This window comes from Artemia sp. Qi Xiang Cuo, chromosome 1 (assembly GCF_049724085.1).
Source record: "Artemia sp. Qi Xiang Cuo chromosome 1, ASM4972408v1, whole genome shotgun sequence".
NCBI lineage: Eukaryota > Metazoa > Arthropoda > Branchiopoda > Anostraca > Artemiidae > Artemia > Artemia sp. Qi Xiang Cuo.
Window position 1 is genome coordinate 68,833,009 of NC_142794.1, and position 288,358 is coordinate 69,121,366.

A 288,358-nucleotide genomic window follows, 5' to 3' on the forward strand; every position below is an offset into this window, starting at 1 on the left:
ATGTTCAGAAAACGACAAGATAGAGGAATTGTTAAATGATTTTAACCCCTTGACCAACCAGTTGACTGAGTGGGTAAGGAGATTGACGTATTTTGTTGAACTTTAAAACCATGTAGGTCAAAATAGAAATTTTGTTGCTACAGCCGTTTGGACCTTGTCGCACCTAAAGATCCTTAATAGCTACCGAATATCAACGACTCACATCTTTTTCGCATAACTTATGAAAATGCCGAAGTGAAAATGAATCTCTATGATTATTTTTTTACTTTTCGAATAAGATAGGTAGTGGCATTGATAATCGATATAAAATTTCGCTCTGTTGACATTCTAATGACGATTTTTTATGCCATATATTCAAATTTAACTAGTATAATTGGTAGCGTTAATGACAAAGATGGAAATACTTGCAGAACTCATGTAGGTAACACACCGCGGGGTAGCGGAACAAAGAAGGACGAATTTCACAGATTTTTGGCACTTTTTTCACAGGCTTTCAAAATTCATAGTGGCTAGTTTTCTAGAGGGACACTAAAAGTGTCCATTTTTGGCTGATTTGGACACTTTTGTCCTTAAAAGTTTTGGTAACCCTATTTAGACGACCTAAATTTGATCACTTCGAAAATCGAAAATATTAAAATTATGGAACAAATTGTCAAAAGAGACTCAGAAAAGGGAAAAAAGAATTTCACAGAACTCAGAGAAATACATTAACTAAAAGAATATGTAATAGATTAGTGTAAACTATTACATTTAGAATTGAGTGAAGGAAATGGAATTCTCAAAATACTAGAATCATTAATGACGGATAATACAAAACGAAACAAACGAAGTCTATTACCACTCTTTGGGCAAACGATAGGATGGGTAACCGGATTAGCAACTGAAGAAGAAGTAGAAAAAATTCTTCATGAAGTCGATTATTTGACGGCAAAGAATGAAAAGTTAATACATATTTCGGACTGATCTATATCACTAGTCAGTGACCTTGACAGGGAATTAAAAATAGAAAGAAAAAAAAGTTTAGAAAATTTGGGAAAGACTTCCAAACGTATTATCGAGTCTAATGTATTATCATATTATGGAGTCTAATCCAGAGAGAATAATGAGATAAATTTTCTAAAATTGCAGATAAACCAGGAAGTGACGAAAAGCTCAATTTAAATAAAAAAAATTAGTAAAGAAAATAGAAACAGTAATCCTTATTGTTCTTCAAGCAGAAAATAAAAGTTTCCCATTTATTGTTACGAATCCTGCAGACATGCTTAAAACAATTTCCAAAATTGAGAGTTCACTACCAATAGGCTATAGAATATCAGTTAATTATAGACGTTACGACTTACTAGAACTTTATAAATCGACTAGCTGCAATGTGGGAACCCAACAGTTGAAATTGTTAGTTATTTGTGATTTCTTTATATCAAATAAACAAGACGAGTTCAGAATGTGCGAAATGTTCAGCATTCCATTCCCAGTGTCAAAAACTTCGAATTTCTTTCAAATTGAAAACGAATTTAAATTTTATGGGTTGAGTAAATATTAAACTAGATATTTCTTAGAAGATTACAATATAGTAAAGGAATGTAACCTAAAGGGTGTACCATTATTATGCAACCACCAATTTCTTATTAGAGACAAACAAATGAATTCCTGCAGTTTAGCAAACTACATGGAAAATAGTGTAAGGTTGCCCCTACTATCAGGTCTAAAAATTTGGTAGCTTGTTATAAACTGAGGCTTTGGGGTAAGAATTGGTACTCAGAATTCAGTGACAACTGATATTTATTACAAAAGAAGATAAAAGGGAAAATATTATAATTGTAATTATATTGAGTATTTCTAAACTTCTTTTTGGTCTGATATCTATGGTATACTTGTTCGATCCAAAAATGTTTACTGCAAAGTAAAAGATTAAGTTAATGCTAGGCTATCGAATGTTTCTACTTAAGAGTTACATTTGACTAGCTAGTCAAGGCTTGAGTTCTGGGGTATTAAAATCCTTCAGTTCAAACTATTGCTCAGCTAAGCTAGGAATAACCGTAATTGATTTTATTCTAATTTACATTAACCCAAACCAATAGATCCTCTTATTATTTCTTGAAAAGGGCTTTGTGTTCCTTGAACCTTTAATATGCTTGAACTTTAGCAGGGAAAACTCTTAATTGAATATATCTGAACATAAAGGTCTGGAAATTCTTTGATGGACGATATTATTCCTTTTTTCCCTAACCTATCTGTATAAACATTGAGGCCACCCTTGTATAAACAGTCAGTACGGGTTTAACGAAATGAAAGAATGATTAAAAAGGGAACAGTGTTCTCCTTCGTATAAACGTCTGAAGACTGCACAAGGGGAGAAGTAATGTTGTTGTCCGATAATTCCAATTTTCTGGGTATAAGGTCTTTATAAAAGTCAAGCTAAGTTCCAAGGAACTCTAGGCTGAAAAAGGGAAGCACAAAAGGCTCTCCTAATGTTGAATTCTTGGTTAAGGTTCCTTCTCCTCTTTGAACCCTCGGTTATTCGAAGCTTCTTCTACAAGTTTTAAATTTCTGGGAAGAAATTTATTTTAGCTTATTCTAACCTTAAAATGCTGTTTTTGTCCAAATGGCTCAAGCCTTGGCTAAGTGAAAATACTACCGAATTATAAACCCAAATCTCAACTTATAGTAAAATGTTAGACTTCAGCACTAGTTGTTATTCTTGTCTCCTACATACGCATTAAAGTTATCTCCAAGTGACAGAAATCTTTTAGAGGTTTTCTTCTTATTTTAATTTTATCTTCAAAGAGAAATTCAGACAGACAGTGGTAGCCTACCTTAATTACATTGTAAAACACTTACTCGTTGTTAGTTCCAAAAAAGACTACCTTGTATCCGAGGCAAAACTACCCCGATTTGTCTCTCATCCGTAAGTTATATTCCTTTTGCTACTTGTTCTGTTTAGCGACCTTCCCTCTCTCTTAGCCAATCAACCACTTTTTATTAAAAAGTAGTTTCTTTTCCAGTCTTTCAAGGCCTTGCATTTCTTTTTGTTTTATAACCAAACTGGTCTAATTTGGTCTTAAAATATTTATCACGGGTTCAAAGATAATTCGATTCTTGGACAAAGAAGCTCACTACAAGATTTATGACTAGTTACGCAAAGTCAAGCTATTTTCAAATTCAAGCTAATTTGAAATTTTCGCTTTATTTCTGATCTATTGAAGCGAAAGGGAATTCCAAGCTTTACTAAAATTGAGTTACCAAATTACACAAATTTAAGGCCTCTTTACAATAGCGCATTATTTAACAAAGTGTGTGCAACCAAAATTATAAAGGACAATAAAATCTTAATTCAAAGAATTGGAAGGGCACAATATATCATCACATCTCCTTTCAAAGAAAAGATAAGAATACATTTCGAATGCAAAACAGAGAAAAACAATAAATTCACGTATATAAAGGAAAGCTCAATAGTGGAATTGCCAGAAGAATGTTCTCTAACAGCAGAAATGTTAAAGATAAATGGGACGTATAGAGGACACATTGCAAAGGAAATGACGCCTTCAAATATATCTATAATAAGCCTAAAAGGGAACCTCTCCCGAGCCGGGATACACAATGACTGGGACAATGAATTCGAAGATTTAATCTCTATATATTTCCAGAACAACTCTAAGACGAGAATGGCCCAAATGAACTGAGGAAAATACATATTTCCTTACGAGAAGACAGAGGAAAGAAAATAGCTAATTATTGGACATTTACTTTCAATACTTTTAATCTACTTATTTCTATAGTAGGACTAGAATATTAAAAAAATTAAGAAAACTAAGGGTAGACTATAGGAAACAAAAGTCTCAAGGCTTTCACGTAAAATTAGAACAAGAAGAAATTGAATTAAATTGATTCTTAGCACATTTATGGTTTCCTGTAAGAAAACAATAACTGTACTAAGAATTTAAGTGTGGGAGGTTGTGAGAAAGCCTTATTATAACCTAACTAAATTGTAAAAATAGAAAAGCCTTATTATAACCTAACTAAATTGTAAAAATAGCAAAGCCTTATTATGGTCTTTGAGTAAAGATAAGAAATCTGAAATTGTGAAATCTGAGTTGAGCAAGAGTACCCTTGACTCAACAAGGTACAAAATTGTCCATAAAATGCAAATAAACCAGTCTGTTTCGAAATCAAATTCAACGACTAAAATCTCATGTGATGATATCACATGATAAAAATTACATCAAAACAGTGTTTTTTGAAGATAATGAAAGTGGTAACCGTCATTTTTGAACATAGGACTATTATTGTCCTAAAGATAAAAAGAGGGATTGCATAAAAACTGGTCTCTAGCCAATAGGAGACAAGAATGACAAAATAAGACAAAACATAAAATAATGATTTTTTTGGGAAGAGAAGGGTAGTCTTTTTTGGAACTAAGAATGAATAAGTGTTTTCTTTATAATTAAGATAAAAAGCTACCACTATGTCTGCCTAAATTCCCCTTTGAGAATAATACCGAGACAAGAAATAAACGTCTGAAAGATCTTTATTACCTGGGCTCGACCACATATATTAAATTAATTTAATACTTATATTTGAGACATAAACTGGTACTGGAGTCAAAGCAGAAATTCCCATTGGAGTTTTGTCAACAGAAAAGGGTTTATTAATTAAAGGATATGGAATCTAACTAAAATAGATTAGCAGCAGAGAAATACGCGCGCAAATAGCTTAGGACTCTAGACATTTTTTTATATTTTGGTGATCCGGGTGTAACGGGATCAAAATTCAAAACCTCAAAATTTTCTAATTAAAGTTACTCAAATCACCCAAAATATGAACCTAAAAATTCAAGTAACCCACAGATCGAGTAAGGCTTAAGCGTCCAATTTAAAAAGTAGCAAAACAAATGTATCTTAATTGGACAAACTTTGTAAAAATCTTTCCCATAGAAAGTTCAATAGCAATAAATAAATCCGCCTCTGTGTCTCCTAAATATGCCATAAATATCAGTGTGACCAAATGTTACACGACAGGCGACCAACAATGTAGTTTAAATTTTATGATATTGAATTCCAAAACTGTCAAGAGAAGGTAGAATTTATCATACAAAAAAATAGTCACCAGAGATACAAAGTATTTTCCTGTAATCTAGTTGCATTGTTCTGAAACTAAGTTTAGGATTATGTATTCCAATGCAACTAAGTTGTATTGTCCCTTAACAAGTTTCACAGTGATAAATTATAAGCCATCTGGAAACTAAGTGACAGGTCGTTAGCAATAAAATTACAAAAGTAAAACTTCGTTTTGTCGAGAAAAATTCCAAAGTGAAGTCTTAGAGCTATAAATCGTATCAAAATTGAAGTAGCCAATTGGTGTTTCCCTGTCCAATAGAGATATCGGACATACTGTCTGAACCAATAGGACCAATGTAATATACTTTTTAGCAACGCCTGAAGATAACCTCTGGCGAAATCGGAGAGGATAGATAGTTAGAACTTAGCAATTTTGCACCAGTCTATAATCAGTCGAGAATCAGTCTAGAATGAGCTTAGAAGCAGTCTTCGAGTAGAATTTGAGAGTAGTCAATGTAAGTGATCTAACTATTGATAGTTTTTGACAATTTTTATCAGAACATCTATAAATCAATGTTGCATTGTATATGCCTCAGTATATAACATTGTTCAAGTGCCTATGATAGTGAAGTGTTATACAGATAATTTTGATATTCCTGAAACAGCTTTGTACCGCTAAGGTGAGTAAAAATAAATACATTACTTTCTTAATTTTGTCTATCCATGTTAGTATTTCTAAAGATAATTTGTCCTTGTGGCTCCAACCACTCCCTAAGGGAACTGAATCCTTTTAATCTGATTTCGACTCAATATGGCCATTAATATATGCTCCCCATTTAAACCGCTGATTTAATCCCCCGCTACACGAAGCTCCCCCTCAAACTATGGTATAAAATATACCAAAAGAAATAATAAAGAATCCCCCCATTAGAATACACTAAACGAAATAATAAAGAACCCCCCCCCCATTAGAATTGGCGCGGTCGGTTTAAAGGATCAAAACACAAGGACAAAATTTTCAACAAAAAAAAGATTATTGAGAAATACTACGCATAGAGAAAGTGCAATATTTTTTTAGGCCTAAGTCCCCTTAAGATAGTAACAAAAAAAAAGTAAACTCCATAAGAAAAAATATATATATAGAATCCCCTCATAAGATAAAAGAAATTTGAAAGTATCAAATTTGAGTTATATAAAAAAAACCAGTGCCGCATTGTAATTATTTTTGAAAAAAAAACTAGCCAATATTTCGTTAGATCCAAACGAACAATTGCTAAAACAAAAACTTATTGCCAAAACAGTGGATATTTCAAAATCCCTTCCCTCATATAATGGAGACTCAGACGTTGATGAATTTAGTATCCAATTAAACCAATTTGTATGAGTAACTCAAACGAACTTAAAATCATTAGTAGGTATGAGACTAAAAGGGCAAGCGTTAACATTTTTAAAACAAATAGAGAACACCATAGGGGAAGATAACAACCTTCAAATAAACTCCATAGAAAAATTGCTAAAAAGCGTTCCGAGAAAGATTTGTTGAAACCAGTTCAACATACAAATTAAAGCACGGAACTGTATGTTTCGACAAAACTCAAAATGTTAGGGAATACCTACACAAAGTAATGGTATCCATAGAGGCTAAATATGGGAAAGAAGCTGGTACCTTATATGATAAAATTGTACTAAACGATTTCTTGCAAGGATTAAGCCCCAAACTGTGCCGAATGTTAATATAAAAAAATATTCAAACATTAGAGCTGGCAGTTCAGGAAGTAGAGAGAATGGTTGAAATTGACACGATTGTGGTAAATCACAATAAGTCAAGAATAAATAACGTAGGAGAATCAACTCCAGAACGATCACGAGGAATTTCAATTGCATTTTTCTCAACAGATATTTCCCCTAAACCAAATCGAAATAAACCTTCAATACCTACTAGGCAAAGAACTATACGTTTCTTACCCACAAACATGACAAACTACGTAAATAACCCCCCAATTATATGCTACGCATGTAATAAACAAGGAAATATTGCCAGGGATGCCATACTAGAAACAATTACACACCAGTAACCCTCAGTTTTAATAACCGTTTGTTTGGGAGAACAAACTTAAATGCCAATGGGTCAGGAAGTTATAGGAGTAACCCCCCACACCTACCGTTGTTCCGCAACCCCTACCAATAGGGATTAGAATACGCAAATCCTCCTCCCAACCGACAAAATAATTATCGGTTCCCCAACCCAAATACGCGACAAAACATGTACCAATTCAATTCACGGACAGTGTATCCCACTAGATTTAGCAGGCATACAAATGATGACAGAAGATATTTTTTTCCGACGGGTAGAAATTTTTCGTCAATGCAAAATGAACAAATGCCACGAGCCGTCGGCACAAGAAACTCCAACCCATGTAATAATACGTGGCAACCAAGACAATCAAATATCAATCAACTTGCTAGGGAAGTTCCCACCGAGCCCAAATGTCAAACACCAACCTATCAAATAAATGCCTAGGGAAACGAATCAGGCCCCCAAGAAAATTAACCGGGACCCTGGAGGCCAGTATTTTTTATAGGTCCCTTCCAGTAGTTTTACCTTCTTTAATTGACAATAATGATATATTATCAATATTAAATGATTTTGGTGTTGCAAATATTTACTTCAAAGCGCTAATAGATTCCGGTGCATCGGTCAATATAATAAACTCGAATGTATTTAAAAAAATACCAGTGTATATCAAGCGACGGAAAAATTTTAACATTCCCAGTTTAACTAGCGTCATAGGGCATAAGCTAGAAGCAATAGGCTCAATACGCCTAGACGTGACAAAAGATAATAGAGTCTTTCCTACCAACTTCACAATATGCCAAAATTTCCCATATGAGGCTATAATCGGTGCTAATTGTTTAAAATCTAATAAAGTGTTATTAGATATAGCGAATCACAGACTCGTGTATCCATCCGATCCTATTCTCCGACGTGTAGAGAAAGGGGAAGCAATAGTGAATAGAATAAAGTCCCAATTTTTGGAAAAATTTAAATTAGATCCTATCCAAGATACGAAATTAAGAGAAAAATTATGTGAATTGCTCTGGAATTTTAGAGATATATTTTTCACGTGTGAAGAGGACATTGGACTGTTATCGTTCTATGAACATTCTATTCAAACTACAGGGTTGCCTGTAGCTAAACAACCCTATCGTATCCCTTATCCCTACAGAAATTGGCTGAAATGTAAAATCCGCGAATTAGAGAGAAATAATATTATACGCCCAAGTATAAGCCTGAATTCAGCCCCTGTTATACTAGTGCCAAAAAAGAACAAGGACCTTAGACTCGTAGTAGACTATAGAGCCCTAAATTAGCAAGTAGTTAGCGAGAAGTTTCCCCTGCCCCGAATCGACGAAATTCTAGACTCCATCTCAATAAAAAACAAAATTTTTACATCTCTCGACCTCACACAAGGTTATCATCAAGTTAAGATAGCAGACAATGCCGTTTATAAAACAGTATTTTCTACGACTGAGTGTGGCTCTTGTGAATATTTAAGAGTACCCTTCGGATTTAAAACTAGTTCAAGTGCACTATGTAGACCTTTATTACATTTATTACGAGGTGTAAAGAATATTATTCATTTTTTGGACGATGTAATCTGTGTAGGAGAAAACCCAGAGGATCATTTAGCCACTAGCTAAAGTTTTGAAAAGTTCAGAGAGGGTAATCTAAAATGTAGACCTGAAAAAGTAAATTTACTTCAATCCAAAATAAAATTTTTTAGGAATGATAGTGACTCAAGGTCAGATATCACCAGATCCTGAAAAGATAAAATGCGTAGAAAACCTCAAACCCCTAAAAACTATAAAACGATTGCGAGCAATTCTTGGTCTAACCACTTATTTTAGAAAATTTATACGTAACTATGCACAAATTGCAAAACCCCTTACGGACCTAACTAAAGGGACCCCCCTAAAATATTACCTGATCGCAGGAAGCTCATACTTCATCAGACACCCTCAAGAAAGCACTTACTTCTAAAACAGTATTGTCGCTACCAGAATTTGAAAAAGGACAATTTGTAGTTACCACTGGCGCCTCAGCTCTAGGTTTCGGTGGAATCCTTTCCCAGTTAATCCCCATAGAAGACTACTCCGACCTCCTAGAGAAACCCCCTCAGTATATGGAGAAAGTCATATGCTATTCAAGTAGAACTCTATCAAAAGACGAAAGCAGTTATTCTGCAACACAATTGGAGCTACTATCTATGATTTACCATTTAGACGAATTTTCACATTATTTAGTGGGCCGATAATTTAAGCTACGTTCGGACCACAAGAGCTTACAGTACCTAAGTACATTCAAAAATCTAACGGGAATCTTAGCTAGGTGGATAATGAAAATCCAAGATCTGGATTACGAATTTGAACATTTGACGGGCAAACAAAATGCCCCCTGTGATTACTTGATTAGATACCCTAAGAATAACTCCTCAGATAACGAAAACAAAGAAATAAATGCCATCAATTCCAGTAAACGAAAACACAAAAAGAAAAAACCTAAAATTCAAATTGAAGAAAACGAGATTAATCATTGCCCCTTATCGCTGACAAACATTAAGAGAAGCCAAATTAAGGATGAAATGTGTTTGACTCTCATTAATTATTTCGTGAATTTTGATACCCTTCCTGATAAGTTCAAAGCCCTGAGGAGCGAAATAGACAATTTTTATCATGATTTAGACAAAGAAATCCTTTGCACGATAGTAACAGGTGATACAAATAGAAATCAAACCTTAATAATCCCAGTACTACCTCAAAACTTAATAATACCTGCATTTGAATATTTCCATTCGGATATAGGTAAATCCAAAACCTTCCACAAGTTAAAACAATATGTTTACGTACCGTCGGCATTGACAAAACTTAAAGATTTTGTAAGTACATGCGAAGCATGTAACTTAAGGAAAAACCCCAAACTTATCCTAACCCCCCGATGGGAAGAGTCCCGATAGCGAGGTTCCCCTTCGATATTGTTTCATTTGATTTATATGGAACTAGTGGAGGCTTACCTGTTTCCAACAGAAGCCATTCCTGCATTCTTTCAGCTATTGACCACTTTTCCGGATTCACGTTTGCAAAAGCATTGAAAAATCAAGGCGCATACGCTACGAGTAAAGCGTTAGCAAAAACATTTTTAAAATTGGGCGTCCCTAATAAAGTTATTAGTCATAATGGAAGTTATTTTGTTTCTAAAGTAACAAAAAATTTAATGAGTTTCCTTAATATAGAGAAATTGGTGACCCCCCTACCATCCGCAAGCTAATGGGAAAATTGAAAATAGGCATAAAATATTTTCCAATGTCTTGAGCATTTATACAAAAGACAACACAAACGATTGGAATCAATATCTACCTTACTTAACCAATGTAATTAATACTGCCTATTCAGAAACAACTACAGAAAGTCCATTTTTCTTTTATTCGGACGCGATTTTAAAATACCCTATCAGGAAGTTATAGAATCCAGACAATATTATAATAATACAGAGGACTACGAGCAAGATTTTATAAACAGGATGAGGAAAACCTATAAGATAGTTAGACAAGAATTAGAAAAATGTAAAATAAACCAAGAGTTGAGAAACGAATCCAAAGTCAAAGGGAACATAAATTTTAAAGTAGGAGATTGTGTCTACCTAAAGAATAAGGCAAATGTGGAAGGAAAAAAACTTTCCAATAAATATTCGGGACCTTACATAATAATAAAAAAATACGACAATGATTTTACTTTTAAAATGATAAACCCTGACAACGGAAGAACATATAAGGCACATGTTAGCCGTATAAAAAGGCCAAGTACCCGGACAGATGGGCACCGAAACCCTCATCTACCGATTCGTCAAACGCGGAAAATCAATTCCCCAAGTCAAGGCTAGCTGAGTTAAAACCTTTCAATTTCAAACAAGACTATTTCGAAAATGATAGCGACGAGGAAAATTTTGAAGAATTCTTAGCCATGAAAAATCTAGTTGTCCCCAAAGAGAAATCTTTAATACCAATAGCAACAAAACCCCCAAAAGGTTCAAAGGGTTCATCGTCAGAAAGCTCAGAAGAGTTAGAATATACGCTGTCCCCTAAAACCCAATTCTTCCCCGATAGAATTTCAACCCCTTGTCCCCCAAAAAGATTTCCAGATGATATGGTATCACCAGCAACCCCGATAGAGAGGCCCCTAGCGTTACATGATGAATGAAATAGAGCTATGGAAACCCCGGGTGTAAAAATAAAGAAAACTCCACCCAAGGAAACAAACAAGAAAAATTTGAGAGAAACTATGGACATTATCAATTATCCTATAAAAACAAGGCAAAGTACCTTGCCTTGGACCCAACAAACCCCTGAAGAGGCAAACATAGGACATTACCACGACATAACAGTGTCTAAAGTCATACATAAAAAATGGAACTCCTGGCAAGAAACCATGTTACAGAAAATACCCCACCCCCCTGAAGATATGGCATTCAAACAATGGAGACACCCTGCACAAACATTTGACTCCTCCCAAAGTTCTCAAAAATCTTTCAACTCTCCTAAAACAAGAATTCAGTATGAGGAAATGGAAAATAAACCTTCGACTTCCAGAGGAGACGAAATATATGAAGTAAGGGCAGGTGATACTCCAAAATCGCAAAGAAACACCCCGGAAAGCCCTAATGATGAATCCTCAGAGACCTGTTCTACTGAATCAGGCGAGGAATCAGCTCTAGATGAACCCCAAGATGCACAAAAACGAAAACCGACTTCGGCTACAGCTCAAGCGAAAGACACTAAATTAAAAGTTCAAAATTCTTATTGAAGCAGTACAAGAAATTTGACCTAATCTCCATGGGAAAGTCTAAAAGAAATAAAACGCCAAAAAGTGAACAGGAAGTTACCGCAAAATCTGACAGAGTAATTAAAAAACCAGATAAGTGAAAGTACGTCTAGACATCAAGCACCCCAGAAAACTCATTAAATAACATTAAGGCGAATTTAAGTAGATTAAACAAGCAAAAAAAAGAAAACTTTAAAACAAATGTGTTTGGACACGTCAGTTCAATAAAAGATATCTGTAAAAGGTTGATGGAAGGTAATAGCTAACTTTTGCAGATAAGCTGGATTCCGGTTTGATAGAAAGCCCTGAAGGCAGAAGCAGAACAAAAAATTTTTGTTAAACCCCCCAAAATCCGGCGCCATCTCGTTACAGACGGAACGACTATGGACCAACTATTTCAGATGCGATCAAAAGTCCTGAATGCTGCAGCACAATTGATAACAGTGAGATTCAAAATCGAAAATATGATAGAAATCACACTCCAATCCCTTAGTAAAGTTAAGGCTTCCAAGGAAAAAATAAACAAGGAAATAAATGAAATCCTTGGCAAAACAAATAAATAACCTAATCGAGACTGAGTTTATGGAATGCAAGGAAAAAGCTTCACAAATAAAGAATGAAATGGAATCAATAATTGACGCCAAACTTGTTAACGGATACGATTATTTTGATAAACTTCAAAAGTTACAGAGCCTATACAATAAAATGCAGGAAATCAGTAAAAAAGTGGAAGACTACAGAACCAACACCGTCATAACCGCCACAGCAGTAGTGCAAAAAGCACTGGTACCAGAACAAGTCAAGCTCCTGAATCTACAACATGAATATGACCGTTTAAAAGCACAAAAAAAATAATCAAACTCAGACAGGAAAGTCTATAAAAACAGTTGGAAGAAAACAAAGCCGAAATCAACAAAGAGTTGCAAAAACAAAGGCAATTTTGTTCAAAATTAGATAAAATGGTGGAAATCTTGTTTACAATTGAAGTTGGCTTGCCCCTCGACCCACAGTTGGAAAAAATTCTTGCTAACAATTACAATGAAGGGCCACCAGAACCCTCGTATTTCACAATACCAACTCAAGCTCAGTATCCCCCATGAACCCTCAAATGGAATTTATTCAACAAAACCCTCCAACTTATGACAGCGTGACTACTAGGACCCCATCCCCCGCCATCCAAATAAAAGATACGACTGCCAAGGGCTCCTCAAAGATCTCTTCACCACAAGGAACGCCCAAAACGCATCCGTTACCAGACGATACAGAAAACTAAGAAAATATCGATCATGATTGTTAGTTAAATTCAAATAGGAGGTAAAAGTTTTTTTTTCTCACTTAAATGCAAAAAAAAAGAAATATTTTTTTTTACAAGTTTAGTATAGTAAACTGTGTAAGCAAGGGTATAGCGATAATCTAATACCACGTGCGCGAACACATTAAACTAGAGGACTCGTATTTCTGCTGAGCAGAATATAGTATTTCCTGAATTTTGGGCGAAATACTATATTTTGGATTCAGCCGTAGAAGATAAAGTATAGTTGGAACAGCCGTCCTAGTTTTACCTGTCCCAGGTAGCCCCTGGAGTAGATAAACATGAGGATCACTAGGGGTTTCCATGTACTAAATTCAATTATATGTCAATGCACAACCCCAAATCACAATAATTCAGAGCATACTTTTTATCTTAATCGAGTATTCAAATGCGGATCTGAGGAGACTTTCGGTGTGTCAAGCCTCGAATTTTTTTGTATTTCGAGGTTTGATATACTGAAGGTTTCCTTAGGGTCGATCCTACCTCTTCTGAAATTAATTTTATCTGATAACTTATCCAAATTCAAAAACCGCACGCGAAAAAGATAATCAAACATCAAATCTTAGAGTATCCTAACCTTGTTCTTCTCACCTTCAGCATAAGGTGTGTTCAGTATTTTTATAATAACGAAACTGGAATTCTGGACAAACCGCTAAGACAATTGGTGAAACGTAAAACCTTATTTTAGCAATATCTTGTTATTATCATTAGTATTATCATAATCGACACTCATAAGACATGTGACGTTCAATTGCCTAAATAATAAATAACCGCTTCTCCCAGTAAAACTAAAAAAAAAACTTTAACCCAAATATCAACAAAAATAATATTCTTTCAAGAAAAAAAAATATAATAAGTAGTCCGAATTTAATCACAAGAAAAGATGACCGGAAGTAGCCACGCTAACTTGCTGTAAAATTTATAAAATACTAGACAACCTAAAATACATATTCGGCAGAAATATGTACGAGTCGTTGTCGCAATAATTATAACCATGTTTTCTCAGTTATTAGAACACACATTTGGTAATTAGCGGTAACACAATAGTCAAGCACATATATATAAGGGTAGTAATGATGTGAGGCATGACTTGTTAGCATGCAGAAACACTATAGTTAACCAAGTCATAAATATAGAGTTTCTGTCAATATAAATAACAGAAGCAGACTTGACTAACCTTTCAAATCTGTTCATATACTAAAGAAAAAACAATTTGTCACAAATTACCCGAATCAATATATGAACTCAAGAATTTGGTAGAAATTCCCTCATTGAAAATAATTATAAGTAAAATTATATATCTTTTCTTTGATGACATAAATGGATCTTTAATCCGTACGTAAGACATGTGATGATGAGAAGCTTAAATTATCAAAACCATCCTTTATCAGTGAAATAAAAAGAAAATTAAAGGTGGCGAATGGGAACTGAGAGCATTCTTCTGAGATTTAAAATAAATTCAGTTATTTAAAGAACCCCTGCAAATCATTAAACGAGACCAAGCAGATTCTCTTTTCGCAATTTTTTTTAAACTAATACCACTTCTCTTAACGTTACAAATCATTTATGCAGTTCAAGTGGCCCTATGTAAAATGCTAATTCTTGGGAACCACTTCACACCAGTAACTTAACCATGCGTTCCAAAAACTCGCAAAAATATGATGGGAAATTGATCGACTTATTTATGTGTTTCTCCGTCAAAATCGAAATACTTTCTCTCTTTTAAAAGTCAATACTAGCAATGCAGTTTAAATTAACCCCGTGCAGTGTATTATATCCTAGAAATACTTTTTTAATAAACAACTCCTGCTTCTAATATTATCAAAAGACAATGGAGTGGTCAAAAAATAGATAGATTTAAACTAGCATTATTAGGAACTTCGAACAGGCGGTAGATAGTGAAAACGCGTACCTAAGGGGCAAAATATCCATCAAACCTATGTATAACCCGTGAACAAAACCGAGCCCACCATTTCCCAAACACATTAGAGTCATGGTAGAATATAAAAGCAGCCTTAAAAGCCTCACCTTCCAGTCATCATAAATCCTAACCAAATGAACGCGACACAAAAAAATCCACGAACTCCAATACAGTTCAATAAATACGAAAGCTAAATGACACAATCTGATTAAACCCCCTCCCCGATTTCTGCGCATTTTCATTTGTTTTCCTAAGAAAATGCAAGCTCCAATAAATTAATTCAAAGATACCCTTAATGCCGGTAGCAATCAGTAGTTGAACTGTGTACTATTTTATATTCTGAACTATTTTGATACCCTTAATGAGCAGTCTATTCACCTAAAAACAAAGATCATACGAATAAATAACTTACTGTGCTAAAATGTTTTTTAAATACCAAAAAATAAAAAGGCCAACTTCAGCAGTGAGATAAAATTACCCCGAAGCAAATGAGAGGATTAAAAAATATCTTTTGGTCTCAAACTATTGATATCTTCGATATATTTTTATTCATATATATATATATATATTTGATTATATTTTGATTATATTTTGGCGTGGTATAATCCAAAATACATGAAATAGTGTGCTAGTCAGTTTCGAAACTTAAATAAGCAAAAGGAATAATTGCAAAAGAATCGAAAAAAAATCATAAATACCCTGAAAAAAAGGGTTTAAATCAAAGCAATTAAAATACTGATTTTGGCCCGTAAATTTCAACCTAGAGAAATGCGATATAATCCTTACTCTGAGACACGTCCGTAGATACAAACAAAACCTCAAGGGCAGTATAATTCTTAAGGTAAAAAAAATTGAACCCCAGAAAAGCGTAAAACATAGGAAGACCTGAAAGGAAAAGTTTTATCGCCTTAATCTATTGATCCCTTCGGCTTGATATGCTTTTTGTGTGACATAATCCAATAATAATTCACACATCTTTTAAATAAAACATTATTCATGTAGAACAGACAGCTTAAGGAAAAAGGCTATCCTTAAGCTCAAAATGTCGATATTTATGACACCCTATATCGTGCCATTAAATAGCGTAACGACCCTTGGTTTAACTACCATAACTTCAGCATGAAAAAAAAAACAATGATAACTGCAATAAGATTAATGTCTCATGAGCTCCACAATAAAAATATTGTTCTACTTCAGAACCTAGATAAAGAAAGAAAGATACCTTGTACAAGAAAGGAAATCGCTAAAGAATTAATCGAAACCCACCGCTGGGAATAAATCGAGAATTACCGCAGGTAAAACATAGGAATGGCCCGTAAACTCATCAAAAAAGAATATATATATATATATATATATATATATATATATATATATATATATATATATATATATATATATATATATATATATATATATATATATATATATATATATATATATATATATATATATATATATATATATATATATATATATATATATATATATATATTTATCTTGAAAAAAAAAATAATAACCCGTAGAAAAAGCAGAAGCCTAGAGGAGGTCAACCATAATGCACGAGTTATTAAACTGAATATCCAAGAAACAAAAGAAGTGTATACATATAACCTTAGTTTTCCAGAGAAAGATTAGAAGCCAATAATATGCACGCCGACACAAACATGTCACAACCCCCTTGTCAACAAGTGGTCAATCGCAAAAATCATAACCCTAATATCCTAAGAGATAGGACAAAGCCCCCCTCCCCCTTTCGTTAACAGGAACTTTTGAAACTAAATCCGCGCTATAGTTGTCACGAGTAGTAATGCATCTATATATTCTGCCAGTGATTGCGTAATATGCCTTACCACGGGTCAGTCACCTATTACAATGAACAGTACTTGCCCTACCAGACGGGTTTTCTAATGTGACACTCATTTTTTTTTTAGGTCAAACAGAGAGAGAGCGGCGGTCACACTAACTTGATTAGTAGTTGGATTCGGATATACTACGAACGGACTTTCAGTCCTAAATTCACGGGTTTCTGCAAAGTGTTATGGGCTTCATTGAAAAAATACCAGTTAAAAAAATAATAATAAATAAACATGTATTCATGATCTTTCTTCTGGCAAAAAAATACAAATTCCAATCAAAACTTGTCAAACGTGTTAATAAGCTGTAAGTTATAGCTATCTGATAACTCGTTCAGTATCGCATGTATTTTTAGTGGTATCAATGGTATTTCATTTGCGTAAAGCTATCTCGATTTGCCAAAACTTTTATCGTTCACATAAAACTAACTCAATTCGCAAAAATGGTATTCCATTTACGTAACTCTGCTCTGAATGTCCTTAATGAGGATATAAATAATATAGAATGACATTGTGTCTTGACATAGCTTTACCTCTCCGATGTGGTCTGTATAATACACAAGTAACGTTTGAAAAGTATTGTCAATTTAAAATAGGATCTTACGTTCCCTTCGTCCCTTCCATTTCTGAGGGGCAAGGGATGGTAGGAGAGGGGACCGGGGGAGTCAATTTTGGAGATTTCTGATAACAAGTACCATTCATTGCGATCGTAGGTCTATTATGGCTCGTTTTAAATACTTCAGCTTATCTATTCATTTGTGTTAAATAAAAATCTTGAATCTGGAAAATGAAAAATAAGTATTTAAACAAAATTTAGTTACAATGGAACCCACACAAAAACAAGGGGGCAGACACAAAAGCCAAATGAGTGACATTGCGACTTGACCTAGCTTTACCTCTTCGATGTGATCTGTATAATACACATCTGGGGAGGGGAGAATGGAGGTAAGTATTTAGTTTAAAAAATGCTAGGAGGACATGAGTTTTGTGGGTAGGGTGAAAAATGGTACTTATTCAATATCCTGGTAAACATTATACCTCATTCTTTTATTCTAACTTAACTTCTAGGAATACGACTTCATTCCATCGGCTAAATTAGTTTATTCATCTATAACGGTGAACAAAAAGACTATTAATTCTCCATATTCTTCTGGTCATGCGCCCATTCCTCCTTCTCTCTTCTTCTTCTGATCATGCGCCCACTCCTCCTTCTGACTCGGGGTCAGTTGACGTCTCAGTATCCGGTAAAAATTGCAAATTCCACTCGTTCTCCAGACCTCATAATACCCATCATGAGTAATATAGTGTGAGTCGTCGATCTTAGGTTCCAAATCTAGACATGAAAATTAAAAGGCTTAAAATATGTGGAATTTGTATCACGATCGATCTTATATACATAAAGATAATATATTAAAAAGACCGTCAAAAAAAATTTTTTTCAGTGTAAGCCCGTGCAACTTCTATGGTAAGCACCATTTATCAGATAGCTAAGGAGGGCTCAGTTACATGACTACGGTACAACTGAGTAGTTTTAACTAGTTTTTAACTAGTTAAAGAGATAAAAACTGGTAAAACTTAAAAAAATAAATAATATATACATTAACAAATGTTTAAAAACAACATAAAAAGGGGATATGGAAAAAAAGAAGAAAAAAAAAGAAAAACGAGCTGTTTCCTTTTTCACATAAGAGATAAGATAAAATTTATGTACAAATTAAAAAATGTTCCCCAAAATTTTTAAGATAGTAAATTTTTATAAATATAAAAAAGTATTTTCTGTAAAGTTATGCATAGCGATATTTTTTTTTTCTTCTAAAAGACTTACAAAATCAAAATTAAATTGCACTAGAAAATGCGTGTTTATTTTTTTTTTATTGTGTTCGTGGTAACGAAGTGTAAGTAAGGAGCGACACGGCTCAATAGTAACCGAAACTCTAAAAACCAATTAATAGCTTGCTCGCATGCTGTTACAAAACTCCTGGTTAATACAAAAATCGCGAAGACTAAAAGCTGTAGTGGATTAAATAAAAAAAAAACTAGTTTTTTTTCAACTGAAAGTAAGGAACAACACTAATATTTTTTCAAACAGTTCGTGTTAACGATCTGTAATTAAGGATCGACTAGTTTTTTTTCCAACAGAAAGTCAGGAACAACACTAATATTTTTTCAAAGAGTTAGTGGTAACGAACTTTACGTAATGAGCAACACGGTTCAATAGTAATCGAACCTCTAAAAGCCGGAATTAGTGTGTATAAAGCGTGTTTATTTTTTTTTATTGTGTTCGCGGTAAGGACCTTTCAATAAGAAGCGACACGGCTCAATAGTAACCGAAACTCTAAAGACCGATTAATAGCTTGCTCGCATGCTGTAACAAAGCTCCCGGTTAATACCAAAATTGTAAAGAGTAAAAGCTGTAGTGGATTAAATAAAAAAAACTATTTTTTTTTCCAACTGAAAGTAAGGAACAACACTAATATTTTTTCAAACAGTTCGTGGTAACGAACTGTAAGTAAGGAGCGACTAGTTTTTTTTCCAAGTGAAAGTAAGGAACAACACTAATATTTTTTCAAACAGGTCGTGGTAACGAACTGTAAAGGCGAAACTAGTTTTTTTTTCCAACTGAAAGTAAGGAACAACACTAATATTTTTTCAAACAGTTCGTGGTAACGAACTGTAAGTAAGGAGCGACTAGTTTTTTTTCCAACTGAAAGTAAGGAACAACACTAATGTTTTTTCAAACAGTTCGTGGTAACGAACTGTAAGTAAGGAGCGACACGGTTCAATAGTAACCGAAACTCTAAAAACCGGAATTTTGATACCCATGGATACATCAATAGAATCATATTTTTATGGTGATTTCAAATATATAAGTGATTTCAAATCATTAAATTTAGTTTTACCAATCAAAAGTTATGCGCCTGAGAAGATTTGCATTATTTTTGAATAAAGGAGGAAACTCCCCCTAAAAGTCATAGAACTTTAATCAAAATCATACCGTCCGATTCAGCGTATGAGAAAACCCTACTTCAAAAGTTTCAAGCTCCTATCTGCAAAAGTGTGGAATTAATTTCTTGAAGTAATTGATACTTAATGAAGAAAAAGGTGAAAATTAGAGGTTTTATTGACGTTACGAGCCTATTAATTGGAATTTAACACCTAAACGCACTTGCAAAAATCACTGCACTGGTATTCTGGATTTGCCAAGATTTAAATGTTAAGACTGATAACATTTTAAATAAAATGAATCGCCTAATAATTAAATTATCTGAAGACTCATTGCAAATTGATTTTAATAGTATAACTTTTCATTTATTATTGCAGGTTCTCTAATCAAAGGTAAATCTAGACCAGAATTTGGTAACAAAAAATGTGCAGTTTCTATAAAAATGACTGAATTACAAAATCAAAATTAAATTGCATTTACTACTTTTCATTTAAACTAATGCAGTTTCTATAAAAAATTGGAAATTATTTCATTTAAACTATTGCAGTTTCTATAAAAATGACTGAACTACAAAATCAAAATTAAATTGCATTTACTACTTTTCGTTTAAACTAATGCGGTTTCTATAAAAAATTTTAAATTATCTCGTTTAAACTATTGAAGTTTCTATAAAGTTAAGTTGAAAATCTGCTCACCAAGTTTAGCGAAATAAAAGCGTCTATTTGCAGCATTCCCTTTCATCTTCCAAATTGTAAGAAGGAACTGAATGTATATCATCCCATTTTGAAGGTATTTTATACGTTATATCATGGAAATTAAGTCTCTCTCTTCTTATCAGATTCAAAACGCTTAATATCTCAAGCATATGTGGGTCAAATTTCACCTTAAAGCGCTAACATATCTGATCAAGTAATTTAAGTCTTAGGATCAATTTCGTAGGAACACTCGATACCCTTAAAATGTCTGATTCAAATTATTAAACCTATGGAAATTCTTGATTATGTAATTCAGTCACTTTTACAGAAACTGTAGATTTTTGTTACCAAATTCTGGTCTAGATTTACCTTTGATTAGAGAAGCTGTAATAATAAATGAAAAGTTATACTATTAAAATCAATTTGCAATGAGTCTTCAGATAATTTAATTATTAGGCGATTCATTTGATTTAAAATGTTATCAGTCTTAACATTTAAATCTTGGCAAATCCAAAACACCAGTGCAGTGATTTTTTGCAAATTTATCTCTAAACGCTTCATGATAAAAAGATAGTTTGGGATAAGAAAAAAAAACTAAAATAATGTATATTTTTATCAGTTTGTAGTTTATGCACTAATATCGATATCAGTAACGATTCTAGTTGAACTTTCTCCAATTGATCAAATTTATCTCTAAACGCTTCATGATAAAAAATAGTTTGGGACAAGAAAAAAAACCTATCGACCTAGTGGTACTAAAATATCGTAAGAGGGCTCATTTGACTGGAAATTAAAAGTTCTAGTGCCAATTCTTAAGAAGAAACTACGCCGCATCTAACGCCACTTCTTTCCGAAATCGTGCAATCAAAAAGAGGGCTCATTTGACTGGAAATTAAAAGTTCTAGTGCCATTTTTAAGTGACCAAAAAGATTGGATGGTAACTACGCCACATCTAACGCCTCTTTTTTCCGAAATCGTACAGTCAAAATTTGACACGACACACAATGTCTTCAAAGTCAAGGCTATAAGAAAAAAAAAGTTCTGGATATTTATGTCAGTTTGTAGTTTATGCACTAATATCGATATCAGTAACGATTCTATTTGAACTTTCTCCAAGTTGATCAAATTTATCTCTAAACGCTTCATGATAAAAAAATAGTTTGGGACAAGAAAAAAAAAACTAAAATAATGTATATTTTTATCAGTTTGTAGTTTATGCACTAATATCGATATCAGTAACGATTCTAGTTGAACTTTCTCCAATTCATCAAATTTATCTCTAAACGCTTCATGATAAAAAATAGTTTGGGACAAGAAAAAAAAAAACTATCGACCTAGTGGTAGTAAAATATCGTAAGAGGGCTCATTTGACTGGAAATTAAAAGTTCTAGTGCCAATTCTTAAGTGAAAATACATCGTGCAGTCAAAATTTGACACGACACACAATGTCTTCAAAGTCAATGCTATAAGAAAAAAAAAGTTCTGGATATTTTTGTCAGTTTGTAGTTTATGCACTAATATCGATATCAGTAACGATTCTAATTGAACTTTCTCCAAGTTGATCAAATTTATCTCTAAACGCTTCATGATAAAAAAATAGTTTGGGGCAAGAAAAAAAAATTAAATTATGTATATTTTTATCAGTTTGTAGTTTATGCACTAATATCGATATCAGTAACGATTCTAGTTGAACTTTCTCCAATTGATCAAATTTATCTCTAAACGCTTCATGATAAAAAATAGTTTGGGACAAGAAAAAAAAACCTATCGACCTAGTGGTACTAAAATATCGTAAGAGGGCTCATTTGACTGGAAATTAAAAGTTCTAGTGCCAATTCTTAAGTGAAACTACGCCGCATCTAACGCCTCTTTTTTCCGAAATCGTGCAGTCAAAAAGAGGGCTCATTTGACTGGAAATTAAAAGTTCTAGTGCCATTTTTAAGTGACCAAAAAGATTGGATGGTAACTACGCCGCATCTAACGCCTCTTTTTTCCGAAATCATGCAGTCAAAATTTGACACGACACACAAACAGAGTCACAGTGAGAGAGATATCCAAAAAGTGGGGTTGATCTAGGTTCACTTAGAGTGGCGCGCCACTCTAATATTAAGACTGATAACATTTTAAATCAAATGAATCGCCTAATAATTAAATTATCTGAAGACTCATTGCAAATTGATTTTAATAGTATAACTTTTCATTTATTATTACAGCTTCCTTAATCAAAGGTAAATCTAGACCAGAATTCGGTAACAAAAATGTACAGTTTCTGTAAAAATGACTGAATTACATAATCAAGAATTTCCATAGGTTTAATAATTTGAATCAGACATTCTAAGGGTATCGAGTGTTCCTACGAAATTGATCCTAAGACTTAAATTACTTCATCGTACATGTGTATACATGTGTGTACATGTGTGTACATTTTGGCACTAGAACTTTTAATTTCCAGTCAAATGAGCCCTCTTTTTGACTGCACGATTTCGGAAAAAAGAGGCGTTAGATGCGGCGTAGTTTCACTTAAGAATTGGCCCTAGAACTTTTAATTACCAGTCAAATGAGCCCTCTTACGATATTTTAGTACCACTAGGTCGATATGTTTTTTTTTCTTGTCCCAAACTATTTTTTATCATGAAGCGTTTAGAGATAAATTTGATCAATTGGAGAAAGTTCAACTAGAACCGTCACTGATATCGATATTAGTGCATAAACTACAAACTGATAAAAATATACATTATTTTAGTTTTTTTCTTGTCCCAAACTATTTTTTTATCATGAAGCGTTTAGAGATAAATTTGATCAACTTGGAGAAAGTTCAAATAGAATCGTTACTGATATCGATATCAGTGCATAAACTACAAACTGACAAAAATATCCAGAACTTTTTTTTTCTTATAGCCTTGACTTTGAAGACATTGTGTGTCGTGTCAAATTTTGACTGCACAATTTCGGAAAAAAGAGGCGTTAGATGCGGCGTAGTTACCATCCAATCTTTTTGGTCACTTAAAAATGGCACTAGAACTTTTAATTTCCAGTCAAATGAGCCCTCTTTTTGATTGCACGATTTCGGAAAAAAGTGGCGTTAGATGCGGCGTAGTTTCACTTAAGAATTGGCACTAGAACTTTTAATTTCCAGTCAAATGAGCCCTTTTACGATATTTTAGTACCATTAGGTCGATAGGTTTTTTTTCTTGTCCCAAACTATTTTTTATCATGAAGCGTTTAGAGATAAATTTGATCAATTGGAGAAAGTTCAACTAGAATCGTTACTGATATCAATATTAGTGCATAAACTACAAACTGATAAAAATATACATTATTTTAGTTTTTTTTCTTGCCCCAAACTATTTTTTTATCATGAAGCGTTTAGAGATAAATTTGATCAACTTGGAGAAAGTTCAAATAGAATCGTTACTGATATCGATATTAGTGCATAAACTACAAACTGACAAAAATATCCAGAACTTTTTTTTTCTTATAGCCTTGACTTTGAAGACATTGTGTGTCGTGTCAAATTTTGACTGCACGATGTATTTTCACTTAAGAATTGGCACTAGAACTTTTAATTTCCAGTCAAATGAGCCCTCTTACGATATTTTACTACCACTAGGTCGATAGGTTTTTTTTTCTTGTCCCAAACTATTTTTTATCATGAAGCGTTTAGAGATAAATTTGATCAATTGGAGAAAGTTCAACTAGAATCGTTACTGATATCGATATTAGTGCATAAACTACAAACTGATAAAAATATACATTATTTTAGTTTTTTTTTCTTGTCCCAAACTATTTTTTTATCATGAACCGTTTAGAGATAAATTTGATCAACTTGGAGAAAGTTCAAATAGAATCGTTACTGATATCGATATTAGTGCATAAAGTACAAACTGACATAAATATCCAGAACTGTTTTTTTTCTTATAGCCTTGACTTTGAAGACATTGTGTGTCGTGTCAAATTTTGACTGCACGATTTCGGAAAAAAGAGGCGTTAGATGCGGCGTAGTTACCATCCAATCATTTTGGTCACTTAAAAATGGCACTAGAACTTTTAATTTCCAGTCAAATGAGCCCTCTTTTTGATTGCACGATTTCGGAAAAAAGAGGCGTTAGATGCGGCGTAGTTTCACTTAAGAATTGGCACTAGAACTTTTAATTTCCAGTCAAATGAGCCCTCTTACGATATTTTAGTACCACTAGGTCAATAGGTTTTTTTTTCTTGTCCCAAACTATTTTTTATCATGAAGCGTTTAGAGATAAATTTGATCAATTGGAGAAAGTTCAACTAGAATCGTTACTGATATCGATATTAGTGCATAAACTACAAACTGATAAAAATATACATTATTTTAGTTTTTTTCTTATCCCAAACTATCTTTTTATCATGAAGCGTTTAGAGATAAATTTGCAAAAAATCACTGCACTGGTGTTTTGGATTTGCCAAGATTTAAATGTTAAGACTGATAACATTTTAAATCAAATGAATCGCCTAATAATTAAATTATCTGAAGACTCATTGCAAATTGATTTTAATAGTATAACTTTTCATTTATTATTACAGCTTCTCGAATCAAAGGTAAATCTAGACCAGAATTTGGTAACAAAAATGTACAGTTTCTGTAAAAATGACTGAATTACATAATCAAGAATTTCCATAGGTTTAATAATTTGAATCAGACTTTTTAAGGGTATCGAGTGTTCCTACGAAATTGATCCTAAGACTTAAATTACTTCATCGTACATGTGTATACATGTGTGTACATGTGTGTACATTATGGCACTAGAACTTTTAATTTCCAGTCAAATGAGCCCTCTTACGATATTTTAGTACCACTAGGTCGATATGTTTTTTTTTCTTGTCCCAAACTATTTTTTATCATGAAGCGTTTAGAGATAAATTTGATCAATTGGAGAAAGTTCAACTAGAACCGTCACTGATATCGATATTAGTGCATAAACTACAAACTGATAAAAATATACATTATTTTAGTTGTTTTTTTTCTTGCCCCAAACTATTTTTTTTATCATGAAGCGTTTAGAGATAAATTTGATCAACTTGGAGAAAGTTCAAATAGAATCGTTACTGATCTCGATATCAGTGCATAAACTACAAACTGACAAAAATATCCAGAACTTTTTTTTTCTTAAAGCCTTGACTTTGAAGACATTGTGTGTCGTGTCAAATTTTGACTGCGCAATTTCGGAAAAAAGAGGCGTTAGATGTGGCGTAGTTACCATCCAATCTTTTTGGTCACTTAAAAATGGCACTAGAACTTTTAATTTCCAGTCAAATGAGCCCTCTTTTTGATTGAACGATTTCGGAAAGAAGTGGCGTTAGATGCGGCGTAGTTTCACTTAAGAATTGGCACTAGAACTTTTAATTTCCAGTCAAATGAGCCCTCTTACGATATTTTAGTACCACTAGGTCGATAGGTTTTTTTTTCTTGTCCCAAACTATTTTTTATCATGAAGCGTTTAGAGATAAATTTGATCAATTGGAGAAAGTTCAACTAGAATCCTTACTGATATCGATATTAGTGCATAAACTACAAACTGATAAAAATATACATTATTTTAGTTTTTTTTTCTTATCCCAAACTATTTTTTTATCATGAAGCGTTTAGAGATAAATTTGCAAAAAATCACTGCACTGGTGTTTTGGATTTGCAAAGATTTAAATGTTAAGACTGATAACATTTTAAATCAAATGAATCGCCTAATAATTAAATTATCTGAAGACTCATTGCAAATTGATTTTAATAGTATAACTTTTCATTTATTATTACAGCTTCTCTAATCAAAGGTAAATCTAGACCGGAATTTGGTAACAAAAATCTACAGTTTCTGTAAAAATGACTGAATTACTTAATCAAGAATTTCCATAGGTTTAATAATTTGAATCAGACATTCTAAGGGTATCGAGTGTTCCTACGAAATTGATCCTAAGACTTAAATTACTTCATCAGATACGTTAGCGCTTTAAGGTGAAATTTGCTCGCATATGCTTGGGATATTAAGCGTTTGAATCTGATAAGAAGAGCGAGACTTAATTTCCATGATATAACGTATAAAATACCTTCAAAATGGGATGATATACATTCAGTTCCTTCTTACAATTTGGAAGATGAAAGGGAATGCTGCAAATAGACGCTTTTATTTCGCTAAACTTGGTGAGCAGTTTTTTAACTTAACTTTATAGAAACTTCAATAGTTTAAAGGTGATAATTTCAAATTTTTTATAGAAACCGCATTAGTTTAAACGAAAAGTAGTAAATGCAATTTAATTTTGATTTTGTAGTTCAGTCATTTTTATAGAAACTGCAATAGTTTAAACGAAATAATTTCAAATTTTTTATAGAAACTGCATTAGTTTAAATGAAAAGTAGTAAATGCAATTTAATTTTGATTTTGTAATTCAGTCATTTTTATATAAACTGCACATTTTTTGTTACCAAATTCTGGTCTAGATTTACCTTTGATTAGAGAACCTGCAATAATAAATGAAAAGTTATACTATTAAAATCAATTTGCAATGAGTCTTCAGATAATTTAATTATTAGGCGATTCATTTGATTTAAAATGTTATCAGTCTTAACATATAAATCGTGACAAATCCAAAACACCAGTGCTGTAATTTTTGCAAGTGCGTTTAGGTGTTAAATTCCAATTAATAGGCTCGTAACGTCAATAAAACCTCTAATTTTCACCTTTTTCTTCATTAAGTATCAATTACTTCAAGAAATTAATTCCACATTTTTGCAGATAGGAGTTTAAAACTTCCGAAGTAGTGTATTCTCTTACGCTGAATTGATCGGTATGATTTTGATTAGAGTTCTATGACTTTTAGGGGGAGTTTCCTCCTTTATTCAAAAATAATGCAAACCTTCTCAGGCGCATAACTTTTGATTGGTAAAACTAAATTTAATGATTTGAAATCACTTATATATTTGAAATCACCATAAAAATATGATTCTATTGATGTATCCATGGGTATCAAAATTCCGGTTTTTAGAGTTTCAGTTACTATTGAACCGTGTCGCTCCTTACTTACAGTTCGTTACCACGAACTGTTTGAAAAAACATTAGTGTTGTTCCTTACTTTCAGTTGGAAAAAAAACTAGTCGCTCCTTACTTACAGTTCGTTACCACGAACTGTTTGAAAAAATATTAGTGTTGTTCCTTACTTTCAGTTGTAAAAAAACTAGTTTCGCCTTTACAGTTCGTTACCACGAACTGTTTTAAAAAATATTAGTGTTGTTCCTTACTTTCTCTTGGAAAAAAAAAACTTGTCGCTCCTTACTTACAGTTCATTACCACTAACTGTTTGAAAAAATATTAGTGTTGTTCCTTACTTTCAGTTGGAAAAAAAACTAGTTTTTTTTATTTAATCCACTACAGCTTTTAGTCTTCGCGATTTTTGTATTAACCAGGAGTTTTGTAACAGCATGCGAGCAAGCTATTAATTGGTTTTTAGAGTTTCGGTTACTATTGAGCCGTGTCGCTCCTTACTTACAGTTCGTTACCAGGAACACAATAAAAAAAATAAACCCGCATTATACACACTAATTCCGGCTTTTAGAGTTTCGGTTACTATTGAAACTTGTTGCTCCTTACTTACAGTTCGTTACCACGAACTGTTTGAAAAAATATTAGTGTTGTTCCTTACTTTCAGTTGGAAAAAAAACTAGTCGCTCCTTACTTACAGTTTGTTACCACGAACTTTTTGAAAAAATATTAGTGTTGTTCATTACTTTCAGTTGGAAAAAAACTAGTTTTTTTTTTATTTAATCCACTACAGCTTTTAGTCTTCGCGATTTTTGTGTTAACCAGGAGTTTTGTAACAACATGCGAGCAAGCTATTAATTGGTTTTTAGAGTTTCGGTTACTATTGAGCCGTGTCGCTCCTTACTTACACTTCGTTACCACGAACACAATAAAAAAAAAATAAACACGCATTTTCTAGTGCAATTTAATTTTGATTTTGTAAGTCTTTTAGAAGAAAAAAAACAAATATCGCTATGCATAACTTTACAGAAAATACTTTTTTATATTTATAAAAATGTACTATCTTAAAAATTTTGGGGAACATTTTTTAATTTGTACATAAATTTTATCTTATCTCTTATGTGATAAAGGAAACAGCTCGTTTTTCTTTTTTTTTCTTCTTTTTTTTCCATATCCCCTTTTTATGTTGTTTTTAAACATTTGTTAATGTATATATTATTTATTTTTTTAAGTTTTACCAGTTTTTATCTTTTTAACTAGTTGCCATTTTGCAGATTTTAATATAACTGACAAAGGAATCATATAGCATTCCGATATTTATTTATTTATTTTTTTGCAATAACTGAATTTTGTTTCTAAACTATTACATTTTTATCCTATTTTGTTTATTTCATTAGCATTAACCAAACTTTACTTCGTGTATGGTTTACAGCTAATAGAACAGTACCGTAGTCATGTAACTGAGCCCTCCTTAGCTATCTGATAAATGGTGCTTACCATAGAAGTTGCACGGGCTTACACTGAAAAAAAAAAATTTTTGACGGTCTTTTTAATATATTATCTTTATGTATATAAGATCGATCGTGATACAAATTCCACATATTTTAAGCCTTTTAATTTTCATGTTTAGATCGGGAACCTAAGATCGACGACTCACACTATATTACTCATGATGGGTATTATGAGGTGTGGAGAACGAGTGGAATTTGCAATTTTTACCGGATACTGAGACGTCAACTGACCCAGAGTCAGAAGGAGGAGTGGGCGCATGATCAGAAGAAGAAGAGAGAAGGAGGAATGGGCGCATGACCAGAAGAATATGGAGAATTAATAGTCTTTTTGTTCACTGTTATAGATGAATAAACTAATTTAGCCGATGGAATGAAATCCTATTCCTAGAAGTTAAGTTAGAATGAAAGAATGAGGTATAATGTTTACAAGGATATTGAATAAGTACCTTTTTTCACCCTACCCACAAAACTCAAGTCCTCCTAGCATTTTTTAAACTAAATACTTACCTCCATTCTCCCCTCCCCAGATTTGTATTATACAGATCACATTGGAGAGGTAAAGCTAGGTCAAATCGCAATGTCACTCATTTGGCTTTTGTGTGTGCCCCATTGTTTTTGTGTGGGTTCCATTGTAACTATATTTTGTTTAAATACTTATTTTTCATTTTCCAGATTCAAGATTTTCCTTTAACACAAATGAATAGATAAGCTGATTTATTTAAAACGAGCCATCATAGACCTACGATCGCAATGAATGGTACTTGTTATCAGAAATCTCCAAGATTGACTCCCCCTTCCCCCTCTCCTACCATCCCCTGCCCCTCAGAAATGGGAGGGACGAAGGGAACGTAAGATCCTCTTTTAAATTGACAATAGTTTTCAAACGTTACTTGTGTATTATACAGACCACATCGGAAAGGTAAAGCTATGTCAAGTCACAATGTCATTCTATATTATTTATATCCTCATTAAGGACATTCAGAGCAGAGTTACGTAAATGGAATACCATTTTTGCAAATTGAGTTAGTTTTATGCGACCGATAAAAGTTTTGGCAAATCGAGATAGCTTTACGCAAATGAAATACCATTGATACCGCTCAAAATACATGCGATTCTGAACGAGTTATCAGATAGCTATAACTTACAGCTTATTAACACGTTTGACCAGTTTTGATTGGAATTTGTATTTTTTTGCCAGAAGAATCATGAATACATATTAATTTTTTTTTTTTTTTAAACTGGTATTTTTTCAATGAAGCCCATAACACTTTGCAGACACCCGTGAATTTAGGACTGAAAGTCCGTTAGTAGTATATCTGAATCCAATTACCAATCAAGTTAGTGTGACCGCCGCTCTCTCTCTGTTTGACCTCCAAAAAAAAAATGAGTGTCACATTAGAAAACCCGTCTGGTAGGACAAGTACCGTTCATAGTAATAGGTGACTGACCCGTGGTAAGGCATATTACGCAATCACTGGCAGAATAAATAGATGCATTACTACTATCACGACTGTAAGAATAATGTTGCGGTTTTAGCCTAATTCTCGAGGAATTGCGTAAAAATAATGCGTAATCCAATTGCTATAGGTTCTCGCAGAAGACGCAAGTTCCACAACATGTCGTCCAGACGAGTAGGTCAATATTGGACGAATATAGGCCTGCCAATGTGCAGACTAGCAGCCAAGATTAATTACAAACTAACGAGTTAAAGTACAAATAAGCAAATTCTCCCAAAAATTATCGTAATTCGTGAACGCTCATATAATAAGAACCACGGTATTCAATAATTTTTACTAACCTTATGAACTGGCCACGGCCTTCGATCCTTACCAAACTTTATTCCCTCAAAGAAGAAGTGTAACATAGTAAACGGCATGTTATTCATAAAAATCCAGCTTTACAAAATGCATGCTATTTAAGAGTTCAAAAATATGTATTCATTAAGGCACGTATGAGTTTGAACTAACGTTAATAAAGGAAAAACGAACATTTATACGGATTATGAACGATTCAAAAATAGTTTCTAATGTAATCGGACAAAGGTAGAAGCCGTAAATCGCCGAGATTTGATGAATGGATGAAAAGAATCAGACCACCTTTAATGTTCTATAACCAAGGCCTGAAGTTAAAATTTATTTCTTGTTCAGAAACACGTTTGAACAACCCTGAATTGGAAGCCATAACAATAAAGCTTAATATCCCGAGAACTTTCTCTTCAAGTCAAATCCCTGTAAAATGCTAACCAAGTAAAAAAATATATATATACATATACAATATTTAAAGTAAATAATAGTTTGTGCCTCAGGATCCGTATCAATTTAAAAATTAGAACAAATCTGTCCCAAGACCATTTCAACGCTCTGATAACGTCAAACTTGTAAAATATCGCGACCAAATTCAAAAAACAACAAAGAATATAGGTGAAATTGTATTCGGATGTATGAACCCCCCCCCCCCTATTGTAGCGTGGCACCTTTCTGCCACGAGAGCAGAACAGGCAAAGCGGAAAAATCCCTTTCAAGGTCGCGACAAGTCAAGACACAAAAACTTATTAACTTCAATTGTTTGCGTAGAAGAGAAAGAAGATATTGGAATTGGAACCTATAAAACCCTTAGTTTCGTGTAAGAATTGGCCAATACTAAACAAGATAAAACCCTAGCCACTCAGGCAAATTAGATCGTTAAAATAACATAAGGTGATGTAGTTTTATGCTTGGCGCAATGTTACCAAATATTGCAGAAATTCCAATAAGAGGAAGGGTAATATTGTATTTAAATACATATGCTCACGACGTGGCATCTTTTTCTACCGCAAAAGAACAGTAGGCTACTCCAACAAATTTCCTTAGGCAACGAAAGAGTCAAGGACCCGAATTAAATAAGTTTAATTATTTGCGAAATCGAGAGAATGGAAAACAAGTAAAACAATTGTGTCTGTTTTACACTTTGCATAGGCACGAATGGCCACGCTAAAAATTAATATAGGGTAATTAAATTTTTATGCCTTACGCCATGTTTAGCAAAATTTTTAGGTAATATCGCGCATGAATATAAGTACCTCTGTCACGTGGCAATATCTCTGCCACGGAAGCAGAATAAGCCGACACATTAAATTTGATATGGTTTTTAATTCATTTGGACTGGAAAATTTAATCTCGACTAACAAGCCTTCGTATTCCACCAAATTTGTGGGCAATTCCGAAATAGCCTAAAATAAAGAGTTTAATCCTACATATCCAAACAACATTTTTCTGAATAGACATCAATCATTAATTGAATCCAGCTTTTTCAAAAGTGTGCCATTTTTCTTTCTGTTGATTTTACATTTGCATTTATTTAATACTAGTGCGGACGGGATCAACGGAAAATAATACTCTATACTAGTTTCGACTATAACTATTTCCGTCACAACACTTTAGACAGAGAACTTAGCCGTCACTAAAAAAAATGAACAAAATACTAATTATGCCCCCCAACCCCCCCGTAAAAAGTAAAACATATCTCTCTTTAACAATTCACACTCGAGAATCCACTCGAAACTAAGTAAAAAGACACTTTTAGCTGAAAATCAGTAGGGATACCCTTCACACTTCGGGAGGTAATGAGAGTTGTTTTTTTACTCTCGATAAGCAATGAAAACTCAAGATACACGACAAATCTCCTTTATAAGAACAAAATAAACAAATAATGGGCGAAAAACCCCATGAAATACTTGGAAAATGATGTAGGAGGAATTATTCAAAATAGCGACTGAGATTAAAGTGACATTTGCGAAAACGCATGGACCCCCAATTAAGGAAGGCTGAGGCCAAGGGTTGGCGTGGCGCATACTATCCCGCTACGCAAACACTTGATCCTCATCTTCCTTTAAGTAACGAGATATGCATGACAAGAAATCGTTTAGCAAGGGATTATAACTGTGATTCGACAAAATTTTTTAACAAGAAAATCATCCATCGTGGGAATCCTTGGCAAACCGGAGTGTTAATGGTGGCATTTTCCTGTTTCCATTGCCGTTTAGCCTTAGCTCTCTATGATAAACAACTATACAGATACGAGTTGTGATTAAATAACAAGGAAATCCCCTAGCAAACAGATGGATCCTCAGTCGTGGGAAGTTGTGGTCATGGCGACGGCGGTGGTGTCTACTATCCCTCTGCCGCCACCTTGGTATGTGACTCTCTATGACAAACAACTATACAGTTAGGAGAAGTGATTGTTAAATAGTAAAGAGTTATAAATTACAGTTAAATGAAACGATCCTACAATGTGGGGACCCGCTGGTCAACTGTTGTGACCTGTGGTGCGTTTTATCCCATTGGTCATTATAGTCTGGCCAGGGGACTCTCATGAAAAGATCACTCATCTCTCTGAAAAGTGATCCACAAGAATTACCCTACCTCACCCCTACCATTGGGAGAAGCATTTTAACAAAAATGACCATACGGGAATCTGGAATAAAGATGGACAAGAAGTCCGATACGTGCGGAATACCTATGCAGGGCGTGGGTACACGGTTGATTATTTTGCGGACAAACGCCCTGCCAAGGTATTTCCTTACGAAGAACAACTTGTACAGGAAAAGGAACCCATAAATACTAGTAAAAAATTAAATAACAGATAAAATAAAAAGGCCAAGTTAATGACTATAACCCATGATAATCAGGATTAAATTAAAAGGATATAGCTATTACGTTCATTACTGTACCTTAAACTACTGTAACTTAACATAATTACTTTTCAAATTGAAAATATATTACTATTAAGTAATCATTTACTATCCTTTGACTAAGGTATCCTAACGTAAACATTATTAAATAGGGGTATAAAACTATTACGTAAATACTTTTATTCCGCAAAATACTGTAATTCATAATAATTGTTATTAAACTAAGAGTCTATAGCTATAAGCAATCATCCTGATCATACCAAATGAAACGATCTGATGAAACGAACTACGGTCTGAAACGTAATTCAAACGATAACAATATCACTGCGATTTGGCCCGTTAAATTTCTCTCCATTCTAATAGACCGAGGACATATTACTATCCTTTGACTAAGGTATCCTAACGTAAACATTATTAAATAAGGGTATAAAACTATTACGTAAATACTTTTATTCCGCGAAATACTTTAATTCATAATAATTGTTATTAAACTAAGAGTCTATAGCTATAAGCAATCATCCTGATCATACCAAATGAAACGATCTGATGAAACGAACTACGGTCTGAAACGTAATTCAAACGATAACAATATCACTGCGATTTGGCCCGTTAAATTTCTCTCCATTCTAATAGACCGAGGACATATTCTAAAAAGAGAAAGCTTCCTTAAGGCCTTATACGTCAATTGTGTAAATAACACATACATAAACCCAATAAATCCTTCAACGGGATCCGCTACTTTTCAAATCACTTCAAGGGATTATAAAGACATAAAGAAAATAAACCTGGACTTCTTCCAACAAGACGAAAATCTTGGAATCAAAATATTCCCCGGCTTAGACGTAATTGTGCGAGAGCAACTATGCTGTTGCCAATCACACGTTAACTTACGTTTTTCCGAAGTAAAAATAATAAACGACCCATTGTCATTATCTAAGTTGTGCCGGAAAGTAATTCGGCAAAATATGTGAAGGAATGATATAACTGTCACATTGGAGGGTCTGCACCTCCCAAACCAATTATTAGTGCATTAAATGTACTTGAATACACCCGAAAGCCATAAAAATAACGTAGCGTTTGAACTCAACTTTCTCAGTTCAAATGTATCATCATGGGAAAATTATCGACTTACCAATATGCTAACATCTTCAAGTTCATAGGCGGCACTGCCGGATGATGCACCCATATTAAAATTAAAAGCCGATATCCGTGGAAGAAACTGTGTATATAAATGATTCCAGCAAACTAAATAATAGACCGGCTCGCCAATATTAAACGAAGTATTGTATCTAGATTAATGAGTTACTATTTAGAAAGTGCATTATATGAATAAACTAGTAGTGTGCTAATATGTTATATCCAAGAATTTATATATATTTAGTTCTTTAAATTGACAAAAAAAGGTAGTTAAATTGACAAAAAGGTTCTTGAAAACCTCTATTATTCTAAGCCTGTATGGAACTTTAGAGAATCGAATTACGCTTGAATACACAAATAGCCAGGTGCAAGGTGGCACTGGTGAACAAGTAGTTCAGCCTCGACCTAAAGTTGCCCTACATTCCATTCAAAAGTAAATATTCATTATTGGCTAATATCGAGCTTTAGAAGCATCGGATTACGTCGAACGAATAAGTACCAGAGTATGAGGAAATACTGGCGAAAAGGTAGTTTGACCTCGACCTAGAGTAAACCATGATTGTAACTAAACTTGAATAAAAATTAACTAGACGAAAGCCAATAGAAACTACCTTTCATTTCAGAACAATGCCCAAGGCAATTATTGACACAGAGTTCATGACTATCATGAATGCAAAAGAAAAAATGATATACTCTGCAGCAATCCTTATTGTGAATAAATCGGGGGAAGAAATTTTCCCGAAAAAGTGGGACGTCAAGTATGATTTAAGGGAATACAACATAGGATCGTATCGTTTTGGACTACAATTGGCAAATACACCCAAATATCGACCCGCGAGAGGAAAATTGGGAATAAAATATAACGACAGAAAAGGCAAGTACCTTCTATATATACAACATAAGATAAGAAAATTACAAAAATAATATAAATTTCGGTACTGGTTTGTTAAAGGTCCGTGTCAGACAGATTTATTGCTTCTAGACAAATGCAGAAAACAAAAATTAGTCTACAAGATTGAGGGAAATCCAAACTGCGTAAAATATCAAGGTCAACACGACCCACTCCAAGAAATAAAGTACTACAAACAATATCTCTACAATCCAAAAAGCGTAATATACAGTGCGAAAAGAAAAGAAATTATATTTAAAAGAATAAAAACCAATGAATCAAAATTAAAAGCAACCAAAAAATTAATAAAACTTTCTCTATTGAAATAATTTGGTACGCTATAAATCAAAGTCAACCCACACACCCTTTAGGTTAAAAGAAAAATTCTTGAATGAAACCATCCAAAATAACTATCCCCCCCCCAAACCTAACAATCAGCCGTATGTGTGCTATAAGCAATCAATTAATTCTATCACCATGAATCTTAATTTTACCTTGTTAATTTTTCCGATAAAAAAAAGAATTTTTTTTTCATATAATAAGAATTTAAATTCTCATTCGATTAACAGTCATAAGGATTTGACCCATGTTATACTTAATGACAAATTAATTCCAGACACGACGAAAAAAAGATGTGGCTAGCAAATTTCATGACAATCTTCGTTGCCCAAACCATAGCCCAAGATATCGTAAAGCATTGAATAATCTTCAAAAACGAGAATTCATTGCTTGCAAGTCACAATGCTTGGAAAATATTTATGAAACTGGATCCCAAACCGTTCGAAACCTTGTTTCATCAGGTAATGAGACTAGAGAAAAATACTAATGAACTAAAGGACTCTATATTTCAATTCTTAAAATTGGACAAGAGCCTGCAATCAACGAAAGACATGCACCACAAGGAAAATAAAGGAGATCTACCCCCCATTATTCCTAAACTAAATTCGACATTCATAATAGATGACTTTGACAAGAAAATGGCAGAAATTGATAAGGCTCTAGGAACTAACAACAGAGAAATCCGACGAAGAAGAGCATTAAGTAATTTGGACGGTTCCATGAGCGATCATGCTACGATAAAATCTACCACAAGTTCCTCCTTCACTATCTCCAGGAAAAATAAACCCTATGATGGAAATTACGCCATGTTGAATAAATTACCAAGTATATGGACATACCTCAAGCAACTATGGCAAGATCATACTGTGAGCAACGTTACTAAGAAAATATCACCAAAAGAAAAAAAGGAAAATATTGACAATCCACAAAGAAAGAAATATACCACAATAACCACATCCAAACTTGAGACAAGAACCGAGGAAATAAAGCCCTCACTAACGGACACCACAACCAATGCAAGTCCAGAGTTAATCAAACTCAATAAAGTATCGCAAGAAAAATTAGTTACTCTGACGCATTTGAAACCAACGACGTTTACAAAATGGACATGGTCCACAGGACCAACATTTACATATACCCACTCCTTCGGCAAGATTTATATAAACTTAAGAGCTAGACTCCCAGTGTTGCATACCAAGACACAAACTATATTAGTTCAAGGATACAATTCGGATAGGAAAAGGAAAATTTCCGAAATTAAAAAGAAAGAAAAATACGTACCTGAGAAATGTTGGACAATTATACATGTGCCAGATTGGCCATGGCCGACGAACCAACCAAAGATTACGTCGAATCATTACCTGGGCTAAATGAGAAAAACGCCCTAAGCGTATCAATTCACCAATCCTTCTTAATATTGTATAGGCAGAGACTGCAGGCACTATTTGAATTATTCAATACAGAAATATAAAAATTAAAGCAAAGTACCACAAGAATCTTCGAAGTTTTCTTTCGAAAAAGGAAATGCCGCAGATCAGCTAGTCTAATACCAATCATAGAAAAATTAGCCCCACACCTGTTTGGGCTATCAAATGAAGAAGACCTGGATATCCAAAGGGAAAACGTGAGAAAACTGAATAACGCCATGAACGTGACCTTACATGTCCAAAAAAGGCAAGCCAGCATAGCCAATTATCAGAGAGACAAAATTGAGGCAATCTCAAAGAAAATCTCAAAGACAGTAAATATAATGAATTATTTAAAGAACGAAGTGGACCGCGTAATATCAGATTCGAGCCTCACCATGGTATCACTCGACATAGTAACAATGTCATTACTTAACCTTGCAACTGATAATAGCAAAAATGAATTGGCATTGTTTGCCCTTACTGGAGAAACCTTATCATACGACCTAGTGGACCCTTCGAACCTAAAAAGTATCTTAGATGAATAAAAACACATCTAACATTCGGTCTACATCTGCCAACAGAACCAGAAGTAGCAAACCTATTCCACTATTACACCAAACTAAAGGTTCACATCACGGAGATAAACGAACAACTATTGGCAGTAGTAACAATTCCATTAATAAATGAGCAATCCATATATGACTTGTATAAAATTTCTACGTTTCCAGCCAATATAGGCAAAACCAATTCATTTATGACTATCACACCCGAAGCCGAATGCTTGCTAGTCGATCAAGATGGAAGGAAAAATGCATTAGCTAGTCCATAAGACCTCAAGGAATGCGTAGCATTCAAAAATCTAGTATGTCAGCTAACCCTGCCTATTTATAACGTAAAATCTGGATCCTGCATGTTAGACATATTCTTGAAAGAAACTCAACAGGAAGAAATCCCCAATTCATGCGAAGCGCTAGTAGGAAATACAAAACGAGCAATATTTATTCATCTTAGAAATGATCTGTGGGTATTTTCTGTCCCAAAAGAAACAGTTGGGACCATCTCTTGTTATAATAACACAGAAAGAATCGATCCAAGTTACAGAACTGAATTACTACTACAAGACGTGGGGACAGTAACCATAAAACAAGGATGTCAATTAGTAACCAAAGAAGCCACAGTAAAAACACCATTAATAACAACGAGCACGAATATAATAAGTCCTAAGGTAATTAATTTCAAACCAGTCAATTTATCGTACACTATTCCAGACATTAATAAAGAGGAAGTAAAGGTCACTATATGGTCAAAAATAGAGAATGTTAAGGGAACATTACCGCTTACAAAAATAAGAGAAGCTCTAGACTTCCAAATTCCCCTATTTACTAATGAAGACCAAAGATTGACGTATGTCGAAAGTAGATACGGACTATTCTCAACAAATTCTTGGTGGAATATGCTCCTGACGGTAGGCTTCGTATTCATGATTTCTCTGACTATAAAAATGCTATTGACCCTGTATTACGGAAAAAATTATGAGAAAACGTAGAAAAAGAGCAAAGACAGATCACATCGAATCGAGTGAGATGCAAGACCTAAACCCGGAATTCCCTGATAACCCTTAAGCCAAAAAATACAGAAGCACATAATCAAGCGAATGGGAATAGAGGTCCTCATTCGTGCTATGTCCAGTCCCACCTCTCTAATTATTGTTTGCGTGAGCCATGCGGCTGTGGAGATAAATATGCATTTCCTAAGCAGCATGAACGCACGTAAACAGTAAAGGCTTGAAAATTTATAGTAAATAAAGGCCTCTCATAAAACCATGTATCCTACCTCATGTGTAGTTAGATAATTGAAAAGTAAATGCTAAAGCAGTTGTGAGTTGAGTAACATTTAAAATATATTAAATGCTGAACATGTGCCAAATATATATATATATATATATATATATTATATATATTATATATATATATATATATATATATATATATATATATATATATATATATATATATATATATATATATATATATATATATATATATATATATATATATATATATATATATATATATATATATATATATATAAGCATTAATCTTGTAATTTTCATATTGTAATATTCTTCTTATACCCAATCGTTTTCTTATGATTACTGAGCTTATCTCACAGTAATCCAGTGCCGCTGCAATATGCATGTAAAAAGCATGAAAATTGCTCTTATTCGTTTTATATTTAAGTTTAACTTTACCCATATTAATTTGATATTGTTAGTGTGACTAATCACGACTATTACTTCAAACAATAGTCCCTGTACAATATTCTATAGATTATGTATTATTGCCGTATGTGTTTTAACTTACGTGATTGTAAAGAACATGTGATTCTGCCTAGATAATTATATTCTAGGAAGCTGAGTAATCAGTGCAAATTCGTTCATGGTATACCAACACGCAACACAGATACAACCTAGTAGCATCTACTCTCATCATTCGTCAACCACCGATTAGTACTCACCAAGGAAATCCCTGAAGACAATACCCTGATAACAATCCCAGTTACCAAAACCTTATACCAGGTAACACTATCTCAAACAATATCGTCAAGCAGAAAAACCCCATAAATATATATATGTATATTTCTGAATTAATGATTATCTAGAGAACCACCCCGACCATGCATGTCGTAAAACTGCATAAAAAATCCGTCAAACAACTATCCTTAGACGGCAAGGTCCCAAACATTTAACCCTAAGGACGAAGAATAACCCTGGAAGTTAATCCCTCAATGATTATGTATCTTAAACCCCTAGTCGAAGACAATATGTGGAAACAATATTCCAAGTTTAAGTTTTGACCGTATCCAATCATTATTAGATGTCACAAAAACAAACCACCCTCTATGAGAAGAAGAGCCAAACATGAACAATTTTGTGGGAAATATAAACTGTACGTGCTAGATTTTCCCAAAATAAAGTGTCAGAGAAGAGACCCAACCAATTTATTATTGATATAATCCCCATGATTAATCCCTCAATGATTGTGTATCATTGAACCAGGAGTCAAAGACAATGCGTCGAACATAGAACCTAAGATCAAGTTTGGATCCAACCATAATTACCCTTACATGTCGTAACACAGCCCTTTATTCAAATAAAAGAAGGACTGAACGTGAAAAATTTACGGGAAACATAGACTGTACGAGTATTAGATTTTCCCGAGGATAAAAGTGCACAAGAAGAGATACCCAGCCCAGCGATCAGGATACCCATCCCTGTAATTTCCCCAAGGGATATGTACCTAGTAAACATTTCAACGACTCTATAACAACAACCCCTCGTATATGATGTGACAAACCACGCACGGACAATTTTGTGCACGAAGTCATACTTATGAACATTTTAAATCCTTATCCCAAGCAATAAGTGCCAAAAAATAAAAAACCACGAAGACAAACCATAAAAAATTAACCAGCGCAGTTATAGATTCAATGGAAGTGTAAAATAAAGTGACGACGTATGTGATCATTTTAGCCACGTAGAATGATGAATTAAGTGCCAAGTTTTATGGATTCATCATCTAACTTTAGGGAACATAGAAAAAATTTTCATAAAAAAGATGAAGATGAAAAAAAGTGCAAGCAACATTATTCCAGTGTTTCAATCAGATATTTAGTTATAAGATATTAGTATATCAAATTTTTTGTCTTGCAAATTATTTTTCATACATATAAGTGTGTTAAAATTCAGATGTAATAAGATGCTCTTAGAAGTCAGTTACTTATCGTATCAGTATAGCGTCAGGTGGAAGTATAATCTAGTATTAGAAGTAGTGAATTTGAATTTTCAGTAATCATTATCATGTCAGGTAGTAGAATAATTGCAAAGGCAGAAATTAGAGAATTAAAACCATGCAGATTTATTTGCATATCAGGTGAAGGTAAATTTAGTATTAGGTGGAGGAAAGTAATAATTGCATACTTAATCATATAACCAAATGTGTTAGTCAATACAAACCCTTTGGCCCTTTCGCCAAAAAGTGCGAAAAGGTGATGGACTTTTAAGTAATGTCTTCATATATGTAATCACATAAAGCAATCGGGAATATGAAAAAAAAAATATACATCTTGCCAAATCTGTATTAATTCAAATTATAAGTGCCAAGTTTAAAAAAAAAATTAACAATGATAAAACGAGGTCAAAATTCAAAGAATAGAAAGAGAAGTAGTAAACGCAATGATGAAGACATCGTTAACAATGGGAAGGATGATATGTAACGGGATCAAAATTCAAAACCTCAAAATTTTCTAATTAAAGTTACTCAAATCACCCAAAATATGAACCTAAAAATTCAAGTAATCCCCGAATCAAGTTAGGCTTAAGTGTTCAGTTTAAAAATTAGCGAAGCAAATTTATTTTAGTTGGAAAACATATGTAAAAATCAGTCCCATATACAAATCAAAAGTAATAAATAAACCCGCCTGTTTAGCTTAAATGCAACATAAATATCAGCGTGACCAAGTGTTATACGACAGGTGACCCACAATGTAGCGTTAATTTTATCAGCTAAAATTCCCAAACTGCCAAGAGAAGGTAGAATTTATCTTAAAAAAAATAGTCACTAGAGATGCAAAGTATTTTCGTGTATTCTAGTTGCATTGTTCTGAAACTAAGTTTAGGATTATGTATTCCAATGCAACTAAGTTGTATTGTCCCTTAACAAGTTTCACAGTGATAAATTATAAGCCATCTAGAAACTAAGTGACAGGTCGTTAGCAATAAAATTACAAAAGTAAAACTTTGTTTTGTCGAGAAAAATTCCAAAGGGAAGTCTTAGAGCTATAAATCGTATCAAAATTGAAGTAGCCAATTGGTGTTTCCCTGTCCAATAGAGATATAGGACATACTGTCTGAACCAATAGGACCAATTTAATATACTTTTTAGCAACGCCTGAAGATAACCTCTGGCGAAATCGGAGAGGATAGATAGTTAGAACTTAGCAATTTTGCGCCAGTCTATAATCAGTCAAGAATCAGTCTAGAATGAGTTTAGAAGCAGTCTTAGAGTAGAATTTCAGAGTAGTCAATGTAAGTGATCTAACTATTGATAGTTTTTGACAATTATTATCAGAACATCTATAAATCCAGTTTACATTGTATATGCCTCAGTATATAACATTGTTCAAGTGTCTATGACTGTGAAGTGTTATACAGATAATTTTGATATTCCTGAAACAGCTTTGTACCGCTAAGGTGAGTAAAAATAAATACATTACTTTCTTAATTTTGTCTATCCATGTTAGTATTTCTAAAGATAATTTGTCCTTGTGGCTCCAACCACTCCCTTAGGAATCTGAATCCTTTTATTCTGATTTGAACTCAGTATGGCCATGTATATATGCTCCCCAATTGAACCACTGCTTTAATCCCCCGCTACACGAAGCTCCCCCTCAAACTATTATATACGATATAATAAAAGAAATAATAAAGAAAACCCCCCCATTAGAATACACTAAAGGAAATAATAAAGAAAACCCCCCATTAGATGGGTTTATAATTCGGTTAGAGTATATAAGTTAACCAAGGCTCTAGACAAAGTACAGCATTCTTAAGGATTAAAATAGAAAAAAATTAGTTTCGTCCCAGAAACTGAAACTTGTGAATAACCTAAGGTTTAAGTACAAGAAAAACCCCTTAACCTTAAAGAATAAATTAAAGAGCTTTGTGCCTCCTCCTTCCAGCTTAGTGACCCTTGGAACTTGCCTGGCGTTTATTAAAACTTATATATAAGAAGATTGAAACTTCTGAAAGATTTGTATTACCTGGGATCGACCACATATATTAAATTAATTTAATACTTATATTGGAGACATAAACTAGCACTGGAGTCAAAGCAGAAATTCCCATTGGATGTTTGTCAACAGAAAAGGGTTTATTAATTAAAGGATATATAATCTAACTAAAACAGATTAGCAGAAGAGAAATACGTGCGCAAATAGCTTAGGACTCTAGACATTTTATTATATTTTGGTGATCTGGGTTTATAATTCGGTTAGAATACTCTAACCGAATTAACCAAGGCTTGGGCACTCTAGACAAAGTACAGCATTCTTAAGGATTAAAATAGAAAAAAAAATTAGTTTCGTCCCAGAAACTGAAACTTGTGAATAACCTAAGGTTTAAGTACAAGAAAAACCCCTTAAGCTTAAAGAATAAATTAAAGAGATTTGTGCCTCCTCCTTCCAGCTTAGTGACCCTTGGAACTTGCCTGGCGTTTATTAAAACTTATATATAAGAAGATTGAACTATAGGACATTAACAATATTCCTCCCTTGGGTATTCTCTGAAGTTTATACGAAAGGGGGACTCCATTCCTCATTTTAGCCACTATTACATTTTGTTAACCCGCGCCAACTATTTATGTAAAAGGCGACCTTGATGTTTTACAGATAGGTCAGGGAAAAAGGGGAATTATTTTGTCAGATCAATAACCTCAATCTCATCCTGTCCAGATAGATTCAATTTTCTATGGTAAAGTTTGAGTTTATCAAAGTTCCAAAGAGCATTAACCTCTTTATCAAGATATAAACATAAAAGCTTAGTTTAGTTTAAACAAATAATTTGAGATCTAATAAGGGTTATTCCTAGTTTCCGAGAAACAATAATTTGAAGCCAAGAATTTTAATTACCTTGGTACCCAAGTCTTGTCTAATTATTCAAGAGTTACACTTTCGATTAGAAGTATTGATAGCCTAGAACTAAAATTAATCCTATTTTTTCGGTAAACATTCGTGGATTGACCAGCAGACCCACACAATATTAAACAACAGTCGACCTGGAAGAGGTATTAGATGAATTCAAAATAATTAGAAATAGAAAATTTTTCCTTTTATTCTATTTTATAATAATATCAGTTGTCACTGGATTCTGAGTACCGATCTTACCAGTGCCTCGGATATAAAACGCTACCAAATTTTAGCCCTGATAAGTAGGGGCAATCTTACACAGCTTGAGTGGACTTCCAGGATGGTGAGGTTAGGCCAGTTGTGTCCACTCTTGAAGCCTTCCCAGATGGTGTGGCTCCTGAATACTGCTCGTGCAAGTGCTTTACAAGAAATTGTTCATATGTGTAGAGTCCTAGATTATACTTTGTTTGGAGCACGTTCCCTGGCTCCTTTCCAGAATACTTTTGAGGCTAATGAGCTCTATCAGAGTTAGTAGCCTCTTGCCTGTTAACACCATGTCCTTTTAATGGGCGTAAGGTTTTTTGGAAAAGTTTTTAAAATTAGTTAATTGTTTTTAGACGGAATGTCCTTTCGATGGACTTAAGGTTTCTTGGAAAAGTTTTTTTAATTAGTTAATTGTTTTTAGTAATAGTAGTTTTAGTTTTTAGTATTAGTGTTAGTTAGATGGAAGGGTTTATAATAATTGGAATTACACCGTTTTCCCCTCTTTTATTGAATTCAACATTAAAATCAAGTTGTCACCGAATTTTGAGTACGAACGAACTAGATCGTCTCAGTTTATCACGCTTCCAAATTGATTGATTATTCCTTTAAGAATTATGGATAAAAAAGTTTATAAATATAATTTAATGTGTTCAGAAGGAGCGTTTAAAGGAGAGGTTTACCCCGAGTCTGCTTAAAGCAACAATCAGACTTAGTTTCTAGTCCTAAAAATAGGGCAATCTTACAAATGAACCGGAAGTTCATTATTTTGTTGTGTATAATTATGCTAGTTCTAATTTTAATACTTTAGTATTTCAGCTGATGACGATCGCTGTATATGCATCAGAAATGTCTAGACTTTTGTACCTGTTTTCACACATACTAAATAAATGGACTGATCCCCATCTGAACGTCTATTTGTTCGTCGTAGGAAGACAGTGGTGTCTGAGAAAAGGATACCTAGCTTAAAGTATTAGGCCTACCTCGAAAATTTATTCCTGATAGTCCTATATTAGAGAGATTTTGCACTATGTATGTAAACTACTTTACGTACGTAAACTACTATTCAGGTATATTTTATTTGAATGTTTATTACATAGAGAGGGCCCCGCAAAAAAAAAAATCCAATTGGCCCTCCAAACCATTCAATCCGGGCCTGCCCGTGCTTTCTAAGGACCTGAAAATACTTCGCATTTTATGAAAATAATTCCTATTTCCAGCTATGTTTCTATTTCTCATGACACCAAAAAGTAAATAAATAAAAAAAAAAATCCTTATCGAAATAACAAAGAATATTGGACAAAAATGTGTATTGGCAGTTTAATATATATAATCATATTCATTCCTGAAAATCATAATAATACCGGATTTATTAAAGTTAAAAACGAGAAAATATTCAGTGTATTTTCTTTCAGTGAACAGCAAATTATGTTCTCGTCTTTAGAAGGTACGGGGGGGGGGGGTGTCAGCCCTACTCCCTTTAGTTTTGGCTCGTTTTGAGTTTGACTCGGCTATTTATTTTAATTTTTGTTCGTTTTAGGTTTCATTTATTTATTGATCGTGATTTATTTTGACAACCTGGATGTACTTAAGCTATTTTGATTTAATTCATTAGTAGTAGTAGCAGAAGTAATAGCAAAAGTGGTAATAATATTGGTAACCCTGGGAGTTTCAGTTTAAATCTCTAAGGCAGTGGTGGGATGTTGCTAACACCGCATGTGGGGTGTTTTGATTCAGTTCAAGAGGGCCCTCACCATTTCCTGAAAGTTTCACTGATACCCTTAGCATTAGTAATAGTAGTAGTTATAGTAGGAGTATTAATACTAGGAGCATCAGAAGCAGTATTAGTAATAGTATTCACATCATTCCTTTTTGGTCTAATTCCACACCCCCTTAGCCGTTTCTGAGATATTACTGATACACCCTTTTGATACCCTCCATGCACATATTGTGCACCATCTCAAAACCCCCTGAAAAATTAACATTAATATCATCAGCCTTAGTAATAGTAGTACTGGTAGCACTAGTAGTACTTCCAGGCTACTACTAATAGCAGTACCAACCCTCAACATGCCCTGAAATTTTCAAACTAATACTCTATGCCATATTCAAGATACTGTTGATAGCCTACTTCCTTTTAAAGCCTTTACACACAAACGGTGTTTCAATTTAATACAGCAAACCCTTTAACTTTTTCTGAAAATTTCTTCTTGATGCCTTTAGTCTTAGTAGTAGTATTAGCAGTGGGAGTGGGTAGTAGTATTTGTATACCTTTAGTACCTTTTGGTTGGTTTAACATTCCTCCCAACATGCACTGAAAGTTTCAACTTAATATTCTAAGCTGTTTCTGCGATATAACTGCTCCGCCCTTTTAACAAGCTGCATCGACATTGCGTTTTTCGATTTAGTTCAACATGCACTTCAACATTCCCTGCAAGTTCGCTTCAGAAACACTAATAGTACTTGTTGTTGCAGTAGCAGTAACAGCTGTAATAGTTTGAGTAGTTGTCGTAGTAGCACCAGTTGTTAGCAGTAGCAGCAGTATTAACACGCACACAGTGCCTCTTGGTAAGTTCAATCCCCCTCTTAACATGCCCGGGAAGTTTCAACTTAATGCCTTAGACCATTCTTGGAATATTGCTAATGCACCGTTTTACCAAACTGCATGCACAGAATGTCTTTTGATTTGGTTCAACACCCCCCTAAACGTTTCCTGAGTGTTTCACCTTACTAACTTTAGCCTCAGAAGTTTCAGTTGTAGTAATAGTAGTGGTAGAAGAAGTAGTAACAGTATAGTATGCACAGAGTTCCTTTTGTATAGTTTAATATCCGTCTCAGCAGGTCCCGAAAGTTTCAACCTAATAATCTAAGCTGTTCCTGAACAATTACTCGTATATCCTTTTGGTCCCTTGAATTCACACAGTGTGTTTTTATTTAGCTCAACCCCTGCCCCAAAAAGATTCCCTGAAAGTTTCACAAAAATATCCCTAGCCCTAACAATATAAGCCATACTTAGCAATACTTGCCTTTTTTGGTTATTTGATCATCATTGCCTGAAAGTTCCAACTTAATAACATAAGTCATTCCAGAGATACGCCATTTGGACCACCCGCAGGCATATAGTGTTTTGATTTAGTTGAACACTCCCCTCAACTGTCAATTGAAGCTGTCTGAAATCCCTTGGCCCTTTTGGACACAAAGGACAAACATACCCACAGCTTGTTCCAATAGAAAATACAAGTGGGGTGAAATCTGTGACTGGGGTAAGATTGACCAGCCTACTTTTCAAAGCGCAAGTGATGCTATCCTTGAAAAAAAGTACTGTTCCAGCTACTGTCTCTGAGTTATCTGGAATTAGATTTTCCGGAAGTCCGGTTTTATTCAACTCGTATTATACTGAAATTGTGTATGCCCTACGCATTGCTGAAAAGGCACGTGTATCGGTCCGTAGAGTGCGGGTTGGAGCAGAAAAGCCTCGCTGGACCAGCAATCTCGCCAAGTCGTGTGCCAAGTCAAAATTCTGGTTCCATATTTGGTCAGAGTGTGGTATGCGCCGTACCGGTGTACTGAACGGAGTCTGCGTTTTTACAATGAGTCTCGAATGCAGTCTTGAAAAGTGTTTATGAGAAGGAGCTTGTTAAATGCTTGCTCGAGTCTAGCAATGACCTCAGTTTTATCGTCACTCGCTTTTTGGTGATTTAATATATTTCTAAGCTTTGTAAAAAAAACTCGTGGTATTGATGGCATTTGTATAAGCATCTTCAAGCTGGCTTTCCTTCTTCAGTTTGGCACTTGACACAGCTTTATCCATGGCTTTTGCTCTGAATTGGTGAGTAGAGATGGGGGTCCGACTCGTGACATTACCACGTGGTTTATGGTCCTAATATGGGCATAGAGTCCCTAGGGGAGTTGGATTTCTGAGAAATTGATTGCGTAATCGGTCAATGACCTCTTTTTCCAAGGTCGATTTATTTGATGTTTCTATGTGTAATAGCTCCGGGACGAAGGTTGCACATGCACATTGAATTCTAACGGGAGCAATTTTATTGATCTGGGACTAGAAGGGGAAGTGAATTTCCGAGACCTTGATTGCGTAATTGAGGGGGAAAAGGATTTCAGTGAACTTGATTGCATAATCGAGGGGAAGTGGATTTCCGAGAAATTGATTGCGTAATCGAAGGGGAAGAGGAATTCCGTGAACATAATTGCATATTCGAAGGGGAAGTGGATTTCCGAGAAATTGATTGTATAATCGAGGGGGAAGTGGATTTCCGAGAACTTGATTGTGTAATCGAGGGGACGTGGTTAGAGCTAACGAATCAGGGTCAGTCTAGAGTCAGCAGTTGGAGTAAAAGGACTGAAAAATGAATAAATTTGAGAAAGAGAGAATCATGTAGTGTTTATTGAAAAAAATTTTTTTTTTGTTTTTTTTTTTCTAGTTTTTTATTTTCAACGCCTTTTTTTCTATTGTCGGGGTCAAATTTAAAATATAATTAGGTTTGATTCCCCCCCCCCCATTGGACTATTGTATGAAGCTTTTAAAATATGATTCAAATGCATATAGTAAATTTATTGATATATTAATTGGAACATAGCAGAATCATATTGTGGGTATACATTTGAAAACATTGCCAATGGATTTAATGTAGATGGCTCCACCATCATTCGAAAGAGGTAACGTCACAGAGCTACTCCTCTCTCCCACCATGTCCCTCCACCTTGAATTTATCGAGTGAAGAGGATCAGTTTCGTGTTAGCTGTGAGTGAGTTGACATCGGAAACCGAAAAATGTTCTATATATGTCCATTGTGCATGTACACTCTTGGCAGTTGGAATCAATGTGAGAATTGTACAATTATTGATGACTATAGTGAAAAGTGTAAATTATGTAATCCTTGTAAATTACATAGAGGCTATGCAGTACAAATTAAAGAATGTAATTCATGTCGTGAGGAGGTGTGTGATTCTCACCCTAGAGGGCACCTGTGCTCCAATTGTCACAATTATAAATGTGACCAGTGGGAGAATACTTACCCCGCTATGATTGGAAAGAATCCTAAACGTGATTTTAGTTTATTTCTACGGGATTGGTATCGTCGTGGATTTAAATTATTCTGGGAAGAGGAATCTGGTCTACGATTCAACTGTTGGAACAACAAAAGAATTTGGTTTCTACGTCATCGCTGTGACGACACTGCCTACTATGACTATAAACCATGTGATTTTATTTGGCAGTTACCGAATGTGAGTCACCACTTGAAAACACTGTATGTGATAGTGCTTCAAATAGACAGATTGAAACTCGTGAATTTCATAATATGAATGTGAATAGTATAATTGACTATACAAAAGAGACATGACAAGAGTGAAGTTACATTGTACTGTAGAAAATGTGACCCTGACTTTGCAGTCAATCAAGATCAATATACAGTGAATCCAAATAATTTACCAGCATTAGTGGTTCACGATAGTTTCCTATACCTCGAAGATGAAGAAATCTAAAAGTGAAGATTTAACGACATTGTTGTATATATACATTTTATTAATAAACAAATTCACAAACATTTTCTAAACACTTTACTCTTAGGGCACTGAAATCAATACTGTATAGGTCTGAGAGGATATTTTCCACTAGAAAGTCGTTCAGACGGGGATTGTCACTAAAAATGTGTAGAAACTGCTTGTAAGTATAGCCAAAACATAGGAAAACGAAATATAGAAGTGCATGGACGCCTCAGCTATTAGTCGTTAGATCCTGCACCCTCTTTCGATTTTGAATAATAGTTTTCCCACTGCTCTCAATATAGTTGCTGATGTGAGGTGTGTAGAATGTATAGGGTAGACCAAGAGGATCAAAAAATTCGACATTATTCTTTGTTTGATAGATGCATAGCTAATGACCTGTCAGCACAGTCGACGGACTGCTATTAACAATAATCAAGGTATGGTTCGCGCTTTGAATTTTTCCAAGATAGTCTGAGGGTAGACAATAGGATTTGTACTGGGACATGTAGGGGTCCATATTAAATACATTGATTATTTGACTGGTGTTCATGGTGCCAAGTCTAGTAGAACACTACCTTCGGGAGTGATTTCCCAATAGGTTTCATATTGATTTAGTGAGATTAGGGCAATACTCTCGGCCAATGGGTCGGCAAATGTACACTCTAAACGCACACACCCCGTACGTACTATACTCATATCCTGCGTGCCCGACAAATCAAATACAATGATAACCTGGGTGTTAGCAAACATTTCCTCGGCTATACCATTTTCGAATAGTTGTAAGTCGTGATCTAGGTTTTGCATGGTCAACTCATACAATGATCTCTATGATTTATCAAAGGATAGATTGTAGAGTGGAATGCCGTTTACTTTGCACACAAGAGATGAAAGTCCAAACATTTTGAATTTATGTGGACATTCAGTCCATGATCCTATTGCACTGGCGCTTTTTACAAATGCCAAAGCCAATTTCGACGGAATTTCACCAATGATAAAGGATGAATCGGTGAAGGTGCGTGACCCCACGGCAATATGACGCTGATTGGTGATTGTATGAGGAACAAGTAGTTTAATATTGTTGCCATTGGCTGTCAGTTTTTCCACAGCCAAAGCAACAGAACTCTTAACCTGCTGTTTGCGTACATGTAGTATTGCCGAGGGGAGGGAGAGACTTACATCGGGATTGCCAACAAGTTCTTTTCTCAATATGAAATTGGAGGGTGCAAACGTCAATTTTATATCCACTTTAACCTTGGGCGGCCGCCATTGGGGTATATTAAATATTTCATGATATATTTTTCCAACTAGATGTAATTCACTAGTTGTAGCATTTTTAAGTGCATCTGTACTATCAGTATTAGTAATATATTCATATCCATTGGAGGCGCCTCTCAATTCCTTGTATGACTTGTGCGTCATCAGCATGAATTGCATATAGAGTGTATAGTTGGAGAGATTGGTGCTTGTGCTCACCAGTGTGCCATTGATGTAGACGCTGATTTGACGAAATAAATTATGTAATATACAATTTTCATAGGATATTCCATCGGCCCGACCTGGCATTGATTTATCAGATTTACGGACTTTCATTTGCAAATCTATAAATGTTGAAGACATGTCCATAAAGTAGTCTTCATTGGAATAAACTTGAAAGTGGATATTATCAGAGAGGGGTTGTTGTGGATAAAATTGTTCAGAGTATCCATGCTTGACACTCACATCAACATTTTCGGCATTGAATAGATTCATTGAGGCGGTGATTGAAGGTTGGGAGTACTTATGCGGGAGGTAGGAAAATTTAGGAGAAGAAATCTAGTTTCTATCTGACAATTGTATTCGTCCTTTGAATTCTGGGTAATATAAATATCGTATTTTTCCTTTCTGTATTTGACAAAGGTGGTGTCATACATTTAAGTCATGAATGGAGACTGATAAGGGGTTCGGTGTTTCTTCGTCGTTTTACGCCTTGAACAGTCTGTTTTTTGCTCTCAACAAGCGTTTGTACACTGTACATCAAATTTTCAGAAGCACTTTTGTGAAAATCCTTGAGAGCCCCAATCATATAGCGCCGAGAACGCAAAATCAGTTACAGCCGGTCAAAGATCTTTTCTGGCCAGTAGTAGTGAAGAGCGAAAGAGCTTAGCAAACCTACTTCCAAGACTGTAACCAGACATTGACGAGCGACCTTTGTAGTAGTCCATTCCATTGCCCTGTTGTCTTGGGCCAAGAGTATTAACATAGCAGTCAATATCAGGACAAGTGAATACCACTTTTTTATTAGACATCTTGCTGTTGAACGATGGGTCGAAAATTGCATGTAATCACAGCCAAAACTTTTTAAATTGCTATTGGATCACACAATTCGGTTCTTAGAGTTAAATGACAGAGTTCCAAATAGGAAGTGTTTTCGGGAATATACTGAAGATTCTTTATATTGTAGTTATGAATATGTTCTTGATTTGTTTTTCGTTCAAGAACTCGTAGGAGGGGAACATTTGAATTACCAACCCGAGATGTTTCCACAAATGAAGCGTAGAGAAATATACAAGTGTCCGTGGAGAAGGCTGGCAGGTAGTCAGCGAAAATGAAATTAGTGTTTCCAGCACTTTTACTATTGATTATATTGAGCTTAAAGCCAAGAACATCCTTTAGATTATCGTTGAGAATAACCTTTTCACTGGCAATAAGTGAACTAATGTAGATCTTGCCCTCCTCCTTCGAATAGTTGAAATGAAAAGCACCTTTTTTACGAGTGGAAATTCTTTTATTAATAGAACGATATAGATCGTTTATACAAGTGAGTTCCTCGTAGGGTAATTCAATGTATGGATAATTCATCCAATTGAATTTTTGAATTTGTTCTTCATCACTTGAGGGTGGTGGTGGCCAGTCATAGGGTCTGATTTTTATTTCATATTCACGATCCTTTCTCAGGCTGTCATAGGTATTTTTAAGAATACAGTCGACAAGAGCCACTTCATACTTTCCGTCGTCGAATTTGATGGTGGGGGAGAGTTTCGTTCAAAAACCACTTGTTCTATTCAGATCATTGTAGAGAGGATCAGAAACATTGGACATGAAAGTCACATATAAATCAATGGGCATTGTTAATGTCTTCAGCAATGACCCAATAATCAAAATCTGTGTTGTATCCTAGCCAGCGAACAAGCAACTGTTTCTTGCCTTGGCGTGTACGACTCTTTAATATCTTTTGAATTTGATAAATGTCACTAGTGTTTCTAACTTTTTGCAGTTCATATTCATAAAAACCGCCGAGAATCTCATCATCCTTGGTGTCTCGCAGTCGATAAGTTATGGGTATGGTGTACTTGATTTTAGACACGTTAAAAAGTTCGGTGCTCCATAAATAAGTCTCTTTTTCAAAAAGATTGGGGGTTCTATTAATTTTAACAGTATCACCAACATTGATTTTCTTCTTCTTTTTCTCCTTTTCGTCCTTGAAGTATTGCTATAGAAAAGTATCAAATGCCTTTTCATTGTAGTGAACATCCGTTGGTGTAGAGTTTGACTGAGATCAATGAGGTCGTTGATTATAAATCAACATTATTTTATCTAAATAATTAATAAAATCCGATGTATTTTTCAAAGTGTAATATCTTGAAATTAAATGAAGAATCGTTCTTATTAATAGTTCACCCAATGCAGCCGTTATAGGGCTGTGACTATCATAAAGTGTTGTATTATATTTCAAAAGAACCTTTTGCACCTGTGGATTAACAAATTCACTGCCACGATCCGATTGAATTTTTCTATACGAATCCTGTTCGAGAATACTTTCAATGGCCCTAGCAACTTCAACACCTCTCTTTGACCGTAGTGGAATGGCATAGGCATAGCGACTAAAGACACTGATTGCCACTAGAATATATTTGTAGGGGGCATTGTAACGCCGTTGAAGTGCGTCCAAAGTTAAAAGATCCATTTGCATTATATGTAGAGGGAAAAAGGCTTTAGTTTGTCGATAGTACTGACTGTGACGCTTGTGATTCTGCTTCAGTGTGTAACTTAGTTCATTTTCTATATCCTCTTTTACATTTTTCAATGTGGTGGTGGTGCCAAACAAAGCCTTAGAAATCATTTTTGGGGACCTTAAACTCCCCGCTTCACAAAAATTGTCATATACACTTTTCAAAACTTCATCCATTTTGAGCGTAAACATGTAGTGTAACGTCCACTCCCTTTGTGCACACTGGCAGGCGAATCACTTCGTCTTCGCTTTTGACTAGCAGCCACAGGTGTTGTAAAATCATTACTGTTGCTAGTATCTTCAAATTCTTCTTCTTTTTTAAATGATGTTTGTGTTGTTGGACTATATTCTATTAGTTTCTCTAGAATTTGATTATTTACAATAAGACTTTTGGGAACGTTTATTGCACACAGAAAGGTGTAGATATTATCTTCAAATGATAAAAGTCCTTTAAGATTCGTTAACATATCACAAATAAAATCAACTAGATTATAACTGTTTCACTGACTTATAATTTGTTTCCCAGTGATCTCGACTTTAACTTGATGTTCGCCAGTGTCCAACACGAGATAGGATAATAGTCTTTTAATCTGTTCTCTATATGTCAATGGCACTAGGTTTCAAATTTTCAATACACTCGAATTCAATACATTCTCCGTCGGTTGCTACAGAATCTTGAGGAGATGTTTCTGAGGGGGATTGACGACGATGGCAGGTCTCTCACGATATGGTTTATGTTTTTCCACACTTCGCAATGCATCTTGAAGTAAAAGCAGTTTTTTGTCATCGGCAATATTCTCATCGTTAATGAATTTACTTAGATTGTCTTCAAAATGTTCGATGGGCGAGAGGACAAGTTCAAATGGTGTCAATTTATAGGGTTTTGCCATTCTCTCACTAGAGAAAACTGTTTACAAGTCCTGCAATTATCGGTAGTAAAAGTGTGAAAAAGCTACCGCTCGCCTGAAGGAGCCGTGTTCTTTTTAATCTTTTTCCCTTTTTTTTTAAAGACCATGCGCGGAACGTGGTACGATTTTTCTTTTTGTGTTGTATAAAACCATCTGGCAGTTGAACATTGCCCTCAGTTAAATTTAAACAAAGTTCGGATATTAGATTAATGAAATCATTGTCAACCCCATGTTTGAGTATAGCCTTCCTAAGCAACGGTTTTGAAGTGCTTAAAACGGAAAACAGATGCCGTTGTTCGTGTAGTTTCTTCAGTGTCATAATGGCGACTATTAGTCTTTTCTACTGTTCACCGGAAGATATACTGTAATTTCAGTGTCGAAAATGTCTGTGACTACACGTAGATCCTCGGGCGTGCTCTGATTAAGATCCAACAAACTGTAACCGTAGGGCTTGCTAGTCACCCGGGTGTACGCTGACAACCGACATTTAGGGGCACCGGGATATATCTGCTGTTTGAGAGTAATAAGTGAGCTAGAATCACGGACGACTCGATAGATAATATGGACGGTGCAATTCAATGCATGGGTTCGCATACATTTGCTCTGGTGAAACAGATTGTGTAGAACTAGGGTAATGGAAATGTGTTCATGATGGGAGCGACCGGTGACCAGTTGTAGCATTTCCTGTGAGAACTGTTCAATGGATTCAGCCAAATCATCAATAATCAACCACGAGTTCGATTCAATACTATTGAAAACATCAAGTCCTCGTATGAATTGTATTGGTATGGCTGTGGCAATAGCTTTTATTTTATCATAGGACTCCTGCCAAATACTATAGCAATAGTCGATTTTTTTCGGCTTTTCCAAAAACATTTTATTGCAATTTTGAATTATTCGAGTTAAAAGTGTTGTTTTCACCGACATTGACGGTCCACACAGAATCGATCTGAAGGGTTTTTTAAATTGATACATGCTGCTGTTGGGGGCAACAGTCGGACTGCAACTAACTCTAAATCATATGTGCTCAATGAATAAGTAATAATTTTCCCCATAGATCTATCTATTCAAGAACAAAAAAAACAATATTTCATGGCAGCATTTATTTCGACACTGCATGAAAACAAATATTTGTTCAGTCAACATGCACAACAATAAAAATAATAATAACACTTGTTCAACAAGAACAGTTGACAAATGTCTCCGTTTGTAAAAATGAAAACTATATTTTCATTCAACCTGAGCAGCACAGTACAATGATAACAATTTATAAATAATCAATTATTGTATTTAAAAACATTTTATTTACAATAAAAAAAAACACTTTTTTTGTCAATCATCAACAACACTTTTCTTTACAACACTTTTTTTTAAACTTAAACACTTTTCTATACAATAACACTTTTTTTTATACAACAGAAAAAAAAAACAGACACACACTCACTTGGAACTAGTAGCACAGTTGAACTTGATGAATTTAAAGGTGTGGTGTCCCCCCCCCCCCGGGGCCCGCGGGGCCGAAGGCCGGCCGGCCGCGGGCGGGACCCCCCCCCTGGGCGGCCGCGGGAAGGGACCCCCTCCCCCCCCCCCCGGGGGGCGCGGGGCGCAAATGCATAGTTGTCATCACTGCTACTGCTACAGGTTAGTGGTTGAGTGGTTGGGTTAGTGCTTGGGTTAGTGCTTGGGATTAGATGAACAGTTGAGTTAGGTTAATTTATGTAGAGGTTGAGTGGTGGTGATGATGGTTAGTGTCAGATTAGGTTAATTTATCCAGACCAAGTTGATTGCGATAGTCAATGCATTCAACTCGATCTTAAATACGGTAGTGGCCGTGGGGTAGGACAGTCACACCCTTCTCGAGCACATAGACCTTGTCGGATATACATGACATTGCATTCTTTTCCACTCTCACAGTATAATTTCTATACTGTAGAGAGCGACTTGCAAGCACTTGTGCTCTCGGCACTAGGCTACTTTCTACACAGTCTCTGTACACGCTCATATTGAAATTGCTCTTTACAAAGTGTGTAGGCACCCCTTTACATGCCTTCTTTTCTTCCCCACTATGAGTTTCCACGCAATAGACTTTGTGACCCGGGACCACCCCCCGGGATATCAAATCACTCCCCGTCTCTTATGTGAACATTAATAGTTGGTTGGGGGCTTGACGTTTCACCAGCTTGGGGTAGAGTGATGGATTCCAGTTGGTGAAATCCATCCGCGAGCTGATATGTTCCCCCTGTTGAAAATCACCAAATAAATCCAAATCTTCAGTCACATTTACCTTTAACAGAAGATAATCTGTATCACCATAGTAAACTTGAACCTCCCCCTCCCGGGAACATTGCACATTTCACACATTGTAAAAGAACGACAACATGAGCTTTTTTGAAATTTCCAGTACTTAACGACCGCCTGCGATATTCTTGTTCAGTACTACATTTCGCTTTCGTCTGTGTAGAAGAACCCTGCCGGTCTCTATGCTCGTGAACGATGTAAAATTGGGGTCGGCCATAATTCGTGCACACTCTCGAGGGTCAGTCACGACATCACAGCGAGATCTATTACGTACGCTCTCACACATTCTGCCAAACGCTGTAGTTAGAATGAGCTTATACATGTCCTTCACCACCTTTGAAGTTGCCCTAGAACGTTTTGCGACAAAAGTGTCAATAAACGTTTTCAAGTAAGGTCGCTGATTGAACTGTAGGACCCTGGGTATGTTGGTTATCTTGAAGCCATTTTTCACCATCCAGAGCAAAAGCACATGGTGAACAACGATATTCTCCTTAGGGTCCAACTCAGCAATCAGTTTATGTTTGGAGGGGATCCAATGCATCCCCATCTCCTCCCCCAATGAACGATTGCAGGGGCTCAGAGAGTCCCTGCTCCCGGGTCGAGTGATACAGGGACAAACAAAATCTTTGACTGAGCCGTGTAGCGCCAGCGGACTGTGACCATCAACTTCAAAGAACCCTCCTTGGGGCCCATTGCACTCGTCGTTTGTTATGTCGGAGACCTCACCAGGTGTCTCCATCCTGTGTTAGGCCCCACAAGGCAATGCGTAGTGGTACATTGCCGAGGGCTCCCCCGAGTTCATGTCCAAGACCAATGCCGGTGACATTGCACCACTGCTGCTTTGTACGCTCGGATCGGTTGATAAGACGCGGTCCCCATGAAAAACAGACCCTCCCCTCATTGAACGCTCTACAAAAAGGTGTTGGTCTACATCCGTGATTCGGCCTATTTCCCCCCTGTTAATTTTTAAAATTAAATCCATCACTAAATGGGGTGTGGAAAAATAATAACCTATATCTAACACGAACTCTGAATAGATCTGGTCTGTGTTCTTACAGACTATATCCAACAGAGTTAGAACGTCACTGGCCAAGTACAGTCTACAATAATCCCACCCATTTTTACAATCCCCCTTGGACCACACCTTCTTGGCAAACTCATACTCCTCGGCTGTGCATTCACTGTTGGTCAGTGAATTGTAAAAAGCTTCAATTGGAGGTAGTTTCTCCTCACTTAAGCGTGCGCCAGAACAGTAATAATCGTATGAATATAGACCTTTGCAGGTCAACAGGTCATACATTTCACTGTCTGGAAAGTGCTGTTTAAGCAAGGGAAAGCTATCAAAATTGTCGCTTTTTTGCACTTGAATCAATTGACTCAATGCCTTGGGGAAAAAACTAAAGGAATCTAAAAAACAGATTTTATTCCAGCACGTATTCCCATTATCAACTGCCTGCCAATTAAGCTCGAGAAGCAATAACTTCTCAGCTGATTTGGGAATTATCTTGTAGATAAAAGAACTATTTACCCATGGACAATCTACTCCCCCTCCCTCCCTATGCATACGTGCCAGTGCCGGTAAAATAAATTTTAAATCATAATTGGAATTATGAATAAAAACAGGGATAAAAAACTGTTGGCTAACATTTAAATTACACGATTGATGCGCAACTCCTCTAAAATTACTACCCCCGAGGATATTTCCTGCCACAAATGGTCATGCTCTCACACTTTGCCCCTGGCCCCACGGTTCCCGTTAGTCCCCGTCTACTCCTACTCTGTAAACTCCCCCTTACAAACCCAACATATTTTTTGATTTTTAATCGCGCTACGATCCTCTGCAGACAGCCCCCGTGTATAATTGGTATTTATCACAAGAGAAATAGCACCATGAGCCGTGCCAATCAGTTTTGTCAATGCCTTGTCCATGCACTCCCGCTCATCCAATGTTTCTAATATTTCTAACAACCGCATGGTGTTAGAATTGTTTCTTTGCATGTGGGCGTAGGACACTGAACTGGCCAGGTATTCTTTGACTCGGTTTGGATATTGGGGGTCATTTACCTCCACCAACTTAGCCTCACAATCTAAAGATGTTTTGTTGCACTGGAGAAGGGTATTTTGAAAATTTTTAAATCGTAGATTGGCCCTATCCCCTGAAACCGTTTCTGATAGCCGTGCTGGCTACAATGCTTCATATGACCCCGTAGTTTCATATCACTACGGACTTGCGACAAACATGTTGGACAGTAGAACCGTTCCCCCCTTTTCTTACCCTTCCCTAGAACTCGCCTGATGTCAGTGATAGGGTTAAAATGCCCGATTGTGTTCGGTTAACTAGGTGGTGTGTATAATAGCCAAACCCAGTGTTTAACCAAATCAACTGACGGGCCCCTTACGGGGAATACCACCCCCTTCTTTTTAGAGCGAACCCCATCTTCAACGTCAGTTTCATATTGTACCACAGTAACGCCTATGTTTAAATGGGCATTAGCCTTGTGAAACATGTCAATAGATCGTAGCGTTACTGGGTATTTTACCTTTAAGCAAGAAAAATATACAATTGGAAAATCGGAGCCCTCCTTCCCATGTATAGCCCAATCGTCTAAATTCGTCTTGGTAGCGTCCCGAGCTAGAGGCTCGAATGCTGAGATGAGGAAAGCATATCGGAAACACATATGACCTGTTTCAAAACAGATCCGCTGGACACCTTGACAACCCTCTAGATCTGGATTATATTTTAAAACTACTGCCCTTTCCCCACTCCCCCCTCTTAAAATAAAATCTTTCTTAATTTTACATATATTAACGCTTAAATTTTAAACAAAAAGAACTACTGAGCCACTCCCAGTTTCATTAAAGTTCTCGAGATGCGTTATAATTTGATCGACCCAATCTAAGAAAACTCCCCCAAAATTTTCCAAATTCGAATAAACCAAACGCATCTCGGAATGTACAAAATGATAATAAACTTCACTTTTTCCCTCATTCAAATAAAAAACCTTTAAAACAATGGAGACCTTAATTGAATCCCTACCCCCCCACAACTGAATTTGATTCTCCAGAAGTGCACGAATTTTATCTAAATAGCTGTGTACAATTTCTATAGGGTCATAAACAAAATTACCACACAAAAGCGAACTAAAAGGGTCACCGAACATTGCAGGGTAAACAACTCTATTATTTAAAATTCTGTTGGACAGCTGACAGTCTGGGAGAGTTGTATCCCCCTCCCCCGCGGGTCTCATATCCCCTCCCCCAAGCTGTTCAACAAACTCTGGCACCTGCTCCACTTCAGTTGTTCGAAGTGGAGTCGATAGGGTATCGGAGGTTGGAGGGTTCCCTGTAAAATCATTTAAAATTTGTAAAGTGGTTGGGCTCAAGTCTACCAGTTCAACTGCGCTACTATAGAAATTAAAAAAATCATCAAAAAACTCATCAATATTAAAAGGGACATCCATGGAATTGATAATATATTGACAGTCACTGATGGCCGACTTGTCATGAAGGTCCATTGCCCCGTCCTCCTCTTCTTCACTCGATGGTGAGTAGGGGACCAGGACAACCTATAAATGAAAAATAGCTTATTTTCAAAGTGTTCAAATCATCCCTACTGTTTTTAAAATTTTAATTATTTTTGCTTAATAACATTTGGTTAATACAACTGAATAATATCTAAGATATGAAATAGACGACGACAATTTGGTCGTTTATTTTCATAGTGTTCAAATTTTTTTTTTTTTTGGTGCTTCCCCCGGTGCACTTACCTGACCCATGGCCCCTATATGTGGCGCTTTCCTGGCCCGTGGCGCTTCCCTGGCCCGTGGCGCATCTCTGTGGCGCTTTCCATGGCGCGTGGCGCATCCTGTGGCGCTTCCCTGACCCGTGGCGCATCCCTGTGGCACTTTCCCGGCCCATGGCACATTCTCTGTGCCGCTTCCCTAGTCCGTGTCGCACCTTTGTGGCACTTCTTGGACCTACATCGCATCCCGCAACGCTTCCCCGCCCCACAGCGCTTTTCGGCCCAGTGACATATCTTATATTAGCATAAGATATTTATAGTCTAAAACATCGCATGTCATAGTAGGTTTTGATATTGTTCAAAGAATTCATCAAAATAAAATTTCTTATTAATACTCTTTATCTGCTCTGTGGAAAAAAAAACATGATTTGAAAAGGATAGCCATCTCCTGTCATGATACACAACTCATTCAGATATAAAGTTTTTTTTTTTATAATATTTGTAGAGGCAAGGTGAACCATTCGTTTATATCGCAATAGAAATTACCAAACCTTACTATTACCAGAATATAGTGCCTTTTTTTGGCTTCGCTAATATACTTTATCAAAAGGTATAAAAAATGACATCGTAGATTTTTATTATGTTAAAACAATTCCTCCAAATAAAATTTCATATTAATACTCTTTATCTGCTCTGGGAAAAAAAAAAAACATGATTTGAAAAGGATAGCCATCTCCTGTCATGATACACAACTCATTCATATATAAAGTTTTTTTTTTTTTTGTAATATTTTTAGAGGAAAGGTGAACCATTCGTTTATATAGCAATAGAAACTACCAAACCCTAATATGACACGAATATAGTGCCTTTTTTTTTGGCCTCGCTAATCTAATTTAGCAAAAGGTCGAATGCGTGCACTTGACGTGATTCAAAAGGGGGAACATTATATTTCCTTTGGGGAGAAAAAATCATTCAATATTCCCGCTGAGATATACTTTTACGCAATGTTCGAAAATGTTGCATGTGGACAAGGGCTATAATAGTTGGATGAAATTGATGGATATTTCTATATGAAAGGTAGGAAAAAAACTCTTACATTTTTATATGTCGGCTGCAGGGGAGTGCAAGATGGCACGGGTAGCGAGTGTTGGAGGGTGTACGGACCGGCGTCGCTCTGTTCCTGTGCGACTGGGTCGGCTATTTCATGATCTTGCATAGATGAGACGGCAGGGTTCTCCATATTATAAGAAGCCATCCATTCTCTTTTCGGTTTTCGACCGGACTGTATGGTGACTGCCTCGTCCACTTTTGCTTTCTTGGGTGGAGGGGGTATGCATTCTTCACAATTGTCCTTAAAAAAGAAGAGAAAAAGTTAGTATCTAAATAATTTGCCCCCTTTTTTTTACAGAAAGAAAGTTAGTACCCTCATCTATGCAATTTGTTTAGTTTATCACTAAGAAAGCAAAAAGTAAAAATATTTCATGAAATATACTAATTGCATCCTTTTTGAATCTGAGAATTACGGTCCACTGAGCCGTTCAAAAGCCGGCCTAGTTTGTATATTTATCACACCCCCCCAGAAAAAAAACAGCCCACGGAAAATAACCCCACGGAAAATATCCCTGAGAAAAGACATGGGGAAAAATACCTCCTCCCCCCACCACCCACAGATAACGCATCATTTAGAATCTGAGAATTATGTCTCCCTGAACAGTTCAAAAGCCGGCCTAGTTTATATATTTATCACACCCCCAGAAAAACAGACCACGGAAAATAACCCCCACGGAAAATATCCCTGAGAAAAAAGACCTGTGAAAATATTCCCCGCCCCTCCCCCCGAAAGATATTTTAAAAATTCTAATCAATTTAAAAATATACGTTAAAAAAATATAGTTACCTATAATAATTTCATACTTTTTTTTTTCTGATAAAGAAGAATTACAACTAACGGAACCGTTCACATGCCGGCCTAGTATTTATATTTATCACACCCCCAGACAACCACACCCCGTAAAATAACCCCCCTGCATATATCCCCGATAAAAGACGTGGTAAAATACCCCCTCCCCCACCACCGAAAGATACGGTAAAAATTCTATTCAATTTATTCATAATAGAGCAATGTATATTTTTCTTAAACCCAATCCCCATTACTTTTCACGCGAAGAAACAGTTTTGTTTTCACCTTACAATAGAGGTGTTCGACTTGACATTCTCTTTTCACGCGAAACTGCTTTTAATTTAACGGAAAAAAGTATCATTTTTTTTAGCGGAAGCTTTTGCTATCCAAATTCATATGGATTTAGCAAAGCCGGATATACTTTAAAGGGGTGTCAGTAATTATCGTCTATTTAAATCATTGCGAGAAATCTGTAAGTCAAAGCCATAGCGGACAGTATTTTAAGGGAATGACAGAAAGTTGACAGTTGCAATTAGATAAGATATTGAATTAATCAAAAACAGACTTATGGTCGTAAACAGAGGGAGACGGAAGGATGTGGTTTACGTAACGAAAAAAGAGCGTATTTTACGCCTTTTATCGAGTATGAACATCATATAGTGGCGTTTGTATCGGGGGGGGGGGTTACCCGAATATAGGATAGGGTGACCACGGAAAATAATTTTGAAAATAAAAAAGAACATACATGGTAAATTGTAGTTGCCAAGACTTCAACTTCATCAATAGTATCCATTCTAGTTGTTTGAACTGTGTTCTGGAACTTTCTGATAATTTAATCACAGTGCATACCCGTTATATACGAAATCTCAAGGGCGAATTGTTATGTAACGGGAAAATCATATGTAAGCACGTCTCTGATTGGCTGAGAAGGAGGATGTATCCGACTCGATGATTGGTTGAGAAGGAAACACGTGATCTAACTGTTTCCTGTTCCAGGGCACTTTGACATTCACCCCTAGCATGCACTTGTCCAAAAACAACAATAATAAATAAATCCCTCAGGCCTAAAGATTAAAGAAGCCTTAATGTTTCTTAATTCCCCCCTTCGTGAATCAACAATTCCCCCTATCGATTATGTAAATCAAGTTCTCAGGTTAGGCTAGCCAAACAACAATGAAGCCATATTTGTTTCCTAATTCCCTCTTCGTGAATCAATAATTTCCCCTAGCGATTATGTAAATCCACGGAAATTCACTTCCCCTTCGATTACGCAATCAATTTCTCGGAAATTCACTTCCCCCTCGAGTCCTAGATCAATAACATTGTTCCCGTTAGAATTCAATGCGCATGTGCAACCTTCGTCCCGGAGCTATTACACATAGAAACATCAAATAAATCGACCTTGGAAAAAGAGGTCATTGACCGATTACGCAATCAATTTCTCAGAAATCCAACTCCCCTAGGGACTCTATGCCCATATTAGGACCATAAACCACGTGGTAATGTCACGAGTCGGACCCCCATCTCTACTTTGGTGCCAGACTAATTTAATGCTGGTAAAATAGCCCTGTCCTTAAAAAGGGAAAACCTTCCTACTCTTTGTTCAGACCAATTACTGTTTCCCCGTGTTTTAGAAATATTTGAACTAATGATTATTGCTGAAATTACGGCGAACTGTTTGTTTGTCGACGAGGCAGTCTCTTTTTATGCTTTTGGTGCTCATGTCGCTCATGAAAACCCTACATCGACTTCCCCTTTAGAATGGCAATACCACTGTATCGACCAGATATGGAGTCACTGGCCCCTTAGATGCTATCCAAAGAAGAACTGAATCGTTTCGAAAGCGCCTAAATTTCGATTGTACTTTCCTGAAGGTATTTCTATAGTCTTGTCAATCTGTTGATTTTGTATTCAGTGTTTTTCGTTTGTTTTTTGTCCTACCCCCGAGTAGGCTATCTCGGTGGCTATTAGAGATATGGCTATCTCTAAATGTTGATTGAATGACTAAAGTTGCCCTCTAATTACGTTTGACTCTGCAAAAGAGCACTATAACCTTCAATTTTCAATCAAATAAGCCCCTCCCAAAGTCTCTTCCACACTTCATTCCATACAAAGTGCCTTGGTGAAAAAAAATTAACGATAATAATACCGTGTGCCCAAAAGGCAGCGCTATTGCCCTGCCTATGATCATATTGTGTTACTTTGAAAAAGTACGTAGATATAGCACTCAAATGACCTATTGAACATCCCTCTATGAGGGTTTATCACCCCACTAGTGGTAAAAGAAAAGAAAAAGAAAAAGCAGGAGCAGAGTAAAATTAAAGAAGCTAAGAGTGAGCGTCACTGCTTGCAATAAGAACAAGTGGCTTTCTTTGTTACTTAAGATGGAGGATTTTGATTCTCCAAAATGGGGTTTTCAGCTACGCAAATTGTAATTATATCTTACGTCATTTTACTGAAATGAAAATCTTTATTTAGATCATTTATCCTCCAAAACTGCCAGGGACTCCCATTAGCAGAGAAAGGGTTAATTGTTCACCCTATAGTCTTTAAAATCTTCGTTGTTTACAGCATTATTAAGGATAAGAAATCCTTACCTTCCCTACGTTTTTGCGAACTACCACCACTGTCACAGTGAGGTTTATTGTTAGAAGTGCACAGTGGTGCCAATTGGCAGATTTAATATTGGGGATATGCATTTTTAATATCTAGGGGGGTAATTTGTCGTTTTTTCAATTTTTTCAAGGAAAATTCTCTTAAAATTTTTTTTTTTTAGAAAAAAACCCGCTGATTATACTAGCTCAGCTAAAATTAAAAAAAAAGTTGGTTTCTAAATTGGCAGGGAAAATTAAAAAGGATATTAAAAATAAATAAGGTCAACGAAAGAAAAGTGAATACTTTAGTTAGGCCACCACTAGCAATTACATACAGATTAAGGGAATAAATTAAAGGTGCCAATTATAATTTTTCGTTTCTGTTGTTGTTCGATTTTTTTTATGAAGATACAAATCCAGGTATTGTAAAAATACAATACCAAGGTAGTGTTAAAATCTAGGGGGCAATTGCATCCTCTTTCCATTGGTACCATTTTGTTAAACAAAGCTAATAGAAAATTTAATAAATCGATAAAAGACTAAAAAGTGACTAAAACGACGATTGGAATGTTGTTTAGTGAAGCAGCTAAAGTATAATTTAAGAATCTAGTCAAAATTTTTTGTCAAGATTTTAGTAATTTTTTTACCTGGTGGCATCCCTGCACACATGCCTCCAAAGCTTCAATTGTTCTTTCATTGTGAAAGATATTGGAAGATTGCCTTTGCTTCTTTCTTACTAGTGTTATTAGAAATCTGCCCCATGGCAAAAAAAAACTAATTTTTGAACTATTGGAAAAAGAATTTTCCTTTTGAGAATGAATGATATTTCTTTAAGAGCTGATAAGCGTATACTGCATTGATGTTTTTTTTTTTGCCATTTTGAACACTCCGAGGTACTAACAAGTTCTTTGTTGTGGTAAACCACCCAAAAATGACTGTGCTCAGATCCAAGCTGAATCGTTTCAAAAACAAAGCAGAGGCAAGAAGTGGCACCTTGTCCTTGAAAATGTTCCCCCCCCCTGCAATTTTAAAGCAGAAAGTTGGAATGATTACACCTTGCTTAAACCAAAAATATGCACTACTTTTCAGTCTGCATGGTTTGAGCCATGAACCAGGTCCACAGATCTTCAAACACTTTTCCCTCTGTAACTACCAGTTTTTTAGCCGAAAAGTAGGCATGCTGAACCCGTTTTGAAACAGATTCATACAAAAAATTTCTATCTGAGGGATAGGAGATGCTTCGAAATCCCTCCCCTGACAGTTTTCAGAAGAAATATAGACAAAAATTTTGTTCCTCACTAATACCAGAATTTTCACTGCCCCAAATAGAATATGATAATGGTGGTATTCCGAGGAGTTTTCCCTTCCTCTGACCATAAATCAGGTTGAAAACAATGGAACAAGTAAATTTGAGCTAAAGGAAAAAAGTAGATGGATTTTCAGAGGTAGCCACCACTTCTGAGAACTAACCTTCCACACTCAAGTCCCCGTATTTTATAGTAAAGGTTTTAGCAGGCTTTATTTCATTGCACGGGAATTTCTCCTATATTAATAGTGACTTGTAAGCAATAATCATAAAAGCTAGTTCGCCCTCAAGAACGAAAGTGGTCTACCTATCATTAGTTTCTGATACATTTTAGGATAGGGAAATGTGTCTTCACATAAGTGGTTACGAGACGATAAATGATTATCTAAAGAAGTACCGCGGTTTTGTAATTTATATTAAAGTGTTTATGTAACAATCACTCAAAGATATATAAAAAATGAAATCACATTTACCATTATCTACACAGGAAAAGATGATAGGTACTATGTTTTTAGGGAAAGTAATAAGGAATAGCCTGTGTAGTAGGTTCATTTAAACTGACTGTATAGATTGGGTCAAGGAACAGAGAAAACAGTTGGTTTTGAGAACCGAACGTATTTTAAGAAAGTCTTTTAGAAACATGGAAACATTTATATTTTTCTTCTTTTTTTACGAAAAAAAAAAATCTTCTTTAGACATACTGTTTTTCAAGCTTTAAGGAGTTGACAACCATGGTATTTGATGAATCGTAAAGAAACAAAATCGATTTTTTTTTATCGCAACACTTTTATTGAGTATGATAGCCATTTTGTTCAATCTAGAAGAAAGTTCTGGAAAGTTCTGTAAGATATGCCCCCTGGGCATATCTTACAAACTTTGCCTTGGGGGCTCTGGGGGGTTTGTCATCCTTAAATACATAATGTCCAGAACATTCAACTACGTTGAACAAAATGGCAATCTCTAAACTTTGATTGAATGTTTTTAGGAAAATGGTGCGCGTGTGAGGAGGGTTAATTACTCTCCACTCTCTTTCGACTATTAAAAAGGGCAATTTCAATTTCTAATCAAATGAGCCTTTTTTGAAATTTCTACAGCAACTTTCTATATAAACCTTATATGCCCCTAGTGCATAAATTACAACCCTTGCACTGAGGGCTCTGAGGGGGTTATCATCCTAAGATACCCAATTTCCAAAACTTTCGACTACGTGGAACAAAATGGATATCTCAAAATTTGACTGGGCGTGTTTGGGAAAATGGTGGGCGTGAGAGGGGCGTTAGTCGCTCTCCAATAACTTTCAACTATTAATAAAGGCACTAGCCCTTTCAATTTCCAATGGAATGAGCCCTTTTAAAGTTTCTATGACAACACTTTCAATAAAAACCTTATATGCCCCCTTACATCCCTTATATGCCCCCTTACAACCCTCGAACAAAGGGCTGTAGGGGGGAGGGGTTGTCACCCTTAAAGACCTAATTTCCAGAACTTTCAACTACGTTGAATAAAATGGCTATTTAAAAATTTTGATTGGATGTGTTTGGGGAAAAGGTAGGCGTGAGAGGGGGCTTAGTTGCCCTCAAATCACTTTCGACTATTAAAAGGGGCACTAGCCTTCTGAATTTCAAATTGAGTGAGGCCTTTTTCAAGTTTCTACGACAAAGATTTCAATAAAACCTTATATGCCCCCAGGGCGTAACATATAACCCTTGCCCTAAAAACTGTGGGGGGAGTGTCCTGCTCAATGGTATAATTTCCTGAACTTTCAACTGCGTGGAGCAAAATGGCCGTGATTTTAATTCCGTTGATTTTGAATTGAAGTTATCAAGTATTTTGCAATAGTTTGCATAGGTTGCATCAAGACATGGCTAATTGTAGACAGAGAAAAGCCAAGACAGATAGTCCAAGTAATTAAGAGGCAAATGTTTAAATGGCTGGGGCATGGGTAATCTCAAAATTTTTATTGGATGTGCTTGGGGAAATGCTGGGCGTGGAAGGGGTGTTAGTTGCCTTCCAATCACTTTCGAATATTAAAAAGGGCACTAGCCATTTCAATTTCTAATCGAATGAGCCCTTTTTGAAGTTTCTATGACAACGCGTTCTATAAAAACCTTATATGCCTCCAGGGTATAACTTACAACTATTGCCCTGAGGGCTGTGGGAGGGGGGGGGGGTTATCATCCTCAAAGACCTAATTTCCAGAACTGAAAACTACGCTGAATAAAATGGCTATATAAAAATTTTGATTGGATGTGTTTGGGGAAATGGTGGGCGTGAGAGGGGGGTTATTTGCCCTCCATGAACTTTGAATTATTAAAAAGGGCACTAGCTCTTTGAATTTCCAATAAAATAAGTCTTTTTTGAATTTTCTACAACAACACTTTCTACAAAATCATTATATGCCCCCAGGACATAACTTACAACCCTTGCCCTGAGGGCTGTGGGGGAGTGTCCTCCTCAAAAACATAGTTTCTATCTGGAAATCGACTACGTTGAACAAAAAGGCAATCTCAAAATTTTGATTGGATGTGTTTCGGGAAATGGTGGGCGTGGAAGGGGTGTTAGTCGCCTTCCAATCACTTTCGACTATTAAAAATGGCACAAGCCACTCCAATTTCCAATTGGATTAGCCCTTTTCGAAGTTTCTACGACAAATTCTTCGATACGAATCGCCCTGCTCTAAAGGGAAAAAATAATAAATAATGCATAGTGTCAACATCGTTCTTAGATGCCCCAAGGCATAACTTAAAACCCTTGCCCTGAGGGTTGTGGGGGAGTGTCCTCCTCAAAAACCTATTTTCTATCTGGAAATCAACTATGCCGAACAAAATGGCTATCTCATAATTTTGATTTGATGTGTGGGGGGAATAATGGGCGTGGAGGGGGGGGGGCTAGTTGCCCTGCAATCACTTTCGACTATAAAAAGGGCACAAGCCACTCCAATTTCGAATGATCCCTTTTCGAAGTTTCTACGATAGCTCTTTCGATACAAAGTGCCCCGGTATAAAACCAAGAAAAAAAATTATACATTGTGCCAACATCGTTCTTTACTTAGGTTGCGCTATTGCGCTGCCTATGATTAGGTCAGTAGACAAGCTAAGTTAATATCTAATCAGAGAATTCTTATCCAATCTAATTGGTGAATAGTCTTTCATTTATTCTGGCTTGGTTCGTTTGATTCAGTCTTTTTTCTGCTGTGTTAAAAGCTACTTCAAAAGGTTATTTTTCCTTCTTTTTTTGAGCACTGAAGACGGCTAGGTTGAAGTCCCGGACGAAATATCTGCTTCTGTCATTTTCTCTTATTTTCTGTCCACTGGCTGATATTACCCTCGTTTTTTTCGGCTATTTAATTTTATTACTTTTTTCTTGTTTGTCATATGTCAGTCTGATTGGTCAACTATAAACACTTTATCGTTCCGATAACAAGAGACTGAATCCAGACAAACGACCGTTTAAATCGGGTAATACAACTATACACAAAACAAAATCATATCCAAACCTGTTACTCCCAGCCTCAACGCGCTTTTGTGCAGTGAAAATTGCAAGCCCTCGTAAAATATGTCAGTAAATTATGTAAGATACCGTTAAATACGTAAAATACCGGTAAAATACGTAAAATACTGGTAAAATACATAAAATAGGTAAAATACCAATTCTACGGGGGTCTATAAAATTACGGTAAAATACCCAATTTTACTGTGGCCAATTTTACTAGTTACAACATGGATCAAGGTCAACACGCTCAATTAACCATATTAGTATCCCTTTTCATAAGTTTTATTATGATTCCAAGCCACAAAAGTCAGTTTTTCGAATAATCCTTTCTATTACCCAAGTATATTTTCCTCTCATTACCATTCCATTTCTGAATAAAATCTGCAGATTAAAGAGAGAAAAAACTTTGAAAGCACTGATGAGGGTGTTAAAATGACGCAAGTTGTCGAATACATGGTCACTAGACTCTAAATGCTCACTACTTAAAGCAATTAACTATTCGAAATCAAAGCTAAGATTTCCAACTTCGACAGGCCAAAATTTAGACCAAACTTAATTTTAAACTGAAAAAAGAGGATATTCAAGCACCCTTCTAGGAAATTCACACTTGACATCTAATTTTGGGCAATTACAACTTGATGGTGATATTCTAAACAGCAAGTTATAACTGTTTACTGTATCCAGGGTGTGCACATTGAGACGGTACACACAGCTTCAATTTTAACAAATTGCAACTTTCTTTATTTACAATCAAAACCCTCTTCGTGGATGCTGGCTCCGGGTACATTACTCAAATAAAATACAATACAAGTATTAATACATTAAGACTGAACTCAATTTTAGTTTGTTTTAACTTTTTACAGTTCTTGTGGGTAGCACAGCACTGTCAGTGACACTAACAGTTTCTAGATTTAACACTCACATTAAAACGCAAAAAAATCCTTTAGACTCAGTTTCCTATTTTCTTTGATCCAAGCTCTAATCATATCATAGGAATGTAATAGAAAAAGAAAATATTGTTCCGATCAGCCAAAAACTATTCGTTCTAGGACACCTTTCGCATGGTTATGCTCGTCCCTCAGTGTTTGGACAACTAAATATTTTCCATCCTCTGACGAATTAATTTTTATTGTAAATGGGCAATTCACTCGCAGTGTCCTGAAAAAAAAACAGAACAAAAAACGTATTATTAGATAACAAAGTAATAAAATTTCAGTCTGTAACTTGTGATTCCTAAAAAGCCTAATGTAGAATGGGGTGCTACCAATTTCATCTAACAAGCACTAAACGTCATTTCGTCGACAAGGAAAATCCGTCAGAACCACTACCCGTCAGAACGTCGACAGGCATAACATCGACACGTCAGGCATCGACACTCACAATCACTACCCGTCAGGACATCGACAGTCATAACATCAACACGTCAGGACATCGACAGTTACAGTCGCTACCCATCAGAACGTCGACAGTGATAACATGGACACGTCAGGACATTGACAAAAAATTCATTAGTTTATATAATAGTAATAAGTATCTAATTGTTTAGAAACAAATTTCGGCTATATATTAGCACATCAGGGGGGTGGCGGTTAAGCATAGCATATATAAAATACGTAGCCTAACCTAAACTAGGTACCTTTTCCCCCTAAACCCCAAAAAACTAGAGTTTCAAAATTTTAGATGTTATGACAGATATTGTCGATGTCCCTAGGTGTCGATGTCATGACTTTCGACGTTCTGACAGGTAGCGATTGTGACTGTCGATGCCCTGACGTGTCGATGTTATGACTGTCGACGTTTTGACGGGTAGTGGTTCTGACAGATTTTTTGTCGATGTTATGACGGATTTTGTGAATGTCCTGACGGTAGTGGTCCTGACGTGTCGATGTCCTGACGGTAGTGGTCCTGACGTGTCGATGTCCTGACTCCTTCCCATCAAGAATAATCCAAAAGAGAAAAAAAAAGTACATCTCCGGCCAGGTCATTCCTCCACTCCAAGGGCAAAAAGTAATTAATAAACAACAACAACAAATATTAAAAACAAAAAATAAATGGTATTGAAAGAAATAAACTGTGGAGAAGAAAATAAAAGGCTTGAAATAGACTAAAGGATACCAGCCAGCTATTGATAAAAACAAGAGCTGAGAATTAAAGCAGCCAAAGCTTGAATCTCAATTTTAGAATCAGCCGATTAAGAAAAGATTACATCTTTGGCCAGTTAGTTCTACAGACTCCTCAGGGGATAGTAAATTATAAGGAACAACAACAAAAATGTAGAATAATGAACAAACAGAATCCTTGAATATAAAGAGCCTGAAACCTGAAGAAAAAGGATTCGAACTGGCCTAAAGAAGTCAAAGCTTGAATCTAAAAAGAATTGCCCAAATCTCTGCATTTCAATAATGACATGGAAGTTAAGAGATATTCCTCCACTGTGTCTTTATCTACTTGTCTCATTTATAGAAACGTATTTATTTCATACAAAGGCCAGGAAACTGTTTCTGATGAATAATGTCTGATTAAAAAATCACTGAAATAATTTATGCTGAATACATGAAATGCAAGCGGCATTAGTCAGGAATATACTGAAATTTGTACTGAGTTGTCTAATTTTAATCCTAAAATAAGTATCATATCAAAACCTTTGGTCTCAAGCGAAATTATGAAAGTGTGAGGTATAGCCCTCAGGTTTCAGGCATCACAATATTCAAAAGAAAAAGAATAAGTCTGGTACTCGAAGACAACACGTAAAGGAAACAGATTTTTCAAACTTAAAAATGTGAATTATATGAAAATTAAAGAAATAAGAAGAAATATAAAATCACAAGAAGACTAAAAAAAAATACATTTTAAAATCTGCATTTTTATTATTTCGGGGACAGTCATTCAGACAAATCTCAGACACCTCACCCTATTAAACTTAAACATTAAACTAAAAAAAATTGTGTGGAAGGAAAAAAATTCCTGATAACTAATGGTAGTGGAGGAAATTTATCTGTCTGAAGTAACTAATGACAAGGCGAAAAACAGCATAAATTGCTTTCGGAACCATAATTGCAACACATTTTTCAACGTCTCAAGCTGAACAGATAGCTAAAACAGCTTCATGTGCTGCATATTAAATTTGAAGCCATATTATTTAGCTACCTGCTGCAATTTTTTACAGATCTATTTTTGTTGAGACCCCTGAAAATCAAACTGATTTTGTTGAAAACTCGAAAAGTTTACTCTCTCTCTCCATTGTAGCACTGTTATTTTATGTCAATGTTAGAAGCGTTTTATTGCTTTAAACTCTACCAGTTACATCAAACAGTTCGTGGTAACAAACTGTAAGTAAGGAGCGACCCGTCTCAATGGTAACCAATGGTAATCAAGTTTAGTCCTACTTATCAAAAGTTACGCGCCTGAGAAAATTTGGCTGATTTTCGAAAAAAGGGGGAAAGACCCCCTATGAAAATCACACCATCAGATTCAGCGTATCAGAGAACCCTACTGCGGAGGTTTCAAGCTCCTATCTACAAAACTGTGGAATTTTGAATTTTTTGCCAGAAGAAAGATCACGGATGCGTGTTTATTTGTTGTTTTGTTTTATTTTTATTTTTTTCTTGCCAGGGGTAATCGTATTAACCCATTGGTCCTAGAATATCGTGGGAGGGCTCATTCGAACGGAAATCAAAAGTTCTAGTACCCTTTTTAAGTGACAAAAAAATGGAGAGCAACTAGGCCCCCTCCCACGCTCATTTTTTTCCCAAAGTCACCCGATCAAAATTTTGAGATAGCCATTTTGTTCAGCATGGTCGAAAATATGATAACTATGTCTTTTAGGATGACTTAATCCCCGAAAGTCCCCGGGGGGAGGGCTGAAAGTTATGAACTTTACCCAATGTTTACATATAGTATTGGTTATTGGGAAGTATACAGACGTTTTCAGAGGGGATTTTTTCTGGTAGTGGGGGGGATTGGGTCCGGTGTTATGTGGGAGGATCTTTCCATGGAGAAATTTTTCATGGGAGAAGTGACATTGCTATGAAGGGGGCGCCGGATTTCCCAGCATTATTTAAATAAAGATCAGAAATTATATATAAAAAAACAAGTTTTTTAACCGAAAATAAGGAGCAACATCAAAACTTAAAATGACAGAAAACATTACGTATATGATTGGGTTCATCCCCTAGTCAATACCTCGTTGTTTAAACAAAGATTATTTAGTACTTTAATAAGATCTATTTATTCTAATTAACGGCATTTGTGATTAAGGGGTCATTTTTAAAGAATTGGAAAAAAATTCGAACTTAAGCTTGAAGAGCAAGGTATTGACTAGGCGACGAACCCTCTAATATACGTATTAAAAATGTATGAATATAGAAGTTCGTTACGTAAGTTAATTCGTAAGTTACGTATATTTATTACTAATAAAAACGTTCGTAAATAAAATTAAACAGGTTTCGAGAAACCCATTTAACCAAATAAAAGTAAAATTAATATTCAATTTTTTTTTTAATTATTCATGTACGGTGAGCCAAAATCAAAACCTGCATTAATTCGAAAACGTTCAAAAATTAAATAAAAAAAACAAGTTTTTTTAACTGAAAGTAAGGAACGACGTTAAAACTTTAAACGAACAGAAATTATTCCGTATATGAAAGGGGCTGTCCCTCCTCAACGCCTCGCTCTTTACACTAAAGTTTGACTTTCTCACAACTCTATTTTTTTTTAACAATGAAAAACTTTGGCGTAAAGAGCGAGGCGTTGAGGAGGGGACAGCCCCTTTTCTATACGGAATAATTTCTGTTCGTTTTAAGTTTTAACGTCGTTCCTTACTTTCAGTTAAAAAAATTTGTCTTTTTTTATTTAATCCTTTAAAGTGGCAAAGCAACGAGGTCAAAATCCAGTAAGTGAACTTATTTAAAAACAAAGCAATTTCCAATTCGTTACGAGCTTATTCTGTTTTCAGTGAACAGAATAGGTTAAAAAACAAACCGAATTTTGTTGTTTTAGTACTGCAGATACGTATAATATGTTATGGTTTTGAAACATTATTGTCATTTAGGACAGTAAAAATCAGTATTTTGCCATGTCCTGGGAAGATTTGAAAAATGAACACTAAGTCAATGTTTATATATTATTTGGTTCTTCGTTTCAACAGTGGCACTAAAGACCACGGAAATCTGATTGGAGAAGAAACTCACGTTTGTTTGAGAGAACACATTTAACAACATCTACCTTTACCCACCATAAAACTAAAGATTCTTATCATTTCCTAAATTAAAAACCAAGAATAATCTAAGGCCGTATCACTTGGTTAGTTCTGTCTTTTTCACAAACCCGGTCAGAGGATACTGCCCTTCATGCCCACACAACGGATTATTTAACTCTCATTACATCCTTTGGAGAAAGTCTTGAGTGGTCAAGGGTAGAATCTTTTCGTTTTTTTTTTCGTCCCTTTTATAAGCCTCATCCATGTAATTGATATTCAAGGCATTCCGATGAGCTTAGAAAACTGAAGAGAGTGAAGACTAGATGTTCCTATTCTACTTGTCATATAGGGAATGAAATACAGAATGATCCTACACGAGGTTTAAAATTAATGGCAGAATTCTAGGAATTTCGTGCCTCACTACAAGATTTATATTTAAGTAGTTACCGAGAATAAGCGAAGAATGGTATCACAGTGTTTTGATAAGTCTGAGAATGTGAATGTTCAGGTGTGTTTATTATCCAGCTTGTAATTTCTTTTTTAAGTCCTGTATTTGTTGATAGGAGAACTTTTTATGCCTATTTATGAAGAAAGAGTAGTCTGGGGCACCATTCCTTGGGTAGTTTTATCCCTTCAATACCTATTGTATATCACTATCTTTCAAATTGGGAAAAGAAGATAGCTTAAGATGTTTATAAACTTCTTTAGACATAATCTCAGATGGTGTAGACAGAAGTTTTGTCCCTTTTACAAACCTGATCATTGCCACTGCCATGTGCGTGCTGAAAACAGAACAGTTCAAAAGGTTTATTATCTCCTCGGAAAAGTCTCGAATGGTCTAGGGCAGTGGTTCTCAAACTTATTTAGAGACTGTACCCCTTTTTACCCACAAAACGTTTAAAGTACCCCTTCTCAGTTACCGGTACTAAGTAAACTATAGTTAAAATATTAAACAAGCTTAGAGCCTTTACCTTTTAAACTCAATTACACATCATGTTTAAGTAAAAACAAAAAGCTATTTTTTACTAACATTTCTATTTAAAACAAACATATGCAAAATTTAAAGAAAAAAAGCGCTTACTTTCAAAGAGATTAGTGAGAAGGATGAGCTTGTTTCTCTTTACACATTTATCGAAATTGGGTTATAACTTAGTTGAATACAATCTCAAATCATCTTCGACATTTAATTTCTTTCTAGATTTACTTTTAAGATAGGTTAAACTTGAGAAACCCTTTTCATATAAATAAGTAGTGGAAAACTCTTCAAGAAATTTAACAGCAGTGCTTGACAGTTCTTTGCATTTCTTCCCAATACTGATCCAGAAATCTAACAATGTAGTACCAACAGTGAATTATTTATTTTTCAGTGTGGGATCACATGAGACTTCAATGAGTTGCTCTTTTGAAAGGTGGTCAGGTTAGTGTCCATAGTATCAATATTAAATGGGCCATGTATCCAGTGTAACTTTTTCTCCAAAGGTGGAAAGTACTCTCTTATGCGGATCATCAATGCATTCAAATGCTTGCGCATATGTTTTTCTCATTATCTTGCAAAAATGTTTGTAATCTTTCAAACGGCTCACAATTGCTATTTACAACTTGTTTTTCCCAGAGAGTGACCTTTTTTTTAACCATTGTATCAGTTTTCTTTTCTATATAAAAAATACCAGAAACACTGCCCTACATGGAAAAATTCCAGATGAGTATTTCAAAAATATCACTTAAATAGGCCAATTTCAAAAGCCTATCAAAATCAGTAAGTACAGAAGACAGATGGGATTTGTGTTCGGTAAAAAAAAAATTTTAATTCTTCGTGGAGTTCAAATACACGGGAGACAACCTGTACACGGGACACAAAGCCATCGTACCTCAGTATGTAGCAATAAGTTATCACGGAGGCTCCCCATTTCCTGGCATAGAATTTAAGAGTAACAAGATTTTTGAGGCCCAGTTTCTATGAAGTCCACAATTTTAACACTCTAATCAAGGACATCTTTAAGTTCATCAGGGAGGTTCTTCGCCACCAAAGCCTCTCGGTAAAGTACATAGTGAGTGAACTTACACTCAGTTGAAACCTTTTTAACATGGCCTACAAGCCCCATGATGTGACTGCTCATAGCCGTAGCACCATCCATGCACACTGACTATGACTATGAAATATCTTCACCTTTTATCGATGTTTTAAGTGTCTTACAAAATAAAATATCTTCAAATACTTCAAGTCGAAAAATGCCACGTACAAAAGCGATCAGTTGGGCTATGCCAACGACATCCGTGGTTTCATCGAATTGTATAGAAAAGCAAGGACTACCTCGAATTGCTCCGACAAGTTGTTCTTTCGTGTCATACACCATATCACTAATTCTCCTTGAAACTGGATCATTTGATAATGAAATTGCTTTAATTCTTTTTGTCTCTTTCTCTCCAAACATGCAAGAAACAATTTCTGCTGCGGCGGGGAGGATTGGGTTTTCATCAATAGTATGATTATTACCAGCCTTCGCAATCAAATGACTAAATTTGTAAGATGCTTTTACAGCATTTTTATCTTCTTCTGCACCAGAAAACTGTTTTATTGTGTTTTTCCTACTTTTAAGATCTTCCAAAAGACGTTCAAAGTACTGTAACTCCTGTTTTTTTACTAAATTCTCAAGTTTGCCTTCAAAATGGCATTTTAAAACAAGAGGTTTCATAGATTTGTTTGATAAAATTTCAGAACAAACCAAGCATTGTAGGTTAGGCTCGTCTGAGCTTCGAGTCCAAGCAAAACCTAATTTTATGTACAACTCGTCATATTTTCTTTTTGTACTTTTAGATTTATTTGCAACTTTTTCGTTTTTTTACTTTTTCCTTGGGCTGCTCATTAGTAACAAGACATTCAGGACTACTTTCTTTTTGTAAAGTTGATAGCCCAGAACTTTGATTCAGATCTTCATGAGACCTTTTCTTTAGGAGCCATATATCCATTGTTAATTTTTATAGTAAAAATCACTTACGTACCTGAATCAATACACTGACGTACTGTTTGAACAGGATTGAGTTTCCGCATAATAACACAACACACCACAAAAATAACACAATACTGAGAGTGAGCTTGTAATAACAGGCAATACTACTGCAGTGCAGTGACACGAGAGACTGGCCGGCCTACACATCCACTCGGATGACTAAGAATTAGTGGCGCGCGCACGTCAACGTGTCCCTACTGAAGCGACTTGAGAGTCAAAAAGGGACAATTCTGAAATCTTTGCCAGTCCCAAAGTTAAAGTATTGTTTTATTTTTGTGTTGGCCGGCCGCGTACCCCCTAAAATTTCTTTAGGGGGTAAATTTTTTTAGTAGGCTTTGAGAACTACTGGTCTAGGGTATTGTTTCTTGGGTAGTTTTGTCACTTTTATGGACAGAATCAGAACCACTGCCATTTCTGTACCAATTATAATCCTTAGAAATTTGGCACGATTCTTCCGTCTCGCATTGGACCATAGAGTTACGTTTCTCTAGGATAATAATAGGAATTTCGTAATTTCTATGTAGCTTTTTTTTCTTGATGTACGGGCTCTCGACGCAAATAAACTACATTCTATTTTATAGATTAATTAAACAGTACATTAGCTTCTTTTGATTAAAACTCAGATGGTCTACGGTAGATTCTCTTGAGTATTTTCGTCTTTGTCATACACCTAATCTGTGACACTGCCCTTTTTATTCCAAAAATGAAGAACTTAGCTTTTTTTTATCAGCTCCAGCAGAAAAAAAATTGAAAGGTCTAGTAGTCTCTAACATTCTAAAATTTGAATTTCTTAAAAAAGAATGTCATGATAACTTGATCTTGATAAAACAGTCCCTAATTTAGCAAAAATCTAATTTTAAACAGTTGAGTACTTGAGTGGTTGCTAATTTGAATTCGTCTTTCAGTTTGTAGTTGATCATGCTGAAATACTTTTCTCATTCTTTGAACATGGGAAAACAAAAGGTTACATAAGAATCCAGTACATCCACTTTTTGAAAAATATTGCTTTTTCGACACTTTGAATAACTTTCAGAAGTTTAGAGAGCCATGGTCAAGAGATTAAAATTTAGAACTTCCTTTCCAAGGACAGGGTTTGAAGTAAGTTGTCAGTGTGCTTGGTAAATATCGTTTTAGGTTTGCCTTTTTCCACCCAAGGACGATTTAGAGCGTTTTTATTTTGCTAGTTCTAAGCGTGCTAGATATATGTCACTAGAAAGTTAGAGGCATATCCGTAGAGCTATACCGCAAGAACACGTAGAGCTATACTCTTGTTGAGTGGCTTTAGGGAGAGGGTTCTTTTTGAACCCTCTCCCCCTAAAATGGCAAAAAACAGAAAATAAAAACTCACCTTTTTTTCCTTTTTTTGACTGGAGAAGACCTTTTCCACAGTTTAAGGTTTTCCACAACCTTACGACCACCTCTCAAAAATGAATTAACCCCCTCCCTCCTTAAATGAAGATCCTGGGTGAAAACAAGAGAACAAGGGTGTTTTTTTTTATAGCTGGAACAACATATTCTTGAACGTTATCACGGGTTGTCTGATTTCACCGATGAGTGTCCGATAAAAATAAATAAGACGAAAAGATTGGATAAAATAAATACTAAACATATACAACAAATAAAAATCACAACATATAAATTTAAAAAAGTATAAACAAAATAAAGGCAGAATAAAAAGGAAAAAATAAACATTCATTATTGAGAATCTGAAACACAATTTGAACTTCTTTCCGACTTGTTGTTGTTTTCAGTTTACTTTCAGCTTTATTTCAAATTCTGGCCACATTTTTAAGCCCGTACAGAACATTGCTCTAAAAAGGAATGAACACTTAACGCGTCAAACCCTTTGTTGGACACGAAATGGCACTGGAATACAGCTTAGAAGAAAGAGAAAAAGGGACTTACGACGAACTTCTTTCTCCACTTGATTTCCTTTTGTACTTTTTTCCCCCTTGAACACAGCTATATTCTAACTTGTAATACACCAAACGAGGATCACATTTCAGAGCTTTTTTCATGATTTTCTTGTCAGTCAATGCTCGTTTAATTGTAATTGAATCCTTCGTAAAAACACGAATTCCTTCCTCAAGGCAGAATTGGTGAACAGATCTTTTTAGCTCTAAGAAGCTTTTAAACTTAGCACCACTACGCAATTCCAGGATACCTAAAAAAAGGTGCCTATTATTTTGTGGTTAAACCGAAAGATATGTGAACTATTCCAAGCCAAAGAAAAAACAAAAACTCTGCAGTTTTGAAAGTAAAAGATTCACTAGATAGAATTAGCAAAACATTTTTATTTTAGAAAATTCATACTCCACTAGGCTAATATGTAACAACCAAGTCAATTGTTTTTTTTCTGTTTTAGAATATTTAGATATGGTGAGTTGTTTCAAATTCGAAAGCAATGTATAAACTGTTGGTTCTGGAACCATGTTTTTTTTTTGAGGGGGGGGACTCTGTGTCCAAAAATTGAAAGATTTGTATGAACAATTTTAAAATTAACCGGGGATCGGTAGAATACATTTGCCATCCTGGATACACTCATGGATGATATGTTTGAGGCTTAAAAGGCTGCACAAAATATACCAGACTTTAACATAACCATTACCATTTGGAGAGCTTCCAAGATCTCAAAATCATACCACAATTTGATGACAACTTTGACTATGTGTGTAGCAAATGCTCCAAATCGTGAGGTTTATGGTAAAGGAGTTGAAAAATCGATACCTTTCAAAGAACAATGCCCACTCCTTCCTTTTCTCGCTACGGACCTGACTCGCATGTTTCATAGCAACGTTTCGGGAACTTAGCTTAACTCCTGTGCTAAGCAAAAGAATTTTATTGAGTGGCATAACCCCGGTGATCAGAAACATGAAATCAAGCGGCGTAGATTTGACAAAGTTGCCGAAGTTGAACGCCAAATGGCAGTCTCAGCTTTCAAGGACCTTGAGCAAACTCCAGAGGTAAGTCACCGATAGAATTTTTTTTTTAATAATACAGTAACCTTATAATTTTAATAATACAACAAACCTGTAGGAACGAAAATATACAGATGGAAAATGCCAAGTAAACAATTGCCCAAGACCGACCTAGCAGTGGAATTACTGAAAAAGAGAAGAGCGATGAGTACCTTCCGGCCGCCAAATTTTCTGTTCTTTAGGTTTCACTGTGATTAGTGAGTATTTAGGGACAAATCTGAATGTGGAAAATTCCGGCATCTCTGAAGCTAGTTGTCACTCGTTTAGAGTACTTTTTGTCTTGGTGACAGTCGATTCGTTCTATGCGGTGCCTTCGGCCCCCATTTTGTTTTTTGTGACATTTTGTTCTTTCATTCCCGACGAAATCAGAGCGGGCTAAAAAGACTTAGATCAACAACTCCAGGATCAAAACTAAAATCAATTACTTGCAAGGTAATTTCCATCCTGTGTCTTATGTGCATGAAGACCGGGAGCGAGCTGCTAGTGATCAGTTTGGTCTTTCTTTTACAATAATATTCAAGACTACAAGTTTCCGTTTTGCTTTTGCATTACATAAAAAATCCCAACAGAAAACATTAATACCAGTGAATAGCATAACGCAAGCCAGGATGGAACATATTACTTCGAGCGAAGGCTGCAAAAGACCACTTTAAACTATGGTATAAATTATAGAGGGAATTCGTTGTTACTCCCTCCAGCGTCTTTATTCCATGTTTAGGAGTACAAAGAAATCTTCATAACAAGTGACAGATAACCTAAAAGTAGACGAAATAGAACAAGTATCAGCTGAGATCCTACAAGACTCGCGCAACCTTTAGGAATCGTTAATGCAGTGCCAGCCACATAAAACTCGTATAGCCAATATACCAGCTGAGTATCAGACTAGACACTGCTCTAAGATTTTTCAGCTCCAAAGATGCAGAGCTAGAAAATGACGCAAATAACTCCCGAAATGAAAAATTTAACTTCTTACGTCGGCAAAAATACTGTTTTCTAATTGCGAAAAAGATGGTTAGCGAATTCATTTCGAAGGTACACCACTGTAAAGCTAAAGGTGCTCATGGTCTCACTACCGTCTTTCTTATCCATGAATCACTTATGCTTATGGAACACCTAAGGCAATTTTTTATAGTGTTTGTTTACACCCACACAGCTCCCACGTCTTTCTGTACCGATTTAGTTAAGTGCAATTATAAAAAAGCAAAACAATGCAAACAATTGTTTTAGCTTCTGGCCTATAACCAGTCACATAAAACTAAATAAACTGATTATTATGGAAAATACTTCTTCAAAAATTTATTGTTAAGTGTGAAAGAGAGCAAAGGCGATTTGGTTTGTTTAAAAATCGATCGGCAAAGAGAAGAAATTCGGTTGGGTAGTTGAAGAAATGTGTAATGTCGCGCTTTTGTTCCGTTTTATTCAGTGGTGCAGCCCTTGGCATTCCATATTCTTTTGTTAGTCCTTATTTTATTGCACTTTTAGGTTATTGGTACTCAAATAGCCCCTCGCGGGCGAAACTTTCCACCAGCGTGTTCACAGATCCTGTAAAACTGCACAGAGGCTCTATTAAATGTTTGATTCCAAGTCCCATTCTTTTTAATGTATTGACGACCACTGAGACAGAAAACATCGGAGGAGGTGTTTCTGCTGTTGCAATTTAAGCTTTAATTTCTAGCGCTATGAACTCCGACTGACTATTCCTCTCCTACATCTACAATTTACCTATAGGCAAATGCATCAAAAACAGAGTTCTATGTAATTAGTTTTTGTAAGTGTCCTTAAAAAGAAGCCGCGACACCTAACTTTAGACAAAGATAAGCCCAAAACCTTAAAATCATTAACATGTCTACTTATAAGGGCTCAGATAGCGAATAACATCCGTGCAGTATATACTAAATTTGTTTTGTTTGAAATTTACTTTTAATAAGTGTGTAAAGAAGTGGTTAAATTGCATTTGGCTGTTGCTTCACTGCATGTTTTGTATGTATCCCCTCTGCAGGTTTTGTTGAGTGTAAATTATAAGCAGAGAGTTTTTCTGCTGAAAATAATGTGAGAAGTTATAACTTAAAACGAAAAACATTCTATTTCGTAGTTAATGCAACATCTTGTTTCGCAAACCATAAAATCATATGTTAAAATCAATAAAATCATGTTGCTTCACAAACCATAAAATCAATAAATATTACTATACAATTTTAATTATCTAAGAAATTCAATTAAGTTAAATTTTCAGTGAAGCACTAATTTTCTAGAATTCTTCAAATATAGGGAGACATCACAAGCCAGTTTGTTTGAAACAGTTTTTCAAAACATGTTGCATTAACCGGGAAATAATATTTTTTCCTTTGGAGTCCAACTTCGCTCATTACTTTTATCATGAAACTTTGTTTTCTTTTTCAATTGATTTTTGTTATTTTTTTTGGGTTTCGCCCAATAACCTTCATAAAAAAGATCTTTTCCCAACTTAGGCGAAGAAACTATAGAAGTCAAAATGAGTTATTGTTAAAATAAGTCATTAAATATAGATTTCGTTTCGCATCTCTCTTGCCTCATTCGCATCTTCGTTTCGCAACTGTCAATTAAAAAAATTTGTAATTTTGTCACATAATGAGTCTATTGCAACTTATTATCCTTCTCATTTTTGGGCGTTGTAGACAAAAATTTGAATTACTTATGAAATATTATATTATATAAAATATAACCAGATTTTAGAAATCTGAAAAATATTTAAGACGTGTATCTAATATAATTTGCGGAAATTCGTGTTATCATTATACAAATTGTTATGCCGCAATGCAGCAAAGAATTTTGAACTCTTAAAAAAGAATATTTTCATTATTGTTACTTCTTGAACTAACATTTTAGGAGAATTGAATAGGTCGGTAAATAAATGGAAATTGCACCATTGGAATTTTCGTGATCAAAAACCTTAAATGAGATTATTACAATCCTCCACAATGAGCGAGGAGGAAGATCACTTTTTGCATATAAGCATTAAAGTGCCATATTTTTTCATTACCGCAAGCGGGGCGCTAGAAAGCAAATACATATTTGCAAAAAATCAGGATTACAATCTAGTTACCATGTCCACAAAGAAGAATCCTAAGCACTAGGCCGTTCTGTCCAATATTACAGCGTTTTTTTCATATTTGTTACTGTTCCCAATCGCTTGTTCTAGAAATTTAAGGCAATAAGATAACCATGACCTCGAAGTTCTATTACTATTCCATGCGCCTCTTTTTTACTCTTTTTAAATACAAATCTACAAAGACACGCTGATATGATCAAGAGCTTTGAATTGAGCCTGTTTTATCCCTATACGATGTTGTAGTTGCCTGCTAGTACTATAGGCGTCAATTGAGGGGAGTGTGGAGGTGGAAGCGTGTTCCCCTCCCCTAAATTTTGAATTTTTGTTTTCAGTATTTTCACTGAATTATGCCGTTTATGGTATTAGTAGAGTAGTATGTGCCATTTTGCTTAATGCCCTAGGAATTATCATGCTATTTGCTTAATGCACTAGGACCATGCTATTTGCTTGCCTTTCCTTGGTACCTTTCCAAACGAGCGATGATTCCCCACTGGCTCCTACACATTGCGAAAAGCGACCAATCCTTTACCTTCCCATTGACCAAGCATGTTTTGAAACTATAGTCAAGGATGTATAAGATGATCAGACTGGTCTTTTGCTCTTGATGTCAAGTGCGCATGGAATTAGAGAAGAACCGTACAATAAAACCTACGTCTGAGGTACTACAGTATCACATGGACCTTGCAAAAAGCTGGCAAGGTATCGTGCAGCCTAACATATTTTAAGAGAATGATCGGAATTATATAACTCAATCAGATTGGTTTTTGTTATTGTTGTCAATTTCACAAGGAGTTGCACTTCAGCTTCACGTGGATATTTTTTTTTAAAAGCTGGCAACATGTGAAGTGGTTCAACATGTTTTGGGAGTATAGTCGAAATTATATAACTAAACCAGACTGTTTTTGAGTCAACATCCGTTTTTTAGGGCTCCAATCAGAGACGTCGGAGGTTGTTCAATATACGGTAAGTTGATTGGTGATTGGTTACAAATAAAAGGACTGAGTTTTTGTTCGTCCTGGAAATTTTGTATATAATGCTCATACCTTACGATTTAATTTTCATAATGATTTGATACATCATAGATAATACACTGAATATTATTAACTTTAATGCAATGGATACGTAAATTTTAAATATGGGTACAGCTTACTAAATTTCTTAATTTATTTCCAAATAAAATCATTTTAACATCCCCCTAGTAAATTCAAATTTCAGGGGGACATAGCCCCCCTCCCCTCCAACAATACAAACCCTACAATAGTATGAGTATACTCGCTAGAAAACGCAAAGTACGCTCTTGTTATCCTCTATGTAAACCTACCCCCCCCCCACCCCCCCTCCTTTGTTTACGATTTTAATTCTATAGAAATAGTTATCTCGTTCAAAATGTCTCTTTTCCCAATTGTGTATTTAAGATGTATTGTCTTTTTTCCGGTCTAAAACCGCATGTGTTTATAATTACAGAAAAGGGTCCTTTTGGAAAGAAACTTCACACGTCTTATCACATAGATTAATGCCACATGTCTTTGTGATTCAAGACACATTCGAAAATAGATTGTTTTTTGGCCAAATTAGAGGAGATATTCTATTAAATGAATGCAAATGGGGTTTCATAGATGATTAAGAGGCTTTTATAAAAATGTAAGCCGGGGAAGTAATTCTAAAACCATCTTTTCGAGGTGAAAAAACAAAACTATTTCGTCACATAGAAAGTAAGGGGGAGGGAGAGGGGAATTCTTTGTGCAGACTAATTTTTCCTTCTGTAAAAAAAGGGAATCGTTTTTTCCATGCTATTTTTTTTTTCTTTTTAAGGAGGAAAATTCCTACAATTACTCTCCTCCTCAAAAGAAGGCTAAGGCTAATGGCATTACTCCAATGCTGCAACAAGTGGAGATAACTGGCCCATCGGGAACCACGCGAATACAGTCAGGTCAAAAACCGAAAAGAGAATGGGTGGCTGCTCACAGGATGGTGAACCCCGCTGGCTCATCTATGCAAGAAACGGACATCACCGCCCTATCCGACACACAAGTACAGTCTGAATTTGGAAATGTATGTATTTTTACCTAATGTACTTTACGTTATTGCTATTACAAATAGTAGATTGTCAAACGAGTAGATTTGTAGGAAAAGGAATCTGATCGCTATTTTTTATGGATGACTAGATTTGTAGGAAAAAAAAGAGTCAATTTTTTTTTACTAAGCTATTAAGACAATCATTGAGTTGATTTTTTTTTTACCATATTTTATTGCTATAAGTCAAACGTTGCGATGTGTGTGTGTGTGTGCGCGTGTGTGTGAACGTGTAGGTGCATACGTGTGTGTGTGTGTGTGTGTGAGTGTGTGCGCATATTTGTGTGTGCATGTGCGAGTGTGTTCGCATGTTTGAGTGCGTGTACGTGTGTGTGTGTGCGTGTGTGCTATAAACAAAATTTTCAATTTATTATGAATTTGTTTTGTAAATATTACTATAATCAAAAATTCTTAATTTATTGTGCATTTGTTTGATAAATACGAATCAAATTAAGAAAAAAAAAATTAAACGAGTAGATTTGTAGGAAAAGGAAGCTATTTTTTATGGATGACTAGATTTGAAGGAAAAAAAAGAGTCAATTTTTTTTTAATGAGCTAGTAAGACAATTATTGAGTTGATTTTTTTTTACCATATTTTATTGCTATTAGTCAAACGTTGCGATGTGTGTGCGCGTGTGTGTGTGTGAACGTGTGTGCGCATACGTGTGTGTGTGTGAGAGTGCGCATGTGTGTGTGCATGTGTGTGTGTGCGCGTGTGTGTGTGTGCGTGTGCGCGTGTGTGTGAACGTGTGTGCGCATACGTGTGTGTGTGCGTGTGTGAGTGTGTGCGCATACGTGTGTGTGAGTGAGTTTGTGCGCATGTGTGTGTGCGTGTACATGTGTGTGCGTGTATTATTAACAAAATTTGTAATTTATTATGCATTTGTATTGTAAAAAATGCTATAAGCAAAAATTCGTAATTTATTATGCATTTGTTTGATAAATACGAATCCAATTAAGAAAAAAAACAACATTAAACGAGTAGATTTGTAGGAAAAGGAATCTGATCGCTATTTTTTATGGATGACTAGATTTGTAGGGAAAAAAAGAGTCAATTTTTTTTTAATGAGCTATTAAGACAATTATTGAGTTGATTTTTTTTAACCATATTTTATTTCTATTAGTCAAACATTGCGATGTGTGTGCGCGTGTGTGTGTGAACGTGTGTGCGCATACGTGTGTGTGTGAGTGCGCATGTGTGTGTATGCGCGTGTGTGTGTGTGCGTGTGAGCGTGTGTGTGAACGTGTGCGTGTGTGTGTGTGTGATCATGTGTATGTGCGTGTTCGTGTGTGTGTGTGCGTGTGTGTTATTAACAAAATTTGTAAATTATTATGTATTTGTTTTGTAAATAATACTACAAGCCAAAAATTTTAATTTATTATGCATTTGTTTGGTGAATACGAATCCGATTAAGAAAAAAAACAACATTAAATGAGTAGATTTGTAGGAAAAGGAATCTGATCGCTATTTTTTATGGATGACTAGATTCGTAGGAAAAAAAAGAGTCCATTTTTTTTAATGAGCTATTAAGACAATTATTGAGTTGATTTTTTTTTAACATATTTTATTGCTATTAGTCAAACGTTGCGATGTGTGTGCGTGTGTGTGTGTGTGAACGTGTGTGCGCATACGTGTGTGTGTGTGTGTGTGAGTGTGTGCGCATGTGTGCGCGTGTGAAAGAGTGTGTGAACGTGTGTGCGCATACGTGTGTCTGTGAGTGTGTGCGCATGTGTGTGTGCGTGTACGTGTGTGCGTGTGTGTTATTAACAAAATTTGTAATTTATTATGCATTTGTTTTGTAATAATGCTATAAGCAAAAAATTTGTAATTTATTATGCATTTGTTTGATAAATTCGAATCCAATTAAAAAAAAACAATTGTTTGATAAATCCGACTAAGAAAAAAAAATAGTGTGCTTTAATTGTGATAAAACTTTCCTCAAAGAAAAAAATTGTTTGATAAATCCGACTAAGAAAAAAATACTTTGCTATAATTGTAATAAAACTTTCCTCAAAGAATAAAAAAAAATGTTTGATAAATCCAACTAAGAAAAAAAATAGTGTGCTATAATTGTGATAAAACTTTCCTCAAAGAAAAAAAAACTCAATCTATTCATTTTCTAGTTTCAGGGGGAAGCTACGAAAACAACTGCCTTCCCTGGCCCAGGACTTCGAAATATCATGGGTAATTTTCCCCTCTCGCTCGATAATGTTAGTGAAGGTACGTCATTTAATATCCCCCTGGATTTTCAATTTACAACTGGAGGAATGAACAGGCTTCTGGGAATTATTGGACCTAATTCTTACAACAACTCTTTTCACAATAATTTTTCAATTATCGAATTGAATTTTCTGCAAATTCTTTGAGTACATGAAAATAGCGTCATTTTCTCGGAAGTGCGTTACTTTTTTTGTTGGAATCTGGTCTAGGTCACTTACAAACAAAAGGGGTAGATTTCAATCCCCCCGAGGAAAACCTGGTTGACGGGAGTGTTATTTTAACAGACCCTGTAAATGTTCTTCATACCTAGATCGACCAAATTCGAGCACTTATTGAGATTCAGATTCAGAAATGGGGGGAGTCAAGGGGGGGGTTGTTAAGGCATCAGTAAATCAAAAAGTTTACATACAAAAGGGGACGTCTGGAGACATTTTTAATTTGCATTTTTCAACTGGCAATCAAACTTTTTACCCTGGTCTAAATGAATTTGAGGGTAACTTTTTCAATTGGGTTAATAAATTATTATCAACTTTGGACACATTTAACGAGAGGGGGAGGGGGGCCACCATTTTATACATTGAACGCATGGATCTGAATCTCAGTAGATTTAAAAAAAACTTTATTTTAAGGGAGGGCGGGGTAGTCGACAAATAAAATGCCACCCAGATTTGTCGGCTACAGGGGGGGGGTTCAGGGTTTCGGATTTGACACGGGGCTGCAATGCTTTAAATATGCATTTTTAGCAGCAGCCCATAAAACATTAAAAAAGATTCAATAATAAAAAATCTCGACAGACTTGCACGTAACGGTGGAGAAATTTCCCTAAAGTAAATTTTGATTGTTTAGAGGGAAAGTATCCGGTGTCTTTAAAAGAAATAACCATATTTGAAAAAGCAAATGAAAATCTTGGGTTGGGGTGGTTGTTCTCCAGTATGACACAGAATTTGTAAATGGGGGAAAGAAACCAAATAAAAAAGGAGTTTTATATTCAGTTAGGACACCGTTGGTAGATAATGTTAAAAATTGGCTTTGGGTTATTTATGAACCTCCCAAAGATGTAAATTCCTATGGTAATTTTTTCCCCGTTACGGCAATAAGTCGACTCTTATCCCAAGGTGATCAGAAAAGGGAACGTCACTATTGCCCCATGTGTCTTTCCCCATTTAGATCTGAACAAACATTGACGGATCATATGAGATATTGCAAAATTCATGGCAATCAAAGAATAGAAATGCCGGCAGAAGGCAAAGATACTTTACAATTTAAAAACTTCCAAAATTCCCTGCTACAGGTTGATAAAGTATCTTTAGATTGTGAATCAAGACTGGTGGAGGTATCAGACCCATCAAGGCCAAATATAGTCAAGGAGCACAAACTAGTTGCGTGTTCCTATGCGCAAGCCCGTCGCGATTCTAATAATAAAATGCAGCTGGAAGTTTTTTTTTGCTATGGATGAGGAAGGTAGCATGGAGACTCTATTGGTGTCTTAAAATAAAAACAGTAAACGGCGCATTTCACGATTGTTTCACACCAAATGCCCAATGACATTATCAGATATGGAGCAACGGGCAATAGAAAAGGGAACAGCTTGTTGGATTTGTAGGAGTGCTCTTGCCCCAAAAGACGCTGTCCAGGATCACAACCATCCTATTGACCCCAATTCAACGGGGAAAAGTAACTTTCGGGGGTTGGCTCACAATTCATGTAATTTAAAAATTAAACAGCAACTCTCTCTTCCGGTTTTTATACATAACTCTAACTACAATCTAAAGCATGTGCCACCAACTCTGGCAAAGTTAAAAAAAAATGGAGCTGTGCATTACATATGGGGCATAGAAAACTTTTCCAACAAAGTATTTCCGAAATCGTCGGACAAATTGCTTTTTTTGGAATTTAAGTGGAAATATGTGTAAGACGACATTGAGTACACGAATAAAATTCGTTTTTTAGATTCCTACAGTTTTTTCCAAAAATCATTGAGCGAATTAATTCAAGTGCAGAAAAACCATGACGGCTGCAACACTTTCCCCCTTCTCAAGCAACAATTTCCAAATGATTTATACGATTTGTTGACGGTCAAGGGCATATATCCTTATGATTATTATTGTTCCATGTCGAGATTCGCCGAGGAAAGTATTCCCTCAATCGAATCGTTTTACGACAGTACACGATCGTAGGTGCACCCCTGCTGAATACAGTTTTGCTAAAAAAGTGTGGGCAGAGGGAGGGTGTAAAAATGGGTTTGACTACTGCAAGCTGTATTTGTCGAGTGATGTGTTAACTTTGTTAGACATTATGTGTAAAAATACGGACAAAATCTATGGGGAATTTAATCTTGATTTAGGGTATTATTTTTCATATCCTCATTTGGTAATGGACGTCATCCTAAAAATTAGCGGGGAAAAAATCGGACTAATCACCGAAATTAGCTAGCATTTGTACCTTGAGGGTCCATTGAGTAATTGGGACTTTTTTCATGGGGATCGTATACGAGAAACCGATACACTATAAAAGAAAACGATAGCAAATTTAGATGTAGTTTTACTTGTTCTTAATTCTCTATACCCCTCAAACAAACATCATTATGCACTACCCTGCGATGACTATAAATGGCTCAATGACCCTCAAGCTCCCCATTTCCCCAACATTGACAGTGTTGAGGAGAATGGACCGGTTAGATAGTTTTTTTAAATTGATGGGGAGATACCAGTTGAGCTTCACGATTCAGTAAAGGATTTTGTTTTCCCATGCATCAATAGACCTGTGACTAGGCAAACTTTAAGCCCCCGAATTAGGTTTTTAGTACAGATAGACAGATTGCAATGGATACCTTCAATGTATAAACATTGCCGACCTTCTGCCGAAAAAAATATTGTTATAGATCAGTGGCTTTAAAATGGATGTGCAACAACGGTTTCAACGTCACAAAGGTTCATAGAGCCCTCCAGTTTAGTCAAAAACCCTATCTGAAAACGTTTGTTGACACCTTTGTAAAGAAACGTTCTGAAGCGCAAACGAAAGCCGAAAAAGAAATTTATAAGCTCATTTTGAATTCGGCTTTTGGTAAAATGTGTGAGAGTGTTCGTAATAGAAATCGTTGTGACATCGTGACCGATCCCAAACAATGTGCTCGAATTATTGCCGATCCAAATTAAACTTCCTTCACAATCATTGGCCCGGACATGGTACTATTGAATAGAAAAAAAGAAGCATTGTCTTGAATAAAAATATTGCTGCAAGCAGTGCAATCTTGGAGATCTCTAAAAAGCTCATGTTGGAATTCTACTACAATGTGGCTAGGGTACAGTGGCCGGAGAAGGGGCAAGTAGAGGTCTGCTACGAGGACACAGATTCTCTACTGCTAAAAGTAAAAACTCAAAATCTACTTGATGATTTGGCGCACGGTGAAATTATCAGCTCACGGACGGACTACACCAATTTGAGTGGGCTTTACCCAGAGCTAGTCAAACGTCAGGCGCCAAATCAGCTTTTATTTTTTAAATCAGAAACGGGAAGCGACATGATTTCCCGTGGTATGTTTGTAAGTACGAAGGTGTACTTTATACAGACGCATGGCGAGGAAATCAAGAAACGTTGCGAAGGAGTACCCACGCGCTATGTGGAGAAGAATTTCGACATGGACATCTATAGGAATTGTATTGTTAAAAATACAATTCCACGAGCCAAATTGCAGGCAATTCGTTCCCTCAACTACAGGAACTTTACTGTAAAGGTAGAAAAAATTGCCATGAGTACCATTTCCGACATAGTCTATGTTTTTCAAGACGATGTGACTACCCTCCCCCTGGGACACTATTTAACTGCCGACCGAGCCGAATGTGTTAGCCATAGGGAAAGTCTCGGTTTGAGTAAAGCCCAATAAATTTTTCCCAAAACCTTGGGGGGCCTCGCGGGGGGGTGGGGGTGGGGGGGGGGCTCATGGCCAGGGGGGGGGGGCGAAGCCACCAGCGGAGGGGCGTACCGCCACTACCAAAGTTATCTTTTTTTTACTTAGAGCAGATTTTTTTTGTGCTTTTGTAAATATACATGTTTCATTGAAAAGAAAAAAAGTGATATTATTTTCAGTTTTTTTTCTAGTGCATTTTTTTTATAAATAACTTTTAAAGGTGTATTTTTCTTTTTTTTCTGTAAAGTGCTGTTTATAATACAAGAAATATGATTCTTTATTGATTTTGTTCTTGAACAGACTAGTAGTAATAGGGGGAAATTATTTAGTCATTAGACAACTATAGTCTACAGTTAGTTGTCCAAATGAACTGTTGAAGGGAACATGTATCACTTTAAAACACCATTCAGATTGTTTCTTTTTGGGCCCTCAATGTTGGGCAAAACAAGACTCTTAACTAAAATAATTAGAAATTGCGATAAAATGTTTGTGAAAAAGCTAAAAAAAACATACTATTGTTACATTATTTGACAGGAGTCATACGATAAAATAAAAGTAATTGCCACGACGGGATTGGTGCAGATACAATTCATACAGGGACTTGATGTTTTCAACATTATTGAAGCAAACTCTTGGCTGATTATTGACGATCTGGCTGAATCTATTGAACAATGGTCCCAGGAAATGCTGAAATTGTTCACCGTTTGCTCTCATCATGAACAAATTTCCATTACTCTGGTTCTACACAATCTCTTTCATCAGAGCAAATGTATGCGAACACTTGTATTGAACTGCACCTACTATATCATCTTCACAGTAGTTCGTGATTCTAGCTTCCTATTAATCCTCAATAAGCAAATCTATCCAGGTGCCCCCAAAAATCGGTTATCAGTATACAGTCAGGCAACAAATAAACCCTAAAGCTACATCTTATTAGATTTTGATCAAAATACACTTGAGGTTCTTTGTTCAGTCACAGATATTTTTGGCAATGAAATTACAGTATATCTCCCCGTGAATACTAAAACAGGCTATTAGTTGCTATCATGACACTGAAGAAACTACATGAAAATACACATATATTTTCCGTTCTAAGCACTTCAAAACCCCCACTCAGGAAAGCCATACTTAAACATGGCATTGAAAATGATTTCATTAATCTGATATCTGAGCTTTGTTTAAATTTGACCGGGGGCAATATTGAACTGCCAGAAGTTGCTAAGCATCCGGCAATCCAGCATCGTTCCATTATACGTAAAAGGGTCTATAAAATGAAAGGAAAGAAATTAAGAATGACATGTCTTCTTAAGCCGGGTAGTAGATTTTTTAAACTTCTACTACAGATAAGTGCTAGACCTGTAAAGAGTTTTCTCTATAGAGAGACTGGTCAAACCCTACAAATTTACTCCCGTAGAACTCACTCTCCCACCCGTCGAACACTTTGAGAGAAATCTGAGTAAATTCATTTACAACGAGAATATGTAGGACGATAAAAAACTGCTTTTACTTCAAGATGCACTTCACCGAGTGAACAAACATAAGCCCTGTCGTGCGAAGGCCTGTGGTATTTATAAAAAAGAATTAAAGTATTCACAAGATTGTGTTGCTGCTGCTTCTACTGGAGAAAGTTTAAAGAAGGAGGATCGGGTAAAATTATAATCGAATTTCGTAAAGAACTGGCAGATCTAATAGATTGATACTTGAACACAGCTCATAGTATATCTGTGAGAAAGTGGCCAAGATCATATTCAAGTGGATAACAATGGAAAAGAGTTTATAGTTAAGGGAAAGAGCTATTATCTACTTAATTTAATCTATGAAATGGTTACAAATCGTAAGGGACTATTATCATTTGACACTCATTTATACAACTTTCTAAATACATTAAACTTCCCAAAAGCCCTAATTAGCAATAAGCAAATTCAAATTCAAAAGCCAAATGAACTTGTATCCTCGTGAACAGCATTAAAATATGAACATGAAGAAGAAGAAGATTTTTAAATCAATCTTGGAAAATACTAGCACACCTAGTGTAAACTTGACAATGGTGGTGAGGAGCAGCAGTACACCATTGATAGCTAGACAAAAGCGAAGAGGTATCAAGTCAACGTCACCCCCATCGCCAACCACCAGTATACAAAAGGGTAGCGGACGTTACACTACACGTTTACATTCAAAATGGTTGAAGTTATGAAACGTGTTTATGAAAATATGGGTTAAGTGGGGAGTTTAAGTTCCCCACCACTCTTTCCAAAGTCACTGGTGTTCACGCTAAAAGCGTACAAGACTATCTACAAAATGAATCAAGTTACACTCTGCATAGAAATCATAGGCTTCGTGCTAATCATTATCGAAAAACTAAAGCCTTTTTCCCATTGCAAATAATGCAAGCAGATCTCCCAACTCTAGATGAAATTCAAAGATGTCACAATACACCTTACAAGTACATTCTACTTGCAATCATTGTTTTTAGTCGCTATGCATATGCCATTCCATTGCGCTGGAAGAGAGGTGTTGAAGTTGCTCAGGCTATTGAAAGTATTCTCGAACAGGATTCATATAAAAAATTCAAACGGGTCGCGGTAGTGAATTTTTTAATACCCATTTTGAAAAAGTACTGGCGAAATATAATACACTACTGTATGTTAGTCATAGTCCTGTAAAAGCTGCAATAGCGGTACGATTGATAAGGCCTATTTAGCTTTTAATTTCAAGATATTGTAGATTGAAAAATACATCTGCTTTTATTCATGATTTAGATAAAATCATGTTGATTTATAATCAACGACCTCCTCGATCATTGTCCAATTCAACCCCAACGGAAGTTCATCATTCTGATCATGATACAATTCACACTTTTCTTAAACAATATTTCAATGAAGCGAGTGTCAAGAAGAAAAAATTCAATGTTTGTGATACTGTTCGAATCAATAGGACAACTAATGTTTTTGAAAAGGGTAATTACTTGTGGTCCACAGAACTTTTTAAAGTGGCAAAAATCCTAGACACTAAACCCATAACTTATCGTTTGCGTTGTCGATTGTATTCTCAAAAATACCTATGACATCCTGAGAAAGAATCGTGTGTATGATATAAAAGATATACCATATCGATTGGTCACTCTTTGTCGACTATAAATGGGTTGAAGCACTTAAATCTAGCGAATATCCACATGTCAAATTAAAATATATTGAATATGATGATATGAGAGATTTGTGTCGTGCAATCAATAGAAAAATCTCATATCATAGGAATGGTACATTCCATTTTAATTATTCATTGGAACACGATAGGATTTACATTACTTCGCCTGCTGACACTGAAATAATTATTCTCAATGATAATCTGAGAGACCTTCTTGGCTTTAAACAGAATATGATCAATGGGGAAAACACTGGCACTGTATACGGGATGGATCAAGTTTTTTTCACGGATTATCCACCTGCTTCCGCCTCGAAAACTTGATAATTTCTCTGTGCATCCTCTGTGGAAACTTTGAAATTTATTAATTCAAATGTCCCTATCCTACGTGTTCTTGAACGAAAAAAAACTCACGAACTTATTCATCACTATGACATAAAGCATCTTCAGTATGTTCTTGTAAACCCTTCTTATTTGGAACTCTGTCAGTTAATACTAAGAAGTGAATTGGGCGACCCTCTAGCAATAACAAAAGGTTTATCAGTGATTACATGTCATTTTTAAACCATTGTCAGCGACAGCACAATCACCTAAAATCAACAATAGAAGAATTCCATTTGTCTGTCCCGATATCGATTGCTATGTCGGTGCTTTGAGTCCACGTCAAATAGGCAACGGATTGGACTACTACAAGGGGCGTACTACAATTTCTGGCTATGGTCTTGTTAGCTGGTTTGCTAGGCCATATCGTTCTGTATTACCCGTTGCCAGAAAATATTTTGTACCTGCTGCATCAAATTTTGCTGCCACAACACTACAGGACTGGGGGTCGGGTAAGAATTTCAAGGAGTTTTAAAGAAAATATTAGATCTTCAGCAAGAGCAGCTGGTGAGCAAATAAAATCTTGGCAAAATGGGGAGGGATTGAAAAGGATGCATGCGCATCATTCACTTATCAGTCTCTACCCAGTTGGGAAGCGAAGGACATCAACAAGGACTTTGAGGAATAAAACAAGGAAGACCAATAAGAAGAAGAAGAAAAAGAAAAATATTGTTAGATCAAAGAAGGAATTGTTCTCTTAAAATGACTGATCTCCCCCTACATGGAATCATATCCATCAATCAGTTCCTCATTGAATCTATTCAAAGCTGAAAATGTTGATGTCAGCGTCAAGTATGGGTATTATGAACAATTTCATTCCCAACAACCCCTCTCGGAAAATATACACTTTCAAATATTTTCGAATGAAGACTTTTTCATTGATTTGTCATCAACATTTATTGACTTAAATGTTGTGGTGAAGAAAAGGCAGATAATGCAACTCCAAATGTTGGCGATGGTCTCTCCTAAGAGAACTGTATTCTACACAACCTGTTCAAACAAATTAATGTATTTATTAATGGAACATTGGTGAGCACTAGCAATAATTTATCTAACTATGCAAGCTACATACAATTTATGATGATGACACCAAAGGCATACAAGGAGTTGAGAGGACAATCATTGGGCTATGAATATCGATCAGGTGTTGATACTGATGGTGAGTTGACTACTGCGGTGAGCCATGAGTATCATCTGGCTGGAAAATTAAATCATGAGATATTCAACATATCCCAATGGTTACACCCCAATGTCAAGATTGACATAAAGTTGCAACTGGCCCCATCGAAGTTCATTTGAGAAAAACACTTCCTGCAGCACCCGATGCAAATATCTTTATCACATCGGCAATCCTCCACGTTCAAAAACAACAGGTTATGAGCTCTGTTGCATTGGCAGTGGTTAAGCTAAGAGCCAATGGCAACAACATTAAACTTCTTGTCCCCCATACAATCACCAATCAACCTCACATTGCCGCCGGTTCACGTAGCTATACCGATTCATCATTTATCAATGGAGAAATCCCATCAAAATTGGCTTTGGCCTTTGTGAAGAGTGGCAGTGGCGTTGGATCCTGGACTGAATCGCCCCATGATTTTAATTGTTTTGGTCTATCTAGCCTTGTGTGCAAAGTGAATGGTATTCCACTGTACACTCTATCATTTGACAAAAAACCCTATAGAAATCTGTACGAGTTGACCATGCAATCCCTAGATCATGACTCTTAACTATTTGGAAATGGAATAACCGATTCAATGTTTTCAAAAAATCATGGGGTAATTGTTTTGGACTTGTCAGGGACTCAGGATATGAGCATAGTACGAACAGGGAATGTACGTTTAGAGTGTACATTTTCCGATGCTTTGACTGAGAGCATCACGCTAATATCACTGGGTCAATTTGAAACCTATTGGGAGATCACATCCGACGGCAGTGTTCTACTAGACCTAGCACCATGAACACAAACCAAATAATCAACGTATTTAGTATGGATCCATACATGTCCCAGTACAAGTCCTGTTGCATACCATCGGACTTCATTGAAAAAATTCCAAGTGTTAACAACACCCTAATCATTGTTAATAGCAGTCCATCGACTTTGAAGACAGGCCATTGGCTATGCATCTTTCAAACAGCAAAGAATATCGAATTTTTTTGACCTTCTTAGCTTATCGTATAAACTCTATACACCTTACATCAGAAAATTCACTGAGAACAGTGGGAAAACTATTATTCAAAATCAAAAGAGAGTACAAAGTTGAAAGACTAAGACATGTGACCCTCGTTCACTACTCTTTTTCATATTCAAAAGTCGTGGCTATACCTACAGACACTTTCTCAACATTTATGTTGACTTACCTCGATTGAACGACTTTCTAGTGGAAAATATACTTACAAGCGTATTTAATATTGATTTTAGTGCCCTACGAATAAAATGTTCTAAAAATGTATGTGAAATTGTTTATTAATAAAAATAATTTATGTACATGATAAAAACGACTTTTCTACTCTTTAGATTTCATCTTCTACTAGGTATTTGTCGACAGCAACTAATGCAGGTAGATTATCCGAATTCACAGTATACTGATCCTGATGTACTGCAATGTCAGGGTCGCATTTTCTACAATAGAGTGTAACTTTACTCTTGTCATATCTCTTTGTATAGTCAATGATACTATTCTCATTCATTCTATAGAATTCACATGTTTCAATTTGCTTATTTGAAGTAATGTCACAAACAATGTCCTCAAGTGGCGAATCACACTCCGTCACAGCCAAATAAAAATCAGTGGGCTTATAATCATAGTAGTCATTGTCTTCACAACGATGACGAAGAAACCAAATTCTTTTGTTGTTCCAACAGTTGAATCGCTGACCCGGATCCTCCTCCCAGAACAATCTAAAACCACGACTATACCAATTTCATATTAATAAACTAAAATCACGTTTAGGACTCTTTCCAACCACATAGGGACATGTATTCTTCTACTTCTTGCATATATCATAGTGACGATTGGAACATAGCCGTACTCTGGCAAGAGAGTCACCAACCTCTTCAAAACAGAAATTACATCATTTAATTTGTACAGCATATCCTATTTGCAATTTGCACGGGTTGAATAAAACACACTTTTCATCATACTCATCGATCATTGTGTAATTCTCACATGATGACCAGCTGCCCAGTGTGTACATGCATCGGGGACATGTATGGAACATTTTTTCATGTGTTGACACTCTCACTACCACAATGAAACTGAACTACCAACAACAAAAATTGTCTGAGAAAGTGAGAGAGGCGTAACTAATCGTTGTACATAGTCGTTCTCATGAAAAAAATGTAGCAAATCTCAAAAATAGGGTTTAAAATTATATCAATTAAATAAGTTTGACATGATGTGATAAATATATCAATCAATAGATTAAATGAATTTTGACACCGGTGTAAAAGTTTCCTACAATATTCTAATGATGGAGAATCAGTTTTCATTATATCGACAAGCTTCCCTGAGAAAATATCTTCCTTTGAATAGACAGCTCTAGAAAATCGTCATCTAGAATCTAACGTTTTTCCATAAGCACTAGATTCCCCATGATTCGCTCTTTCTTATATCTATCCATTTTTTAGAGTCCTAACACTCTCACAACCAATTTCAGACTAACCAGAATGTTTTCTACTCTAAAAAATATACGCTAGTCTACTATAGAAAGAAAAATATCTTTGATTTAGAAACAATTCTATTGAGCATAATTACAACAATAACATTCACTGATGTATTTTGTTCTCATCAATATATTTCGCTAGCACATCTAATGCTGCCCGAAGTCTATTTATATGCAAAATATTTAGATTCGCAGCAAAACATAGTTGCTCCTCCTGCATAAATTTGTTTAATGATATCAAATATCTAGCATACATATCTTCCCATCCAATGCATAGTCAGCAACCATCGATTATATCCATAGCACATTTGGCACCCGTATATCGTTGCTGCTGCCGGTTCTATCATTAATCTCCAATAACGTAAATGCACCACTCATTTTCTCTACTAATATCCTCTCAAATAAACTATTCTCTCTGAATTCAATTCTCTTACTAATATGAATTGCAATGAAAACCATTCTTTTTATTTGAATCCAATCACCAATCAAGTTATCGTATATTGAGCAACCTCCGCTGTCTCTGATTGGCTCCTAAAAAAACAGATGTTGCCTCAAAACCCACTCTGGTTGAGTTATATAATTTCGACCATACTCTCAAAACATGTTAGACCACATTATACAATGCCAGCTTTTTGTAATGTTCATGTGATACTGTAGTGCCTCAGACGTGGGTTTTCTTGTACGGTTCTTGTGTAATTCCATGTGCAATTGATATCAATAGCAAAAAACCAGTCTGATTATCTTATACACCCTTGACTATAGTTTCAAAACATGCTTGGCCACTTTGAAGGTAAAGGATTGGTCGCTTTTCGCAATGTGTAGGAGCCAGTGGGGAATCCTCGCTCGTTTGGAAAGGTACCAAGGAAAGGCAAGCAAATAGCATGGTCCTAGTGCATTACGCAAATAGCATGGGAATTCCTAGGGCATTAAGCAAAATGGTACCTACTACTCTACTGGTATTTTCACTGAAAAACCAAAAACTTATCCCCTTTAGATGTTGCAAAACACATTTATCCCCCCTCCCTGCAAATTTTAGTAAATTGACGCCACTTATCTAGAACTGGTTTATCAACTAGAACTAGCAGCCTGTTTCTGCTGGTCAGCAGACGATTTATGAAACTTATTAAGGGAGCTGGGAGTGGAAGAATGCTAGATGGAGGGTTGAAAACCTCAGGTTTAAGGTTTCCACCATAGATTATGACGGTACCCTTTTCATGCTTCTCACCCTTTCCATTCCATAAAGGACACCCAAAGTGCCATTGTAAATAGATTGACGCAGTAATTAAATTGACTGTACAAACTGACTTCTTCTTATTTTTAATGTTTCCCCAAATGAGTGTGACTACTGCTTCCTCAACTTTGTATTTTCATCTTTATTTCCCCTTGAATAAAATGAGACTTTTTTAATGGTTTTTACTTTTTGCGTTTGACAATAAAACATGTTCTAATTAGAATTTATGATCAAAGTGAATCTTTTCTTAAAAAAGAAAAAAAAAATAGCGGTCATTCCTTCTCAATCTATGGAGTTCTGTAGCATAGTCTTAGGAATTAAATATGCCATCATTTTACAGACTTGTCGCAAGAGAATGATAGTTCTCGAAAGAGACTTTTTTGATGCTTTTGAATGATGGCATAGTTGCTATTTGGTAGCTGGCAATTGGGACCTGTTTTGTCAGAATTGAAAATTTATGCTAGCGTTCTCTTTCTTATCTAAAAGGGCCACTATAAAATAGAAATTGTTCTTGTGATAACTAATCTTCCATTTTTTATGAGTTCGGTAGGCAGGGGAGTGCGTTCGTAGCCCTCTCCCCAATTAATCTTGAAATTTTCTTATGGTTTTTATACCCTGGCATAATTCGTCTAGTTGTTTCCTTTTTATTCGAGCCCCCCCCCCCCCCTCTGGAGTATTCTAAGCCCCCCTACGAAAAAAAGAAGTAATAGACTGATGAAATTTTTACACAAATACATTTCTATAGGGAAGAAACAACAACAAACAAATAAACATATAAACACGTGTATTTAACTATTTTTTTTACAAAGAAAAACATGATATCTATTACTTTTTTTTAGACGTGTTCCTGAAACCTCTGGAAGAGTTGAAAGCATATCAGAACTTGACGATATAACAAGCTTTCCGACCCTTTAAGATATTGTACCCTTTTCCTTTTCTAGGGGGGAGGTTCACCAGGCCAATAACCGAGGGGTATTCGTATCTCAGCTCCAGGAAAAGACGCTAAAAAGAAGAAAGGAAAAAAACTAGGGAAATTTGGCAACCATATTTCAAGCCCATCAGAGAGTTTGGACAGAGACAACACAGTGGCTTCCTCCACCGAGTTTCTCGCAGTACGTCCTTCAGCAAGAGCCAAATCAGGCTCGTAGATCCTCGATGCCGGCTGAAGTCGGAATTCCTGATTATTGCCTCAAATCGAACTTGGTACAAGACTCCTTATCATGTTGCATTAAGTGCCGGACAGGCAATAAACTCAGTCGTAGCTCTAGTCCTAAATTTCGACTCAGTTTCAAGACAGAATCTGATAGCAGCCAAGCCATGTGAAGAAGAGTTTTGGACTCAACCTTCTCCATAGGTAGGCTGGTAGGCCTATATAAAGAAGCCAATTTTGAAACGCCCAAACACACTTCAATACACAGGATATGTTCTATCAGAACTCATTAGCTATTAAAAGACAAAGTTCAAGGCGAAAGCCTTTTTATTGCAGTATATTATTATTATCCTGGTAATTATAGGAGCTATTAAGATTCTCTCAACGAACTTCTAAGATTTTGGAAGTAATATATTTCTAAATAGCTCAGCTGAAGCGTCCAGTTGGCCCTAATGGTGGCAAAATGGGAAGATTTTGCAGCAGTGTCTCTTTTGGCACATCACCATTAGAAAAAGAAATTTGACAACTAATGTAACAACTCAAGCCAATAGAAATGCCATAGAGCCTGTCATAGATAACGGATACTCAAAAATCTCCTGATTTCTGTTTTTTTAGATTGACTCTTTCTGAACATGAACCGGGAGAGCCAACGACTCCAAACAGCAAAAGAAGTTGTACAAACTGAAGTAGAAAAACGTTCAGTCAATTGTATAGAAGTGGCAATAATGAGTTGTGCTTCTTCCCCTGAGCATGGCTTCTGAGTGCATGACGACCCGTTGCATTCACAAGGATATCAGAACTACAAATAATACATCTAGCAGCATATTCATTCTCTTGAACAGGTTCCACCCATGGGAATTGCTCCATCCACTGTTCCTGAAACTTTACTTTTGTCCTTGGCCTTGAAAGCATGCGTTTTGTTTTTGGTTTAGAATATACGCCTTGGCCTGAAAAAAAAAACTACAAATAGGATACCGCAAATATAAACTCGTTTAACAGTAGAAATCTTTAAACTTAAAATTATTTTCATGACTTACCAATGCTATAAAATGGTTATTTGAATTTTTACTGGATCTAACACACATATGAATATTAAAGTATAATACGAAAGAAAAATTAAACTCTAATTTAATATGTTCAGATCCGAAAGGCATGCATCTCCCTTTGAAACTAAATGCAGCCAGTTAACACGTAATATTATTCCCAACCAATGGTACAGCTGGTCAGCGTTTTAGATATGCTGAGAATACAGCAGTCAAACTGCTGCCAATTTTATAAAGCTCTATAAATCCTATCCCTTTTAAATTTGGTACACTGATAGTTCAAATAGTAACTTCTAGGTGTTCCGAAATATTTCTATATACTGTGTCAGAATCATTCTAATGATCTTTTATTTTTAACTTAAGACCAAGATTGATTTAATTTCTCTGAAACATCATCTAAAAGAAAGCATTCATGACATCCAAAATATAGAATGAATTCTGGCCCTTATCAGCTGAACCACACAGGTTAGGGAATAAAAAGAGGATAAAAAGTATTAATTCATATTTTCTAGAAAAATTATTCCTTCTTTCTTCTGATTAATTACAGAAAAGGAAAAGTAAGTTTTTTATAATATCAAGATGACTCCGATTATTTTTGTTGTAGAAGAGTGGACAAAGATTATCGAAACATATTTGCAGCAATCATCTACCCTTGTTCAGAGGCAGTTCTTATGTGAATATCCTGAGAAGAAAATTCCCCATCATCATACAACCACATGTTTGGATAGAAAGTTCAGAAACACTGGAAGTGTGATCAACAATAACAAAGGCCATTGTGGCCCAAAACGCTGGCTCGTGTTCGAGACGTCGGAAACCGGCTAGAATAATAGTTTCGCAAGTCCTCCAGACAAGTCACAGTCCCAACAAGTGAATATTCCGAACAGATCTATGCAAAAATTATTCAAAGGAACTTGAATATATTTCCCTACTGTTCAGAAACTTCAAGCGCAAACTTTAAGACAACAAGTACCTCCCACATTTTGAAAGATATGAGGCACTTGTGCCAAATCCTAACCAATTATGGGGTACCACCTCCATGTTGAAGGTGCGTTGGCAGGTGGCCCCGTTCTCCGTCTAATGAAGCATGGCAATGTATGTATAGGCTTTGTTGGGGCAACCACCTGGCAAAGTTCTTTTATCTGTTTATGATTGACTATAATAAAATTTCTCTCTGACCGAACCAACAATAATAATTACAATAATAATAACAATAATTTCTCTGACCGAACCAATACTCTCCTGGATTGTGTGATTTTTTTCTGCTCCTAAGATCCTTTGCACTTTGCGACATCTTCATGTGATCAAAACCACAGGTCCTGACAGCACACCAAATGTTGTCCTCAAATCCTGCAGTGCTAAACTATCTGGACCTTTGTCATTGCTTTTCCAGGCATACTTTCTCTCTGGAACCTTTCCACAAAACATGAAGTCCGCCCATGTCATACCTACCCTAAAGCCAGAAAGCGATCCAACGAGTGTCGGCTCCTACAGGCCTATTAGCCTCCTCTCCTGAGTTGGTAAAGTCTATGAGAGCGTCTCCAGTAAAACATATCGACAAATCCTGGAATCAAACGACCTTCTAGGCGGTCACCAATATGGATTCCACCAGAAACGCTCAGCATTAGACTACCTAGTGGACCACCATCAGGAGAGGATGGAATTTCTGGCAATAGGGTACTACATTAGGCTATTGTCGTTCGACATTGCTAAAGCCTTCGACAGAGTATGGCACCGTGGCCTGCTAAAGGAACTCCATGCTTACGGTGTAAGTGGATATCTGTTAATGTGATTGAGAGCTTTCTTTCTGATCGTTCACTACGAGTTATTCTCGACGGATTTATTGTTGTCCTCGACGGGTTTATTTCTCGCCAAAATTCAGTGAAAGCGAGGGTTCCCCAGGGCAGTGTTTTGGGACCTACGCCTTTTCTCATTTACATAAATGACAAGGGAGACAACCTCGCAAGCCCTCTACAACACTTTGCCGACGATACCACAACACACTCAGTCGTCCCAAATCACGATGACCCAACACAAGCCTCCCTTTCCCCACAGATGGACCTTCTTAAAATCGATAAGTAGTCTGATGCATGAATGATCAACTTCGATGCATCTATAACAAAGGAGCTTCTTATTACCCGATCAAAGTGACTCGTGAACACCCAAACTGCATTTTCAAAATGAAACTATAAAAAGAGTTGACGAGATTAGTCTATTGGGGATTCATTTCTCCACCTATCTCTCTTGGAGTAACCACCTTGATCAGATGGGAACCTCCTGCGCAAGAAAACTGGCTCGCTATTTGCTGGTGCTTCGAAAACGCTGTTGGCACCACTCCAGAAGATCCAGAATAGGACAAATAGGGCGGGTTTCGCCTCCACACACGACTAGTTCCAGTCTCGAAATGAAAGGTTTCATATAGCGTCGATGGCTGTTTTCTGCCGCCAATTCATCACAGCCCAGGCCAAATTTTAAAATGATCACAACCTCAGGGGATACACGACCAAGAAGATTCATAAAGTCAAAGCAAAGTTGACAAGAGTACGACTAGACAGAACATAAGAATTAAAGTGGTTACGCGCTACTCAATAAATTTAAGATTATAAGCCATAAACTTACATGATATGGTCTAAGAAACTACTTCAAAATGCAAAGGCACAATATTATTGTGGCAGCAGATAACCGATATTAAAAAGAATCAACAAGCACTATCGCATAAAGCTAAAAACTGCATATACTAGATTCCCTATTTTACTGTCTACTTTGCCTGATTTTTTGCGCGTGTTCCGAGTGTATATATTACAATCGCAACATATAAATGTTTTTACTTTTATAACTTTAACAAATCAAATAATATTAACATTTTGATTACTAAATATCAGTGTATGTATATTAAACTGACAATGAACATTAATTTGTATTTTTTCATTAAAATGCAAATTTTATCCTGGCCTTGGGAAGGCATAGGGGTTTTGAGCCCAACTTATATTAATTTCTGCTCGTTTTAAGTTTGACTCGGTTATTTATTGTAATTTCTGTTCGTTTTGGATTTCGTTTATTTATCGACGCTGATCTGTGGTAGTTTCACGCCTGGTAGACTATTTGTATTTATTCTTGCTCATTAATTGTTTAATGGCGTTCTTTACTTTTTTTTTAAAAACGTGTTTTGTGGAAAAAGTTTTTTTAATTAATTTCTGTTCGTTTTGTATTGACATAGTCTTTTCAGGGAAAAAGAAAATAATACTTTAAATCTTTTCGTTTTTTTTTAAGACTTTATAGTTTGGCCTGCTATTTGTATGCTGGAGAAAAATTTTCAGTAATTTTTAACAACATACACCCTTTTAAAAATCTGGATACAAATAGTAGTGTTTAATTTAGTTTCACACCTCCTCTAGTTGACCTGAAATAGAAAACTTGATACCATTTAAAAAAGAATCTTGTTACTTTCTTTGATAGCAAGGATGCAATTACGCTATTTTTATTTGGTTATATTTTGATAGCAGAAACAGACTCGAAAGTTTGAACATAAAACCTTGAGTCGTTCTTGGGATACTGGTGAGATGCCTTATTGGGAATTAGCATTAACACATTGCATTTTGATTTAATCTTAAGGCAACATTTAGTTTTTAAACATAATGGGCAAAGGGAGGGGGGCGTGGGAGGGGAATTAGTTGCCCTCCAATCACTTTCGACTATTAGAAAGGGCATCAGACCTTTCTATTTTCAATCGAATGAGCCCTTTTCGAAGTTCCCACGACAACTCCTTCGATACGAAGTGCCCTGGTCTAAACAACAGTACCAACAAAAAATAATACATTATACCCAATTCGGTCTTTACCATAAAAATGTCAAGCCTTCCAATCACTTTCGACTATTAAAAAGGGCACTAGGCCTTTCGATTTCCAATCGAATGAGCTCATTTTGAAACGACAACGCTTTCTATAAACACCTTATATGCTCCCAAGGCATAAATTACAACCCTTACCCTAAGAGCTGTTAGGGTGGTTGTCATCCTCTAAGACCTAATTTCCAGAATTTTTAACTACGCTAAACAAAATGGCTATCTCAAAATTTTGACTGTATGTGTTTGGGGAAATGGTGGGCTTGAGAGGAGCGTTAGTTGCTCTCCAATCACTTTCAACTATTAAAAATGGTACTAGCCCTTTCAATTTCTAATCATATGAGCCCTTTTGAAATTTCTACAACACTCAATAAAAACCTTATACGCCCCCAGGGCATAACTTACAGCCTGGCTGGGGGGCTGTAAGGGCTGGGGGCTGGGTGGTGTCATTCTCAAAAACCTAATTTCCAGAACTTTCTACTACGTTGAACCAAATGGCTATCTGAAAATTTTGATTGGATGTGTTTAGAGGAATGGTGGGCGTCAGAGGGGGGGGATCAGTTACCCTTCAATCACTTTTGACTATTAAATAGGGCACTAGACCTTTCAATTTCCAATTGAATGAGCCCCTTTTGAAGTTTTACGACAACTCTATCTATAAAAACCTTATATGCCCCCAGGGCATAACTTACAACCTTCGCCCTGGGTGCTCTGGGGGGTTTCTCATCCTTAAATTCATAATTTCCAAAGCTTTCAACTAGGTTTAACAAAATCGCTATCTCTAAACTTTGATTGAATATTTTTGGGGAAATGGTGGGCGTGAGAGGGGGGTTAATTACTCTCCACTCACTTTCGACTATTAAAAAGGGTAATTTTAATTTCCATCAAATGAACCCTTTTTGAAATTTCTACAACAACTTTCTATACATACCTTATATGCCCCCAGGGCATAACTTAGAACCCTTGCACTGAGGGCTCTGAGGGGGTTATCATCCAAAAAGACCTAATTTCCAGAACTTTCAACTACGATGAACAAAACGGATATCTCAGAATTTTGATTGGATGTTTTTAGGAAAATGGTGGGCGTGAGAGGGGCGTTAGTCGCTCTCCAATAACTTTCAACTATTAAAAAAGGCACTAGCCCTTTCAATTTCCGATCGAATGAGCCCTTTTGAAGTTTCTACGACAACGCTTTCAACCTTTTATGCCCCCAGGGCATAACTTTCAACCCTTGTCCTGGGGGCTGGGGGGGGGGGGGAGGGGGAGGGTTGTCATGCATAAAGACCTAAGTTCCAAAACTTTTAACTATGTTGAATAAAATGGCTATCTAAAAATTTGATTGGTTGCATTTGAGGAAAAGGGGGGCGTGAGAGGGGGTTAGTTGCCCTCAAATCACTTTCGACTATTAAAAAGGTCACTAGCTTTGAATTTCCAATCGAATGAGCCTTTTTTCAAGTTTCTACGACAAAGATTTCAATAAAACCATATATGCCCCCAGGGCATAACTTATAACCCTTGCCCTGAAGACTGTGGGGGGAGTGTCCTGCTCAAAGACATAATTTCCTGAACTTTGAACTGTGTGAAACAAAATGGCTATCTCAAAAATTTTTATTAGATGTGTTTGGGGAAATGGTGAGCATGGAAGGGGTGTTAGTTGCCTTCCAATCACTTTCGACTATCAAAAAGGGCACTAGCCATTTCAATTTCCAATCGAATGAGCCCTTTTTGAAGTTTCTACGACAACGCATTCTATAAAAACCTTATATACCCCCCGGGCATAACTTACAACCCTTGCCCTGAGGGTTGTGGGGGAGTTGTCATCCTCAAAGACCAAATTTCCAGAACTTAAAACTACTTTAAAGGGCGTGAGAGGGGGGCTAGTTGCCCTCCAATCACTTTTGACTTTTAAAAAAGGCAATATCCCTTTGAATTTCCAATCGAATGAGCCTTTTTTGAATTTTCTACAACGAAGCCTTCTATAAAAACCTTATATGCCCCCAGGTCATAACTTAAAACCCTTGCCCTGAGGGCTGTAGGGGAGTATCCTCGTCAAAAACATAATTTCTATCTGGAAATCAACTACGCTGAACAAAATGGCTATCTCAAAATTTTGATTGGATGTGTTTCGGGAAATGGTGGGCGTGGAAGGGGTGTTAGTCGCCTTCCAACCACTTACGACTATTAAAAACGGCACAAGCTACTCCAATTTCCAATTGAATGAGCCCTTTTTGAAGTTTCAACGACAACTTCTTCGATACGAAGTGCCCTGCTCTAAAGGAAAAAAAATAATAAATAATACATTGTGCCAACATCGTTCTTATATGCCCCCAGGGCATAGCTTAAATCCTTGCCCTGAGGGTTGTGGGGGAGGGTCCTCTTCAAAAACATATTTTCTATCAGGAAATCAACTATGCTGAACAAAATGGCTATCTCAAAATTTTGATTGGATGTGTTTGGGGGAATGATCGACGTGGGGGTGGGGGGGGGGCTAGTTGCCCTTCAATCACTTTCGACTATTAAAAAGGGCACAAGCCACTCCAATTTTCAATCGAATGATCCCTTTTCGAAGTTTGTACGACAACTCCTTCGATACGAAGTGCCCTGGTCTAAGACCAAGAAAAAAATAAATAATACATTGTGCCAACATCGTTCTTTACTTAGGAAGCGCTATTGCGCTGCCTATGATTCCACAAACATATAAAATTCAGTAAGTTTAATGTTGCCCATCAAAGCTAAGAGTCCGAAGAAATTTCCTGAATTTTGAAAAAGGGAGAAAACACCCCGGTAGTTCCTTCTTAGCTAGCACACATTGAAGTTAGGTTAATCATAATGAAATATACCAAAATATGGTGAAAATATTATACTGCAGTAACTAAATTATGGAAATTACAACAAAGAATTATGGAAGGGATGCCACCCAGATCGCATTTTATTTCTTACGTAACCTAAACTTACCTAACCTAACCAGAATACCAACTAAATATTTAATTAAAATATAGCTACAATGTAGTTTCCGACCCAGCCAAAGCTATTTTTGTCTGGTATAAAGACTATGAAAACCGGTTAATGTCTCATGCTCGCATCATTCGCGATACAAATTCTCGAGTGTGTTAGCTAACAAGGAAGTACCAACACCCCCAACAAGTCAAGCAACCTTAATGAAAACCACACCTTCAGATTCAGCACATCAGAGAACACTGCCGTAGAGGTTTCAAGCTCCTATCTACAAAATGTAGAATTTTACATTTTGGGCCAGAAGAAAGATCACGGATGCGTGTTTGTTTGTTGTTTTTTTCCCAGGGGTGATCATCTTCAACCAATTGTCTTTGATGACCTGGAGAGAGTTCATTCGAACGGAAATCAAAGGTTCAAAAGGTTTTTTTAGGTAACCAAAACTTATTGGAGGGCAACCAACCTTTCCCACGCAGCTTTTTCTCCCAAAGACATCTGATCAAAATTTTTAGATAGACATTTGACTCAGCATAATTGTAAGGTCCAGTAAATATGCCTTTGGGGATGAGAAGACCCTCTATAGCCAATGGGCAGTAAGTTACGTGATTTGCCGACTAGTTATATATAGTGTTTGCTATTGCGAAATATACGGAGAAACTTCGGGGGAAACTTTCTATAGTGGGATTTTCCACGGAGAGCAAAAGTTGTCCTGGGTAATTTTACACGGGGGAGTCCTTGTACGATTAGAAAAAGCTCTAAAATTAAATTTAATTTTTTCAACTGAAAGTAAGGAGTAACATTAAAACTTTCAAAACATAAATAATTCCGTATATGAGGGCGGCTAACCCTTCCTCAATCCTCGCTCTTTGTGCTAAAGTTTGACTTCTTGTCACAATTCTTTAAGAGAGACTGCCAAACAGCTCAAGCACTAGGGCCTTTCAATTTGGATGAGAAGTACTTTTAAAGAACTTTAAGACTTTAGCATAAGAGCGGGGGTTAAGGAAGTGGCAGCCCACCACATATAAGCAAAAACTTCCATTTCTTTCAAGTTTAGACGTTGCTCCTTGCTTTCCATTGAAAAAAAAAACTTGTTTTTTGTATAATCGTATATAAAGAACGACACCAGAACCCAGAATGAAAGGACATTACATTAAATATAAGAAGAGTTTAGTAAAACTGTGGTTTACTGAAACTTTAATTACTTAAAACTTATTGGACCATTATAAATACAGTCAGTTGAAAACTACATACCTTTCATTTGACCATTGCCTTTAAAGGCATTCGAATGGAAAATGAATCGTAGGAAGATTTATTTTAAGTCATTCTTTATCCTTGTGGGAAAAAGATACATTTTTTTTGTTTACTTACATAATACAAAATTTGTTCTATTACTTCAGAAGGATATCATCCCTTTCTTACCACATTTACAAAAGTGAAATAGACAACTCATCATAACTGTGATAAGTGTATTTCTTATAACTATTTTTACCACCTAAGGTTTTGATAAACAAATTGATTCCCTGTTTGTTTTATTTATGTGAATTTTACTAGCTTTTATGGAAGTATAATATGCTTAATCTGACGGTGCTGCCCCTTAAACTATCATTCTTTGTATTAAAGCAAGGCAAATCTTCCAGTGCTAGAAAGTCGTCATAGCATCAATTCATTTAAGGCAAACAGAGCTGCGCACACCCCCACCCCACACCAATGCATTCTAGAACTTCATACCTTACTGCCTCCCATCAAGTTCCATTTTCGTTTGAATTTGTTTTTGTTACTTCTTCTTGTCCCATTCGAAGACCTATTGCTTTTCATTTGGCCCATTATAGATGGCCAAAAAGCCTGATTGCTGTTAGCCAATCATCCGTTATACGTGTCATTGCATAGTTGTTTTTCCTTAACTAGTATGACATCTTGAATTATTTACATCTTTATGTATTTTGATAAAAAATAAGGAAAGAAAGAGGAAAATCTTAAACAGTGAAAAAACGGTAAAAATTTTACAAACTTGGGCAAAGCCCTAAGTAATAACACCAAACATGTAAACAAAAGAAAAGAAAAAACTGTGGATAAAAATCAAATTTGAACAAAAACTAATAGCAAAGACGGATCCGAATGGGTATAGAAAAAATAAGGATTGAAAAGCAAAAGCTTTGTTCAACATATACGATTTGAGGCATGGTTATTTGACCTTTAGACTATTTTGGAAAAACTATTTTTTTTATATTTTGATCAGATGCATTGGGGGGGGGGGGGAGTGGCGTTTAAGAGGGAGATGCTGATTGTCCTCTGATTACCTTTGATTCTTCAAAATTGAGCTTGAGATTTCAATTTCCAATCGAATAGGTCATCTCCAAAGTTTGTACGACCATCCCTTCTATAAAAACCTTAAATTTTAACAATGAATAATTCTGTTTTTTTTCCAGGGTGACCGCATCGAACCGATAGTCCTAGAATATTGAGAAAGAGCTAATTCGAATGGAAATTTAAAGTTTTCTTGCCCTTTTTAAGTGACCAAAAAGCTTGGAAGGCAACATTTTTCCCTCAAAGTCGTCCGATCAAAATTTTGAGATAGCCATTTTGTTCAGCACAGTTGAAAAGAAAAGTAACTATGTCTTTGGGAATAACAAGACCCTCCACAGCCCCTGTGGAAAAGTCTGTAAGTCTTGAAATTTTTCCATTGTTTCCATATAGTATTTGTTGTTGGGAAATATACAGATGGATGGGTGAATTTTCTGCTGGGGGATTTTCCATGGGAGAATTTGTCGTGGGTAGGGAAGTTTCCAGGGGGTTAACTTACCAGTAAAAACTTTACACCAGGGGAATTATCAGGATACTTAAACGAAAATCTTGTATTTGTTCTACTTTCTCTTTGCCGACTCAATTTTACATGTGTAGATGTTAGGAGAAATTGTCTGAGGGGGGGGGGATTTCCACGGAAGAAATTCTCCATGGGGGAATTTTCCACAGGATGAATTCTCCAGAGAAAATTTTTTTCGGAAGCATTTTTGCTACTAGGGGATAGGGGGGCAGGCGTGTTTGCGGGAAAACTTTTCCACAGAAGAGGGAATTTCTGGCATCATAAAAAAAACAGAAATTAAAGTATTTTTCAAATAAAAGTTCGCTAAGAAAATTTTTCACCCCGAATTATCCACTAGAAATTTTCTTCGGAGAATTTTCAGCTAGAATAGAATTATTTGGGACGGGGGGAATTTTCTTGGCGGGGGGAATATTTGACGTGGGAAGAACTTTCCATGGAGAGATTTTTCGTGGAGGGAAGAAATTTTCCATGGAAGGGGAGCTGGATTTCCCGGCATTATTTAAAAACGATCAGAAATTAAATATAAAAAAAACAAGTTTTTAGGGTCAACATCAAAACTCAAAATGAACAGAAATTTTTACGTATACGAGGGGGAGGGGCACCTCCTCAATACCTCGCTCTTTACGCTGAAGTTTGACTTTTTGTCCCAATTCCTTAAGAACGACTTTTGAAACACAGGGGCTGTTTAATTAGAATAATAAGTCTTTTTACAAGCTTAGAAAAAAACGCTAGCGTAAATAGCGCAGTATTGAAGAGGAGGCAACCCTTCTCACATACGAAATATTTTCTGTTCGTTTTAAGTTTTGATGTTGCTCCTTACTTTTAGTTGAAAAAGCTTGTTTTTTTTAATTTAATATTCCCAAAGAAATAGACATAATGTCTAGTGCTGGCATAACATTACAAATGACAATGAAATCAATGCAAATGACCTATTATTTTGTGAAATTTCCTTTTCCCCTCTTTCGAAGTTAAGACTAGCTACATACTAGGCTTTTTTATTATCCCGATAAACCATATCAACTGAGGTTCATGCACAAAATCAAGGAAGAAATTATCAAAGAACCTGCGGAATCACTCTCATGGCTTAATAATTAAAATCCAACAGCTGATAAAGAATATACTGTATTTACACTTATAGTTGTAGAAAGTTCTCTAAATAACATTCAAAGAAGTATGAGAAGTAATATTTTGGAAATAATTTCTCAGAAACATCACGTAATCATTGTAAAAATTTAAAGAACTTTTTGTTGTATTTCTTTTACGACTTCAACATCAGGAAACAGAAGTTGTAGACTAGTGTAGCCTTTCAAGCATATAACAATGAAGCAAGACCATTCATTGATAAAAAAAAACATCATAGAATTTCGTCCTTGCAATATTTATTTTTTTTTAGAAATATTCGTCACGTTAGTCTTTATCAGATCCTCTAAATGAGATTGGGACGAGGCAAAACGCCAATCTATATACTTCGAAAAAGTCCCTTTGGACTTGCAGTTAATACTGTAAGAGTGGCAATAATGAGTTGTGCTTCTTCCCCCTGGCATGACTTTTGAGCGCACGGCGACCCATTGTATCCACAAGAAAATCAGAACTACAAAGAATACATCTAGCAGCATATTCATTTTCTTGAACTGGTTCCACCCATGGGAACATCTCTTTCCAGTGGTACTGAAACTTTACTTTCGCTCTTGGTCTCGGGAACATTCCTTTCGTTCTTGGTTTGCAAAACGTACCAAGGCCTAGAAAAAAAAAGAATATGTCCAGAGGAAAGGACAATCTAACAACTGTTTTCGCCTTCACTAAATTAATTTATATTTTTAAATTGTTTGAATATGTTCTCTTATACCAAAAAAAAGAAAAAAGAACCTATTTCAGACGCTAAGATGGAAACAATTGTTCCCGATTCCTGGGAACAATTAAAGTTAGTTTCGGTAGCTTAATGCTTACCAATTTCATTTAAAAACTGCAGCATGGAGTAAATACGCAAATACGACTTTTATTGTAACTGATTAAGTAAAACTATCGGAATGCCAATACACACGCATGCTGGAACATATTCCATGGATTTTGAGAAATTCGTTTCTTTGTCTTCCTTAAGAATGGTAAAATCGTTGCCCCTCTTCATTTTCGTAAACTGGTGCCCCTAGAAATTCCTAAAATTATTAACAGAGGGCCAACCTAGTATACCTACTTACTGTCAAAACCCATGCCCATTACATCGCTCTGTCATTTCAGTGCTTAAATGAATCCTTAAAAGCAAATATAAAGGAAATCAAGAGAGCTCTACAAACGTGTAACTATGCTTGAAGAAACACTCAGGCATTGTTATTTAGATAATTTGAAACGTCGAATTAATTCTCCTTTCAGCAAATTTTTCTTTGAAATTTACTCTTTAGATTGCTTTGCCGCCCATCGGTTGTGCCACCCGGGGCGCTTGCCCCCTCCTCTTGATCCGGCCCTGATGGACTCGCATCACTTTTTGGTCTGGATAGTTATAGTCAGTTGGTAGATAATACATTTCAATTGGTGGTGTATTTTGCGGCAAACTTTAGCACAATGAGTGAGGGACTATTCCCCCTCAAATATGGAATATTTTCTGTTGGTTTTGAATTTCAATGTTGCTCCTTACTAGCAGCTGAAAAATTTGTTTTATCATTAAATTTCTGATTGTTTTCAAATAATAACAGGAAGTCCCTCCCCTCCCCCTCCATGGTAACTCTCCACGCTAAGAATTCCTTCATGGAAAATTCCTGCTGCGTAAAATCTTCCCATCCCCCCAAAAAAAACTATCCGAGGAATTCCATTTCCCCTGGACATGTGGAACATCTCCATATGTAATAGTGAGTCACAAAAGAGAAAATAAGACAAATAAAACAAATTTCAAGCATAAATTCTGGTACATTCCCCACATGTAAAATTTTCCCTGGAAAACTCCTCAAGGAATTGTCCTACCAAGGGAACATTACCCCCCCTCCTGTTTAAAATTGCCCCCCCCCCCCGAAAAATGTATTTATATTTACCCAAAAATAAATACTATAATATAAAGGATACACAAATTTCATTTTCCCAAGCTCCAGGAGCTCTGGGGGGGGGGTCATAATATCCCCAGATGCAAAGTTATTGGACTGTTCAACTATGCTGAACAATATGTCTTTCTCAAAATTTTGATCAGAGGTCTTTGGAGAAAAAAGGGGCGTGAAAGGGGGGCTAGTCACCCAAAAATGCTTTGGTCACTTGAAAGTGGGGCTAGAACTTTAATTTTCATTTGATTGAGCCCTCTCCGATCTTCTATGACCATTGGTTTGTTGCCATCACCCCTGGAAAAAAAACGAACACATATCCTTGAGCTTTCTTCTGGCAAAAAAAAAACACGAAAGTTTACTTTTTTGCAGATAGGGGTATGAAACCTCTACAGTAAGACCATCTAATATGCTAAATGTGTGATTTTCATTAAGATCCCTTGACTTTTTCGAGGTGTTTCCTCCTTTTTCAAAAATCAGGCAAATTTTCTGAACCTTGTCACTTTTGATGGGCAGCATTAAACTTCGTCAATTTTAGATATTTCGAATCAACATAAAAAACCAATTATTTTGATGCACCTTTTGTTGTCAAAATGTCATTTTTTAGAGTTACGGTTACTATTGGACCGAGTTGTTCCTCACTTACAGTTTGTTATCACGAAGTATCTGGTAATTGTACTGGACATATTTCATGAAGGTTACGTTTTACATTCAATTAACCTAACCCACTACGACTTTATAAGGCTTAGACTTTTGGCTATATTTGAGAGAGTGAAGTTTTTTTTAATCACTAATGTTCGGCATCTTTCAAAAGTAGTGAGTTGTGAGTTGAAAACTCACAATGAATACATTGTGAGTCGATAAAACCAGCAATTTTGATAAATAGCGTATATGTAATAAATACATACAATACCATTATTTCCCCATGCAATACGTTCCACTTTCACTCAAAACAAAAATTGTAGTATTTAAAGTATTGATGGTGGGGCAGGGAACGGCGAATCTTTGTTTGCCCTCCCCCCTACCCACTCCCACTGAGAACAGCCTAGATCCAGGTCTCGAGTGCACTATTACTAAAAATTCATCACAACACAAAGTGGCACAAAGCAGGGTTAACTCAACAGCGCTAAGTTAACCCAACAGCGCTATTTTAATCCTAAAAGGCTAGAGAGACGTGAGCCCGCTTTTTTGGAAGGACAAGCCGGCTTTTCCATAGAAATTTTCCCAATTATTTCTCAAGCACATACTTAGGAAATAATTTCAAATTCTCGAAACATGGACACTCAACTTAAACAATTTGCTTGGCCAAGTCATAAAGTAGCATATCAAGCGAGTAAGTACCTAACTTCACAAATCTCTTATCGAAAATATTCTAAAATGTATTTAAGATCTCTTAAAACTTAAAGAATAGCATAAAGTTGCTCAAAATGAGCATGAGCCCAAAAAGAAATCCTAGTTCCATAGCCTTTGTAAGACAACCCTGTATAGAATAAGTACGATGGTTTGCAGCTTGAAACAAGTTACGTCTGACCATCCCTTAAGATAATTGAACCAATGCACAAAAATACAAGGAAGTGGGGGCGAGTTTTTTTTTATTTTTCCTTAGCAATGATACAAAGAAGTTTAGCTTCTTTTATTCGTGCCAGAGAGAAAATGCGTAGTTATCATGTATATATAATATATATATATATATATATATATATATATATATATATATATATATATATATATATATATATATATATATATATATATATATATATATATATATATATATATATATATATATATATATATATATATATATATATATATATATAACAACTTTCCAGAGTTTAAGTCCTCTTTTGTGAATTTGTAAATGGTGTATTTTTGACTTCTGACAAATGATCGACCAAACGCCACCAATGAGAGGCCCGGTTGACCGCCGCCGAAATGTCGCTACGCCATCGGCGCGCCTCAGGCGCGCCACCATCGGCGGTGTTCGGCTGACTTTGAATTAATTTTGCGGCAATTCTTTATTGCGTCAACCGCGAAGTCGTAACTTTTCTTTCTCGTGTGGTTTAATATTTCTATTTTCCTGATTAGAAATCAAGCAGGGCTTCCACTATCCCCGAATTTTCGGGTATTTCCCCAAAAATATATGCGTCACCCCGAAAAAAATTTGGTTCCCCAAATCCCCGAAAATCATCCAATCACGGTGCCACCCCTTAATTTTCGTCTCTTTTGTTACTTTGCATAAAAACCAGACAGATGCAATTGCAATATACACAGTTCTTCATATGTTGACAAAAAAAGTATCGTCTTTTATGAAAAGAGATTAAATCATTTCGAACGCAGTTTCCCAATTGCTATTTCTTACATCATTTGTAGTCAACAATTTTATTTTTAAATTGAATAGAACGCATTCACTAATATACAGCTTCAGTTGGATTTAGAAATTGATAGTCCACAGATTATTTCTACAGCTGAATCGTAAGTGTGCATAATTTTGTTTTCTTTTGGTTTTTTTATATAATATTTCCTTAATGTTTAATACAAAACTGTTTAACGCCTCATAGATTAAAGGAAATACAATCTTCTTTCTGAAAACTTCCCCCCCCCCCCGAAAAAAAAACCTTCTATTGAGACAAAATTTAGCTACAGACTAAGCTATGTACAATGTTGGGGAATTATAAGATTGAAACGGAAGTGACCCCAAAAACATGATTCATAAAAAAATTGTAAATTATTGCCTATAGGGGGGGTTAGGGGCTATCATTTTTAAATGATAATACCTCATTTTTTAAATTATAAACAGGGATGCCAAAAATATAATTTTTTTTTATTTAAAGTGGAGACGGAAGAAAATGATATCAAATTCCCTGGGAAACCATTGAAATATTTTGATAGACCCAGGGCCCCCTATTGGGACTATTTCATTGTCTTTGGTATTTTGCAATTTCTCATAGGCTACTGGCCTAATTTGGCTTTTGTGTGTGTTCCCTTTTAATTAGATTCTTTGGATCTTATTGAATGCCACGGCGAATCTATGACTCAGTTTTCCAATAATTTTAGGTATATCTGAATAATTTCGGCATTTTTTTTGTTGTCATTGTAACCCTATACTCATACTCTCAATTTTTTTTTTCAAGGAACACTAAGCTGTTTAACGTCATTTCGCGTGCTTGTTTGAACCATATAGTGACCTAGTTAATTATTAAGTAAATCATTTTTTTAATGTAAAGCTAAGACGGTATCCTATCAAGGTGGTATCCAGAGGGGGAGGGGGAGGGAGGTATTACATTTAAATGATAATATCTCGAATTTTTTTTATTGAAATCAGGTATGCCAAAAAGTTAATTATTTTTTTGACTTAAAGCAGAGACGGTATCCATCATGGTGGTATCCAGAGAGGGGGGGAGCTATCATATTTAAATGATAATGCCTCGATTTTTTTTTGAAAGCAGGGATGCCAATAAGTTAATTTTTTTTATTTAAAGCAGAGACGGTATCCTATCAAGATGGTATCCATAGGGGGGGGGGGAGACACATGGAGTTATTATATTTAAGTGATAGTACCTTGATTTTTTTTTTTTTTTGAAAGCAGGGTTGCAAAAAAGTTTTTTTTTTTTTTTTTTTTAAGCAGATACCGTATTTTATCAAGGTGGTATCCAGGGGGGGGGGGGGTAGGGAAGCATTATATTTAAATGATAATATCTTGAATTTTTTATTGAAAGCAGGGATACCAAAAAGTTAATTATTTTTTTTAATTTAAAGCTGAGACGGATCTTATAGAACATTATATGGCCGCTTTAAAAAATACAAAAGGGAGTGTGAAGGGAGGTGAGAGACTTTTACAAGAATGTGACAGTTTGGCTGCTACCAGTAGCTAGTAGGTGGAGTATCCTATGAAAGTGTACTGTCAATGAGTAGAAAAAGTAAATTTGTAAATTTAAGCTGTGATTTGAGAAAGACTGATGAAAACATTCATGTTTGCGGTCAACATTGATCACGACGGCGGCGTGCCGCCGCAGCTGTTTTTGGCCCCACCCCCGCCGGTCTTCCCTCATCAGCGCGGCGCTGGAGTCTAGTTGTAGCAATCTTTTCTTTTTTTGGAACATCGACAGTGTTTTTCTATAGAATTGAATGGAAAAGCTGCCGTTCGTACTTCGTTCAGAAGCGTTTTAAAAGATCCTTTAGCTACCCTGCCCAACATATTTTTAAGCAAATGGGGTATTTAGTGTCTCTTCATGGTTCTTGCTAATTAAGAATGATAACACTTAGGGCTACTCATCATTCGTTTTTTTTTTCTATTGTCTAGACACTACGATTGATTACTTTGTCAGTGAAATCTATTTAGCATATAGACGTGAACAAGAAAAAGCATAACTAGATTTCCATAGCTTGCCTAAAGCTTGGAAGGTTCAAAAGCCATTTAATGAGAATTAGGTATAACTAGCCCTGTGAAAAAACTTGTGGTCCAAAATATGGAAAGTGTCCCAAAACAAATAATATTTTTTTAACAAAGATACAAAAAAATGTCCGTCAACTTGGTACCTTCATCGCTATTCCATAAGGTGAAAAAATAAATCCTCTGACAAGAACCGTCACCTAATCTACTACAAACAATGCCCCATTGCCAACCAAAAATTCGCAAAGCTGCAAAAAAGAAACTACCATCCGCATGGCTGTTTCTTTTCTTTTTCTATTTAACCTTTTCTTTGTCAGTCTCTATTTGATCAGTAGGCTATATATCCACGTATTGAGAATAAAAAAAAAATTTCATGTGTATTAAAAATGGTCTTCTGAAAAAAAATCAACAAAAAAACTTTAGATACACTCGAGGTCACCGAGAGCCAGTGCCGATCCCGGACCAACTCCCTCTTTGCCTCCTTTCTCCCCTCTGACAAATTACAAGCTTTTAGTATCAAAAGCTGATTTCAAATGTCAACGCAACAAGGTGTAGACCTTGTTGAAATCAGAATCATTTACGGATTTTAATACGTACAATTAGAGGCCAAAGTCCGACCTCCTGTCTCGATCTTGCAAATTCATAAATGCAAAGTTTGCTACTTTTTCGCCGCATGGTTACTACAGAATCATTTAGGGAATGAGATTAAAACATTAGCAGTTAAAAAAAATATTAATTAGATGAATAGCTTAAGTTAGTATATGAATTTAAGGAACTTTAGTTTTACAGAAAGCGGCGACAATACTTGACTGCTTAACGCCACCCACGAGAAAAATTTAAAGGCATTATTAAAGCTCTTATTCAGATAATTTTCACACGTTTTGAATAAAATTAGGATAGGTAGTTTTGGAGCTAGATGTGTTAATACTTTTTACACCTAAGTCATGACTGGGATCGACCACCTCTTGTGAATTCACTTCTACCAATGCAAGCAGATGTTAAAGGCTTTTGTGAAATCTAAAATCTAAAATAAAATTATATTTCTGCTCAAAGACAAGCACCTTAGCTCTGTCTTCAAGTTCAAATGAGACAGTCATCTCCGTTCGGCTGAGTTGACCAATATCAGTTTCGATAATGGCTATCACTTGGGTTGACAGAACAAAAATTACAAAATTACATGAATTAATTAAATTACAAAATTCCAAAAATTAAATTACAAAATAACAAAAATTACAAAATTAATAAAAAAAGATGACGTAGTGATTGGTTTATTAGTCATTTGGCAAAGGAAAGTGACAGTGAAGTACATTATAGAAATATTCGTTGTCATTCGCGTCGTAGGATTCTTGATACAGACAGTAAAACCAATAGTGATTTCCGGGCCCCTGGTCATTATGCTTCTCAGAACCCTAAAGTTCCTCCAAGGATTGCTAGATTCGGCTCTTAGAGCCCTGATTCTAATTCCGAAAATTCCAGATTTAGTTCTCAGAGCCCTAATTTTGATTCAAGGAATGCTAAATTTGGCTCTCGGAGTACAGGTTCTAACCTAAAGACATTTGGCTCTCGGATCCGCTCAACAACACCGATCGAGAAGAATAATAAGCGAAAGGTAACTCTAACTAAGAACAAAACTAAAAAGTAGAAGGAGGATAGATTAAATGATGCATTGTCAAAAAAGATATCAGAATATTGCTCAAAACTCGCCAAGGTTTTAAGCTATGCTTTTTCTGAGCCGTTGAAAATAATCTGGCTCAAAGAATTGTTGGAATGTCATCCTAGACCGGTCAATGCCGACAAGATTATTATCTTAAAGTTGAACGGTGAAATTTGGGCTACTTTCTAATTGGCAGCAAAACATAGAGATGACAAGGCACTACAAGCCAAAGGACTATTGCCCAATCAACGTATTGTGTTGTAGAAGCAGTAAAAAAAGTAACTGAACTTGAAGATCAACATATTAAAGAAAAAGTGGTTGAAAACCAAATAGATGTGTGTTTGCCTGCCCTTACAAATTATGACCTCGGCTTAAAAAGACGCCATGTCATAAAATTTAAACCTGGGAGTTCAGACCCAGGAGAAGCATCGGATTTGTGTATGTCTGAGGTCAAAGTCACTGTTTATCGTTTTGGCAAAGACGTTACCAAAATAAAATCTAAAGCCAAATCTGCTGCAAATTTGAAAAAAAAAATCATTTACTAGGTCAAGAAACGTGCAACGTGGGGGGGACTACCGCTATCGCCATAGGCATATCTGACTTCGTTCAGACAATATAACAACAGTATCTTATGGCTTGCATCATCTCCAGGAGGGACGTTACTACCAAGGATACAGAAGACGTTAACCTTTTTAACTAACTTTTTCATTCAGGTATTGGATACATTGCTACTAATATAGCAAGAAGTGCTTTATTGGCTTTATTAACAAATCTTCATTTAGAGGAAAATAAAATAGTAGGAAGGTTCATGAGAGGTGTATTTAATAGAAGGCCTGGTCTTCCCAAGTATTCTAGTATTTCGAATGTAAAATGTGCATTTAATCTATTTCAATCACCATCCTGGAATATTGAAAACCTTTAACTTAATATATTAATGTAAAAACTAGGAGCTTTTCTTATTCTGTGGTCATGAGACACACTTTATTCACGGACTTTAAAACACTAATATTGCGTGGATTATCCCAGGCAAACGCAGATGTCTTTCTCAGTTGAACTCTCAGCTACACAGGTGCTCCTTTTTTGGAGTAGAATTCCAGTCAAACTTGGCAAGTTAGAGGTTTAATTTTTAAATTAGACGGCATCTTCACTCATGTAGCTCGTTTCAATTACTGAATACAAAACTCAGTATAAAATTAACTGCCAGAAGATTAAACAATTTTTACAATATACTTTCCTTAAATAACAGCAAGTACAATAAAATCCAACGGTTTAGAGTCCTCTCCACCCAAAAATTTACAAAAACAAGATGATTCCGCCAAAAGAACTTTTTTTAATGCATATAATATGTGTTTACAGGGCGACCTCTTTAAAATGAACAAGCAATCAGCCACATTAACAGAATATCTTTATGTTTGCCTAAGTAATCCATGTATTCAGACAATTTAGTTTTGAAGTAGGTATAGGTTATTTGGCTATAAGATTTTTTCCGACCAAAGACCTTTGGTCTACTTTCTGAATATAAAAAACAAACTCTGACTTTTCAAAAGCAATCCACCACCTTGATTAGTACTATTCATATTAGGAATTGTAATGCACATCCAAAACGTATGATGAAAACTTACAAAATTTAGTGATTTCCTTGCATAACATCTTGGAAACTTGGAAACTTACAACTTCTTTCTTTTTCTAGCTGATCTTTCTTGAAACTTTTTCTATTGTGTCATATCTCAACAGGAGGGCATTGATTTTGAAAGCCATTATAATGCAAAAGATGAAAACTGCGTAAAAATGGCAAATTTTTTGAACGGTATCCTGAAAATTTACAACCTCTTTCCTTTACAGCTGACAGTTCTTGACACAACTTATTTCCTTGTGTCATAATAAAAAAAAGAAGTAGTTATTTTTAAAGCCATTACAATAATAATGATGAAGGTAGTACAAAAGTCGGCAAATTTCGTGCACTGTCCAGGAAATTTACCATCTATTTCGTTTTATAGCTGACAGCTTTTGTCAAACTTTTCCTATTGTTTCATCCTCCAACAAGAAAGTAGTGATTTCAAAAGCCAAAATAAATTCATACATAATTTCAGTCGGGTTCTGGTTGAAGAGACGCAATTTCTCGCCAAGTTGGTTTTAATGTGAAAGTGGGACAAAACTGGGGAGACTAGGGGCTTGCGTACTCCCTGAGTAAAACCAGTTGTCCAGGGCAATTCTGGGTATACCCGTGTCGGCCAACATTTTATCTGAAATAAAAGACAACAATACAATATTCGTAGATTATTTTATTTCTTTCATACGATGAAGCTATTCTTTTGCCTTACTTATATTGAATATAAAGCATTTGTTTTTCATTGTTGTTTTTCTCTTAGCTCTTCTTTCCGAAGGCAATCAAAAGAACAGCCTCGGTTCATCACAAGTATTGTGCGAGACACTAATTCATATCAGAACGTTTAAGTTTTAAGTTTACCTATTGTTTGCAGGCACATGTTTCAAATGTTTTGTATTCCTAGCACGAAAACCCCAAAAAGAGAACAGCGCGCATGAAAGTTACATATTTTGTATGTTATGAAGCATACCAGCCCATACCTGTTGCATGTCAAGAAGAACACAGGGTGCGGTACCCACCGTTCAAGAGGCCCTTACAACAAAGACACTAAAACAGTTGTTATTCGTCATTTCCTTTTTTGATAAATGCTAGAAAATACACATTAATATTGTGCAGTTTCATGGAACTGAATGGTATATATTGAAAGATTATAATAAAGTGCATTGAGTAGTATGTTTATATTCTACCCCGCAAAGTAATGGAAAAAATTTCAAATTTACTCCAAACAATGTTTACTTCATTCTTATTAGAGCTTTGATTTAATTGAATTTATATTTGCTTTCAGGTTAAAAAATGGTTTCATGCTTTTCGGCTAATAGCGCAGCATCATACTGTCAAAACATTCCTAGGAAACGTATATATCTTAGTAACGATAATCTGGTCATTTAAATAATATTAAAGACAAAAGAACTAGTTTTTTCAACTGAAAGTAAAGACCTACATTAAAACTTAAAGCGAAGAGTAATTATTCCGTCTAGGAGGGGGGCTACCCCTTCTTTAACTCCCGCTCTTTACATTAAAGTCTAAAAGTTCTTTGAATATACTTCTCAATGAAAATCAATGGCACTTGTGTTTGTGCAGTCTTTCTTAAAAAAATTGGGACAAAAAAGTCAAACTTTTGGCGTAATGAGCGAGGGCTAAGGAAAGGCAATTTTTCAAACCGATCCACGCAATCTCCTTCTCCTCTTCTCCTAGGAAATTCTTCCCAAAACTTTTCTCCCAAGTGAAAATTTTTCCCTGCAGAAAATCCTCCCCGCTCCAAAATCCTTTATTTTCCTATAACAAATATTATACGTGACCAAAGGACAAATTGTGGAACTTACAGCCCTTTTTCCAAGGGCTATGGGGGGGGGAGTCTTGTTAATCCCAAAAGCATAGTTTTTGGACCTTTCAAATATGCTGAATCAAATGGCTAAACAAAATTGTCTTATGTCTTTGAGGAAAAAAAGGGACGTGGGACGGGGGTTAATTGCCCTCCAATCTTTTTGGTCACTTAAAAAAGGCACTAGAACTTTTTGTTTCTATTTAAATGATCCCTTTCCCGATTTCATACGACCATTGATTTGATAGGATCAACCCAGGAGAAAAAGAAATAAATAAACACGCATCCGTGATCTTTCTTCAGACAAAAAATTCAAAATTCCACATTTATGTAAATACGAGCTTGAAAACTCTACAATAGGTTCTATGATATGCTGAATCTGGTCTGACTTTCATTAAGTTCACTTGACTATTTGGGGGCGTTTTTCTCCTTTTTTGAAATAAAAAAAAAAAACCTCAGACTTGTAGCTTTTGATGGGTAGCATTAGACTTTATGAATTTTATATAATTGGATTCAGTATAAAAATTCAATCCTTTTAACGTATCATTTATTATCAAAATTTCGATTTTTTAGGGTTTTGGTTACTACTGGGCCGACTCACTCCTTACTTACGATTTGTTACCAAAAACTGTTTGACAATGATATCTTTTACACCTGTACAGGGAGAACAGGGGGAAATCGCCACAAGTAATCCTCCCTACCATCCTGCGGAATTCGTGTTCTAATTGCAAGTACAAATGTTCAAAACTTCAAATATTATGACCGGCGGAGTAGTATGTCAGGGAAGGGGGCTTTTGCTTAAACTGCCAGAAAAAAATATTCTTATTTATACACAATAAATATAAAATAAAGGGAAAATGAGCATCTAACAATTTGACTAAAAAGGAACTAAACCACAAATCCTTTCTTTTTCCTTTTAGTGTTTTATTGAATTAATTAAAGAAAAAAAAATCCGAAAAGGAAGTTTTTCAAAGAAACGTACAAAGCCATATTAAATTAAAGAAAAGGAGAAATAAATTCCTATAAATAATTCAAATTCAAAATGACCAGAAATTACTATTAAAGAATAAATATTATCCAAAACGAACTGAAGTTAAATAAACAACCATAGCAAACATAAAAGATAATAGGTACTAATATAAAATAATTAAGTAAGTTTATTTGTAAACCGCAATATAAAATATATGCGGAGTAAAAAAAGGAAAAAAAAAATAATATAATCTACAAGGAAATAATAAGGAAAACACAACATAAATAACGTAACAGTATCCATAGAAACAGTAACCTGGAAAAAAATAAGCGAGGGGTTTATTGGCACATATCTTCCTTGGAGTGTTGGTTCTCTGGTCCTTAGTGATGTTGTCAAGTAGCACTAGAGGGTCGATTAGTCAAAAATGAGAAATAATCTTGTGATTTCTGTACCACCTTGGTAAATATAGCAGGAATTTACAATATTTAAAATAGCCTCTCCTTAGTTGAAGCCGGTGTTTTTTCCTTATTACAGGCTGAAAACCGGAAAGAAGAAGAATTGTAGGAGAACAAAACTATGGTAAAGTTTAAATAAGCCTCGGCGGCTGCAACACAGTAAGAGACAGCATTCGCAAACAGCCCGCAAGCACAGTTTTAAAAATATATGGAGACAGCACACCACCTTGCCTGACTCTCTTCTTTACTGAGATAGGCTCAAATATATCAGACATCGATTTAAACCAAACCAACGAATTGGAATACCAATATTGAAGAACTTTTACGACGGAAGAATTAACTCCTGCTTTAACTAAGCAATGAAACGCTTGCGAATGTGCATGTGCGTGCATGTGTGTGTGCCTGTGTGTGCCCGTGTGTGCCTGTCTGTGTGCCTGTCTGTGCGCCTGTCTGTGTGCCTGTCTGTGTGCCTGTCTGTGTGCCTGTCTGTGTGCCTGTATGTGTGTATGCCTGTCTGTGTGCCTGTCTGTGTGTATGTGTGTGTGTATGTGTGTGTGTATGTATGTATGTATGTCTGTGTGCCTGTCAGTGTGCCTGTCTGTGTGCCTGTCTGTGTGCCTGTCTGTGTGCATGTCTGTGTGCATGTCTGTGTGCCTGTCTGTGTGCCTGTCTGTGTGCCTGTCTGTGTGTATGTGTGTGTGCCTGTCTGTGTGCCTGTCTGTGTGTATGTGTGTCTGCCTGTCTGTGTGCCTGTCTGTGTGTATGTGTGTATGACTGTCTGTGTCACTGTCTGTGTGCCTGTTTGTGTGCCTGTCTGTGTGCCTGTCTGTGTGCCTGTCTGTGTGCCTGTCTGTGTGTGTGTGTATGTGTGTATGTGTGTATGTATGTCTGTATGTATGTATGTATGTATGTCTGTGTGCGTGTCAGTGTGCCTGTCTGTGTGCCTGTCTGTGTGAATGTCTGTGTGCATGTCTGTATGCCTGTGTGTGTGCCTGTCTGTGTGCCTGTCTGTGTGTATGTGTGTGTGCCTGTCTGTGTGTATGCCTGTCTGTGTGCCTGTCTGTGTGCCTGTCAGTGTGCCTGTCTGTGTGCCTGTGTGTGTGTCTGTCTGTGTGTCTGTCTGTGTGCCTGTCAGTGTGCCTGTCTGTGTGTCTGTCTGTGTGTCTATCTGTGTGTCTCTGTGTGTGTCTGTCTGTGTGTCTGTCTGTGTGCCTGTCTGTGTGCCTGTCTGTGTGACTGTCTGTGAGCCTGTCTGTGTGACTGTCTGTGTGCCTGTCTGTGTGCCTGTCTGTGTGCCTGTCTGTGTGCCTGTCTGTGTGCCTGTCTGTGTGTATGTGTGTGTGTATGTATGTATGTAAGTATGTATGTATGTATGTATGTGTGCATGTGTGTATGTGTGTATGTGTATGTGTGTGTGTGTGTATGTGTGTATGTGTGTATGTGTGTATGTGTGAATGTGTGTATGTGTGTATGTGTGTATCACACATACACAAAAAAAAGAAGAAACATACTCTGAAAGTTATTTAATATTTTCAGCTTATTAACACATAATAGAATTCCCAGAGTTAAACCTCGTAGTTACAAACGTACATTTATCGACAGAAACATTTATCGACAGGTTTTATTGACAGAAATCTGTCAATAAAACCACTACATAAAACATCAATAAAAAAAAGTCTTACTTGGATTGTGTAGCTCTCCTTTTTCATCTTGAAAGTTCTTCCTAATTAAAGTTTTTTTAGCCCTTCTTATTCGTTTCCGTGGCCCTGCTTTAAACCAATCACCATGACTCCCTTGATGTCCTTTCGAGACTTGGAAAGAGTTATTACTTTTTTTAATAACAGCTCTGGCAGTGCATCCAAATTCACGGCAAATAAGGTAAGTTGCGGTTGAAGTTTCACTCTTCACTCTATATGAGTAACCATCAGCAAAGATGAAATTTCCGCCTCGGCTGGTAGGAATTCGTGTTAACCGTCTTTCCTGGATTATAGTCTGTGCAGCTTCACTCGCTAAAATGAACTTGGCTTTCGCTTTTAATGGTTTTAAAATTACAAGCGCTACGTATATATCTTCAAATTTCTTATGAGTAATAACTGTGTATATATTGAATGTAAATTTACATATAATATCTAATATATATATATATATATATATATATATATATATATATATATATATATATATATATATATATATATATATATATATATATATATATATATATATATATATATATATATATATATATACCTTCCAAAAAACGAAAAATCACAATTGTTTCAAAATTGTTTCGTTAAAAGAACAACAACCTGGACAATCAAATGTCTAAAATTCAATGGGAAAGAATTAAAAGAAAGTCAATATCAAATTCAACGGGAAAGAATTCCAGGAAAATTAATTTTGAATTCAATGTCAATATACAAAATCCAATTGAAGAAACTGATGTCCAGCAACATGGGCCATTTAACACCATGATGGGGAAAATGTCAGAGATAACGAGAATACTTATTGAATCGGAATTGAAAATCAAGCATAACGAAATGTAAGGTTAGAAAACATGCGACAACGAGCATCACAAAGAATCACAAATGGAAATGATCACAAATAAATCCAAATGACAACGGTATCTGCAGTTACGTGACAAGCGACAGCGAGAATCCCATATATACAAAGATGCAGCTTACAAGTACAATGGACCGAGCAAAGCTCACTGCTATACTTTTCTACTATATGTAAATATTATATACATATGAGTGTCTGTGCTAAATATTTTACACAGTACACTAAAATTTAACTTGATTGTCGATAGTATCGAGCAATTTGCCAGTATATGCATGCAAATAGGCTTGAATCCCATATTATATCAGTAACGACGTGGCAGTCGTAACTGCCACAAAACTTGAAACCTTAGAACCGTGACTATGCAATTTTTTCATCAAGCCCTAACAGATTTCCATTGTTCATATATATATATATATATATATATATATATATATATATATATATATATATATATATATATATATATATATATATATATATATATATATATATATATATATATATATATATATATATATATATATATATATATATATATATATATATATATATATATATATATATATATATATATATATATATATATATATATATATATATATATATATATATATATATATATATATATATATATATATATATATATATATATATATATATATATATATATATATATATATATATATATATATATATATATATATATATATATATATATATATATATATATATATATATATATATATATATATATATATATGATCATATATATATATATATATATATATATATATATATATATATATAAAAGACAACCAGGCTTATTACTAATAAGATGGCTAAGTCTTATTCAAAAATCATCTAAGTTCTAAAAAAAGAAATTAAACTTATCCTATATGCACGCTAAAGAGGACTTCATTAAAATGATTATTGCCAAAATTTATGCTGTTTGTTTTTTTAATTCAACTTGTTATCCCGAGAGACCCTAATATACGTAAAGTACTTATGTTAGTAGCATACCTACGCGCAGGAGGGTTAAGTAAAAGATTATAATTGAGATTAATCTGAAGGATGCCTGTGGAGAATCTGGAACAGTAGGATCTAACAATTAACTACTTCCAGTTTACAAATCTACCCCAAGGAAAATTCTCAGGCAGAACTGTCACCAAATAATCTAAGGAAATTGTCCCAAAGTCGTCTAAGAAATGTCAAAATGTCCCAAAGTCGGTCAGGAAATGAACAAAATGGAACTCTAAAAACTGTGACTTTCCTGATTGCTTGGCAAAGAAAAACACTGCAATAAATCTTGGCTATGCATTAACATCAAGATTATTAAAATAATTCAAGATTAGACACTTCAAATTATTATTAATTGACTTACCTACAAAACATCTTTTCGAAAGACCAATTAAGCTATCCTATTCTGTTATATTTATCCTTTTAGTCCACAATTGACATATCCTCAATATCCACGTTGTCTTGTGATTCTGACAACTTCATCATTATCAGTTAATTCTTACATATTCTGACAAGCCAACATTTATTCAATATCCCAACTGAAAATAACGGTTGCATCACCCTATTGATTGTTGTATTGGTGGACGCTCAGTAACAGATAAATGGGTGTTAGAACCGTTTTGTTGGGCTGTTTTGTAAACAAGAAAAGTATCCGTTTGTTTTTTTCGCGATGAAGTGTTGCCCCTGAATGAGTTTTCATTGGTCATCATAGGTTGTCTTTATTGTTCTCTAGGCCGGCCAACAGAACAGAGGAGATAACTTATTGAGGGAATGTGCATTAGTGTGGACTATCTTTATCACAGGTACCAAATGTAGGGATCCTCCCTACATTTCGCATATCAGGCAATGGGAATGAAATATGCCTTAATCATATTCGTTGCAAAATGAAACTAAAACAGGCAGTAAGCATCTCTACTTCAAGTAGGGTCCACGTTATATCTGATAAGCACCAACATTTACGAGTTTTACGGCAAACCAAATACAGTTCCTCTACCTGGTCAAAGCTACCATTCCTACTGGTCATGTGCCGTAAATTGACGTCTGGGTCTAGGTCCGACATTCCGAATTGACAAGATATGAGCAGATGTCTCTGATGTATTGCGGGTGCAGTGAAATCTCTCTAAGACTGGTCAATACGAGCAACAAGGATTCGGATAAACAAAAACTTAAAATTGCAACTTCGTCGCATCTACCTAATAGGAGGTAACTGAGGGTTGGCCGTACCTAGTAAAAAAATGGCTCCAAATTTCTAGCCCTGAGATTAGAAAATACAAATGTATAAACTATTCTACAAGTTGTTCATCTTTGAGGAGGGAGTTGGCCTACCCTCCTGACAATTTAACTAAAGCTAGGAATTCAATTAACTTATACTTTAAACCAAATTATAGTTGTTGAGTAAAGAAAAACAAATGTAAATCATTAACATAGCTAGAAGGAAAAGTCCATTAAAAGAACAAAGAGCAAGCAGATTTACTAAAAAAAAAGCCAAAAATACAGCCCTTTAGAGGAGTCCAGTCCTTCGCTTGTTATCTTCCTAGATATGCCAGGGATGGAAAGAAAAATTAGCATTCCACATCACAACATTGTCTTTAGAGAAGGTTATGTGTTAGTAATTTTTCAGTAAAAATTTGGAAATAGCAAATAATTGGCAGTCACCAGGTGCAGGAGAAATTCTTCTCATATCAGCATGATTAGGTAATATGGCTATCTAAAGTCTTATACAAAATTGCTACCAATACCGTAAAAAAGAGAAAATAAGATAAGTATTGCTTGTATCGAAATCGAGGGGGAATCATAAATACAATCAGGATCAGGAAAATTTTTGGCACTGTTCCATCATGTATATGGAAAAGGAGCGTCATGAGGTCTTTTATGAAAATCAAGCGTGGAGTTTTAGGTTGTAGACTGGGTTATAGGTTAATTAGGCATTTAAAGTAGTAAAATTTAAAGACCTGACATGAAATAGTGGGTAGCGAAAAATTAAACAACTAGGGCTTACGTTCTCCGGGAGGGTCGTTACTTTGTAGCTCTTGCGCATAAACTGGAGTGGAAAATGTTATATCTTGGCTATATACACTGCTAGAAGCATCAGGATTTTCAACTACACTAAGGTCGGTTTCTGATTCTTGTACCAAAGATTCCTCCTCTACTAAATGTGTTTCTTCTTTAACTGCTGCCGGGTCGTCAAGAGTACTCTGAAAAACATTAGTCACTGAAATAAAAAAAAAATACAATAAAAGAAAAAGCGGTAGTAACCTCTGCAACACAACCACATTTGGTCAAACTTTTGAAGAGCACAAAGAGGAAATTAAAAGTTGTGAAAGAGAGGGGCGTGATTCCTACCCTATTTCTCATCGTAAAACGGAAATACATTGTAATCTAAAAACGGTGAGAGTTTGAGATGGAACATTTAGTATCCTGGGATTTTCTAGATCAGCTTGATGCTTTATTTGCTGTTATCTAGATATTCTAAAGTGAAACAGCAAAGACGTAAATCACGAGAACTTGCTATTTTCTGAAGCACTACCCCAATCCTTAAACTTACTGTTTTGACTTTACAGCTAGCCTAGTAAACAGCATGAAAAAGAAACAAATCAAAACTGGACGAAAAATCAGTGTCTCTTCTATATTCACTGAAAATAATTTTGGAAAAATCGATCCTACAATCGGAAATTCTGAACTTTTGCTTTTTCAGTGGGATTTTCGATTTCGATGAAATTTTTGAAAAAATTTTAAATTTTTTTTACAAATATGTAAAACTTGGGTACAATTTCACCGATACAATTTCATCTGCGATCCAAATCTTGAGGTGGGGGAGTAACTTTTTCAGATCTTCTTATCAGGGTATCTATAAGAAGAGTTTGTCAGACCTCCAATCAACTTAAGAAGATGTAACAACCTATAGTATTACATGAGGTTTCTGGTTGGCTAGATAAAGTCCTGGGTTTGTAGGGATGAGTTCCCTAAACTGTTGTCATCAGAACATCTACTGGAAGGAGCCATGGGATCTCAGTAAACATCGCTTACTTGACTCAAACCTTTGGCCCCCTACCAAATGCTACTCGACATAGGGTGACCTCTACCTCATCCATCCACTTCGGTCCAAGGCGAATGACCAGGTGCCAATTAAGAGAAAGCATAAATAATGAATATTGGAGAATAAAACCCAATGCAACTTTTGTAAAGGATGGAGAGCTAATTCATGTCATTGGAGAAAGTGTGGGAGGGGGGCTAAATAGAACTTGGTGAGAAGTATGAGTGAAAATTCTAGCTATACTTTTTGAGTGCCCAAATAAAATCCAACCTTAGCAGGGAAGACGGCTCCGAAATTAGAGTACCAGAGCATCTACAACAAGCAGTTCCCTGATCTCAGGCGAAGTTGGGGAAAATTTAGAGTAGCCTAATTGTCCTAGACTACATCTTTTTTATGCCCCAACCCAATCAGGCTTCAGAGGGGTAATTGGGATAGGATCCTGAAACTCCTGTCATCATGGCATCAACAAAATAAGTCAGGTGAGTCTCAGCCTTGAATGAAAATATTTATATTGCTTTTCAAGCTTTGACTGACTTTATACACTATGATGAGATTGAAGTAAATTAACCTTTTCTTGAAGCATTAGTCTACAAGAGGCACCTATATTCCTATTATCAGAATGTCTTTATAAGAGACATTCACACACTATGATGAGATTGAAGTAAATTAACCTTTTCTTGAAGCATTAGTCTACAAAAGTCACCTATATTCCTATTATCAGAATGTCTTTATAAGAGACATTCACACACTATGATGAGATTGAAGTAAACTAACCTTTTCTTGAAGCATTAGTCTACAAGAGGCACCTATATTCCTATTATCAGAATGTCTTTATAAGAGACATTCACACACTATGATGAGATTGAAGTAAACTAACCTTTCCTTGAAGCATTAGTCTACAAAAGGCACCTATATTCCTATTATCAGAATGTCTTTATAAGAGACATTCACACACTATGATGAGATTGAAGTAAATTAACCTTTTCTTGAAGCATTAGTCTACAAAAGTCACCTATATTCCTATTATCAGAATGTCTTTATAAGAGACATTCACACACTATGATGAGATTGAAGTAAATTAACCATTTCTTGAAGCATTAGTCTACAAGAGGCACCTATATTCCTATTATCAGAATGTCTTTATAAGAGACATTCACCAAAATTTTTTCTTTTACTATTTTCTGTCAGAAGTCAAAATATCCACAAACTGCAAGTTTTTTAAAGATTAGGCTTGAGAATTATGCTTCAACTGTTGAAGCATAATACAAGGCTGTATCCACCGAAGAGGGGGTGGGGGGTTAGAGGGTTTGAACCCCCCCCCCCGAAATATTTGTCCGAATCGTAAAAAACATAAAAAAAAAATATAAACACATATTTGGTGAGTTTTTTAGTTTTTTTGTAACCCCCCCCCCCCGAAATTAGCATACCAGGGTATCTACAACAAGTAGTTCTCTGATCTCAGGCAAACTTGGGGGAAATTTAGAGTAGCCTAATTGTCCTAGACTGCACCTTTTTTATGCCCTAACCCAACCAGGCTTCGAAGGGGTAATTAGGATAGGACCCTGAAACTCCTGTCATCATGGCATCAACAAGATAAGTCAGGTGAGTCTCAGCCTTGAATGAAAATACTTATAGTACTTTTCAAGCTTTGACTGACTTTATACACTGTGATGAGACTGAAGTAAATTAACCTTTTCTTGAAGCATTAGTCTATTAGAGGCCCCTAGATTCCTGTTATCAGGATTTCTTTATAAGAGACATTCACCAAAAATTTCTATTGACTATTATCTGTCAGAAGTCAAAATAGCCACAAACTTTAAATTTTTTAAATATTAGGCTTGAGAATTATGCTTCAACTGTTGAAGTATAATACAAGGCCATATCCAGCAGGGAGGGGACCCCCCCTCCCCGAAATGTTTGTCAACAGAAATCAATATAAACAAATTTCTGGTGATTTTTTTTTTAGTTTCTTTGCACCCCCCCCCCCAAAAAAAAAAAAATCCTGGATGCAGCCCTACTTCAACAATCCAACATTACTTCTTTTATAGCTATGTAATAGACCAGCTGATAACCTTTCCTTTTAAAAACAAGGGTCTCTTTTATTATCCATTTTGCAATGACTGTCATTCTGCCTGCTGGGAGGGAGTATTTAAATTTACTAGCTTATAGGCTTCTATGTACTCCTATGGCAGATATTAAGGATACATCTTCTTGTGTATTTTGAAAGCTTGACATAATAGTTAAGACAATATATTCAATCCCAAAGAAAAAAGTTTCCATCCTTGCAACAGCTCAGTCATACTCATCATTGAATACAGCTATAGAATTCAAATAAATTAGCACAGCTATGCTGGTCTTTCTTATGGCATTAGCAAGTTTTACTATACAAAACAAAAAATAATAACAATAATTAAAGTAGCCTTACCTGACCAATATCAACAGTAATTGCTTTTCTTTGTTCATCCTCTTCATAAGTTTCGTCTATTTCATGCTGAGAGGTGAGGTTTTGTTCATTTTCAACTTCCTCTTCAAAATCCCTGTGAATATTATACTCGTACATTTTAGGACATCGTTCACCAGATATGTTCATGGGTTCATCTGGTAATGAATGATTCACCAAGGATTCTTCTGACTCTTTAAGTCCTTCTATACAATACTTTTCACCAGCCCTGACTACTGCCCCAAGAAAAGATTGATGCACTTCTATCTCACCACAATATATAAAGTCAATCAAAGCTCGAAAAGTACTATAACTAACATCATTTAACACAATAACAGGATTTGGCTCTTTCAAATTAACCAAAATATTTCTAAAATAAGAGCTTGCAGCAGATATGATAATTCTGTGACACTTAATAAATTCCCCATCAATAACGAATGTCATATCTGTCAACTCTTGAGAAGCAAATAGATTCAAAAAGGAGCTTTGAAACACAGTGCCATACTTGTTCCACTTCAGGCAATATCCACGATCCATTTTCTAGCATTTATTTGATCGACAAGACGAGAGTCTATAAAAAAAATAAATAAATGAAAACTGCAATAGAAGTCTATACGCTAGTAAACCTATACGCTAGTTTTCTAGCCTTAGTTTGATCATTTTAATCAACTTGAGACAAGGTCTCTCAGACCAATAGTTCACTTAGTGAGTGCGCCTTCTAATGGTCTGCAACCACGGGGGTTATTTATAGCAAACCATGTGGTTATTTGTAGTACAGCAAAACAGTGCTGGTTGCAAGAAAACATGTAACGTAAAGCAGGCTTACAAGACCAACACGCGAAAACTTTCCAGCTACTTGCAGATAACGCGTGAAAAAGGAAGTTATTAGAGGCAACGCTCTAGTGTTGCCTGTAATAAAGAGCTGTAAGTCTTTCCTGTATTTTTTTTTCTTTTGCCAGAATGAGTTCACATGGAGGGGCTGGTTTTAGAAACCTTGGAGCTTATTTGATTAGAAAATTTAAAATTCAAGAGCAATTTTTAAATTCAAAAGTGATTGATGGGCAACTGGACATCTACCTTGTCTTTTTTTTTTCTTATCCCTTTCCTATGGCCTCCTAAGACATTCAGCTAAAATTTCGATATAGCCATTTTCTTCAAAATAGTCAAAAGGTCCAATAACAAACTAACGAGCAATATAGTTAATAAGTTAAACGTTAACGATTAACGTTAAAGCGTTAATTTAAGTATAAAACCTTTGAAAGCAGACAACTTCGAACAAGAAGAAAGAAAGAATTCTATCGATATATCAATTGTCTGCTAAAGGGCTAAATGTAACAAAATAAGATAGCCTAATCGGTCAATCTAAAAATTCGCTCCAGGAAACAAGTCAATTAACTAATTATTCGAAGTGTTTAATCTTGAAGAATTTTAGTAATAAAATATAAATACATAGCTTAGATGTTTAGGTGTTCAATGATATATGCATTTGTTTTCAATTCCTATTTGATAACAAGATGATCAGGTTATATTCTTATATAATTTTCATCATTTAATCACTGTTTTTTTTTGTGTATTTTTTACACATTTTGAAGCCAATGAGTGATTTTTTTTTTTGTCTTTTGCTACGGCAATCAGGAAAGCAACACTTTATTGAGCTTCATGATGATATTTTTTCTTCCATATTCTGCTTTTTTATTCTTTTTTTTTACACACGTTCCATGTTTTTGAACATGGTTCCTGCTAAGTGTTAAGACTGCATTGCTGCATTGTTGATGCAGTCTTTTACATTAACAAATGAGCTCCCAGGTTATGTAAGTTTCCACTTAATCAATTTAAAGAATCATATTTCATTTTTAATGTTCTTGACAATTTAACAGAGGTTGTTTTCTCAGCTTCAATTAACAAGTTAATTCAGCTATGGAGCCATTGACAGCAGACAACTTCCAATTCCCACCAACTCCCTCTGCTGGGCATATTGTCAGAACTGGGCTGTGACAAACTTGTAGAAAATATACCTAGTAACAAGGCTGCAATAGAAACAATTACTTCTAATAAAAGTAAATCAAGTTAACGAGACATCTTCTTGTTAATCTAACTGCTTTAAGTTTGGCATTATATTTATTAACAAGACTGTAGAGGTTTCTGTTCAAGTGTATGCAGGTAGGTTAAGCGTAAGCAGGTAGCGTAAGCAGGTAGCATAAACAGGTAAGCATCAAACAATTAAGCATCTATTGTGACCCAAGCACCTACAAAATAAATATAATAAATAATCGAATAAGTAAGAAACAATGTATGGAATGCACTTCAAATAGAGGACTCTACATCTTCCTTCTTTTGGACTTGCTGGCTCTTCAAGTCATCAAAGGAGATCATCGTAGCTATAGATTTAATCTAGACGGCGTCTTCAAAATCCTCCCGGATCTTGTCGTCTTCACATTTGGCTGCGTTGCAAATGACGTTGTTCCATCTTTGGAACCAGAAGGTGAGTTCTGCGATTTCTGAACACTTGGTTGTTGATTTGCTCTTGGCGTCTCGAAAGATTCTTCACGTGGGCTAAGCTTTCGACTGGCGTCGCTCGATGGACTCGATTTCGTGGGGGATAAATATGATGATTCGGGTACTATGGGTACCTCCATGCTCGTTAATGTTGTTCCGTTGTTCTGCAGGTATGTGCAACCATTAGTACTGTATCTGGGGCGTATAAATTTCCTGTTGCGTCGGTATACTGTTCCGTCTTCTGTCTCAACAGTGAGTGAACGGTCACTTGACTCGTCGTATCTGCCGGTTACGTGGGCCTTGATCCATCTTTCTTTTGCTTGTCCAGTTTTATTGAGCCATACTGGCTGGCCTGGTGCAAACGGTTTGATCGGATGTGTATGTTTGTCATAGGCCTCCTTCTTAGCTTCTTGTTGCTTTTTTCTGGCCTCCTTGTACTCCTGATTGGGTACAGCGTTTGGCACGAAGTTGTGTTCTATTGACGGCATTACCGATCTTAGCTGGCGGCTCATCAGGAGCTGTGCTGGAGAAGCTAAATTGTCTACGGGAGTGTTGCGGTATTCAAGGAGGGCGAGATATGGGTCTGATTTGTCAGCCAGTGCTTTTGACATTAGCCTTTTGACTGTCTGGACCGCTTTTTCGCTGAGGCTGTTGCTTTGAGGATATCTAGGGCTGGACGTGCGGTGCGTGATTCTCCATCGTTCCGCGAAGTTTCTGAATTCATCTGCTGCAAATTGGGGGCCTTTGTCGGAGGTAAGTATTCGTGGGATCCCGTGTCTTGCAAATTGGCTTTTTAGCTTGGTTATAACGCTTCCCGAGCTGGTACTGTCTAGTTTGTCCATCTCGATGTATCGACTGTAATAGTCGGTAGTTACCAAATAATTCCTTCCTTCCCAAAACAGTAAGTCAGTACCTACATGTTCCCATGGGTACTCAGGAATTTCTGAGTTCAGGAGAGGTTCTTGTTGCTGGCAAGAACTGAACCGTTGGCATATTTCACAACCGGAAATGTACTTGGTGATATCAGCAGTGATGTTTGGCCAGAAAACGCACGTGCGTGCACGTTGTTTTGTTTTAACAACGCCTAGATGGGCTGTATGGAGACGGTTCATGATTTCTTGGCGCATACGTCTCGGTATTATGATTCGGTCGCCCTTTAACAGGATACCTTGGTGCGTTGCCAGTTCATTCCTGTAGTTCCAATATTCTTGTATTTCATTTGGGCACTGTTTTCTGTGCTCTGGCCATCCTTTTCTGATCGTATCGGCTATAATCTGCATTTCCGAGTCGTCTTTGGTACAATTGGCAATGGTTTTCACCATTTCATCTTTGATTGGAATGTTTTTGATTACATTATGCACATGTAGTTCAGCCTGAAGTTCTTCTTCTGGGTCTGTGTCTTCAATATGCAGACGTGACAGGGTATCAGCAACGGGGATTTCTGGTCCTGGTCTGTATGTAAATGTAAGGTCGTATGGCTGAATGGCTAGCATCATGCGTTGTAGTCTAGGTGGTGCCTTACTGATAGGTTTTCTCAAAATATTTTCCAGTGGCTTGTGATCTGTAATGATAGAGACCTTTCTTCTGAATATATACTGATGAAAGTGTTTGCATGCAAATACTATGCCCAATAGTTCTTTCTCAATCTGAGAGTATCTTTGTTCTGTATCGCTAAGGGATCTTGAACCAAAGGCTACTGTTTCATTTTTCACCAGTAGCTGCGCTCCTAACCCATGCTGAGATGCATCGACAATTATTTCGACTTCTTGGCAATTTTTGTCGATATACGAGAGATGTTCACACAAGGATTTTTGAATGACCTGGCAAGCATCGCTGTGCACCTTCTTCCATACGAATTCCTTAGCTTTTCCAAGTTCTTGCAAAGGCTGGTTTAGAATGGATAATTTTGGTATGTATCTGGACAGACAATTAAACATCCCAAGCAATGTCTGCAGCTCCTCTTTGTTCTTTGGTTCTGGCATTTCAGCAATGGCTCTGGTTTTGTTGGGATCCGGTTTAACACCCTCGGTTGTTAGCAAATGGCCAAAATATGGAATGACTTTTGCATTGAATATGCACTTGTCTCTGTTAAATTTGACTCCTTTTTCTCGTGCTCTCTGGAGGACTGCTTTTAGTTGGGCATCATGGTTTTCTGTACTTGTTCCTACACCTGCTATATCATCCACTATTAGACCCAGGCCTAATCCTTCGAATGCCTCTTCCATTCGGCGCTGGTACTCATCTTGAGCTGAAATTATTCCAAATGGGTATCTTCTCCACTTAAATCTCCCAAACATGGTATTAAATGTAGTGAGATCTGATGATGCGTCATCCAGTACCATCGACCAGTATCCATGTCTGGCATCTAATTTGAATAGGTTCTGGGCACCGTGGCACTTGTTGGCAATGTCATCAAACGTTGGTATTGGATAATTGGGTCTTTGTATCCATTTATTTAATTCTACAGGGTCAAGACAAATAAGGATTTCACCGTTGGGCTTCTGCACAATGACTATAGAGTTAACCCACTCTGTTGGCTCTGTCACTTTTTCAATTATTCCAGTGCTGACAAGTCGTTCTAACTCGTTTTTTAGTTTATTTTGAACTGCCATAGGGACTCTTCTTGGTGGTTGTACTGAGGGTATTGCCCCTGGTTTTAGATGTATCTTGCATTTCCCAGGCATTTTTCCAATGCCTTCAAACACGTCTTCATATTCTGCCAAAATCTGATCTGTAGAATTGGCCACTGGGATGTGCTCTACATTGTAGATGAATTTGATTAGATTCATTATGACACTGGTCTGTCTGCTAAGTATCGGCTTTTTATCCGTGTCAACCACATAGAAGTTGTGTATTTGGGGTTCCCTGTCTTTGTACTGAACCTCTAAATGACATATACCAGTGACTTTCAAAGGTTCCCAAGTATAGCTTGTAAGAATGTCTGAGGTTGGTATTATTTTTGGCCTTGGAACCATCTTGTCAATGGTCCGGGTTGGTATGACGTTTGCTTCAGCACCTGTGTCTATTTTAAATTCCACATTCATTCTTTCTTTTGTCAGATACAGTTTGGCCACTGGCTCGTTATAAGTTTCTTCTTTGCTCTGAATACTTTCAATGAAGTACTGTGACGGTGTTTCTGTACTACATTCGCCTGTTTCAATACTATGAACGTTTCGTTGACTGCTTCTGCATATTTTAGCAAAATGATTAAGCTTCTTACATTTTATGCAGCTTTTTCCTTTGGCAGGGCATTGATGACTTTTGCTGAATACCCCACCATAATTGTAGCACTTTGGAAACTCTCCGAAATCCTTTGGAGGACAACTATGTCCAGGTGTGAAATTTCCGCCACATTTGTAGCATTTTCTGCCTTGTCTTGCTACTATATCCACTTCTTGCTTGATGTATACTTTTGAGTGTTCCTGATTGGACATTATCATTAATTGTGCTTGGGTCGCTTCTGCAGCTCTGCAAATAGCTACTGCACGAGCTAGAGTTAGTCCTGCACCTTCACTAAGTAGTCGTTCGCGGATTTTGTCCTGCTTGACTCCAAAAACTATACGATCTCTTATCATCTCATCACTGGTTGTTCCAAATTCGCATTCCTTTGCAGTGATGCGCAACTCGGTAAGGTACTGTTCTATTGATTCACTGTCTCTCTGATTACGTTTATGAAACTGATATCTGGCAAATATCGGATTTGCAAGTGGCTCAACATGTTCGCTAAACTTCCTTAAATATGTGGTGACATTGTCTCTTTCAGCAGCAATTAATGTCCATGTATTAAAAATGTCTCTGCCTTTTTCACCTGCCCATATCAGTAAGTATGAGCATTTCACTGCATCCTCTTTTCCATTAAGAGGTCCAGTAAACATGAGTTCGGCATGTTGCTTGAAATGGGACCAGGCAGCTTTCAAGTTTGTTGCATCCCAGTCTATAGATGGGCATGATCCATGTTCCATGATGTATTCCTTACACTTCTGACACCATGTTGAGTTTTCTGTTAAAGTGTATGTAGGTAGGTTAAGCGTAAGCAGGTAGCGTAAGCAGGTAGCGTAAGCAGGTAAGCATCAAACAATTAAGCATCTATTGTGACCCAAGCACCTACAAAATAAATATAATAAATAATCGAATAAGTAAGAAACAATGTATGGAATGCACTTCAAATAGAGAACTCTACAAAGACTGTTTTCGTCTCGCCTCGACAGTCTCAGGAAACAAATCATCATAATCATATCAGCATAGGCAACACTATAAACAGCTTCAACTCAAGTCTTCTCCATAGGTGAAGCAATATTGTTAGGTAATTACCTATTAATTGTGGCATATTTGGTGTGATAAAACCATCTTTTTTGACAGGTAGTTTGAGTATACTATGTAGAGTTGATTCATTCACCAGTCTTGCTCCAACACCAGTTAAAGCAGCAGCTTGTATAGCTATGAACCACGGCATCTACTTATTTATTCTACTTAAGTCTTGGAAGCAAAAGTTTTCTCAATACCAGCTTCACTATTCGGAGCGAATGCTATAGCAGTGCTTATACTGAAGGCCATAAGACTTCAATGTTTTATTATTTTTGTTTTCCCAGAGGCATTTCATATGGAATGGGTCGTTGTATAAACTTAGGAGGGGGCTCATTAGATTGAAAATAGGAAGTTCTAGTGCCCATTTTAAGAGTCAAAAGTGACTGGGGGCAACTAGCCCTCCCCCCCTAAGCCCACTTTGCCCAAAATACTTCCGGTTGAAATTTTGCGATAGCCATTTTGTTTACAATACTCCAAAACTCATATAACAATGCCTCCAGGGTCAAGACGACTCCAAAGGGCCCAGGGGCAAGTGTTGTAAGCTATGCCCCTGGAGCATATACGGTTTTTGTAGAAGGGGTGGTCATATGAACTTTGGAGTGGGCTCATTTGATTGGAAATTGAAAATTCTAGTTCCCTTTTTAAGAGTCAAAAATTAACAGAGGGCAACTAGCCCCTCCCCAAGCTATATTTTCCGCTCAGGTTCTGACCTGAGTTGTCTCATATGTGGCAGAACGACAAGACAGCCCATCGTCTGATGGTCATCAATGCTTACACCGCATGCATGCGGCCTGCGCTGCAATTGATGCAGACATAGGTTCCTGTCCTGCAGATGCCCTCGGGACGATTCTTTCTTTTTACCAGTGAAAAGAGCTTAAACCAGGTTAATAAGACCGGCTCAAAATGTCCCAGTACTGATGTATCTGTTCAATGCAGTAGTTTTGTTACCAGTCAAGCCACTAAGACTGAACTAGTGTATCCTTGGTCCTTTCTTACAGGTGAAGAGACTCATACAAAGGATCATACTCCCGAGCAATGTGTTTGCAGATTTCACGCGGAGAATTGCACATTTCTTCATGTTTGCGGGGATTTTTTTCAAAGCAGCTGCCATGATGAGTGTTGTCTTCTGCCTCACAAATCTCTGTGTAAAATTTTGCTCGTGGCTTTTGTTTCATGAATTGTTGTACTAATGGTCATCTCACTTTCCGTAGAAGGGGAAAAAGCTACATGCCAAGACTGGATTGCAAAGTCCAGAAAACAGGGAGCGAAAAAATGCACCTCTGTTGATGCAGGGCTGCTAAAGACAGCCATATCCAGTCCCTCTTATGAGTTTGAATTTCATGCCGCTTATCTTAAGTCAGCCAATGCACATTCCTCCTCCATCATACCAGCCCCCCTCAGAACAAAGACATTCAGAAGAACTCCATGTTACGTTCCAGCTCCCTCTAATTTCAATTGCCAAATCAGTCCATCTCCTCAGTCCTGTTATTTGCATCAAATGAGCCCAAGAATCTACAACAAGTATCCAATAGCAAATCAAGAAACCCTGGTATGATACATTGCTTCCCGTCCTACTCATTTCCCAGAATCCTTCCTGCAAATGTAAGGTTAGTAGCAAATAAAATGGATGAACTACAAATTAGTCTTGATAAAAACCAGATTGATATTGCTTGCCTTACAGAAACATGGTCTGCCACTAAAGATTTTTGCTCGATTCCAAATTATGACTCCCATTTTAAGCCCAGATTGGACAAGGATGGTATCCCTCTATCTCATGGTAGAGGAGTGGCTTCTTTTTGTCAGTCTACCCTCCCTAATCGGATTTTTTTTTAATTTTCTGAAATAGAGAACAACTCCAAAACCTAAGTTCTATTGCTCTGGACCAGACCCAAAAACCTCCCAAAAGAAGTATCTTGCATGATTTTTTGTATTTTTTATTACACTCCTCGTAGTTGGCTTAAGAAGGAGCTGACGGCATATCTGCAGCTTTATACTGACAGAATTCGCTGCAACTATCCTTATGCTGCAATTACATTATTTAGTGATTTTAATGAGCTAGACCAGAAGTGGATTAGCTCTGCTCTTAGCCTTGATCAAGTAGTCAAGTCGCCTACACGCTGTGATAAAACCCTAGACTTAATTTTTACCAACATTGAAGATTACTACTGTACCCCCAAAATAGCCCCTCCATTAGGGGCAAGTGACCATCTATACATCTTTTGGACCCGTTTATCATCCTTTTCCTCAAAACGATTGATCAGTTATTCTTATAGACCCATTACTGACGAGAAGGTCGCCCATTTCAAAGTAAAACTTAGTTCCAAATCTTGAGTCAATATCCTATGTCTTACAAATGGTAATGAAATGGCTTCTAAGTTTTCAGCAGAACTTTTCCAGCTACATTGTGACACCTTTCCAGTGAAAAACGTTACTTGCAAATCTAACTGCAAACCGTGGATAAATAAAAAAAAAGTTAGTGCCTAATAAATGAACATGATAAGCTATTTAAGGAAGGATTTTTACAAGAATTTCAAAAACTTTGAAACATCATTGTTAGCAAAATCCGTAAAGCAAGAAAGGAACATAGTGCTCACGTGCTCAATAAGTTATTGTATTCTGACCCTAAGAAATTCCCCAAAAGAGTCCAAGATCTCATGGGAAAGGTCTCTTCAAAGTTTTTCTTACCGGATAGTAATGGTGACCCAGGGGGTACGGATGTCATAAATGATCATTTTGCTTCAATTTGTAAAACTCAACTGCCACCCCAACATATGCCAGCCAACAGTGCAGTAAGTGCCATTCCTGTGATTGAAATACATTAGACCCAACTTAAACTCGAAACTCTTGACACAAATAAGTCAGTATACCCAGGTGATATCCCTACCTAATTGATTGTGGAATGTGTCCAGTATTTAAGTGTACCTCTAACTGATATTTTTAAACAATGTTTTGAAGATGGTATTTTTCCAGTGTGTTTTAAACAAGCTATTATATCTCCAATACCAAAAATTAAGACCCCAAAAGTTCCCTCTGACTTGAGACCAATATCAAAAACCTCCATTTTGTCTAAAATCTTTGAAAGTTTTATTTACAATTTCCTTTTTGATGATATTCATGATAAAATCAACCCAAATCATTTTGGCTTTAGGCTGAATCATAGCCCCACGCATTGCTTAATTCATACACTTGACACAATTTTCAAACATCTTGAGTTGAATAGTTCCTACATTGAGGCTGTTTTTCCTGATATTAGCAAAGCCTTCGACAACTTGGATCATCAGACAGTTATAGATAATGCAAGGGTTTTAGGTGCAAGAGATTTTGTTTTACATATGGTAGCAAGTTTTTTGTCTGGCTGTGAACAATGTGTAGTCCTCCCTAATGGGGATTCATCAGGTTTTTCCTCGATTTCCTGTGGAGCACCTCAGGGGACTAAATTAGGTCCTTTAGCATGTTTAATTGTTTTTAATAATGTTTTACCAAGTTTTGACAACTTTTTTAAATTTGCAGATGATTTGACATTACTGAACCTTTGTCAATCGTCTAATACTTTGGACATTACACTCGACTCACTCATTAACAATTTAAAGAATGTTCTTGACAATATTAAACTCAACTTAATCATACCCAAAAGCAGTTTCATGCTATTCTCCTTTTTTAAAAATATACCGCCTATCAATAATTACCTTTACATACCAAATTTAAATACGGTTAAACTGCTTGGTGTGCAGTTCAACAATGACCTTAAATGGAACTCCCACATTTCCCCCTTATTTAAATCTGGTAGTTTTCTCCTTAAGTCTTTCTCCCTTCTCAAACAGTTCTCCGTATCAATCCAGAGCCTTAAAATAATTTATTGTTATTATACAAGACCCTGTGTGGAATATGCTTGCCCTGTCTGGCACCCTGGGTTGACCAAAGATCAATGTTCTAAAATTGAAAGTATTCAAAAAAGAGCAATAAAAATTATGCTGGGGACTTCCTATACTACATACAATGAAGGTTTGGCTAGACTTGAACTTACTACATTGGAATAACGACATCACATCCTTACAAGGAGCTTTGGTCACAAGTGACTTAGTTCTGACTATCATCAACGTTTTCTCCCTCCCTTTAAAGAAAATCCCCCAATCCTTCCTAATACAAGACTCAATGCTCGTAGAGCTCCAAATACCCAACTGGACCTGTGTTTTCCAAAATGTTGACCATAAGGTACAAAAACTCTTTTTTCCCCTATTTCGCTTCCCATTTTAATACTTGATTTGATTTATGTTTTATGCTTATCCCCTAACATCTGTTTTACGATTGCAAATGTTCTAACGTGCTTATGGTAGCTTGTGTGCTATTTTAGCACATTTTTATTCACATTTTAATAGTTGATTTAATGTTTTGTTTTATGTCTATCCCCTATAATCTGTTTTATTATTATAATTGTTTAGATGTGCTTATGCTAACTTTTGTGCTATTTTAGCCAATAAATCATATTCTATTGTAATTGACCAGCAATTGAATCTGCAGGATCACAAGGAAAGTAATACAAACTGAGAAATATTAAAAACAAATGTCCAGGCTATTCTATTTTGTTGTTTTAATTAACTAGCCCTGTGGTGTCACAAACAAAAAAAATCCTCACAAAATATTGCTAAAAATGAAGGGGTATTCAGGAGGTTGTAGTAATTGATGATGGATTGTGGAAGCACAAAATTATGGAAGCATTTTAAATCATCCAATAAAAGTGAAAAATATGCATCTCTTCCAGTGCAAAATGATATTATTGATAATGTAGGCAATGTCATTTGGGACTAAATTTTGAATAGAGCAATATTGGCTGATGAGATGAGTGATATAACTTCAAAACAGCAGCTTGTTCTTGTCGTCTATTTCTATGATGAATATCAAATTGCTTAGAAGAAAAGATTTTTGGTTTCAACACTGCAAATGATTTGACTGCCATATGTCTTGCAAAATATATTATTATACTCTGCTTAGAGTTTGTACTTGACATGAACAAGTTAGTTGGAAATTGGAATTGGCTTTGGTGTAGGTATTAGCATGTCCCGTTTATATGAGGGCAGCAAAGCAGAGATACAAAAGAAGCATCCACTTGCCATTTACACCGGTTGTGCTTTGTATTGTTTAAACCTTGCCCTGGTGTAGGCCCCCAGACTGGAATTAATTTAAATGATATATGGAGACGTGTAAGAAGTCGTCTTTTTTTGTCCGATAACTACAACAGAACTGATTTATGTTCATCTTCGCTAACGCAATCAAAAAATCAAAAGTACCTTTGGGTTTTTGACACAAGGTGGGGTGTAAGCCATGATAGTCCTTTCACGTTTCCGTGCTGTTGTTGGAGTGCTGAAGAGCTTTGTTGACAACCAGTCCAATGGCAAAATGCAACTCCTTAGAAGCAGCCATTACCGAGTTCATTTTCCCTCTGATTCTTGTTGAAAAAGTGAATTCGATTCTGCTTTCAACTTATGCTTCTCTGCAGAAGAAAAATTTAGATCTACCTACCTACTATGAACATATTGATCTAGATGCCAACGTCAGTGATTATCTCTCCAGATATTTCTCTTTTTTACACAGGCTTCATCTTTTCCTCAGACCACAAACAGCTATGTGAAGAACTCAATGCAAGATTTCTTAACCACCAAGCTACAGAAATTAAAGTCCAACTTCTGTTCCCTCTTTGTATTGTTGATGCTGTGTTAGCCAAGATTGTGACCAAGCTGCAAAAATATAAGCAGTTCTTTTTCTCTGAGACTAGATTCCTTGCTGAGCTAACTGTCTGGGAAGCCAAATCGAGGTTCATGGGCAAGTCTTATTATCCTGATAAAGTTTCTGAAGCTCTTGGACTCTTGATTGCATTCTTCCTGTTACCATGACATCTGCAGAGCATTCATTTAGCACGCTAAAGTAGCTTAAAATATACCTCTGAAATCAGACAGGAGAGGGCAGGTTGAATGGTCTTCATATATATCTATCAATTGCAATGTCAAGGTAGGCATTCACAATATTCTAAGGAACTTTGGGAAGAAATCAAGATAGATTAAAGTATGAGAATTTTTTGCAGAGCTGATGCTGTTTTGTATCTGATTGAAGGATTAGCCAAATTAGAGCTCTTCAATATGGTTAGTTGAACTCATTATTTTATCTTTTTTAGTAGCATAGTAATGAAAAAGCTCACAAAGGGGATTATGTCAGTAATATATTTAGTTGTTGGTAAATTTCTAGACTTCTGATAGCTTTTAGCTGGTACACCTCCCCCAAACGAAAACCCTAAATACACCACTGGTTAGGGTTAATAGTATATTTATTTTAGTGGCATCAATTGGGGAAACAGAGTAAACATTCACCTCTCCCACTAATTTCCATGAATTGACATTAGTAGGGTTTTTTTTCTATGTTATTTATGCCCTATATTAAGCTATAACCTAAATGCTAGGCTAGCTGTCTGATTTGTATCTTACAGTTACAAGATAACTTATGGGGAGCAAAGTTCTAGTTGAGGGGCTTATTATTATTATCCTGGAAAGTAGTAGAGTTAGGTGAACAAAACTTTCAGGAGTGAATCTAGGATCTAAATATTCCACAAAGGTGTTGTCAACCTACTCTCTCCACCCTATCCTGATTTCTAGGGCTTTGAAGAATGCATTGATGAAATATCCTATCTAGATTTTGACAAAAAAAAATGTTTTACCTTAATTTGGATTTCCTGTCTCTTTTTCATTGGCTGTAGTTTTTGAAAACACAATTCTTATCTTTGGCTCCAATTTTCAAAGAGCCTGAAATAAATCGGGTGCGCTTCAAGATAAAAAACTTAGCAGTAATACTGAGAAGAGAAGAATTCATATGGAAGCAGTATAGTGACCCAAATTGTAGACTCTGCAAATTGACTGAGGAAACTTTGTAAAACCTTCTCTTTGAATGAACTGCAAGTACTCCTGGAATTTATATACTACATACCCTATCCCAAGATTTTAAACTTCCACTAGATATTAACCTGATTGTGGATGCTCCCTTGCCAGCCTCCATTGAAAAGAAGTTTACAGAGGCAATTGATATGTTAATGAATTTAAATGTTCTTTGAGTGAGTAACTTCTTCCGAAGTATTGTAACTTTAAAGAAGAGGGGTCAACAAGCAGAAGAAGGGGAGGGTCTTGTCGCAAGAGCCGTAGAGGTACCTGCCGAGTTTACTCTTAAATTGCAGGGAAATGGTAGCAGGACTCTACGCTTCCCTTGTTTGGCCCTTATGAAAAAAAACTAATTTAGTTTCCTCCCCCCCCCCCTTGGGAGAACATAAATTTAATGCCATGGAGGAGAATCCACCAACTTGGAAGACAGAAAGACACCAAATGATGGAGTCCAAGTGATTTCTAACGAAGAAGAAGAAAAGTGCAGTTAGAAGCCGAAAGGAGCCCGGTTAGGATTCCAGGTGCTTTTTATAAGAAGAAGAAGAAGAAGCAAGATTTAAAGCAACACAACAGCAACCTTATAAGAAAATCGAAATATATTTTCTTGTGATTATTATCTCTTCTAATCAGCAGTTGTACCAAACCTATCCTGCTCAAGTCATCCTCAGGGCTATACTGTGGTGTTTATCCTCCGCATAGTATAGTGCAAACGTTTTTATATCATATATTTCCCCTTTTTGTTTTTAGTTTTATGTTTGTTTTTAATGATTTTTCCAATAGGCATTTTTTAGAAGTCCTCCAAAAAAAACATCCCCCCAGATACCAAATCAAAGTCCATAGTAAAAGATACCCATCCTGGCTGGTCTAGCACATTATCTGAAAGTTCTAATGATAGCTCCAATTCGGAGAATAGGACAATGATAACTGTAGGTCCTAATGCAACCATAAATGATGACAATGGGTTTCAAGAGGTCCTCTCTAGAAGCTCTAAAAAAAGGAAAAAAATCTCCCCAATTAAAAGCATTTCCCCTCTCCCTGCCCAAGATCCTCCCTCCAAAAACTTAGGAATTTACCTTAAAATTACTCCCACTACCCCCTTTGAAATAAAAATGATCACTGCAATAAGAGTTGCAATTTTCAAATTGCTAAAATCAATGTTCTCTCTTAACATTAACCGTGATGGATCTCTGCTAATAGCTGTAGAAGATCAGAAATCAGCAGATACAATAATTAACCTTAAATCCCTTCTGAATATCCCAATTATTGCATCTAATTGGAACCCATAAAAATCACCAAAAAAACTGTAGTTTATAATGTTCCCCCAGATATATCTACTCAGGAGTTAAAAGAAAGCCTCTCAGATAGGGTTGGAAAAAAAATCCCAGTTGAGGATGTTACCCAACTTTGAAAACCTGACTCTACTGGTATAAAAACTAGTAGATTCTTCTTATTCACACTAAAGGATAAAATTGATATCCCAGAAAAATTATTCCTATTTGGGCAAATCAAACCACACAAGGAATACAAACCTAAGCCTATTCAGTGTCAGAAGTGTTTCAAACTGGGACACACGACAAACAAATGCAATGAAATTTTCCAAGAGTGTAGTAATTGTAAATCTTTCCATCCTAAAGAGCTGACAACTTGCAACAACACCCAGCCTACATGCATCAATTGCAAAGGCCCACATGAATCTACAAATAAATCATTATGCCCTGCATACAAGAGAAGAGCTCTAACGCTCCAAATATCAACAGAGAAGGCCATCCCATACCCTTTTGCAGCAATGGAAGCAAATGCTACCCAACAATACCAAATAAAGCCTGTAATGAAACCAACCACAGCCCCCAAGTCAAATGCCCCCAATGCATCAATCACCCCATACAAAACAATATCTTCTAAGCACCCCAGCTCAAATCCCTATCAGAAGGAATCACCAAGCCAGCAAGCCTCGTTGTCCGGTGAGATGAGGCAAGCCCTGCCCTCCCTCCCAAGAAGAAACAAAGAATAAACATAACCAGGAATCAATCTCTTACCCAACAAACAGGATGCACTACCAAAAATGCAATTCCCAAATATATGCTTATTCATTCTAAACTGTAATGCAGTTCAGGCCATGAACATACATCAACTACAGAAAACAAAAATTATTGCAGAATTGGCAAAAATCTACATCCAAGATGATATGCTCATTCAAGCAAAAAAAGATCTTGCTTTACTTTTAACAAAGCTGAACATTGATACACAGTCATATGAAGAATAAATCAACAACACAACATTTATCAATACTCCAATGGAATGTAAGATCACTCACAGAAAATAAGTTAAATGAACTAATATCATTTATGAATAATAAATCCATCAATATTACTTGCCTCCAGGAAACTCATTTAACCCAAAATCAACAAATTAAGTCTCTGGGATATACTATCCTGAGAAAGGATAGATCTTCAGAGAGAAAAGGAGGTGGTGTAGCTTTATTAGTTAATAATAATATAAAATTTTGTGGCATCAATTTTCCAGATTTTGAAAATGATGTTGATGTAATTGGTATAAGTGTTTGGCTGAATAATTTAAAAACCTACATAATAAGCTTTTATAACCCTAATGGCCAAACTACAGATGCCAAGGATTTCTTTAATTATATAAATAATTCTAATATGTTAAAAAATATCATTATTTGTGGTGATTTCAATGCCCACCGCCTTTTGTGGGGGAATAAACCAGCAAATAAAGCTGGTAAATTTATTGAGCATATAACCTCTAACAATAATGAATTATCTGTTGCTACACCTCCAAACCTGAATACATATTTTAACCCCAAAAGTGGCGAATTCTCCACAATTGACCTACGAATTGTGTCATTAAATTTTTTGAACAAAATTTACATAAATAAAATTGATAGTCTATGTACAGACCACTTTGCTATAGTTTGCTCCCTTAAGGAACCTACTGAAACTTCATCTCATACCTCCAAATATATCAGCACTAAAGCAAATTGGTCTATTTTCCAAAATAAGCTAAATGATGAAATTACAAGTTTCACCCAAAGTTCATGCCTTTCTAACACAACAGTTGACACACATGCTGAAGCGTTGACATCTTTACTAATAAATACAGCTAATCATGCTATCCCCAGGACAACACCTAAGAAAACATTCCCTAAACAAATTCCTAAAACATGGTTGACAAATGAGTGCCTAAATAAATGGAGGATAAAAAAGGCAGCTAGGACAGAATTCATAAGAATACCAACACCTACTACATATTTAAAAAAAATTACAAGCAGAATCTAATCTAAAAAGGACTATAATAGATGCTAAATATAAATACTGGAATAATTTTGCAAATAATCTCTCCAGATAAACTCATGAGCCAATTATACATAAAGTCATAAGCCAAATATGTGTGAAAAAGAATTCTCCCCACCCACTCCTGTTTGATCTTTTACATAATAATACCCATTATGACAACGCTATTGAAAAGGCTAACCTATTTGCAACTCTTTTTATTAATAAGCTAACATCAAATAATCAAAGCAAACTGTCCACAATTCCTATGAACCCTAGTTACTAACCGCGCCCAGGATCCGAGTACACAACTAATCCATTTTCAATCCAGGAATTGAATAATGCAATACATCACATTAGGTCCAAAACTAGCAGTAGCTATGACAATATACACCCTACATGGATAAAGAATCTCACACCTTCATACAAACAAGAACTGCTAAATTGTTATAATCACGCTTGGGCATCTTCTAGGTTCCCCAATATATGGAAATGTTCGTCCCTCCTACCAATCCTAAAGAAGAATAAACCAAAAGATAACCCTGAGTCTTATAGGCCCATAACGATTACACCTGTGATGGGGAAAATAATGGAGAAAATGATTTATCACAGACTCCTCTGGTTTGTTGAGAAAAATAACATGATCCCACACACTCAAACTGGATTCAGGAAATACCACTCCTCAACAGATGCTTTCATTTTGCTAACAAATGCAATAAATGAATCTTTCTCAAAAAATAATATCCTAGTGGCAGCTTTCCTAGATTTTGAAGGAGCATATGACAATGTGAACCACCAAATCCTTTTAAATAAACTTGCAAACCTTGGAGTATCTCCTAAGCTAGTATCCTTTATTAAATCCTTCATAGAAGTGCGAAGTTTCATTGTTTGCGTTGGTTCAGCCTTTTCACCCCAAAAGACAATATCCAAAGGCCTACCTCAGGGAGCAGTCCTCAGTTGCCTCCTATTTGCCCTATATCTCTGGGACATGAACCTACCCCACACGAATCTACAATATGCTGATGATCTGGTGCTATGGTCATCTGGCAACACCTTTCAGATAGCACAGTCAAATCTGCAAAATTCACTTTTCCAGTTTGAAAAATTCTCTCAACATTCAGATTTACCCATTGCACCCACCAAGTCAAAAATAATCCAATTTCACCGGAAGCGAAACCATGTTAATTCGAAACTAACTCTAAATAAAACAACTATTTCAAAGGATAATATTAACAATTACCTAGGTCTCATGCTTGACCAAAAACTTAATTTCCACCTCTACGTTTCAAATACTATAAAAAAAATGCTATAGAAAAGCAAATATACTAAAAAGACTTCTTTCCAAACCCTGAGGCTGTAAAGAGAAAACCTTACTCCAGTTTTATAAATCACATATAAGACCCCATATTGACTATGGGCTCATTGACTATGGTGCATGTGCAAAGACCCAGATGCAAAAAATTGAAACAACACAAAATGATATAATACGTCTCATATTTGGTCTTAGGAAACCCACAAGCACCAAGTTTCTGCTTATGGAGAGTGGATTAACAACAATAAGGGAGAGACGTAGCTTTCTCTTGATAAAACATCTTACAAAAATTGAATCAAATAGCTCACACACATTACATAATTGGTTAAGAAATCCAACCATGTATAGAGGTATTGCAGATGAGTATTCCAATATTCAAAAGAAGTTCCCTGTACCAGCAAAGTCTATTGCACCTACTTTCCCCCAATCCCCTCCATGGAATTGGTCATTTCCCATAATAAATACTGAATTTTCAAAGTAGAATAAAGATTTAACCCCCATAGCTTTTGTCCAGAAAAAATTTGCAGAACTTAATACAATTACCTATAAAAATCACTTCCAAATATTTGTTGATGGATCAAAAATGAATGAGAAGGTTGCAAGTGGTGTTTTCCTTCCTCACCTGAAAATTGCAATGGGCGAGAGATTATTTAATAATATATCTATAATGTCTGCTGAGTTAAATGCCATAATCATGGCATTAGAACACCTTAAGCAAAACCAATCTTTGATTGAAAATTCGAATAATATTATCATCTATTCCGACTCTTTATCAAGCCTTGAGTTGCTGGACTCAGCTCCTCAATATAAGTTGGACATTGACACTTATCATTGTCAAAGTATTATTGATCATCTTGCTTCAAGTGGAATAAAAACTTACTTTCAATACATTCCTAGCCACTCTGGCATAAGTGGTAATCATCAGGTTGATGAAATAGCAAAAAATGCTATAAATATTGACCAGCCAAGTGGGAGACCAATCCCGATTAGAGATATTTACCGATGGAGACTATCAGATATTAATTTTAATAAGATTAATCCTATCCTTTCCCCTTTCCCAATAAATATTTTTCTAAAATTTATCATAGAATTCGTTCTGGAACAAATGGACTAAATTTCCTTGCATTCTCATATAAGCTTTCTAATTCAAGTGGTTCAATTCCCCTGTCCCCTCTTTGCAGGCATTGTAATATGAATAATGAAACAATTGACCATTGCCTATTTGAATGTAATATGCTGACGTCTGCACAACATACCTTGCTTTCTAAACTGTTAAAATACTTCAAACACCACAAAATCCCACTATCAGCCAAGAGCCTAGCCAACTATACCTGCACACAGAGCATAGAAATCAACATCTATCATCTTATATTTGAACTCCAAGAGTCGAAAGATCTGCTGAAAGATATCTGAATATATCTAATAAATATGAGGCAATCAAGCCAGTAGCTCTGTAGCCCACAGAGTGAAGCAAAAGGAAAAGGGCTAAATAGTTTTACTGAAAAGCCCGCCTGCTGTTAAATAGAAGAAGAAGAAGAAGATCATAGTTCTTATCCAAGGTCCAATTGCCAAGGGACCATTGCCTATTTGAATGTAATATGCTGACGTCTGCACAACATACCTTGCTTTGTAAACTGTTAAAATACTTCAAACACCACAAAATCCCACTATCAGCCAAGAGCCTAGCCAACTGTACCTGCACACAGAGCATAGAAATCGACATCTATCATCTTATATTTGAACTCCTAGAGTCGAAAGATCTGCTGAAAGATATCTGAATATATCTAATAAGTATGAGGCAATCAAGCCAGTAGCTCTGTAGCCCACAGAGTGAAGCAAAAGGAAAAGGGCTAAATAGTAATACTGAAAAGCCCGCCTGCTGTTAAATAGAAGAAGAAGGTCGAATTTAAGCAAATGTATGAGACTCGGAACACTTTCCTGGTACCTCATTGAAAGCAATAGATCTATTTCTCAAGGCTCCACAAAGATTGTCAAATGTCAGTAGCCTACCTTTTAGAGGGGGAACAGGTGAAGACACTTACTTAAAAATAACTCCTCCAATGATCACTGAACCTTTGACTTTATTCCTGAGTGTTTCATTCACCTAATCCAGCTACTTTCCAAGATAGACAAAAGTCTTTTATCAAGAATTTTAAGTTTTTGATTAATTTGCTAGGTAAAACATGCACATACCAACTGTTACATCTATTTATGCTCTTTCTGTATATACTAATTGCTACCACTGCAAATTTCATTTTGACCACTGCAAATTTCCTTTAAATGTCAAAAGGACCCTTAAACTGACACTTTGTTCCTTTATATACTTTAAAAACTAGGATTTAAACATGCTACTCAGTTCTAGACAATATTTCAAAGGCTGAAATTTCATAGTCATATATTCCCTAGGCATTAATATGCACACTTGGAAAAACCCTAATTTATGGTAACACAAGAATTAAGAAGCCCTTGAGAAGAAAAAAGGACAATAAAATAAAAGTAACACAAATAGATTCCTTAGTTTATACTCTTTCTAATTTTCTTTTACTGATTTATTAATACCAAATATGGTAAACTCTATGAATCTTGTTGTACTATACATTACAAGGGTTTAGCAGTACTAAACGCCAAAAAGTTCTAAAAATGAGTCTCAGTACATAAGCCTGCTAAAAACAAGGATACAGAGCTGGCTTCTAATGAAATCCAATCAAATTGTTCCCCAGAAAAAGTATGGCTGCCTTGGACAACCAATTTACCTTGTTATTTGCAACCCCAATAACATCCCTGCCCCAGATTTCCCAATTAAAAACTTAACCCTCAAATGTATCTTTTCATAGATGACAAGGCTGATCTTGGGTCCTGATTTGAAAAACATAATCTAAGTAAATCAATTGACAGGGGCACAGGTTGGGCTTTGAGTTTAAGAGGGGGGTATATAGGATGCGCCAACAATATTGTCCAGTGCGCCAACAAATGCTGACATATAAGCTAAATTACCCTTAAAACACAGGTTATATTCCAAGGTGTCAGTGCTTTGTGTTGATACCTTGAAATTGGGGGGAGTGTCCTCCACCCCTCCCCTGCCTATTGGGCATGGTGGAATACACCCACAACTTTAAAAAGGAGCTAATGCCCAGTTAGCACAACCACTATCAAGGCTCTTCCAAAAATCGATTGACAACAGCCATACCAACAGACTGGGAATTAGCCCATATCACCTCAATACATAAAGGAGGAGACAAGAGCAAAGCTTACAATTAGTCACTCTCAGCTCTGTTGTTGGAGAAATTTCAGAACATATTGTGACTGTAGTCAATCTCAAACATCTCATCACAAATAAACTTCTGTCAAAACACCAACGTGGATTCAGACCAGGCAGATTGGTTAAAAACAGACCTGATTAACTTGTAAAACTACATAACCAAGCTCCTCATTCAGGGATTTCCAAGTGGATATAGTGTTCTTCGACTTTGCTGAAGTGTTTAATAAAGCCTACCATCAAAGGCTTCATTTAAAACTGAAAGCAATATGAATTGAAGGTGTTATGAACTGAATCATTTTCTTCTTGAAGAGAAGAAACCAGCAGGTCAGAGTCTCTAGTGAGGGTGTTATGGCTTACTACTCCAGCATTGCAGAGGTCTTAAGTTGGGTGCCTCAAGGTACTATTTTGGGATGCATACACTTCAATATATACATTAACAATGCTCAAAAAATGTTAAAAACAAACTTAGCCTGTACACTGACAACTCAAAACTCATTGATCCTGTTGACACTCAGCAAGGTTTGGCCTTAATATATTCAGATCTTGACAGCTTGGACAAATGGGCCAGCCGATGAAGGCTGAAGATTAACATTGAACAATGAAAGGTCCTCCACATTTTGAAAAATAGACCATGAAGGCAATACTCAATGTCAACAAATATTGGCATAAGACAGGCCATTTCCAATGAAACCTGTGAGAGTGATATGGGTGTTATTATAGATGAAGACATTAAATTCAACTGCCATGCACAAGCTGCTGCTGTAGTAATTGAAAACCAAAACCTTGGGCTCTCAAATCTGTCGAAAACTGGATGACAAAATTAATAAATAGGCTCAGAAACAAAGACTATGCATACAGATGGTAGAGCCTCAAGCTGCACACTCTGACATAATGTCAAAAAGAGTAACATGATAATAACCTACAAGCTATTCAATTCTAATAAAGATTTGTTCCAGTTTGCCCAGTCATCAAGAACAAGAGGTCATTGAGCAAAACTGTTCTTCAAGCATACAAACACAATGAAAAGGAACCATTTCTTCTCCAACCACACAATAAGTCTCTGGACTGGTCTGGTTCTGTGAGTTAATCCACTATTGACAGTTACAAAATCAATCTCAACAGAGAGTTGGTGACTAATATGTTACTTGTGCAATGGGATGCAGCTGATGCCCTGCAGCACTGTCATTGCTGATTGGTTTACACTGGACTTGTTCATTTTGCTAGTAAGTGCAATTTTATGTAATTGAAAACAACACTGAAACACGCTTTATAACAACAGATACATCACAAGAACAATTAATGTAACAGAATCATATTTCCATTTATATTTAAATACTGTGTATAATAGTATTTCTGACAATGCCCCCAAACCCCCTGATGGTCCCGGATATAGGCTAGCCTTAGAATATACAAAAAACTTAAGAATTCTTATCTTACAATATATAGCATATTTTTTTAAGATTATTGTGTTTCCATTCACTGCTACTCTATTTTTAAATAATGATTATACCCAACAGATCTCAAATTCTGTTATAATCAGTAATGCCTGATACTTCTGATAGGTCAAGAACACATCTAGGTATCCTTTAACCTAGAAATACAAAGCATCAAGAAATAAAAAATGAAGGAGTTTATTATTTAGGGCTACATCTTGGATCATCAAAAGGTGGGGTGCTTAACAAAAGGAAATCTAGTTACCATAAACCACATATCCAGCAAGATTAGGTAGTGCTGAACCTCCAATGTAAATCTTCCTGGTGGTGTTTTAAGGTTATGATTTCACCACTGACTCAAACTTGATCAACTCTGTCCTTAAAATCTTCTAAGGTTTGAGACTGGACAGTGGCTTTAGACTGGTGGCTGGAGTGGGACAGAGAAGACTAAGAAATGAAAACACTCTTGCCTGGTGCAATGAGGGACCTATAGCTTCCTGATTGGTCCTCTGTTGGTAGTAAAGAGGGATGGGGAGAAGACATGATCTCAAAGGTCACTTTCCAGCAGCTTAAAAGTAGTTATTAAATCACCTCTTTTCCTACAGTGTACTCAAGTGGGGAGTTTGAGTGAGGTGATATGTTCCTTGTAGGTTTTGCCTTGTGGTGTGGGGATAAGCTTTATCACTGTTCTTTGAAAACTCTCCAGTACCATTACATCCACATTATAGCTGGGAGAGGCTTAGATCATGCCAAATTCTAGGTGAGGGTTGACCATGGCTGTATAGAACTTCACTATCACACATGGCTTCCTGATGGTGAATGTTTGTATTATGAGGCCAAGGGCTCAGTTGCCTTTTGCAACTTGAGGTTGTATGGGACAACAAAACTTCAACTCATAGTCAACAATAACCCTGTCTATAAGGTCTGTCTTCTCACTCACTACTGCTAGCTGACTTTCTCCTAAACAATAAGGACACTTGGATTGTTCCATCCCAGATGTGGGACTTTGCATTTTGAAGCATTGAACTCTGGAAATCTAATGACCATTTGGATAGCTGGTTCAAATCTTCTTGTATATTGAATTGGCTTCTATTGTCTTGTGTCAGTTTTATGAGCTTGCAACCATCCACATATAATGTCAAAACATTCTTAAAGCAGGTTTTAGAATTGTTGATGCACATGCATGGTTGCAATTCAGAAAAGACAGCATTGCCATTACAGTTGTACACCATCAATATCTTAGTCCTGCCAGATAAAAAGGCTTTTATTTAATCTCCAATATCTTTGTACAGTTCATATTCCTTTAATTTCAAAATGAGTTGCTAGTGTTAAACTTTGCCGAAAACTTTGGCTTGGTTGAGCAATCCAATGATAATAGTATTGATAGACCAATATCTAAGAGTTTAGTCACAAAATTATATAACTCAATTAGGTTGGTATCAATTGAATGTCCTTTTTGAAAACTATGTTGGCTTTTCCTAAGTAGCTGATTTTTTTTAGATGGGAGATCAGTGCAATAAATGGCACAACCATTTGCTCTTGGAATAATTGCTCTGGCAGAGGGTGCTGTGTGTTGGTTGCAGGTAGGACAGAGAAATTTGTAACAAATCTGGAGTTCAAGTGGTTTGCTCTTTCTCTTGTATCTGAAGCTTTTCTACCATCTTCTCTCATTAGATCCAAGATATGTTGTCTTGACAGGTTAACTGCTGACACATGATACCAAAATGTCTTTGGATTTAGTTTAGAATCCACTGCAATAAGCTCTCCATGGTCCCTCACAGCCTTCCAAACCAAATTTCTTAGTATGTTTCTTGGTTTCTCAAGCCTGTAATAGTGGTTATCACATTGGCATTTTTCCTACTTGACCCATGCTCTTGTCTTTTTTCTCATTGCTCTTTTTACTTCTTTTGGTAGGTATGGAGAAAGAAGTTAAATGGTACTATTTTTATTTAATTAGCATGTTTTCTTCTGAGGAGCTGCTTAATCTAATCTATAAATTGGTTACCTAATTAGATTTATAGGCTATATGGACCTAATTTATAACAGTGAAATTCTATATTAGGAGCTTTTATTGATCTTTAAAAGCATTTGATTTAGGTGAATAAAGCTTGAGTTAGGTGAGTCAACCTAATCTATAAATTGGTTACCTAACTAGATCTATATGTGGACCTAATTTATAATAGTGAAATTCAAGATTAGGAGCGAGCTTTTATTGATCTTTAAAAGCATTTGAGTTAGGTGAATAAAGCTCCAAGGAATGGATCCAGTGTTAATGATCCCAATTTCCAACACCTAGAGCCAAAAAAAAGAGATTGAAAACCCAAAAATAAGGTAAGATATTTATTATCCAAATTTAGATAGGTAATAGAGCTATGAAGAACAAAAGGGAAATCTTTTTGTAAGACAGTGGAGATAATTTGAATGAATATTTCGGCCCTATGTCCAAGGGCCGTCCTCAGCAAGACAAAAATATATAAAAGAAAAAAGACTCACAACAACATGCGACCAATAAAACCAAAAAAGTTGAAATTCTTTCAAAACAATCCTAGCATCATTACTTCAGAGAAGTTCAACCAGGACTGATAAAAAGTAAGGTAAAACAAGACGATTCAATGAAATGAAAGAAAATAAATTAAAAACATGTTCTTATTGCTAATCCAGCCTTTTTGGCAGCTAACCTCAAAGGTCTTTTTGTAACTGGTTCTGTGTTAATGTCTATCGGTTTTTTAAAATATTTTGTAAGATCGTTTTTAATTAAATTTGTGTATAGAGCATTTAGTGTATATTCCCCCAAGTCACTATTTAAGGAAATATTATTATTAATATTAAGTTTGATTTCAATTGATTCTCGTACTACCTGCTTTATGCCTAGGTCATTGCTAATAAGGGCAGATTCATCAAAAAGTATATTGTGGTGAGGATTTTCAAAAATATGGCTGCCTAATGCAGAATCAGATGAAACAGTGGAAATATTAGAATTTAAAGCTATGACAATATCATCTTTATGCTGTTGTATGCGTTTTTCTAAATTCTGGTGTGTTCTACCTATATAATATTGCCACAATCGCATGGTATTTGATAGACCCCTCTTTGGCGAGTGACTGGGGTTTTATCTTTACCAGAATTTAGAAAATTTATGATTCTAAAATTATTTGTGAATACTACATGCAGATTATTTTTTGTGCAAACTTTTTTAAGATTTGTAGTGATTTTTGGGATATAGGGGAGGTAAATTATATTTAAGGGATTGTCAGACATCTCACTTGGTAAGCTATCATTAATTTTACGGGAATGTCTTTTCAGTCTACAGTTAATTACATTATTAATAAATATCATAGGATACCCATTTCCAAAAAGTATGTCCTTGATAAAGTTTAATTCTGCTGTGATGTGGGAATCAGAACAAATATTTAGGGCGCGGTCAACGAGGGATAGTACAACTGCTCTGTTAACTTGAGGGGGGTGGTTTGATGTAAAATGCAAATATCTATTATTTTGTGTTGGTTTTCTATAAATAGTAAAATTGAGTTTATCAAAGATACGAATAACTAACACATCCAGGAATGGGATTTTATTTTCGATTTCAATTTCTAAGGTAAACTGTAAATTTCTATCATATGTATTAAGGTGATCTAAAAAACCCTTAATCTCATTTTCCCCATAGTTCCAGAGTGAAATTACGTCATCCATGTACCGTCCCAAAAAGATATGTTTCAAAAAATACGAATCTAATGCCCAATTTTCAATATGTTCCACATAAATATTCGCCAGTAACCCGGAGAGGGGAGCGCCCATCGCTAAGCCCTTAATTTGCTGGTAAAAAGAAGTGCGGAATTGGAAATGCATTGAGTATTTGTTACAGAGTTTAACCAAGGTCATTAAGACATCACAATCTATTCCTGCTGCTGAAGCTTCTATTAAGTGACAATTTTCTTTGATTTTATTTTCTAATAAATTTTCAGATGCTGTGACATCAATATTTGTATACATTGAAACAATGTCAAATCTACTTATAATTGTATTTTCTGAGATATTTAGGTTTTTGAGTTTTTCAACTAAATCTACCAAATTACATATATATGATTTTTGAGAGTAAAGCAAAGGTTTAAAGGCTGTACATAACCATTTCCCAATATTGGATGTGGGGGCTTTAGTACAAGCTACTATGGGCCTTAAAGGAATGCCTTGCTTATGTAATTTTGGAAGACCATAAAACTTTGGGCAAAAGCTACCACGGGGGAAAAATTTATTGTATAGCTGCGGAGTAATTTTACCATTTTGTTTTAAACTTTTTAATTCATTTATAATTTTGTTTGCAAATTGATCAGTATGATCGTGGGTTGTAGTTCTATATGTTGTCTCGTCATTCAAATGAGAATAAATTTTTTGTATCGTAATCTGTCGTATCTATGACAACCAGAGAATTGCTTTTATCTGCTTTAGTTATAATAATGGATGAATCTTTACGGAGATTAGATAGTATTTTTAGGTCATACAAATTATTTGGTTTTTTATTGGCACGAAAATTAATCTTTTTTTGATTATTGTAAAGGGTATCTATAAGACTAGCCCTAACTTCATCTGGGTTGGGTATAGATGTATAAAATTTGTGTACAGAGGATTCTAGAGAGGAAATTAAATCTGCCACAGGGACATGTCTTGGAAGAAAAGAGACTTTTGGACCTTTTTCGAGAACTTGAGTTTCCTTTGGTTCAAGCGTTCTAGAGGATAGATTAACAACAGCCGGTCCAGGAGTGAAACTTGGAGTGTAAGTAGGGTTATTTCTAGAAAATTCATATCTGAGGTTTTCCAATTTCTTAATAAGTCGTTCCCTTGATAAGCGGAAATCATGACTAAACAAATTTCTTTCCAACCTATCAACCTGGCTAAAATCAACAGAGGACAAATTTTCAAATAAAAATTATTTTAAGGATTTCCTTTCAGAGGAAATAATATATCTTTTTTGTTTTTTGTCTTTAATGATGTGTGTTAATGTTTTAAATTGTAGTGTGCGAGCAAATTGCTCTTCTTTCCGGGTATTTAAGTGTAATCTGATAGCTTACCAAGTGAGATGTCTGACAAGCCCTTAAATATAATTTACCTCCCCTATATCCCAAAAATCACTACAAATCTTAAAAAAGTTTGCACAAAAAATAATCTGCATGTAGTATTCACAAATAATTTCAAAATCATAAATTTTCTAAATTCCGGTAAAGCTAAAACCCCAGTTACTCGCCAAAGAGGGTCTATCAAATACCATGTGATTGACGCAAATACTATGGTGGTAGAACACCAGAATTTAAAGAAATACATACAACAGCATAAAAATGATATTGTCAAAGCTCTAAATTCTAATATTTCTACTGTTTCATTTGATTCTGCTTTAGGCAGCCATATTTTTGAAAATCCTCGCCACAGTATACTTTTTGATGAATCTGCCCTTATTAGCAATGACCTAGGCATAAAACAGGTAGTTCGAGAAGCAATTGAAATCAGACTTATGATTAATAATAATATTTCCTTAAATAGGGACTTGGGGGAATATACACTAAATGCTATATACACAAATTTAATTAAAAACGATCTTACAAAATATTTTAAAAAACCGATAGACATTAACACAGAACCAGTTACAAAAAGACCTTTGAGGTTAGCTGCCAAAAAGGCTGGATTAGCAATAAGAACATGTTTTTAATTTATTTTCTTTCATTTCATTGAATCGTCTTGTTTTACCTTACTTTTTATCAGTCCTTGTTGAACTTCGCTGAAGTAATGATGCTAGGTTTGTTTTGAAATAATTACCACTTTTTTGGTTTTATTGGTCGCATGTTGTTGTGAGTCTTTTTTCTTTTATATATTTTTGTCTTGCTGAGGACGGCCCTTGGACATAGGGCCGAAATATTCATTCAAATTATCTCCACTGTCTTACAAAAAGATTTCCCTTTTGTTCTTCGTACTTTTGTTGTTTGTGATGGAAAGGCAGTGTGGTCTTCGTCGCTATTTTAATAGAGCTATCATGGATGCAATCTTCTAAGTCCTAGAAATAAAGAACAGTTAGATAACAATGGCTTGATAATACCTTTTTGGGCATATTTTAAACTCTGGATTGATCCCTGAAAGTTTTGCTCAACAGACACACCGGTTTGGAAAATGGAAAGAAGCCCATCAACTAGAACTTCTATTTATGTTTTTATATATTTTGCTTCAGTAGCAGCTTCTTCTATTTAGCCAATGACAATTTTGATATAAAGTTAGTGCTTCACAATTTAGAAAAATATTTGATAAATTGTCATTCTGGCATAAGTCTAGATAAAGGGCTATTAAGAAGGAGAGAAAGTTAAGAAAACAATTATTACTTCATAACTGAGTCAATTGCACTTCATCATTATTGACCAGTGACTCTACAGGATTTTTTTTCTTATTACATTGGACAATGTGATTTAAGGTTATAGCATGTAGAATAGTTGTAATTAGCACATTTTGACTGAACAAAGGTCTAGAGTAGGGGCTATTGAGAAGGAAACACATTAAGAAAGAAAACAATTCTTACTTCATAATATACAGAATAATTAAGGCTATTACATTTTGACTGCTGCTCCACTATAATTCACCCTAATCCCCCTTAAAGCATAAATATATAGCCTAAATTATGTATTTTCTTTGTGTTTGTCCAATCAGTCTCTTGTTTCAGAGGATGTTTGAATGAACTGTGAATGTTGAATCAACTGTGACAAAACAAGAACTAGAAAACCAGAGTGATGGATGGCAGAATGCATAAGAAATATATAATATGGGCAATACATTTACACATTAGGGAGGGGATAAATTATAATGGAGCTGTAGTGAAAGTTTGTTAACTAGGGTAAAATACCTCTTTTTGGGAAAGACCACTTTTCTTTGGCATTCAGGAAAAATAGAGATGGGTAAGGTTTATATTAATGGAATATTCAGGTGGCTAAGAAATAAACTTACCTCCATAGTCAGAATTTCATCCTGAATCCAAATTTAACATGCATTTGTGCTGGAAATGCAATTTACCACCACTCATATATACCAACTCAGGGTATATATTTGCACATTAGGGGGATGGGGGTATTTTTCACTTCTCAATCCAGAGTGTTTCCTTCCTTGTCCACTACAGCATCGTTTCGAGGACAGACTGAAGTGTCTGCCTTTCTCCGCGTTCGGAATAGCCCTGTATTTTGAACACGGACCACGCAGAACCTTCGGTTAAGTGTCAGAGGAGAACAGAGTCCTTGACCACTCCTCTACCCTATACACCACTTCTCAGCCCAAACATAGGATAGAGGAGTGGTCAAGGACTCTGTTCTCCTCCGACACTTAACCGAAGGGTCTGCGTGGTCCGGGTTCGGAATACAGAGCTATTCCGAACGCGGAGCAAAGCAGACACTTCAGTCTGTCCTCGAAACAATGTTGTCCACTACAGATGCAGACCCTGAAGTAGAAGAGGACTTTCTGCGTGGCCTGATCCTCTCTTTTTTCCTACGTGCATTTAGATACCATTATTGATTTTTTTTTTTGCTTCTCCATCCAGAGTGTTTCCTTCCTTGTCCACTACAACATTGTTTCGAGGACAGACTAAAGTGTCTGCTTTGCTCCGCGTTTGGAATAGCTCTGTATTCTGAACCCGGACCACGCAGACCCTTCGGTTAAGTGTCAGAGGAGAACAGTCCTTGACCACTCCTCTACCTTATACACCACTTCTCAGCCCAAACATAGGATAGAGGAGTGGTCAAGGACTCTGTCTCCTCCCGGACTTAAACTGAAGGGTCTACGTGGTCTGAATTCGGAATACAGAGCTATTCTAAACGCAGACAAAAGCCGACTCTTCAGTCTGTCCTCGAAACAATGTTGTAGTGGACAAGGAAGGAAACACTCTGGATGGAGAAGCAAAAAAAAAAATCAATAATGGTATCTAAATACACGTAGGAAAAAAGAGAGGATCAGGCCATGCAGAAAGTCCTCTTCTACTTCAGGGTCTGCATCGTTCCATGCAGACTCTGTTCTCCGGGACTCCTGCATTCACCATTTCAATTGCTGCACCCAATCTTAAGCCATATGGTGTTTCTAATTTACTTTTATAGTCAGAATTGCATCCTGAATCCAAATTTAACCTTCATTTGTGTCAGAATGAACTTTACCTGCTCCCCTAATGTGCAAATATACACCCTCAATTGGTATATATAAGGGTGGGGGTAAAGTTCATTTCCAATACAAATGCATGTTAAATTTGGATTCCGGATATAGTCCTGTCTATACCTTAAATTATCTTACCTTAAATCACATTTCCAGCAAGATAAGGTGGTGTTGAGCCTCATGTAGAAATCTTGCTGGTGGTGTTTCAAGGTTATGATTTGAAATCCCAGTTCAGCCTCCATTCAGTGTTGGCCCAGTCTTGATCAACTCCTTTCTTGAAGGCATCTAGAGTTTTAGATTGAATGGTGGCTTTGGATAGGCTGTTCCAGAGTGGGACGGAACGGACTAAGAAGAACTGATGGCACTCTTGCTTGATGCAACGGGGGGCCTGCAGCTTTTTGGTGTGTCCTCTTGTGGTAGTTGAGAGGGACGGGGAAAAGACATGACTTAATAGGTCATTTTCTAGTAACTTACAAGTTGCTATTATGTCTCCTCTTTTCCTATGGTATACTAAGATAGGGAGTTTGAGTGAGGTGAGACGTTCCTTGTAGGATTTGTCTTGCAATGCAGAGATAAGCTTAGTTGCTCTTCTTTGGACACTCTCAAGTACTTTCACGTCCATCTTATAGTAGTGAGAGGCTAGGGTCATGCCAAATTCCAGGTGAGGACAGACCATGGTTTTGTACAGTTTTGTAATCACTCCCTGCTTCCTGGTGGTAAATGTTTACTTTATGAGGCCAAGGGATAGGTTTGCTTTTGCAACTTGAGCTCGTGCGTGGCAGTGAAACTTCAGCTCATTGTCAACAATAACCCCTAAGTCCTTCTCCTCACTGACTGCCTCAAGCTGGGCGTCTCTTATGTGATATGCAAGTTTTGGATTATTGCGTCCAAGATGTAGAACTTTACATTTTAAGGCATTGAACTGTATACACCAATCCGATGAGCATCTAGATAGTCTGTCCAGATCTTCTTGTATAGTTGACAGATTTAGATTGTTCTGGGGCAGTGCTAGGAGCTTGTAGTCATCAGCATATAGCGTCAAAGGATTCTTCAGGTTTGTCATTGATGTACATGCTGAATAATGTGGGCCCCAGGATGGTGCCCTGTGGCACTCCACTTGTGACTGGTAGCAGTTCAGAATAGACAGCATTGCCATTGCAGTTGTACACCAACACCCTCTGAGCCCTGCCAGTTAGAAAGGCTTCTATCCAAGCTACTGTATCTTCATGCACTCCATATGCCTTTAGTTTCAAAATTAGTAGTTGGTGTTGAACTTTGTCAAATGCTTTGGCTTGGTTGAGCAAAATGATATCAATTAGCTGATCAGTATCCAGGAGTCTAGTCACAAAATCATATGACTAAATTAGACTAATATCAATTGAGTGGCCTTTTCGAAAACCATGTTGGCTTTTGCTAAGCAATTAATTTAAAAAACTTTTTCCACAAAATAAGTTTTTCAAAGAAAAGTAAAGAACTCCATTAAACAAAAATTTGGCAAAAATATAATAAAATAATCTACCAAGGGTGAAACTACCACAATTAAGGATTGACAAACGAATCAATTCTAAAATAAGAGAAAATTACAATCAATAGGCAGGTCAAATTCAAAACAAACAGAAATTAAAGTTAGTTCGGCGCAAAACTCCTATGCCTTTCCAAGTCCAGAAAATAATTTAAACTTTACCGAAAAAATACTTTTACTATTATAACTTTAATAAATCAAATAATATTAACATTTTGATTACTAAATATCAGTATATCTATATTAAACTAACAATGCACATTCATTTGTATTTTTTCAGCAAAGTGCAAATTTTGTTCTGGCCTTGGGAAGGCATAGGGGTTTTGCGCCCAACTTATGTTAATTTCTGCTCGTTTTGAGTTTGACTTCGTTAATTATTGTAATATCTGTTCGTTTCGGGTTTCATTTATTTATCGATGCTGATTTGTGGTAGTTTTGCGCTTGGTAGATTATTTGATTTTATTTTTGCTCATTTTTTATTTAATGGAGTTCTTTACTTTTCTTTGAAAAACTTGTTTTGTGGAAAAAGCCTTTTAAATTAATTTATGTTCGTTTTATATTGACATAGTCTTTTCAGGGAAAAAGAAAATAATACTTTAAATCTTTTGTTTTTTAAGACTTTATAGTTTGGCCTGCTATTTGTATGGTGGAGAAAAATTTTCAGCAATTTTTAACAACATACACCCTTTTAAAAATCTGGACACAAATAGTACTGTTTAATTTAGTTTCATATCTCCTCTAGTTGACCTGAAATGGAAAACTTGATACCATTTACAAAAAAATCTGTTTACTTTCTTTGATAGCTTGGATACACTTATGCTATTTTGATTTGGTTAAATTTTAAGAACAGAAATTGGCGGGTTGGGGTGGGAGGGTGGGAGTGGAAGGGGGATTAGTTGCCCTCAAATCACTTTTGACTATTAAAAAGGGCATCAGTCCTTTCGATTTTCAATCGAATGAGCCCTTTTCGAAGTTCCCACGACAACTCCTTTGATACAAAGTGCCCTGGTCTAAACAACAACAACAACCAAAAAATAATACATTATACCCACTTCAATCTTCACTATAAAAATGTCAAGCCTTCCAATCACTTTCAACTATTAAGAAGGGCACTAGGCCTGTCAATTTCCAACTGAATGAACCCTTTTTGAAACGACAACGCTTTCTATAAACACCTTATATGCCCCCATGGCATAAATTACAACCCTTACCCTAAGGTCTGTTAGGGTGGTTTTCATCCTCTAAGACCAAATTTCCAGAACTTTCAACTACGTTAAACAACATGGCTATCTCAAAATTTTGATTAGATGTGTTTGGGGAGATGATGGGCGTGAGAGGGTTGTTAGTCACCTTCCAGTCCCTTTTGACTATTAAAAAGGGCACAAGCCACTCCAATTTCCAATTGAATGAGTGCTTTTTGAAGTTTCTATGACAACTTCTTCAATACAAAGTGCCCTGCTCTAAAGGAAAAAATTAATAAATAATACATTGTGCCAACATTGTTCTTATATGCCCCCAGGGCATAACTTAATAACCCTTGCCCTAAGGGTTGTGGGGGAGTGTCCCCGTCTTTACTTAGTCTCGTTCTCGAGTGTCCCTGTTCTTTACTTAGGCAGCACAATTGTGCTGCCTATGATTTGTGCAACAACTATCTATATAGACCTTATATGCCCCCAAGGCTTAACTTACAACCCTTGTACTGAGGCCTCTGAGGGGGAATTAGGTCTTTTATCATCCTAAAAGACCTAATTTCCAGAACGTTCAACTACGTTGAACAAAATGGATATCTCAAAATTTTGATTGGATGTGTTTTGGAAAATGGTGGGCATGAGAGGGAGGTTAGTTGCTATCCAATCACTTTCAACTATTAAAAAAGGCACTAGCCCTTTCAATTTCCAATTGAATGAGCCCTTTTGAAGTTTCTATGACAATGCTTTCAATAAAAACTTTATATGCCCCAGGGCATAACTTACAACCCTCGCCCTGAGGGCTGTGGGGGGAGGGGTTGTCATCCCTTAAAGACATAATTTTAAAAACTTTCAACTACATTGAGCACAATGGCTATCTCAAAATTTGGATTGAATGTGTTTTGGGAAAAGGCGGGCGTGAAAGGGGGGTTAGTTGCCTTCAAATCAATATCGGCTATGATAAAGAGTACTATTCCTGTGAATCTCAAATCGAATGAGCCCATTTTCTAGTATCAACGACAACGATTTCAATAAAAACCTTATATGCCCCCAGGGCATAACTTATAAACCTTGCCCTGAGGGTTGTGGAGGAGTGTCCTCCTCAAAAATATATTTTCTATCTGGAAATTAACTATGTTGAACAAAATGACTATCTCAAAATTTTTATTGGATGTGTTTGGGGGAATGATGGGTGTTGGGGGGGGGGGGCTAGTTGTCCTCCAATCGCTTTAGACTATTAAAAAGGGCACTAGCCCTTTGAATTTCCAATTGAATGAGCTTTTTTTGAAGTTTCTATGACAATGCCTTCTTTAAAAACCTTATATACCCCCAGGGCATAACTTAAAACCCTTGCCCTGAGGGTTGTGGGGGAGTATCTACCTCAAAAACATATTTACTATCTGGAAATCAACTATGCTGAACAAAATGGCTATCCCAAAATTTTGATTGGATGTGTTTGGGGGAAAGATGGGCGTGGGGGGGGGAGGGGGGTAATTTCCCTCCAATCACTTTCAACTATTAAAAAGAACACTAGAACTCTCAATTTCCAATCAAATGAGCCCCTTTTGAAGTTTCTACAACAACCCCTTCTATATGAAGTGCCCTGCTCTAAAGAAAAAAAATAATTCATAGTACATTGTGCCAACATTGTTCTTATATGCCCTCAGTGCATAACTTAAAACCCTTGCCCCGAGGGTTGTGGGGGATTGTCCTCCTCAAAAACATATTTTCTATCTGGAAATTAACAATGCTGAACAAAATGGCTATCTCAAAATTTTGATTGGATGTGTTTGGGGGACTGATGGGTGTGTGTGTGGGGGGGGGGGGGGGTAGTTCCCCTCCAATCACTTTTGAGCATTAAAAAGGGCACTAGCCCCTCCAATTTCCAATCGAATGAGCCTTTTCGAAGTTTCTACAACAACTCCTTCAATACAAAGTGCCTGACTGAAGAAAAAAAAACACATTGTGCCCACATTATTCTTTACTTAGGCAGCGCTAGCGTGCTGCCTATGATTGGTTTTTCTTGAGGTGGGAGACCAGTGCATTGTTTATGATGCCCTCAATTACTTTACATACAACTGATGTGAGACTTATAGGCCAATAATTACTAGCAAGATCCCTTCTCCCTTTCTTGTGTATTGGCTTGCTTCCAATCATTTGGAAGTATTTTGGAAGTGAGGGACATCTCAAACATCATAGCAATTAGTTTGGCAAAGTATTCAGCAGTTTATTTTAACAGTCTTGGGTGTAGGTTATTGGGTCCAGCAGCTTTGTTAGCCTCAAGTTTTTTTAGCCTCTTCTTAACGTCCTCTTTACAAATAATTGGCATGACCATTGGTTCTGGGATTAGTTGTTCTGGTAGAGGAGGTGGTGTGTTGGCTGTGAGTAGGGCAGAGAAATTGGTACTAAAACTGGAATTCAGGAGGTATGCTTTTTCTTTTGTACCTGAAGCTTTTTTACCATCCTCTCTCATTAGATCTGGGATATCTCGTCTAGATGGGTTAGCTGCAGAGACACGTCACCAAAACATCTTTGGATTCTGTTTTTAGTTAGCTGCAATTGATATCTTCTTGGTCCCTCATAACCTTCCAAGTCAAATTTCTTAGTCTGTTTCTACATTTCTTAAACCTGTCATGGTGGTTATCACATTTACATTTTACATACTTGGCCCAAGCTCTTTTCTTTTTCTTCATTGCTCTTTTTACTTCTTCTGGCAGGTATGTGAGTGTTTTAGGCAGTAGACACCAATATTCGCAGGTGTTTTTCTTTTCAGCATCTAAGACTGTTACCTTAAACATTTCCCAGCTTTTCTCAATGTCCCCACTATTAACTATATCCTCCCATTTAATCCTGGATAGGTCCTGCCTTATCTGCTCATAGTCTGTAAAGGATTTCTTTATCATGTTCTCCTTCTTGTTGTTTATCTGTATCTCAACAGTAAGTTTATTTCTTAGCTACCTAAATAGTCTATTAATATAAACCTTTCAGGTTTTTTGGACTGCCCCTATTTTACTACAGCATAGGGTAGCAACAAGAGCCCTGTCCTCTTGGTGAAATTTTGACCAAAAATTTGTCAGTATAAATTAAAAATCTGGTCTCAGTTTTGATAAGCAGTTGAAAAGAAAAAAACTATATTCAATGTTTGTGATTTATAGAATAAATATCAAGCAATAAAAGTTACATTTTAGAATCAGGAAAAAAATGGCTTTCTATTAATATGTGAATATAACTGAAACACTGAAAGGATATATACAAAAAAATAGGATAATTCGTTTTTCAAAAAAGTATAGGTTTTTTCAAAATAGGCTAGGCTTTTTCAAAAAAGTAGTCCTTGTAGGCAAGTCTATAAACTAATAACTTCAAGTGTTTGAACTTAAATAATTTTAATAGGCTAATAACCATGTTGATGCATAGCTTAGATTTTTAGCTAGGGTATTCATTGATATTAACAATTCTTCTGATTTGGTAACTTGACAAGATGTGAGGGTTTTTGCTTTAGGCTACTTAATTCTGCTCAATTGGATACTGTTCTTTACCCTAGCCTACAATTATTCTGCATATTATCTAGTAAGAATTGTTTCCTTATCATACTTCCTTCTCTTACCTATTAAGAATTTTTGTAAATTGTCAAGTTTATAGGATTTGACAGCATTCCTAAAACTGTAAAAGATTAGCATAGCCTAGCATTAGCATGCTTTTAAACTTGTGCAAACTTTACATGATAGCTTTCTGTACCAGCATGTTGTTGATCCCACAAGACTCAGAAGTAATTCCACTCCCCATAGATTTGGTGATCACGAAATCTCCAGATGACATATTAGGCCTTTAGATGCTGCCACCTCTAGGTAAAAGCAACCATGTAGTTATGTCTATCAATGAATGTGAGTGCAGTGGTGAACTCTGGTTCTAAACTTTATTATGATTATAGCAAGGGTCATTACAATGAAATTCAAAAGTTTATCCATTCTTTTTCTACTGTTGAGGAGCTTCGGTCTAGGAATGCAGATGTGGATGTTGCTTTTGGGTTCATCCAAGAGGTTATAAAAGATGCATGTGATAGGTTCATTCCACATTATTACATAAAAGAAGGTTCAAAAAAAAGGAGATGACTGCCAAAATTTGTACTTGATGCTATTAGTGACAAAAATAAACAATGGAGACAGTATATGTTGGAAAAGAACTAAGACTTGTGGTGTGCATATAAAAGGGCTTGGAATCATGACACTCATTCTCTACACATTAACCGGGAATCACTTGAATTGTCAATCATTACTAACATTCAAGGGTGTCCAAAGAAGTTTTGGAAGTATGCTAATAGAAACAAGACTGATTTCTCAACTGATTTGTGCATTTTTGAGGACCCAGCTCCTAGTGAATTAATAAGCAATAATCAGAAAAAGGCTAATGAGTTTAATCAAGTGTTTTCGTCAGTTTTTGTAAATCCAAATGATGTCCATGCATGCAGTCCACTCCATTTTGCCAAATTTGTTTCAGCAGACAAAGTGCAGTTCAATGACTCTGATATTTCTTCAGAGCAGGTTTTAAAAATAATCTGTGACTTTTCCGTTAATAAGACTCCAGATAAAGATGGTATTTCTAAAGTTCTTCTTCAGAAGACAGCCACATGTTTAGCTGAACCTCTTGCATTTTTGTTTAACCATTGTCTATTGAGTAGTAAATGCCCCACAGCATGGAAAAAAGCAGTTGTAAAGCCACTCCATAAAGGAGGATCTAATCCAAATTTGGAAATTATTGTCTAATTTCAAACACCTCAATTTTTTTTAGAGTTCTTGAAAAGATTATTGTATATTAGATACAGGATTACTTCAACCAAAATAAATTATGGCATCCATCACAACATGGTTTTAGAAAAAACAGTTTGATTGCTTGTACATTGACTTCAGTAAAGCATTTGACAAAGTTTCAGTTAGTTTGCTGCTTGAAAAATGTGAAAAGTATAAGCTAGGCAGTAGAACTTTAACATGGATTACAGATTATTTATCAGGCTGCTCCCAGCAAGTTATAGTCAGTGGCGCAAATTCAAGTGAGAGTCCAATTTTGAGTGGTGTGCCACAAGGCAGTTGTTTGGGTCCAGTGTTATTTTTTTTTTTGTCAACAATTTGCCTGAAGTATTTCATAACTCCACTATCAAACTGTTTGTAGACAATATAAAGCTGTATAAAAGTGTTATCTCCCTGGTAGACATCACCCTTATTCAAGAAGATCTAAATGCAATAAATGGTTGCTGTAAATTGAACTCCATGTTTGTAAACCATCAAAAACATTGTGTAGGCTACTCTATTACTTTTTGAAAAGCTTGACTTATCATTATTTTCTTGGTTTTACACCTGTTTCATCTGCAGATTCAGTAAGGGATCTAGGTATTCACTTTGATGACCAGTTGAAGTTTCACAAGCATGTGTCAATAATTTTGCAAAATGCTAATTACAGTCTGCTATGAATTAAGAGAAGTTTCATGAAATTTAAACTTCACACTTTTAAGATACTATACAAGACAATAGTATGCCTGGTGGTAGAATACTGCTTCTCTGTGTGGTATCCTACATGGAAATGTGACTCACAGCAAATTGACAAGGTTCAACATTGGGCATCAAAGTGTGTGCCATATTTCAGCCATTTACCATATCAGTGTTGACTGGAGTGTTCAAACACTCAAGAACTTCAGTCTCAAGACTTCCTTCTCTGGAGTTTTGACAGGATAGGATTGACCTGATCAATATGTTCTGTATTATGAAGGGTGTCAATAATGTGGACTGGGCTGATTTTTTCAGACTTAGTTATTACTCAGCCACTTGACAAAACTCATATAAACTGTATCAGCCACAAGTGCACAAGAAAAGAGGTCAATGTAGCTTTGTTAACCATGTAACAAAATTTTTGAATAGTTTACCTGATAGCCTACTGTAGTTTCTACTCAAACAGTGCAATCATTTAAGTGCTCTTGTTGAAACTGAGTTCTATGAAAAAAAGTTTCTGTAATATAGTTGTTGCATAGTTGTTTTTCACCAATGAATGTCTTTTTTTATTTTTTATTTTTTGTTTTGCAGTGTTCCTATTTAAGCTGTCATTTTTCGTGTTTGTTAGGCTATGCAACAAGCCTATGGCTTCCTCCTTTATTGGATAAAATCAATAGATCTAGGTTCAAATATGCCTAGTTATTCTTTTAACATGTTTCTAGCTTACATGCAAAAATAAGGAATTAAGGTGTTAGGCTAGTTTGCTGGTTTTTAGTAGGCAGCCCTAAAAAAATTCCAGAAAGAGCATAGGCCTGAAAAAAAGCATCAAGTGGTGTATTCTTCTTCTACCTACCAAGTAACTGAAAATTTACCAAACATAGGTCAATCAAAATTTTACCAAGAAGACACTTTAGTCAAAATCCAGATTTTAAACTTTTAAAGTTCATTTTCTTCTGAAGTCTTATTCACGGCCAGGACCGCCGGGAGCTGAAAAAACTCACTAGATTCTTGAAAAAAAAAACACTGAATCAGCACATAAATCACTAGATTATTGAATAGAAATCACTAGAATTATAAATAGCTGATCATCGTAATTAATAATTGTTTTGTTTCTGTACCATGTTCAATACAACCGAACCTACAGGAAGGGGTAAAATACCCCCCTAGATGTAAAAAAATACCTTTAGGTAGACGTTTTGTTTTTTCTCAAGCGAAAATTACCCTTGAAATTTGAAAAATGTCTTTTTGCATCTCTATACAGAGAATAGAACAAAATCTTTGCTTCCTCCATTAATTTTCTGGAATTGGTACCATTGACTGATGCCCCGATCGCTGAAAATCGGTTTTCGGTGATTTAATCGAAATTATTGCTTTTTATTTATTTTTTTTTCTTGTCGATTTAAAGCCCCATTTTTTACCAGAAAATATAGAAACTATTTTCTTTTTACTTTGTTGAGCTAGTATAATTACTGGGACACCAGTGACAATTTTGAAAATGGACTTTTTATATTTTCATGGAAAAAATTTGTCCCACCCTTCACAAATTTCAATAGACATCCGTCTTATTGCTTTTTTAATAAAACGTTAAATAAAAATAAAAAAATTTCACTTGAAAGTAAGGAGAAACATTAAACTTTTAACGAATAGAAATTAATACGTATATGAGGGGGCTCTCCCTTAGTCAATATCTCGCTCTTTACACTAAAATTCGACTTTGTTCCTGTTCTTTTATAATGACCCCTGAATGACAAAGGCCGTTTAATCAAAATAAGTAGCTCTTTTGAAAGTACTAAAAAAAACTTTAGCGTAAAGAGTGAGGTATTGATTAGGGTGTGAACCCCCTCATATACGTTATAATTTCTCTTCGTTTTCAGTTTTAATGTTGCTCCTTACTTTCAGGTAAAAAAAAACTTGTTTTTTTGTTTAATTTCTGATCGTTTTTTAAATAATGCCGGAAAATACGGCGCCCCCTTCATAGAAAATTCTCTTCCCCCATGAAACATTCCTCCATGAAAATATCCTCCCACGTAACCCTTTTCCCTGACTCCCCCACCAGAAAATAATCCCTTCTGAAAACGTCTGTGTACTTCCCAATAACCAGTACTATGCGTATACAATGGGCAAAGTTCATAGCTTGAAGCCCTTCCCATGGGGAATGTGGGGGATTAAGTCATCCTCAAAGACATGGCTTTTATATTTTTCGACTATGCTGAACTAAATGGCTATCTAAAAATTTTAATCGGGTGATTTTGGGAAAAATGAGCGTGGGAGGAGGTCTAGTTACCCTCCAATTTTTTGGTCACTTAAAAAGGGCACTATAACTTTTAATTTCATTTCGAATGAGCCCTCTCGCGATATTTTAGTACCACTAGGTCGATACGATCACCCCTGGGGGAAAAAAATAATACAAATGAACACGCATCCGTGATATTTCTTCTGGTAAAAAGTACAAAATTCTACATTTTTACAGATAGGAGCTTGAAACCTGTACAGTAGGGGTCTCTGATACGCTGAATGTGATGCTGTGATTTTCATTAAGATTCTATGACTTTTAGGGATTGATTCATCCTTTTTTCGAAACCAAGGCAAATTTTCTCAGGCTCGTAACAGGTTCAGACTCAGGATAGTATCCGTCAGTTTCCTCAAGTCTCCTCCTCTTATCGTTCATCCTATTCCTTCTGAGATTTCAGCTACTTCCTTCAAACTCCTAGGTGTTACCATAACTTTTGACTTCAAGTGGGACACCCATGTAAATAACATCCTCCATCAAGCAAACTTGTCACTTTCTCTTCTGAATAAATTTAGTTTCCCCCCCCCCCCCCATCTCACTTACTAAGGGTATATGTTTCTTTTGTACGTCCTTTGGTCGAGTACGCTTGTCCTGTCTGGGATCCCGGCCTCTCAGTTGAAACAACCAAAAAATCGAAAATATTCAAATAAGATTCCTGAGGATTATTTATCAGGAAGCCAAGATCCCATAATCATACCTCCTTAAAAATTCGAAACTTGATATCCTCGAGTTCAGAAGAAAAAGTTGTGCCTCCGTTTCGGGAAATCAGCACAAATAAACCCACGTATTGAAAACCTCTATCCTAGCCCTCACTCACCCATAAGAAATCGCCACCCCTGTACAGTATCCCAAACCATCCCCATCCTTTCTCCTATACCCTTTTCTACCTTACGTTATGAAAAAAACTTTTATTCTCTTTTTTACAAATAAAATCAACCAAAATCATGACCCGTAATTTTGCCAAAAATTTAAATTGTTTTGTATATATTATTTTTTAATTTTTGAAAATTTTGTTATTTTATTTTGTATTCTTTTTATATTGTAACCTAAAAAATATTTTATAATTATAACCTATATTTATGATTTATGTATTTTCTGACTGTTACCTATTGTATTTCGTTAAAGTGGTAACTATATGTTATTTTATTATTTTGTTATTGTATTTTTTTGACTGAGAAATGCGAATCCGACCCAGTAGGATTTGTGATAGTCTTTTTTCCAATATCTATTTATCTTAATCCCATTGAAATATGCCAAAATATAATGAAAATATAATACTTTACTTTATATAATAATATGATTTGGGCTATATATTTGCACATTAGGAGGGTGCGGGGATAAAGTAACCTAACCTTTTCCCCCACCCCCTACTGTGCAAATATGTAGCCCAAGTTGTACAAGTCCAATACATTCTGTCACCCGTTATTTTTCTTTGCGACTAAGAGACTGGTTTTCATAGATCGTATATTATCGTTAGCATACTTTCAATCCCCAGACCTATCCTCAGGGGCTGCGTCGGTCATGTTAAATCTAAAGGTATAGTTTTGGAACCTTTCAATTATGCTAAACAAACCGTCTATCTCAAACTTTTGATAGAAAAATTTTTGGGAAAAAAGAGAGGTGGGAGAGGGGCTAGTAGCCGTCCAAAAACTTAACACGTATCCGTGATTTTTCTTCTGGCAAATAATACAAAATTCAACACTTTTGCACATAGGGCTAAAACCTCTACGGAAGGATTCTCTGATACGCCGATTCTAATGGTTTGATTTTAATTAAAAATACTTTCATTTTTAATGGGTGTTTCGTCCCTGTTTCAAAAATCAGGCAACATTTTGTAGTTTCTTCGCCTTTTATGGGTAAAACTAAGCTTAATGAATCTTATATATTTGGAACCAACATAATAAGCAAATGGTATATCGATTGATATAAAAACTCTGTTTGTAGAGTTTCGGCTAATATTGTTGCTCCATTCTTACAGTTCATTACCACAAACTGTTTGATGTGTTAGAACATAAATTCAAAAACTTAAAGAATAGCTTATTAGGTGTTTCAATTAAAAATAAGAGAATTTAGAAGATCATTGGAGTTTAAATTTCGAGATATTAGAAGTAAAGATTAAAACCATTAGATACTCCCTAGAGTAGATCCCCCCCTTTACTTCCAATCGACTTCAATCATCAAACTACAATTGATTTGATATATCTAGTTATATTACAAACCCTAATGTAAAAAGCACTAAGTCCTATTTTCTTCTTCAATGATTTCTTTTTTCATTTGGAAAATTATAAATATGCCTACCTTCTTCTTGTTCAATGATTCCATTTCTGTTCTATTTTCAGATGTAGAGAGTGAATCCATGTCCACTATTCACTCCACTTTTAAAGGTTTTAACAGAAGAAAATCTAATTTAGAACTGATAGATTATAGAGAAAAAAAACATAAACATGAAGAAGAAAATTCGACCTGAGCAAATGTTGTGAATTAGGAAGTATAGAACATTTTTGCTATTTTGCTAATAACTAGGTTCACCAGGAATGTACGCGCTATATTGTGAAAAATAACTAGATTAAGGAAAAAATCACCAGTTTTAGAACAAAAATCACTAGCTAGAAGAAAATCACTAGGCAACATAAACAATCACTAGAAATATTGATAAATCACTATTTATAGTGATAATTGACTGAGGGATGGTAGTACTGATTAAATTAAGTTTCAAGAATATAAGGTACATTCTTTATTGAGACAAAACTGTAAATATGTAATTATAAAATAAAATCAAGCCGCCTTTTTCCATTGTGGGCTATTTTATCCAAAACTTCTTCTGCATTGATTGGAACATCCCTGTATATGGATAATAGCTCCAATCTATTAAGCCGTTCCTGACCTGAGGCATTTCGGTATAAGATTTCACTCTTCTCAGGGTAGAAAAAGAACGCTCGCACGCAGCTGTAGTGACGGGAATCGTTTCACCAATCTTTAAAAATCGATGTGGAGTGGGGAAAATGTTCTTGTCACATTCTTTTAACCATGTTATAAGATATTTTGGTGCAACGTCTCCCTCACTGTATCCACATTCTCCTTCACGGAGTTAACTCAGCTTCTAAGCTTCGCCTAAAGGTATCTGCATCAAGATACAAAAAATTAGTCAGAGTATCTGATATAACCTTTGTTTTTTCTTCGTCGAGGGAAATACAGCTCTGAGCAAGTAGGTACTGCAGTGACTCCAGCAACTTTCTGTGACTAAAGAATCGTTGATGCAGCTGCTGCAGAAAGTAGTCCATAGATAGGATTAACACAGAAAGTCGGTAATACGCTACAAGTTTGTTTTGGAGCTCATTTGGTCACTCTAATGCTGATTCCAGCATCTTGATACTGTACAGTTACTTCAGTAAAAGGGGACGAAAGGTAGCTTCACTCCTCTCTCTCGTGCCTCCAACTTCGTTCTTAAGATCGTCAGCGTGTATGAGAAAGTATACGAAATCTATAGTTTCTGATTGCAAAGATGTCGATAAATTGAGTGACAGACTAAAAACTTTACTGACAGTAACCACAGCTGCAACAAAACTACATCGTCAAATTAAGAAGAGGAAATGGATCTTGTCCACCGGCTTCAAGCTCGGACTCCTGAAACTGTCAGATTCTTGTAAGCAACGCAATTTACCAGCTGAACTCTGAATTTTTCAATGATAAAACACTATGAAGATTTCTTTAAGAAATTTGGTTTATCTGCATGTGAATTGGCTATAAGGCAATGATTTGGTCACCAAGATCCGGTTCTTGGGACCAAATCGGCAATGATTTGGTCCCAAATTTCGACAAAGAAATCGCCCAAGTTTGGAATGCTGAAAATTTATTTAAAGTGGCTGTTCTTGGTGAAGCCTTAAAGCATCTTCATAAACGGTATGATTCTTCTGATCAATATCTTCCATTGGAGCATACCATCAAGACCTTGGAATTTTACGCATATCAATTTCAGTATCAAGACCCTGATTGGTCATCAAGTACCAGGATCTTGATCAGTATCAAGACCCCCACGTCTAGAAAGCTTATGTTGAAGTCCATTATGCACGATATAATGTATGGGAAGACGAAAGAGCGCCTCATCATTTGACAACTGTGATTGACCGCATTACTAATGTGTTTGCTGAATATCCCAACCACAGAATATAAATTATAGGCAGTATGATCTTTCCCTATCTCACCCATTATAAAAACCCGAACCGAGGTGCGAGTGCTCCAGAGAACGTAGAAACATAAGCGACATTAGATCTTTTCACGGGTAGACAAGTCAGATTTCTCTTGAACGCGAAACTTGGCTTCAATGTTGGAACAATAAATTTTAAAGGATCTAATTTTAAATTAATTTATTCCAATACATATATGAAAATCGATAATTAGTAGTGCAATGTGATTATTAGATGTGTTTAGGAGTTAAAAGTAGGTTTTGAAGTCTCAAGTTGGTTTCAAAGGCATTTTGAGAAAGTTTCTGCCAAAATACGTGTTCCAGGGTAATTGAACTGCTGATGGCAGATCAAATGAGAGGAGCTGTTTGTACGCGCTAATGCAAGAATAAGTGGGAGGAGCTATTTGTTCGCACCAAGAGTGAAGCGCCAGAAATTATCTGTGGTAAACTTACTGCTATATCTTTATACTGTGATCCCAACTCAGTTTGAACTTTTGACTGGATCGCTAAAACAAACGCATGGGCATCTACTACGTTCTCCTTTAGAATTGAAACTTTGACTTTAACCACCCTTATTTTGAAATTTCTGTATTTGAATAAACACTTTAACAAAAATTACTTGAATAGGTAATTTAATAAATACATCAAAAGCAAAAAAATCATTTGAGCCCACTTTTTACTTTATTTTAATCTCTCTATTACTAAGTTTACTTGAACTTTTGATTCATAGTTCAGAACCTTTTAAAGCCAGATTTGGGTGTCTTTTCACGGATTATTTAGATAACGATAGCATTTATTATCACAAAAAAAGCAAAAAGGCAAGCGATAATTATTCAGATTTGTGAAAAATAATTAACTATTACCTCTGTCAAAAATGAGGTGCACAAAACTTTCGTATTGATTTACTTTCAAATTTTCAAAAACATTTCCCAGTTCAGTTTTCTAAACAGACTACGTAAACTATACTATTGCAAATTTAAAACTGACTACACTTGTGTTTGATATTATTTCATTGAATAATGATAGCAAGAAAACGTCCTAAGATTCGCTGTTAACGGTTCAAATGTTGCACGCATGTCAAATTTCGCACTGAACAGAAAACTTACTTACGATCTTTTTTTACTATTTGGAAAAATAGCCTATTCCACAACTCCTGTTTCGGCGGCAAAATTTTGAAAAGAAGGTAATGATGTCCAAACTCTAAGTAAAATACTTTGAAGAAACAGAAAATAGGCATATAGTCACTTTCCGTTGAACTCGACTCTTTTTAATTTGCCCTTTGGCCAAATATAAACATAATCTACGGACAATTTCTATCTTGTGGGATCATAAAGTGCATTCAAATTCATTAAATATATTATATTTTAAAGTGACTTGATCATTTTCATCTATTTCAATTACAATAAGGTACAAACTAGGGAAAAAATGAAGAGACAAAACGGGAAGAACAAGAAAAGGAATAAGGAACAACAAATGGCATTCAAGAGCTTCTGATCCCAAAGTTAAAAGAACAGCTTCAAACGAAAAAAAGGAAAAAAATAAAACTGAAAAAAAAAAAAAATATTAAGGGGAAACAGTAGCTTCCAACTTAGAGTTCAAAATCCTATTAGCTGGTACATAACACTAACACTAATTTTGACAATTCATTAATAAACATATAAGTTTGAATAAATAATCCCTAATCCTAGACTAGAGTTAATCCTTCTTTTTATCTTCAATTGGTTTAGGTTGAGATTTATCTTCAGGAACTGTACCGTTCTGTACTTCTGCCAAGTCTTCATCAGGTTCTCCTCGGAAACCATATTCATTGACACGTTTTGGATCCACTCGGTATATCCAACGTTGATACAGGAAAATAAAAAAGACAATATCTGAAATGTACGAGAACTATCAAATATACTTATTAAGTAGGCTTGACGAGAGCGTTGAAAGGAAGGGCTTCTTACTTTTTTTTTTTTCTCAGGACGTCTCCCAGAACGGGTAGTCTAACTAATGTGGGAGCAAAGGGGGCCCTAGATCCTTTTCACCAAATCGTTCACCAGGATGGTTTGTCGGATCTTAACGGTCTTTGGCGGGAATTAAGGGTTAATACGCAATTTATGCTTTTTTGGAGATTATGACCCATCTTAAATCTGTAGAGGGGGAAAGGGTAAGGATTATATGTGCGTAAGGACAAATTTGTAAGGGATAGTGTACAGAACACTTCTAAGTTAGGCCTTTGTAATTTTAGTAGGTAAGCTGAAATAGAATTATGAACGATCAATTAGAGGCAAACTAATTAATATTGGCGAAATTGGAAAGTGTGGAAGAAAAGTTGAAAATCTCTTAATCCCATCGCTCTCAAAGTTGATAATTTATTAAAAGATTTCCAAAGTCTGGCTACTAGTCTTTCTGGTCAAATTAGTGAGGTGTGTTCTGCAGTAGACGTTAATGCAAAACGAATCGAGAGCACTAGCAGGGAACTAGCGTCTAGCATAGCAAGAATGGAAAGAATAGAAAAAGAGAAGAAAAGCTGCAATGTAATCCTATATAATTTTTTCCGGCTGTAAGAGGAAGATATCTAAAAGAAGATCTTATTATGTGATTTACCCGTGTGGTGCCCCATTTAAGTATAACCGAAAACGATATAATTGACACATTTCGTTTATCATAACTAAAAAGCGTCTGACCTATTGTGATCAGATTCCCATCTATAGATCTCAAATTCGCGATCCTGAAATCATTTCAGAATTTTCAAAGATTAAATAAAAAAAAACAGTTTTTTTTTAACTGAAAGTAAGGAGCGACATTATAACTTAAAACGAACAGAAATTATTCACTATATGAAAGGTGCTGTCCCCTCCTCAACGGCCTGGTCTTTACGCTAAAGTTTGACTCTCTCTCACAACTCTATTTTTTAAACAATAAAAATCTTTAGCATAAAGAGCGGGGCGTTGAGGAGGGGACAACACCTTTCATATACTGAATAATTTCTGTTCGTTTTAAAATTTAATGTCGCTCCTTACTTTCAGTTAAAAAAAACTAGTTTTCTTATTTAATTTCTGAACGTTTTGAATTAATACAGGTTTTGATTTTGGCTCACCATACAAGAATAATTAGAATGAAATTTGCATATTAGTTTTACTTTTTTTAACTAATAATAACCTTATAGTAGCCTAAGTATGATTTTTGTTCCATTTATTTAGGAATGACTCCTGAATCACAAAGCCTGTCCAGAATAATAACCTCTTTTAAAAGTTAAAAAAAAAAAAAATTTACCGTAAGAGTTTCAGTTACGGTCGGTTTCAGATCTTCTTCTCCTTCTTCTTGTTATGTGCAGCCTTTATAGTATAATGGGTCACATAATGAAGAAATTATTAAAAATTAAAAAGCTTAATTTTGTATTATGACTGCAGTAGTAGCTGCGATTTAGTAAAGAGCGACCCACGGCCTGTAGCAGCAGAACATTTCTGGTTTTAAAAAATCTGTTTTTTACAGGTTTTTAAAAACTATTTTTACAATAATAGTTTTATTCAGATTCAGCTGAACAGTTATTTAGGGAAAGAAACTTTGGGGAGTTTGGATGATGATCTTGAGATCCTTCAAAAATACCGCCAAATGAAAATAAAAAGCACATCATTGAAATTGTCATTGTCGAAAGCTCTTAAATGAAAGGTCTATTTAGGAGAGGCAACCCCCCTTATATACGTAATATTTTCCGTTTGTTTTAAGTTTTAGTGTTGCTCCTTACTTTCAGTTGAAAAACTTAGTTTTTTTTATTTAATACTTCCCAAAAACCAATTATTTATTTTTTTAATTAATTTTAATAATTTGTCTGTTGCGTGGTAAGTGATTATTTCTGAAGTTCCGTAAGCGCATCAATTCTTGCTTTGATTTATCTTTATTATTAAATTTTGAGCTATTACAAATTAGTAAACCCGTTTACTAAAATAATCCAGGTTAAGACAAACTAATAATACATTAACTATACTTTTTAATACTAAGGATTTAAACACTATTTATTATTTACGTTATAATTCTAATTAAATACATTAAAATTCCCCTATTTGATGTTTTTAATAAAAAATATTGTTCATATTCTACAATCAATACATGATTTCGATTTCTATATTTACTACAAAATGCATAGCTAAAATTAATTTAAAATATAATAGCAGGTAAAAGTTAGAATAATAACAAGCTTTCAGTCTTAATTAATGGTTTCACCCGTTGCTATATTTCATTGCATTTTAATCATAAATTGAAACGTCGTATATATAAGAAACTAATTGCAATAAAAGGAAGTAAATTTTACCCTCTTACTACCGTAGTATTTTATGCTCCCAACTGCGGAATATCTTAATAACTGTCTAATTTTTACCTATGAGTTAGGTATTCACAATTTTTTCTGTTTTCAATCCTGAAAAAGTTTGAGTTTTTAGAACGAAGTATCCTAGTTTTAATCTAAACTATTTTTCATAATATCGGTTCTCCACCAGCAGTAACCCCCCCCCCCAAACAAAAAATCCACCCTGTTCATTTCATTAAGTAGCTATGAAATAGATATGAAAAAATTGAAAAAAATTGGCATTGAAGACCATTAATCTCACCATCTCTAAAGCAGCCAAGACGATACAAAGTTGGCATCTTGATAATAAAAGCGAATATGTCATCAATAAAGGTGTTTAATGCCTTGTAAGTCATCATTCTCCATGGTAGATGAGCTACAGACTTCATTTTGTAGTTTATAAATAACTGAGGGGTCATCGTAATGAATCCTACAAGAAAAGGAACAAAGTAACAAATGGTTTCTTTTTGCAACTACTACAGTAAAAAGAGTAAACTTAACATGTGTGCCCTAATTACATACTCTCGGTAAAACTATCTACTTATTTCCATATTCAATCTGCCGCAATTTGACACTGATTTATCTATTAAATTTTCCAACACGAATTAAACTCCATTGCAGAATCGCATTTGTTCATTAGACTCAAACGTTTAATTAAGACCCTCAGTGCATGCCCTGACGAGGATGGAGCTTTTCAGGTTTAGTAAGATGGTTTGAGGTCTTCGGTGTATCATAAGCTCCTCTTTCCGTCCCTAACTTCGAAAGGAAAACCCTGCTTGCGTAGTCTCATAGTGGTATAAGGGCGGACTTTCTCGAGTTAACCAAACCAGAACCGTCACTGTAAATAGCGCTGAAAGGTGACCGTGAGGAGTCGCATTCTCGAGGAAATCATAGCCTAGTAAATGACATAGCATTGCACTAGATTCTGACAACAGAATAAATCATCTTGGTTTCATTTGTTTTAGTGGGATTGATAACATCTTCCTAGTTATGTTATCTGTTATGGGCTACCTCCCATTGTAATATAATATTTACAGGCATGAATATATGAAGATTCGGAGATCAGAGGCTTGAGATTGCTTGTACAGGAAATTGACTTTTCATTGCCAAGATTGGAGACAATGTCGTGCCCAAGATGGCCCCAGGATTGCACAAAACCCTCATTCATATCGGAGGTCCCGGGGATTTCTCACTGTCCGATTCTAATTAGATGATGTACCATTCATATATTCAGGTAGGAAGGATGGAATACATAGCAAGAGAATTGGGCTAAAGATGGAAAAGGAAGACTCCAATTCTGTTTAGGCTGATAGGCCGGGATAATATTAAATAAATATAAAAACAAGTTTTTTTTAAATGAAAGTAAGGAGCGACATTAAAACGTAAAACGAGCAGAAATTATTCCGTATATGAAAGGGGATGTCCCCTCCTCAACGCCTCGCTCTTTACGCAAAATTTTTTATTGTTCTAAAAAATAGAGTTGTGAGAAAAAGTCAAACTTTAGCGTAAAGAGCGAAGCGTTGAGGAGGGGACAAACCCTTTCAAGTACGGAATAATTTCTGTTCGTTTTAAGTCTTAATGTCGCTCCTTACTTTCAGTTAAAAAAAAACTTTTTTTTATTTAGTTTCTGAACGTTTTTAAATTAATGCAGGTTCTGATTTTGGCTCACCATACATGAATAATTAAAACGAAATTTGCATATTAATTTTACTTTTTTTGGCTAAATTACTTTCTTGAATGTTTTTTAATTTTATCTATGAACGTTTTTATTAGTAATAAATATGCGTAACTTACAAATTAACTTACGTGACAAACTTATATATTCATAAATTTTTATTACAGCATATTAGGGGGGTTCGCGTCCCTAGTCAATACCTCCCTTTACGCTAAAGTTCGAATTGTGTTTCAATTCTTTAAAAATGATCCATTAATCCAATAGATCTTTAATAAAATTAGATATCTCTTGTAAAATTACTAAAAAAACTTTAGTACAGAGAGTAAAGTATTAACTAGGGAACGAACCCAACCACAAATGTTATAGTTTCTTTTCGTTTTAAGTGTTCATGTTTAAGAGTTTTCCGGTTGAAATATTGTTTTTTTTAATTTAATTACTGATCGTTTTTTTAAAGAATGCTGGGAAACCCGGTGCCCCCTTTATAGCGATTTCCCTTCCCCCATGAAAACTTCCTCCATGGAAATATCCTCCCACGTAACCCCCGCCCCCCCCTCACGACCAGAAGAAAATCCCCCTGAAAATGTCTGTATACTTCCCAATAACCAATACTACATGTAAACATCGGGCAATGTTCATAACTTGCAGCCCTTCCCCCGGGGACTGTGGGGGATTAAGTCATCCTCAAAGACATAGTAATTATATTTTTCGATTACGCTGAACAAAATGGTTATCTAAAAATTTTGATAGGGTGACTTTGGGAAAAAATTAGCGTGGGAGGGGGCCTAGTTGCCCTCCATTTTTTTTGGTTACTTAAAAAGGGCACTAGAAGTTTTAATTTCCGTTTGAATGAGCCTTCCCGCGATATTCTAGCAATACTGGGTCGATACGATCACCTCTGGGAAAAAAAACAAAAACAAGTAAACACGCATGCGTGATCTCTCTTCTGGTAAAAAATTCAAAATTCAACGTTTTTGCATATACGAGCTTGAAACCTCAACAGTAGGGTTCTCTGACACACTAAATATGATGGTGTGATTTTCATTAAGATTCTATGACTTTTAGGGGGTGTTTCCCCCTTTTTTTCGAAAATAAGGTGAATTTTCTCAGGCGCGTAACTTTTGATGGGTAAGACTAAACTTGATGAAACTTATACATTTGAAATCAGAATAAAAATATGATTCTTTTGATGTATCTATTGGTATCAAAATTCTTTTTTTTAGAGTTTCGGTTACAATTGAGCCGGGTCGCTCCTTACTGACAGTTCGTTACCACGAACTGTTTAAGAATTCCATTTGCTCTTTTTATGACTAAAAAGTACAAGGTATCGGTAATAGTGGTGTTTGACCATGTAAAACACATTTATGGAGACAGTTGTGACTCAGGATGGATTTCACATTCGGTTACAGGAACAAAAAGCATGGTCCAAGGTAGAAGTAGGCATGGATGATACCCAAGCTAAGGTAAATTTGGCCTAGGTAAGGCAATAGCAACAGTTCGATATCTAATTTTACTGGTATAAGAATCTAGTTACAATCAATGTAATATTGGGTCATAAAATGATCCATAAGTTAACATGGTGCTCGCATGATGGTAAGACGGCCAACCTTGTTGATTATGTTGCTGTAGATCGAAAACCCGCAGGAGCGACACAAGATACTAAGGTATATTTTGAAACACTGTTATTGATGTTAAAAGTAAAAATCAGCATCTTGTAGCGTCTAGAACCAATCTAAAACTGAAATTTAGGGAGGGTAACAGCCTTCCGTGAAGTTATGACGTTGGTAGATTCCAGGATGAGCATTCGTGAGGAAATTTCCAGGAATGGTTGAATATGAGACTTGAGAGTTTAAAATTTGGCAATGTAGAAGATGAATAGAATAAAAGAACAATTTTAGGAAAGTAGTTTGCAAAGTAGCAAAAAACCGAGTTTTAGCATTAGCTAAATCCTGGCATTGAGGTGGAGTAGCTGCGAGGATAATTAATTACAGTATGTAAATGAGGGACAAATGCCAATTTGATAAATAGTTATATAGCTTCATAGAGCCATTTGAAAACCATACAAAGAATATACTTTTTGATATTTCAGCCAAATTCCAAGGTTAAATCTCATCCCTGAAACAGCTGTAATTGGCAGCTGCAAGGAGGTGAGACGCCTTATAATAGGCCAGGACTATAAAATGACTTAAAATCTTTTGGAATCTCTTGGGAGGTGGGCAGAACAGAAGCGGGATGGAAAAGCAGTGTTTCTAAACATGTAATAAGAGTATAGCAATAACAGAAGTTTTATCAGAAACAAGAGTGACTTCAAGGTGAGGGAAGGGTGTAGGTTGTTGGGAGCGGGGGAGAGAGCCTCGTAGGAACTATATTCCGTTAGGATTAAAAATTCTCTGACGAAAAAAGGACCAGACCACGGAAGAGAAGGAACTCTAAACCGCTTATCCTGAAAATGCATTACTGTCTAGAACAGCCAGAATATGGATGAAGTATTCAAATATTTAAGCATGAAAAATACAAACTGATATCTATTTACTGTCGATCCAACGACAACAGGTATTTAGACAGTTATGTGATCAAGTAATTATTTCCTGAAAGGCCAAAGAATATCTATCAGTCTAGAAGATGCCCTGCTGATTATTGTGACTACCAAATGTCTCAAATCCCAAATAAAAGACAAACAAAATAGCATTGGATGTGAATTTTAGAACAAACGCTTTAGAAAGCCCTTTTATGGGGTTGCACAGGCCAAATTTAAAACTTCAAAGGCAGATCATGCGTAATTTCGAGGTTCCGAGGAAATCATTCGTCAAGATCTTATTGTAGTTTTCAATGTATAGGATAAAGGAAGGAATCGATAAGACTAGAACAAGACAGAATAGAGAGAGAGAGAGAGAGAGAGAGAGAGAGAGAGAGAGAGAGAGAGAGAGAGAGAGAGAGTGGGGGAGAGAGAGAGAGAGAGAGAGAGAGAGAGAGAGGCGAGAGAAAGACAAGATAGAGAGAAAAAATAGATGGAGAAAGAAGAACTTACCAAACATGAGCAAGAAGCCATAGAGCATGCCAAGTACCCATGAATACCATCCTCTGTGTTCTTCGTAAATTAAAGAGTAGATGGCGTAACATATCAAAAGTGGGAATAAAGCTTTTGAAAGGTAATTGAATGCCAGGTCATCGTATTCCTTAGTGTGAGATTTGACATAAGTGCTTTTGTCGGTCATTTTTATTCTTGGGATACCAAAGATTGTGTTTTCTCTGTCCAGAGAAACATCTACTACCTGAAAAAGAAGGCAAAAGGTAATTTTATGAATGGGTATTACAAACAGACGATCTTTAACTTGTTTCTTGTCAATAGGTCCACCTTCTATTCGAGGAGTGACAAACACAATTGTAGCTCGAGGAAAAGTGATGCACATTGGTTTCATTATTTTGTTCAAGATGGAATTTTCTGTTATTATATGCATTTTAGACAAATTATTATCTATTTTTGTAAAAAAGGCTACAATTACAATTTTAATACGAATAGGATCTCAGGAAAATAATTTTTGTTGCAAAGTTTACATTCTTGAGATGCAATTTAAACAGTCCATATGTCGACAAGGGCATTTATCAGCAGATAAAAGATAATTTGAAGAGACATCACCTTCCTCTACTTTCGAACCATTTTAAACCTATAGCCGGGTACTGCTTCAAATATAAAACCAAGGCGAAAAACAAAACTTTTCTTTTTAGCGTTACTAGCACTAATTCATACTATTCCCGTTACAACCCAAAAAATAAAGAATCGTTAAAACAAAGGAACAAAAAATAAAGAATACAGAACCGAGTGCTGCTTAAAAAATAAAACGAATAAGAACGTTTCCTGCTTTTGCCTTACTAGCACTATCCACGCTATTCCTGTTATTTCCGAAAAAGAACACTTAATGCAGTTATTTGCCAATCAAGACAAAAACTACTCTAATTAAGATAAGGTTGAAGATGTTTGGACCATGAATAGGAAAAACTGCGTTAGGTTTGCGTCTCCGTTGTTACAGTTGCTTTTAGATTCCTAGTAGCAGGTTACTAACTCGCGCCTTGTATTTATTTTTCATTATTATTGCTGGGAATCTATTTAGATATTACGTCTCAGCTTTTGAACTGAAAACATGTCTTATCAGGCTCAGTTTCAGGTTCATTTATTTTTCAATCATATATAGATAACATACTAAGTATACCAATATCGTACCAGCATCTAGTCAAGCATTGGGTTTCTTTCATGTTTTTACAAGTCAAATTGCAGACAGTGATCAATTCAACGGACCCATCTCAAATAAAAAGATATGACTTATAGATACACTTTTTTGATTTTTCAGTTTTTTACAAATTTCAACTTTTAGAGTAATATATTCTAACATACTCAGACGTATGAGTATGGAATTTATTCGAGTTCCTGTAAACATATTAATTTTAGAATTTTGATTAATTTTTAAGTAGGGGTGGCGGAGAGGGAACAGTAAGCCATTTTGTTCAAGGAAGTGTAATAATTATTGTTTTGTGTTTTTTGGGTCGTCCGAAACACGCTAATTTGCCTCTGGACTTATTATGAATGTAATGTGATAACGTTTATTTTTTTTTTGTTTAGTATTATATGAAGATTTAACTGTTGTGTTTTTTGTGACCCATTTTTAATATAGAAAAAATAGATAAATAAATAACATCTATAATGAGACCACGGTTTTTGAATCCTGATGATATGGAGTATTGGTAAAAAGCAGAGGTGTTTGACCTGCTAAAGAAATATCAAATAAAATTAAGAAGCCCCCGGGAATCACAAAAAGCCTTTTAATTCTTTGGTCAAAAACCAACGATTTACTATGGACGAATGGATTTTACACACTAATATTCACCAAAAAGCTGTTTTGAAAAAAAAAACAAAAACATTCAACTTTCTAATGAAGAATACAATTATTCCATTTTTGGGTAATCCTTTTGTGACTATTAGAAGAGCTAAAAGAGAACTAGAAGAAAAGGTCGAAATAGTTCAACAAGAAATCTATCCACTTGAAGGTCTTCTTTCAGATTCGGATTTTCAGAGCTTTTACAAGCCTTCTAATCGACAAAGTTTTTCGGCAATGCCAGTTTTTTCAGCTTTAAATGACGTTAAAACAAATTAGAAACGATAGTTCATTCTTAAAAAATACGTCCCCTTTACAACTTTTTCTTTTAAACATCTTTCTGAATCTTGTAAGTATTCCAGCTAAGAACATTTCTTAATGGTACCAATTTCAAGCAAAGTTTAAAATGACATAAGATCATATTAAAAAAAAAAAATATAACATTAACAAGGAATGCATCCTCTTCCTTCAAGGCTTCATCCACCGTCTTAGTGAACATTCTAGCCGGAAACTTTTTTTAGACTCTCAGTTTTGGGCAACACTTAAAATGAGACATAAGCATACTGAATATAGTGTTCAATTCACATCCTCCATTTTTGACTAACCTCATTTAACACAGAGGTTAAAATGACGTTAAGCTATATTTTAAACATTATCTTATTCACAAGAAATATATACTCTAGAACTTTCTTTAAAATAAGAGAGGTTCATTGGTCAAGAGATTTGCTAATAATTCTAAGCAGCCTATTTTAGAAAAATTTCCCTTTCAAGGTAAGTTTGAATAGCGTTACGTCATCACCAGGGTTTCATTAAAAGAAATATATCCCCCTGAATCCTTATTCATTTCTGTCTGTCTATGGGTGACAGCTACGTCCACCTGAAGAAGAATATATAAAAAAACTTACTTTTTGGTTAATTTAAATGAGATATCAGTATACATAATTGTTTTTGGCGACAAAAAGAGAATGCTATATTCGTATCTAGGGTCACTTAATTGATAGACTTTAACAAATAAAATGTATTTAAGTGAAACTGATTAAATAAAAGTTATGTGAAAAAAATAGACCTTAAAAGCGAAATAAAGTCGTGTTATGCTATTTTGTGTTGGCAAATTCTATTATGACAAAGGCCATAGTTTACAATTAACATTTTTCAAAAAATCACACTGTTTAAAATGAACAATATCGTTATATTGTAAACTTTAAGCTTTGCTAAAGCACTATCATGAGCGCTTTAAAACAGATTATAGAAGCCAAAAAGTGCAATCGCCAAAAATTTTTTTTACCTAGCATTATCTAGTTGAATTAGAGAAAGTATAAATGAGTATAATATGACCACCAGAGATAGTATACTGGAACAGAGAATAGTTAATAAAGAATTGACAGTTTTAGGATTTTAAAGACTATATGGCGTTAATCGTTTATTCCATTTTTTCAGAGACCACTCTCACTCTCATCCCTCACTGTTATCACTCACTTTATCATTGTCACTCTTATCAGTGTTTCATGCTCTCTGTTCTTAATGGGGGCTGTTGCAGCAGGAAACACTCACAAAGACCCTACATTATTATGCGCAAAATGCATACTCTAATTAAGTTTCCCAAATTCAACCAGTGAAATTCTAATTTGGCAACCAACTAATTGAAACTTCACTCTGCCGAAACTACTTAATTTCCTGAATTCATTTTAGAGAAATTATTGGCATATTAGAATTTGAATGGCAAATTAGCGGAATCAAGCCCGATACAGCATCAGGATATACGCTTGAGATAAACTGTTTTAAACTATGTTTGTGTGGTGCAAGGCCGTATCCAGGGAGGGGGGGGTGTTAGGGGGTTTGACCCCCCCCCCCCGAAATGTTTATCTGAGTCGTAAAAACGTAACAAATATGGATATAAACAAATTTTGTATGCGATTTTTGAGAGGGTTTTTGTGTAAAACCCCATCCGAATTTTTTTTTTTAGTAAAACCCCCTCCGAAAAAAAAATTCTGGGTACGGCCTTGGTGGGGTGCCATGTATCTTTGCACCAATCACATTAAATCTGAACTAAATTTAAAAAACACAAAAAATTGCGATTTATATAAAAAAACTATTCACGGAAGCAAAGTGATCAAAATCTGAAACAAATAAAAGAACAGCAATACCATGGTACTGCTGAGATCCTGACATTTTGATGATATATGCCTTAATTGGTCATCCCTACCGCGTCTGAAAGCCTGATGGGAAAAATGAAGAGGATAAATACCTTTTTAACTTTCCACAGTTCGATTGCAAGTCCAACAAAACAAGACATTTTGATGAGCGGATTCGTGTCATTGTCCAAAACATAAAGTAAAACAATAACTGACTGAAGCACATTAAATAGAACTGATTTAACCGACAGTCCCTCTAAGCTCTGCCTTGATTTCCAAAATTGAATATCTGAAAGAACAAAACATCTATTAAGAAACATTTATATAATTATGTATACACAATGCGACCAAGAATGTACCAGAAAGTCCGTGTCTTCACATAAACTGCTTTGCAAATTGAAATCATCGTTTCTTATGGAAAATATATTCTTTATACATGAAAGTGCATTTAGAAGATAAGACAACTTTTTTAGAGGTATGGGTGGTTCAAATATATAAGAATTACAATTTTTGCACTTTTTCCATCTTTATGGGGGGGGGGGTCTTTGGATCAATATCCGGAGTTATCAAAATGCAATCGAAAATTTAGTTGTCGAAATGTACGAACAACTATACTTTATATGTGGTTACTCTAACCCAAACCATAACAAAACTTTTTTAACAAAGATTTAAAACAAATTTATGATATACTGTCTGTCATTAAACTTAAGAAATTATTGTCTGTTATTAAAACTTGCCCATTATCGTTGGAAGCTCTTAACATCAGTGACATAGACTAACAAGTTTCGTCTAAGTAAATGCTAAAAATCAGCTTGTTGCTTTTCTCCGTAGAATATTCATACAGAAAATATTTTGGGTACTTCCTGGCTAAAGTTTGACTTTATATCCCAATTCCTTAAGAACGACACCTGAAACACAAAAGTTGGTTAATTCGAACAATAAGAAGCTTTTTTAAAAGTACTAAAAAGCTTTAGCGTGAAGAGCAAGGTATTGAGGAGGGGACAATCCCCCTCCGTATACGTAATAATTTATGTTCGTTTTAAGTCTTAATGTTGCTTCTTACTTTCAGTTGAAAAACTTTCATCTACATTTCAGTTTTTTTTTATTTAGTCTTTGTAAATGGCCAACAAAGTTTGTTGTATATTTTTATTTTTTTTTTCTTTCTAAATAAATTAAATGAAAATAGCTGCGACTTTAGGCACTAGGTTTGTTTACTTTTTAAACACCATTTTTACTTCGTTGTACCTCATTGGTACTGTTCACTGAGCCGTAAAATCTTATGTATTTTTTTCTTTTTTTCTATTTATATAAACAATCCAATATGACTTTTCATTATTTTTGCACTGCGATAATTTATTTGTTAATAAATATGCGAACCTCTTTCACACTGGGGCACTGAGTCATAAAATAGGAACAGGCATATTTTTGTTCTTTTTTTACAACTAGAATAAAAGAAAATAGATTCGCTTTCTTTTTGCAATGTGTTTTTTAGGTGCCGTTCTTGCTTTGTTATGCCTCGTTTGTAACTGACCACTGAGCCCTAAGAGAGAAATCCTAACATACATAAATTTGTTGTATTTGTGTGTGTGTGTGTGAGGGGGGGGGGGGCTATAAATAGTTCAAATAGAAATAGAGGAAAATACACGACGAAAAATTTCTCCTTAAATTGATCTAGATCGCTCTATTATACTGCACTTATTTATTACCATCTCACTTCCATAAAGAAGAATAAAATATATAAAACAGCAAAATAGAAGTGCCTTAAAAAACTGAAAATGCAATTAGATCGAAATCATAGAATCCTAGACGATAGAGAAACCTCGATGTTACTTTCGACATGGCAGGTCGTGCCTACCTTACCTATCCTGATTTGTTAATTACTTAAGTACCGAAAATTAGAAGTTGTTCAATACAAACTTACCATTTTTAAAAGCGAGAAATTCAAAAATAGTGTGTGCCAATGATACAATAGCTGAAAGTCCTAGTAGGTAAGGGTTCGTCTCAAGCATAGCTTCTTTCAGTGTATCCTGATCTCCTTCATCTTGGTTATCTCCTAAAAAATTCAATATTCCGCAAATAAAGTCAAATTTTATCTTTTAGGATAAAAGGTTGGATACAAAGGCTGGAGATGGTCCAGTGGTGGTAATGGATGGGTTAGAGGCTGGAGCCTCTCCGTTGGGGGTTAATGTTTTTCTTGTATTAAGCTTTTTGTTTTTAGATAAAACAGTCATAAGTCCCCACTCCGCCAAAACCTCTCTTTCTTCTTCCCTTTCTCTGGAAGAAAATCCCTACCTGCGTATCTTCAACGTCTGCCCCTGTGAGAGCTTACGTTTTTTTACTGTTCTATAGTTTCCTAGAAACTAGTTTTAAATTTAATAAATTTGCGTGTTGTATTGGCGAAATGTTCCTCAACAAACGAAAATATTAAAGAACAGGAAAGACACTGAACTAAAACAACGTAAAAGCTTAAATGACGTTTAAATTATCTGAGAACACATACTTTGTCATAAATCACAAACTGTTCTACTTCAAGGAAAATGAAAAGCAAAAAAGAAGTGGTTCTTTTTAGCTATTATTATTATTGTACTTTCTTTCTTAGATTTTTATTTTTAGCTTCGTTTACATGCTTGTTAAATTACTGTAAGAAGTAGCTATGTTATTTTGATTCCTTATTTCCATTCCAAAATATGAAAGAGCAGGAAAGACACTGAATTAAAACAGCATAAAAGTTAAAGACGTTCAAATTATCTGAGAACACATACTTTGTCATAAATCACAAACTGTTCTAGATCAAGGAAAATGAAAAGCAAAAAAGAAGTGGTTCGTTTTAGCTATTATTATTATTGTACTTTCTTTCTTAGATTTTTATTTTTAGCTTCGTTTACATGCTTGTTAACTTACTGTAATAAGTAGCTTATGTTATTTTGAATCCTTATTTCCATTCCAAAATATGAAAGAGCAGGAAAGACACTGAATTAAAACAGCATAAAAGTTAAAGACGTTTAAATTATCTGAGAACACATACTTTGTCATAAATCACAAACTGTTCTACTTCAAGGAAAATGAAAAGCAAAAAAGAAGTGGTTCGTTTTAGCTATTATTATTATTGTACTTTCTTTCTTAGATTTTTATTTTTAGCTTCGTTTACATGCTTGTTAACTTACTGTAAGAAGTAGCTTATGTTATTTTGAATCCTTATTTCCATTCCAAAATATGAAAGAGCAGGAAAGACACTGAATTGAAACAGCATAAAAGTTAAAGACGTTTAAATTATCTGAGAACACATACTTTGTCATAAATCACAAACTGTTCTACTGCAAGAAAAATGAAAAGCAAAAAAGAAGTGGTTCGTTTTATCTCTTATTATTATTGTACTTTCTTTCTTAGATTTTTATTTTTAGCTTCGTTTACATGCTTGTTAACTTAATGTAATAAGTAGCTTATGTTATTTTGAATCCTTATTTCCATTCAAAAATATGAAAGAGCAGGAAACACTGAATTAAAACAGCATAAAAGTTAAAGACGTTTAAATTATCTGAGAACACATACTTTGTCATAAATCACAAACTGTTCTACTTCAAGGAAAATGAAAAGCAAAAAAGAAGTGGTTCTTTTTAGCTATTATTATTATTGTACTTTCTTTCTTAGATTTTTATTTTTAGCTTCGTTTACATGCTTGTTAACTTAGTGTAAGAAGTAGCTTATGTTATTTTGAATCCTTATTTCCATTCCAAAATATGAAAGAGCAGGAAAGACACTGAATTGAAACAGCATAAAAGTTAAAGACGTTTAAATTATCTGAGAACACATACTTTGTCATAAATCACAAACTGTTCTACTTAAAGGAAAATGAAAAGCAAAAAAGAAGTGGTTCTTTTTAGCTATTATTATTATTGTACTTTGTTTCTTAGATTTTTATTTTTAGCTTCGTTTACATGCTTGTTAACTTACTGTAAGAAGTAGCTTATGTTATTTTGAATCCTTATTTCCATTCCAAAATATGAAAAAGCAGGAAAGACACTGAATTGAAACAGCATAAAAGTTAAAGACGTTTAAATTATCTGAGAACACATACTTTGTCATAAATCACAAACTGTTCTACTTCAAGGAAAATGAAAAGCAAAAAAGAAGTGGTTCTTTTTAGCTATTATTATTATTGTACTTTCTTTCTTAGATTTTTATTTTTAGCTTCGTTTACATGCTTGTTAACTTACTGTAAGAAGTAGCTTATGTTATTTTGAATCCTTATTTCCATTCCAAAATATGAAAGAGCAGGAAAGACACTGAATTAAAACAGCATAAAAGTTAAAGACGTTTAAATTATCTGAGAACACATACTTTGTCATAAATCACAAACTGTTCTACTTCAAGGAAAATGAAAAGAAAAAAGAAGTGGTTCTTTTTAGCTATTATTATTATTGTACTTTCTTTCTTAGATTTTTATTTTTAGCTTCGTTTACATGCTTGTTAACTTACTGTAAGAAGTAGCTTATGTTATTTTGAATCCTTATTTCCATTCCAAAATATGAAAGAGCAGGAAAGACACTGAATTGAAACAGCATAAAAGTTAAAGACGTTTAAATTATCTGAGAACACATACTTTGTCATAAATCACAAACTGTTCTACTTCAAGGAAAATGAAAAGCAAAAAAGAAGTGGTTCTTTTTAGCTATTATTATTATTGTACTTTCTTTCTTAGATTTTTATTTTTAGCTTCGTTTACATGCTTGTTAACTTACTGTAAAAAGTAGCTTATGTTATTGTGAATACTTATTTCCATTCCAAAATATGAAAGAGCAGGAAAGACACTGAATTAAAAAAGCATAAAAGTTAAAGACGTTTAAATTATCTGAGAACACATACTATGTCATAAATCACAAACTGTTCTACTTCAAGGAAAATGAAAAGCAAAAAAGAAGTGGTTCTTTTTAGCTATTATTATTATTGTACTTTCTTTCTTAGATTTTTATTTTTAGCTTCGTTTACATGCTTGTTAAATTAGTGTAAGAAGTAGCTATGTTATTTTGATTCCTTATTTCCATTCCAAAATATGAAAGAGCAGGAAAGACACTGAATTAAAACAGCATAAAAGTTAAAGACGTTTAATTTATCTGAGAACACATACTTTGTCATAAATCACAAACTGTTCTACTTCAAGGAAAATGAAAAGCAAAAAAGAAGTGGTTCTTTTTAGCTATTATTATTATTGTACTTTCTTTCTTAGATTTTTATTTTTAGCTTCGTTTACATGCTTGTTAACTTACTGTAAGAAGTAGCTTATGTTATTTTGAATCCTTATTTCCATTCCAAAATATGAAAGAGCAGGAAAGACACTGAATTAAAACAGCATAAAAGTTAAAGACGTTTAAATTATCTGAGAACACATACTTTGTCATAAATCACAAACTGTTCTACTTCAAGGAAAATGAAAAGCAAAAAAGAAGTGGTTCGTTTTAGCTATTATTATTATTGTACTTTCTTTCGTAGATTTTTATTTTTAGCTTCGTTTACATGCTTGTTAACTTACTGTAAGAAGTAGCTTATGTTATTTTGAATCCTTATTTCCATTCCAAAATATGAAAGAGCAGGAAAGACACTGAATTGAAACAGCATAAAAGTTAAAGACGTTTAAATTATCTGAGAACACATACTTTGTCATAAATCACAAACTGTTCTACTTCAAGGAAAATGAAAAGCAAAAAAGAAGTGGTTCTTTTTAGCTATTATTATTATTGTACTTTCTTTCTTAGATTTTTATTTTTAGCTTCGTTTACATGCTTGTTAACTTACTGTAAGAAGTAGATTATGTTATTTTGAATCCTTATTTCCATTCCAAAATATGAAAGAGCAGGAAAGACACTGAATTAAAACAGCATAAAAGTTAAAGACGTTTAAATTATCTGAGAACACATACTTTGTCATAAATCACAAACTGTTCTACTTCAAGGAAAATGAAAAGCAAAAAAGAAGTGGTTCTTTTTAGCTATTATTATTATTGTACTTTCTTTCTTAGATTTTTATTTTTAGCTTCGTTTACATGCTTGTTAACTTACTGTAAAAAGTAGCTTATGTTATTGTGAATCCTTATTTCCATTCCAAAATATGAAAGAGCAGGAAAGACACTGAATTAAAACAGCATAAAAGTTAAAGACGTTTAAATTATCTGAGAACACATACTTTGTCATAAATCACCTACTGTTCTACTTCAAGGAAAATGAAAAGCAAAAAAGAAGTGGTTCTTTTTAGCTATTATTATTATTGTACTTTCTTTCTTAGATTTTTATTTTTAGCTTCGTTTACATGCTTGTTAACTTACTGTAAGAAGTAGCTTATGTTATTTTGAATCCTTATTTCCATTCCAAAATATGAAAGAGCAGGAAAGACACTGAATTAAAACAGCATAAAAGTTAAAGACGTTTAAATTATCTGAGAACACATACTTTGTCATAAATCACAAACTGTTCTACTTCAAGGAAAATGAAAAGAAAAAAGAAGTGGTTCTTTTTAGCTATTATTATTATTGTACTTTCTTTCTTAGATTTTTATTTTTAGCTTCGTTTACATGCTTGTTAAATTACTGTAAGAAGTAGCTTATGTTATTTTGAATCCTTATTTCCATTCCAAAATATGAAAGAGAAGGAAAGACTCTGAATTAAAACAGCATAAAAGTTAAAGACGTTTAAATTATCTGAGAACACGTACTTTGTCATAAATCACAAACTGTTCTACTTCAAGGAAAATAAAAAGCAAAAACAAGTGGTTATTTTTATCTATTATTATTATTGTACTTTCTTTCTTAGATTTTTATTTTTAGCTTCGTTTACATGCTTGCTAACTTACTGTAAGAAGTAGCTTATGTTGTTTTGAATCCTTATTTCCATTCCAAAATATGAAAGAGCAGGAAAGACACTGAATTAAAACAGCATAAAAGTTAAAGACGTTTAAATTATCTGAGAACACGTACTTTGTCATAAATCACAAACTGTTCTACTTCAAGGAAAATAAAAAGCAAAAACAAGTGGTTCTTTTTATCTATTATTATTATTGTACTTTCTTTCTTAGATTTTTATTTTTAGCTTCGTTTACATGCTTGCTAACTTACTGTAAGAAGTAGCTTATGTTGTTTTGAATCCTTATTTCCATTCCAAAATATGAAAGAGCAGGAAAGACACTGAATTAAAACAGCATAAAAGTTAAAGACGTTTAAATTATCTGAGAACACGTACTTTGTCATAAATCACAAACTGTTCTACTTCAAGGAAAATAAAAAGTAAAAGCAAGTGGTTCTTTTTAGCTATTATTATTATTGTACTTTGTTTCTTAGATTTTTATTTTTAGCTTCGTTTACATGCTTGTTAAATTAGTGTAAGAAGTAGCTTATGTTATTTTGAATCCTTATTTCCATTCCAAAATATGAAAGAGCAGGAAAGACACTGAATTAAAACAGCATAAAAGTTAAAGACGTTTAAATTATCTGAGAACACGTACTTTGTCATAAATCACAAAATGTTCTACTTCAAGGAAAATAAAAAGAAAAAGCAAGTGGTTCTTTTTAGCTATTATTATTATTGTACTTTCTTTCTTAGATTTTTATTTTTAGCTTCGTTTACATGCTTGTTAAATTACTGTAAGAAGTAGCTTATGTTATTTTGAATCATTATTTCCATTCCAAAATATGAAAGAGCAGGAAAGACACTGAATTAAAACAGCATAAAAGCTAAAGACGTTTAAATTATCTGAGAACACGCACTTTGTCATAAATCACAAACTGTTCTACTTCAAGGAAAATAAAAAGCAAAAACAAGTGGTTCTTTTTTGCTATTATTATTATTGTACTTTTTTTCTTAGATTTTTATTTGTAACTTCGTTTAGATGCTTGCTAACTTACTGTAAGAAATGTCTAATGTTATTTTAAATCCTTATTTAAATTTTTAACAGCAACTTATTAAATAGATTTTGATTTGCTAAATCTTTGTGAGAAATAAAACTTATAAATTCACAAATATTTATAAAATCAGCTACAAATGGTTTCTATTGCAGCACCAGTCCCATATAAAATAAGCACATTTTTTTTTTAAAGAAAATGTGTATATTTTCTTGGGGAATAACCAAGGATTCACGACATAAAGGAAAATGGAGTGAATATAAGATAAAAGAACTTCGTCTGGAGAAAAACAGCGAAATTTAATTAAACTAAAAATAAAAAAAAGACAAAAAATGAGAACATTGTGAACTTTGGAGAAACGACTCTTATGGTTGCTTCAACGTCATTTTTCTTCATTTTGGCGATATATATATATATGTACCACCATAAAAGCATTATGCCACTAAAAATTATTACATCCTAGAGGAAATGTTTAGAACACAAAAATGACGACTTTTTAAAATTCATTTTGACCATTAATTTATTTCTAAAAAAATGTGCCGCTTAAAACGTTATAATGGATCACCGGGGGTACATGTATCACAGTTAGAGATCCCGGATTACCGAATGCCTATAAATATCCAAAGTCTCATAATATATTACCAACAGCGTGATTTGGCCAAACCTTGAAAGTGTATTTGAATCATTACATTCAATGTAGTGTCGACTTACAGCACAATGTTAGAAACAGCTTCATCTGCCATTTAATTATCAAAACTTACATTAATACTCATGTTCCTGGGTTTAAATATGATTTGCCTAAAATTATGAACTAAACCTGCCTAATGAAGCCCAATGGCAATCCTTTAACAAAAATTCAGCGCTGAGGTTTGGGGTTCAAGGGTTGGAATTCTTTTTAATGAAGATACGAAACCACACTGAGAACCATCGAGGAAACATACCAAAAGCAAGGGGTTGGGGAGACTTCTTACTCTTGTAACGTGATTGGGACGCATGGGGAATTTTAAAACAAGGTTATCAAAAAGTAATAGTTCCATTCAAAAGCTGTAAAAAAAAGTACAGACATGACCAGTTAGCTGGCTCGCTGGTTTAATACGGCACATAGCTAAATAAAAAATGGCCATGAGAATAAAACCTTAATAGAGGTTAAACAGCCAGGATTTTCAGGCTTTAATACCACACATATTTGAAATGGAAATCTAAGGGAATGCCTTTATAATGAAGATAAAACAATAGCATTAAAGTACAAAAAGAACTTGTTGAGATTTAGTCAATTCAATCTATGAAGAATATAATGTCTTAAAATGTCCGTTTTCGGAAAACAATAAAAGGTCGCAAAGTTAAGAACCTTCTCATGAGCTATCAAATATTTATTTGATAGTAAGATTTTACACACGTCTCAATATGGTTTTATAAAAGGAAAGTCAACTGAACTGGCAATTCATGAGCTTTTACTAAATATTAATGATTCACTAGATGATGGTCAACACGCGCTGGCAATTTTTATTGATGTCGTAAAGGCGTTTGACACCGTAAATCATTCGTTGCTTCTTTTTAAACTAAAGTCTTATGGGTTTTCAACACAAGCTGTTAATTTTTTTTCATCTTACCTTTCTGGGAGACGACTAGATTGTGTTGATAAATCTCGTGATCTCTGTTCCGAAACTTTTACAATTAATTACGGAGTGCCTCAGGGCTCTGTTCTTGGGCCTATTCTATTTATTCTTTTTATAAATGATTTGCCAGAAGTTTTGCCTCTTTGTAAAATTATAATGTTTGCTGATGATGTAGTAATTTTTGCTTCTCACCGGGACCTATCAGTTCTTTTCCAGAACCTTGGAAGTACGTTATTAACTGTATCTGATTGGTATTCAAGGAATTTACTAGCTCTTAATGAAAAAAATGCCAGTATATGTTATTTTCGCGAACTGGATCAGTAGTGTCAGATACCTTCTCTCTTTTTTTGAATGGTCTTGAATTAAGACGGGTGGATCAGTTCAAATATCTTGGGATTATTTTGGATGAAAATTTGTCGTTTCATAATTATGTAAAAACACTGTCGTTAAAAACTTCCCGAAATGTTGGCATGCTATCTCGTCTTTGTCACTTTTTTCCTAAAGCTGTTCTAAAATCTATTTATTATTCTTTTGTCCACCCATAATTTCTCTGTTGCATTTCGGTTTGGGCATCTACCTTTATGTCTGTTTTCAAATCTCTTCAAATACTTCAGAATAAAGCAATGAGGATTCTTTTTAATATTGATTGCAGAACTTCAGTTAGACACCTATATGGGACTTCAGGAATTTTCTCTTTGGACCAACTTCATTTAATTTCTATCTCTAGTATTTGTCATGATTATCAATATAGTAATTTACCTGTAAATTTCTCCGGCATTTTCTCAACTAATTCTCAATTTCATAATTATCATACTACGCATCGTTCAGACTTTTCGTGCGAAATTCGCCCGACATCGAGAGCGGGATTCAGCATCCGTCACATTGGCCCAAAAATCTGGAACTCAATTCCTGCATCAGTTCGAGAATGTAGCAACAAGCAACATTTTCTAAGACTGGTGAAGAAATATCTTATGACATGCTAAGCATTTTTTTCATCAGGATTTTCTTTTTCGTTGTTGTAAAATTTAGTTAGAAAATGGCTGTGTATTTTCGTTGGCAATATTTTCAGCGCTAAAGTATGCCACAAGGCATGTGTGCTGTTTTGTGACATTTATTTATGTACGTGTTATAAATAAAAATATTCTACTCTACTCTACTCTATAAAAGATGGGAGGAAATACCTGAGAGCATCGAGGCGAAGTTCAATGGACCACTCATCAGTTTCCCTCGCATTTCCTGAGAAGCATACAGCTGCCATTTGAACATTGATATCGGTTGAAATGTTATATGCAAGTCCAGCATCCTATGATATATATTTGGTGATAAAAAAAGGAAATTTAAGACTTTAACGCAATTTGTCAGTAACGGTAAAAGAGAGGGTACTGACAAATAAGTAAAGATACAGGGTCACCATACCATCTTATTTATTCATGAAATTAAAAAAGTCATTTTTAAAATGCTCAGGCCACATAGTTCTAGGCCACGTTTTATTTTATTTATTTTTTATTTTCAGCTTTTCACCAAGCCCCTTCGTATGAAGGGGTTGTCGTAGAAGATTCGGAGGAGGCTCATTCGATAGGACATTGAGAGTTTTGTCACCTTCTTTGAGAGTCACAGGTGATTTGAAGGCAACCAGCCAATTGGAGGCCCCCATTACTCTATTTGTTGCCCTCCCCCAAAGACATTCGATCAAATTTTTCAGATAAATTTTGTATGTATGGTGTGTACAAATTTATTGCCTATCATAAATACAAAAATACAACACTGATGAAGTAATAAAGAAATAAGAAGAAAAAGAAACGCGTAAATTCTAACAATTACAAACAAAAGCAAAACAAAGAAGAACTAACGAGAAAAATACAAATAAGGGCGATCTTACACTGGGATAAAAACATGATCATCGTAGGACAGTTTCAAGGGTACTTTCACCAATAATCTGCTTCCAATATCCCACTTTTCTTTTTTGCACCGCAGCCGCTGGACTATCAACTCCATACCGCGAGGATAGGGAGCTGTTGTTAGTCCAAAGAGGCGGTCGTAGCAAATATTTCGCATACATGTAAAAATACTTTCGTATCTCCTTAATATCCGAAGGAGTAGGGAGAAACCAAAAATTTGGTAAAACAACCGCATTATACACGCTAGCTAGGATAAGGCGGTTAAATCTGGACTTCAATGCAACTAGTAAACCCTACGCTTTCCTAGAATTCCTGCCAAATATTATTTCAGAAGTTGACGCGTGGCACAAATATTTGAAACAATGGGTACACCAAGGTACGTCTAACTATCGATGATTCTAAAATGTTCCTCAATTCTGAAAGTTGTTATACTGATATCGAGGATGTCGTCTGCATAGTTAACTACGGAAACATAAATACCTTTAAAAATACATGTAGTTAGAACATTCTCTTGATGCACAATGATAGTATTATTGAACAGAGGCGGAGAACTAACAGCACAGCACCCTGGCTAATATCTTTTTTTACTGGAATTAAAGCAGTAAATTCCGTCTTACAAGGTGAAACGGCGACCTTAACTCTGCCATTTAGCTTTTCATACATATCACGTATGGCTTTGGTAACGGAACTATTCAACATTTTGGTAACGGATATATAATAACTCATTATTTTCATGAGCCTGTGGAAATAAATTAGCAATCGAATGGTGAGCATGGTTACGGCCTACTCCTCTCTTGAAGCCAACCTGGTTCGGCTGAAGTTCAGCTTCCAAAAGGAACTTTTTGAAGCTCCAATCAAAACCCTTGCCCTGAGAGCTGTAGGGGGGAGGGGTGTATTCCTTAAATACATAATTTCAGGACCCTTCAACTACGATGGTTTGTATCAACCCCAAAAGCTTTGTTATATGATCTTTGGACTATTTTGAATAAAATGACTGTCTCAAAATTTCTATTGGATGTATTTCGGGAAAACACGACGTTTGTGTGAGTGTGTGTGTGTGTGGGGGGGGGGGGGTTACTGCCCTCTGATCACTTTGACTCTTAAAAAGGGCACTAGAAATTCTGATTACCAATCCAATGGGTCTCCCCCAAAGTATATACGACCAATCTTTCTGTAAAAACCATATATATCTCCAGGGTATAACTTACAACCCTTGCCCTGAGAACTGTGGGGGCAGGTGAGTCTTCCTCAAAGACATATGACCCTTAAACTACAATGAACCAAAATGGATATCTCCAAATTTTGATTCGATAACTTTAGGAAACGATGAGCGTGGGGGGGGGGGGGGCTGGTTGCTCTCAAATCGCTTTCAACTCTTAAAAAGAGCAATACAACTTTCAATTTCAAATCAGATGAGTCCCATTTGAAGTTTATACAACCCCCCATACCATAAAAACTCTATATTTCTCCAGGGCATGACTTACAACTTTATCCCCAGGGCACTGAGGGGTTGTATCAATCCTAGAGGCATTGTTATTATGTTTTTTGGACTATTTTGAGCGAAATCACTATCTCACAATTTCAATCAGATTTGTTTGGTGAAAACAGGGGTAGTCAGGGGGTCTAGCTGCTCTCCATCACTTTTGACTCTTAAAAGGGAACTAGACCTTCCAATTTTCAACCAAATGAGCCTCCTCTAAAGTTTATACAACCATCCCTTCCATAAAAACTTAAATGTCTCCGGGGCAAAGCTTACAACTCCTACCCCCAGGCTCTGGGAGTTTGTTTCAACCCCAAAGCCTTTTTATACGATATTTGTACTATTTTAAATAAAATGACTATCTTAACATTTCTATTAGATGCATTTTAGGACAATACGACGTGTGTGTGTGTGTGGGTCACTTTGACTTCCGATCACTTAGACTTTTAAAAAGGGCAATAGAGCTTCTGATTACCAATCTAATGAGCCCCCTCCAAAGTTCAAATGACCGCGCTTTCTATAAAAAAAACCTTACATGCCCCCAGGGCTCAACTTAGAACCCTTGCCTTGGGAGCGGTGGTGGTGGTGGGGGGGGGGGGTCAACCTCAGACATAATTTCCGGGCCTTTCAACTACGTTGAACAAAATGGCTATCTCAAAATTTTTATCGGAAGTGTTTGGGGAAAAGATGGGCGTGGAAGGGGCATTTGCCCTCCTGTCACTTTCAACTATTAAAAAGACACTAGTCCTCTCAATTTCCAATCGAATGAGCCCTTTTTGAAGTTTCAACGACAACCCCTTCGATACGAAGTGCCCTGGTCTAAAAAAAAAAAAAAAAAAAAAAAAAAAAAAACTCAGCTAACATCGTTCTTTACTTAGGCAGCGCTACCTATGATAACCTTGGATTTGTGTTGTTTGTATGAATTGATTCGTGTATTCGTATTAAATAACAGCTGATAAGCAACAAAGTAAACAAGATACGAAAAGGATTTTGGGAAGTCGGTCGGTACTAGGGGCTTGTTGGTGTTGGTAGCTTCGCTTAGATGTGAATACAAATAAATTGTTCCTATTCAGGCTAATGTAAACTTCCTAGTTTCTACAGCGAGACATTGCGTCTCGCGTCTTGCTGTACCAATTTAAATACTCTGGGAACATTTTGTTTTGCTAATATATTAGATAGTTTTTAATATATTTAATTGTTATTTTAGCACGAACGTTATGCAAAGATTGTACTTATATTATAGGTTATAAATCTCTTTCGAGAACGAAATAATAAAAACTAAAACCATACTTTAAAAAAATAAGACCTTTGTGATTTTTTAATCCTTGTGTTGTGTTCATTTAATCTCAAGTATCAGGTACAGGTTATTTCTAGCACTTCTTCTTAAATTAAAAATATTTATTAACCAGGAGAGTATGATGCCTGCACTCTACTCAAACTTTGACTGATTCTCCAGACTTTGTTTAAACGCGTTAGAACACTTCGCTGTAATTAAAACTTAGCGTATCGAATTCCCGCTAAGGAGGGGACAAAAAAAGTGGCAACAGATTTTTTTTCAGGTCAATTTTCAAACACCCTTGGGAAGAAAGGGGCAAAACAAATAAGAAACAATTACATATGAAATAAAATACTTACTCGACAGTTTCATTCAAAGGCTTATAATCTCGTATTAAGTTCCAGTAGTCATTGATGAATACAACTGGTTTATACATGTTACTATTTGGCAAAAAGTAGATATCTGGAAAAAAAAAGAATTCCAAAAAAATACGAAAATGAGCAATAACCGGTCGCAACAGCTCTACAAATAGATCAAAAGCATCACACAGGAGTTTATCTCGGCTGAAAAGTTTTTCGAGTTCAGGTGGGACGGGCTCGAGCGGTTTTCAACACAGAGGCTGAATTTAACGGGATATAAGATTAAAAAAACAACCACAGGTTATTAACACCTTTAAGTTCTAGCGCTGTTAAAGATTACACACATGTCCCATACCAATAACTTGGCTTCTGAATTTTTACATTTTTAAGAAAAATCGCAAAACAGGAATTCTTTCCTTTTTTAGATTGGAAGGAATAGATAAAAATGCAGAATTCCACGATTAAGTTTTCCACAGTTCGTTTTCTTCTTATCGTAGCCACCTAATGCCTGCTGGACGTAGAAACTGGTTTTTGTCAAACTAGTACGTAAGTACAACATTTCTACTCTGGAGCCCCCTGTAGGTACTGGGTCGTATGTAAGAGAGTATAGCACACACTATAGGAAAAATCTGAGTGTACCGTTGTAGGGAATTCCGTGGAATCGAAGTTTTTTTTTTTTTTTTTAGATGCCAAGTTTTGGGAGAAGATAAGCGTATTAAACTTGTATTTTACAAACAGATATGGTCTATCTCTTTTATAACCCCCTTATATATTCCAGGAGAACAATAAGGATTATTCGTTGATTTGTGCCAAAAGTGGGAGAGGGTGGGGGGATCTACTGTTGTGTTCTAAAATCAGCAAGATCTTTTTTAGAAATCTGTTAAGATGAAAATTTGAAAAATATTATACTTGTTAGAATTAAATATATTTTCTACATAGCTGTCCATATTAATAGTATTCTTGTTCCGCGTCCCAGGCTAAAATATCTGCAGAGCGTGCCAATTGTTCCCCAGACTAGTTTTTATGCCCTTCAATGTATTAGAAGCTAAATTATCTGCTTATTGTCTATGTTTAACAAGGAATTACATCTTCAATCAGCTAATTTCTCTTTTCCTTTACGTTTTGTGATTTCGTTTAAGGCAACAAATACAAAGGCAAACTATTGATTAAGGCAAACTAGAAAGGCAAACTAGAAAACAATTGATTGATTTAAAATATTTGTCCAAAGTGTTTTGCACTTTTTAATTTTTAAATACACTTTTAGTTGACCATCATTGGAGACAACTAGATTTTTTTTTTACCTTAGTCTCCAAACACCACTAGAGTTTTTAAAGAGCCTATTCCTATATGACCTTATTTGAGCACCTGAAAGGCACACATGTCAAAAGACTAAACCGTATTATTTAAAGAAAATCCGCCACAAACATTTCAAGTTTATGAAGCATACACACTCAAAGAAAAAAAAGAAGTAGCTTTTAATTCATAGCTATCATATTTAATTGGTTAACTTTCCTCAAATTATTCCCACAAAATTTACTTTTATTTAATCGATTTTATTATCAGATTTACGGAGTTCTTGCCTCTACAACAAGCAATTCTACAGATTCACAATTTGCTAAATTACTAAAACCCATTTATTCATTAGCTAATTTACTAAACCCTTTATTAATTTGCCAAATCATCGTTTTTTTTCAACTTATTCCTTTTATAATTTTAAAATAAATATAAATTTCAACAGGTAAAAAAAACAAACAATGAAACTTGTGATATCGTCATAGTGAGTTTTGGTTTAACCAGTACTAACCTAATGAAATTTTGTGAGGATGGTAGCCAATACTCTTGCAATACTAAAAAAAAATAATAAAACTTTGTTGTGTCCCCTATTAAGGAACAAGGCATTTCAAATTCATCAATACAGAAAAAAAAAGACGAACCACATTAACATTTTAAAAAAATTAAGGGGTTTTAGGGAGAGGTTGGAACATGCACAGAGATTCTTTGCTTCATAAAGGTATAGCCTGCCTGTTACATAAGAAGGAAACTATAAAATATACATTCGTTGAGAGGCGCAGGAATAGATCCCTCAACCCAAGGTGTTTGATCAACCACTATATTCACGGTAATGTTTGGATGCCAATGTGACAGAACTTCGTGCTTTATTGTCTCTGCTTTCTGGAAAGAAAAGAAACCCCTTTAGTGACAAGTTAAATAAAATGCCTCTAATATTTTTGCATAATAGTAATAGTTTATTTTAAAAAAATCAATCGATAGCACACAAATGTCACTGCTTACGAGAATGCACTACTAACAACAAAATAGTAACAACAACAATAATAAGGTATAAGGAATTGGAGGGTGAAACTATGTACCGAGGAATAAAGACATGAGTAAGGCAGACTCAATAAAAACTGCATAATGCCATGGTCCCGAAGAAAAATTAACCCTCAAAAAAATCCTGAAAAAATATTAACAGTAAAAAAAAAATCCAATAAACAATTTTTAAAATTAGTATTTCCTAAAAAATATTTATAAATTTTATTGCCGATCAATTTCAATCTGTTTCGAAGGCATACTTACCAAGCAGCCCCATACATAGCTGAGATTTAAATTGATCAATATATAATTCCTTAACACCCGTCTGTATATACTGAAAAAGGAGTCCTACTTGAAAATATGTTAGGAACCTCAATATAATCTCTTTTCCGAGTACCATGATAATGAGCATTAAACCTCTCATAAAATACTCCTCTAAACCGACTGGAAGGGACCAATACGATAATTATACACCAAATCAATGTATAAAAATCACGCAATCCAGCTGCGGCCATTATATTAAAATTACTATGTGCTAACATATCAATTGATCCCGGAAGAGATTAGCGACACTTAGAGGTTATTTTATGCCAGCCCTCCTCTCTCCTTTCCCATCATCATCGATAATTATATATTTTTTTTTTTAACAAATGCACTTTTATGCATCAAATTTATCTCTAGTCAAACAAATTATCGAGGATAATTGTGTAATCATAGATTACTGTGAGGAAAAGAGGAACTAATCGAAATTGTCCTAGTAGAACCATTAGGAATGGTCCCTAATCCACAATCGACCCCTAATAGGAATCGCCGTTTACATAGGGATAAAAAGTTTCGAAATTCAATGGGAGAATGTTTTGTGCCAAGTGTTCCTAAAATTTAGGCAATGTACATTTATGACCATAGCCATTTTACTGGACTTCTTGCCTGGATCCGTTCAAATCCTTGTCTTATAGGAGTAATTATTGCGCGTTGAGCTCTAGTTGATCTTAATTACGGATTCTGTTTACTATGTATTCACTAAACTGGAGAGCTGAGTGTTTTACTTAAGGCCTATTCACAATGAGATTTTACTAATATGTAGATTTAGTTCGGGGTAATTCGAGTCAATCAGATTTTTCATTGGATTTTCTAACAAGCTGAAAATTTTTATGAAAATTCTGATTGGCTCACATTAGCGCTACGGTAGCTGAATGTAAGTATTAGTAAAATCTGGCTTCGAACAGATCTTTAACCGAGGACTCAGTTCTCTAATTACGTGTCTTAGCCAGATAACTGAGATCAGAAGTTTGTCTAGTCGCTGGCCCAAAAGAATAGTTATTTGTTCTAAAAAGTAATTGGCTGGCGTTTTGGGTCTTAATATATGAACAAACTATAAATAATGAAACATGTTTTGTCAGACCTATCTGAAGTTTTTGCTCAAAGATTCCCGAGAAACCATAACTAGATCATTTTCTGTTGCATTACTAGCAGCTCATTAACATGTCAGCTCATTAACATGTGCTATAGAATCGCGTATTATGTGCTATATACGTATCTAGGTGGATTGGAAATTACTGGAGAGTAAAACCATATTGCCCCTGTAATTTAGAACAATACCCAATATAGATTTTCAATAACTTAATTTAGCGTAATAATTTAAGTTTGATAATACTATATTTTGTCACCAGAAACTGTTTATTGTTAGAAATCGTGGGCATTTTTGCTGCTTTGATATAATCATATTATATCAGTGATCATGGTAACTTTCAAATAGCACAACCCATGGGGGAGCGGGATTTCAACCAGAAGATTGATGACTTTACTATTTTAGAGTTGTAGAAAGTTCAAGAGATATATGTATAAATAAGCCATGGAATAACACCTTATAGTAGAGAAGATCTAAAAAGGTTTAAGTGATTAAGATGATGCTTATCATGTTTACTAAAGCATAAGATATTTCAGTAGCTTCTCTTTTATAGCTACGCAAGTATAAAACGACCAACAGACCATCGTTGTTCGCTTCTAACTTTTAAAGCTTTCCCACCAACAAAAAACGCATACTAAGGAAATGAACAGAAACAGACAAAACTTTATTAAATTTTTATTTTAAACATTTAAACTTTATTTTAAAACTCTTTCTTGAAACCTTTTTTTATTTAAGATCGAGTGAAGTGATTTTTTTTTTTTTTTTTCTGAGTGGTAATATAATGCTTATAATTCATTTTTTTTTTGTAGCCCGAGTTAGTTATTAAATGAATTGTGTATTTTCCCTTCTTTATAGGCCAAAGATGCCACACATTTAGTGCACTTGATTCATTATGAATAAACTTCATATTATCAGAAAGTAAAATACAAATTAATGGTCAAACTAAAAATGCTAGTTTAATAGCATGTTATAAGTTAAAACAAAAAGAACCCCTGGGAGGTTTTGAGAGGGGACTCGTTCCACAATTCTTCGGAGGAATTCACAACTCAATACTTAATTTTTCACGACTCAAGGTTATATTCAACATAATATAATGAGCCGAGTATTGGGTAATTTTTTCACAAGATATTTGGTGACAATGTAGTTCTGTTTTTTTTTTTTTTTTTAATTGAAAACAATTCCCATTTAATTCATCTCTCATTTAACTCAACACTTGTTCAACTTCAGTTTGACTCGACCCCCATACAATTCTCTTCCTTCAACACAAGCGCCAAGCAATTTGACTTCCAATCAATTAAATCCCAATTCCATGCAGCCCCTGCAACATATTCAGTTGAATGAAATTGAGTTAAACAGGGAATGAGTTGAACAGAAATTGAGTTGAATAGGGGCTGTGCTGAACTAGGGTTGAATTGAACGAGGGTTGGGTTTAACAGGGTTGAGTTATACGCCCCCCCCCCCTTTCTAGCACCAGTGGTGCAAGAAATACTTGCACCACTGGTAAAAACTAGGGATAAAAGAATTAAGAATTAAGGAGTCAGGAACCATCTAGAATGATAATCTGGAAGCAACACTGACCTTAGCGGGAACTTCTGTGTTTCAAAATAGATGCGCTTGTCAATGGCTCTATCCAGATACGGGTATATGACCTTAAGACAAGGAACGGATATAATTGGATATAAGATGCAGAAACGCAAAAAAAAAAACAATAAAAAACAGCGGTGTGTTATACACATAAGGGAAATGATAACGAATGCGCAAATGAGCAAAAAGACTATTAGAGTACTATGCAAAATAATATTTCAATAGTTGCATTTGATTACCTTCAAACGACTTTTTAATTTCATGTATTACAGTTTTTAATTTTATTTTTTATCACATAGATTTTCCTATATTACTCTCTTCATAGATAGCTACAAACTTTACATGAAAGTATTCGAAAACATCTATATGTAGAAAAAAAAACCGTAAAATCAAAGAATTACAGAAAACCGTACTTTAAAATAGACACATGAAGCTTTACAAAATTGACTTGCATGGGCGAGCTGCAATTGTCTCAAGACCTCTTTTATCTAGTCATCTAAGGACCCCCCTCGTACAAACATTCTGAAATTAAATTGACGAAACATTTGAACTGAATGTCAGAAAAATCAATATATTACCCAAAAACACTTTTTCATGAAAAAAAATCTTTAACCCGACATTTTAGGAAAAAATATCTGGCTGTTCCCAGCAAAAAAAAAAAAAAAAAAAAAAAAAAAAAAAAAAAAAAAAAAGTTGGGACAGTAGGCCTACCTAATTTTCTAGTGAATACTTATGGTAAAATTTGGGGCGCCAATTTACAAATATAGGGGGGGGCTGCAAGAATCTGATCGATCTTACAAAATTCAAATACAAAAAAAAAAACATTTGTAGAAACCAGGCAGGAATTTTTCAGCATAAAAGAAGAATAAAAAAAAACACTTTAAAATCTAGGGGACAACTGCGCCCTTTCCAATCGGCATCCCTGGGCAAATTAGATGGATTAAGTACCTCTTGAGCTTTAGGTGAAGCTGACCTCTCTCCAGTAAGCAAGTTCTTAGTAGAAACATAGTTGATCTTAAGAAACTTGTTGAGTTGTTTTTTCTTAACAATCCGCAAGGGAGAAGTAATGCCATCTTCACTCAAGGCAACAATTACGTGTAAGAAAATCGATCCATTGTTCTGAAGATTCTAAGTAAAAACATAAATTAGTAGCAAAACAAGCACTAGAAAAAAAAGAAATTAAAAATAGAGTTTTAAATTTATAGGAAACTTACAAACCGGAAAAATTAATATGGATGAGAAATTTTTGTTTCAATTGAGGCCAAGGGAAATTTCGAAGAAAAAGATAAAAAAAAATAAGCACAGTAAAAAATCAAGAATAAAAATCGAGGAAAAAACAAAAGAAACTAAAAAAAAAATCAATGGTAACTTGAAAATAAAATAAATAATATAAAAGAGAAGTAACATAGACAGAGTAAACACATTCGCGTATCAGGGAAACTATAATCCCCAATTATTCTCATCGAATAACAAATTTTACCTCCAACTTTCTGTTTTATTTTCTCATACGAATTCGTACATTTTCTAAATTTGTCCAAAGTTACACATTGACTGAGTTATTATCAACTAGTAAAGAGCCTGTCAGACATACACGGAAAAACATAGCATATGTTCATTTGTCAGGCATACAGAGAAATTTTTTACCCCCTCTCCTCTAACATAACATTCCAAGTCCCCTAGCACACGCTCCCAAAAAACGAGAACAAAATTAAATACATTTTCTTGAAAATTTGAACTCGAAAAGACACAAAAAGGCTAGATGATCCAAAATATGAAATTCGCCACCCCTTAATGAAACCTTGCTGCATGTAATGTTTACAATAAGGAACCCTTCCTTTCCTCCAGGCATTAATATACATTAATACTCTGGTGACAGTTGGTAATACTGACACTTAAGGTTTGGTTACTGTATCTTTGAAGATGCCTCAGCTGCCCTTAGCTACCCGTTAAATAACAACCTTTTTTAGGTAGCTACCAACATTACCAATTATATAAAGTAAGGGTTAGTTATGCATTAGCCTGATGTATAAATATCCACAGATACTTTTACATATTTTCTTAATGGTCATTTCTTTCAATACAGCAACTTAAGTGCTATCCTAGGAGAAAAAAACCTCTGAAATCCAAGAATTAAAATATCTTACAGTGTGATTTGGTTGAGATGATGAGAAAAATGTCAGCGCTGATATAATTTTTTTCTCTTTTTTTTGTAAATTCTTGAATGACAATAAGGGCATGTCCAAACAATTTTTTTTTTCATTTTAAAACCTAGGTAAAAAGGATAAAGTAAGTTTTCATACTCAATCCTTACAGACTCGTTCACTAAGCTGGAAGAAAGGCGTAAGTATTTACACAGTTTGGAATGAACGTGTTGTCATCACCGTAAAGGCGGCTTAAGAATAACGCTCGTAATCACGATCGTCCAAATCAGGTTATATTTATAAATACCTAAACATTACCTTTATTTTCTGCTTAAATGGTTGGTTCATTTACCCTTAAGAGCAAATGGTATTGCTGGGAAACACTGACGGCTGCTGGCGAAATGATAAATTCTATATTGTAAAAAACTGTGATTTTTACCGATTTGTTTTTAGATGTTGAAATTTTCAAAGGAAAAGAGGTTTATGAAATAATTTGAAAATGTGATATATGCACTTTCTTTTTGAGCACATAAATAGGAAATTTCACATTATATAGCTTGATTGTAGGAAAATTTTCTCGCGCATATTTTTCCTTTCAAAGAAACAACCCATGACACGGGCTCTATAAAAAAAGAGAAGGATCAAAAACAAATCTACTGACTCATTCACACCATTAACTTGTGAGGATAACCAGTTGAAATTCGATAATAGTTCAAGTTCATTTAATTTCTCATTAAATCACTACAAGACAAAATAGCACTTGTACAATATGAATCAATGGAAAAGAAAATATTTACAGAGGGTGCCTACACAGTGAGTTATACTCGAAAACAGGCTTACATACTAAGTACATACTAAGGTCAAAAGCTAAATACTTCTTGAACGATCGGTCGCAATTAAAAGAGAAACTCATCGACTCCACTCGTAAACACCTTTATTAGTTTTTGTTTTACAATTAAATATGCAAATGAGAATTAATTAGTGTGTATAAATAACTAGAATATTTTCACTAGAGTACAACCCGGGTTACCTTTCAGGATTTTTAGCACAGTAATGATAAGCCAATACTTTTAATTCCACCTGTGATAGTAAAAATAAGTCTTGTTCTGAATTTAAGTTCATTCCCACTTTTTTTCATCTTTGAGGGTGTACATAGATTCATTCTAAGGGAAAAGAAGATGCTCAAGAAAAACTTACAGCTGTCGCGGTAACAGTCTTAGAAATAACGTAAGATCCATCAGAATGCGGGCCTCCGTACCAGTCACCATATTTAAGTCCTTCTTGATACCAAACTAATGAGTCCTTGTCTGAATAGTTACTAAAAAATTCGTCTTCACTCAAAAACACAAATAAATCCTGAAAGAAAATAATTGTCAAGAATAAATGGCATAATTAAGTAGGTAGAAAATTATCGAAGTCCATGAAATCCATCAAAATAATCAATCGGAACAGCCTAGTTCAACCCTTAATTCCACACAGAATATAAAACCAACCTTGTATTCTACCTTACCTCGTAACCATCAAAACCTTCCAACCATTTCACAAACGCGCATTCAAAAAAAAAAAAAAATATGCATAAATAAAAAAAACATAAAGTTATAATTCAAGAACGGTAATGCTTGTTCAGGTGTATCCGCCTCATACAATAGAATATGATTATTCTAAAAAAAATGAGCAATCTTTCCCTCGACTCCTGTGATTTACACTTTTTTTTCTTCTTTCCCAAATCCGATTCCAAGGTTAACTTAAAGTCTAAACTAACTTAGTCTCAACTTGAAGTTATAATTGGTTGAGATTGAACAACAAGTTTTGATAAATGTCCAGATATCAGGACTTCAGACACCCTTTACTCATCGTAGGTGGGATCGGTTTTGGACCCCATTTAGGCACAGTGTGGAAATCAGCTTTGGTCTTACCGCAAATTTCGTTAACTGCTCAAGTTTATCTTCTGATAAGAAGAAATTTACCTCCTCAACTATCTGCGACAGTGAAAGGAGTGGCTCTAGACCACCAAAAAAAGGACAAATAAGGCACTAGCTCTTGCTTACCCCCAAGGTACATTTAAACCCGTAGGCCCGTCTTGTAGACGTTGTGATGACAAGAAATGAGAGACACCTTCCCACCACCCAAGGTAAAACTACGACTACAACTAATCCATTATTATTTTTCATAAAGTTGGATTAGGATCCGACGTTCCCTTCTGGTAAACGTGCAAATGACACAAACTTACAATCTCCCTTGCCCGACACAGCGGTCGCATTAGATCTGGACTACCTAAATACAAATAAAGGACGTTCTTTTTAGTTTTTCATTCAGTTTGGTTGATATTCAACAGCCCTTTCTGGTTGTTGTTCTGAGGGCATAAATTTAGGAAATAATTACCTTTTCCGCTATGTTTGATGAGGACAGATCAAGCCGTTCCAGTATGGCATCTAACCCCATGGAGATTATAACGGGTATACAGCATACCCCAAAAGTAAGTACAGCTAGTAAAGCCAGGATACTTGTTCTTAGGTCCAACCAAGTTTATTGAGATTTGATGACCTATTCCTCTACACCCCTGACGAAAAATAATAGGCACAGCCCTCCCCCTTCCCTTAAAAGGAGAGATTATGTCCATACTCCCAAGAGACCCAAATAGAACATTTACCCTTATTTTCTAATTCAGATCCAACAGTTCCCTTCAGTACACGTTCCAATGATAAGAATTTATGGGCCTCTCCACCAAAGACGTAGAATTAGTTATGTACCCCCTCCCACAAAGTAAAAAAGAAAAATTATTTTTCCTTTATGGCAAGTTTGGTTGTTCAACATTTCCTGTTAGATTTCCCAAGGTAAAGAATTAAGGGACCTCTTTCCCATAACCTGAATATGTCAAATCAAATTCTTATACACAAAATACCCAAGTAGGACACTAGCTCTAGCCAAATTTGGTCAATATCTGACAATCCCATCTGGTAGATGTCCTTATGACAAGAATTTAAGGACATGTCTATCCCCATAAAGGCCAGATTGTATCTCGACACCCTGAAGGCAAAGTTTCGTTAGATATTTGACAGCCCCTTCTAGTGAGTGCACATATTACAAGATTTCAGATACCGGTAGCTCCTTCCCCTTTTTGTCACATACATAACATTGCAGCTGGATATCTTTCAGTCTACTTCTGGGACCAAGCTTTACATTTTGTGAATTTGATATTTCAAAAAATTGAATCAAAGTCAAATCTTCCATTAAAAAAAAATTAATAATAATAAAAGAAACAAAAAATAAAAACAAATAAATTGAATCTGGGATTTCTGGACAGACCATTCAAAAATGATTTCCCAGGAATTTAAAAGCGATATACTTTTTGAGCCCAGATTTCAAAGGGATAACTCTATTTTTATTTAAATCCAGCCTTATATGACCCCTAAGAAGTTTGCAAAGGAGCTAAGACAGTTTTACTTTGATTCTTGTTTATAACATTTAAGTCATTATTTTTTCAGGAATATTGAAAGCTTTCAGAAACTTTTCTTCTCTATTTCATGATCCTTATACTGAAGTTTCAAATTTTTATTTCTTACTCTTACCAAGCAATTGAACCCTAATAAAGACGAAAAAGCAGAAGTAATGCTCCACAACACAATTAAAACCAGGAGTTTTTTTTTGTTGCTTTATCTCAAAACCTTCCCTAAAACTTTTGTGGATGATCTTGTCTATATTCGAAAAAGAGTAAATAAAGAGCAAGCAAATAAATCTTGCTTGTAAAACTTTATACCAAGTTCTGACCTACCTCTCTTTAAAACCATCTATCGACATGACCTTACCTATAAACGGGTATTTCACTTACTTGTAAGATTTGATCCTTTATACTCTATACTGATGAAGTTGAAGAAAACTGTTTAATGAAAAAGGCCTTGAAACATGCTATGACATAATTGCTTTATTGAAAGAGACGAAAATAAAATCAGGCAAAAGAAAACTTACAAATTCAGCTTCTTCTGGGAAGTAGTTTACAGCAGCTGGTTTTGGTGGATGTACTACACCTGTAGGAGCCTGAGTAGGCTGTGGCCGCCGAAAGAACGAACTAATAAAATAGATTATCAAGGCACGTGTGATGAGTCCCTTTGCAACTGAAAAGAAGGAAGCACGTTCTTGGGGTTGTTGTGGTGGAGCAGCAGCAGCTACTGGCTCGACCTCTGGCATTCTAGAAAATAAATTGCAGGTTACTGTAATTTTTTAATTACTGTAGAGCTATTTCCAAGCATTCTTATCTCCCCTCCTTAGATTGTTAAAAAGAAAAACCATACCAAGTACAACAGAAGTTATGGGGATATAGACTGATTTCTTGAGTGTTTTGGAAAAAAGTCAGATTTTACATATGTTCATGCGTCCTTGTTAACTTCCAACTTAGACCACATTGTCAAATCATCAGATTTGCAAGCTGATACAGTAAATGTTGCGTTTGATCATCAGCTGTCTGATTATCTTCCCACAGACTGCTCAATTACTTTGCCACCTTTTGTTCATCAAAGTACACCTTTTCCTCCTTCAGTATCTCAACACCATTGTGATTGGTAACCTGATCAAGCCCTATAGATTGTGTTGGTAAATTCATTTGCTAAAAATAATCAGCATCCCTTTCCATTTCCTTCAGAAGTCACATCAGTTGCCTCAAAAAAAGATTCTCATCTATCTAGATAAGTGCTGCACAAAAATTTGCCATGCCCTCTGTTTTGCTACTAATCAAGCTGTTTCTTTACAACAAGTTGGTAGAGGACTTGTTCCTGGGTGGTCAAAAGAGTATGGACGTCCAAACTCCAGTCTTGTGAGCAGAATATGAATTTTCACAAAGCAACGTTTAACTTGTTTCTTTTCTCCCTTTTTTCTTAAGTGCTCCATCTTGTTGTGTGTTGATTTGATGGTTTTTTTCAATAAATTAATAAAATATATGAAGTTTGCAAAGGCTCAAAATAAGCCATCATTACCCATTTTCAAGAAAGGTGACTTGACAAAAGCTTTAAATTATTGACAAATAGACTTGAATTCACCTGTAGCAAACCTTGAAATGCATTGTGCATGCCAAAATCCTGGCATATCTTCCATTCAACAATATATTGTTGCCAGACACCCTCCTCGACATAAGAGCACCTGTCAACTTCATTATGCTTGACTTTGCCAAAGCATTTGACAAGGTACCTTACATTTGTCTTAGGGGCATATCAACACTGATGTAGTTGAATGGATGATGATAGCTTGATAATAAAGACCCTAAAGAAACACCATTATTACTAGCATCATATTTATTTATACTAATATTGCTAAGAGACACCATTATTACTAGCATCATATTTATTTATATTATTAGCATCATACTTATTTATTTATATGCAGGTATTTTTGGAATATAGTTAAGGATATCTAACAATCAGTGCAAGTATTTTAGGAAAAATAAAGATGTGAACAATCCCCTTCTGATATCTAAAAACCTCAAGAAGAAGGTTTGAATGGCTTTCTGTCTGCTTTTTAAGATTTCATTTAAACTTGGAGCAAGGGAAAACTTGGGTCAGTATCAGGTTTAAAACAAGCTTTTTCTAGGTCTTTAACTTAATTTGGATGGCTTTTGCAAGTTTATTTGCCTTTCATAAAAAACATCGTACAATAAATTTGGTAGTTGAATACTAGCACTTACAAAAACTGCTGAAAATTTTGCAAAGAAGACTTATCCAAGTGCCCTGGTAATAGATTGCATATCAATAATATGGTAGCTTTTAAGTAATAGGTACACAGGGCTAAAAATATTTCAGCTGATTTATAAGCAAGAAAATTACATTGATAAATTTCAGGGTTTGTGTCACACAGAAAAAAAAGCCTACTTTGTATCTAGCACTTTATTAAGATGAATTATAATACAAACATTTTCTTTTGTACTTATTGCAATATTGAAAATGAAATGAAAATTGCAGGGAAACAAAATCCTCAGCTGATGAACTTTCAGAAATTAATTTCATTTCATTACTTAGGCCTTTTTCTTTTTTTGTGTGTGTGACACAAACCCTGAAATTATCAATGTAATTTTCTTGCTTAGAAATCAGTTGAAATATTTTTAGCCCTATGTACCCATTACTTAAAAGCTACCATATCATTGATATGCAATCTATTACCAGGGCACTTGGATAAGTCCAAGTGCCCTGGTCCAAAAATGAAATTGCTTTAAAACCTAGGAAAGTATTTTAGGCAGGTTAGAGGCTACCATTCAATAAGACAGAGTTTTTATTTAACCAAAATTTATGTCAAGCTTCAATTTGGTTTAAAGACAACTCCACTGTATTAGGTTTGGTTATGGTACTTCAAGTTCATATATAGTTCAGAAATCAGATTGAAAAAAAATTGCCATTAAATTTCCTGTTCAATACTTTCTCTAAACATAGTACTTACTGCTGTCTATAATATGTCCCAAAAATAAGAATTCAATATGTTTGATATTCCTACCCAAAGAAGTCACAAGGGCTAGAAGGAAGAAGAAAAGAGCATAAAACAAATATGTAAAGTGCAGATGTGATTACCACTATGACATGTTCAAGAAATGCAGAAACAGGCTAAAAGAAATTTGACTCGGAAGATTGTAGAAAACCATGAGGAGGCAATTGCAGCTGATGCAAAGCAGAATCCAAAGGGGTTCTGGCACCATGTCTCAGCAGCTAATACCTCTAGACATGATATCCCAGACCTCATGAAAGGATGACCCAAAGACCTCAAAGACTAAAGAAAAAGCAGATTTGCTCAACTCTAGCTTTGGTACAAATTTCTCCACTCAGCCCACAGAAAACCCTCCACCCACTTTACCGGAGTAATCAATAAGAGAACCAGTGTATATGACAATTATAAATGAAGAGAATGTTCTGAAAAGGCTTAAAAGACTGGATGCAAATAAAGCTGCTGGGCCAGATGATCTATGACTCAGACTATTAAAAGAAGCAGCTGAAAAAATTGCTGAGCCACTGAACAATAGCAGTGATTCTTGGGATGCCACTCACTTCCAAAGCACTCCCAAGTGACTGGAAGCAGGCAAACATCAAGCCCATCTTCAAAAAAGGGACCAAACCAGTAATTATCACCCATTAAGTCTTACTTCTGTTGTATGAAAGGTCCTTGAGAGCATCATAAATGACACACTGGTCTCTCACCTTGAAAGAAATCAGTCACTTTCAAAAAGTCAGCATGGTTTCTGTAAAGGTTGCTCAATTGACACAAACCTCATTGAAACATATGGCATTTGTGACCAGACTCTTAGATTATGGCCTTCCAATGGATGTCATATTGCTTGATCAAACAAAAGCCTTTGATAAAGTACAGCATCAACTTCTTCTCCTGAAAATGGAAGCATACAAGATGCATGAGGATATAGTTGCCTGGATTGAAGCCTTTCTTACTGGAAGAACTCAGATGATAGTAGTTTATGATGCCACAGTAAAACTGTTTATTCAGATGAAATTCTTATCATTAGTGGAGTCTCACAGGGCACAATCTTGGGGCCCACATTGTTCAGCATATATATTAAGGACTGTACAACAAACCTGAACAACCCACTGACACTATATGCTGATGATTACAATCTCTTAGGACAGGCCCAATTTAGTCCCAATCACTCAACAATGCAGGAAGACTTAGATCAACTATCCAGATGGTCATCTGAGTTGGGTTTGTTGTTCAAAGTGTCAAAATGGAAAGTCCTGCATCTTGGACACAACAATCCTAGACAACCTTGCTGTATTGGATATTACCTATTTGAAGCTGTAAATGAGGAGAAGGACCTGGGGGTTATTGTCAATGACAAACTCAAGTTTGACAGCCAAACACAAGCTCAATTTGCTAAAGCAAAATGAGTGCTAAGGCTCATAAAATGAACGTTTACCACCCAGTGGCAGATCCAGGGGGAGGGGGCGTTTGCCCCCCCCAACATAGTCTGAAGTAGTGTAATTTACTTAATTAACACAAATTTGCGTTAATTAAACTTGCTCCTAATGCAAGTTTATCAAATCAACCTATTTTGCACCCTCCCACCCTAAAGAAATCCTGGATCTGTCCCTGTTCCACCAGGAAACTGTGTGTGGTCAAGAAGCTGTAAAAAGATATTGTACATCCACACCTGGAATTTGGAATAACCCTAGCTTCTCCCCATTATAAAATGGACATTAAAGCCCTCAAGAGTGTCCAAAGGCAAGCAACAAAGCTCATACAGACTTTGCAAGACAAGCTGTATGAGGAATGCCTTATATCCCTCAAACTCCCCACCCTAGTATATTGAAGAAAGAGGAGATGCAATCACTACTTGCAAACTGCCTGAAAGCGACCTCTCAAGTTAGGTTTACTCCATATCCCATGGAAGAGCTACAAGAGTTCATACAAAAAATCTGCAAACTCACCATTGCCATCGACATGAGTGTCAGCAATTCTTCTCTCTATGCACTGTCCCTTACTGGAACAGCCTCTCCAAAGCCACAATCCAGTCCCAAACCGTAGATGCATTCAAGAAAGGAGTTGACCAGGACTGGGCCAATGCAGAGATGCCAAACCTTAGTCATGTCATACCACCAGCAAGATGTTCCTTAGGAGGCTCATCACCACCTTATCTTGCTGGACATGCAATTGAAGGTAATAAATTGATGATTGCTTTAATGCTCTTTCTACATACAACAGTCCTTTCACTTGTAAACAGACTCATCCCCCCTGATGGTCCCATATATAGTTTTACAATAACATATTTTTCTGTTATTTTGTATCTGCCAATGCTTTTTTCCCTTGGTGAACAGGTTTCTTGGCCCATCTAAACCTGATTCTAAAAAGAATTTTAGATCTGTTGGATACTGAATATAATTTAAAAATGAGATATGGGCCCATGAGTGGAAACTTGAATTCAACATTCAGAAGGGCAAGTCCATGCACTATTGGAGAAAGAACATAAGGCAGCAATACCATATGATAGGACAGGATGGTTCAAGACAATTGATTGATTCTTTGGCAGAGGGGAGAGATTTGTGAATTATTGTTGATGAGGAACTAGAATTTAACAAACATGCTCAAACAGCAGTTGCCAAAGCATCCCAAATCCTCAGCATAATGAAGTGTACTGTACAAATCAGATCATCCAAAGTCGTGGCCAAACTTTACAAGGGTCTTATGCAACCATTGCTAGAATTTGGGATGTGTGTTGCAGCACCCCTAAACAAGGGTGATCAGCAAAAAAATAGAATATGTCCAAAGAAAGGCAACAAAAGCTGTCAATGGTTGCAAAAATCTTGACTATCCATCTCAACGGAATAAGCTAAAGCTCCCAATACTTGTGTACAGGCATCAAAGAGGGGATGTCATAATGACTTATAAGCTTTTGAATGGTGAATCCTCCTTTCAACATCTATTTCAGTTTGAGGAATCCGCCAGGTCAATAGGGTATAGTAAGAAATTAAAAGGTATCTGGTATCTGCCCAGAAGAGGGCAGATACCAGAGTCTGCAACCACTACTTCTTCAATAGAGTGATCATTCATTGGAACAATCTTCTTGATACTGCTGTAATTGCTCCCTCTGTTGATGCCTTTAAGATTCCCGTTGACAAGAGTTGGTCCATGAAACCATGGAAGACAGAATGGGATGCAATTGAGTCAATGGCTCCCCATCATCACTAACCAGCAACTCAACAGGATTTGTTCCTTATTTTGCTGGATAATGCAATTTAAGGTAATCACTGCTGCATTCCTATTCTCCAGAAGGAAACACTATATAATTTTTCATACTACGTTAGAATATTCTGGAAAACATACCAATATCATTCTTTATGGTAAACGTATAAACTTAACCCAAAATCAAATTTCCTGCCCTCTTCCTTAATGATAAAATGTTTATATCCCTAATTGTATATATATATATATATATATATATATATATATATATATATATATATATATATATATATATATATATATATATATATGTATGTATGTATATATAATGATAATAATTTTTCTATGTGACTTTTTCTTTAAATTGATTTAACTGCCAACAATTAAGGCAACAGTAAGAAGCACATAAAAAATTCCCAACAACTCAGAATATATACTTAATCATTAGGATGGATATGGTAAAGTAAATGGGTTTATCTTAAGGAATGATATTAGCCTGGTAAAGTGTTCTTAAAGTAGTTATCAGAATTGTATACAGTTTCCTTCTGGAGAGTGGGAATACAGCACCGATAGCAAAAATGCTTGGTGCTATTAAACCAAACAACTCAAAATGTTTTCTCTCTCAGACATGAGAAAAACAATTTATCTGTCTGTATTCAGAGACAATTAGCTTGGGCTCAGTGGAAAAACTACAATATAGGTGTATTTTAATTAAACATTTAATATATAGAGTTAGGTTATATTAGGTATATAATGTATTTAATATAAGCTCAAACAAGGGCATGGTAAAATTCTAATTAAGGGGCTTCAGCATAGCTAGAAAAATAGCCATGTTAGATAAATGAAACTATTAGTAACCTAATGATCCCAAAGCCTAAAACATAGCCTGGGAAGGATCTTTAAAACCTTATAAATTGGGATTGAGCAAATTTTTGAGGCTAAAAATACTTTTCATGCACCTCACTTGAGAAGAAAATCTATTTTGCAAGGTCTAAATTTATATGGCACAAAGATTCTTAGATCAACAAAGGTCAGTTCTCTTGGGAAGGAGGTAGGTACTTCAAATATCTTCCCATAGGATCCTAAAGACTTATTTGTGAGTTTTATTCACCTAAACCAAACTCTGGTAAAATTCTACTTTAGCTAGCCAACTTTTGGCTATCTTAGAAAGGAGTTAGCTTAGGTTAGGAAAATAAAACTTTCAAGGATGTGTCTACAGATTAAAGTATGTCCTGGGGGTAAATTTTTCATTATTCATATTATTGATTTATGAATAAAGTAAACATTCCACTTGATGCCTTTTCTTATGCTCTTTTCGAACATAATAATTATTTTTGTCAGAAACGAATTTTACCCCCACCCCTATATATACCAATTAAGGGTATATATTTGCACATTAGGGGAGGGGGGGTAAATTTTATTTCTTATGTAAATGAGAGGTAAGTTTAACCCCCCTCCCCCCTAATGTAAAAATATATACCCTGAATTAGTATATATTGGGGTGGGGGTAAAACTCATTTCAGACACAAAAAATTATTATATTTGGAAAGGGCATAAGAAAAGCATTGAATGGTTGGCATATGTTTACTTTATTTGTAAGTCAGCAATATGAATAAAAAAAATTACCGTCCTGGGAAGGTACTTTGAAGGACCATTCTCCCCTCCTTCTTGCTCTGCAGGGGTCCTGAAAATTGCCTAGATGACAGGTCTATAGCCTACCTATTAAAATTTTGACTAAACAATATTTTACCTTAATTTTCAGCTATTAGTTTCTTTTTCTCTGGATTTACTTCTGAAAATGCAATTCCTGTTACTTGAGTAGAAATTTAAGCCATATCAATGTTTTTTATTTTATTTATTTAGGATATTTGCATATTGCTAAAACCATTTTTAAGTTGGGATTGAGTTGTGAAGCTGGAAATAATTTTATTGTTCTTTCTTTAAGCAGAAGACATATTTTGCAAAGTTTCACTTTTGTAACACACAGATTTTTAGAGGTTATCATGGGCACTGTTCTGTTTTTCTGAAGAAACAGAACAGGTCACCAAAAAAAAACAGAATACCTGTTTCTGTTCTGTTTTTTGTAAAAACAGAAAACAGCTATTTTTGTTCAAAAAACAGGTATTTAAACAGCTTTTTTTGAACACCTAAAATTGAAAAAAAAAAATTATAGATGATAAGTTTTGGCTTATTATTGTAAAGCTAATTATTATATCAGCTGTTCAATCCTTAAAGCTTATCATTTAAAAAATTTGCTTTCCCCTTGTTTGGAGATTGTCTGGACATACTGCTTTCACACAAAATAATCTGCAATCACATGCAAAATGCATGTTTGCTCAACACACTAGTAGTAGTACACTATGAGGCTTTAGAGTGGTTTCTGGCAGCTCCAAAAAAATCTCTTGGTTTGGGTCCATAAAATAAATGGGTCTCCAATATGAAAACATTAACCTTTTAGTCTCTCTTTCTACCTTTTAAATTTTTTGCCAGGAATGGCACTTGCCACGGGTAGTGTATTTCTCTGGTGGTAACACTTTTGAAAAAAAACCTAGTACTAGTGAAGCATTTTTTTTCCACAAAAAAGGGCAGTTTTTCTAATAAAGGGGTGAAAAACTGTCTGTACACACAAATATCGCCATCATTTTTTTATGGTTATTTTCTTCCATTTTCACGTTCCAAAAAAACACTTTTATATTTAAACTAGTTAATGCATAAACAAGGAAATACATACTAGTTACTTGAGACATTTCGAAAAGAAAATAATTTTCAGTCTGAAATTATGCAGTCAGCTCAAAGTCATTATTTTTTAAGCAGAGCATGTAGTTGATTTGGGAGGGGACAGTTTTCCCCTCCAGGCCATGGTTTCCTCTCCCCCCCCCCCATCCAAATGTTTGGAAGCCATCTTAAACAAAAATATGAAAGAAGAAAAATGCAACGGAATAATGACATTTCTTACTGCCAATTAAATTTTTTTTTTGTTACCTTGCAGCTTAAAGCAGCCTTTTAAGATTAACTATTTCCAAGCCAATTTGTGTGAAAGTTTTTAACAAGAAAAACTTATGGTTTAAGGGTATTCAGGATATTTTTACGGTCCTTTGCACTAGAAAATATTGTTCTAGGCCCTTGACCAAATTCATTCTTAAGTAAATAAGTAATATGAAATTTCTCAAATTCTGAATTTTGAAGGAATTTAAACTCTTTGCTACATAATGCTTTCTTTAAGTATTTTCTTCTCTTAAACAGGTTTTCAAAGGGATGCAAATATAGGGCAATTGTACTTTTTGACAACTTATTTTGAAAATTGCAGTTGCTTTACAGCAGAAAATACTTTCTCCAATGCATGCACTTCCTCTATCATGGAAATTGATACTATTTTAAACTTTTGTTTTAAGGATACAAATGGCCATTCTTTTGATTATGTAGACACGTTTTCATGGTCCATTCCCAAAGGAGAAGGGGTAGTGACCCCCTCAATTATAACTAACTATAACTACACAATCCAAGAATACTAATTTTATTTCTTAGCTGAGCCCACCCCCTCCCCCTGAAAATGTGGATCTGCCAATATTTCAAAGGTGTAATATAAGAAAAATTTACCTTTTGGCCCCCTCCCCCCAGATCTGCACTGTATTTAGGTAAATTAATGAAGAAGAAATTGCTCATGGGAAAGCTCCACAACACTCAAAAAGAGAGACTAGCAGCTTCTTCTCAAAAGATTTTAAGGTATTTACAGCAGAGTTACTAACACTGCTGGAGCGTCTAATAATTTTGAAACCTGCTGTATCCAGAATGACTAGAATCAGCTCTCCTCATTGGACTCTACCATAGCCTCAAGGACTTCAGCAGTAAAAAGGCAAGTTGGAGTGGCCTCTCTTGCAGTCCCTGCATCATTACTTAATGTGTCCTACAGTAATGGTGTCAAAGATCGAGGGACCAGAGAACAAACCCCAAGTGAAAAATCTTTCAAATGTTGAAGGATCCAGATAAGCTGCCTTTTAGAAAAGATTAATGTCAAAGTAAAGGCTTGTCATACAATTTTTTTTTTAACCAAAATTATGAATTCTTTGAGGGGTGCAAAATGGGACTATTGCCGGATCTAGTATTACAAAAGAGCTCAAGCCCTTCTAAGACTACTTGTGCTCGACTGCCAGTTGGATATGAAGAGGTACTTATCATTACAGTGGTATTGTATTTGATAAAAAGTATGGTAATAGCAGCTTATATTACTGTCCAGCTATTAGACATAAGCCAGATACTCCTAATACAATCGTTGCATTTATCGAATGTAAAAACTATTTCCAGGGTCCCCAAGTTTTATTGTAGACTCAATCATTTCCAATGTACTATTCCATCAAACTTTTATGTCAAGAGGGATATGATAATAAAGGTCACTCTCTTTGCAACATCTTTTAATGTTACCATGCTGGCCAGTCAAAATCTTTAGTTTTCTATATACTTTTCGCAGTTTATCAATGTTTGAGCAAGTCTAACAGGTCATCAGATAGCCTGGTCTGCAACCTCGTTTTCTGACAGACTTCCAGCTCCCCACTGTTCTTCTCCATCAGTTTTGCCACCTTCTTCTGTAGACACTACCTCAGTTTAATCAAATTCTTCAGGAAAAGTATCTTCACTTTCAGAAAAAGGAAGAGAAGGCCATCTGAATCATTTTCACCAGCCTTCTGTTTAACTTTTTTTTTCTGGCAGTAACATTTATGTGACGATGGATGGTTCCCCAGGATGGTGCTTTCAAGCCCCCTGTTGTATTGTAAATAAGCTGTTTCATATCTGGCTTATCAAATACAGAAAGTGGCAATTTGTCCTTAAACAGGGTTTTGTAGCAGAGCTTCTCCAGAGCAGTTTCTTTTGATTAGAAATAAGGAATGGTCTTATGTCTGTTCTTCTTATTCCAGATTTCACTAATTTATTATCTTCTGTGTTACTTGCTTTGCTATTGGGAGCTTTCTTTAGGGAAGCAGCCTGACTTGATATATATTTTTTTGAGTTGATTTGGGTTTTTTATTTACTGCACCAGCAGTATATACTTTATTTTGTGCACATTAATTACATGCTTCCTATTAAGATGGTAAATAAATTTTGTGGTAGAGACTCCCTTAGCCTTTAGAGACACTTTGCAGAAGTTGCACCCGATAGGCTACTTCTGTGATTTCTTTTTTCTCATAGGATACCCAGAGAGATAGCTTAAAAGTTTTACTTCGAACATCCAAGTCATCATCAGAAGATCACATCATGCTTTTCTTAACACAAAGGTTGATCTTAGGATTTTGAAAATTGCACCTCCACCAAAACATCTGACCTCTTTCACATCACTGGTGCAACTAGGGGGAATGGGATCAATTGCCTCCTGAGCAGTTTTGTTGGCGCAATAAGCCAAGAAAATGTATCAGTAAATAAAAGCAAAATGATCCCAACTATGGTTTCCTAGAAACTTAGACCATTTAAAGCACAATATTAATATTTACAGGAATTTACTTGTCTATAATGTTTATTTAAGAGACAGATATAAGAAATAATTCACTGCTTAGTATTAATTTTTGTTTAATTTCTTGTGCAGTATGGCAAAAAAATACTGTGTTCACCGGAAGATTGGTATTGTACCGAATGAGTATATCAACATGGTATCCTACTGAAAAGTATATCAGCACTTTATAAGATTCGGCATTGACCTTTTAATTTTTGAGTTTTAATTGTTTTTGATGTTTTTACTATTTGACGTTGACCCTTTTATAGTTTGTTGTTGTTGTTTGTTTTCGGTTTTTCTTGTTTTACTGATGCTAAGTGCAAATTCAGCCTATTTTGGGCTTTTGATAGCCATTTTGGTCCATACAGAAAATCAGCTAGTTAAGCCACCATTTCAACTCTAGGCTTTTCCTTGAAAGGGTTTCTATTGATTTTAGCTAGACATGGTTTTAGTACCATGAGAAAAAGTACATTTGGCTATTTTGTTATGTTGATGCAATAAAGATTTGGTAGCAAAAATATATTCTACTGGACAAGAGCAATACATTTACATTCCTCTCTGACTAAGCATTTAAGAAAATTTGAAATTAATAATCAGTATGTCCCATGTATAGGTCAGTATGGTAATCATAGCAAGTCACTGTTATTTAGCAGCATCAATTCCATAAAACAGTTAATTTAAAAGTTCTCCCAGCTAAAGGTGCAGACTACTTCCCATTTAATGTAGGAGACAGATGCCCTACCAAATTACCAATAGAACCAGGATATATAGTAAGAAGTGATTTGTTTGTATCCTGCCTCTCCTGGACAGCGCCTCTGCAACTTCCCTGTTCAATTGATGGAATAATGTACTGTAAGCAATACATTGTTTTAGTAGAATTAAACTGGACCTTTACTGCACTAACATTCAGGGGCAGATCTAAAGTAAAATCTCTAGGAAGGGCACCAATGAGCAAAATCTTGGGGGGACCCAATGTGACAAAGGTACCAATAATTGACCATATTGACAAATTTATTCTAAAAAAAGAGTGACAAACAATAAAAAAAAGAGATGAGGGCACCAGAGAAAATCTCGGAGGGTGGAGCGGGGTCCCCCCTAAATTCTCCACCACTAACATTGAAGCAAATACCTACTATCATCTGATTTCCAGGCCCCAATTCTGCCTAGCTAAAACAATTTACCAGCACTATTTGATATGTTTGACAGAGTAAGTTCCATGGTTTTACTTATGTTCCAATTCTAAAATCACATGAGGCATTACCATGCTTCTTCACAATTTCAATTTATGATTTAAAGAACCATTTTGTAAGTCCGAGATTCTCAAATATCTCATTCTTGAATCACACAAATAAAATCAGAAACAGAAGAAAAACAGGTAGCCTAGAAAAAAAAACAGAAACAGGATGAAATAGCTATTATAAAAACAAAAACAGAGCAGGTAAATAAAAGGTAAAATTCTACTTTATCTACTTTTGACTATCTTGGAAAGGGGTTAGGTTAAGAAAATGAAACTTTTAGGGATGGGTCTACAGGCTAAAGTATGTCCTGGGAAGATATTTTGAAGTACCCATCTCCACTCCTTCTCCCTCTAGAGGGTCCTGACCTTTAAAAATATATGAGTTATAAAAGTGAAACCTTGCAAAATAGATCTTCTGCTTAAATGAAGTACAACAAAATTGTTTTCAGCTTCACAGCTTTGCTCAATCACAATTTATAAGGTTTTAAAGATATGCAAATACGTTTCCTAAATTTTGGAAATTAACTATTTATATGGCTTATAATTCTGCTCAAATAACTGAAATTGCATTTTCAGAGCTAAAGCCGGAGAAAAAGAAACTGATAACTGAAAATTAATGTAAAATGTTGTTTTGTCAAAATTTCAATGGGTGAAGTCAACTTGTCATGTAGGTAGTTGTCAGGATCCTCTAGAGGGAGGAGTGGAGGTAGAAACTTCAAAATACCTTTCTAGGACAACCCTTAGCCTGTAGACCCATCCCTGAAAGTTTCATTTTTCTAACCTAACCCCATTCCAAGATAGCCAAAAGTAGCTAAAGTAGAATTAAAATACCTTCCAGGACATACTTTAGCCTGTAGGCTAACCTCTGAAAGTTCTATTTTAGGTCAATATATACCAAATCATATTATTGAGTTTCAAATAAAGTGAATACACCATTCAATGTCTTTTTTTATGCTGATCAAAAATATAATAAGCATTTCTATTGGAAATGAATTTCAGCGCCCCCCATATAGGCTATACCTAACCTAACCCTGAATTGGCATATATAGGGGGGGGGGCTGAAATTCCTTTCCCGTAGAAATGCTTATTAGGCTATAGCCTATTCATAATCAGCATAAAAAAGGCATTGAATGGTGTATTCACTTTAGTCCTAACTCAATAATATGATTTGGTATATATTGAACCTATTTTTTAACATAGCCCCTTTCTAAGATAGCTAAAGTGCAATTTTACCCAAACTCTTTCCAAGACATCAAAAAAACTGTATAGGCCTATTAAAGTTTTGCATAGGGCAGAAACTACATTATTACCCATCTAGAATCAAATGGATAAAAAAAATATACCAATTGAAACCGTAATTACCTTAATTTGCAGCTATGAGCAATCTAAGAATTTCTCCCTTTAATTTCAGCAATTTTTCCTGGATATAGTTTGTCACTTCTTCTTCAAAATGTGAATTTGCAGCGTTGCCATAGTCTATACTAAACTATCCGAGTTTTCCTACTAAAATTGTAGAAGTTTATACAGACGACTGGATAACTCAAACCTTGATATATCGAACTATTTCAATAACCTTTCGAAAACCTGTATCAGTCGAAGAAAAAACAGGCATAAATCAAAATAATTTTGCGACTATATTTACCTGTGTAAGTCGAAGTGACCCGATAATTATCTCTATAAAACTCGAAATTCAATGGACAAGTCAAATTTAGTTTTTACTTCACCCTCATAAATCGAAGTTCACCTTTGTATCACGAAGGTAGATAATTTCGGGAGACCACACTGCCTTTCCATGACGACAAATACAAGTTCAAAGGCAGTATCAACCTCTTCGAGGCCATGCAATTTGCCGACAAATGTTGAGATAACATAACGCAATTTGCCCCCCCCCCCCACACACACACACACAAACAAAAATCGATAAAAATGGAGGCACTGTCCTCTGTAAATCCCAGTTTTAATTTGTGCTTCATGGACAAAGCGAAAAGCAGCAAAAGTGCAAGAAAGCCTTGTTTAGTGGAAAAACATTTTTATTACGATTTTATTAGATAATTTACAGGCATTAATGATGCAGTGTTAATTCTTTCCCAAGGGATCATAGCAAGGAAGGCAATTTGTTTGCAAAAGTTTGTCCTTTTAAGTTTTTTACTTCGTTTGATCTCTCGTCATATGTATTAAAAATGATTTTAGCTTCAGTTTGCTAGTTGTGACTGAACTTAAATGCCTTCAGTTGAGCTTCGAATAGACGAGGGCTGTTCCAAATTAGATTGAACTAGTATTACAATGTTTCCCATCGCGAAATGGAAATTTTTGCAATTTAGTTTGACGAAAAGAAATTTGAATTTTTTTTTCACTTAGACCCTTCGTAATATGTTTTATCGTTTGACCTAACCGATTGACTAATGAGCTCAGTGGAACCCGGAATATAGATGTTTTGGCATCAATCAAGACTGTACCGTCAACAGTGTTTGAGTGTCTTCTCTAAAAAAAAAAAACTCACTTTACCTTGGTATCTGGTACGCTTGTGGCATACGGTGTGGTATGGAGGTAAACTTAGACTTGAGCTTAAAAAAAATATTTCGCACCACCGGGTTTGAAGTTTATGTATGAACTAAATTTAATCTTGGTTTATAATTCTCAGCAGTTCTTTAGTATGTAAGAACCTGAACTTATATTTGCCCTAAAAAAAATATTTATTTGGGGTATGGCAAAATAGTTCAAACCAAAGAAAGATTAGAAAATGGTGTAATTTTTATTGTATAACTTTTGGAGGAAGAACATGATGAAACTCAAATATCGTGTTCAGTCACAAATTATCAGCTAGGTTCAGCAAAACATTATAAAGTAGAATTTTAAGCCAAAAGGAATCAAGGTTTTAGTTTGGTTAAGTTGGCTTACCAAATGGCTTACGCATAAACTTTTGAATACAAACTTGCTTCTGATAGGTGGATTATATTCAGATAACTAATAGCAGACCCTTTTAAATAATTAAAACAAAAACTTTCCGAAAAAGAAGATTTCAACGAAATGTAAAAGCCGTAATAAAATTAAGATGAGAAAAAAAAAATAAAAACCCAAAATAACTCAAACTCAAAACTACCAGAAATTACTATTAAGGAATAAATGAAACCCAAAACAAACAGAATCAAATAAACAATCAGAGCAAAAAAAAAAAACGTACAACAGGTTGGCCTCCTAATACAAACGAATAAATTTATCTTAAAACAAGTAAAGCTTAAATTGAGTATGCAAATCAAGCTAAAAACCAACGAAAATTTAAGAGCATGGATACCGCCTCCTTTCCCAACTGTAAAAGTTTAAAACCTTCTACGTCACTGGCGCTTTATTGAAAACTTCAGGACCTACTATCTTTTTGTTGAACACCTTTTACCTGCTCTGGATGGAAAGGTGATTCGCTCCAAGCTGAATCCATCGATATAAAATTATTGCCAGTAAATTAAATTCAAGATAAACTTTCTCTCCAAAACTAGGTTTGGCCTGATTATAATGATTCAACGTTGTAGAATTTAAAACCAACCCCGGCCAATACTGAATTTCTTAACCCCCTAAGATAAATTGTACCTGGCTTTCTATATCTGTTGGTATATTACGGGAACCAAGACTATCATTCCATAAGTAAGGCATTCCCACCCTTTCTAGTAATGCCTTAATTTGGGACGGCCACGACGTTTTCAAACCACAATTCAAACTCTGATAATAAGCTGCTCTTACTAGTCTATCTTCATTAAACCTAATGAGCTTTAACCTCATTAATTTTAATTTGACCTTTACTTTTCTTTGAAGAAATCCTTTTTCAGGAATAATTTTTTTATTAATTTCTGTTCGTTTTTGATTGCCAAAGCTTCAAGTTTTTCAAAATTCCCTATTTCAAAATATTTTATTTAAAACAGAAACTGTATTTGTCTTTAAGTCTTGGTAAGAACTAATAAAATTAAACTGGATAATTTGATATATAATGAAATTAATTTCTTAAAGTTCATCAGCTGAAGATTTTGTTGCCCTGCAATTTTCATTTTATTTTCAATATTGCAATAAGTACAAAAGAAAATGTTTACGAAGTAGGCCTTCTGCTTTTACCGTTAGGGAAACAGACAGTAGCCAAACTGTTGTTTATAGTAAAAACTACAGGTGTATTGAACAGTTTTGGAAATACCTAATAAAATTGAACTGAATTGCCATGATTTTTTGAATAAAATCTCACTATTTTTTTTGTGGGGGGGGGATCGGTCCATGGAAGGAACACCATGGGTAGCTCCCATGATTTGCGGAATAAAATATCGTTAATAAGTTCGTTTTGAGGGGTTTTGCGCCGTGGAGGGAGGGCCAGTTCCCATGATTTTTTGGAATAATAGATCGTTAATAAGTTTTTTTGCGGGGGGGGGGGGGGATGATTTATGGAATAAAATATCGTTAATAAGTTGATTTTTTTTGGGGGGGGGGGGAGAGCATAGAGGGATGGCCAGGGGTGAGCTCCCATGATTTTTGGATTGAAATATCATAAATAATTTTTTTGCGGGCGGGGGGAATCAGGCCAAGGAGGGAGATCCAGGGTTCAGCTCCCATGATTTATCATTGATAAGTTTTTCAAGGGGGAGGAGGATCAGGCCATGGAGGTTCAGGGGTCAGCTCCCATGATTTATCATTGAAATTTTTTTCTGCAGGAAGGGGGATCGGGCCAAAGAAGCCAGGGGTCAGCTCTCATAAGTTTTGGGATAAAATATAATATATGTTGTTCTTTTTTTGGGAGGGGGGAGGGAGGTTTGAGCGCCAGGGGCAAGTTCCAAGATTTCTGGAATAAATATCGTTAATAAGTTTTTTGGGGAAGGTCGGGCCATGTAGGGATGGCCAGGGGCTAGCTCTCATGATTTTTGGAATAAAATATCGTTAATAAGTTGTTATGGGTGGGGGGGGGCTATGGAGGGGGGCCAGGAGTCAGCTCCCATGATTTTTGGGATAAAATATAGTTAGTACGTTGTTCTTTTTCTTTTTTTTTTGGGGGGGGGGCAGGCCATGGAGGGTGGGCAAGGAATCAGCTCCCATGATCTATCATTGATAGTTTTTAGGGGGAGAGGGATCGGGACATGGAAAGCCCGGGGTCAGCTCCCATAAGTTTTGGAATAAAACATCATTGATAAGTTGTTATTTTTTCTGGGTGGAGGTCGGGCCATGCAGGGAGGTCCAGGGGCCAGCTCCCTTAAGTTTTGGAATAAAATATTGCCAATAAATTTTTTTGGTGGGGCAGAGGTCGGACTTACCTGATCTTTGAACTATTTTAAAAACCCTCACATAAAAGCTTTCTATGCCTCCAGGGCATAACTTAAAACACTTGCCCCCGGGCTCTGGGGGGTTGTGCCGACCATGGAGTTTGGTTATCTGATGTTTGAACTTATTTTAACAGAATTGCTATCTAAAAAACTCGATCGGATGGATTCGGGGCAAAGAGAACAGGAAGGGGGTTGGCTAGTTGACCTCCAGTTCCTTTTGACTCTTTAAAAGATAACTAGAACTTTCAATTTCCAATCGACTGAGCCTCCTCCGAAGTTTAAGCGACCAACCCTTCCATAAGAACCTTATATGCTCCCGGGGACTAATTTACAACATTCCCCCCCGGTTCTAGGGGGTTGTGTAAGCACCAGAGTTTTTACTATATGATCTTTGGTCTTTTTTTTAGCAAAATGACTCATAAATTTGATCGGACACATTTGGGGAAAAGACGGCTGGTAGGGGAGGGGGGGAGTTGCCATCTGATCACTTTTTGCTCTTAAAAAAGGGAACTAGAACTTTCAATTTCTAATTGTTTGAGTCCCCTCTAAAGTTTATACGACCACTTCCTCCATGAATACCTTATACTCCCCCCAGGCATAAGTTACAACCCTTCCCCAGGGCTCTGTGGGGTTATGTTGACCCCTAAGTTTCTGTTACCTGATCGTTGGAGTATTTTGAACAAAATGAGTATCTCAAAATTTTATCGGATGCATTTGGGGAAAAGAGGGTATTGTGGAGGGGGGGGCAGATACCCTCCGATCACTTTTGACTCTTAAAAAAGGAACTAGAGCTTTTAATTCCCAACGAAATGAGCTGTCTCTAAAGTCTATACGGCCACTCCTTACATAAAAACCTGTATGCCCTGGGGCATGACTTACCACACTTGCCCCCGTGCTCTGTGGGGATGTGTCGACCCCAAAGTATTTTGGGGTTATCTTTGAACTGTTTTTTTTTTTTACAAAATGGCTTTCTCCAAATTTTGATCGGATACATTTGGAGGAAAACTGCTAGGATAGGGGGGGGGGACTAGTCGCCCTCCGATCACCTTTGACTTTTAGGAAAGGGGAATAAAACTTCCAATCGAATTTTTCCCCCTCCGAAGTTTATACGGCCACCCCTTCCATATAAAGTGCCTCTGGGAAAAAACAAACAAACATTAGAGCCTTATGACCTCTACTATAGGCAACGCTATAGCGTTGCCTGATGCGTAACATAGGCGATTTTTGTAAAAGTGATACTATTCCTCTACCTCCATCTTAAACACATAGAATGAAATCACAAACAAAATGTCTTGTTAAAATAGATGGCTGATAAATACTGCTTCATCTTTAGCTTTTTTTGGAATCAAACTTAATTCAATTTGAAGCAGTCAACTGCTTGGTTGAATTGAGCTTTCCAGTAGTAAGCAGAATCACGGCTTAAACAAGGAAAAGCACAGTAAACAACTGCAGATATATTTTCGACGTAGATCATAAGACTTCACTTCAGTTCGCAACTGAAAGTTCTGGCTCAAGGACAAGCGAAATCCATCGTTAATGCAGAAATAATTATACACAGCTTTCCAAAATATAATATCATTATCATCAATCAATCCGGAAACCTTCCGTAACAACTGGGGCCCAACTGATATATCGGCTGCCCGATATTATTGGACCGACATGAGGGTCAGTGTCATTATCAGATATCGGAAAAAATATCGGTTATCGGCCGACATTTTTCTCTTGCACAACTTGTCCAGATAGAAGGCACCAGATTTCCTCAGGTAATTTTTGCTTGCCCATTCCTTGGGGGTGGAGCCACCAGCCAAGTCTGACCATAGCGGAGAGAGCAGCACATGTGAGTCAAATGAAGTCAAAGTATATTTGTTGTCAATACACACCCGGTGCAGCAACGTTCTAAATGTATGGTGACTTCAAGAACGTACATCCTCTATAAAACAACTAAAAAGAATACAATGAATCACACAATTTTGTTTAGTGAATGTTCACTTGTGTGGGTGAAAGACCTAAGATCCAATCGGTTAAAACCATGACATCCAGTCAGGGGCGCAGCAAAGGAGGAGAGGGGGTGTTTTAAGTTGGGGTGGAGGGGGCTCCAAGGTGTCGCCGCCACGTGTCAACACCTTGGAAATTTAGCGTGTGTCCTCATTTGTCGGCATACTGGGCGATTTTGTTGACACACTCTATAAATTCCTTCTGAAAGCTTAAAACTTTAGCTGCATCCAGTGCGCCTAGCATGTATCATTAATAAGAGACCATATCATATGAATGTAAAGTAAATATCTCACATTAATATGTGATAAATTCAATGTCCCGCTATTGAAATATGAGTTTTGAATAATCAATTTCAATAAACATCTTATGCTTCTTTCAGTCAGATTTTCACGTATTTGTGTTTATGCAACTAACCTGACTTCTTTGACTAGATTTTTTCTTATTTGTTACTTCCACAAATATCCGCCATTTCGTTTGTGTGCTCAGAAGCTGCTGATTAGAAAAGGTAAAGAAAATCAAAAGATCTTTGTAAATGGCCTAATTTCAGAATACACAGTGAATTATTGGGGCTGTTCTTTGGTGCGTAATAGACCAGGAAGAAACACGCGAGAATGAATATGGGCAACGAATGGGGGTTTTCAACTTTAGATAAGGTTTTTTTTTTCTGAGGGGAATTTACTGGCAAATTATATCATTATCGTGTCGGTACGCAAACGATATATCGGTATCTGACCCCAAAAACCCATATCAGTCGGGCCTAGTAAAAACTGCATACGTTCGACCCTTGCCACTTTCTTGCAAAACTGAAGTCAACAGAAAACAAAAAAGAAAATAGGATAAAACCAAGGTGTTGTTCCCACAGCACATTTACTTAAATCATACATGATGAAGGCCTTTGTCCTATAAATATTCGATTTTTTTTTTACAAAAAGAAAGTGTTTTGATGTTGGACGTCAAATGAGATTATAAAAATGTTCGAAACGGCCTAAATTATACCAACGTCTTTTGCTTTTTTTATTTCGCTAAATTCTCACCAAGGTGTTGATCCCATACCACAATTACTGAAATCATGCTTGATGAAGGCTTTTGTCCTATAAAAGTTCGACTTTTTTTCTTGCAAAATGAAAGTGTTTTGACTTTGGAAGTCAAATGAGATTTAAAGATGTTTGATATGCCCAAATTATACCCATGTCTTGCTTTTTTTTTTAATTTCACTAAATTCTTAAAAATATACCAGTTCAAATAGTATTTTTTCATTATCAATTTAAAAGTATAAGGTATTAGGGCATGTAACTAAAGTAAATACTTATTTGAACCTAATCACAATTATTTGATTCGTTTATGAAGAATGGTTTTGTCTTATGCATGTTGCAGGATTCCGTTATTTTCTCTGTATACATCTTTAGCATAAAGAGCAAGGGGTTAGGAGGGGACACCTCCCCTTACATAAGCAATAATTGTCCCTTTTGAGTTTTAATGTCAATCTTTACTTGCATTTGAGTAAACTTGTTTTAAATTCAATAAATTAAATGTAAAACAAACAGCTGAACAGGATGTGTTTCCTTATGTATTAATGAAAACAACATTAATGCAATTATCAGATAAAATGTTTAAATGAAAGAAATAAATTAATTGCTTAAGCGGAATAATGTCAAACAATTATCGGTTTGCGATTTCGTAGAATTAAATAATCTTATATAAAAACTATGGTATACTATAGGAAGTTCTATTTTGAGTAGTTAGATCTTTTCCTATGAAATAAAAATCGTTTTTTTTCTAATATATATTTTTGTTGTTGTTGAAATTACGCTTTTTTATTGGATGGCATAAATTTTTCTTTTCAGGGGGCATTAATTCTAATTTTGCACAAGGATTTATATAAAATATTTTTCTAGAGTGATACATCATCAAATATGATAAATTACAAATTTTTTTTAACGAAGGGAAGTCTAACACAATAGGGAATTTGGAAGATCAGATAGTGGGGCAGTACACCGAACAGGACGATTCCCCCTTTTTACTTAGTGAAAAGCTTTTTTTAATATACTTAAATGGGTTAAAAAAACTGAACACGATAACTCCGATAGTTTTGTGGAATTACCAAATACACTGATACATTTGTGGATCCAATATGATTTTTTTCATACCCAATTTGCTGTTACGAATTTCCATGGAAATTCCTTAAGATTAATATACAGGGGGGTGGCAATTCGTCCCCGAGCTTCCCTTCAGTTGGAGGGATGCATTTGGGCATGGTAATCACTAAGAGTGCTATGTTTGGACTACTAGAGTCACGCTTGGGAGTCAAAGCTAGAATCAGCTTTGTTCAATTAGCAATTCAGAGGAAAAAAAATCGCGAGGATTGTGAGAGTAGTGTTTCGATTTCGTACGGCTAAGCAGTAGAGTTTTAATCAAAACCAAGCGTTGCGTAAAAAACTTAAACAATGAACAGGAAAATTTGGCCTTTTTAATTGATAAAAACAAAAAGTACAATATCTCCTAAAAAGCAGCGAACTCACTTCAGATACTTCAAAACTTTAGGACCAACCTGAAATCAAAAAAAAGGAAAAAAAAAGAAAAAAGAAAGAAACACAAATACTCATAAAATGTCACATTCTTTTCAAACAATAGCAGTGGCATCGAAGGGGTAAAGATGAGAACAAGAAACTCGACCTGTCCTTTGTCAGAGTTTCCCAAAACCTCGCTATTAAATAGAATACTGTGGTTTGGGAAATCACTGTTTACGTATACACTGTTTATCCTTGGTGTTTTGATTTTTGACGAGCACAGCAAAGTCCTGTTTTCGCTGGGTGTCTTACAACGGGCAGCTTGTCTTTCGAAGAAAAATGCAAGATAGCTGAACTTTGCCGTGCAATACAAGGAAATACGATATTAAGTGGCTTTTGAATATGGCATTTTGTTCAAAAACACCGAGGGAAAACACGATTTAAGACGAAGAAAAAGGTTTGAACAAGCAAACAGAGGAATGGTTCCTTTTTATTTGACTGAAACAAAAGTACAATATCTCCTAAAATGTAGCGAATTCACTTCAAATACTTCAAAATTTTAGGAGCAACCTGAAATCAGAAAAAGATAATGATATTCAACATTCCGTTAAAGATAAACTAGTGAAATCTGACACGTAAAGAAAAAGATTCAAGGCACGGTTATTATTCAGCAAATACAAATTTAATCGGTCAAGATTCTGATTAATAATTGAAAGTATTGATACACTAAAAATCCTTGGCTTGATTCCAGTTAAAAAAAAAGAGAAAAGACAATATACCTACTTCCTTATTAACCATTGGCTTTGTGGCGTGCTGTCACTGCCTCATTGCCAGAACATAATTTGCACTTTACTGAAAAATTTCAAATGAAAGTGCATTGTCAGTTTAATATACAGAAACTGATATTTAGTAATCAAAATGTTAATATTATTTGATTTATTAAAGTTATAAAAGTAAAAATATTTATATTTTTTTCAGTAAAGCGCAAATAATGTTCTGGCCTTGGGAAGGCATAGGGGTTTTGAGCCCAACTTATGTGAATTTCTGCTCGTTTTGAGTTCGACTCGGTTATTTATTGTAATCTCTGTTCGTTTTGGGTTTCATTTATTTATCGAAGCTGATTTGTGGTAGTTTCACGCTTGGTAGATTATTTGATTTTATTTTTGGTCAATTTTTGTTGAATGGAGTTCGTTACTTTTCTTTGAAAAACTTATTTTGTGGAAAAAGTTTTTTTTAATTAATTTCGAATCAAAAGACTGTCTCGAAATTTCTATTGGATATATTTCGGGAAAACATGGCGTATGGCGGTAGGGAGGGATAGCTGTCCTCTAATCACTTTGACTCTTAAAAAGGGCATTAGAAATTCTGATTACCAATCCAATGAGTCCCCTTCAAAATATATACGACCAAGCTTTCTATAAAAAAAAAACTTATATACCCTGAGGACTGTAGGGGTTTTCATCCTCAGACATAATTTCCAGACCTTTCAACTATGTTGAACAAAATGGCTATCTCAAAATTTTGATCGGAAGTGTTTGGGAAAAGATGGGTATGGGGAAGGGGGGGCATTTGCCCTCTAATCACTATCGACTATTAAAAAGGGCACTATTCCTCTCAATTTCCAATCGAATGAGCTCTTTTTGAAGTTTCTAAGACAACACTTTCTATAAAAAAACCTTATATGCCCCCAAGACATAACTTACAACCCTTGCCCCGAGGACTGAAGAGGGGGGGGGGGTAGGTTTGTTGTCATCCCCAAAGATATAATTTCCAGACCTTTCAACTAGTTTGAAAAAATTACTATATCAAAATTTTGATCGGAAGTGTTTGGGAAAATGATGGACGGTGGGGGGGGGGCATTTGCCCTTTGATCACTTTCTACTATTAAAAAGGACACTAGCCCTCTCAATTTCCAATCGAAGTTTATACGATCACCCTTGCTACATAAACCTTATATGGCCCCAGGGAATAATTTACAACCCTTGCCCTGAGAGCTGTGGGGATTTGTCATCCTCAAAGACATAATTTAAGGACCTTTCAACTATGTTGAATAAAATGGCTATCTCAAAATTTTGACTTGATGTGTTTGAGAAAATGGTGGGGATGGGAGGGCGGTTAGTTGCCCTCCATTCACTTGCGACTATTAAAAAGAACACTAGCTGTTTCAATTTCCAATCGAATGAGCCCTTTTTGAAGTTTCTACGACAACTTCTTCGATACGAAGTGCCCTGGCCTAAAAGCCTAAAAAAACATTATGCCCACATCGTTCTTTACTCTGCGCTGCCTATGATTAGAGAAACATTAAATTATCGTAAATACAATTTATTGCATATTATTAGGTTGTTCTGTTTTCCCATTTTAGTTTTGGTTTAAATTGGGCGGAACTAAATCACCACATTTTTTTGCGGACTAAAAAATAAATTCACAATTGCAGAAGCTTAATATATATATATATATATATATATATATATATATATATATATATATATATATATATATATATATATATATATGTATATATATATATATATATATATATATATATATATATATATATATATATATATATATATATATATATATATATGTGTGTGTGTGTGTAACGGGAGAAGGTACATACGCAATGGTCAACGCAATGTAGGTAGTCAACGAGCTCCTCTTGGCATGTTTCTGCAGTTTTTGATCTGCTATTAACTCTGTCATTACATTGAGCTAGCCTCTCTTTGTATTGGATGCATTCCTTTGAGTTGCCGCAGTTCTCTTTCAAGGATTCAAGTGGGTCCTAAACAGAAAATAAAAAAAAGACTATTAAACAGATTACTAGAATAGTCCAACTGCATTTGTATTGTACGAAACTGTATACTTGTATACAGGGGGCGAGGGTAGAGGGGCAGGATATCCCCTAAAATCAGTAAAAAAAATAATCAGGTACTTAAATAAACAATTAGAGTAAGAAGATGCCCCCCGTCTTCTCAGTAGGTAGGTCAGTACTTTTGCATTTTGTAGTTTAAAGGGCACAAATAAAGTATTTGTAGGTCGAAGAACACTATTAGTATTTAAGGGACTGCAAAGGCCAGTCAAAAAAACAAGTTCATGTGATTCGAATCTCTAGGATGAATACTACTCCTGCCCTTAAAAATCACTACAGCTCAAGCTACATGAGGCCAACACAGAAGCTGTACATGGTCCTCCTCTGCCCTAGTCTATCCAAAGCTCCATCCATTACCCCCTCCATGCACTTCCAATTTCCTTCAAATCCCTTCTTAAGACCTCTTCCCACCCTATTTGGCGACCTGCTTTTTGGCTCAAGATAGATGGCCTGTCTCAACTTTTTAAAGCACACATACTTCAGAGCCATACTTAACTACTGTCATGAACATGGCATATAATATTCAAATCTTAGTTAGCAGCCTATTTTTCTATTCATTCGAATCTTTTTCAACTGCAAAGCAACACCCCGCGTAAAGGCTCTTCTACTTTTTACGTCTTCACTGCAACCGCCATCTTTACTTAAAATACTACCAGGTAAGTGAATCTATCTAATTGATCGATTTTCTTGTTGCCAAACATCACCTCTTCATCCTCATTTATTCCTGGTCTTAAGAACCTTTGTCTTCTTAATACTAATTTTCAAACCTAATCATGCATCCATAACTCTCAAAGCCTTCAAAAACTAGTTTCATCTAGGACACTCAAATCATCTGCATAGCCCAAGTCTCGGAGAGCTTTACCTTCCCATTTGATACCACTTTCTCCTATAACCGTTGTTATTATCCTTAGGACAAAATAAGTCAAGTGCATACCCCACACAAGGTTTGCAAATTTCGCAGAAAATCTTTGTGGCCTTGAAATCTCCTTGGCATAAGCAACATATATAGATATAGTGGCATGAATAGAACTCAATCTAGTATTTGCATGAGTATTTCTTTTTATAATTTAAATCCAATCATATTTTTGCTTTGGTTTTATTAGTCTTGAGTATTTAATCAATTGTTCTATTTCCTGGTTTTTGAAAGTTGGTCTTTTTCATACTTTCTTTGCATACTCTTTCAAACCAAGAACAGCTTAGTAAAGTTTTCTTGCTGAAATATCTGATCTTTGTTTTTCAAGTTTCTTTCACTAAGTGTAAATTTACCTTATTGGTATATTGTTTTTAACCTTAATTGAATTTTGTCCTTCACAGCTTTTCGTTCCCCACCACTATGTGACATTCATTCTAATCTCATTGTGTTAAGTTTTGGACATATCTGAGGCATTAATTCGTTTTCAGAAACAGGAAAACCTCTTACTCTACTAATCTCATAGATCTTTTACCCAAATGGATACAAGATAAAACAGAAGTCATCGCAACACAGGAGAAGGTAAACAGCCATGATTCAGCTAACAAGAATGGGAGATTCTCCTGGTAAACATAAAATGCTTGACAACCCTCTCAGAATAAACCTTTGGTGATGGCATAAATAAGACAATGCAAAATTCAATAAAAATCCAAGCTATCTACAGTTAAATATAAATTAATACGTTTGAGGTAATATACCATTTACTGGCGCCTGAATCATGGTTTCGATTTTAAATTAAGATAGTTTAACTTATACTCTACCAAAATTTTAACATTTTAATATTTCTAAATAAAGGATATTGCATCAAATTTGTAACAGCCCAAAAGTAATTGCATTCCAAGACCTATTACCTACTGCCAACTATTAAGAACTCCAAAAAACTATTGATAACTGAAAATAATGGTTCAATTACTTATGTAAACAACGCCAATAAGATAGTGTTGATGATAATACCTTGCTGGTAACATGTAGGATTACGTCCTCTTACAGTCAAACCCTACTCATTACTTACACTCTCTGACCTCTGCATTATGGATTCAAATGGTATTTTTCAGGCTAAAAACAGATTTAAATCTATTTTCCATAGCAGGCCAAATTTACTCCTCTGTAAAAGTCAACTTTAAATTTTTCGTCTTTTTTTTACAAAGTGAGATCCGAACTCTATTTGGCATCAGACTGCTGGGATATTATTTCGGATAACGAAAAACGATTCAAGCTCAATAGACAACTTGTGTTTTCAATTTTCTAGCCTATCATTAGAAACTTTCTCTTCCAATCAGAGATGTAAGGAGTTTGGCAATAAAATAATCAAATCTTTTCATGCAGTCAGAACGATATGCAACCTTAATTTCCAGTTAGTTATTGACAACAGAAAACTGTTGCGGGAGCCTTCAGCAAGAAAAGATCTTCAAAATTACTGTGTGACCTCATTTTGAATTGTAGCATTTAAAATTACGTCAGGTACTTCTGTGACTGCGAACTGAGGCCTGAGTATGAACAAAATGGGTTAGGTTCAAAGGGCAATAATCTCAGCATTCCTAAAATATGTCATAGTGTATGCGTGATCTCTTGCTTCTTTTTCATTTTTATCCCCATTTGTTTGAACTTTATCATTATAGCTTAGAAAAGGGGACATCAAAATTGTTTTTACTTTAATTCTAAAAATAGTATTTTGCTTATGTTTCAGCAATTATAAGGGATATTATCAGTATGCTCTGCTTTTCATTATGATCATTCTGCTCATTACCCAAGTACCTTGTGTTTAATTTAGAAAAAAAACCGCAGAGAAGTATTCAAAATTAACTTTTACAGAGAGTACATAGGAATAAATACAGAAAAGGTAAAAAAAAAAGATTGACAGGTATAGAATTTGGAGCAATTAAATAAATTAAAGGTATGTGCTTGGCCACTCAGCGCGTCTCCAGGTGGCGGATAGGGGAACGCCCTACAGATATGTAGGGTACCTCATGGGTAGTGAGGTGTGGACCAAGGGGGGACCCAGTCTCTGGGGGTCTTGAAACATAGTTGGAGCATCCTCGTCTGGGGGCCTTAAATTCAGACGGAGGAGGAGGATGACCCCTCTAATGTGCACTGGGCAGGGACCATCGGCATATGAATACGTCCCGTCAGTCACAAATCTTCCCCTAGCAATGGGTTAAATTGATGGTGTTGCAGGACACCAAAAAGGCGCACTATCGGTAATAGATACAGTCGGCCCCTGCTAGGGACAGAGAGGAGTGGCTTACCGCTGTCCCAAAGCCAGCCAAGAAACCCCTTCTTTAATTTTAATGATGAATATAAATAAGAGATCATATATGAGAACCAGTGCTACCGCGTCTGGGGTAACCGACGATAATGCGTTAAGAGCTACAGCGTCCGGGGCAGCCAACGACTCGACGATCGTGAATTGCGCGAATATATCTACGTTGACAACTCCAGCCCTAGAGGCTATTGTTTCTCCAAAAATAACTATGTCAATAGGTACCCTCAACACTAGAACCCTCGCTAAACAAGGAAAAATAGACCTACTCCTTAGAAAGATAACACGGTACAGCTGGGACGTTGTTGGTCTTGCCAAAACCCATCTTCGAGTCACTGGTGAAGAGAAACATGGAGATGTTACCCTTCTACTTTCGGGACGCAATGATGGGAAACATCGAAAAGGTGTAGGTTTCCTACGGTCTAATAAAGCCAGAAAATCCTTAATCTCCTTAACCTCCCTCAAGGAACGGATCATCATGATCCGCCTGAAAGGTTCACCCACCAACCTCACAATTATCCAAGTATACGCTCAGGATTCCAGCAGAGACGACGAAGAGTCGGAATACTTCTATCTCCAGCTTCAAAGTCTAGTTGATTCTGTCCCGAAAAAGGACATGATCTTTGTCATTGGTGACTTCAACGCCATCGTTGGACACAACCACACAGGATACGAAGACGTAATAGGCAAATTTTGACATGGAAGAATGAAAAGAAGAGGAGAACGCCTTATCGAATTCTGCAGAGACAGCGATTTAGTCATTACAAACACACTGTTCAAGCACAGACCTCGCCGTAAGACATCCTGGACCTCACCGGATGGAAAAGCTAAAAACTTAATAGACTACATCCTCGTGTCTAGACGTTGAAAAACGTCTGTCCTAAACACAGTCACGCTAGCTGGTGGCGACTTAGACAGCGACCACTCGCTTGTCATGTCTAGGTTCAAAGCAAGACTTAAAATAGCATCAAAGTCGTCTAAGAAAACCCCCAAATTTCGAAAGACGAGAACACACGTATGACCTATATCACCATTCTATCCGAAAAAATTTCGGAGCTCACGTCGACCTCTCCACCTATGCTGTCTCAAGAAGATATTGACAACCTGGTGACTAGCAGCACAAATATCATATATAATGTCGCTAATTCTACACAGGGTACCTAAAAAACCAATCAGAAACCTTGGATAAGAGACGAGAATATCTCTCTCTGCGACGAAAAGCGCCGACTCACGGACAAGCAAGATAAAGAAAGTAGGGACCGATACAAGCAACTCAAACGAGCTGTAGAGAAAACCATCAGACGTGCACATCATGCTTTTATTAAAGAAACGTGTGATCAATGTAAATCGGCCTTCAAGAAAGGGGACCCCCACTACATGTATAGAAGAATGCGGGAATTGGCCAATAAGAAGGACGTCAAAGCGTGTTACCTTCTCAACGAACATGGAAACCAAATACAATCCACAGACAGAATCCGCTCTTGATGGAAAAACCATTTTAAAAATAAACCGAATCTGGAAATCCACCCAGACCCAACAATTCTCGACACTTTCCCCATAACCTCAACAGATCCAAGTCTTCCCCCTCTTCACTCCGAACTACTATACAGCCCGAACTACTGAAAGTAAACTGCAAACCACTCCTTGACCTTTACCAAGTCCCCCCCCTCTTCACTCCAAACTACTATACAGCCCGAACTACTGAAAGTAAACTGCAAACCACTCCTTGATCATTACTACAAAATTGCCACAGCTGCTGGGAAAAATGTCACTTCCCTTCACCCTGGTGCGAAGCCACAATAATGCCCCTGCATAAGAAAGGCTCTAAAGCTGTCTGCGACAACTACCGCCCAATAAGTCTTACCAGCCACACATCAAAAATCCTCACAAGAGTCATGCTCGGGCGTATACGAGCCATTTCCTCAATGGTCATTCCAGAATACCAAGAAGACTTCCGACCTAATAGATCAACAATTGCTCAGCTATTCACTGTTTGGCAGATCATAGGAAAGTATAGCGAACATGGCCGCAGCATCTATCATCTTTTCATAGACTTTAAACAAGCTCTCGATCGGATATGGAGAGAAGGTCTATGGTACATCCTTCTTCACTTTGGCATCCCATCCAACCTGATCTCGCTGATCAAAGACATGTATAAGAAGTTCAGAAGCCGCATCATGACTGGAGAAGGACTTACCAAGAGCTTCAAAACCTCTACCGGAGTGCTTCAAGGTTACCTAATATCACCGGAGCTGTTCAGTGTCTTCCTAGCTGCAGCCCTTTCACTCACAGACAACCCACCCGGCGCCCGGGTCAGAGGAGTGGTGATAGACAAACTAGCATATGCTGATGACATAGACCTTATAGCCGAGTCCCTTCAAGATCTACAATCTCAGTCTAACAGTGTTCACTCGTCCACCAACCTCTTCGGGATGGCCATGAACACCTCAAAAACGAAAGCCATGCGCTGCTCACGCAAGTTCAATTCACAGGTAAATCTCAGCCTTCAGCTTGGTGGAGATACTATTGAATGGGTGGAAGGCTTCACCTACCTTGAGAGCTTACTTACTTCTGATAACAACAAACTCAAAGACATCAAGATATGCCTGCAACTTGCAAACTCTAATTTTAAAGCTCTGATGCCCATCTGGAGGAATAACAACTTAACAACAACTCTCAAAACGAGACTATTCTACTCCCTCATTATTCCAATCGCCATCTATGCCTGTGAATCCTGGACGCTTAAAACAGACGATCAATGCCGCCTAGCTGCTTTTGAAACCAAATCCCTACGACGCATGCGCTGGTATCACCTACCACGACAGAATCTCCAACTCCAAGCTTCTCCATAATCTGAAAGTCAAATTTACAATACAGGACAAAATAAAACTACAACAACTCAAATGGCTTGGAAATACCCAACGCATGGGTAGTACTCGTCTCCCGAAAATAATCTTCGATGGACGAGTACACAGTTCTCGCCCCAGAGGTCGCCCTCCAAAGAGACGGAAAGAAAACTTCTCACCCTGCAACCTACCACAACTCTGCCGCCTGGCTGACAACAGCAGCACCTACAGGAGGCATATCAATGAACTGGTTAAAGAAGAGGCCCCAAAACGACCTTCAAGGACGGATGGGACATAAGTCAAGCTTGAGACAACAACCAGTGCCAATACAACTGAAGAACCAGGCTTACCAAGTAGTAGAAGCAAATTCTCACGAGGCAACTGCCCCATGGCATAAACCCTAAAAACAATCTATAAAAGCAGGGGGCTTTGAAAGTTGAATTTTCCAACACCTAGTAACTTGTCCCTTTTAAAGTTTAGTATTGAGATGGCAGCCGTTTTTACTCTGTAAGAAAACAAAGTTTTTTTCCACAAAAATTTCCATCTTTAAAACTGATTATTTTAATTACAATCACAATTCACAAAACTTTCTTATTGAGCTCATTTGTCTAGATTCTGAAAGTGCTAGTTATTAATATAAAAGAAATACATACAGATGTATTTTTAGGAAGAAAACAACCAAGTTCAAGAAATATATATCTAATTTATTTTGAAAAGAAGCAGTAACATTTGCAGAGAAAATTCAATTCAGGATTGTTCATTATTCTTTTTTTATTCCTCATCTTTGAATATTAATTGCTAATGGTGCATATTTGAAAACTCAAAATTAATCTGTTTAATTCACTTCTTTTTTTTACTAGTAAGTAAAAAAACTTACTAAAGTTTTGGGTTGACCAATTCATACAAATATTGGGGGTTGGGAAGACACATCTCTTCACTTCCTGAGGCTCAACGAATATAGGTTCTCACTCTCCCTCTTGCTGCCCCTGCTGTCTTAGATTTCACTGATACTTAATCCAGGACTTTCACAAAACAAATCCCATGATATGTAACTCCAAAAGTGATAAAACAGGAAATATGATTTTCTGAGCTGCAAAAATGCACCAAGATCTAACAGAAACAAATTACTAGAATTATTTAATAATATATGTCTGTAAATAATAACAAATCTAAATGTCTTACCACTAATTCCTGTTCTTCTTCTTCTTGCTGAGGTTCTTCATTTTCCTAGAAAGACAACTTAATATACTAGGAGGATTTATTCTTGAAACTCATATTTGAAATTACAGAGACCAACTAAAACATATGTCTTGGGTATTGAAATACCCATTTGGGTATCAGTTAAATCTCCTTTTGCCATTTTATGTAAATTTAATTTCTGTTGCTCATTAAATGCCCTGACTTTAATTTGTTTTGACTCTATATTAAAAACTATTGTTTGATTTTCGTTTGATATTTTGTAATCATTTGTTGGATGGCTCTTGGGAATTACAGTTTGTCTGTATGACTGAATTTGATTCCAATAAGCATTTATAATTAAGTAAAATATAGTTTCAGACATGTTTGAATTAAGGGGGAGTTGATTGATCACTCCTTATCTCTCTTTGTCGTGCTTTCCTTTGTATTGAGTTACATGAGTTTTTGTCAGTTATAGTTATAGTTAATCCATTGATCTTGTTTGACAATTAAAAGTAAGTTATTTCCTTATATGTTACAAATGATTTTCCTTAACCCTGGAGTATAGGTTGGGAAATTTGTCCGAGTTGATAGCTTCAGTTTGGTAAAGATATTCCCAGAGAGAGGGGGAGTATCAGAGCATTAGTTTCATCACGTTGATATATGACTAGATAGTTTTAGACTAAAAACGTCTGGCCAATAAAAAGTAGATTTTAGGCAAGTTCTTAGTTATCATATAGTGTAGTTTTACTATGGGGCGTTATTGTCTCTAACTAGGTTGCTAACTGCTGCTGCAACCTGGGTTAAGTATGGGCCCCCTTACTGGTGTCCTAACAATGTCGTTTCGTAATATTGGTTAGAATGCGATCCCTCACATCCCAATATTATTGGCAGCAGCATGCCAACTCTGTTTTGGCATGATATTACAGGTGGCATAATGCTTCATTTGATAATATATGGTGTTTCTACCTAGGAGACCCCAATAAAATGTTTTGGCACTAAAACCATGAACAAATAATGAAAGTGTGCAATGGTTGTAGTAGTGGTTATAGTATGCACACAGGGCTTTTTTCAGTGTAAGCTGGTAGGCTTGAGAGCAGTATTACGTTGATTTATTGACATGTTTATTTTACTGACACAATTTGTCTGAATTAGGTGTTATAATATTTTAAGATAAAAACTTATTATTAATTTTCATACAAGTTTAACTATTTCTTTGAATGCTGGATTATATCTACGTCCTATTTTATCCTTTGATTATAGCAAAGGAAATATACATCAAATATGTGGAAAGGTTCACAGTACACCACAGAAAGAGGATGAGAAGGAAGAAAAGTTTTACAGACAATCAAAAGAGGGAATACAATAAGAAAATTAAGCGTGAGACATAGCTCTTTGTATATACTACAGAGCATCCAAATTGTAGCAATTGTCCTTTAGTCTTATTCATCAAACCAAACCAGTCTTATTCAAAAAACCTAACCAGTCTTCTTAACAAGTATTATGTGACAGTTAGATCACAGTGACACATCCAAAAAAGCAATCCCCTAAAAGCACCATCAATAACAACAACAAAGGCACAATAGTATAGCTTAATGGTCAACAGAAGCGCAATTCATAAGTGCGGTACCTCAAGGATCTGTCTTGGGAGTTAGACTTTTCAATATCTACAGTAGGGTAATCATATACATAGAAACAATTAAGATATTCTCTGCCTATATACCGACAACTAAAGACTTATTGGTCTTATTGATATTAAGTAGAGTAGAGCCCCAGTAAGTATGACCTTGAAAATTTTTGTGACTAGGTTGTGATATAGAGACTGAAAATTAATACTAAAAAGTACACAGGTATCTATTCTGAAAGAAATAACATACAATAGCAACACATTATATCAACAAACACTGAGGTGAAGACACCCTCTAGTGTGAAACCCTAAGATAGAGATCTTGGGGATAATAAAGAAGATGAGCTTAAATCCAGTTACCATGCCAGTACTTAGTGACATATGCAAACCAGGCTCTCGGGACCATCAAATTCATAACTACAAGCAGATCCCCCATTATAAGTAGAGCCCAACCAATATTATTGAGCCAATATGAGGATCAGTGCCATTATCATATATTAAAAAAAAAGATGTTAGTCTAAAAGATGACACCAGATTTCCTCAGGTAATTTTTACTTGTTCTGGTCCTTGATGGCAGAGCCACCAGTTAAGTCTGACCATGGTGGAGAGAGCAGCAGAGGTCAGTCAAAGAAAGTCAAAGTATACTTGTTGTCAACACATACCTAGTGCAGCAATGTTCTAAATGTATGGTGACTTCAAGGATGTACCAAAACAACTAAAAAGAATACAATCAACCATACATTTCTGTTTAATAAATGCTCACTTGCGTGCGTGAAAGATTCGAAATTCAATCAGTTAAAACCATGATATCCAGTCAGGGACGCAGCTAGAGGGGAGAGAAGGTGTTGCAAGGTGTGGAGGGGGGAGTTCCAAGGTGTCACCACTGCATGTCAACACCTTGGAAAATCTATCTATTTACCTTGAAAATTTAGCTCATGTGTCCACATTCTTTCAATCCCTGCGTCAAACTTAAAACTCTAGCTGCACCCCTGTATCCAGTGTGCTGAGCACGGATTTGTTAGTACGAAAATAAAGTAAAGTTATAACATTAATATGTGAATGATCAAAATTCAAAGTCCTTCAATTGAAATTTAGGTTTTGAATAATCAATTTCAATAAATATTTTTTCGAATTTGATTCTTGCTTCTTTCAATCAGATTTTCATGTATTTGTGTATCTAGCTAAACCAGCTTCTTTGATTATTTTTTTCTTATTTGTCACTTCAACAAATATCCACCATTTTGTTTGTGTGCTCAGAAGCTGATGATAAGGAAAGGTAAACAAAATCAAACAATTCTTGTAAATGACCTAATTTTTGGAATCCACAGTGAATTACTGAGGCTGTCCTTTGGTGTGTAATAGACCAGGGCAAAACATGTGAATATGAAAATAGGCAAAAAATGGGAGGTTTAAACTTTAGATAAGGTTTTTTCCAGAGGGAAATTTATTGGCAAATTATATTGGTATTGTATCAGTACAATGCCAATACCCCAAAAATCCATATTGGTCAGGCTGTAACTACAAGCACTAAGCTTTACAATGATTCTTAAGACCAACATTGGAGTCTGATATTTAAATTGCCTTACAAATCAATAAAATAGATCAGGTATGAATATATCTCTCCAGAGATGCATAATAGCTCTAGTATGTGTTACATTTCAGCATGACAAATCATCTTGTGCCAGAGGTCATGTAGAAAAAACTATTCTGCAAGTATGCCAGCACCAGAAAATGGACCAATTCTTCAACAATCATGTTATAAAAGTGTAGGGCGGACTAAGCAAGAAGAGCTTCCCCAAAATGGACAGATTCAAAGCCAGTCTCAACAAGGACTGGACTGTTGAAGCATTGCTTATGTGATGGGATGCATCAGATGTTTCTCAACCAAATCTTCACTGCTCGGCATTCATTGGGTTAATTGGTATCACTAGCAATTGTAATTTAGTGCAACCAAAGACTGTCAGAACTCTTTGTCAGGGATATAGGCTTGAGCGACTTTCAGCTTCAATAGTTGGAGCAAAACAGGTAAGGACTGCTGCTTTTCTTGGGTTTGACTGAGACAAGCACTTGTGATTCTATCTGAGATAGGACTGAATGACAATAAAACCCTCTTAGGCTAGCAGCACCATCAACTGGGAGGAAGGGGGTATTTACCCCTTATATTTTAAAGAATACCTTTCTTGTAGGTATTTTCATTTAAAAGAGTACCTTTTTTGACAATTTTGATGAAATTGTTTTTTGGGTATTTTGATTGAAAAAAAAAAACAACAACAAGAATTTTGGGTAAATATCTATTACATGACCACATCTAAAAGAAATATGCTAATAAAGTGAAAGTAGCTCCATTGCCCTAGACTTACAGAAGAAAATAAATTTGATCATTGCAGCAATTTTGAAGATTTTATTTGCTTCCTTGAACCATTTATCAAAATTGAAAATTCAGCTCATATTCAATATCTGAGCATTTTTAAACATAAGAGCAACAGGAATGGAAGGTTCATCTGTTTTTTAAACAAGTTGATTGAGAAACTTATTCTGATTGTTCAGTTCAAAAAAATGATAAACAAAAAAAGAGAAACAAAAAAGCAGCCATGGTTCTTAAAGCATGGGAGTAAGATATCATCCTGATCCACTTCAACCATGTCCTTTCAATTTTGACTTTTTTGTCAATAAATGTTGGACAATACTTGTTTGACAAATATTGTCCCCCCTAACGTCAAAAACTTTTAAAGTAAAGGAATGTGCTCTAAAGAATGATGCAAGCATTCCAGAATTTTTTAAAGTAGCTTCCACAATTTTATAGTGTTTGCTTTAATACTATATTACTTCTTTTATTTCTTCAGAAATAAGGAAAAACATAGAAGAATCTGGCTTTGCTCCAGTTTCTGACTATTTTTCCAATTGTGCAAAATTTTGAACATTTTGTGGAAAATCTGACTTAGTGGCAGCCTTGTATAAATGCAATTTCCTGGTTTGCAGTAACAGCTATTGAGGCCCCACAAATCAACATTGCACAGTGCCCCAAAAGATGTACTTCCACTGGTTCAAACACTAAAACTACCCAGAGTAATCTAAGACAAGTGTTGTGAAGCAACAATAATAGTATTTATATAGGATAGGTTTTAGGAATAGCTTTTTCCTAAATTTAAATGTTATTAAACAAGTTATTTCAAAATTGTTCCTATTTGAAAGAAGACCTATTAAGGAGCAGTGTTGAACATGAATTCACATGGTAATATTGTTCTTTTATTAGACTATAGTTTTTAGCCCTAAAAAGGAATTTTGAACCTTAATTAGCCTATACAACCCAATAAATTTACTGGGGTACCATATCTCAATTAAATAAAAACATATACCTTAATTAATTACCTTACCTTAATTTGCACTTTGGAGCAATTAAGGTCCATACAGGATCTATTGTGCTCTGGGTCAATGATGGCAAAATTTCGTCTCTGTGTTAGGGCCCAGTGACACGCCATAAGAGAGGTCTGCTGGAGAGATGCAATTTAAGCCCAAAGCAGCATCAGCCTCCTAGCAAGACACTCATTATGATGAAGTTGGCATCAGTCGGTAGTTGAGTGGGATGAACAGTCCCACTCATATTTCCATGGCTTGTCATTCCATTCCTTGTCCAGTCTGGACTTGAAGTATGCAGCCATGGGTGCAGCTGCCATTTCAGCTTGAAGGCCATTCCAATTGTTGACAACATGCTTGGAGAAGAAGTGTTGCCACGTTTGTGTATTGACAGCTTTTGTGAGTGTCCTCTTGTATAGTGCTGACTTGAATGTTTGGTAAAAAGGGGGATATTTGGTTGTGCGCTATACTTGTAGGTCAGCATCATATCACAATGGTGGCATCTAAAGACGAGTGTTGGCAGCTGCATGCGTCCAAGTCTCTTGTTGTATGGGAGATCTCATAGGCCAGCTATGCACTTTGTGTTGAATGAATTATGCTAATAAATTGAAAGTAGCTCCATTACCCTAGACTTACAGAAGAAAATAAATTTGATCATTGCAGCAACTTTGAAGATTTTATTTGCTTCCTGGAACAATTTATAAAAATTGAAATTCAACTCATATTCAATATCTGAGCATTTTTAAACATAAGAGCAATAGCAATGGAAGATTCAATTTTTTTTAAACAAGTTGATTGAGAAACTGATTCTGACTGTCCAGTTCAAAAAAATGATTAACAAAAAAAAGAGAAACAAAACAGCAGCCATGGTTCTGAAAGCATGGGAGTAAGATATCATCCTGATCCACTTCAACCATGTCCTTTCAATTTTGACTTTTTTGTCAGTAAATGTTGGACAATACTTGTTTCACAAATATTGTCTATCATTGTAATTTTGTGTGTGAACCTAGTGTTTGATTCCTTATTTTACTCTCTTTCCATATATTATGGTCCCTTTCCTGACAATGTACCCCCCCCTTCCTAAATGGTCCCAAATATAGCCCTATGATATATAAAACTAGAAAAAAACATTAAACAATATAATATATATAATATATTGAAAACCCGTCGTATACAATAAATGTACAATGACAGAGCATACAAAAATGCGAAAAGAGGAAACAAAACGATAATATACTAAAGAAAAAAAAATAAAAATAATAACAACAAAACTCTAATTACTTAAGGTAGAGTGGTTTCCACCAGTCAAAAATAGAAGAGACCTATTTTAACAAAGAATATATGATGCATCACAATATGAAAAGCAACAAAGAAAAATATTATTTGTGACTATGTCTGGGAACATTAAGACTGGTAGGGGTGTACACTGTCAAAAAAGCAGCCATGACATTTTGAAACAGCAGAAAATTAGAAATCTAATAGCATTTTTTTTACTTTATTATCATGTTTCCTTTAGATGTGATCATGATCTAGATATTTACCAATTCTTCTTCATAATGTCTATGAACACCAATGGCAGGTTCTTTCACTTCTTTATTGCACTGGCTATAACACTGCAATCAATAATTGCAATCAATTAAACTAGGTAATTCAGGTGCCATTTGTCCCTTCTTAATGGATGACTTCAATATCATTTTATCCTGATGAGGAGGGGAGTTAGAATTCAAAATTACATCAAAACAATCTAGTATTTTAGTCAAGGAGCCCTGGTCCTTCAGGGAAATATTCTTCTCACAACTGGGCTGGCATTCAAACAAGACATGCTGGACTGTTTCATCAGCTGAGAAACAAGTTCAACATGTTGGAGAAGGATGTAAGAATGACTAAAGTAGAAAATGATCAAGAAAAACTCAACATCAAAAACTTTTAAAGTAAAGGAATGTGCTCTTAAGAATGATGCAAGCATTCCAGAATTTTTAAAGTAGTTTCCACAATTTTATTGTGTTTGCTTTAAAACTATATTACTTCTTTTATTTCTTCAGAAATCAGGAAAAACATAGAAGAATCTGGCTTTGCTCCAGTTTCTGACTATTTTTCCATTTGTGCAAAACTTTGGACATTTTGTGGAAAATCTGACTTGGTGGCAGCCCTGTATAAATGCAATTTCCTGGTTTGCAGTAACAGCTATTGAGGCCCCACAAATCAACATTGCACAGTGCCCCAAAAGATATACTTCCACTGGTTGAAACACTAAAAATACCCAGAGTAATCTAAGACAAGTGTTGTGGAGCAACAATAATAGTATTTATATAGGATAGGTTGTAGGAATAACTTTTTCCTAAATTTAAAGGTTATTAAACAAGTTATTCCAAGAATGTTCCTATTTGAAACAAGACCTATTCAGGAGCAGTGTTGAACATGAATTCACATGGTAATATTATTATTTTATTAGACTATAGTTTTTAGCCCTAAAAAGGGATTTTGAACCTTAATTAGCCTATACCACCCAATAAATTTGCCGGAGTACCATATCTTGATTAAATAAAAACATGTACCTTAATTAATTACCTTACCTTAATTTGCACTTTGGAGCAATTAAGGTCCATACAGGATCTGTTGTGCTCCAGGTCAATGATGGCAAAATTTTTTCACTGTGTTAAGGCCCAGTGACACACCATAAGAGAGGTCTGCTGGAGAGATACAATTTAAGCCCAAAGCGACATCAGCCTCCTAGCAAGACACTCATTATGATGAAGTTGGCATCAGTTGGTAGTTGAGTGAGACAGACAGCCCCACTCATATTTCCATGGCTTGTCATTCCATTCCTTGTTGAGTCTGGACTTGAAAGACGCAGCCGTGGGTGCAGTTGCCATTTCAGCTTGAAGGCTATTCCAATTGTTGACCACACACTTGGAGAAGAAGTGTTGCCCTGTTCAGGTATTGACAGCTTTTGTGAGTGTCCTCTTATTTGGTGCTGACTTGAATGTTTGTTAAAAAGGGGGTTATTTGGTTGTGCATTATACTTGTAGGTCAGCATCATATCACAATGGGGGCGTCTAAAGACGAGTGTTGGCAGTTGCATGCGTTCCAGTCTCTTGTTGTACAAGAGATCTTGTAGGCAAGCTATGCACTCTGTGGCATGCCTCCAAACTCCTTCAATTAGACTGGTATCATTCTTAACGGAAGGGGAGGTGAGACATGTACCAAAATCTAAACCAGGCCTAACTATAGCCTTAGAAAGACTGTACAGGAATGGCTGGTTATGGTGCATTTGAGGAGACTAAGGCTTGAATTTGCTTTTGAAACTGCTTGTTGCCAGTGGCCATGGAACTTCAATTGTTCATCTATCAGCACTCCTAGATCTCTTTCTTTGGGACTTGTCTTAAGTACTAAGTCAGCCAGTGAATTAGGATTGGACATGTTGTACTGGTGACTGGGGCTGTTGCTTCCAAAGTGAAGGACACTGCACTTGGATGTGTTGAATTCAAGTAGCCAATCTTGTGCCCATGTTTGGATTTTATGAAGGCCACACTGCAAACTTTGTTGATTTGCAGGCCCAAACAGCTTGGAGTCATCAGCATAGAGAGTGATGTTGTTTTCTGTGCTGTTCACCATATTTTTGATGTATATGAGGAATAGGGTAGAGCCCAAAACAGTACCTTGGGGAACTCCACTTACAACATCACATGGTTTGGAGAAAACCTTATCGCCATTAGCTGTGAAGAGTTAAACCTGCTGAGTCCAACCAGTCAGAAAGTGCATGACCCAATCAATCACATCTGCGTGGGTACCTGCTGCTGAAAGTTTCAATCTGAAAGAGTTGTGTGGTACCTTGTTGAAAGCCTTGGCTAGGTCCAGCAAAATCAGGTCCACAGGGATTCCTTTCTCCAGGTGATCTGTTATAATGCTGTATTTCTCAAGGATATTGGTCTCAACCGATTTTCCTGGCTTAAAGCCGTGCTTGTCGAGGGAAATTATATTATCGATACGGAGATGTGTCAGAATCTCACCATTCACAATCCACTCAAGGGTTTTTGCCACAGATGAGGTCAGACTAATGGGTCTCTAGTTTTTGGCTTTGGTGTAGTCACCTTTCTTGAGTATTGGGGTGACATGGGTCAGCTTCCAGTCTATGGGTACCTTTGTTGAGTCAAGAAACAGTTGGAATATATTGCATAGTGGTTGTGCAATTTCTTTGGTAAGCTCCTTCAATAGTCTTGGGTGCAAGTTATCAGGACTGGCAGACTTGTTGATGTCTAGCACTTCAAGTCACTTTTGGATGACAGGGGGGAGTAGAACAGGTGGCATCAGGTTAGGGATGCAGCATGATGGGCTATGAGGAAGAGGACCCTCTGGTTCATAGGTGAAAGCCAATGCAAACTGCCTGTTGAGGAGTTTGGCAATGTCCTTCAAATTGGTCACTTCCTTGCTATTATCTGTACTGAATGCTTTTACTGACTGTCTGCTATGGTCCTTACTAGATACATACTTCCAGAACTACTTTGGCTTATTCTTACTATCATCAGCTAGCTTGGACTTGTAACTTGCATAAAGTTGTTTAGTTAGGCTTCTTAGTTTGTTTTGAGCTTTTGCAAACTTTTGGTAGTGTTCTTCTTTCCCTCCTTTATTGTACTTTCTCCAGTACCATCCCTTCCTGTTTCTTTCCTTACATATTTTGGGGGTCATGAAAGGCAGTGTTTTGGGCTTTGGCATGAGTTCTACTGATGTGTGCTTTTTTTTAAGTGTAAGTAGCTTGTCCTTTAGGTTAGCCCATTGTTGGTCAACTTCCTCTTGAAGTAAAAGTGACCAAACTATGCCTTCCAGCTCTTTTCTGATTGCCCTGTAATCTACATAAGTTTTCTTTGTGTAATAATTTTTATCTTATGAAATGACAGATTCACTTCTAGGATTAAACGATTGCGTTTTCCTAGAGGGGGTAAGTAATTTATGTTCTGAAGCTGGTCTTTATCCTGTAAGAACACTAGGTCCAGTAGAGTAGGCCTCTAGTAGCTTGTTCAATAATCTGGTAGAGATTAAGGTCACAAAGGCACTCTGTGAATAGATTTGTGCTTCTGCTTCTGTTTGTAAGTACAGGTATATACAGTTATCCCTCTTTCCATATAAGGTCAGAGAAGTTAAAATCACCAGCTATAAATAGGTTCCCTGTGTAATTCATAGTTGCTTTATGCAGCATTGTTACTATTGTCTGCGCAGTTTTTTGGCAATCTGAGGCATATACAGCCTACTCTGGTTATTACTCCACTGCCATCATCACACAGGTCAAACTATACAGATTCAACAAATTTTGAGTTACCTGGGAGACATAATGACCATATACTATAACATGTCTTGAATAGCACTAACATACCACACCTGCATTCTGGAGACTGTAGGTTAGACACAGCACCATACCCTGGAATCTTCAAGCCTGTTGCTACTAGACTTGAGACAAACCTCACTCAATAGGACCAGATCATAATTTTTGGCATAAATCACAGATTTCAGCTCATTCAATTTGTTAGGAATTCAATGTAGGGTAGGATATACAGTAATTGGACAGATAATCACCACTTAAGCAGTTAAATCACAGTGAAATCTCTATTAAACCACCTAGAAATTGGATAGTCTCATCAATGAATTTGTCTAAATTTTCTTAATGAGAATGTGATTAGCTTGAATGTTTTAAAAGTAAAAAATATTCAATATGGTCCTAGTTTATAACTAGCTCGCCTCAGAAGGAAACAATATAAAATTCTAGAAACAAGTTTTAAAAATTCTAAAATGCCCACTTATGTCATTTGGAAAAGTTCTCTAACTCCTGTGTCCCTTAATGTTCAAATGTATAGCCTAAATTTTATATTTCCCATGCATATATAGCTCTTTTCTTCAAATAGATTGAATGCCAATCTATGGAAAACCATGAACAAAATCAAGAAATATAAGTTGAATGGAAAATATCTAATTTAAGCAATAGATTCACACATTGGGAAGGGGGGGAGGTGGTGGTTAAGTAAAGTGAAGTATATTTAGGAACAGCAGTAAAAGCAAATATTTTTACATTTTTGAAGTGTTTAAAGAATTTTATAGTTTTCCTTGAGAGGAGAAGTGACTCCAAACTAGGACCCTATATATTTTAAACACATTGATAGTCATCAATGGAGCATAAACATGGACACACATTTAAAGCATTTATCTGTTTTGGAGAATAGTTGAATTAGAATAGTTGAATATACATTTACTCAATTCTGACTCATAATTTGCCAAAGATTTATAAATCTATTACTTACATATAAACATGTACGTACATATACAAATAATTTGAGCTAGGATGCTGCTTGTCATACCCAACCAACTTGTGTACTTTATCAGATATTGACACTGTGCAGCAGTGTCTACCCTAAACCATAGCAGAATGGTTCCTTTGATCATAACAAGGCTATCTAGGATCATGATTACTGAGTGGGCTTAAATTGCATCTATTCTAGCACTTTCTAAGTAAGAAGGCATGACACTGGGCCATAAACACAATCACATCCCTCTTTTTTATGTTTAGTGCAAAGTGCTTAGGGGAGAGGGGGAAAAAACTACATGGTTTGAAGCTTTTAACCCCTACAAGGCACATTTCAAAAGATACAAAAACTTCCTTTTTACATGTATAGTTAGCTTAATTATTTACTTTTCTTGGTAATTTTTTTCAACAACTTCAATCAAGTTGTTTCTTGGCAAGATTCAAAAATGTATGACCCCTTCAAGTGTCCAAAGTCACCCATACCACAGGTGACTTTGAACACACATGGGGCATTTCCAGACATTCATTAATTAATACTTGTAATAATGTGTTCAGATAAAAATGATATTTAAGTCAGATAATATACAAGTTAAATGTAATATTTAATTTACTTTATGGGGAACTGACCAAAATACAAGACCTTGGCTGTTTGCCCAGTTCCTCCTACTAAAACCAGTGCAGGAAGCTTCATGACAATGTCTTGAAAGTCAGTTTCTGCACAATTTTCAAGGAAGATGTACTTCTCACCAGACTTGCACAGGTAATTTATTTTTGCTACTCTACCACTTATATCCTCAATTTCAACAACATAGTAAACAACTAAGTTTTGCTTCATTCCCACCATAAGCACAAATTTGTACAAGGAAATTTTCATCAGTCTCAATCTCACTGATACTTCCCCTATGTAACAACGTGTCGCCTGTCCTGCAGTTTTGCATGAACTCAGTTGCATTTTTGCCTTCTGATATTGTCTGATACTTTCAGGAGTTAGGGTCACAGGAAAGTTTGGCATAGGTCCATCAAGACAGGAGATGAAGCATGAACTGAACCAGGGTGGGGATCATCCATTTTGTAAGGATCTGGGGCATTCTGTTCAGCTGAGTATAGGCAGTTTGTCCCTTCAGCTGGCAGAAAATTGTTCTGTGAAAACAAACAGATTTAAAAGCCAATTTCCTGCCTTCTCAAAACCAGCTGTGATGTTTTGAGGATTCAGCTTTTCCAAAAACAGATGCTTGCACAACTTTGCTATTTCATGTATTGAAATTCTATTCCCAGGATTTAACTGCATCCAACTGTCAAATGACTCCATGACAGCATGCTTCAATGGTGTATACACTGAAATGTCAAGGGGTTGAAGACAATGGGAAGGAAAGGTTAGGTGGTAGAAGTCATTATATTTACACAAGGAAACTACTTCTACTGAAATATGGCTTTCATGATTGTCAAACAAGAGGGAAACTGGGTCATTTTTGCTGAGTTTGACCTCTTATAGAAAGTATTGCATGGAACAAAGGAAATTTTCCAAGGTAATCCATCCATCCACTGTAATGGGCTAAGCCAATGCATCCTGGTGGTCCATCTTGATATATCCTCTCTGGAGCTTTGGCTCTTTGAAAACAAGCAGTGGTGGAATCATCTGATGATTTACAGATATAAAGCATAGCATTGTGGTATTTTCCACTCTTTCTGCCAACATGATCTGTGCCACCTGTTTTGCTCTCTTTTTAGGAGGGTAAATTTTTGGCAGTTAATATTATTGACTTAAAAATAAAGTGAACATACTACTTGATGCCTTTTTTTATACTCTTTACAAATATAATAATCATTTCAGGGTACATATTTGCAAATTAAGGTGGGGGGGGATGTGGGTGAAGTTTAAACTTACCTCTCATTTGCATCACAAATGAACTTTATCCTCACCCCCCTAATATGCAAATATATACCCTGAATTGGTATATATAGTGGTGGGGGTAAAATCCATTTCTGACAAAAATGATTTATTATAATTGGAAAAAGCATAAAAAAGGTATCAAGTAGTATGTTTACTTTATTTGTAAGTCAATAATACAAACTGCTGAAAATTTACCTTTAGCAGTTGGCTTTGAGGCCTAAACAACTATGGGCACTCCTGTTTTGTTGCAGTTCCAAATTTGACCAGGAGGAAAATGATAAATGCAATACAATGGTGTAAGCCTAGGAGACCAACCAAACATAAGGAAACATTTTAAGAAAACAATTCTCACTTCATAATATGCAGAATAATCTTAGGCCTAGTTAATATATTTTGCAGGTTCATGTTTTTACAATGCAGCCCCATGCCTAGTATTTTGACAGTGCCTTAAAATGAATTTATAGACTGCAGTAAATATATACCAAATCATATTATTGAGTTAGGAATAAAGTGAATACACCATTTGATGTTTTTTTTATGCTTATTACAATAATAATAATCATTTCTATTGGAAATGATTTTCAGCCCCCCCCCCTAACCTAAACTAACCTCAACCCCCATATGTGCAAATATATATCCTGAATTGACATATATAGGGGGGGGGGGCTAAAATTCATTTTGGATAGAAATGGCTGTTATATTTGTAATCAGCATAAAAAAAGGGCATCAAATGGTATATTCACTTTATTTGAAACTAAATATGATTTGGTATATATTTACCTAGACTACTAGGCATGGACAACAGGCTCCTAATCTTTAACATAGCTTATATAGCCTAGGTTTAAACAGCCTAGTTAAGATTGGCTGATTGTTAAGACTACGCTAGTTAGAATTGGCTGATTATTTTGGAAGACCTTGTTTTCTAAAGTTGCAAATTTAGCCTACACAAGTACAGCTGTTCTATCTTTTGAAAATGCAAGTCCTATTGCTGAAGTTAGATTTAAAATTGAATTGGTAAAATTTTAGACAAGCAGCAGCACAACAAGTTACAATTCAGAAACTAAAATTAACATTCTATTAATCAAATGGGCCAGCTTATTTTATCGGGTACATTTAAGTTAACATAATGGCTTTAGAACTTACAGCAATAACATTATTGTCTTCACTCATTTTCAAGTCTATGATCTTCAGATCTTCTAGAATGCTTTTTCAGTTTTTCTGCAATTCCTACAAAAACGGAGAAACTGAATAGATGGCTGTATAAATATTATGTGTTTTTATGAATAGATGGCAATATAGAATCGAAACCAGATGAGCCAGATGATAAATGCCATTAGCAAATTTCTTGGGGGGGGGGGGGGGTCTCCTGGAATTTCTTTTATGCTGAAAATTATTGCCATCTGATTTCCTCTTACAATCATTGTCCATATTAAAGCATATCAGTGAAAAAAAAGTTTCACCTTATTCCTCAGACACCTTTTTTTCATGCTACTGAAGCAACGATTCTGTTAAAAAAATCTGGTAAAATATATAGTGAAGACTTTATGGACCATTTACCCTAATCATCAGCCCTGTTCTGGAGAAGTGCCATTGGATTATTAAACGCCTAAGACTGTCACGGGGGATTTCCTTGGATGCCACTGGGGAAGTTACGTTGCCGTTTGCTGTTGTATTTCATGCAACTACGTCTTGTGCTGTATATCTTCATTCATTCTGCAATGGGATCAGAAATACGGCTAAGAAAATGAGTAAATGACATTGTAAGAGTAAGATTGAATGACAATGGGTGTCAGAACAACGATGTGCAAATTTATCAGACTGGTTGACTTGTTTTTAATTTTATGTTTCTCACATTCTATAAAAAGTTGTAAAATTTATGCTTCAAATTTAATTTTTTTTCATGTGTGTTTCAAGTAAAAAAATGATTATCTCTAAAATCAGAATTAGAAACTATTTTATAAAATTCGTGACAATTATATAAACGTTAATTCAAATAATTTTAGGCGTAAAAGATACATTTTGATATTTCCATATTATCACACATTTTGACTTGTTAAAAAAAACAAAATTTTTCTTCATGTGGTTATGGTAGACATTATTTCAGCATTAGGTAAAATTTATATTATACATAGATACCTTTTATACCGATTGCAATCACAAACTGATTTCAATTACTGTGCGCTTACTAATGGTAAGTACAGTTAGTTGCAATTTGCAACTAAAATTGTCATCCATTTAATAACATGCCCCTGAGCTGCTTTAATGGGGTACGGTTCAATACCTTATAGTAAGATTGCCCTCATTGTTGACTTATATATGCTTATCTTCATTCAAAATCTAATCTCTCGACGGACCCAAAGATGTTTGCAGAGCTGAGTGAAAATTGCTTGAGCTCTTGATATTCTTAAATGGAAATCTTGATCATATCCTTCATTGGGATCCACCTTGGATCCTTGATAAATCAAACTGTCAACTTTTTTTAGTTGTGGGTAATTAAGATTTAATTGATAACCGGTTGTGACGTTCAAATCAAGAACTTTAGTGTTCTTCATATTTTTTTCGTAGGCCGATGTAGGCTGAGAAATGTGCCACCCAATCAGGAATTTGCTGGAGTGATTTTGGGTCTGCCAAGAGAAGGCTTACATAACTGCGTAGTCAAGGTCCGTGAAGTTGACATTTCTACCAACTACTATTCCTTCAAATTTTGAATATCAAATGGTATGGGTATGGTCGAATATCCAATGGATAAAGTAACTAAAGTGGATTGGCGAGAGTATAGACGTTCATTTTAACACGTTCATTTTACATCCCATTCAAAATCAAACAATAGCGACTCTTCCCCATAGACTCCAACTTTGGATGCACATGCTTCGTAATAGGCTTTCAAAATGTTGACAAATTCTTGTGGCATGTCATATTCAAGGAAATTCTTCCGCAAGGTTTGTCGTCCCATTGAATCTAAGGTGGCAACATAGTCTATGAATATATTAATGAGAGGAAGGATGTATTTGCAGGAGGAAATTTGGTGGGAATCAATTAATTGATTGTAAATGTAATTTAAATAGCTCCATTTTTAAGCGAAAATTATTACCCCATTCTACTGGAAAATGTTATTACAAAAAAAAAACATTTTTGTGAAGGCTATCAACGTTTAACCGTTGGAGGTTTTGGGCAGGGTTGCTACTGAGAATTTTTCAACATTCCGAGATCCACACGTGGACAATCCCACTTGAAAAACTAAATTCAAAGTAATGAATAAAGTACTTATGCTCAACTCACTTTTTGAGGATAGTATTTATAGCGGCTTTCTCAAGATCCCTAGCTCAGAGCTGAAATATTAAAAATTTTGGGAAAATCTGAAAGAGTGACAGCACCGGCTCAAGAAGCATGTCTTTTCCAAACAAATGACTTGTCGAACAAGCAGTAAAATAAATTGAAAACTAAGAATAATGAAATAAAATCTAATTGCTAGAATTTTTTAAGTGGAAATTTACTCATATATATGTCTTAAAATCTTATCAAAAACCCGGACCTTAATTTTTAATGAGGGGTCGTCTCGTGCCCCCGAAATACAAAATTTCCTTGAATTCAGGGAAATTTCTTATCCAAATAATCAATAGAAAATTTGTTCTCTTATTATTTTCGACCCTATTTTGTTTTCATTATTGTGTTGTCAATTTTGAACTATGCTATGGTGACTTGAAAGATGTTGTTACGTTTTTTCGAAAAGATTAATTATAAAAACTTTTTCCACAAAATAAGTTTTTAAAGAAAAGTAAAGAACTCCATTAAACCAAAAATGAGCAAAAATAAAATAATCTACCAAGCGTGAAAATACCACAAATCAGCATCGGTAAATAAATGAAACCCAAAACGATCAGAAATTACAATAAATAACCAAGTCAAACTCAAAACGAGCAAAAATTAACATAAGTTGGGCGCAAAACCCCTTTGCCTTCAAAAGGCCAGAACAAAATTTGTACTTTACTGAAAAAATATAAATGTTTTTACTTTTACAACTTTAATAAATCAATAATATTAACATTTTGATTGCTAAATATCAGTATATGTATATTAAACTGACAATGCACATTCATTTGTATTTTTTCAGTAAAGTGCCAATTTTGTTCTGGCCTTGGGAAGGCATAGGGGTTTTGCGCTCAACTTATGTTAATTTCTGCTCGTTTTGAGTTTCATTCGGTTATTTATTGTAATTTCTGTTCGTTTTGGGTTTCATTTATTTATTGATGCTGATTTGTGGAAGTTTCACAGGGGGGGGGGGTTGTCTTCCTTAAAAACCTAATTTCAAAAACTTTCAACTACGTTGAATAAAATGGCTATCTAAAATACTGATTGAATGTGTTTGGAGAAAAGATGGGCGTGAGAGAGGGGTTAGTTGTCCTCAAATCACTTTCAACTATTAAAAAGGGCACTAGCCCATTGAATTTCCAATCGAATGAGCTCTTTTTAAAGTTTCTACGACAAAGATTTCAATAAAAATCTTAAATGCCCCCGAGCATAACTTATTACCCTTGCCCTGTAGACTCTGATGGGAGTGTTCTGCTCAAATATATAATTTCCTGAACTTTGAACTGCGTGGAACAAAATGACTATCTCAAAATCTTTATTGGATGGGTTTGGGGAAATGGTGGGCATGGAAGGGATGTTAGGTGTTTTCCAATCACTTTCGACTTTTAAAAAGGGCACTAGCAATTTTAATTTCCAATCGAATGAGCCCTTTTTTAAATTTCTAAGACAACGCGTTATATAAAACCTTATTTGCCCCCGGGGCATAATTTAAAACCCTTTCCCTGAGGGCTTTGGGAGGGGGGGTTGTCATGCTGAAAGACCTAATTTCCAGAAGTTAAAACTACGTTGAATAAAATGGCTATCTCAAAGTTTCAATTAGATGTATTTGGGGAAAAGGTGGGCGTGAGAGGCAGGTTAGTTACCCTCTAATCATTTTCGACTATTAAAAAGGGCACTAGCATTTTGAATTTCCAGTCGAATGAGCCTATTTTGAAGTTTCTACGATAACGCCTTCTATAAAAATCTTATATGCTCCCGGGGCATAAATTACAACCCTTGCCCTAAGTGGGACTGTCCTCAAAAATATAATTTCTATCAGAAAATCAACTACGCTGAACAAAATGGCAATCTCAAAATTTTGATTGGATATGTTTCAGGATATTGAGGGCGTGGAAGGGGTGTTAGTCGCCTTCCAATCACTTTCGACTATTAAAACGGCACAAGCCACTCCAATTTCCGATTGAATGAGCCCTTTTCGAAGTTTCTACGACAATGTCTTCGATACGAAGCTCCCTGCTCTAAAGGAAAAAATTAATAAATAATACATTGTGAAACATCGTTCTTATATTCCCCCAGGGCATAACTTAAAACCCATGCCTTGAGGGTTGTGGGGGAGTGTCCTCTTTACTTAGTCCCCGTTTCTTGTCTCATTCTCGAGTGTCCCCTTTCTTTACTTAGGCAGCGCGATCGCGTTGCCTATGATTTATACAACAACTTCCTATATAAACCTTATATGCCCCCAAGGCATAACTTACAACACTTGCAGTGAGGGCCTTGAGAGGGTTATCATCCTAAAAGACCTAATTTCCAGAACGTTCAACTGCGTTGAACAAAATGGATATCTCAAAATTTTGATTGGATGTGTTTGGGAAAATAGTGGGCGTGAGAGGGGCGTTAGTCGCTGTCCAATAACTTCGAACTATTAAAAAAGGCACTAGCCATTTCAATTTCGAATTGAATGAGCCCTTTTGAAGTTTCTACGACAGCGCTTTCAATAAAAACTTTATATGCCCTCACGGCATAACTTACAACCCTTCCCCTGAGGGCTCTGGGGGGAGGGGTTGTCATCCTTAAAGACCTAATTTCCAAAATTTTCAACTACCTTGAATAAATTGGCTATCTAAAAATTTTGATTGGATGTGTTTGGGGAAAAGATGGGCTGAGAGGGGCATTAGTTGCCCTCAAATTACTTTCGACTCTTAAAAAGGGTACTAGCCCTTTTGATTTCAAATTGAATGAGCCGTTTTTCAAGTTTCTACGACAAAGATTTCAATAAAAACCTTATATGCCCCCAGGGCATAGCTTATAATCCTTGCCCTGACGGTTGTGAGGGAGTGTCCTCCTTAAAACTATATTTTCTATCTGGAAATCAACTACGCTGAACAAAATGGCTATCTAAAAATTTTTATTCGATGTGTTTGGGGGAATGATAGGCGTGGGTGGGGGGAGGGCTAGTTGCCCTCCAATCACTTTTGACTATTAAAAAGGGTACTAGCCCTTTGAATATCCAATCAAGTGAGCTTTTTTGAAGTTTGTACGACAACGCCTTCTATAAAAACCTTATATACCCATAGGGCATAACTTAAAACCCTTGCCCCGATGGTTGTGGGGGAGTGTCCTACTTAAAAATATATTTACTATCTGGAAATCAACTACGCTGAACAAAATGGCTATCTCAAAACTTTTATTGGATGTGTTTGGGGGAATGATAGGCGTGGGGGGGCTAGTTGCCCTCCACCTCCAATCACTTTTGGCTATTAAAAGGGTACTAGCCCTTTGAATTTCCAATCGAATGAACATTTTTTGAAGTTTCTACGACAACGCCTTCTATAAAAACCTTATATACCCACAGGGCATAACTTAAAACCCTTGCCCCGATGGTTGTGGGGGAGTGTCCTCCTAAAAAATATAATTTCTATCTGAAAATCAACTACGCTGAACAAAATGTGTATCTTAAAATTTTGATTGGATGTGTTTGGGGGAATGATGGGCGTGGGGGGGATAGTTGCACTCAAATCATTTTGGCCTATTAACAAGGGTACTAGCCAGTCCAATTTCCAATCGAATGAGCTCTTTTCGAAGTTTCACCGACAACTCGTTCTATACGAAGTGCCCGGGTATGGAAAAGAAAAAATAAATAATACATTGTGCCCACAACGTTCTTGAAACTGCGTGGAACAGAATGGCTATCTAAAAATTTTGATTGGATATGTTCGGGGAAATGGTGGGCGTGGAAGGGGTGCTAGTTGCCTTCCAATCACTTTTGACTATTAAAAAGGGCACTAGCCATTTCAATTTTCAATCGAATGAGCCTCTTTTGAAGTTTCTACGACAACACCTTCTATAAAAACCTTATATGCCCCTAGGGCATAACTTAAAACCCTTCCCCCGAGGGTTGTAGGGGAGTGTCTTCCTAAAAGAATATTTCCTATCTGGAAATCAACTACGCTGAACAAAATGTTTATCTCAAAATTCGATTGGATGTGTTTTGGGGAACGATGGACGTGTGGGGGGGGGGGGGCTAGTTGCGCTCCAATCACTTTCTACTATTAAAAAGGGCACTAGCCCGTTGAATTTCCGATCGAATGAGCTTTTTTTGAAGTTTCTACGACAACATTTTCTATAAAACCTTGTATGCCCCCAGGACAAAGCTTCAAACCCTTTAACCCTTTCCCCGAAGGTTTTGGGGGAGTGACCTCCCTCAAAAAGATATTGTCTATCTGGAAATCAACTACGCTGAACAAAATGGCAATCTCAAAATTTTGATTGGATGTGTTTGGGGGAATGATGGGCGTGCTAGGGGGGCTAGTTGCCCTCCAATCACTTTCGAATATTGAAAAGGGCACTAGCCACTCCTATTTCCAATCGAATGAGTCCTTTTCGAAGTTTCTACGACAACTCCTTCGATACGAAGTGCCCGGGCAGTGCTATTGCGCTGCCTATGATATAATCAAAAATTAAGGATGGATATTTTTAATTATCCCTAATCTTACTATCATTTCCCCGTTTATTAATAAAAAAACTACTGAGTGTTTCATTCAAAGTTTTTAAAGCTTACTATCTTTAATAAATTGACGCTAGTTCATCAAAGTTCCCCTTAAAAGTACGATTCTGCCCAAACTTTGGGAATCTATCCTATCAAATCAAGTACTTACACCTAGGACATCTGCTGAAATTTCGTGATAAACATCTTTAGCAGTGTCAGAATGCAAGACGATAGGTGGGTCCGACTGCGAAGCACTAAAACAAGAGGCACCACTGAAGACAAACTCTAAGCTTTCTGCTACTTAAATTGCACTAAGCTATATTGCTGTTCGAGATGAAGTTCGCTCGTTACAGGGCCTTCAATGTAGGCACAACCTAGCCATTTTATTAAACGTAGTTTTAAGTTTTATAAATTAGGTCTTTGAGGATGACAACCCCCTCACAGCCCTTAGAGCATGGATTGTAAGTTATGCCCTGTGGAAATATAAGCTTTATATCGAAATCGTTGTCGTAGAAACTACAAAATGGACTTAATCGACTAGAAATTAAAATTGCTTGGATCCTTTTTAATAGTGAAAAGTGATGGGAAGGGAACTAACAACCCTTCCACGCCTGCCATTTTCCCAAATACATCCAATCAAAATTTTGAGATAGTCACTTTGTTCCACGCAGTTAAAGTTCAGGAAATTATACCTTCGAGCAGGACACTCCCCCCACAGTCTTCGGGGCAAGGGTTATAAGTTATGCCCTGGAGGCATATAAGTTTTTATTGAAATCTTTGTCGCATAAACTTGAAAAAGGGCTCATTCGATTTGAAATTCAAAGGTCTAGTGCCCTGTTTAATAGTCGAAAGTGATTTGAGGGCAACTAGCCCCCCTCTCTCACCTAATTTTTTCCCCAAACACATCCAATCAAAATTTTTAGATAGCCATTTTGTTCAGTGTTGTGGATTTCCAGATAGAAATTATGTTTTTGAAGAGGACACTCCCCCACAGCCCTCAGGGCAAGGGTCGTAAGTTATGCCCTGGGGGTATATAAGGTTTGCATAGAATGCGTCGTCGTAGAAACTTCAAAAATGGCTCAATCGATTGGAAATTGAAATGGCTAATGCCCTTTTTATTAGTCGAAAGTGATTGGAAGGCAACTAACACCCCTTCCACGCCCACCATTTCCCTAAACATATCCAATCAAATTTTTTAGATAGCCATTTTGTTCCATGCAGTTTAAAGTTCAGGAAATTATACCTTTGAGCAGGACACTCTACCACAGTCTTCGGGGCAAGGGTTATAAGTTATGTCCTGGTGGGATATAAGGTTTTATTGAAATCTTTGTCGTAGAAGCTTGAAAAAGGGCTCATTCATTGGAAATTCAATAGGCTAGTGCCCTTTTAATAGTCGAAAGTGATTTGAGGGCAACTAACCCCCCTCTCACACCCACCTTTTCCACAAACACATCCAATAAAATTTTTAAATAGCCATTTTATTCAACACCGTTGAAAGTTTTGGAAATTAGGTCTTTAAGGATGACAACCCATCCCCCCCCCACAACTCTCAGGGCAAGGGTTGTAAGTTATGCCCTGGGAGCAGGTAAGTTTTTATAGAAAGCGATGTTGTAAAAACATCAAAAAGAGCTGATTCAATTGAAAATTGAAAGGGCTAGTGCCCCTTTTCGAATTGTCGAAAGCGATTGAAGGGCAACTAACCCTCCTCACACGCTCACCATTTCCCCAATCACATCCAATCAAAGTTTTGGGATAGCTATTTTGTTCAACGTAGTTGAAAGTTCTGGAAATTATGTCTTTAAGGATGATAACCCCATAAGAGCCCTCACTGCAAGGGTTGTAAGTTATGCCCTGGGGGCATATAAGGTTTATATAGAAATTTGTTGTAGAAATTTCATAAAGGCTCATTTGATTGGAAATCGAAATTGCCCTTTTTAATTGTCGACAGTGAGTGGAGAGTAATTAACCCCCCTCTCACGCCTACCCTTTTCCCAAACATGTTCAATCAAAGTTTAGATATACCCATTTTGTTCAACGTAGCTTCAAGTTCTGGAAATTATGTATTTAAGGATGACAACCCTCTCCCCTCCAAAAAAAACCCCTCAGGGCAAAAATGGTAAGTAATGCCCTGGGGGCATATAAGGTTCAATACTTGTATGCTACCACTGTTATTACAATTACCACTAGTACCTGGCGTCGCACCTATCAGAGAATAGATTTTAATCTTCCTCAATTCCAATTTTTATTTACAAGATATTTTACCTATTCATGAGCTAGAAACTTTGCGATTCACTGGCTGGACGCTGGTCTTCTTCATTATTCATCAAGAGAAGTAGAAATCTGGTAAAAATGACTGTGGCATTTCAGAATCTTTGCTCAATAGTTGAAATATCTAAGAGCTATGTATTTCTAAAAGAATTAACAACAAAAATTATTATTATTTATATTCCTCGAAAATTGCTGTATACAAAGCTTCGAATACCGTATCACAAAATTCATACTTTATCTCTGAATATTAGTGCATCAAAAAAAAAACAACTTCAGGAAAACTTCGGGAGTTTATTTGAACTACACGATGTGGCTGTAGTTATCGTGAATGAAAATCAACTTATCCACTATATGTGGACTGAGGCCATTTCTCCTCTAAGTCGCTATAATAGTCACTATTAGGCCTACCACCGAAAATAGTATTTTTACGGTCACACTAGTCGCAGGAATAGACAATAACTTGCTGGCAAGTGCGGCGACGTACGAAATTTCATCACGATTATGTCTGCCGAACAGAAGAACGTTGCCGTCACCGTCGTCTTCGGTTTCTTCCTGTCATAGGTAGCGCGATAGCGCTGCCTAAGTAAAGAGCGATGTGGGCACAATGTATTATTTTTTTTTCTTTCCTCTCCATCCCCTGGCACTTCGTATTGAAGGAGTTGTCGCAGAAACTTCAAAAAGGGCTCATTCGATTGGAAATCGAAGTGGCTAAGCGCCTTTTTTGGCAATCGAGAGTGTTTGGCGGGCAACTAGTCCCCCCACGCCCATCATTCCTCCCAACACATCCAATCAAAATTTTGAGATATCCATTTTGTTCAGCGTAGATAGATTTTGCCCAGATAGAAAATATCTTTTTGAGGAGGCCACTCCCCCAAGGCCATGGAGGCAAGGGTTTTAAGTTATACCCTTAGGGCATATAAGAACGATGTTGGCACAATGTATCATTTATTTTTTTTTTTCCTTTAAAGCAGGGCACTTCATATGGAAGGGGTCGTCGTAGAAACTTCAAAAGGGGCTAATTCGATTGGAAATTTAGAGTTCTAGTGCCCTTTTTAATAGTTAAAAGTGATTGGAGGGCAATTAGCCCCCCCCCCCCCACGCCCATCATTCCCCCAAACACATCCAATCAAAATTTTGAGATAGCCATTTTGTTCAGCATAGTTGATTTTCAGATAGAAAATATGTTTTTGAGGAGGACACTCCCCCACAAGCCTCAGGGCAAGGATTTTAAGTTATGCCCTGGGGGCATATAAGGTTTTTATAGAAGGCGTTGTCGTCGAAACTTCAAAACAGGCCCATTCAATTGGAAATTCAAAGGGCTAGTGCCCTTTTTGATAGTCGAAAGTGATTGCCCCCCCCCCACGCCCATCATTCCCCCAAACACATCCAATCAAAATTTTGAGATAGCCATTTTTTTCAGCGTAGGCTAGTTGATTTCCAAATAGAAAATAGTTTTTTGAGGAGGACACTCCCCCACAACCCTCAGGGCAAGGGTTTTAAGTTATGCTAAATGTTCAACGTAGTTTTAAGTTCTGGAAATCAGGTCTTTGAGGATGACAACCGCCTCACAGCCCTCAGGACAAGGGTTATAAGTTGTGCCCTGGGGACATATAAAGTTCTTATAGAACGCGTTGTCGAAGAAACTTCAAAAAGGGCTCATTCGATTAGACATTGAAATGTCTTGTGCCCTTTTTAATAGACGAAAGTAACTGGAAGGCAACTAACACCCCTTCCACGCCCATCATTTCCCCAAACACATCCTATCAAAATTTTTAGATAGCCATTTTTTCCACGCAGTTAAAGTTCAGGAAATTATACCTTTGAGCAGGACACTCCCCCCAGAGTCTTCATATTAAGGTTTATAAGTTATGCCCTGGTGGCATAGAAGTTTTTATTGAAAACTTTGTCGTAGAAACTTGAAAAAGGGCTCATTCGATTGGAAATTCAAAAGTCTAGCACCCTTTTTAATAGTCGAAAGTGATTTGAGGGCAACTAGCCCCCCTCTCTCGCCCACCTTTTCCCCAAACACAGCAAATCATAACTTTTAAATAGTCATTTAGTTCAGTGTTGTGGATTTCCAGATAGAAATTATGTTTTTGAGGAGGAAACTCCCCAACCTCCCTCAGGGCAAGGGTTGTAAGTTATGCCCTGGGGGTATATAAGGTTTTTACTGAACGTGTCGTCGTAGAAGTTTTAAAAAGGGCTCATTTGATTGGAAATTGAAATGGCTAGTACTCTTTTTATTAGTCCAAAGTGATTGGAGGGCAACTAACACCCCTTCCACGCCCACCATTTCCCCAAACATATTCAATCAAAATTTTGAGATAGCCATTTTATTCAACGCAGTTTAAATTTCAGGAAATTATACCAAGTGTTATAAGTTATACCCTGCGGGCATATAAGATTTTTATTTAAATCTTTGTCTTAGAAGCTTGAAAAAGGGCTCATTCGATTGGAAATTCAAAGGACTAGTGCCCTTTTGAATAGTCGAAAGTGATTGGAGGGCAACTAACCGCCCTTTCACGCCCACTCTTTCCCCAAACACATCCAATAAAAATTTTTAGATAGCCATTTTATTTAATGCAGTTGAAGGTTTTGGAAATTAGGTCTTTAAGAATGACAACCCATCCCCCCACAACCCTCAGGGCAAGGGTTTTATGTTATGCCCTGGGTGCATGCAAGGTTTTTATTGAAAGCGATGTTGTAAAAACATCAAAAAGGGTTCATTCAATTGAAAATTGAAAGGGCTACTGCCCTTTTAATATACGTAAGTGATTGAAGGGCAACTAACCCCCCTCTCACGCTCAGCTTTTTCCCAAACACATCCAATCAAATTTTTAGGTATCCATTTTGTCCAACATAGTTAAAGGTTCTGGAAATTAGATCTTTTAGGATGATAACCCCATCAGAACCCTCAGTGCAAGGGTTGTAAGTTATGCCCTGGGGGCATATAAGGTTTATATAGAAAGTTGTTGAAGAAATTTTAAAAGGGGATAATTTGATTGGAAATTCAAATTGCCCTTTTTAATAGTCGAAAGTGAGTGGAGAGTAATTACCCCCCCCCTCTCATGCCCAACTACAAAAGGGGCTCATTCAATCGGAAATTGAGAGGGCTAGTTCCCTTTTTAGCAGTTGAAAGTGATTGGACGGTAACTAACCCCTTTCTCACGCCCAACAATCCCCCAAACACATCCAATCAAAATTTTCAAATAGCCATTTTGTTCAACGTAGTAGAAAGTTCTGGAAAGTAGGTCTGTGAGGATTAAAACCCCCCCCCCCTCATTCCTCAACGAGAGGGCTGTAAGTTATCCCCTGAGGATATATAAGGTTTTAATTGAAAGCGTTGTCGTAGAAACTTCAAAAGGGCTCATTTGATTGAAATTGAAGGGCTAGTGCCTTTTTTAATAGTTGAAAGTGATTGGAGAAAGACTAACGCCCCTCTCACGCCCACCATTTTCCCAGACACATCCAATCAAAATTTTGAGATAGCCATTTTGTTTAACGTAGTTGAAAGTTCTGGAAATTAGGTCATAGAGGATTACAACCACCCTCACAGCCCTTAGGGTAAGAGTTGTAATTTATGCCCCGGTGGCATATAAGGTGTTTGTAGGAAGTGTTGTCGTAGAAACTCAAAAAAAGCTCATTCGATTGGAAATCGAAAGGTCTAGTGCCCTTTTTAATAGTCGAAAGTGATTGGAAGGCTTGAAATTTTTATAGTAAAGATCGATGTAGGTATAATGTATTATTTTTTGTTGTTGTTGTTTAGACATCAACAAAAACCAAAATCAAAAATAAAATCAAATAATCTACCAAGCGTGAAACTACCACAAATCAGCATAGATAAGTAAACGAAATAAAAAACGAACAGAAATTACGATGAATAACAAAATCAAACTCAAAACGAGCAGAAATTAACATAAGTTGGGCTCAAAACCCCTATGCCTTCCCATGGCCAGAACATAATTTGTACTTTACTGAAAAAAATACAAATAAATGTGCATTGTCAGTTTAATATACATATACTGATATTTAGTAATCAAAATGTTAATATTATTTGATTTATTAAAGTTATAAAAAAAAACATTTATATTTTTTTTTTAGTAAAGTGCAAATTATAATCTGGCCTTGGGAAGGCATAGGGGTTTTGAGCCCATTTTATGTTTATTTCTGATCGTTTTGAGTTTGACTCGGTTATTTATTGTAATTTCTGTTCGTTTTGGAGTTCTTTACTTTTCTTTGAAGAGCCTATTTTGTGGAAAAAGTTTTTTTTAACATAAGTTACGCTTTTCTGATTTGGTTAAATCTTAAGAGCAGAAGCAGCCCCGAAAGTTCGAACATAATACCCTCAGTGAGCCCAACTTGTGTTAATTTCTGCTCATTTTGAGTTTGACTTGGTTATTTATTGTAATTTTTACTCGTTTTGGATTTCATTTATTTATTGATGCTAGCTTGTGGTAATTTCACGCTTGGTGGATTATTTGATTTTATTTTTGCTCATTTTTTTTGTTTAAAAGAGTTCTTTACTTTTCTTTGAAAACCTATTTTGTGGAAAAAGTTTTTTTTGACATAAGTTACGCTATTTTGATTCGGTTAAATTTTAAGAGCAGAAGCAACCCCGAAAGTTCGAAAATATAATACCATCAGTAGTTCTTGGGATACTGCTGAGAAGCCTTATTGGGAATTCGCATTAACTCAGTGCATTTTGATTTAATCTTATGCAAACATAAGACCTAATTTCCAGAACTTTCACCTATGTTAAACAAAAGGGCTATCTCAAAATTTTGATTGGATGTGTTTGGGAAAATGGTGGGCGTGAGAGGGGGGTTAGTCTTTCTCCAATCACTTTCAACAATTAAAAACGGTACTAGCCCTTTCAATTTTAAATCAAATGAGCCCTTTTGAAGTTTCTACGACAACGCTTTCAATAAAAACCTTATATGACCCCTGGGGATAACTTACAACCCTCACCCTGAGGGCTGGGGGGGTGTTATCCTCACAGACCTAATTTCCAAAACTTTCTACTACGTTGAACAAAATGGCTATCTGAAAAATTTGATTGGATGTGTTTGGGGGAATGATGGGCGTGAAAGGGAGGTTAGTTACCGTTCAATCACTTTCAAATATTAAAAAGGGCACTAGCCCTCTCAATTTCCAATTGAATGATCCCCTTTCGAAGTTTTTACGACAACTCTATCATTAAAAACCTTATATGCCCCCCGGGCATAACTTACAACCTTTGCCCTTGGGACTCTGGGGGGTTTTGTTATCCTTAAATCCAGAACGTTCAACTACGTTGAATAAAATAGCTATCTCTAAACTATGATTAAATGTGTTTGGGGAAATGGTGGGCATGAGAGGGGGGTTAATTACTCTCCACTCACTTCCACCTTTTAAAGACGGGCATTTCAATTTCCGGTCAATTGATCTCTATTCTAAATGTCTGCAAGAGTTTTCTACATACACCTTATACGCCTTCACGGTATAACTTACAACCCTTGCACTGAGGGCTCCGAGGGGTTTGTGATCCTAAAAGACCTAATTTCCAGAACTTTCAACTTTGTTGGACAAAATGGATATCTCAAAATTTTGATTGGATGTGTTTGGGGAAATGGTGGGCGTGAGAGGGGGGTTAGTTGTCCTTCAATCACTTTCGAATATTAAAAGGGTAGTAGCCCTTTTAATTTTCAATTCAGCAGCCCTTTTTGGATGTTTTTACAACATCAGTTTCAATAAAAACCTTACACGCTCCCAGGGCATAACTTAAAACCCTTGCCCTGAGGGTTGTGGGGGGATGAGTTGTCATCCTTAAAGACCTAATTTCCAAAACTTTCAACTGCGTTGAATAAAATGGCTATCTAAAATTTTTTATTGGATGTGTTCGGGGAAAAGGTGGGCGGGAGAGGGGTGTTAATTACCGTCCAATCACTTTCAAATATCAAAAAGGATACTAGCCCTTTGAATTTCCAATCGAATGATTTGAAGAAGTTTCTAAGACAACACCTTCTATAAAAACCTTAGATGCCCCCAGGGCACAACTTACAACCCTTGCCACGAGGGTAGTGAGCGAGTTTCCTCCTCAAAAGTATATTTTCTATCTAGATATCAACTACGCTGGACAAAATGGCTATATTAAAATTTTGATTGGATGTGTTTGGGGGAACTTGCCCTTTCATCACTTTCGATTATTAAAAAGACACTATCTCTTTGAATTTCCGATCGAATGAGTCTTTTTTGAAGTTTCTACGACAACACCTTCGTTAGAAACCTTACATGCCCCCAAGGGCATAACTTAAAACCCTTGCCCTGAGGGCTGTGGGGGAGTTTCCTCCTCAAAAACATATTTTCTATCTGGAAATCAACTACGGTGAACAAAATGGCTATCTCACAATTTTTAAGGGATATGCTTGGAGGAATAATGAGTGTGGGGGCCAGTTGCCCTCCAATCTCTTTCGACTATTAAAAAGGGCACTAGCCCTTTGAATTTCCAATTGAATGAGCCTGATTTGAAGTTTCTTCTACAACGCCTTCTATAAGAATCTTATATGCTCCGAGGGCATAACTTAAAACCCTTGCCCCGAGGGTTGTAGGGGAGTGTCCTCTTCAAAAACATATTTTCTATCTGGAAATTAATTATGATGAACAAAATGGCTTTCTCAAATATTTTGATTGGATGTATTGGGGGGAATAATGGGCGTGGGGGAGGGGGATAGTTGCCCTCCAATCACTTTCAACTATTAAAAAGGGCACTAGCCCTTTCAATTTCCAATCGAATAAGGCTTTTTTGAAAGTTCTACGACAACACCTTCTATAAAAACCTTAGATGCCCCCAGGGCACAACTTACAACCCTTGCCACGAGGGTAGTGAGGGAGTTTCCTCCTCAAAAGTATATTTTCTATCTAGATATCAACTACGCTGGACAAAATGGCTATATTAAAATTTTGATTGGATGTGTTTGGGGGAACTTGCCCTTTCATCACTTTCGATTATTAAAAAGACACTATCTCTTTGAATTTCCGATCGAATGAGTCTTTTTTGAAGTTTCTACGACAACACCTTCGTTAGAAACCTTACATGCCCCCAAGGGCATAACTTAAAACCCTTGCCCTGAGGGCTGTGGGGGAGTTTCCTCCTCAAAAACATATTTTCTATCTTGAAATCAACTACGGTGAACAAAATGGCTATCTCACAGTTTTTAAGGGATATGCTTGGAGGAATAATGAGTGTGGGGGCCAGTTGCCCTCCAATCTCTTTCGACTATTAAAAAGGGCACTAGCCCTTTGAATTTCCTATCGAATGAGCCTGATTTGAAGTTTCTTCTACAACGCCTTCTATAAGAATCTTATATGCTCCGAGGGCATAACTTAAAACCCTTGCCCCGAGGGTTGTAGGGGAGTGTCCTCTTCAAAAACATATTTTCTATCTGGAAATTAATTATGCTGAACAAAATGGCTTTCTCAAAAATTTTGATTGGATGTGTTTGGGGGAATAATGGGCGTGGGGGAGGGGGATAGTTGCCCTCCAATCACTTTCAACTATTAAAAAGGGCACTAGCCCTTTCAATTTCCAATCGAATAAGGCTTTTTTGAAAGTTCTACGACAACGCCTTCTATAAAAACCTTTTATGCCCCCAGGACATAACTTAAAACCCTTGCCCCAAGGGTTGTGGTGGAGTGTCTTCCTCAAAAAGATATTTTCTATCGGGAAATCAACTACGCTGAACAAAATGGCTGTCTCAAAATCTTGATTGGATGTGTTTGGGGGAATGATGGCTGTTGGAGGGGGGGGCTAGTTGCCCTCCAATCCCTTTCGACTATTAGAAAGGGCACTAACCACTCCAATTTCCAATCGAATGAGTCCTTTTCGAAGTTTATACGACAACTCCTTCGATACGAAGTGCCCCGGTATGGAGAAGAAAAAATAAATAATACATTGTGCCCAAATCGTTCTTTACGATGTGGCATATCTTACGCCCAACTCCATTAAACCAAAAATGAGCAAAAATAAAATCAAATAATCTACCAAGCGTGAAACTACCACAAATCAGCATCTATTAATAAATGAAACCCAAAAAAAACAGAAATTACAATAAATAACCGAGTCAAACTCAAACCCAGCAGATATTAACACGAGGCCTTAATAAGGCATGGGGTTTTGAGCCCTACTCACGTTGATTTCTGCTCGTTTTGATTTTGTTTAAGTTTGCCAAGTTTATAAATGGTCGTATATGGCCAAGAAACAACAACTTTTGTTGGCCTGTAGTAAAATGTTTCTGTTGTAATATATGTTACTCCGAACAATTTCTTCAAGTACTGTCAGGAGTAATGAACTGTATTAGAAGAAAAAAACAACAACAATGGAATGGAGAAAGAAAGTAAACGAAAATGGCTTATGCAAAATTTTCATAGATAGTACTTTACGTTACAGATGATAAAGCACGGTCGTAAAGCCGTGCTTTACGTCGGTGACGTAAAGCACTATCTATGAAAATTTAGCATAAGCCATTTTCATTCACTTTCTTACTGGCGTTATCTAAAAAACGATCAAAAATTTCAATAAAAAAAACGAATTTTTTCAACTGAAAGTAATGAGCAACATTAAAACTTCAAACAAACAGACATTTTTACGTATCTGAGGGGGGTCGCCCCCTCCTCAACACCTGGCTGTTTGCGCTAAAGTTTAAATTTTGTCCGAATTCTTTAACAAAGTCTCCTGAAACACAAGGGTCGTTTAATTAGAACAATAAGTAACTTTATTTTTTAGTGTAGCATTGAGGAGGGGGAAACCCCCCTCATATACGTAATAATTTCTGTTCGTCTTAAGTTTTAATGCTGCTCCTTATTATCAGTTGAAAAAACTTGTTTTTTTTTATATTTCATGAAGCTTAGAGACTAGCATTTTTCTAAAGGCAATAAAAAAATTATGTCAATTAAAGTAAAAGTACATAAAAAAGTAAGTAATTACAAAAAATAAACAAAACAATAAAGTCTACCTACAAAAAATAAGGTATAAACTCCCAGTATTCAGTTCTGTTGACCAATACTCAAGCGGTGGACAGATATTTTCTTAACCACATCGAAGTTTTGAACTTGGTTATCAAACATCAAAATATTTAATGCCTTTAGACTCAGTTTTTATAAAAAGTAACGAACTTTGTCAAAGAACTTTGTTCAAAGTAAAACATTAAAACCAAGATTAAGAAAACCAGATAAACATTTTTAAGTCAATATTTTTAATTTAATTCTGAATACGAAAAACCAATATATTTGAATTAATTTTATCAACTTGAAAATATCAACTTGAATACGACAAAATACAACTTGAGCTTGAGTTTGAAAACATATTTGTCTAAAAATTGTTTACTATAATCAATCTGTAAAGACAAACTGTTTTATGTTGAAATGTTTATATTCAGTTACAAATTTCAAATATTTGTAATATTTATCTCCAAAACAAACCAAAGATTCTCCATGAAGACACGGGATTTTATAGGAATTGAACAAAACTACATAACTACCTTAGCTTTTGCTAAACTAGCTTTAATGCTTAGTTTTCTTAACTCAACAGTTTTTTTTATCTCTAAATTGTACGACCCAAAGAAATTGATAAAAGTCTCAAGCTTCTTTTTAAATGGTGCATATAACTTTCCAAATAGGATATTCTAAGAATCAAGATTAAGGTAAAAATATAAATTTTAGGATGCAATTGTCATGTCAGTCTACTCAAGAAGATAAAACTATTCTAAAAATTTTAAGCAAAGCGGTCTGTACTTGACAAATGAAATCTACAACACCAGAATGACAAATGAAAAAATAAAGACCTTAAAAATGAAGAAAAAAAAATCCCTAAGCTGAAAAACCCTTTGACGACAAAAGACGTTATGACAATAAAGAAATGTGCACAGAATTGAGTTCACGATCAAATGAAATTCTGTACAGCGAGGTTTAACTGCATATCAGCCATTGTATTCGTCCAGGCTTTGCATTCATACGACAATCGTTCAAGAATGGCAATAATGCTTAAAAATGAACCTCTTTAAATATATTGGAGGAGTATCCTTCCTCCCTATGGGACGGAAAGATGACATTTGAATAAGAATATTATAAGTTTTTCTCTTTATGTCTCGACAAAAACAAAGTACCCTGTCTTTTTGAATACCTCCTCCCTTAGGGGTTATTCAACATTTTTTTTTTTAATCAGGACTTGTTTTATTTTTACATCTATTCCTTTTAGCTGCATGGAAAATCAATCGGTGAATTACGTTTTAATTAGCGGGGAAGCATCTTAATACATATTGCAATTTTCTGTTTCGGCGTTAATATTTTCAGTGTATGAGACTCATGCGTTAAAAATCTCTTCTGAAGTTGAATCTTGGTCAAATATAATTTAAAAACGTTTTATAGATAAATGAAAAACTAAAAAAGAGTTTTTATTGAAATTTTATAACTGAAACTGTATTTAAAATTTGTGTATGGATTTAAATAGTTTAATATTAAATTTGTTTATAGGTACGGTTAAAGTTTTGAATGGAAGCTAAATTCAAAGCATTCATAAATTCAATTAATTTTTGACTAGCCTTAATAGTGAGATCCAGTTAACGCCGGCCTCTCTAAATTGAGGCTTCGATTAGTATATCTAGGGTTTCCACCGTCAGTAGGATCTTACTAGATCTAGTAAAAAAAAATCTGGTAAAATTCCCGAAATCGAGTATAAAGTCATGAATTATAGTAAAAAAACTTTCATTAATTTCCATGAACTCAGGGGAAAAAATTAGGGTCCTTTCATTACAAAATCTGATTTCGATTACGTAAAATATTATGGCTACTATTGCTCTCATTTTTGAAGTTTCGCGTCAACTTTAGCGCTTAAAAATCTCTACTTTTCTCTCGGTTTCTTCTTGATACTCGCTTTGAAAGGCAAACTATTTAAAATCAGGACTGGTATTTCGGCTTAATTTGTTTTCAGAATATTTTCCCAGACTCTCAGACTTTTTCAATATATCTGAGTTTTATGACCTGAACACCAGCGTAGTCCTCTGTGAGCCATGTGAACCTATTTCGTACCGTGCGAAAATAGTTTTTGCTGTTTCAGAATGACAGTAATTTTACAACCTATGAAACAAAGTGGAACTCATGATTGAAAACAAAATCCATGATTCACGAGAAATTCACGTTTTTTTAAATTAAATCTAAGGAATTTCCAATATCCATGGCAGGTGTCTAAAATTGTTATTTTCATAAATAATCAGGGATGTCAACTTGACACATTCCCTTGTTCTGAGACAAAATGACATAAAAGGGCAAAAAAGGAACACACTTTAGAAATTTGGGACATTCAAGGGTGAAAAGAGGACTCATTTTGTAAATTTATCACCCAAAACAAAACATTTCTGAACATTTGAACTCCGGTAAAAAAAAAAATGAATCATTTTTCACTAAAATAGTGCTTTGTCTCGGTATTTTTGTTTCTTTTTTGAGCCTCCAGGTTTTGCCAGATGTGTCGTAAATAAAGAATTTTCTCCAAAGTAAGGGATTAAGTGTGTATATGAGTTCATATACAATACTTGTAATACTTGTAATATGAGTTTATATTACAAGTCATTTTGTATGAATGTTTATTTGGATATTTTTCTTTCTGTCATAATTGATTTTTACTGGCCCAAGGGCGCCGGCAGAAAATTTTCCGGGGGGGGGGGGCAGACACCGAAATAGCAGTATTGGCTGGGTGACAGTTTTGGTGGTTTAGGGCACCAAACTACGATTTTATCCCGAAGAGGACGAATTTGCAATCAGTTTAAAATTCTGACCAGCTAATTGATTTAAAAGTATTATTAACCATATTTTCGGCTTTAATATTTGAAAATTTTTGAATAGCCTCAATAGTGAGATCCAGTTAGCGCCGGTCTCTTCAAATTGAGGCTTCGATTAGTATATCTAGAGTTTCCACCGTCAGTAGGATCTTACTTGATCTAGTAATAAAAAAAAATCTAGTAAAATTCTCGAAATCGAGTGTAAAGTCATTAATTATGGTAAGCAAAACTTTCGTTATTTTCCATGAAATCAGGGGGGAAATTAGGGTCCATTCATTACAAAATCTGATTTCGATTACGTAAAAT

General features: G+C 35.7%; 3 protein-coding genes across 14 annotated transcripts; all 3 read right to left on the reverse strand.

The window, feature by feature from the left end:
- Nucleotides 1-70,500: 70,500 nt before the first annotated feature.
- LOC148956652 (uncharacterized) lies at nucleotides 70,501-176,240 on the reverse strand. 11 transcript variants are annotated; one of them, XR_016141514.1, is made up of 7 exons: nucleotides 176,162-176,240; nucleotides 145,440-145,556; nucleotides 135,939-136,524; nucleotides 132,479-132,674; nucleotides 128,583-128,909; nucleotides 123,670-124,290; nucleotides 114,584-114,719 (listed from the first exon to the last, which is right to left on the reverse strand). XR_016141514.1 is itself a non-coding variant. In XM_089086477.1 (5 exons), exons 2-5 carry the CDS (start codon nucleotides 136,488-136,490, stop codon nucleotides 71,314-71,316), a joined length of 1,140 nt encoding a protein of 379 aa, XP_088942603.1. In that variant the 5' UTR covers nucleotides 136,491-136,524; nucleotides 176,162-176,240; the 3' UTR covers nucleotides 70,501-71,313. The 11 variants fall into 11 exon arrangements, 3 of the variants coding, with proteins under 3 accessions (XP_088942603.1, XP_088942613.1, XP_088942608.1); XR_016141525.1 differs by lacking the exons at nucleotides 114,584-114,719; nucleotides 145,440-145,556 and adding an exon at nucleotides 103,183-103,273; XR_016141513.1 differs by lacking the exon at nucleotides 145,440-145,556.
- A 6,885-nt stretch (nucleotides 176,241-183,125) lies between these two features.
- On the reverse strand, nucleotides 183,126-234,604 carry LOC148956653 (putative lipid scramblase CLPTM1). The gene is made up of 12 exons (XM_089086497.1): nucleotides 234,476-234,604; nucleotides 220,707-220,926; nucleotides 217,938-218,096; nucleotides 215,548-215,727; nucleotides 211,349-211,466; nucleotides 209,295-209,397; nucleotides 205,463-205,584; nucleotides 196,702-196,833; nucleotides 194,894-195,069; nucleotides 190,809-191,052; nucleotides 186,371-186,538; nucleotides 183,126-183,652 (listed from the first exon to the last, which is right to left on the reverse strand). Exons 2-12 carry the CDS (start codon nucleotides 220,923-220,925, stop codon nucleotides 183,477-183,479), a joined length of 1,797 nt encoding a protein of 598 aa, XP_088942623.1. The 5' UTR covers nucleotide 220,926; nucleotides 234,476-234,604; the 3' UTR covers nucleotides 183,126-183,476.
- Nucleotides 234,605-242,840: 8,236 nt separating this feature from the next.
- On the reverse strand, nucleotides 242,841-267,420 carry LOC148956654 (cytochrome b-c1 complex subunit 6, mitochondrial-like). Of its 2 annotated transcripts, none has more exons than XM_089096044.1 (4): nucleotides 267,326-267,420; nucleotides 253,028-253,072; nucleotides 245,521-245,682; nucleotides 242,841-242,941 (listed from the first exon to the last, which is right to left on the reverse strand). In XM_089096044.1, the coding sequence occupies exons 1-4, from the start codon at nucleotides 267,350-267,352 to the stop codon at nucleotides 242,909-242,911; spliced, it is 267 nt and encodes an 88-aa protein (XP_088952170.1). In that variant the 5' UTR covers nucleotides 267,353-267,420; the 3' UTR covers nucleotides 242,841-242,908. The 2 variants fall into 2 exon arrangements, with proteins under 2 accessions (XP_088952170.1, XP_088952167.1); XM_089096041.1 differs by lacking the exon at nucleotides 242,841-242,941 and adding an exon at nucleotides 243,373-243,470.
- Between the last annotated feature and the right edge of the window lie 20,938 nt (nucleotides 267,421-288,358).

What these genes read in the sequence shown, in the direction of transcription:
- LOC148956652 (XM_089086477.1), bottom strand. Translation starts at nt 136,490, where the DNA reads ATGGATCGTGGATATTGCCTGAAGTGGAACAAGTATGGCACTGTGTTT. An exon ending in TAACGACCCTCCCGGAGAAC is followed by an intron (nt 80,658 to 132,478) that starts GTAAGCCCTAGT and finishes ACCTTTTTTTAG; the next exon opens with GTATCCTGGAATTGCGTAGT. An exon ending in AGTGGAGAAAGAAGTTCGTC is followed by an intron (nt 71,447 to 80,398) that starts GTAAGTCCCTTT and finishes TTTTTTTTTCAG; the next exon opens with GACACTGCGAGTGAATTGCC.
- LOC148956653 (XM_089086497.1), bottom strand. Translation starts at nt 220,925, where the DNA reads ATGCCAGAGGTCGAGCCAGTAGCTGCTGCTGCTCCACCACAACAACCC. An exon ending in CTTCACCTAAAGCTCAAGAG is followed by an intron (nt 211,467 to 215,547) that starts GTACTTAATCCA and finishes TTTTCTTTCCAG; the next exon opens with AAAGCAGAGACAATAAAGCA. An exon ending in TCTTGGCTGCTTTAGAGATG is followed by an intron (nt 183,653 to 186,370) that starts GTGAGATTAATG and finishes CGTACATTTCAG; the next exon opens with ATATTGTCTTTTTTATTTTC.
- LOC148956654 (XM_089096044.1), bottom strand. Translation starts at nt 267,352, where the DNA reads ATGAGTGAAGACAATAATGTTATTGCT. An exon ending in AAGACAATAATGTTATTGCT is followed by an intron (nt 253,073 to 267,325) that starts GTAAGTTCTAAA and finishes TTGTCTTTCTAG; the next exon opens with GAAAATGAAGAACCTCAGCA. An exon ending in TACATTGCGTTGACCATTGC is followed by an intron (nt 242,942 to 245,520) that starts GTATGTACCTTC and finishes TTTTGATTTCAG; the next exon opens with GTTGGTCCTAAAGTTTTGAA.